Source organism: Brienomyrus brachyistius, unplaced genomic scaffold (genome assembly GCF_023856365.1).
Source record: "Brienomyrus brachyistius isolate T26 unplaced genomic scaffold, BBRACH_0.4 scaffold70, whole genome shotgun sequence".
In the NCBI taxonomy this organism is placed as follows: domain Eukaryota; kingdom Metazoa; phylum Chordata; class Actinopteri; order Osteoglossiformes; family Mormyridae; genus Brienomyrus; species Brienomyrus brachyistius.
In genome coordinates this window covers 541,665-830,022 of record NW_026042345.1, presented here as the reverse complement: position 1 = coordinate 830,022, position 288,358 = coordinate 541,665, and the positions used below count along the sequence as shown (strand labels likewise).

The 288,358-nt window shown below is 44.5% G+C and overlaps 1 protein-coding gene across 5 annotated transcripts; it reads left to right on the top strand.

The window, feature by feature from the left end:
- Positions 1–63,849: 63,849 nt before the first annotated feature.
- lingo2 (leucine rich repeat and Ig domain containing 2) lies at positions 63,850–283,518 on the top strand. 5 transcript variants are annotated; one of them, XM_049002611.1, is made up of 5 exons: positions 63,850–64,100; positions 107,894–107,966; positions 144,891–144,988; positions 188,751–188,825; positions 280,517–283,518. In XM_049002611.1, the coding sequence occupies exon 5, from the start codon at positions 280,529–280,531 to the stop codon at positions 282,380–282,382; it is 1,854 nt and encodes a 617-aa protein (XP_048858568.1). In that variant the 5' UTR covers positions 63,850–64,100; positions 107,894–107,966; positions 144,891–144,988; positions 188,751–188,825; positions 280,517–280,528; the 3' UTR covers positions 282,383–283,518. The 5 variants fall into 5 exon arrangements, with proteins under 5 accessions (XP_048858568.1, XP_048858570.1, XP_048858571.1 ...); XM_049002612.1 differs by lacking the exon at positions 63,850–64,100 and adding an exon at positions 64,206–64,289; XM_049002613.1 differs by lacking the exon at positions 144,891–144,988.
- The last annotated feature ends 4,840 nt before the right edge of the window (positions 283,519–288,358 follow it).

The window sequence follows — 288,358 nt, the reverse complement described above, 5'->3', positions numbered from 1 at the left end:
TTGAGCCTGGACAGGTTGGGTAGATTTCGTTCACCGCCAGTGAGAGCGATAAATTACCTTCGAAAACTTTCCACAAATGACACTGAGTCCATCCGTCGCAACACAATACGAAAATAGTCACAGGATGCAGCTGGTTGATGGGTATCGTTTAATCCAAGCGATGATTATTATAATAACTGTAATATTCGCTGCCCGCATCCCCTAATTACCTAACCCATCAGCGGCAGAGGAGGCATAAACATGGCTTACGGAGTCCGCACATGCCTGAGCAAAGCAGGAGCTGTGGCCTTTTTGACAGACAGGTCCTGTAGGGATTTTAATGAACACACCACCCCTGGTGTCACAGACTTTCTACTGTTTTTTACTTTTTTTGCTGGGAAGGAATTCTAATAAAGTAAATATATTTAACACAGCCAGAAGACAGAATAAATGACGATATTATTTATTCAGGTCCTGCCGGTGCAGTCTTGATAGCTGGTTTGCCCTCGCTCAGCAAGTTCTGGTGGGAAAAACAGGTGGTATCATGCCCAGTTTTTTTTTTTTTTTTTGGGGGGGGGGGGCATGGACAGGCTTGGCCTGCTCAGAGCATACCTCAAGCCCCCCCACTGCACCTAGCCATGTCAGATGGGAAGACAAGTTTCCAAAAATAAATAAATGCATAACTGGCAAAATACTTGCCTGCTAAAAACATTAACTTGGAGATGGGCGAAGCCTCCATTTTCTGACCACTGAGAGTGAATATGAATAATTGTGGTCAAATGTAGTAATATTATATATAATGACATAAAATATTTGACACATGATGCACAGATTTAACTCCAGTCAGTGGAGAACACTTCAGCTCCCCTGACATATCAGGGGATTTTGTATTATATGCGTGTGGTCTTTTCTTTGCAAAGTAAAATTACAATATGCAGCATAAAGACAGACTCATGATGGTTGTGCTGCCCGTGGTTCTGACATGTTGGTTTGTTGCTTCGCCAATGAGTGTCTGTCAGCTGTTGTTTTAACATTGTCATAGGGGTATTATTAGGATTCCTCTTGTTTGGTTAAGCGGTGCACCCCCCATATACAATCCTCACCGAATCTTAACTGTATACGTATTTAGCGCTATGACCTAGATAACATTTAGGTGAGACATACATAACGTTTTAGAAAACACCTATAAACACACGTAACAAATTATCCATATGCCAAATCGGATATGCAGATTAGCTACAGTGCCATTGTGATGTCATCAACCTGCACCCGATACTAATATATTCAGACGTCCATCCATTTTCCATACCCCATATCCCGCATTGTTCCGTCCTGTCTATCGTGTCCACCTGACCTTCCTGTGCCGTAGCATACAGAACGAAGGACTCGAAGGTGGATGTTAGGCGAAAATGGGGTATAATTAACTGAACGGGAGCAGGGAAACGGATGGGAACCTGAGGGGTCAAATGAAGTAGGCGTGTACGGTAAAAGGATGCGGGCGGACAGGAGGAGCGACATTGATGACTGAACTGGGGCTGACGAGACCAACAGGTACTTGCTGTATATACAAAGACTAACGAGGAGCAACAAGTAACAGGTGTGACTCATCAGGGCCACGTGGGGGAGGAAACGGGAGGGTCAGGCGGACGTGAAGGGTTGGACGCAACGTAGCAAGCTGGCGGAGGTGGGAGTCTGTCCCAGGACATACAGGGTAGGTGATGCCCTGAAGGGTATTCCTCTTCATCACAAGGTGCATTCTCATAAATAGGTTCTTACGCACATATATGAGTATAGCATACAGATAGTACCCCCTGTCTGCTAAGTCTGTCTTTACGTTGAATTTGTAGGTACTTCTGAACAGGAGCATATGGCTCTTATTTAGCATCTTTTTGTCTAATTTTTGTTTTAGTTCATAGTATGAACTTAATGTAACCGAAGCTAACGGACTGCTGAATGTTTTCATGAGCGTCACCAAGTACTGTGTGTGTTCGTTATTACGAAACATTGTATTTAACTCAAATGTTAAACATACAAAGTTTCACGGCAAGTACAAGCTGTCCTGTAAGTCGGATGTTCTTAACCTGGGGACTGCCTGTACTGCCAGAGATCAAGCGGATCAAGAGTGTCTTCTTGTTAGGCAGTTACTATGAGCTGAGGCTGTGGGTAATTTTTGTTAAGACGTGGGATTCTTGGAGAGAGCGTTCCTGGATATCGGAGTCGAGTATGAAAGATGCTGAGAAGAAGGACTCTTTTGAAACTCTGCTGGAGGCTCAGCATGGGGGTCCTTTCTGCCGGGTCTCTCGCGGTGCTGCTTTCCCCGCTTATACTACAAGTGCCTCAGCGAGAGCAGCTGATGCACCGAGGGCTACAGCATTACGGAAGTGGGCCTCCTCGTGAAGCTCCGGCTGGTAGGATTTTAGTCGCATCTTTGGCTCCTTAATCGCCCGTGCTGCAGAAGTCGCAGCCTCGCATTTCCTCCTGACTGTCATTCACTTCCTCAGTCTTCCAGGCTGATCAATGCACCCCCCCCCCCCCCCCTTAGCTTTCGGGGGGGACGCTTGTTCTAGTGGGACGTGCTTATCGAATTAAGTGCTGTTGATACCGCCAACGCTTGCTGCATTTTTGCCTAAAAAAACAAGCCCTCTTGCCTACCGTTTACCTTTTAGTATTCTGGACTGATAAACGGATGAACTGAGCAAAGAGTTCAATCACAGTTGATAATAGTGTTTTTGGATACGCCTACCACCATTGACACCCACCAAATCCACTCAACACTCATAGGAAAGGATAATAACAAAAAATATTGCATGATCAAAATGCAAAGCACCCAGTTGACTCTCAGAAGTTCTGTGACTTTGAGATCCTGGATAAGTCTTGTGAATTTACAGACCTAGATAATAGACGAAGGCTTTGGGAAGTGTCTCACCTGTTGTAGAAGCCCAAAATAACTCCGAAAGTTAACATTTTTGACTAAATCTTGAAGATGTGCAGTAGATGTTATGTCTAAATCCCTGTATAGACAAGAGCTTCTGGACCTGTCAGCATTTTTCGTCCAATCTTCTGCGCATTGCTCCCTGTCTGCCAAGGCATTGTTTTCCAGCTCTGTCTCTCAAATGGTGGAGCTTAGCAGAGACAGCAAACGCTGTTACATTCCAGATTCGCTTCTAAGGGTCAACGTCGTCAATGAAGCACGTTGCTATGACCAGTAAGACTTGTAATGTGTGGCCACTGTTCACACAACAGCAGCTCATTTCTTTCAATCGGATATTATGAGTCACTCAAGGACTTTGGACTCCTTTAGTTTGAATGTCAACGTTTTATAATTTCATGGCATCGATTGCAGGACATTCTTTAGAAATTCTCAAAAAAAATAAAATAAACAAGCAGATGAACTTTCTATGTGAACAACCATAAGAGAACAAAAAATCCCCTGAACCCATTGCTTTGAGAAACACGCCTATATGATTGTTTTGATGTGTTTTACACATCAATCCAATTGTTGAGGATGGCCATGTGCCATTGTCTCCCCTTGTCTATGAACCTCTTTTTTATTTTATTATTTTATTTTTTATCTTTTAAGTTCTCGATGGATTCCTCAAGGCAACTTTCTGCTTACCTTCATAGTGACGGCTGCATTTAGTTGATTCATCCCATCCATCCATTTTCCAAACCGCTTATCCTACTGGGTATTTAGTTGATTCATTATTTATTAAATCATAAAAATAAATTACAGATGTTTCTTTTGTCTGTGCTTGCTATCACTGGTATAATAGTTTGTGCCAATTTTTCTCTCTCCAAAACTTCCCTTTTTCAATTAGCTGTCTTGGTTTAGATCGAAGCATCGTGAAGTTCATCCAGATAAACAAATCTTAATCCCCCCCCCCCCCCATCTTCAGCCATGAAAAGGACATGCCATTAATTTCTGTGGGGTGAAGCATGATAGACGGAAGGAAGAAATTGAATCTTTACCCAAACACCTTCAAATTATAGATAACGATTGAACACGATGTGCTGGCAATTACTGACCTATCATCTACTGTAGTCGCTGGCTCCCTCCCACCAAAGAAGCAGATTTATTTTGGCCAGGTGTTAAACTCGGGCGATATCGGGAGATTGGGAAGCTGTTTACATGTATGGCGACTGGCTAAGATGACACAAGTGTGTCCTTTTAACCTGGCACACTTTTAAACCTAAATGCAAACAGGATAGAAAATCAGTACCAGATTTTTGCAGGTTTCCTTACTTGAGAGGGGGAAAAGTGCAAAAAGTCCCAGAATGCCTATGGAGTAATCGGATTGGGTAACTTTAGATCGACGAATCGGTACCTTGGCATTTCAGCCCTCACAGGCACAACCTATTTCAGTCGTTTTCCCCTGTATCTTTATTCTCAGTTGTCTGAAATAGGTGCATCTTCACATAGAACCTTCTGTTGCAAGTGACTGCTGTGCCAATCAAAATGAGGCCTCGGTACTTTAACAGAAAATATCCCTTTTCCATATTGTTGCTTGTTCGTGTGAGTGCTTTAGGTTTGTATAGTCAGTATAGCATGTATCATACCAGAGAAATGGATATAGAAACAGAGTGCGGAAACGACAGAGAGAAAACATCAGATTCTGCAGAACTGGATATATTTATGACATACCGACATTAAGTAAAACAGTAAAGACAATACTACTGCAATATTTCCGGAATTTTCAATGAATCAGCTGGGGAATATATCACTGACAGCAGAAAACAAGCTTGTCTTTTACATAATAAAATACATAAGACTGGCTCTTGGACAATATTGATTGATATGCAATGTCTATCAGGATGGGGACAGGCTAGACATATGACAAAAGAAATTTTAGCGTTTTTCCCCCTTAGGATCCGAAAGTAGCAGCTGATTAGCAAAGGTGGTAGCTGATAGCTGATGGAGCCCATAAGCTTCCAAAGTCTTTGAAGTCGTCCCAACAGATGTCATGGGCAAGTGGAAAAAGAAGGAAATCACTTAGTCAGCTACAAATTCTGGTCTCTGTATGCACCTAAGTTTGTACATAACACATGTTTTTGGGGGAGGGGGGGTGTTGAAATATAAGGGTATAAAAAGCCGATAGATTTAGACTGAGTTTGGAAAGTCCCATTTCAACAGAAGTCGTGTCAGTTTTTATCGTTTGCGGCTCAAATCTTTGTGAGCATTGTTAGTTATTTTTGTTTCAATGGTTCTTATCTTTTTTTTTAGTGGCACCTTTTGCATCAATCCGGCATTTTATAGGAAATCAATGGCTTCGTAAAGCCCTCAGCAGCAACAGCACGCGAGGGAGTTTATAGTAATCATTACACACCCTGAATGCACCCCTGCAGTTAATGCATGCGCGCACGAGTCCTTGAGCACCCTTCAGCGAGATGATTTTTGCTAATTAAAAATAATTTCTAAGGTGTAAAAAGTCACTCCGGAGATATTTTACGACACATGCTTAAAAGGACGGATCGGAGTCGACAGTCTCTCCAGAAGTCGTCGATGACTGCATTTGGTGTCACTGTCGAAGCCATCTGGATTCAGAGTGAGTCTCGCCACTGTGAATTGCGGGTGGCTTGTCTGTACGCCTCTACCTTTTGCATTCATGAACCCACAATCTTGTTTTTTGCCAAGATGAAATTGCAGGATTATACTTCTGCAGCCTTTGAAGTTAACTGGATGAAGCCAGATGGGAGATTCTAAGGGCTGCATTCAGTGAATTCAACGTTCAAAATATATTCAGTATTTCCCCGTATAAATATGTCTGATATAGAACATCCTTTAATAGACCATACCTAGGTCAGTTCAATGTATGGTATAATGACCGGACTAATTACGCATTCAAATAACTTTAATATTTTGAAACATTTTTCCTTTACCTATGATGTGTTGACTGCTAAACTCAAATGCAATACTGACATTGGGTTGTACTCAATTACAGAAAACTGCAGACATTTCTAGGAATAATTGCTAAACTTAAGTTTATGAGGGGTGTTATAAACTCTGGAAAATGTGGGCCTTTGCAGTAGCATGGCATGCTTGGGATAGGTGTCTTAAATTCTTTAGATCAACTGGGATTTTGTGGTCATCTGTGTGACGAAGGAATCCCGAGATCTGAGTGAAAAGTGAGTCGGCTCAATGGCTCACAGTGAGCGCTGACAAGCGCCAAGATGTAATCCGTGAGTCGGGGGTCAAACCATGAGTTCAGAAACCAATCCAGGGCAATGAGGAAGGCAGGTTCACATCACGTACAGCAAACGGACGTTCAGAAAACAGACAAGAGCTCGGAAGCTGACGGCAGACAAACAGAGACATGTCAAATCACTTCTGCAGCAGTCAGCAAGCTTAATACCTTCCAAAGAGCCTCATTCAGAAAGTGTTTCCACTAGGTTTACCAAGGAATGTGCAGAGGTTGAGTCTTGGAATGTGTTCTCATTGAATGTGGCCACGGAGTGTGCTGATTGGACAATGGCAGTACAATCTGTTTGGTGCACTAGACTTTTACCTACCAGTTGATTTATTTTTTAGAATTCTGGAACGGCAGCTCTCTTAGAAGAACGTAGAATGTATATTAAGTAGTATTAACTGCTACATTTAATACTTCATGAAATTATTGTACTTTGCATCGTACCAAGAATGTCAGAACATCCACTTCAAATCACTTAATTTCCAAAACCATGGAGGGAACTGGGCATGATGGAGTGTAACTGATGTCTTATTATTAAAATGTATTTACAAATTGCTGCAATTAAACTAGTGCACTAACCACAACTGCCAAAGAACGATCCATTTAATCTATTTAGCAAAAAGCTTTAACAAATAAATGCAGCATTAAAATTACTATTAACTTTTAATGCATAGTGAAAATGGGTTTTGCAATTCCAGCAGCAAGGCACTGATTATTTGCAGTTTGCCTGTCCTGCTCATTTTCATCCTTAAAATACTCATCAGGTTCATTATACAATGTCTGTTTCTGGGATCAGCTCCTTGCATCTTGTATCAAAAAAGGTTCTGTTTATGTCCAATGGATGCGCTTCTGGTAATCTCAAAATCAGGTGCATACATAGGGAGGAAATATTAGGTATGCAGTTTTTATTTTACAGGAGACTTTTAAAGGAGAGTAAACATGACCCACTCAGTACTAAAAAATAAAAACTATGTACCTACTTTTAAGAATAACTTTGCAAAATGAAAATTGTGCATCCCATTTTAGCGCACCCCGCATGAAACACCCTTTGGAGAAAAACACGGAGCTTTTGTTTTCCAAGATGGAGCAAATTCTAATCTAATCAAGGGCCACTTTTGTTCTTTTCACATAATTAGTCTGCAATTAACTGCCACATTTATTCCTGGTCTTCGCAATGTTTCAATATGTCAAAGACATTTAAAAATCACAATACGGACATTAAAAAGATATGATTTTCCTGCGCATTTCATGTCTCCGATTTTTCAGCATCCTGTGAATTTTTGGTGATCCGGAATGGTAAAAAGCAACATAGATGATTGGCCAATTACTGCCACTGTTAATTACTGACACTGATAATTACTGACCAGAGGCACCATTAAATGGCTCTCATTACTTAAAAATGAAAGAGCCATCATTTGATATAGACTCTAAAACAGAAAATATTACTAATGACATATGAGGGAATCATTGTTTGGCAGGTCAAATTTCCATTGAATCAATATAGTTACTACGAAGTATAGAAACATACGCATTTTTACCAACCGAAGCCAAAAAAGTGCTTAGTTACTATGAAGGCAACACAGTGAGTAGAGGAATAGAAGCGTCTAAGATAAATCTTGTGGTTTGATCCTCGTAGGACTGTGTTATAATGCTTCTACAAAAGATACATAACATAAAATATTCTTTTTTATAAATGGTTAAAGAGTTACCCCATAAGCTTTGAAAGTTCTAGATAGAGAGATCTTCTAAACAATAAATAATGACGCAGAATATAAATAAGATCACTTGTGTTTCGGCCGACACTTGTACAGAAATTTTAATCACATTATTATCAGGCATTGGTTCCATCTAGACGGCCCCCTAGGTGACCTTTAGGTTTCAGATTAAAACACATAAAGTAAAATGTGTAAGAACTGAATATCCTATTTAAAAACTTTTCTTTTAATGCATGTGAAATTCCAGTAGCTGGAGATACTCTGGGAAAAAGTGATGCAATGATTCGTAATCCCAAAATAATGTTTTTGGAGAGAAATTTTTGTTGATTGAAATCGGGGGTTGAAAAGATGAGAATGTTTGAGGGGGATTGGTTAAGACTATTAATCTATAAATCCAATCATATTCAAATTGCATGGCCTGGCGCGGGTCGTACTGCAGGATTGGACTAGTTAATAGTAAAATCACAGACTCTGTAGTGAGTACCTCAGACTGGCAACTCAAGTTAAGGAATTATGTATCCATATCAGGGAGTCTTGAGTCGTTGATTGTCTACAAAAGGACTTCGTCTGGTTTAATTGGTTATAAGCTCAAAATTTCTGGAAAAACTCAAAGAGCAAACATGAAGTCACTTGTGCTTTTAGTGGTGCGCCTGTCTTATGGAGTTTTAATGAGCCGTTTCAGCAAGGGCTTGCTGAAGGCAATGGGTCTTTGGTCTAGTACAGTTCCAAGTGAAGACCAAGTAGCAGTTACTGCTACTGGATTTAGATGCATGTTTTGTGGACCGTTGCCTCTCCTCCTTCCTCCGACAGCTTTTATAACTGCATTTTCTCATGACAGTGGGGCACATACCTCGAAAACAGCCTCCAGAGGAAAGAAAGTGCTGTATTGGGCGTGATTTATTTTTTTATTTTTTTTCCTGCAGGAGTGTGCAATGAGCCAGTGAGCGCTAAAAGGAGTGAAATCCTCGCAGGAAACATATGCGCTTGTAATAATAAGTTTCATTAGCAATAAAACATTGGCCTGGTTTGTCATAATGACTTCAGTAATGGCGGTATAATTTCCATCCATCTCGTTCCTTTAGCCACTTAGCCGATGTGGTGCCAGAAGTCGAGTCCGGAAAACTCTGGGGCAGAATTCCTGGATGGAACTCCAGGACTGGGGTAGAGACTCACCAGAACACGTTAAGTGTAACTGAAGCAGCCGCGCACGATGTTTGAGGTCACAGCGCCTCTCACCAAGTCACTGGGTCACCGCTTTGCTAGAAAGAGTTGGAGATAAACATTAAGTATGATGAGAAGACCGTCAGCAGGCACCATGCCATGTAGAGCTCACATGTTACCCTTGTAATTGTGTGGGTTTCCTCTGGGTACTCCTGTTGTTTTTTTGTTTCGTTAATGAATTGAATTACCAAGCTCAGAATCACACGGATGTCCGCATCGTCACATTCTGGCGAATTAATATTCAGAGCACCGGGCGATTCCGTGACCCGTCACCGTTATTTATGCACGGTGAGTCAGCACTGGAAAAGTCCATCTCGTTCACCCTGCCTGTCCAGCCACTGTCCAGTTCAGGGTCGTGGGCAGCAACTGGGGGGCTGGGCGAGTGGGGGGGGGGCTCTCCTTCAGCACCACGGACACCAGCTGGAAACTGGGGGGGCTAAGATAAAAGGAATCCCCCCCAGTGTGTCAGGAGGTTGGGACCAAAAGTATTTTGACAAACGTATATTATACGAATAATGAAATTTGTCTTATTTAATGCTTGTACACAGATCCCTTGCGATCAATATTCTGAATTGTGGACCCCATCGAATAACTGTATTTAGGTTCCGTACAAACACGCACATAACAATGATATAGAAATATGATGCTTGCATCAGAGCATCGATCGGTATCGTATCTATTTATTTGCGTCTGAAGTCCTGAAAGGGAATCGCTGACAAACCGTGGTGAAGTTTCCACAGGCATGAATTTGACTTTCAGCACGGACTAAACGCCTTTAATCACGTGAACGGCACGGGGGAGTTAATCAGGATAACAAATGCGCGCATGGTGAGCTGCATCAGCGGTGTGAGGGCAGACAACCGCGATGGAGACGCATTAGGGAGTCCGTGAAATCTGACTAGTCACCCCACCGGCTGCCAGAGTGGCGTAGAGGCGGGGAAAAAAACTACACGCAAGCAAGGAGAAAACCCCCGTGGATTAATTTACGCAGAGGGTACTACATCATACTCCTCTGCATCCTACCGCTTGCTGGGAGGAGAAGAAACGCAGTTACTCCCCTTATTGCAGCTCCAGCATCGATTGCTCCTCACTTGCATTCTCCGTCTTTTGCATGCCTGTTATGTGCATGTGCGCAGAAAACATACGTATTTTCGCACAAATCATGCCACCCCTGCAGATACACGGGGCAAGAGAAAGGGAGGCGCATCTCCCAATGCGGAGATCTTCCTCTGCGGGAACAGCGCAGCCGTACAAGCAGAGAGCCGTCAAGGTGCAAACTGGAAGATCTATCTGATAAGCCAGGTTTTATCGGTCACGGAGAGACGATGACAGACTTTCCTTGACTTAACTTTTGATTTCATTCATCATAGTCTGCTTTTCCAACAGATGTCCTAATTAGGAACACTTATTAGGCTTGCACAACTACGATAAACTTTTAAAGTAATGACTCTCAATCAGAAATTGTTTCACAGGTTTGAATGTACAGTAATTGCATAAATACTTGGCTTAATTATAAAGTGATGTGCAGACTTTTTATGCTTTGTTTTTAATTTAAGAAGAACACATAAGGAAAGTGACTCATGGGCGTCAAAACTACTAACATTAGAAACTGAAAGTCTTATTCAGTTTTATTTTTCTCCCTGTAATTTAAAAACATAAAAAAGTTGTGACACAATTAAATAAGGAGAATGGATAAATGTATTTGTTGTAAAAATTAACCTAAAGAGAAAAGCCTGTGGATTGTTTCTCAAAAATTTCCATTTTATCTGCCCTTCCACCTTTATTTTCTTTTGTATGTTTGTTTGTCTGTTTGTGTGTTTGCTTGCCCTGCCGAAGCATTAATTTGCTAAGCAATGCGGAACCGAACGCGAGTGAAGCGAAGAGGAACAGGAGTGTGAAATCCGGAGGTAGCAAAGGACTATGGGGTATGGAATCGCGTGTGTACCGCCTCGTGCCACGTCCCACCGCCGTTCCCTGCTGGGGCCAGTGTTTCCAGGTCCAGCAAAAATCTCCATCCCAAATTCTGCTTAAAATCCGAGCAACGGAAGCTGAATCTAGCCCAATATTCGAAATCCCATTATACATTGTACTGGATCTCAGAGAAATAAACCAGCATTGTGCATTCTGGTCACATTCAAATGTTCAACATTTTAAAACCACAGTTAAGCACAATGACGTCACGCAGACGGACGCACTCTCCTTTCACAGGGTTGCCGACTTTGATCAGCTTTACAGATTTTCAATTCAGAATTTACATGTATGTCACAGTTTTATTACCTTGTAAACGGTCTGTAGGGTTTGCAATCTACTTCAACGCTTTTGATGTAGCTAATTTTAGGTTTATAATGGATAAATATAGATTTGCCGTTCTGTTCCCTAACCTTAACCATAAGTAACCAGACAAAATACAAGACTTTTGGTTTTGATTTTCAGTTTTTTGATTGAAGTCACAGATTTTTAGAAATTTTAATTTCCCCTTGTGGGGACTTGTATATTCATCCCCACATCAAAATAACAAATTTTTATCACATGATGGGGGCTAAATATCCACACAATGGAATATATAAATAATCCACACGCTCACACTAGAAGGGGGATTCAAACCGACGCCCCAGCAGTATGAGGCAGCAGAATGACCCCATAAACCACAGTGACACCCTTCAAAATGGCAGCTAAAATTATGTGTTGTCATCTCTGCCATTTTCCACATGCTCTTATTAACTTCTGCATGTCTGCATATGAAATCCAATGACAGATAGGCTTCTAACCCTCCAGGTTACCACCTTCAAGACCAGCTGAATTAGTGAAACATGAATAGAAAACAAGCGTCTTGGCAGTGTAAATGTAAACGTGGCAGAGAGTAGGACAGGAACAGCACTGACGTGTTTGAGGGCCCCGTAACACAAGCCTCTAGAAAATGACTCATTGTTGTGTAAAGAGAATTTTGCCAAAATACGACCTGATAATAAGGCTTCAAATGCTAATGTTCATTTTACCGCTTAACTCATGGATACGATTACATTGCATCAAGGACATGTATGTAAAAGTCAGTAAAATATTAGCAAAAAGGTTTTAATCTGTTTCAATGGAATGACATTATTTACATAACATTACTTTTTGTTTACGAAATAACATGATTTTCTTCAATGTACATAAGTCACATCAAGACGGTGCATGCAGAATTGACTGTGATTAAGATTTGGGATTTGTTGCAGGTTCACAATATTTCTTAAGCCGAGTCATTTCCAGTAATAAATCCATTTTGGATAGACATCATTTTATATGTATTACCTATAAATCTCTATATTACTTGATGATATTCATGACAGACCCTCCAGATGAGGTACAAGAAAATATGGATGCAAAATTATTTACACTCTGATCGTGTGAATATTTTATCTACCAGAAAACTTATTAAAGAGCTTGGCTCAAGTTACGACCAATCCACTTAGCAGAACAACAATAAAAAATTATAAATGCATCCCTCATCTTAAGTAATTTATGTTACGTGTACATAATTCACTGCAGAAGATAACAGAGGAGATTTCAATATTTTTAGCAAATCGGGTAAGAAGCTTGGTAAGGGTGTTGCTAGCCTGTCCAATCAGAAGCCGGGATGTGACACGTCGTGTGAGAAGTGCTCTATTATTCATGGCCTTATAATGGGCAGATAAATCAGCATTGTGAGGCAAGGTGTTCTGGGTGGTGTTTGACTGTGCGTCTTTGCAGGGGCGTCCTGGGGCTGCAGTGCAGTCTGGGGAGGGGTGTGGTGGCTGGAGGGGCACATTACAGTGAATACTGAGAAGGACAGAGGGTTCGATTTACAGGGGGAGCCGTTATAGGTGGCATGATCTAAGGGCTCAATAATGTGTACACCATTTATTTTACCTACCATCCATCCATCAATCCATCCATCTATCCACTTTCTATACCCGCTTGTCCTACCTTTTAAGAATCTGTTTGAAAATTCTTTTGTCTCAAGAACTAATGTTTACTCCTACTCAGGGGAGACTTGAGGGTTTGACCCTCGGGGGGGGCGTGTGTAATAGTAGGGTTGCCACTTTCAATTTGGAGAAAAATGGGACAAAGAGAATTTTTTGGGGAGGGAAGGGCTGCAACTATAAGATTTTCAAGTCATATGTATGAAAACACGGGACAGATTGTTGGATTTTAAAAATATAATCTTTTAGGAGTCCTGAGACATAAGCTAGGGGGCTGGAGCCCCCCTTGATGTAGGGACTAGAATCTTCACTTATGTCCCCCAAAGGAGGGTCTAGAATTGCCAGTCTAGAATCAAGCATGTCCCCCCCCGCCACCCAAAGCTGGGTCTATTGCCTGTGCCCCTATCTATGATCCTGGTATGATTGTAAAGATATGATTGAAATTTTGAAATGTATATTCATTCTACATTAAATTTAGATTTACGCCAGTGTCTCTGTGTTTGTGTGTTACACTTATATCAGTCTATAATTCATGTATGTATGTTCCCTAACCAGTAATCATGTACGATGTAAGCCTAGATCCCGTACATTATATGAAACAGAAAGTGCCGTATACTGTGTGTTCATACTGTGCTTGAACGGTTTACCCTGGATGGGGGAGAGATTGGATGTTTAGTTGGATTTGGTTGCCATGGTGTTTTCATGTTCACAATAGAAATATGGGTAGATAATAGAAGCTTAGATGGCAGGACGAATTTGAGGACAGGCCAGTCTTATCTACACCTTCAGGTTTTCCGGGCTGAAGGCAGCGATTGAACCCAGACTTAAAAACAAAGCATGTTAGAAACAAAAACATCTCCACAAATTCATAGATGTGTGGGTCATTCTGTTAATCTCGTAATGATCTTTTTGGGCTGGACTGGACCCATAACACAAATGCACTTTACAAAAAAGGTCAGAGCGGGCTGTACCTCCTGCGGGGGCTTAGGTCTTTTGGAGCGCGGGGGCTGTTCCTGAGGACCTTTTTTACGGTGTGGTCTGCTGGGGGCAGTAGCATCTCTGCTAGGTACCGGAAGAGACTGAACAGGCTGATCTGGAGGGCCAGCTCTGTTCAGGATGCTCTCTGGACCAGGTGGAGCTTGTGAGTGACAGGGGAATGGTGGCTAAGCTGTCATCCCCGTTGGATACCATCTATCACCCCATGCGGGAGACTCTGACGGCACTGAGCAGCTCCTTCAGTAGCAGGCTTCTGCATCCACGATGTGGGAAGAAGAGATTCAGAACGTCTTTCCTTCCAACCGCTGTCAGACTCTATAACAAAGTCCTTGCAGCAGACCACACACACGCGCACACACACACACACACACACACACATAGACTAACAACACACACATCCAATACACCAGGGTGTTTTTCTTATGTGTGATATTTCATTGAGTGCAATTCCACAGTGTCGTACATATATTTATATATTTCCACTTGTACATATATATTTTTTAACCTATTATTGCTATTTTTTGCTGCTCTATACTTGTAATGTCCACTTTCTGCCATTACCATGCAAATTTCCCACTTGTGCGACTAATAAAGTATTATTATTTTATTTTATCTTATTATTGTATTATATTATCTTATTTTGATGATGCGGGGTATTCATTTCTAGATAAACAGCCTACAGGTTTTTCCATAGAGCGTATAGTTAATCAGGAACAGTATTCAAAACGAATCCCTATTGGGGGGGCCGGGGGGAGGGGGTTGTGGTTGATGTTGACCCGGCCTGCTCATTTCCTGGGCCTGGAGGGAGGGCAGGTCATGGCCGAAGGAGGAAGGCAGGGTTTACGCTACATCCTTATGCTCAGAATTTAAATGAAAATAGAAAGTCTAAAGCGGACCGAGTTTGTTTACCTTCATTGAATTATTTACGCAGTTCTGTTCCTAATTAGCTAATAGGAAGTGACATACAGTCACAATTTGTCAAGGCACGAAAGCACCTGGTATTGAAACTGTCGACATTTATAGCACCTGAGAAAAATATTCACGTCGACACAACAGCGCAGCTGTCGTCGCTGAAAGCTCGTCAGCGGCCATGATACAAGTGTCACTCCCACCGGAAACCCTAGGCTTGTAGAAAAACGCCAGGGCTTTCGTGGCGGGATGTTAAATAATATCTGTTATGGATAATTACCCATGTTCCCCTCATAAAGCAAATTGTTCTCTGACAAAAAGAAATCCTAGTACTAGTGACTGCACGAGGACTCTGGCAGAAGTGGCAAACAGCATAAATAAATGGCATGTTTTTTTCTCATTTTTTTTTAACGACCATTATTACAGATCAGCGGCGCCCTTAGATAAGGCTTGATTGAGCTGGGGGGGGGCTGATAGTCGGTGGACAGCATGGCAGAAACATCTATTTGGACTCTGTGCCATGCTAATCGATGGTCGCCAGATGTGGGCTGTTATGGGCATTGAGCGAGAAAGCCGACTACACACGTCACAGGGCTGATTTTTAGATCTCATGAGGCAACCAGCCCAGCCACCAGATTGTATGTCTTCCTTGACGTTATGCAGGTTCCTTTTAGGTCCTGGGTTCCCCTTGCAAGCCAAAGAGTTACTTGCCGATAATATTGTAGTTTCACAGGTGAGTGGGACAGGCAGACGGTGAAACAAATGGAAGAAGAGCTGTGGTGTGGAGGGAGATTTTAGTGTCTTTAAAAAGACAATGTACATTTCAGACCTCTAACACTGTACTGGCTCAGTCACCATTCACATGCCTGTGGGGCAATTTTCAGGTGGGCAATCCGCTGCAAAGGATGATGGGATGGGCCCCATGATCATGCTTAATGGACAATTTATTTAAATTAACCCCAGATCAGCTTAAGAAAATGTCAGTGTCTTACACTGAAAACTTTCAAGCCTCCTCTCATAATAGCTCGTCCTTATTTCTACTGTGTTTTTGTCTACTGTTGTATTAGCACTCTGCAGTTTTTGCACATCATTCATTGCTGTTTTTGCACATCATTCATTGCTGTTTTTGCACATCGTACATCGCTGTTTTTGCACATCACTCATTGCTGTTTTTGCACATCGTACATCGCTGTTTTGCACATCACACATTTCCCTTTTTGCACATCACACATTTGAATTAATACCTTAAATATCACTTCTGTTTATAGTATATGGAGTCTTGTTTAACTTTCATGATACATCTTGCCACCTCTTAAATATAATTTTTTATGTATTTAGTAACTACAGTATCTCCACTTTGAACCATTTCATGTAATATATTTATTCTTTTTTTTCATTTATTTTAGTAACCAGATTTGCAGATTTTCAGGAATCGTAACTGTATAACTCTGCACGTGACAAATCTTGACTCTTGCTTCCCCAATCCTGTAGCTCCATGTGCTGTAGTGAGTTTCTGTATGTTTGTCCTATATTGGCCTGGCATCCCATCCCTGCGTGACTCCTCTTCGCGCCTTGTGCTTCCCCAGGAATGGTCCAGGCTCACACTGAACTCGTATTAGACAAACCGCCAGAAGATGGATAGAATGAGCTTTTCTTATGATTTTCGGTCAGTGGATGCTCGAGTTGTAATTCATTTTAATCTTTCCAAACCCGACGACTAACTGTGCGGTGTGTATAGATCATGCACTGCGGTCTTGGCTGTGCCAGGTCTGCTGATCACACGTCTTGCTTTGCACTGAAAACGTTTGTAAAACTCAGCTCTGCATTTAAGTGTAAAAGGGAAAAAAAGAATAAGAGCAGCCCAGCAGACCCCCTGCTTCTTTCCTGTTGGGTCACTTCTGCAATCAGCAGAAAGAATCGCATGGTTTAAATGGCGAGAGCTGTTTTCTATAAGCTCCCCGGCAGGTAAACAATGGAAAGCGTCTTCATGCGGGGACTGGTATGACAGAAGGGCCATTTCCAGGTTTTAAACGTCCTTGCAGATAGCAGGAGAGGCTGCATGTGAACAGATGCCGTGGCTCAGTAGGTGGACACCGTCATGCTAATACCCCGCCCTGGCAATCCCCCCATATTCTCATCCCATTCCTCCCAGTATGAGTCTGTTATTTCTAGTTTGAATTCAGCTCTGCTGTTTTTTTTTTTTTTTCACCCGTGGCCTTCAGTTGATGCTCAGTAATGCTCTTACATTCCATTTCAGTTATATCATTTGTGGCTTTCCAGCTCTGCTTATCAACAGGATCCCCCTTCTCTGAAACATCTTTTCTGAATGAAAGAGGGAGCCTGATTGATTTGTCGTGTCACCTAGTCGTGGCAGATGAGCCAATGTGAGGGTTTGGAAATTACAAGTGATTTGTTCCTAAGCATTAAGATTGACCAAATTGGTGAGACTAATGTAAGAAAATCATTTTATTAATTTATCATGGCAAATCTGAACCAAATGATGCTTTTCCATTGGCACTAGGATTGACCTGTACCGCAAAATGATGGTTTTCCATTCTAACGTATGCGATTTGTACCCGACCTGTACCCATGTTCACATGGCCCTTCTACCCCTGTGACCAAACTGAGCTGATTGCACCATCTGATTGGTCAAAATGCATGGAGATACCAGTGATCAATATGCATGGATTATCTGAAGGAATAAAGGCATATTCCACATATTACTAATTATTAGTCGTATCGCACATCACGATACACGTTGTATTTCTGATAACTCGGAACTTGAAAATTCTACCTAAAAAAAATGCTAGAGAACAGTAGAACTTAATGGACTCCTGGTCCGAATCTACACAAGCGAATGCTGGTATTTGCATAACACGGATAATCTCACAGATATACTAAAAGAATTTAGCACATAGTAAATCATGATGCACACTTTGTATACGGTAAGGACCTCTTCGGTTTCAAATCACTGTCGCTCTCCAAACCCAACAGTACCTTTACCGAGCCGACCCTTCTGCAGTGGAAAACCGAACCGCGCTGGAACCGCGCTGTAACTAGTCTCTCTTCGCAGTACGGCTCGGTTCCTGTATGCCAGTTGAAAAGCGCCATTAAAGGGAAAATGCATTAATCATGGTGCATGGATTTTTGCAGCAAACCGCCTTCATTCAAAAGCACAGTGTTACTATGTGCAATGTCCTTCTCTTCTACATGAGAAGCATGATAAATCCTGGTGTGAACTAACTGGCATTTAGTTTTCAGTTCTGCTACCATTTACCACTGCAAAAACACTGAAGGAAAAGCACTGGGCTATTTCTTTCTTCAATAAAACGTTTTTTTTTTTCATAAACTGTGGATATTAGCATGAATATAATAGTCAGTACATATTTACACAAATAACTGATGCCATACTTTCTCCCTGGAGAATGACAGCCTTTGGTGTTACTTTGTCACAAAAAAACAACAAAACTGAAGCAAATCCAATAGGGAAACTCATGGGATTTCACGATGGAAGTGATTAATAGACTATTAACGGTATCAGTTGATTGCATTGTGCTGAGTTGTATCCCTCGTGACGAATGCTGTCAGGTAGTATTTGCTATTTGCCAAGCAAGTATTATTGTCGGGCCTATTCTTCAGTGGGTAATCGCTGATCTGGGGGACAGGTTAATAACAAAAGGGAAGGTAAAAAATTAAAACACTGTTCCAGCTTCCCCACTGACTGTAGCTGTCCTGCTGGAACTGCGACCCAGAGAGTCTGCGGCATAATATACATGCCGTCTTTAAAGGTACTTTTCCATACATACATTTATCAGATGCTTTTATACAGGAAGCAGCATCAGACAATCGCTAGATGGAGCAGCTGAGAGTTGCGGGCCTCGGTGGAATCACTCTGCTGAAGCTGGGATTTGAACCAGTGACCTTCTGATCATAAATAGTGTCCTAATCCACTGAGCTAGACACACAAATATCAGGGCTGCCAAGTCTCACGCATCTGACGTGTCACTCACGCTTTCAGACTCTCACGTAAGAAATCTTACGGCAAATAGATATGATTCCACTATAAACCTAAAGTTAGCTACATCAAAAGCGTTGGGGTAGTTTGCAAACCTTACAGACTATTTACTAGGTAATAAAACTGTTACATGCATGTAAATGCGTGTGTATGTGTGCGCAGACTTGTCTCGAATTACAAATCTCACTCCGGCCAGCTAAGCAAAGTTGGCAACCCTGAAATATCCATTTTCACCACTACCACCCCCCCCCCAAATTCATTGCTAAGCATCATTTCTCAAAACCCCCTCTCTGCCCCCCATCATTGGTCTGTGCATCTGAGATTCTGCTGCGAACACACCCGAGTGCACCAATCAGGGGCCTGATTATTAATCGGTCATTATTACTAGCTGATTCGGATGGCCTAGTGGGGGACTGGAGGAGCGAACCATATATATGGGGTGACTGCAGGCTTTGAAATGTGTCTTTGGGTGATGGGGACTCACAGGTGTGATGCGACACCATGAATGTACAGTCAAATACGCTTTATATATACTCCTTTGTTCCCTAGGTGAAAATCCCCAAAAAGGAATTTTTATCGAGCTAATTGAAAAGCAAAGGGTGAGGCTTTTAAGAGGCCATTTCATTTTGTAGAACTAGTTTTGTAGAATCCTTTGTTGAACCAAATAGCTTATTTCCGCTCAAATTGCCTTAAAAGCATATGCAAATATTTCCTCCCTTTACCACGGTGATGCTTTCCTTTTTGGCTACAGAAGGACGCATGTCACGAGCCTCGCAAACCTGCACGGAGGATAATTTTCCGGGCTTTTGCCGTACTTTCCGACATCAGGTGGCGCCTCAGAGCACCGGGCCGCTGTCAATGTGCCCCCGGGGTCCGCCGTCGGCAGGCGGGGCATGAAATTTGAAGTTTGCTCAGTCGCTCAGCGGGCGATTTTATCGGCGGCGATTAGCGCAGCTTATGGTTTTACTGCCCCCGCTAACCCAGCAGGATATTAAAGGTTACTGAAGCGGTGCTCTTGGTCGGGGGGCTACAGCGGACGATAGCTAAGCCTCACACCAGCTGCCTTTGTTTAAACTCCAAGCCCTGATTCAGATTCCTGGTCCAGCTACCTTAAAAATAACTTATGATCCTTACAAAGTCATCGGTGTTATCCGTTAGCCGTTAATTAGAACCCCCTCTCTCCCCCCCCCCCCCCCCCCCAACAACAGTGGCCCTGGTGGCATTTACGACGACATCTCGCTCGTAGATTCACCGCGAGCAGGCTGGGAGCTGTGGCGAGTCGGCCCCGTGGCGTCCGGCGATCATCTAGGTGCCCGATAAATTTTTGGTGTTCATTCTACCCCGAAGTGTCCTACTGCTGATTCTCGCAGAAAAAAAATAAATAATTAACATGACTGGAACCTCATATCTTGGAAGCAGATAACAGATCCCCCAATTTCTTTGTTCGTATCTGTGGCAGACGGCGCTGCTATGAAGGTTCAAGTCCTAGGAGAACAAATAAACACATTTCAGTGCAATACTGAAGCAAATCCATCCTAACGATGTATTTCATTTCAAATGAGCTGTCTTCGTGCTGTCTTGGCTGGGGTGGGGGATTGCATTTGCAATAAGGGCTGTATTTTCATGTTCATGTGGGCTGCTATCAATCAGAATTAATGTGTCTGATTGAAGTGGGTTTTCAGCAGTTGTTTACAGGTTACTGAGCACTATGGGTAATAATTCCAGAAGCCATAACCATTTACAACCATAGGGGCTGCTCGTATTTCGGCCTGTGAGTCTCCAGTTAACTAAATAAATGTTTGAATGTGTTAACGTCCTTACAGAGGCTTTTAAAACAAACAAGATTCTGTAATCTAAAAAAGGAGCTGCATGTTTTTGTGGCCATCTACCAAAATAAAATACACTTCCAGACACACCTAACAAACTGTAATATAACAGACATCAGCCGTACTTCATTCAAACCCATACACTGCCAGCAATCATAGTTTGAGTGTGACAATGCATAGTTGTCAATCAAATCTGCACTTTTATTTTGCCTTATGCTGCTTGTTGATGTTCACATCTCCGTTTTTCATGATCTCTGAACAAGCTGATGCCAGACGGTTGTCAAGGGTCGTAACGACGTTGGTGGTGCAGAATGGGGTGGCACCAGGTCAGGAAATGCAAGTGATGTTATAGCTTCAGATCTCGAGGCTCAGGAGCTCGAAATCCACTCCAGTGGGATGCATGGAGTCTGCATGTGTTTGTCTGTGTTTCCTGCAGGTACGTGCTGCACTTCCTGTAGGTGTTTCCTGGTTTTTACGAATCAGAAAGAAGTTTACTGGCCTTATAAGTTTACACTTCTGAGGAATTAGTCTTGGCACGGAGCTTGCAGTGACATATAACAACCAGCAAGCAGCCAGAGTAGAGATAAGAGAAGAGAGGAACACAAAACATTTAGTTGTCAACTTACGACCGACATGAAATAGCAAATACGTCAAAATAAATAAATGTGTGGTGGTAATTATTTGGATTGTTAGATATTTACTGTGAATTGTTCAGGAGAGTCACTGTTCGGGGAAAGTAGTTGTTTTTGTGTCTCAAGGTCACCCCAGAAGGGAAACATAGTGGTCGGGTGGGGGGGGGGGGGGTTGTGGTAGATGTTGACCTGGCCTGCTCATTTCCTGGGCCAGGAAGGAGGGCAGGTCATGGCTGAAGGAGGAAGGCGGGGTTTACGGCAGAGTGGAATCACAAGGGCGCATTAAACTGCATGTGTGTCGGTAAGCTGTGTGCACGACTGACCTCTTGCGGGGCTCATTTATGAATGATTTATGAATACTTAATGTGTTTATTATTGATTCTTGTAGAAAATGGGAAAACATGCCCCCTAACCATAAGCTATAACTAATTCACGTATTGTATATTTGACAGAGAATGAAAATATGTGGTGGATTTTCCTGCTTTTTCTTCTAGTACCATGAAATGTGAGTTTGTTAACTGTATAGATGACAAGGGAGGTCTGTATTTAAACCAGCATGCTATCCATCTTTAAAGTAAGCTTGTCAAAAGATTGCTGTCCACCATTAAGGTACCAGCCCAGTATAAATTTATAGCATTGGTTAGTATAGGTGTTCGAAATGCACACCCCTCATGTTAGCAAAATTATTAATTTGTAATTGTTCCTATCCGTGATTTCTTCTCAATGGATTTTCTGCGACAGAGGTTGGGAAAGTGATGAAGGATTTCACAGACAGAATTCAACATTTTCAGCTGTACTAACACAACCCAAGTACGTACTGAGTCATTCATTGCTTTTAAGGGGCAGTGTAGAATACTCTTGTACCCTAATGCATTATTTAGCATAGGAAGTGTTTAGCAGGTGTCAAGTGGCTATGATTTTAGTTAGCAAACCTTTGCATGGATCAGAAGTATGTGCCGCTTGCCGTAGAAACATGGAGATCGGCGCAGAATGAATCAACAGCCATCACCTCCTTCACGTGTTAGATGTAACACGTCTCTTATTCATATGTGACCTCTGCTGTGCCATATGTTATCAGGATGCCAACCTGGGGCAGACATTTGGGAATGCCGGGTGGACACCAGCACCTGAATTGTACCCGCGGTCAGGGAGGGTTCCTTGGTGGGTAACAGTTGTCAGATGGGGGGATGGTGATGATCGGGGCACCTGGCGGATTCTCGTTCATGGTACGCAGACCGGCGATGCGGGGGCTGTTGGGTTACAAGTCAAATACAAATATTTGAATGTTATTTGGTTAATTTGTGGGCAGCTTCAGCCTCAGTAAAAGTGCCGGTTTCTTCCAGTCCTGCGTGAGTCTTCATTCTACATAAACGGAGTTTCTTAGACAAATTCGTTAATGTCTTAATACTAATGATTATTTGGCAGGCCGAGTTTGCCATTATCCTGCGGCGATTCTTCAGAAAAACGAGCCCAAATTCGCTCGCAATAAGCAGACCGGCCAACTGTGCCCATCCTGTGCTACTGCTAGAGGACACAGTGTCCTTTTGGCATTCGGGGGGAGGGGGCACCACTGGTGATGGTAGAAATTGTCAAACAGGGGTAGTGACAGGAAACGTTGTCAAATGAGGGGGTAGTGGTGGTAATACCGGGGTGGGGTCCAGCCATAGCCACGCCCCTGCACATTCCTGCCCCCCCCCCCCCCCCCTTTTGGCCTCACTTGCCCCTCCTCCCTCTGCGCTTTGGTGAAATTGAGGAAGTCAGTCTGGCGTGAGTGTGAACCTCGGCCCGTTTCATAGTTGTATCATGAAATGCGCATGTCGGACCCCGCCGAGGTGTATGGGTCAGCTTTGGACACATCCAGACAACACCTTCAGAGTTCATTGCTGATCACTCCACTGTGTGTACACTGAGAACACTCTTAGGATAACTTTAAAAAAGGGGCTGTGATTAAGACTGCACTTTACTCCAGAAAGACAAGTGTTCCTCTAATAGGAGGTCAGACTGAAGCCCTGTGTCTTCCTGAGCCTTTAACACGTAAGCAGTATTAGCATAATAAGAGGGAGGTTTAGCCATATCTCCTGTTTCTGAGCAGATGGCTGCTGTTGCCGGTGATTCAGAGAGCTGAGCTCCGACAGGCAACCTGGTGACATTGCAGTTCTGTTGGTAATGCTGAATCATGCTAAATTATTTAAATAAATCTGTTGTTTCTTGTATTTAGGTCAACCTCTGAGCTGTGGGTGTGGAGTTTGCATGTTCTCTCCGTCTTGGTTTCTCTAGGTACTTTGGCTTCCTCCTTGTCCTGAAAAAAATGTCTTGTTGGATTTAGTTAATTTTATTATGACAAGTGGTTGCATCAAATTAATTCATCTAAGAAGAGATATAAATTTTAATTTCACTGAAGTTAAAAATGTAAGTGTTCTCTTCTAAAAAAAATATGTTACATAAAGTAAGTAAATGCAAGTAGAGTTTAATTATATATTTTTTTAATTACTTCAACAACACCCATGTTCAGTCTACTTAAATGGTATATGTATTTTGGGTTATTATTAACTTACATATGTTGAGCTTACTTCATATGTATATTAAAATTACATTAATCTTAATTAACATAAGATATCAACGCAATTTCAGTAAAGTCAAAATACAGAACAGAAAAAATTACTTTATTAGTGCAAAATAAGCAACTCACTGCACAATGACTGGTATTACACAGCAATTTCCATCCTACATTAACAAAAGATTATAAAGAAAAACAGAGCTTAAGAGTACAGTACTGTAACACTTTACATTTACAGTTTTCAATGCAGGAATGTAGCATCAACACCATACTTTTATTTTTTAAATACAAACCGTCTATAAAACATTACATAAAAAAATGTGTCAGCACTATTGAGTTAAGAAAACACACACCATCAAAAAGCATTATTTAGCAAACCTACAGTCCTACAATTTTGTTCTTTAACCCAAGGACTTTGGGTGAAAGACTGTCACCATCCAATTGCAGGAGGACCTTCTGAATAAACTCAAAGTACATTGAGTAGGCCAAGTTCAGTGCATAGATGACTCCCCGCATCAAAGCACAAGCCCTTGCTACAGAGCCAATGTCCTCCAGAACGGTTATTCCTTCAACAAATATACCAACATCTGTAGAAGTTCTGGTCACTTCTTCCTCCTCGTTACTGATGTACACACCCATGGAGATCTTCGGCAGTTCTGTCAGGACATCTTCTCCTTGGCAATTCTGTATATTTTACACCCTTAATTTTGCCTCAAGGTCTTAAAACCTGCTGGGTTAGGCTAACTAGTTTGGTTTGACTGCTAAATTCTGTTCTTGTTATTACAGACTTCCATTTGAGCTGATATTTTAGTATTACACTATTTTAGTTTCCTTGGTTGACTTTCTGTAAACTCCCTGATGAGATGTCAATCATTGTTGCCCAGGTAAACGCAGAGCGCCTTGAGGATTGTTGTTCTGTTAAGGTCAACACTGGTAGCCTATGATAATTAATCATTACAGTTAGTAATACATACACACACCAGAAATGACATTAGGTAATACCCCCCCCCCCCCAAAAAAAAATATATATAAATTCAGCCTTGCTTGACACAAATCCACTGAAATAAATAACAATCAGCATGGTAATGGTGTAGGACTAAACTGAACCACAGAACCAGGCGGTTTGCATGAATAGTGTGTAGCACAGGAAACTATTTCAAATTAAACAATATTATTTAGTTTACTAATTAAATTAAAATAATTGATTTAATTAATATATATTTTAAACATGCAATATTTAATGGAGCCAAAAATCAGTTTTTTGAGTGTGGGCTAGTCTGTGTCTCCATATTGCCCTTAGTCTTTGTGCCCTCAATGGACAAGACAGCCTTGTGCCCTAAATTGCTTAGGACAGGCTCCATGTCTGCCTGCAACTCATCCATCCATCCATCCATCCATCCATCCATCCATCCATTTATTTTCAATAGCACTTGTCCATTTCAGCATGAGATGCCAATCCATTGCAGGGCACACTCACACACTCATGCACACATATGGGCAATTTGGTAACTCCAATGAACATCAGCATGTTTTTGGACTGGGGGTGGGGGGGGAAACTGGACACGTGGGAAGCCCTCGATGGCATGAGGAGAACATGCAAACTCCACGCATATGGAACGCTGACGGAGACTCTGATCCCGGAGGTGTTCCGCAACAGTGGTAGCCACAGACCAGGATAAATGTTTAGAAGATTGAGGGATCTCCCTAGTTAATTTGTAGTTATTTCCATTTAGTTCACTCATTTATGGTCTTTATCTTCCTTCCTTTTTATATTCCTTTGTCCTTGCTACTTGCCTCCTCACATCATGTTCTTCGCCTCTCACACAACTCACTCTCACTGAGGCCATCTGACCCCGTGGCTTCAGTACTCTGTGTGAAGACCATGGATAAAGGGCCTGTTTCCCTCAGGGGGGCAGAGACAGACTCAGACAGACACTGAAATGGCCGTGTGTAAACATCTTTCTGTAACAACTTCATTCTGTCTTAATAAACTGCTTAAGCTTAAAGAACCTGCCTCATCAAGAGAACCTATGGTTTCACGAAGAAATCTCTCAATATAGATGGATGAATGGATGTTTATAGGACAGACATCTGAGTCCAGAGCGAACAACTTCTTGATAGCGCTGTAAGTACTTTCGATGCCATATTTTACTTTTCCATGTGTTTTGCCAACTGGAACACAGGTAAACACAGAAAACTGATCAAAACATTCATACATATAGATACATCTACTTATAAGTGTAAAAACAAGCTAAGCATTTGTATTAATTCGTCCTAAAGTTGTAAATTAGCTCATTACAAATTTTTTTTTTTTTTTTTTTTAGTTTGGTTCACAGCTAAAAGCCGTTTTTGGGAGGAACAGATAAGTTTACATTTGTTTCTTAGTTAACTAAGTTCACTGACTAAATTAGCTTGCCTGAAGTGTTTGTCTGGCCCGAGTGCTTTTATTTTGACATTCCAGCCCCCCCCCCACACCCCCACCCTCCCTCCCTCCCTTTTCTCTTGGCACCACTGACTCCTGCACCCCTAACGGATAGGGCGCCCCCAAATGCAGGCTTGTCCTGCTGAGCAATCAGCCTCAGGCCTAATAAATCACCCAACAGTGCCCCTCTCACACCCTACCGTCGCTGTTTATGAACAGAGCATCGCCACAAATATTCCTGAATGAATTGGGCAGACGACCGAGCGCCTGAGGTACAATGCTGACACCACTGTTTAGGAATATATATATTCCCCAGGCTTTTTTGCATCAGGGACAGGAAATCCGGAACTTTCTTAACCTCGCAGTGTATCCCGAATACGAATACTTATACCTGCCTGCTTGTCATGACTCTCAAATTAACAGTCTGGAAATTCAATTTCTGCGCATAATGGCTTCCATACCGGCCTACAGGGGGCCGCACACTGTAGGCCTCTGAAGTCCCACATGCTCTGTTTATTACGATTTGGGGTAAACATTAAGAAAGACTTCTGGTATTTCATAATCTCCTGCTGGTCTTTTACAGTCTAGTGACATGCACAGACCAAAGATTGGGTAGGTCAAGCGGAAGAAAAGATAAAAAAGATCCAATTACATCCAAGTCTGAATCACAGCCTACTGCACTGTTACTGTTACTTAAGGTTCTTTCCAAAGCTTCGCTCTTTGCAGAAACCAGTAATGTTCAGCTTATTTACCACACATTTCCCAGGAAATGGCTTTGCAAAGCAATGCAAGATCATTCCTGTATAATTTGGGAGAGGAGAACCGTGTCTTAATTACGCTTGCATAACAAGGAACGTGACTGATGTTGTTAACAGTGGGCTTTCCAGGGACCCGGCACAGAACTGCAGCAAGGAACGAAACGCAAAAACCCGCTGACACCTTGAGTGGTTTATTGTAAGTGTTGTGAGAAATTAAACCACATTCGACTGGCAGCTGGCAAAGGATCTGGAATTGATGCTCCAGTGTGCAGAGATTTAATTTCCCGTTCTGTGGGAAGAAGAGGAGGATCTCCTTTGGGCCCAGATGCTAGATACTGGTTGCTAGCTTATGAGGAAAACGTTCTCAGAGGTGTTGTAGCTAGCGCACCACTCAAAGGTCCCAGTTAATTTATCACTGTACTCTTACTCACTCATATTTCTGTTGGTTGACCTTTACATCTCACTCCTCCAGGAAATCGTCTGATGACAGGGAAAGACAGCTCGCAAATGAAGGCCCGCCCACACAAAGGTCATGTGACTGTCTCGAAAGGACATCGCCGAGTTGATCTGAACGTGGCTGGCAGGCAAATTGCCCGAGATCGTTACTCAATTATCACGAGTGTGCAGCTGTGGTTGGTGCTCGAGGATGGAATTAAAACACGTTACAGAGGCAAATGATCGAAAGTAAAAGGAGTCATTTAACAATATTAACTTTTTGGACCATCTTCTAAACATTTTGTAATGGTTTCGGGAAAGGGTTGGAAATGTCATAAAGATCACATGCTCTTCAATAACACTTTATTTAGATGCAGAAGTTTACGTTGTCTGTTTGTGTAATTTTCACTTGACGGAAAATTGAGCGAGAGCCAGTAGGATGCGCTAGAGATGCCTGATGGTTTTCAGGCTGGATATTGCACTGATTTCTGGGACTTTTGAGGTCATGTGCTGTTTGCTTAAGCCTATTAAATCGTATTCTCTGGGGCTGTATTTGTGCAGAAGGTATTGTTCTTTCAGCATTTGTTGTGTTGCTGCTTTCTAAAAAGGGGGACTTTTGATGTTCGTAATGATGTTTCTTCCACAAATCCCAAAGAAAACAAGTCTGACAAAGTGTAGGACTGTCTGAGTAGTTTTTTATGTTACTAAAACAGACAGACTTTCTCAGATATTAGTATTATATTGTCCTTTACATGTGTTAGGGTAATCTGTTGATAGCACCAAATCGACTCGAATTACGTCACAAATCACTGTCTTTTGGAGTCAGTCAATAGGTCAATGATTTTGCCAGTTAACTAACTTCTTGGATCAGTTGTTAAGTAGATTTGCTGTAACCAAGGATTGTGTGTTTAATCAGTTTCATTTTAAAACTGCCACTACATCACAGAAGAGCAGATTATGACTGTTGACAGTGTATTTACATCTTTCAGTTGTGCACTGCATTTACGTATGTTTCCATTGTATAGATGTGATATAGATGTGGTAAATGCTGAATGAAATGGAACTTTCTGTATTGCGTTGTTGGGCTTTCAGAACGCAGCTATACGACTGTCATTCAACACATCATGCTTTACCTGCTGAACATGTTGATCTTTAGAAAGCTTCTATTCTGAATACCACTGCTACAAATCTGTTTCCTAACTGTGCATAAACTAGCCTGTGTCTCCTCCACTTTCCTCTGTCTGCGTCTTCCTCCTGGAATCGTCTATCCATTCACACAATTTCTGGTGTGTTTTCAATGGCAAGGGAAGACAACCTGCTCCCTTTGTGGTTCTAGAGGGACTGACTTTTTATAGTTTGTACCATCCTGACAATCAAGGGACAATCAAGAGATAGCAAGACCTTCTAGTCATAGCAACCCACCTGCATCAACTGATTGGTTGATCTTTGTTGGTTCCTCTAAATGACCGACAATCACCCTTCATGTTAATTTTGTCTCCTGTAATACCTGACCTTTTCCCTGAGGTGGTGAGATTCTAAGATTTTTTTAATGTGTGGAGTATAGAAGGGGCTATAATTCATGCAGAGGGGGCAACTTTGTCAATAGCCAATACAGAGGGAGGGGACACTTAGAGAACCAATCAGCTTTCAGCTGGGGCCAGTGCCCCTGTGACCCTACCCATATATAAATCCCAGACTTGGGGTATTAAGCTCAGTAGTCAGGATGAGGTGAGGAGCTGACTCTATAGCTGCTGTTTCACCCAACAGGTAGCCTTGTACTTACAGGGATGTGAATTTTTTATTTACGCTAAAAACAGCTTATGTTCTTATGTTGCACTTTATGGGCGTTTACACAAAACTGTTCTGAGGGCAGAAGGAAAAATGATTGGTTCATAGAGAGAACCAATCAGATTCTAGTTGCTTGGACCCACCTCCTGTACAATCTGATTGGTTAACTCTCTGAACCAATCATTTTTCCTTATGCACGCAGAACATTTTTTTTGTGCAAGTAAAACTCCCATGAGCTTGAACCTCTGGTCATTGAATAGTCTTACTAAGTTCTTGAACTTGTTGAATAGCTCCAGCTCCAATACTGCTTATACTTGCACCTGGGGTTTCATTGAAAGCTCAGCCTACAGTAGCTGCATTTCTGCCTAGTTGACTCTTTGACAGCCTGTTCATTTTGTAATGTGCTATTTGCCTCACTTGTATGTCACTTTCGACAAAAGCGGTGACAGTAACAATTGTTCGGCGGTGAGTTGACTGGGCTTTGTTTTATTTTAGCCATATAACATAAATTGTATGTTAGCATCCCGGGGCTCTCAGTTCATCCTGATCCGAGCGGCTTCCCTCTTGCCATTGTCTGTGCGATTGGGATCGCAGCTGTGGCACTCCGCTCCCATTCCCCACCATCGTATAAATCCACAGACGCCTCGCTGCACACGGGATTCCAAATTAATTTTGGCACATTAACTCCGGCGTTTTCCATCTGCTTTATTTCATAATTAAAGCCGCTGAACATTAATTTAAGGAGCTGCCCTGGCAAATGCCATTCTAAAATCTTAAGTGTTAAGCACAGTTCTCCAAATACTTTGTGCTTCACCTGCCAGTGACTAATGCTTAACGAGTGAGATACATGTCTGTTGCCTTCTCAACTAACCAATTTTTTTTGCATGTGGTTTACTCCTGAAATATTTTTTGATGTGCAAAAAAAGGACTAACCCTGGTCCCCAGTCAGCAAAAATAATTCAAACAAATATTCTGTAAATTTCTTCAAATACTAAACTCCAGTACCATACTAATCCTTAATGCTTCCCTCATCTCAATGGAAAGGCAACAGGTACTCCACTTGTCTCCAGATGTAAAACCAAAAGCTTCTCCTATATCATAGAGAGAATTTCTGAGGGCCTTCTGCAGGGACAGGTCTAGCATGGACTCTCATTTGCATTTAAGATTCTGGACATGCAGAGGTTTTCTACATTACACCCAATCAGAATGCTCGCTTTGATTCTGTGAGGTTTAACATGCAGAGGTTTCCCGCATGACCGCCAATCAGAATGCTCACTTTGCTTCTGTGATGTAATCAATGACACGTACTGAATCCCCCTTATGGTCCATCTGTAACACAGCTGGTTACCATTATATCGCTCAGATACAATGTTCACAGTCCTCTGAACTAAGGTTTTATGGGGTTTTTTACCAAGTGAATTCCCGTTGCACAAAGTAACGCAGCAGTATTAAAGCAATGGTGTTCTGGTTGATTCTTATAATTGTTCTTGGTTGTGGAGAGAGGTAGCCCCCCAAGACGGCGCACATGTGCCAGGACATGTAGGGCAGGAGCTTTCAACCTTTTGTTGAGCCAGCGGCCCTCAAATGAATGTTGACCAGAGGTACCATGACGACGTGATAACACAAGTTACTAAAAATTATGAATGACGCAGGCTTTAATACTAATGGAACCGCAGGCAGTCTCTGACCTGAAGTACTCTAATCAAAATATCTTAATTAAATACTAATTAAACATTTTGAAAACAAATATAACAACAACAGGGCTAGATGGTGTTCCACAAAGCAGGATTTCTCAGTTAGCTGGGTTAACTTAAGCTAGAAGTCATGGTTGTCCAATGAGAGTTTAGGTAAGAAGCATTCCTATTGGACAATCATGATCATCCAATAAGAATTTAGGTAATGAGTGTTCCTGGACAATTATGACTTACCCCAGCTAACTGAGAAATCTTACTTTGTGGAGCACCCCCCCTCCCCCCAGTCTGTAATGGATGGTAACAAATCGGAATAGCTATTAATGCCGCAAACCACCCAGAAGTTCCATTTTGACAGCACATTCGACTCAGGCTGTCTTCCAACCAGCTGGTCCTTATATCTCCCAGCAGTTATGCCCAGTGGGCACCATTAACGTGGGGAAACTAGATAGACGCAGGCTCTTCATTTATTATAAAGTCCTGTGAAGCTAGCTAGCGATTTCTTTTGATCTAATTCTCCCTGGCTTACCCTGTTAGTCTTCCTCCCATACAACTTTGGTCATGAACACTGCAGTTGAGTAGCAGCTATACAAGAGTGTTACACATTTGGCCAAAACTTCGCCATGTAATAGTCTGATTCCATCCAACCATTTTTTGAAACCGTTTATCCTATTCATGGTCGCAGGGGGGCGGAGCCTATTCTGGAGGCTACGGGCGCAAGGCAGGGAGCAACGCAGGATGGGGCGCCAACCCATAGCAGGGCAGACATACACATACCATACACTCATACATGCACACCTACGGACCAATATCGTCTGAATTTCCTAATAATATTAAAATAATGGGCACATTGCCGAAACCTAAGCTTGTATTACAGCGGTATGAGAAACTCACACAGGGACACAGCTGCTTCTGTGAAGGCGTGGCTCCGTCGCCATGGCAATGAGGCTCGGATAAAGGTAGTGCGCCCCCACATGGCTGCTGATGGAATAGCGCTCTCCTTCAAGCGGAAGGCTGAATGACAGAGTACAGTGTGTCCTGCAGTCTACCCCCCTGAATTCACCTGCCTCTCCCGTGTCTAGGGGGCCTACCGGAAATCGGGTAATTGCCCATTCCAAATTGGGGGAAATGGAGTGGAAAAAGGGCAGAGTGTAAATTACACCATAATGCTATTTTCCCGAGTGTTCAGGACTGTTAAAAGACAATATGGCGGCTCTAGCGGCAGCTGTGCTAGTGCAGCGTTAAACCCAGGGATGTGTCTGATGGCCCCCTGCCTGAGATGACTGGCTGACAAGGCTCCGTCGCGGAAGGTGTCGTGTGCCTGGTGCGGAGACAGCGCCCGTCTTCGTCGTTTCACGGTTGCCCTGTTCCTCTCTTAGCTAAGCTTTTGGTTCAGGAACAGCCTTGACTGGAAGGATGTGATGTAAAAATAAATGAAGTTAAATGGACTGACTATATTGGGATTGAAACGGGCACATATATATCCCAATATGACCCCACCCCAGGTCCTAGACATGCATCACAGCCTTACCAGAGCTAAGCAACTGATGCCGAGGGTGATCAGGATGACAGCTTCGCATTTCATAGCCGAGAAACAGCTGGCAGATGCATCCTGTGACCACGGTAACAGAGACAAAATTTGCTTAACACAGTGTTTCCCGACTCCGTCCTCGGGGACCCCCAAACTCCACATTTTTATTCGCGCCCAGCTCCCTGCACGCCTGGACCAGACAATCAGCCAATCAGGAACACAGAATACTTGGGACAGGTGTGCTGGGAGCTGGGAGGGAGCAAAAATGTGGACCGTCTGAGGGTCCCCGAGGACCGGGTTGAGAATCACTGTCCTAATGGCTTAAATTAATGTACAATCACGATCACATTCAGAGCGTGCGACTACCCACGAGCCGGCTTTTCCCAGTCTGTTAGCTGAAGACTGTCACATGGGACGCACAGGCATCTGTCCTTAATGATGACACCACACTCAGTGGGACTTTGCTCTTTTCCCCCATCTGGTGACGTTAACATTAAACAGGTAGGGCAGAGTTAGGACCAGGCATGATAAATCGTATTAGATACGCCTTAATCTCTCACACAAATGAGATTTGCTGCCAAGCACAGCATTCTTAGCTGCAAAGCCACTAAACATTACACAGAAAGGTCTCCCCTGGCCAGTGTTGGTCTAGAAAATTAATAACTAGAGGATCAAATATTCATTTTAAGAATAACCCTCTCGTTTCCTTTGTGCTGTTTTATACTACTGTAAATCCATGAAAGGCCAAAAAGCTTTCAGCCATTTTACTATCGTTCTCCTCCCAGCTGCTGGGAGCATAAAAATCAAACAAAGAAAACGAGAGTTTACTTGTTTCTCTTAAAAATGTCGCTGTAGGACAGCCCAGTTTTTCTGCATTTACAAAAATGCCAGGAAATGTAAAAAGTAATGCAAAATAGCAATAATAATGTAATTACGTAACTTCACTGCTGGGCTGCCATGGTGGTGCAGTAGCTGGTACTGTTGCCATGCACTTCTGCGTGCCGGGTTCCTGTCTTTATTGTGCCTCCGTGTATGTGTGTGTGTGTGTGTGTGTGTGTGTGTGTGTGTGTGTGTGGAGTTTGTAGGTTCACTCCCTGTCATTACAATCCAAAAACATGCTGAGGATAATTCTAGGTACCAGATCACCCATAGATGTGTGCGTGTGCGAGTGAATGGTGTGTAAATGAGCTCTGTGATTGGTTGGTGCCCACTCCTGAGTTGTGCCCGAAGCCTCTGGGATAGGCTCCGGACTCCCTGTTATCCTGAATGGGACAAACAATTACAGAATTTGAATAATGCGGACTTCCCTGTGACACTGGGTTGACACTCGTCCTAATTTTGAGACTCTGGCTTAAATATATCTGAATGTCAGCAGTGATAGTTCACTACACTCATGCCCAGTTATTTATTAATCTATTTTAATGGTTGTGTGCCTTTACACAGCAGCGAGGTGGTGATTCCTGACCAGTACTAACCAGATATTCAGCCTATTTGGCCTACATTTTGGATCGTGCCCATTTCTGATGTTTTTCACCACGTCCCTCCCCCCCACATTGTCCATCTCCATCCTCCGTGCCTGCCTGCTTATCAGCAAGACTCAGGCTGTCAATAAAACCTTTATGCAGAAAAGGTTATGCTTTGCTCTTATCTAGTTATAATCTTATCTAGAAATAAGTTACCCTTTCTGATTATGTGACATCACTGCATTTCTCCGATGACGTTACCTGCCCTTTACTCTGACTTGTCCTTCCCTTCATCCATCATTTCAAATCCAGAAAGTAAAAGTCCAGACCAGGATTTTGTTTCAACCAAGCAGTTGAGTCTCTGTAACCGTGAGAGTTTATGCTTAAATTGTCGGTTAAAAGAAAATCATTGTCCGGATTTTTACTTTCTGGACCTGAAATGTCTGCTGGTGCGGAATGTTCTTGAAGGTAAGCGATAGTATTGTAGTATTGTAAGACTGAGTTTGTGCAGTGCTCAGTGGAATACAGTTGCTGTGTTTATATCCACACCGATCAAACCAATCAATTAAATAGCATAGTTCAGGTCAATGATCCATCTAGGCACCAACCAACAGACCAATTAGTGTACCATCTGCCAGTTTGATTAAACGTCTTCTTCTGCGGTTATTCACGGGCTGACTGCAAACAAATCACAAGAATGTGTCTCCTTCGTGAGACTCTAGCTTTAATCAGCCTATAAGAATCTGAACGTGAGCGTGATGGTTAACTCCTGGATCAGTACGACAAGGATGTTCCTTATTTAATTAAAAGCCTCCCAGATTTTCTTAATCTATTAAACATGGGAAAGGGGGCTTGCAGGCTGCTGATAATGCAGGACATTGTGTGTCTTTTGTACATCTATGGTCTGCGACAGGCAGGGGCTGCAAAAAAATCACAGCGCAGGTAAGCCTTGTGATTTGTGCAGTGCAGCAGAATCCAAAAGTCACATGCGTGGATTAATCCTGTACCTCCTCGAACTGCGTGAATCATAAATATGCAGGACAATCTGGTGAATTCTCTTCCGGTTTTAGCGTCGAGGTGTATTCTGGTTCAGGGGCTGGTAGACTTGCATAAGAGGAGAACTTGGGAGAAGTGAAGAGCAGAATTCTCTCTGTTCCTTCTCTTCGTGGTCCATGGATTAGCGTTAGGGTTGGGGTTGGGGTGAATCGAATCAGTGATACAGCACCTGAGCACCATTAAAACTGAAAGATGAATTACATCGTTACCCATTGTTCCTGCAATGTCACTGGCCAAAATTGGTCTTCAACTACTACATTTTTTGCATTTAACACACACCTATTTTCTTGTTGTTCGTAATGCCAGTATTAGCATCTTTTATTATGCTAACAGGCAATTCTGAAAGCACATTAACCGGTCATAACAATTATTTCTCCCTTTACTGATGGACATTTTGGTACGTAGTTAATTGCTTTACTGATACCTTGGAGTCTATTTCCATCCTATACTATTAAACTGGTTTAAGTGGCTCATCCATCTCACATCGTCGTTCTTCTACGCCTGATTGATCTTCCCAAATTGCTTCATTAGACGCAGGTGAGTATCTGTAACGTATCTGTCCTTTCTAGTCTGCATCGTACGCAGGATATCTACAAAATTTCTCTCTTCACTTGTTACACGGATGGCAGTCTTGGAACCCGACCAGTTCCTTGTGCAGCTGTGGCATCCCCAGTGCATTTTTCGTAATTTAAACGAATGTAAAACATCAGAACTCAAATCATATTTTTAGAGGTGGAATGTTCAGGTCCAGAAAGTAGCAATCCAGACCAAGATTTTGTTCTAACCAAGCAGTTCAGCGTAAATACTCATAGTCACAGAGTACTCAGCTGGTTGGTTGAAACAAAGCCTGGTATGGATTTGGAATTGTGATTGTTCTGTTGCTGCTGTTGTATTTATTTTATCCATCCATCCATCCATCCATCCATCCATCCATCCATGTACCCATCTTCTGCATTGCTAGTCTGACTGAGTAAAGGAGTCAGGATTACAAACAGAGGATGTGAGACAGGGGACGGCCTAGAAGGGATGCCTGTGTACTTATTCAGTTCATATGACGTGCTCTTCATTTTTATTTATGACTTTGGGTTATATTACATATTCAGTGACAATAAGGCAGCCAGGTCTGCATTTGCTAATTATTTCTCTCCCTACTTTACCTCCATCTGAGTGTCTCCTCTTCAATCTGTTGGAAATTGAATGAAAACTTTCTTCTCTGCTTTTGTGAATCACAAAACAAAACAGAGCAGCATCTGTCTGTATGACCCGGAGTGGCGTGAAAATGTGTTTGCCACAGCCGCTATGGAGATATGAGCAACGCGTGATCTTGATCGACCAATAAAAATGGCAGTGTTAAAAGCAGCGGCGTAACAAGGTTGTGGTGGGGCCGTGGATTTATGTTTTTTTCCCCAGAAGTGTGGTCAATTAGTTGTGCTTATTACAGCACCCCTAGTGGCAATCTGGGCCACCTGCAGGCAAGCCGATACAACGCTGAGCTCCATCGAAGCTGAAAGAAAGCTACTATGCTGTCTCCACCCCTCCCTAGCACTTGACGTCAAAATAAAGCCACCCGAATTGGCACTCTAATGAACACAGGAAAGCCACTTCTCTGTACAACAGGGGGCGCTGTTGTTAGGGATTCACAAGGGCCTTGTGAAGAAATGCTCCCAGGATGCTGTCTTGATATCTAGTTTGTCAACAAATCAAAACTACGAATTTTAAAGCTGAAATCTGTGTTTTCTTCAACTTGTAATTTATCTCATTTAGCAGTTTGTGACTTTCATATTGTCAGCGTGTTCCGGATGTTAGTCAGTTGACTTGAGGCCCCAAAGGTTGTTTTTCCTGTTACGACGCTGCCGTTTGTGTTTCCTCTCTTCTGCTACCTTCTGGCTATTCTCTGACTCTTTACTAGAGTACAACATTAAATGTCGTTATGACAATCCATGATATGTTCTTGTTATTAAATCTGTTGCGCTTTAGGGCATCCATGTCAAGGAGGACATCATATACAAACAAATTGAAATTGAAATTGAATGAAAAGTTGCCCCCCCCCCCCCCCATTACGAGTTTTTGAAAGTTGAGGATAGGCCTTGCAAAGCATAACCTGGGCCGATGTGAAGACGTGAGTGTTTGCCAATATTCATGGGCGATGTTGACGGAAGTCCCAAGTGTCTCGTGCAGAATGGTGACTGATGGCCAATCTCGTCGTAATTTTGAGCTCAAGGGCAGGTCAGTGATGCTATGGGAATCCCCTTGAGTGTCCACCAAGAACTTTGCTTCCAGGCTAAAGATATTAATGGGTGCAGCTGATATTTTTATGTACTTCTGCTTTACAGGAAATGTTTATCCTTTTCTCCCAATATTAAAAACTGACAAGCGATTCATGTAACAGCATATCTACAGGTTCTGCAGTATATTTTTTTTATCAGTTCTTTCCCTTTAGTTCTTGAATCTAAGCAGACAGCAGACCTTATCTGATTTGGAAAGGTGCTCAAGCGAGCCCGGCATCTCGAGGAGTCTTGGCTTCCCAGCCGTGATGCACAGATGCTGGCAAAGCATTTTATCAACTGTTGTTACTGTTCTGCCATGTATACAGATGTTAATTCATAAATAAATAGCAACAGACCGCAAGCCTTTTTGTAAAATGGCGTGTGTGTTTTAATGCTTAAGACGGGAGAATTACAAAGTCAAAAGGAGGACTGAGATCGTGGGGAGAGACCTGTCAGTAAGCATCAACATGAAAGCAATATCAACAACGTGGTTCTGGCAAGTAACACATGCTGTATATCCAAATTAAAATAAAAAGTGAGGGATCTCAAAGGAGTTATAATGCATGAACATTCAACCATTAGATCATTAAATATTCCATCCGTCTATTTTTCACTTGTTTATCCAGTACTGCGTCATGTGACGTCTAAAAGGTGGGAGAGAAAAGGCATACATTCCGCTATATGTACAGGACAGACAAGCAAGGCAGATACATGTATTCAAGTATATACATGTATGCAAAAATAAAATTAAACTAAATTAAATACTTTATGCTACAAGATGTATGGCAGTGCAAATATGGTGGATTTACAGTTCAAATTTAGACAGCAGCAGTGTTTAGTTTTACAGTCTTTGTTGTAGGTATGTAAAGTGGCTAGTGCTGAATATGGCTGGATGGGGGTTACAGTCCAAACTTTTTTGGGGGTAGTGGGAGAGGTAGGAGAGAGGGGAAAGTGTTCAGCACCCTGATAGCTTGGTGGATGAAGGTGGAACAGGTGCAGAGGCTAACGAGGCTGTAAGAGAGGTGCTTTGCAGGTTCTCCTGAAGTCAATTGCGATTCCCTTTGTTTTGTGCACGTTTAAGAGGAGATTGTTGTTGCTGTACCACATTTACCACATGTGTACAGGGGCAGGGCCATTGGGGCGGGGCCATTGGGGTGCTGGCCCCAGTTGGAAGCTGATTAGCCCCCTCCCCTGTCACTCACCAATTCCAAGATATCATTAGCTACAAATAAGGTTGGCCCCTGTGTATAATACCCATCTTAAAAACAAAATCCTACAATAACCCCTGCAGGAGAGATCCTGTCTGAGGCAGGGTGCAGACATGCAGACACCACACATACTCATTAAATATCCATAAATCATTCTTCTACCTTTGTATCCTGGTCAGGGAAGTGGGACTCATTAAATGATGATAACAGTAGAAAGCAAGTAAACAATAAGTTATGATGTATTAAACTGAATTTTCTGTAACTATTGCGCTGCACCGTGAGGGTATCAGTGTGTACTGCTGTGATGTGTAATATTCACATTCAGTGAGCTGGTTGACATTATGTAGAGTGAGGATGAATGAAAGAGATGGGATCGCTTTGAACTCCACGCCAAATCTCAGCCCACGTGATTCCCCTCCGCGGTCACACACGGCTCCCTACCGGCGTGGGAAGAGCCCAGGGGGGATATTAGTGACCCGGGAGTCTGCTCGCTTTCACGCTGCTCTGAGGAATCCTCACCGATTCTGCCGCCTGGGGGGCTGACGGAAAGTCACCATGGGGAGGTCACAGAGGAACACGGAGCCCGGAGGAGGTCACAGCATCGGCACCTCCGGAGGTTTAATCTGAGACCCCCCTGGGCAGCTGTCACCCAGCCGGGCCCCTGGAAGGCCGGGAATGACATGAAGGGAGGTGGGAGGATACACACCCAAGGTGTCTCAGGCTGAGCCGAAAAACGGGGGCTGGAGTTTTCAGGGGCCCCAGCTACTGAGTCCTCTGATGTCCTGCCAGAGAGGATTTTCAGATCTCCGTCGGGCGGATACGGCGATCCGGTTTCAGGTCACGCGGCTCGCCCTCCTTGAGGCCATCGGCGCAAAACTAGACAAGAAAAACAGGCAAAGTCACAAACAAATGGGACAAATCTGAGAGAGAAATGAGACCGTAATAGATTCAATTTGTTGGGATTTTTCTGTTAGGTTTCAGCAACCTCTGGCCGTCATCGCTCAGAGTCGCGGGGAACGTCTCCGAAAGCACAGAGTCATTCCTGAGAAGATATGAATGAGGCGATGTTTATCTGCTTTAATATTCCCTGCTCAACACTTTCTGCAGTACAGAATAAAGGACTTCAGTAGGACTGCCGTTCTGCCGTGATGAAAAATGATCAGCTTGAGAAGAAAAGATTATAGCTGAAAGGAAAAGATAGAAAAAAAAGACATTTTTCTGGACAGGTAAACTAGTTAATAGTAGCTTATTACTTGCGTTTCACTGGGGAAGTTATTCCGAAATTCGAAAATAAACGTGAATACGTGATACTGAAAGAGGGAAAAAAAAGTAATTAAAAACACAGTCATTTAGTAAGAAGCTGTCGATAAATATAGCCCCCCCTCCACCACCAAGCTGTAAAAGCATAAGGGAAATGTGGGAGGACATTGAAGGTGACCTGTTCACTGTTATTTATTGTCATTTTTATTTTTCCACGGAGTTAATGCGTTTCTCACCTTGGGCTAATAAGGCTTCTTCTCCTCTGCAATCTCGGCTTGTATTTTAACACCAGCACTGCGCCCCTTCTGGGACGTGCAGCGCTGTGCTTTTACTGCGTTAGTGAGAGAGAGAGAGGAGGGAAGCTCACCGACAGTATCTTCACGTACTGTCCGGGCCGCGAGCCTCCTCTTGACATCTTAATGGTATATTTTTTTTCTGGAGCTTGTAACAGCGACCTCCACTTGCTTGGCCGGGCACAGGAAGTCTCAGCGCGGCTCGGCAAACATCTCCTCCACGGAGGTCAGATTTCATAAGGGACGTGCAGACAAATATGGATGGATACCGTGAGCCGTGGAACCGGGTTGGGGGGCAACCTTTTGGAGCATCACTAAGGATGGAGCAACGAGCAAAACGCACGAAAAAAATGTACAAATTAGCCCAAAGCATATTTTTTTTATTAAAGCGCAATGTTTAACTAGCTGAGCTTTACAAAAGTAGACAAGTGGACGTGTTTATGTACCGATCTATCCACCCATTTTTTGAATCCGCTTCTCCTAGTCAGGGTTGTGGGGGTGGGGGGGTGCAGAGCCTATCCTGGAGGTTATGGCCGCAAGGTAGGTTTACATACCTACTTAGAAAAAAATCTATTTTTGTTTACTTCTGTGTGAAGTAGCATAGACTACAGATTTCGGATAAGTGAATCTAACCCAGAGGGTTATAAGTTTGAATCCTGGAAGGAACTTTTAAAACTTGCCAGTAAAACACCCAGCAGTACAAACAAACTTATAAAGTTATAAGCTATTTACTCTGCTCTGGACAAAGATGTCTCCAAAGCAAGATAATCTTGCTGGGCTGTCAGGAATGACCTTGCAGAATCATAAACCATCTCCCAGGATTTTGTACTGTTCTTTCCTGCACAGCAGCACAAGCGCTTAATAAGGCAGCGGACCTGTTAAGAGATTCTCGATGGTACTTGCGAAACATACTTACAGCACATTCATCAAAGCGGCGGATCTAATTACAAGGTGCAGTTTCTCTGCTGAGCAGCGATGCTTGACCAGTCTCCATCTAAGCACGCATGTACACAAGTGGTCAAAACTGTGGAAACACTTCCAAACTTTAGAGATTGTAGAACTTTACTCCAGTTACTCCAGTGACTTACTTAATTGTCCAGTGTATAATATTTGTAAATATTGTTTATAATATATTTGTAATATATGTAATATTTGTGTAGTAATTTTGAAAGCGTAATGCCAAACATTCCACAATTTTGCCCGCTAGTGTATGACTGTGTCTCCCTCTCTATCTGTCTTAAATGAAATTACTGAACATTTGGTGTTGGGTTTGGGTTGGACGGTTCAGGGTGAAGGGCTCTGTTGGCTGTTCCAGTTCTTTGCACATGAGTTGGCTGTAATGGCATAATCACATCCTTAGCATGGGGGCAGCTGTCCAATGGCTGCCTCAGTGTATTGAAAAGCTGCTTATTATCATTAAAGGGTCATTGGGATCTTAAACGGTCGTCAGACATGGGGGCTGAGTCACAGTCATTCGCTGTCTGTGAGGTCTCCATGCTGGTTTGTCCACTCGTGGTGCAAATCAAGCTCCCTGGAGCCTCTTTTTGTGGGGCACTGATTAGCAATGCTGCTCCAAGGCTGGGGGATTCCGCTCCCGGCTGCAGTTCTCTGTGTGTGGAGTTTGCATGCCCTCCCCTGATTTGTGTGAGTTTCCATTCACATTTTATTTATTGAGTATGCACTTGCAACTGAGAAGGCAGACAGTCCCTGAGGCAAATGGGGACTAAAGCCTTGCTCAGGCGTACAACGGGGACATCACTCTGCCGGTGCTAAGATTTGAACCAGCAACCATCCGCTCACATGCTTAGAATCCTAACTCGCTGATCCCAATCTCAACTCACAGTTAAAACTCATTGTCTCCGTAGTGTATGATTATGTATAGAGTCATGACCATAAATATTTGGATACCGACACAAGTTTTATTATTTTACCTGTTTACTGAAATATATTCCAATTGAAGTTATACAATGGGCATGGACATGAATTGCAGACTGTCAGATTTCATTTTAGGGTATCCACATTCAAACTGGATGAAGGGTTTAGGAGTTTCAGCTCGTTAACATGTGCCACCCTCTTCTTAAAGGGGCCAAAAATAATTCACAATTCACTTAAAAGCTATTTCATGGACAAGTGTGGGCAATTCCTTTGTTCTTTCATTATCACTTAAGCAGATAAAAGGCCTGGAGTTGATTTGATGTGGCTTGTTTGTTTGAGGGGTGAACATACAACATGCGGTCAAAGGAACTCAGTATGCAGGTGAAACAGGTCACCCTGAGGCTGCGAAAACAGAAAAAAACAATTTGAGAAATTGCCACAACATTAGGAGCGGCAAAATCCACAGTTTGGTACATCCTGAGAAAGAAAGAAAGCACTGGTGAGCTCAGCAACGTAAAAAGGCCTCGACGTCCACGGAGGATGATCGCGGAATCATTTCCATGATGAAGAGAAACCCCTTAGTAACAGCCAACCAAGTGAACAACACTCTCCAGGAGGTCGGCGTATCAATATCCAAATCTACCATAAAGAGAAGACTGCATGAGAGCAAATACAGAGGGTTCACTGCAAGATGCAAGCCACTCATAAGCCTTAAGAATATAAAGGCTAGACTGGACTTTGCAAGAAAACATCTAAAAAAGCCAGAACAGTTCTGGAAGAGCATTCTTTGGACAGATGAAACCAACATCAACCTGTATCAGAATGATGGAAAGAAAAAAGTATGGAGAAGGGCTGGAACAGCTTATGATACAAAGAACACTGCATTACCTGTAAAACATAGTGGAGGCAGTGTGATGGCTTGGGCGTGCATGGCTGCCAGTGGCACTGGGTTTTTAGTGTTTCTTGATGATCTGACACTGTATGGAAGCAGCTGAATGAATGCTGAGGTGTTCAGAGACATCATGTCTGCTCAAATCCAGCCAAATGCAGTCAAATTATTGGCCGGCGTTTCATGATACAGATGGACAATGACCCAAAACACACAGCAAAAGCAACCCAGGACTTTATTAAAGCGAAGAAGTGGAATATTCTCGAACGGCCAAGTCAGTCACCTGATCTCACCCCCATTGAACATGCATTTCACTTGGTTAAGACTAAACTACAGACAGAAAGACCCTCAAACAAACAGCAACTGAAAGCTGCTGCAGTAACGGCCTGGCAGAGCATTAAAAAGGAGGAAACCCAGGGTCTGGTCATATCCATGAGTTCAAGACTTCAGGCAGTCATTGCCTGCAAAGGGTTTTCAACTAAGTATTAGAATTAAACATTTTATTTGCAGTTATATTAATTTGTCCCTGAAAGGAGGGGATTGTGTAAAAAAAATTACTTTAGTTCCCCACATTTTTATGCAATGCTTTTGTTCTGCCCACTGAAATAAAGCTGACAGTCTGCACTTCAACTGCATCCGACTTGTTTCTTTTAAAATGTATTGTGGTGATGTGCAGAAATTAGAAATTGAAAAACTTTGTCTCTGTCCAAATATTTATGTCCTGACTGTGTGAGTGTGAAGACGAATAAAAATGAAAAGGATTAAACAGGAGATCACTGTGGGCGTGAAGCTGTTTCGCCCAACATCACTGCCTCGTTAGCCAGGATGACATATTTCCATTAATCTGTTAATCTGTCAATCTGTTAATCTGTCAAAAAACTACAATATATAACTTTCGCTCTTTGTCTATGATGTGACTCTAAATTAGAAACATCTGTTCTCTGTAAAGGAAGAAAACAGATTTTTTGTAAATATTGAGAAAGGTTTAGTAACTCATTATGGAAAAGGAATCTCGCTTGCATATTTCTTTGGATAAAAGTGCCTGTTAAATGAAGTGAATGTAAATAAAACAGAAATTATGTGTGTTATGCATCAAAAGAGAATTTTTTTATCCTAGAAGGTGTTGACCTGAGATGATGCACATGAGATCGGTTTGGCTTCTGCTCTCAGTTCCTCACATCCCTGTAAAACGTGACATTTTCTGCCCCCTTTTGCCGTATGTGATGTCCTCTCTGGGTGTCCATCCTGTCTGAATGTCCCCTGAATGCTCAAAAAGACTGCAATTTAACATTAACACTTAACATTAATTCAGTCCTTTATTGCAATGCCATGGCTCATATTAACATATATTTAATTAACTTTTAGAATACTATTCAAATCAGTTTGATTAAATTAAGTTGATTGTGTAGCCTTAGGTATGTGCATTGCAAATGAGTAACGTAAAGAAAAGAAATCATGTTAAAATGATTATCGTCGGTGATCTGAGTAAGACGTCTTGGTACTGAAAACATGCTCAGGTGTGTTCACCTAGAGGAGGTCAAGTGGGGAGCGACCTTGAAGATTGTACATCACTGCCTTCAATTTCAAGATGATGTCAGACAGTTCCTCAGGATTCACGGCCTTCAAGCGATAAGCCTAAACTTAACATCTGCAAGTTCACATAAGGAATCGTCCTGCTAAAATCTGCAAACGGACCTGATGTCCATGTCTAGGTGTTAGGATTTCAGATGTTTTCAAGCAGAGTGAGAGTAAGATTCCTCAAACCACTGAGTATAATTTCCCTTCTGATGAATTTCTGTCCAAATTCCTATATTTTTGTCCAATTCCAGCTCTCTCTCTCTCTCTCTCTCCCCCTTGGTCTCTCTTTCAATAGCTGGGCTGAGAAAAAGGATCAGAGTTCAAACATCTATCACAAAGGAGTGAATTCATGCCAGTGGAAGTAGGGTAAATCCATTCTTAGGCTTGGCCAGCCAGTGTGAAAGCTGTTTGGAAAAGGGTAATATTTGTTCTGAGTGTTTAGTGTTCCTTGTGATAGCTTTAGGGACTGGGAAGCTATTGCTAAAGTGGGTCCTGAGCATACTGCAAGGATGCTGTAATTGCTGCCTTTGGTAAAAAAGGGTATTTAAAGTGACTGTCTTTTCCTACAATATTATGCCTGATTTAGATATTAATTTGATGTAGTAAAATAAAGGCAGTGTAAAGTAGTATTATTACTTGTTTTTGAAAGATTATTTACATTGTTTAATTAGTCAAATTTCGTAAGGATTTTCAAAACACGCTGAGAGGGTGAAGATGTAGCCTGTTTAAATCCGGTGCCTTTGGTTTGTGGGTGAGTAGTGGACGGTCGTCCTTCGGGAGCAAATAAATCCTAGCATTCCTGCCTCTGTGTGGGGAATGCTAGCCTGCTGCGAGTTCTGATCTTCAGATGGGTCATTAGACAGAAGTCTGGACCCAACGTGCTTTTCTGAAGTCCTGTGACACGCATTGGGCCAGTAGCGGTGTTGACTGTAATGCCCTGGACAAATTCTCATTCTATCAGAAACATCCATCCATCCATCCATCCATCCATTTTATGTAACCACTTATCCAATTCAGCATGAGACACCAACCCATCGCAGGAGAATCTCGTACAGCAGTCACACCTACAGGCAATTTTGCAACTCCAGTCAACCTTAGCATGTTTTTGGACTGTGGGGGGGAAACCGGAGTACCTGTAAGAAACCCCACGAGAACACGGGGAGAACATGCGATCTCCACACACAGAGCCAGAAACAGAATATGATAATAAGAGAAAGTCTTTTACCCCAGAAACGTGGAGTCAGGCTTCAGGTGCACATTACCTACTGCATGTTCACCGGTCTCTAAAATGACGCAGATCACTTTTTAATATAATCCATCATCCTGGGCTGGACAGCAGCTTAATTACATGAAGTTCTGTCTCTACCAGACTCATGGCATTCAGGCTTAGAAACGCTGACTTTCTTTGCTCAGCCAGAAGTTAATTCACAGCCCCTGATAAAAGTGCTCTCCCCCTTTGATTGCGGTTCTGAGAAGCATCTGAAACGGGACGGAGGCTGGGAGTGCTGCCAGAACTGGGTTCAGGCACAGGTCTGCGTCGCCCCGGGTCCGAAGAGACCGGTCGGTGGGTGGCTTGAGCGGAGCCCCCCCTACGTGCAGGTGGGGGTCGGTGCAGGCTGGCTGAGCTGTGAAGTCTGTCCTTCACAGCGGCGGCTCCCAGTGGGATGACGCAGCAGGTGCGGATCCAAAGAGGAGCTGCGTCCTTCACTGTGTCACTTCCTTTGGGGACTTTTTTTGTCCTTTTAAAGTTGTGGAAAGTTTTTTTTTTTTGTTTGTTTTACTGTACATCCTGCTAGAGTTTTGTAAGAAATATCCTGATAGCAACAGTTAAACAGAGGGTAGTGTGCGACTCCCCAGACTAAGCCTCTGTGTCTGTGATCACAAGGTCGCTAGTTTGAGTCCCTGCCTCGGCAAAATAGTCACAGTTCTATTGGGCCCGTGACGAAGGTCTTTAACCGCCCCCCCACCTCCCAGAATGTTCTAGAGCTTCCAGATAAATAGCCCGACCCTGTGCTCAGAGCCCTAGCTTCCCACTGAACTGTGTGTGTATAATGTGTACCTCAGAGGGAAGGGCATCAGACTCCAGCTAATGGTGGACCTGACTACCCAGGGGCTTGTCTGGCTAGGGGCTGGAGAGGGGGGCTCCAAAATCCTTAGAAATAACTTGGTTTTGGTCTCTAAGTTTATTACTTTCTGTTTTTATATAAAAAAAATACTCACATGATAATCTCTGCTTATCTAACTGCTCCTTGCCCCCCTCACTCCCCCTGCCTCAAGAACAAAAGTGGTTTGATCCCCTTGAGTCTATTTTGCGAATAACGTATGCAGCCAGTGGATTTCACCGATTCCGAAGAGAAAATGAAACCGAAACTAAAATCCGGATTTTATAAGCACAAGTGCCAAACACTATATGCACTGCAGTAACGTAAGTTACTGTAGTTTGCGGGGGGGAAGGGGTAGAGTGCCGAGGTCCAAAGCTTTGTGCTACACTCCTGATCAGAGGACAGGAAGATGGGACATGCAAAAAGATACAAATAGCAAATAAAGCAAGATTTCGTTTTCATGTGAAATTCTTCTGATAAACGAGTTCAAAGGTACCCTGAGTATCAGCTAAAGTCATGTGTGTATCCACACACTCTTCATAGATTGTATTGTCCCGGATTATTCTGGTATTTCGGAATAAGCTTCAGATTGTCCTCTGGCTCCCGGTCGTCAATTGATCGGCAGTTTGAGGCACGAAATGGAAGAAATATGACCCACACCTGTGTGAGATTGCAGGACTGATAAATAATTGAACATGTACAGTACAGGCATCCTCGAGCCAAAAGGTTGACCCTGAATGCATCTGTAACTGTGTAAGTGTAACTGAAAATGGACAGTTAGATTTCAAGTTTCTCATTTTACTAAGATAACAGGGTCATCTCGGTTTTCATTGCCTGACTGGGCTCTTATTCAGTCGCTCTTACATCACAGGACCCATCCCATCGCCTACACTGTTTTTTTTCTTCCCAAGTTCCTCTGGCCAGGAAGATTGCATATAAAAGGTCCTTTATTCCCTCAGACATTAACATCTTAAATGCTCGAAAACAAGTATTCTTATTGGCTTCGTGGTTTATATTGGCTTGGTTTATTACTTGTTGTTGTCTGATGTGTTATGTATGAGCATCGCCTCACAGGTCTCGCTAAAAAGGCCTTCAGTCATCCATGCATTTACTGCACCTGCCTGTCCACTGCTTTGTTATGGGTTGGAGAGCCGATCCCAGAAGCTACAGGCAAAAGATGGGCCTCAACCAACCCGTATTGAAAAAGAAAATTCTGTGTCCTTTTTTTGAACCAATACCAGACCGGAGTTTGCCAGATATTTCTGTATCCATCCATCTATCCATCCATTGATTTTCTGAAACTGCTTGTTGCGGGGGGGGGGGGGGTCCGGAACCTACCCCAGAGTCTACAGGCACAAGGCAGCGAACAATGCAGGACAGACACCAACTAAGTAGAGGTATTTTTGTGTGTGAACCGAAATGCAATATAATCCAAAACTTGCAAGCACCCCCCCCCCCCTCCCCTCGGTCACCAACTGCTTGGGGGCCCTATGGGCATGACCAGGGGCCTCTGACTATGTTAATGCACCACTGGCTCTGTCTAAGAGCAATTTCTCTTACTTTGTAATAGACGGTAGAGTTTTCTTAAATCTTATTTAGATTCACAGAACTGTGAGTCACTTTCCTGTCTTCCATAGTGAGTCTTGTACTGTAGTTGACATGTTCACTGGTTGGATCCTCAAAACACTCTCAAAACAAAAGGGTACAACTGGTACAGTTTTGTTCCCCAAGGTACAAACTACATTAGCGTTTCACCAATTATACAGAAATGTTTCTCAAAGTCCATTTCTGTGCCGTAAAAGGTACATTTACCTATAGCTAGGGTACAAATGGCAGACCCTTGAGGGTACAGCCCCAGTGACAAGCAAAGGTACAAATTGGTAGTATTTTTTGACAGTCTACAATGACTGGTAAATTCCATGAAATCAGTCCTGTATTATTGAATTAAGGCAACCATTCTTAATTGAGGGCAACATTTTCGGGGTTTGGCTTTTGAATGTAAACGAGGAGACACACTTCCGGCACGTTCCACGCCAGGCTTTGTTTTGGCTGATTTACATCCAGGTGGAAGAAAACAGGAATGACGTCTAAGATGTGTCTGTGTTTGGTTAAAAGATCACAGCCACTGCAGTCTCCGGATGTGGACTTCATTAAAGTGTTATGTCACGGCAGTTATTGATGGACTGGGGCAGTGCGTGAGAGTTTGGTAAATCTATAGTTTAAGAGGTCATTTTCAGTTTAAAAGGACATTTTCGGATATAACCCGGTTACCACATCTAAATTTGTACTGCTAAGCCCGTTTAGCTGATTATTGACTCATCTATGGCTGCATGTGATTCACAATTAATCTAACAAAATGCAGCCTGTGAGTGAATTCAAATATGGAACGATAAATTATCCCAGTTACACAGTAAAACAACCTGGCGTGTGAGAAATCTTGACATGCACCTCTATGGTAGCGATAAATTCCCTCCCAGTCAAGCTTTGCGTGGTTGTTTCCGCAGCGTAGATAGAACTGAATGGTAACTTAACATTTTTACTGGACACGGATGGGGCGGGGGGGGGGGGGGGGGGGGCTGTGGCCCCCCGCCTTTTATAGTAGGCCTTTTATTAACTGCCCTTTATACCTCCAAAGGCACAGGATCAAAAACTCAGTCACCTTCGTGGGTCTGTTTCACCGCTTTGCTTCCAGCTGGGGTTTTAGTTCATGGTGTTTTGGATCCTGTGTATATATACCGTGTATATAATAGGATTTGACTGTCTTTCGGTGGGTAACATGAAACTAAATTCAAACTAAATTCCCAAACGTAGATCAAAGAAATGTTTTCATTTGAACGTCACTGCAGTAAATCTGTGAGCCATTACTTAAACCCAGGCTTAATTGTAGCGAAAAGACGGAGGTTTGACACACCAGAATGTTTTCCCTTCTGCCAGTAGGACACACTCAATATGCACATTAAGAATAACCATCTATTTAAAACGGCATGACGTTTTAATGGCTGGTGATTATGCTGATCTGTTGTTTTTTTTAAATGATTTAAATGTCATGTTTGATGATGAAAGAGGCATAGGGTCAGGCTTGTCTACCTAAAGATATAATTCTAATTCTTGTCCTAGGGCCCGATTTTACTGCTTGATGTTTTTCTACATGCAGATTATATGCTGTGTATCAGCATCGATTATGAAGATGCATATTTAGTGATGTGGCACCAATGATAGTACATTACAGATACCGCTGGAATCACATTATGATGAATTCCAGTTGACAGTATCAGTGCAAAACGAAATGTACAGATCAAAGTATGCCACGTAGCTCCTCAACATCACTGCATTACATTTGCTTTTTCAGAAAATTCATTTCACCTTTTTTGTTTCTCGTCAACTATTCTGAGACTTGCACTGAACAAAAAAAAAAAAAAACCCCGTACAGTAAAACATTTGCTGGAAACGGTGTAACGACTGAGGTGCTTCTGCAGGGGAGCATAATTCTGGTTTCTATCTGTCCCTGCTGGCAGATTTTTATAGCCTGTATTAAATTCCGTATGTCTTTCTGAGGGGAAAAAAAAAATCTGCGTGTCTGCCAGCGAGATGCGAGATCTTCATTACTGTTGGCATTATAATAATTTACTGTCCGTTTGGTCGATTCTAATGAGCTCGGGCTTGATCTCTGCATCTGAGGACGAGCGTCCAATCAAGAGTAGAGCGGCATGAAGTCGCACGCCCCTCGGAAGGTGTTAGAATTACCTCATGAAGCACAAGGGGTATTGAGTGCTGCCTTTTAAAAAAAGAAAAAAAATGTCACCACCTGTAATGGATTCTGCTAATCAATCCCGTCACAAAAGCCGCCTTTTCCGGATTGTGAAATGTAAAATGCGGCGTTTTCTGTGTTGCGCTTAAATTTGGAAACGGTCGCCGCGCGCTTCGTTTGGTGAAATCTCAGACTCGTTTAGATGCTTGCGTCAAGATGAATTTAGCCGGTGTTTTTGCGCTCTAGGGGCAAAGGTCGCGAGTTGAATTCCAGGCTGCTTCACAGAGCCCTTCAAACCACAAGCCCACTCCCCGCATCCTCGGAGTAACATTAACATGTGACAATAATACCTTCGAAGGCAACAACCCCATCAACAAAGATGGCTACTTTCAAAGAGTATTGAAAGCTTTTCTATTCCTGCCGCAATAAAGGGGACAGCGGCGATGAAATACTAATGGAGAAAGAGAGCCAGCGAGTCCCTGTCTTTGTGCTGCGCCGCACAGAATTCCAGAGTGTTCTGTGACGAGTTCGCTGAACTGCGTTCAATTAAAGCTGTTAAGGCCTAATTGGATTAATTTAGACTGAATGGTTTCTAATCCTCCCTCCAGAGATGGCAACGTGAGGGCCTTGATGACGGGGGGTGAATGTGGGAGTTCGGCCCCCACCTCCTGCCTGTGTGGTCTTTCTGCCACGCAGTCTAGTGGGGGCCTTGTGGCCAAGGAGAGTGCGGTCACCCCTTACACATGCCAGGAGGACTGTACTGAAGACCCTGGGTGAAGGACCAGCCAAGAGCCACTTTCAGCGTGATTATACTGGCTTGGCCAGAGTACTAGCGTAATATTAAGTCTTTATTTTAATATGTATTTTTATGTATATATATATATATATAAAATTGTCTGAATATGAATGTTCTTGAAAAAGTTGGTAAAAACTGGGTTAGGCGTCAATTTTTACTCTTTCAACATTTCTGAAAATCCACTAAGAAATAAGTGCCGATCGTTGCGCTCGATGACATGCGTGGAATCCTGGGTCGTTAGCCGGGTTCGCTGTCGGCGCGGCCCCGCTGTAGACTGCTCTCGGAGTTCCTGGCGTTCCCTGAACACTAATCCCGCCCGCCTTCCGGATCGAGCCGGCTCCTTCCCGTCTGTGATCCGTCCGCCGCTTTGCCCGAAGCACGGCGCGTTACGTTTCCTGTGAACTGACAGGGCCGACTGGCAGACAAATCCCTGCGCTATTCAGAGCACCCCCCACCCCCCCCCCAGCCACGTTTCAAATGTAAATATACGCATTGGGCTGGACTTGGAGATTACCTAGTCGGGGGTGTCACACTGAAGGGCTGTGCAGCACCTACACAGGAAACAAGGCCCGTGTCATTGCCTGCGTTTTTCCAACGTCGAGCCAGAGACTGACGTTGGTGGCATTTCTTATTGGTGAAAACAGCCCACTCAGGCTTAGGGCCCTGGCTGAGATCAATACAAAGTGGAGGATCTAAAAACGCCAGTCATATCTGTGTAATTCAGCCCCGCAAGAGAGTGTTGGACAGCTGAGGCTGGGGGTGGACATATACCTAAAAGGAGCGTACATGTATAGGTAATTTTTAATCTCGTTATGTAACATCCCATTTCATCACCTACCCGTTCCATGAAGATGCACGACAGCTGGTTAACGTGAAGAATGTTCTCGCCTCTTATTGGAACCTGCAACCATCCAGGCGCCGCCGAACCCTACCTGGCATTGCGACGCTGGTCGGCTGCTCGCAAACGGTTCCGGAATTTTCAGCGCGATGACGTCTGACTCTCCTTGCCTAGTAAACAGGCTGATGTTTCCCATCCACCATGCCCCTCTTGGGTTCGGTGTAGAGAGCACTTTCACAGCGCTGCATTTCAAAAGCCCGCAGTATTAAATGTTGGGAAGGCGTGTACTAACACCCTGTTACGATTTGAATGAATAAAAGGTGGACGAACCTTTTCTCTGTAATTTTTGAAAGATTTCCAGACGTCAGTTTGTTTTTTCATGTCATGTCAGAAAAACGGTCTGCTCTAATTTGCCGCCCCACCCCCCCTACACACACAGGCACACAATGGCACAAAGTACCGGTGCTTGTGTGACTGCTGTTCTGTCCCTGGGAATACAGAAGACAAACTGAAGTGTCTGAAGAAGGAACCTTCAGATTTTCAGATTCAGGCCACGCAAAAGCTGACTCATTCCAGCTTCTGTTTTTTTTTACTTTTCATGTAACTGTTAACTTTTCTTTTCCGGCAGTCTTACCGGGCTCTTTCTTATTTCTCTATTTACATGAGGCTTTCATGCAAACTGCCTTACAGTAGAGGCAAGGTTGTTTTTATGCACACTTGTACACTCCTTGGGATTTAAGCCCATGACCTTTGCATTGCTAGCATAATGCGCTGCTTGTTGAGCTATTGTTACTAACATTCAAGGGCTAAACTCCTGGCGAAATAGTACCTTTAAGTACCTTTATTTGGATTCAAGCTGGCCCACAAAGTGCTTAAGAACAGAAGAGCCCTTCTCCAAATACAGGAAGAGTCCTAAAACTTCTCAGCCTTTCTTTAATGTACTGTATGCCTTGTGGAACCCTGCTTCCAGTGCCACAAGGGCTGCTGCTTCACATCTTCACAATGGCTATTTCGGGTTTTTGGGGGCAGCTTCAGGGGACTGCATGGGGGCGGGGGCAGTAAATATTGCTTTCTCGTCACTAGGACGCCGAAATCGGTGATTATTAGCTAGCTAATCTGTAAGGATTGCAGCCTGTGGTTCATCGATTCATCTCGCGAAGTGGCGGCGCTGGTGGGTACGGATGTCGGCGTAAAATGTAGCATCTCTGAACTACACTGCTGGGTTCAAGCACTCGCTCCGGACCCGAGTCTCGTCTGTGTGGGAACGTTTCCGATCCGTCCCGAGAATTATAGTCAGCCCACAGGACAATGACCCTCATTTAATCACAATTAATGGCGGTGATTGATGAGAGTGTGTCCTGTGGAGATGAGGAGCCGCTCAGGAATGTCAGTGAAATGTTCTTCGCCGGCTTCGTTCATTTGCATATTTTAATGAATCGCTTGTAATTAAAGTGAGAAAATTGAGATGTATTTTTTTTTAAGAACTTTCTTAGTTTTAAGAACTCAGTAAAATTATAAATGATATCAGGGGCCAAAGATGTTGGTGTTTGCAATTTTCTCATCATTAACCGTGCCCTAAGACATGATTTCCGGCAAAATGATTCTCTTTTTTTATATAGTTACAATTCTCAGTCGTTTCGCGCATTATTCTATTCTGATAATGTTCACAGGCCTTTTGACATCAACATACTTCCTACAAAACTTTTTAAAGGAGTTGCCTAACCATTAAAATTCTATAGGGAATGACTATACTGTACATTGTGTATATGCGCACACTGATAAGTGATTCCCATTGCCGTTATCAAAATGCTTATAAGGCAAAAAAATAAATAAAAATCCCATAAACGGAAGATTCTATATTTTTATGCTCTATTATGTAGCGTATAACCTACAAGTGATTATCCCTTTAGTGAAGAAAATGTATGAAACATTATTATAATGTATAAAACAATAGAGAAACAAATTTCCATTCTCTAACTGAGCGAGGGAAAGCATATTTTCTGGGGTGATAAGTAATTAAAATGTGGATTTTTTTTTTACAAGGTATTTTTAAGCTGATGCTGAATAAATTGAGTAAGCTGCGTGTCTACGAATCTTTAAAGAAAGCATGAATACGTTCATTTAAAGTCATTTATTCATTGTTGCTTAAATTATATCCATAGTCTTACTAATACAAAAATATACATCAGAATGATACAGTTTTGTTTCGGAATGGTCCTTTGCTACCTTTCCTAGGTTGATTTAATGAGGATATGCTTGATCTAACTCCTAATTCTCGTAATTTGAACCCCTCTGCAAGCTTAAGTCAGGCCTGTGCCTCTACATCGACCACATTCCCTGGTCTGAGGAGGCTGCCTGTAATATGGCTACAGTACTGGAAGTCCACGAAGGCTTCATAAGCCCTTCATAAGATTGTCATAAGTGAGAACCAAAATTGGTACATTTCAGGAGACACTTAGTACCACTGCAAAAATGCTTTGCATGATTCCAGTTTAATTTTTCTTTCTGATGTCTGTTATATGCAAGCCATTTTTATCGTCATATGCGATAAAATTTGAAATAACTTTAAGTTGATTATTATGTAACAAGCAGAGTCTGTGTAATGTTTATTTTACCGTGTTTAGACCCAAAGCTACATTGACGTGCTTTTTGGGGATTCCTCTGATAGCCCAAAGTCCTGCATAGAGCCTCTGGAGAGCGTTTATCTGTCATCTCAAAGAGAGGTTTTAATTCTACTGAAAACTGTGTGCTGAGCTACGAATACTAATGCATTTTATTTTTATTTTGGGTTAGTGAATACCATCAATAACTGAGCTTTCAGCTAAATATACACTGCAGATATTTTGCTTATTAAATAATGAAATAAGGCTAACAAAACATGAAGAACGTCAATAGGTTTGCAGTTACTCTAGAGTTTCCTCCGGGTACTCCGGTTTCCCCCCACAGTCCAAAATCATGGCTAATTGGAGTTGCTAAATTGCCCGTAGGTGTGTATGTGTGTGTGAATGGTGTGTGAGTGTGCCCTGCGATGAGCTGCCCCCCCCATCCTGGGTTGTTCTCTGCCTCGTGCCCATTGCTTCCGGGATAGGCTCCAGACCCCCCGCGACCCAGTAGGATAAGTGGTTTGGAAAATGGATGGATGGATGGACTCTGAATGAGTAGACCTATCAAATTTGTTTGACTAATATGAAATGGATGCAAAATACCGTATTATTCCTTTGTATTCACACTCAAGCCTTAGGACTTTGCGGATTTTGCTCGGATGCTAATCGCAGGAATTTTCGGGATAGCCGTGATGTCAAGGGTGCTGCCTTGACCGGAGACCTGTTTGCATTAGGTCCTGATTCAGAGCATCCTGATATTAAGCATGTGAAAATGGCATGAGGAATCTGCTAGCTCCTCCGCCCGCCGTCACACTTGTGATATGCGTCGGGCCGTAGGAGATGTCCTCAGGGAAGGAGCGAGGGCTGAATCTCATCAGTACTTACAAGCAGGGATGCTGACTGCATCCCTCTGGTTTGTCTGGTAGGACCACTGTTCATGTTCTAGAAGGAAGAGGGAAAGAATCACCGGGAATCGGGGCCGGCTCCCAAATGTAGGCCGCCGGTGATTTAGTAATTTGTTCGATACAATCTAATTTCTGGAGTATGCGATAAGGACTTCACTGACTGTTCCAGGATGCCATGGGTACATAAATTCCAACTGTTCCTGGACCAATATTGCGATTAATTAAATATGATATGAATCGTCCACAAAACAGTGATAGTGTGGCCACGGGAATCAAAAGTCTAATTGAGAAGATGAGGGCCGTTCTTTGCGCAGGAATGAGGAATGGAGTGGATTGTAAGGGGCTTCCAACAAGGTGATGAAAATTTGTGTTCCCGTGAGTGATTTTCCTGAACTTTATATGCTAGACTAAGGCTGCCGCTTCTTACAAAATTTTAATTATGCTTAATGAGGCTTGATAGGCAAATTATGCAGGTCGAGATGGCGAGCCATCAGCTTTGTTCTTGATCAATGAGTGTCATTAAATTTGGGACTTGTCTTTTATCCTTCTTCCCCTCACTGGAGTACGAGGTGGGATTGTGTTAACTGCCATTAGCGGAGGAGGAACAGCAATTCGTTTGGATCAAAACTTTATTTTGAGCCCTAGATCTTATCCAGAATTCTTTTGGCGCGAATCGTAACGGATTATAAAAACCCTCTGGGTGGCCACGTTCTTCTTGGTGCTACAATGTTTCCATGCTGATCTAGAAGGTTCCATGGTAATCTAGAAGGTTCCATGATAATATAGAAAGATCTGTGATAAACTAGAAGGTTATTTGGTAATCTAGAAGGAGAGACTTGCAGGTAATGACTTACCTGGGTTGTATAACTAATGGTAACAGTTTTATTTATTAGTCAATGTCTTTCTAAAAAAGCTCATGTGCTAAAATGCTTGACACCAGAGGAGAGGGCACTGTGTGATTTTCATTTTTAAAATGACCAATTTAGGATTTTGAAGAAGCTAATATATCAAAACTCCCCTGTCTCTCTTCCTTTTGCCATGTAAATCGATCTCCTGTATTCTAAAAATATCCGGTGCTTGTTACACAATTTAAATTAAAAATGCTGAGCATTGTGTGATGGCTCATGTGTCCTTATGCTGGGTGTGTGGTACATCTGTGCTGTTTGCAAATTTATGTTATTGGAATTTTAGTAATTATTGACGAAGAAACATGCTTGAATTCTAGGACAGAAATAGCCTATAAACAGGTCTGAAGCCATGACTTTTCCTTCTGACGATACTTAGGCTGATTCCCCACCTCTTTAACAATTGTCCCCTTCTCACTGAGTGCAGTATAATACTCCTGAAGTTGTACAAAAGCATCACTTTTCGGTTTATTGTCAATCAGCCTTATGACACAGGAGAGCAAAACAGAATATTTGGACACCAGAATATTCCTCTGTATCTATATTTGTGCTCGAACAAAAGGAAAATGAATCATTGTTGTTGTTGTTAATCATAATAACAATAAGAACAATAAGAACAATAATAATGATCTTGAAGGGAGCAAAAACGTGGACCGTTTGCGAATCCCCAAGGACCAGGTCCAAAAACCTTGGTTTAAAGTACAGCAAGAGCAAGTATACAGTAGATGGTGTTGGTTTAGTAAGTAACTGGGAATAGTGAAGAATGAGCTGATTGTAATAGGGCAGCAAATTCCCAGACAACGGGGGAGGGGGGAAGGGTTAGTACTAGAGCAGCGGTTTATAATGGAACCATTTCAATGAACTGGCATGAAAATAGGGGGCTTTTGCATTAAATTCAGTATCTTTACTCCAATTAATTTGTCATCGGTTTAAGTAGCCGACTTATATACTGGAATTTTTATCATGTGATGCTTTTTTTGGGATGGTTTGTGAATGTGAACGCGTCACTTAACGTCCAAGCTCACAGGGCTTGGTCCTTGGATCCAAACGCGGCCGGCTCTTTTCCGAGAAGCACGACGCTGCGAAAGCAACGTTCCACCTGAAGTTCAGTGCCCGAAGGAATAATGGCTTAATAATTGGAGCGTTTGGATAATTTCTGTGGTCAGGCAGGCTTTTACGGCTTCAGACATACATGGGTCATTAGATGCTTCTCTGTCTCCCTGTGGGTTTATATGAGAGCATTTAAATTACTCTGCTCAGTTTCCATAAGCAAACGACTCATTTATTTTGAAGCACAATGAGTCTTGTGAGAACATCAGTCTTCATATAATATCATTTATTATCTTTGATACACACTCAGACACTAAGCGGATGTAGAACTAAGACCAAACTCTTTGTCTTACGCTGTCCTATTGTGACATAGTATTGTGAGTCTGTCTTCCTGTCACCACTGTATATGCAGCACCGTGGACCTGGGGGAATGGCATGTCACAGTACTCTGTACCTGTATATGGATGGTCATGACTATTCACCCACTCGACTTGATATTGATGTTGAAAATTGACCTAGGTTAGATTAAATAAGCCAGGATGTCTCATTTTGAAACTAAATAAACGCACATAATTTTGTGTGATTATTGTTGAGATATGGCTATCGGGGTACCCCTTGACTGTATTTTAGCATCAATTTTACTGTTTGTACTGTAGGGTTCTGCAAGAAAATTGCGGGTTAAATTGACTAATATTTTTGCTCCGATAGTTGAACTCTTCACTTTAATTTCAGTGTGGTTTTTGAAAGAACTAACAAAGGCATAGACTGGAAAAAGGAGTAAGACGTGTCTTTTTTTGGTAAAAAAAAAAATTAAATGTGGCATTTCTGGATAGAGAAATTATGCTGAATCTGAAGTGCTTTGGTTCAGTTTTTACACTTTCCTCCCAGTCAATGTGCATACCTGCCGGTAGCTAATATTAATAATTCCTTGGGGTCGCTGCCCTGTGTGCTGAATATCGTTGATGAGCTATTGTAAGCTATATAATATTAGTCACAAGGTAAAGTTACTGGAAATAATAGAGGAACTGTGATGCATTTTGTGAAATAATCATATTTTCTCACAGTTTTCCATAAGCAACATCGCTTAGTTCCTTTGTTCCTTTTTGAAGAACACCATCCCATTCCAGGCAGTGCAGTTTCTTAGCCAAGAAGCTTCCAGCATGATGTTTACTGGGAGGAGGTTTTAAGGACGCTGAGGAGAGACGGCAATTTCTACAGTTATTCTCTCCCACCATTGCAGCTAGTGACTTTCCGTGTGCAGATGGGATAGAGATGAAGTACTAAGCGAAGCTCATTTGACTAGGAGACCAACCCGAGCCTCGTTTTAAATGGAAACCTGATGTGTCAGCTGGCCTCCCACACTGAGTGGAGCCCGAGTTTTGTGAGCCAGACCTGGTCTTGGCACATAAAGGCACTGACTGCAGGAATATCCTAAAATAGTGATGGGAATGTCTCAGCGAACACATTCAATACGCTGGTCATGAGTTTTACTTGTACTGTACCTCTTTATGCAGCTGGGTATTTGGGGAAGAGATTTACACCCTGCTGAAGGATACAATGTCAACACGCCTCAACGTAACCAGAAACCACATCCTTATTTAACTACCTCTACTCTTCACTAGGAATCCGCACCTTAGCCAGGGAGCTGAACTTAGCTTGTCAGTAGCCTAGATGGTCGATGGTGTCAAAAGTCAAGATATTCCTCCTTCACTCGACATCACCTAAGATGCTTTTAATGACCTTCCTTTGCTGTGATTAAGGCCAGAAATTAAGTTAGAAGATGCTTTGCGTCCTCACTGTTATTGTCTTATTTTTTTAATGTATCTTCCGTTCAGCCCGCATTTAGGTAAAATACGTCTTGTTTTGAGGATTGTTTTAATTCCCACCTTGGGTGGAATTCGTAATCGGGTTAGAATCGCCGTGTTAATGGTCGCCTGCTCTGGATGTGCGGTGGCTTTCTCACTGTTCAGGTTCGCTCTCTGAGTGCCCTACTTTTCTCCCTCACGCCCCCAGCGATGCCCTGGGGATGTGATGCAGCAGCAGCCAAGCTCAAAATGTTTGCTAATCAAAAAAATAATAATAAACTAAAGACAGAAACATGGAAGTGAGACAAATGTGCAGATACTGGCCTCGCGGTTCCTGTAGAAAATGGGGGCTGAGGGAAAGTGAAGCCATTTTGTCAATGCTAGCACAACTTTTTGACACAAATTGAGCTAAAAACGCCACTCGGCCACCTTCCAAGAGTCTCCTTTTTTTTTAAGCCTGAGAGGCCATAAGTATTTAAGGTGTATTCTCCGTAAACTCACAGGGAAGATATACCTTTCGGGAGTGTTATAAGAGGGCGTTGGTTTTCAATATGCATCTTGTATTTACCCTTTTCCTGCATTTCGTTTGTTTGTCTGTTTCAGTTGTTCACACTATTCTGTTTGACTGGACAGTTGCACCTCAGACACTTGACCGCTGAAATCATCATCATCATCATCATCATCATCATCTCCTCAGTTTGGGCTATAAACCTTTTCAGTAAGAACATTCCAGATTGGACCTTTCCAGAAGCACTTCGGTTACCGTCCCTTTAAGTACGTCTACAGTATAAACGGGGTGCTTTCGTTTGTAAGTCTGTATATACTCTGGTGTTTCACTGGAACGGTTTGTATCATAGACCTTTTCGTGTGCACTGAGTGTGCTTTCGTGTTGCCGTGACACGTGTTGCAAAGGTTCACATATCTGTTGTGTATCGTTTATGCACTAATCCAGTCCACGCTCGTTATAGCATGTGTCAACAGCAAACATCCATTTGGTGGCGTAGCCTCACACGCTCCTACATAAAGTGCATGTGACAAAACAGCATTCAGCATAGGCAGACTGAGATAAATGCTTACTAAGAACCAAAATGGATTAGGAAGAGACCACCTCGAGAAGTGTGGGGGGAGGGGGGGGGGGTCTCACATTCGTTGCAGTGGTCTTGTTTTAACAAATTCCCCCCCCTTCTCAGTCAGCTTTGGATCTCTTTAGCATTGATCTCATAGTTTCTCTGAAACACAGCAGGCACACATAGCCAAAAACAGCATTTAAATTTTTCAGGAAAACATTCAGCCACTGTATGCATAAATATGGTGGGTGATAACAGACCGGATTCTGGCTGGTGCTCCTGAAAGGTGGTGCGGCTCAGTACTGCCCTTGAGCAAACCTCTTGTTTATTTTGGTTAGCAGGTTGGCGCAGAAAGCACCTACATATGTAAAAAGGCTCCTGTTTTGAGTGATTGCTAAAGTACTCTGAACAATTAGCTCCTCTATATACAGACGCTTCAGAGTGAAACACGACTTGTGAGTAAAGCCGGTGTCTAGCAGCTGTTTTTAATCTCCTGTTCCTCAGTCTGTGCTTCAATGTCTTCTGATCCTGTCGCTCAGATCCTACAGCTCATTAGGCATTTATATACATATGAAATTATTACTGTCACATCCGATTACATCACTTATTGGCTCTTTGAGTGACGGTCACATGTTAAGCTCCACCCAAATCTGGGCACAGGTGTTACCCGCATATTCATTGCTTTGGGGTCTGACGCCCACACACGGGCAGGGCCACAGAAGGCAGTGGCCCCAATTGAACACTGATTGGTCCAGGAGTGTCCCTCCTGGACCAATCAGTCACTAGCTTCAAACATATGATTGGCTAATATACAATATCCCTTCATCAGCCTCATCACATCTCAGAGCCTTGGCTTGTATTCTTTGACAGTTTGGTCTCCTTTGGTGGGGGGGCATTTGGGTTCATTTTCCACTGGTGACTAGGCTGACCTGCCAAAGTGAGCCAAGCCTCAGAGAATCATCCATCCACAGCAAAACATGCAAAGTTAAATCTAGTAGGCGAGGCCCTGTCCAGAGTGTCTCCAGCTTCATGTCCTGTATTTTCCCTGTATTTTGGGGAAAGGCTCCTATGTTGCTCTGAGGCAAGGGATCTGTGCCAGCAATTGGAAGGTTGCTGGTTTGAATCCTATGAATGCCAGAAGCGATCCTACTCTGTAGGGCCCTTCAGCAAGGCCCTTAACCTACAGTTGCTTTATCTTGGGTATGATGTTAACCTACATCCAGCGCTGTAAGCAGGTCTGCCAATTTTCATGGAAAAATTTGGGGGTTGGTGACAGGATTGGCACTCCAGCTACCAATAGAAACTTCACACGGTTCCATTACATCCGAACTAGTGCGGTGCTGAGGTTTGACCCACCGCGCCGCTGCACTCGGGTTCTCATCCCTGAGGTGGTGGGCGGGGCAACGTGTTATATGAACATGTGTTCCTATGTCATGATCACATAATATTGCAGAACCTTTTATGAAGGATTTATAACAGAATTACTGGTATCTTAATTAATCTTAAAAATAAACATGACAATGGGAACAAATGACTTCTTTGCAAGCTACCTGTGACGTGAACTGCGAATGATCACTGGTTAATGGCTCATTTTCTGAGAATCCCTCTGTGATCTGGAGCTACGATCACATCTATAGCTAATAGCCTTAAAAAAGGAAAAAAAGATCTTCCCTAGACTTGAATCTGTCAGGTACTTCGACCGTAATGAAAGCCTTAAATGCTGCCTAGTTAACTACTGACGACATCGACTGGCCTTCCTCTCAGGAACGATAGGGGTGGGGGTTAATAATGTGTACCTGATGCGGTGGGCCCCAGCTCGTACTACTCGTCGGCTTGGAGCGAGAGGAGCTGGCTCATTTCTCTGTTGGCAGGGGGTGAGCACTTCGATTCTCCATTTACACCCCATAATCAACCTGTTTATCACAACATCGTTACGTAACTCGCACTGCGCCTTCCCTTAGCCTTTGCACCTCGCCGATGCCACGGCTCCATGCGGCGTAATGATCGCATCGTTAGATGTTTCTCTAAAGGCCAGAATAATTACCCTCCTTTCTGTGATTGATTGACCCCCATCTTGGGCGCAAAGGTGAAATTTGGGTGTGAGTTACCCCGCGTAGCCTCCAACTCTGCTCCGCCTAGGCATGACAGATGGCTACGCTATGCTAAGCTACACTAAGTTAGCGTCTGCTTAATGATGTGCGCTGTATTTCACCATGTTTGAAAGCATGGAGCTAATGGTTGTCTTTGACCACGCTTTTTAGCACGGAGCTAATAATTATATTTGACCACGCTTTTTAGTATGGAACTAATGGTTATCTTTGACCACGCTTTTTAGTATGGAACTAATGGTTATCTTTGACCACGCTTTTTAGTATGGAACTAATGGTTATCTTTGACCACGCTTTTTAGTATGGAACTAATGGTTATCTTTGACCACATTTTTTAGCATGGGGCTAATGGTTATATTTGACCACACGATTTAGCATGGAGCTAAAGGTTATCTTTTGCCATGCTTTTTCGCATTCAGCTAATGAATATACTGAGGCTGCTGAGTTGCCTTGATAGCTGCATCGCTGTACTCCTGAGGACGGTGTCCCACTGAGCATTAGCTACTTCATAACAAGCATCTTCGCACAATTAAGCATAAAGGCCCTGAGGAAACAACATATAGATTAAACCCCTGTGTTTAAAGTGACAGTTACTACTTAATAAACGTCCAGATTGCTACTTGAGTGAAAATGCTGCTTTTATAGTCAAGATGGAGAGAATCTGATCCTGTATGGAAATGAAATCGTATTTTTTAAACCTCAGTCAGCCGCGGTAAAGGGCTCATTAGCCATTTGTTTGGCCTGCCGATTACAGCACGGCATGGCTGTGCGCTCACCCCCCAGCACGCTGAACCGCGGGGTCTGTTCCAGGCCACTTTTTCGCCAGCCCCCACAGCGGCAATCTGCCAGACGGCAGTGAGGAAAGCGGAGCGTGGGGGTGCCCCTTCACGACAGACGGGGGACTCGCAGGCAGACAATGACGAGGCATCAGCCCCGGCTTCCTGCCACCTTCTCTATGCATCTGTTACTTTCACCCTCTATTCTATAAATTGCGTTTTATCGTAATTAGCCACCCCCCCCCCCCCCCTCCACGCACCTCCACCTAACTGCCGTGGAGGGAAGCCTGACCGCAAGGCACCTCCCCAAAGACGGAAAGCCTCGAACCCTAACCCACCTGCTCAAATACTAACTGTCAGCTGGCAGAGAGAGAGAGCAAGAGAAAGGGAGGGAGCGGGTGGGTAAGGGAAGGAGGGGTGAGAGAGGCTGCGAGAGAGAGAGAGAGAGAGAGCGAGGGAGGCAGGCAGGCAGAGTCTGAGAGAGAGATTCGCTCTCATTCCCACCATCTCGTCTCGGAGACACGGTGCCGGGAGGAGACCAAAAGAAGAGCGGAGGAAATAAAAGAAAAAAAACGGATAAAGATCGGCACGACGTCCTCTGCCCCCCCCAAGTCACAACCCCCTGACCCCTCCCCCCCCATCGCTGTCCCCGAGCTCCTTCACAACCCGGGGCTGGGAAGTTTCACACCAGGACCGTCTTTGCCGAGGATGGGCTGAGTATCCAGAAGGAGGGGAGGATTTCGTCAAGGTGGAAAAGAGCAGGAGCAGCCGGCGCGTGTGTGTGTGTGTGTGTGTGTGTGCGCGCGCGGGTCTGTGGAGTACGCCTTCCCGGGGGCTTCTGCCGAGGAGTGGACAGGCTATCGGAAGAACCAGAGCCAGAAGACGACAGAAATAACATCAAAAGGAGGTGAGGGGAAGGAGGAGAGATCTAAATACCAGTGAGCAGTGGGGGGGGGGGGGGGCGTCAGGTCCTCGCCAAAGTGTCTGATACACTGAGGTTTGGGCTTGTCTTCAGCTGGCTTGTGGCAGCTGGGCTTAGTGCTGCTTTGAGGTAGCTGATCTTTTGGACTATCGGATCAGAGAGGGAGCTTTCAAGGTAAGAAGCAAACCTGCGTACTTACCAGACCGTCTTCTGTTTCCAAAAGCTACGAGTCTTTCACAGTGACAGACAGTCACAGGACTGGCATGGGAAGAAATAGTACTGTTTTTTACTGTAAGCTCTCATTTTTTTTGCCCACCCTTAGCACATTGACGGAGTTCACGTGTGGAGTTGATTTCCCTGCTAATAGATGCATGCCGAGGGTTGCTGAAGGCTGGCCAGGTGAGGCTGCTCTCCGAGGGCAATTTCCTGGGCTCCGAGCTCAGGGCTGGTTGTCAGGGAGGTGCCGGCGGCAGTGTTGCTGCCAGGAGAATGTTAGTATTCCTCTGCGTGGGTCTCAGCAGCTGGGGAGACAGAGTGTGAAGACCTGAGGTCGGAGCAGCATCCCCCCCCCCCCCGCCTGGGGATCCACAGCTGCGTTTACGACGCCGGTTGGTGCAGTGGGGCTGGGGGGGTCCCGTGCTGCTTCTACATGTTTGTCTCTGTTTTTTACTTTGCATCCGATCCTATCTGAGTTGTCAGGAACCTCTTAGATAACCCAAAGCTGTCCATTGATGTGCAGTGCTTTTTTTTTATTTGGTGTGTGTGTGTGTGTGTGTGGGTGGGTGCTAGGGGGAAAAGTGGCTTGGGGGGGTCGATCTCTTCTCAGGTTGTTCCCCAGGCTGATTGGACCGGTTATACATATCACCGTGGTGAAACGAGGGAGGCTTAAGCGGTCTCCTGTGAGCAGGAGTCAGCCTACGCTCACAGGCAGTGCCAGCAAGGACAAGCTCCTTGCTTCCTGTAGATATGTCTGAAAACACTGAGAACCGCTCAGCTGTCCTTGCCGCCCTAAAATAATTTAATTATCAGATGGCCTCTCTGGCTTGCAGTGCTAATGCCTGTTTTCCGTCGCTGGGCTAATTGCATAATGACCGGGAGAAAGCGGTCTATCCGTGCAAAGACCGAAGAGTCGGCGTGAGTGATGGTCACATTGCTGCACCTACAGCAGCCTCATTTGGTCCTGAAATGAAATCGGAGCGTGCCAGCCGGACGAGTCGGGAGTAAGGGGTGTGGACGGTCGTTGAGTGGATGAAGTAAAGACACCTCTAATGGATCTCTTTGAAGGATCTATTCTATTGAAGACTCTCACGGCAGAGTGGCTGCGGATTGTCTCTGTAATTCATCCTGGCTGCTGTTCTTGGCAAGGATTTCGGCATCCCGGGATCCGCGGTTGATTGAAGATCTGGGCACGGGACCGCTGACAGTCCGTGGCAGTGGGGCTGGACTCTGGACGCTGCTGCCCCCACCCCCCACCCGCTTGGGAGGTTTTAGTGGATGGGGCGCCCGTCGTGTGGGTTTGCGAGAGCCGCGTGGCATTCCCTTTGATGTCTCGCCGAGCCGGAATGGACTCTGGCTCGGAATGTGTGTGAATAGGAGGAGAGGCTCGGCTCTCTGCTGGCAGAGATGCTCTTCACTCCACGTTTAAGATGACAGTCCAACTGGGATCCTGCATAATCAGCCTGATTTGTGTGCGTGTGCTTGCGTATGCATCTGTGGGGGTGGGTATAGGTTCACATATCTGTGTGCACAGGTGCCAAATCCACTATTTGGCCTCCTTTAATCCTTTCTGTGTTTTTGCTACCTTTTCACCAGAAATAAAACCTGATAAATCTGTCCAGCAACTTTATTTCCATATTGTCATTTTCTCCTGACATAAAAAGGACTTTCATAAATCTGCTTTTTTCCTGGAACTGACTGCAAATAGATTGCACCCCCCCCCTCCCCAACAATGAAGACCCATATTAACTAGTCCTTTGTGATGTTTTAAGGGACTTGATAGAGACACTTTGAGATGGTTGTTAATATATTTCCCTTTATGTATGCCTTCATGCCACCCTGGAGAGACATGTGTGTTTTCAGGAGAAAAGTCAGACCAGGCTTCTGTCAGATGCTTAAATGGAGCGACAGCCGAAACGCAGTGTAGCTTCTAAAAATATCCACATCTGAAATGCCCTTGTAAGTAATCCGTTGGCGTATTTGTGTGTCATGCTGTACACGCATGTAAAAAACCGATGCTCCTTGAGGCCGAGATGTTTTCAAGGGTCGTCACAGTTACTGAGTAATGCGCTTGTAGGAGAATAATCTGCAGCAGAGTCAGCCTGCACGCGGACTCCGACGGCGCAATACCACCCTGCCCGCCTTGAAACAAGCCCGCGGCCTGACGTGCAAACACACACACACACACATACACACACGCAGCAGAAACAGGCTTACTCAGAGGTGCACAGCACACACACGCAATATGAAGAGAAATAAAACTGCATGCATTACTGTGTAATGCAGTACTGTAAAACATGCATCATCGTAAAGCATGCTCTTCAATGGATTTTTATCTTCAACATTTTCTGGACCCCCCCCTGACCCTCCTCCCACTCTGCCCCCAGTTCCACAAGGTAACAGCGAATACAAACAAGCAAAAAAAATACCTGCCTGCCGGACCAAGGCTTTTCCTCTGTCATATCACAGGGGGCGCTGTTCTACAATGATTCTCAGCAAGACGATCTGAGCTGGATTTAACAGACCGACTGTTGTTTTTCATTACATCTGTTCTCAGACTGCTGTTCATTCTTCAAGGACGCTACACTGAGGATGGACAATAAAATTAAAAGTCTAGGTTTTAACTCTCGGTTGCTTGTAAATTAAAAACGAGCTGTTTGCTTTTGATCGGGCGTCATCCTTGTGCTTGAACCTCGCGGCCTCCTCTGAGTAGATATTAAAGGATCCTTTTTCAGCCCAGTCTAATGTCCAGAATCACCCGTGCCTTTTATGAGCCGACTTTCTCAACGTACAATCAGTACGCAAACAAATGTTCCCATTAACGTCTTTCTTAAAGTGCTCTCTCCACCACTCTGCAGTATTAGATAGTGGACTGTACTGTATATAATGCAACACTGTACTCTTAGCTTCATAATATATTTAGCCGGACCATTAAAGAGAAATCAATATTTACAAAAAGCCGGCCTTTAATGGCTGAATGTATCATTTGGTGATGCCAGGAGCTGGAGGGGGTTGCTCCAGTTTATTCAGAACCCAGCTGGGTATAGGCTTCAGTCCCTGTCGCCATTTGATGTGGTTACTGGGAAGCGGATTTTTTGTGTATTGAAGCAGTGGGGTTTCATGAACTTTTGCAGTGGAGTTGTTTTGGGGTTTTGGAAGCTGTGAGCAGTCCTATTGCAGGGTTCAACACTAGTGGGATCTCCCCCTATAGGATCTGCATCCTCTGATGTCTATCATTCAACATGGCAACGCTAGCAACTCACGATGGCTATCTAATATATTGATGTCTTGGGAACTAGCATCACTCCATCTGGAGCACGGATAGCATTGCAAAGTTCTCTGCAAAAGACCTTGGGTCTGTATAACCAACCATTCCTGGTCTCCCTTCCTGTCATTTCTCTGCCAATTTTTTGTAAAAGACTCTGATTGGGCTACGCACCAAAACGCAGCAGACCTGACTGTTCCTCCGTAGCTGAGTAGGATTTGTCTTCGATCTGGCTGGCTCAGGTGAAGAGTTGGGAAGGGGAGAGGCTCTACAGATTTGAGATTCTGCTGCAGGCAATTCTCGCTGAAGACCGTCTCTTCTGTCATGTTTGCGGTCGCCCTTGAGCAGGAACCTGAAATTAGGCCCTGTCATTCGACCTGGGATCTTTTGGTGGGTCAGCATGAAGAATTACACTGTAGGTCATCAGGGGAGTGCTGTGGAGCGTGGGTGAGAAAAGGGGACAACATTGCGCTAAGTGACTATAACTGGGGGAGGGGGGGGGCTGTTAGCCTTCTGTTCCTGGAACACAGGAGAGTGCTATCGTCCTAAGCTGTCCTGCTGACTTAAGCGAAGGCATGACTGGTACTGACCTTGCAGTAGAACCTTTTGCCCCCAATATCCATCCTAAAACTGCACCATCGCCCGCCTCAAGATACTGGTCAGGAGTATGAACTGCAGGCTCTTCAGTCACAGTGATGTTATAAGCAGCAACGATATTCTGCCTTAATGATTCATGGCCATGCAAGTGAATATCAATTATGGACTCCTTTAAAGGTCTGCTGCTAATTTTCTTAATATAACAGTATAAGTATTTTCGTAGATGTTGAGTATTCATATATGCAGATTCGTAATTACAGGTCTGTTATCAGGAAATTGAAGCTGAATTTTTTTGGAGACCTTGACTCTGTCAGCCAGAGAAAATGTAGCTTTTGAATTAGCCTTGAGTCAGTATTGATAGATTTTGTTTTTTCCGAGAAGGTAGGTGTGAACGTTATCACACGCTATCGATCTGCTTCGATCGACGTGTGCCGACAGGGTTGAAGCTTCAGTCGTCCTCTTGAGTCGGCCTTTGAAACACCCATAAATCCCGCGTGATTTTCCATCAGAAATACCTCTTAGCACCAACATCTGTGCTCTTTCAACTCCTCCTCTTGTCAGTGCCGTAAAGAAAGAGGGATTGCACGGAGACGGACGGACGTTGAATACGCAAGCTCTGGAATGACCATGGCATCCATACCTGTGACAGGTGGTGTGCTCTGATCATCGTTCTCTCCAACCTAGTCAGCATTTTGCTGGACTAACCAATATTTGATCAACACACACTTAAAGATCAAATGCATATAATTATATGCGCGGCAAACCCCCTTCACATGAAAGCTCTGCTCTCATGTGCACTTTCAGTTAGTGAGATGTTTTCTGATGGGCTGCTTGTTACAAAATTCTGAAATTTCATTCTAAAATGCTCAAGCCTTTGACCCTCGTGTCTGCTGAAGACCCCGTGACATCAATAATCCTGCTTCCCTGGGGCTATAGTAGAGATGTAAAGTTGGATCTACTTTTGAAGAAACAATAACATTTATCCCTACATGACTGATCTTCCTCTGCACCTTAAAGTTATGTATCCTTACAGTATGTACTGTGCTCCATTTGTCATATTGCAGAGAGTTATTGCACTATATCTTGTATAGCACTGTCTTGTCCTGTATGGAATTTTTGTTTGTCTTGCACCATCTTGAATTGCACTGGTTATCCTATCCCTCAATGCCCTCCTAGGCCTACTCCTAGGATGAAAAATTCACACTGTGTGAAAAGCAATTCACTGTGTTCCTCTAAATACATGTGTCAATAACAGAAAAAAGAACTTGAAAACTTGATTGGTGAAGGGCACGTACCAATAGGGGTGGTTTTCAGAATGTTCTGGCTTCCCGACTGGGGGTAGAAAGTGCATGCATTGCTCCATCCAGCACAGTGTGATTCTGGGCAAGGTTCCCCAGCCTGAGGCCCCTGAACATGTGGCCGGTCTTGATTGGTTGCGCTGTCTGCTCAGAGTCCAGGCCACTTCACTCTCCAGCTTGTGTCGAAGGGTTACATCTGTCCTCTCTGGGTCGGGCCCTTTGTCACCGCAAATCGGCGCTGTCACGCGAGCGGCCCACGCCAGCCTCTCTGAGGGTGCTCGCAAGCGCTCAGCGACCTTGACCTTTTCCAAGAAGCCGCAGGTGCTACGTTCTGGTGATTCGCTAGTCTGGTACGTGGAGTCCACAGTTGGGCCTCTGTGTGTGGTGGACTGTGTTCTTGGGGAGGGGGCGGGGGGGGCTGATTCATCTCAATCTAGATCTTGGGCTGGATGAGGCTGATATGCCCTGATTAGCATAATAAGCGGTGGGGTACTGTGGCACGGGCTAGCGCCTTTTACCGCTATCTCCTAAAAGGCTGCATTGTTCCAGTATCGGGCTGGCTTTATCGCTAAGCGCTAGCTTTTGAGAAATGTTCAAAGAGAGCAATTTGTCTTGGGGGTGAACGCTGTGCCTCCTGGCTCCTCGTTCCCGCTCTCTGGCTGGAGTCGGCTGGTATGACACGGGAGGTTTCCGAAGGATCGGGTCGTCCTCGTCTTCCGCCGTGGTACGTGGTCTTTATCCAGTCTGGTCCAGACCTATGCCAGGCACCGTGTGTCCATGGCAACAAAACGGGGTCATCACGGTCCTTCTACCGCATGGCTCTTAGGTCACCTCTGATAAGTAGCACTGGGTGGAATTGAAATATTCCGAGGAGAAATAAAGAACTAGGAAAGACTCCGGGGGGACATACAAGCATTTTTTACTTGAGGAAAACTCTGTAGCTCTGAGGCTTTGAGAGAGGCACCCAAATCCATGGTGTTTCCTGAAGACTGGCTTCTACATTCTCAGCGGCACCACTCTTTCTATACAGCCTCCTTGTTAAATTAATTTTTTTTTTCATTCTACTTTCCACACCAGGGGGCTGGGGTAGGAAGTCGGGGGCACTGAGGAGGAGCTTCTGGACTGAAGACTCCCACGACCCAAATACAAAGGCCTGCACCCTAGAGGGAACCATCCCCAAATGCAATTTGGGAACTTTTTTCAAAGAACCCAAAGCAGATAGCTTGTCACTGTGCTGTCAGTGTCTGATCTGATGTTTCATTTTTCCCTCCAAATATTAGTCTGGAGGTACTTTTGTCCCAATGAAAGGATTTCTCATCAGATAAACCCAGTATACTGAGTGTATCACTCACGTCTTACACAGACGACCATAAAAATCCCGTCTGACATCTGATTTATCAGACTGTTCTAATTATAACTAAAGTCAGTAAGTCAGGAAACATAATGGCTTGAAGTGCTATGCAAATGACATCCTGTCCACCTGCTTTCTGACGTACCTTGTACCTGTGAAGAAAATGTTTTCAGATCTATGCAGATAAGCCAAAACTGGCATGTATTATTAAAGGAAGCTGTTCTGGTGCTTCTTCTGTGCTCTTTGTGTTGGGTAGCAGTGCCGAGGAGGGTTGAGTCAGCCGCGAGCTGTACTTAACACCAAAAGGTGACGGCAAGGTTTTCGCACTTCTGACTAAAGAGGGTGGATCAGTCCTGCGCAGTATCTGAGTATGCTAACGCTGTCACCTATAGGTGGGACAGTTATATAAGACAATCCATGTTTTTGCTCCCTCCCAGCTCCCTGCCGGACAGTTAATATTTTTGCTCCCTCCCAGCTACCAGCTAGACAGTCCATGTTTTTGCTCCCTCCCAGCTCCTTCCCGGACAGTTAATATTTTTGCTCCCTCCCAGCTCCCTGCGAAACGGCCCACGTTTTTGCTCCCTCCCAGCTCCCTGCTGGACAGTCCACGTTTTTGCTCCCCCCCCAGCTCCCTGCTAGACAGTCAACGTTTTTGCTCCTTCGCAGCTCCCTGCTAGACAGCCCATGTTTTTGCTCCCTCCCAGCTCCCTGCCGGACAGTCCATTTTTTGCTTCCTCCCAGCTGTCTGGGGGGTCCCTGAAGACTAGTTTAAGAAATAATTATTTAAGGAGGGGTGGGGCGGGTCAGTTTGATCCCATATCAGTATCCTCAGAGTCTTTGATACACATTAGATAATTATGTCGTATTATTATGGGATGCGAACCAAGCGAGATGCGAGGTATCAAACCGCTGACCTTTATCTCACGCCCTCTGCAAGCGGAACGCTGATCTCATCACCTACGGACGTGCTTTCTTGTATGCCAGAGTGCTGTAAATTATAAATCAGCAGGCTTGTGTTACAGTCAAATCACCCCGGGTTTTGTGGGCGACGTCGACAAGCTATTGTGGACTTCCGGAACTTGCCGGGTTACTACCACCTAGGGTACGGTGTGTGGGTTTTGGCTCTGACCCACACAGAGGCTGAGAGGGGGGGCGATTTGGTTTATATGACCCCGATAGACCAAGACAGAGGCTGTATTTATGCGTCTTTGACCCCAAACCTCCTCCTCTGTGAAATACGCATGTGGCATCTTGCAGACTTGAATCCAGATTTCAGGCTGCCACGTGTGAATGTGTGTGGAGAGGGGAGTGGGGGTAGGGTGGGTCATTTTTGGCTGATGCCGTGATTCTTAATCCAAAGTGCTTCAATAAAATCAGAGTGGGAGCCAGAAAACCAACTTTTATCTTTCTCTGTTGTGTTAATTATACACATTTTGCTTGAGCTTTGCATGTCCACACGTTTAGAAGTTAGCCCATGTATAGGGTGTCGAAGAATGGCGTCTTTCTGGTTGCCCGTGCTTTGAGGAACGATATACACACTGCTTCATGATTCTTACATTTCTAAGGCTGTATAATAATACTATTCTTGATCATCTTTATTGCCAAAATACCAACTTTTACTCAAGTTGTACTATTATTTAATGATATTAGATATTTAATCCATTCGGGCACCTTGGTTGCCTACTATATCTAGTTTAGTTAAAACCAGAGCCTGTTAGCTGGATGACTAATACATAGTTTTTATGTATTAGTGTCGTGCTTCTTCGTGTTTGCATGCTTTAACCAGGTCACAGGTTATTCGAATATGTGGGCCGTAATTATGAGCAGGGCGTCAAGTGAACAGCCATTTCTGTCATTGCTGGCCTTCACCGGTCATTGGGCCCAGAGCAGCTCCTGGATGTTAATTGATTTTGAGCCGTTCCACTGTGGCATCTCTCATACAAGTGGGGGCAGAGCCATGTCTCCAAGAATTTTTGAATTTTGTATGGATGGGTTTGCCTGGGGGCATTTCCCCTCCCCCCCTGTCCTACACAGCTCCTAATCTCTATGTCCTAACCTTCATGAAATGCACCTTAAAGGACGGAAGAAGCAGAACCAAGCCTGTAATGAGGACAGAGGCGTTTCGAGAGGCTCAATAATTTATGAGGCACTGATTGGGAAGCTCTGAAACACGTGTCGAGATATGAAATCTTTGTTCCTTCTACGCTACAGGAAAAAAAAAACACACACATTTCGGCACATTCTTCTGCTGCATGCCGCTTTGGTGTAGCAGAGGTGCTAACAGCCGAGTCTAGGTCTGACAGATAAGTGTGTAACAATGGTCACAGAAGGCTCTTCAGATTCTGATACCTTCATCATTAAAAGATAATGAAATGTGGGCTTATCTGAGCAGTATAATTTCTCTGCTTAAAAAAGCACAAAAAAAAAAAAAAAAAAAAACGTGGGGTTGTGTTGCGTGAAAAACAGTTCGCCAGAAGTTATTTTGAATAAAATGCTTCACGGGCAACGCTGATTGTGACTGATTGCTTATGAACGGTGGAATCAGAGCTGGTGCTTGGAGAGGTGATGACGGCGGATTAAAGGGGCAGCGGCAGTTGGCGCGCGATGGCAGGACGTCCCATGGGGAGACGGGGGCGGGTCGGGCAGTGCACTGAGCCTAATTGCCCTTGATGATGGCAAAACTGCATTAAAGTTTAACTGGACAGATAAATCCAAGCATATAGATCACGCTTTTCCACACCATTCAGGTTTTTATCTTGGGAACAATGCAATATAGATGAGGGTTTCTCAACCCAGTCCTCAGGCACCCGCAGAAGGTCCACATTCTAGCTCCCAGCGTGCCTGTACCAGGTATCCCGGTTTCATGATTATGGGCTGTCTGTGGGTCCCTGAGGACTGAGTTGGGAAACACTTTTAGATCTATATGAACCACCCCCCTCCCCCCCCCACACACACACACACACACACACACACACACACAGTTTATGCTATTGTATGTAACATACAGCTGAGGTATGTATAAATTCCGACTCGTTTACACTGGTGAGTATTGTATTGCAGCAGTTCATGCCAAAACAACAGAAGCCTCTTGGGATTTGAACCGGAAACCTTATGGTCACAGGAGCAAACAGCGCAGTGCTTGGCAGCCACTCTAGAGTATTGCCACGTTTAAGTGTAACCGTGAAAAAGGGCATTTAGGATCCATCCTCTGACAATTCTTGGTCTCTCGTCTGGGGGAGGGACTTCAGTGCAATTGCATGCCCCCCCCCCCCCCCCCCCCCCCCGAAAGCCTGGAGTGGAGCAGTTTGCTCTTTCATGCTCTCCACACAATTATAGCCTTGCGTCTCCTGTGCTACTCCCGCGTATGTTACCTTCTGCTCGCCCTGCTCTTTTGGGCACCTTTGCGCAGAGCAGTCAGAATGAAATGACAGGTTCAAGCACCGCTGAAGCTGTTTCTACAACAAGACGGACAACGACTACACCGCAGCTCCATGCTTGGGTTACACTGTTATGCAGCGTAGGGGCATGGATACCCTGGCAGATTCAGGGGGCCCAGCACTTTACAGGGGCCACAGTAGGGGCATGGATACCCTGGCAGACTCAGGGGGCCCAGCACTTTACAGGGGCCACAGTAGGGGCATGGATATCCTGGCAGATTCAGGGGGCCCAGCAGATTTCACAGGCCCTTGATTATGTAAAATTAAATAATGTAAGGGGTGGTGAGGGGGAGTAAAGGGTGTTGTTTTGTCAGGGGCCCAGCAATTCTAGGTACATCCCTGTTGACTGCCATCCCAGCTGATGGAGACGTTTAGCCAATGTTATGACCCGCCCACCACTGGCTGCAATTGCCCGTTGCCTGAATTCCGAGTGAAGCTCTCCTATTGGACTTGTTCACCTCTGAGGATCACGATCTTCCCTGGCTGAGCCACTTTAGGATCCTTAAACAAGGTTGCCTTTTAATTTAAATTATGTCCTGAAGCAAAAAAAACTGAGTGTTTTTTTCTATTTGTACTCAGAATAGGAAATTAAAAATTGTCTTTAACCTTTAAGGCAGCTCATACTTGCCAGTTCGTAATGAAAAGTATGTACTTGCTTATTTTGATTACATCCGTATTTCTGCACAGATCAGTCACAAACAAATTGTCTCTTGGAATGTGTACTGGGAAAAGGCAAGAAGGGAAATAGATCTAATTTGTTTGCATATTATTCTGATATTTTACTTCTTGACAGTGAATATCTGATGCTATGTGCTTGGCGTACAACTTAATAAATGTTACCAAAAATGGGTCATGCAAATGAGTTCCTATTTCCCAGAGTCAAACAGATACCCTCTGTGGCCATAGTAGGGGCATGGATACCCTGACAGATTCAGAGGGCCCAGCGCTGTACAGGGGCCACAGTAGGGGCATGGATACCCTGGCAGATTCAGGGGGCCCAGCGCTGTACAGGGGCCACAGTAGGGGCATGGATACCCTGGCCAATTCAGGGGGCCCAGCACTTAAATATGGAAACTTATACGGAAAATTGGGCAGAGGGAAGGGAGGTGATATTTTGTCAGGGGACCAGAATTTTTAGCTATGCTCCTGGACACCCTACATCAGTGTTTTAGGCGTGTCTGGTGTTCATCTTCTCTGTCACTCTTTGAAAGAGCTGCTAAATCGGGTCTTCATGCTAGTGTTTCAGGCCACAGGAACTTTCATTGGGCAAGAGCTTTACAATAAGCATGTCTTCTCCATTCTTGTACCCTGTTCTATTTTCTCGTTCTCTGGACAAAGGAGGAACAATCAGGGGAATTTCCTATGCAATGCCAGCCATGGTTGTAGCAATCCCTCAGTGACACTGAAAAGCTCAGTTCATCTACTGAGGATAACCTATCACAGTGTCGCAAGGCGCAATCGGTTGCTCTGTCGACGTGCTACTTATATGGCCTGCCCTGCCTCTACGTTTTTTTTTCTTGCTATGACTTCACCTTTGGAGAATCTTAAAATAGATGGGATGGAAGATGGCATTACGAGTGACCTTGGCCGTTTCCGCCAAATTTGGCCAGATTTCGCTTATGTGAATTCACTAAGGAGTTTTTAATAGCTTTGGGCCGCAGTGTTCAAAACTCCTTTATGCTGACTGCAGCCGAGAATGAGGCAGGAGTTACATCAGACGCTGCTCATTGAGCCTCTGGGGCAGAAGCCACATGGAACAACCAGTGTTTATATACTGATGCACTTACGGAGTATTAAGTATGTAAAAAAGTTGTGCCAGGTGGGCTTAAAGCATGTCTGGCTTACGGATAAGTTCAAACAGACTTGCAGAGTGATGCCGGATTATTTGGAATTACATGTATAGTCGTAGGTTTAAAGATTTGCCCGGGAGAGAAAGGTCTGAATGACTAGGATACTGAGCATCAATGCCTGTGGTTTCATGCGCTTAAAAATGCAGAAAAAAAAACAAAGTAATCATTTCCTTAGTGTACCAGCATCAGATCAATGGGAGGCTAAGTCCATCAACAAAAGCTGTTTGCTCACGGCCAGTGCCGATTGTCTCCTTTTTGCCCCGGCCTTCCGCCGCTTCCGCTTGCGCCCCCTACGAGACCTCATTATTTCTGAGTGTTTGCTTGCTGTCGTAAGAAGAAATGGCACCGGGTTTAAGCCGGTACAGAGATGCGCTGGAACGTGAAGCAGACAGACAGGCGAGGGACCAAATGCGAAGCAGAGGTGGATGCACTGTTTAACTGCACCCCCCCGCTTTGCTGGGCGCACATATGTGGTGGGACGCATGCTCGGCCAATAGCAAGGCTTGACACAGTGTCACGTGGTACGATCCCATTTCGCCCCTTTCCATACTGTGCAGTACCGTAAGAGTTTGTGTGCTTTGCGGCTGAAGAGCCTTCGTATAGATTGATTTTCCACGTCGATAATGTTTCCGGCGCATCGGTAGACGATGGTGCGCAAAATCCTGGGAATGTGAGCATAGCAGTGCCGTCCCTTCGGCTTTATTAGCTCGAAGGCAATCGACTTCCCGCTGCTTCTCCTCTGAAAATGGCTCTGGGAAGTAACGGCATCTTTCAGATGCACCTATTTTCAGTTTTGCTGTTGCTTGGTGGGCTCTTTGGCGCCTCCTCCAGGGATGTGGCAGGAAAACAGCCAAGGGCAGACGCATCATAATGAGGACGGCTGACGTGGGTCAGGCCTTGCCTTCCCCCCCCAGAATACCACCTCTGACGTGCATATTTAACCCAGACGAAAATGGACGACCCCCTTCGGGATAAATGCTTTCATGCCTCATCTTTCTCAGACTGCCCGGGGAGACCATCTCACACCCCATGTGGCCCCAGGGCTCCGGAGTCACGGCATGGACCTGACGACACCATGCGCAAAGCGAGTGAAGACTCAGAAGTGGGCTAAATTTATATCCTGGGCTACCATGACTGGGGGCAAACTCCTAGAGAAGGTCATCTTTTATCCAGAGACACCCCCTCCCCCCAAACACACACACACACACTCGTGGTCATCACTGATTTAGGGGTCAATGTGAGCTCTTATAGCTCCACAATTAGAGCATTGTGCTAACAGTGTAATGGTTGTGGGTTCAAATTCCGAAAAAAATACCTAAATTGTGAGCCTACCTTCTACTGTTAGTTACTTTAGATAAAGGGGTCTAGTAGATATAACAGACCCACAGCTGGGTTAACTGGTTCAAAGCCAGCCATGTTCCATTTGTGTGGTCCAGCTGCTTGTCTTGGACAGGAAATGGCTTTGGCATTTCTAATGGCACAGTGCTGGTTCCCCTAAACATTCCGAGCAGGATTGACGGCTGGGATGATAGCATCTCTGCTGGATGCTGGCTGCAGAAAACCCTTGTTTACGTGGTCTTTGCTGCTCTGGTGCGTCTTATTCATGGTTATAAATTAAATCAAATGGTTCTGTGGGCTTCTGCAGACAGAAAGTGCTGAGGAAACCAGGCATTCAGGATAATCCTGAACCAGCGTGCAACCGCTGTAGCTGCAGAATCACGTTGGGGCCGGTGTCATCAAAGTACAGATGCATCTTTTAATGCGCCATAATGCACTAGAGACGGGGGAAGTCTGGCCGTCTTTTGTTTTGCTTCGTAATGCGCCCTCGCATTTCAGAGCGCATTAGCGTTACGGCTGTCTGCAGGCTGTCATTTAGGTCATGAATATGGACTAGATTACTTAACAGCCCTGCCCGAAACAAATCGCCATACTAAGCAGATGCATTACCTGCGTGGATGCACTTTGAAATGCAGAGCTCTATGTAAATTTTCGTGCTGTTTTGACTGCTGGTTTTTCCATTTTTTTTTGGGACGGCTTGAAAATCGTTCTGTAAAGTGGCCTTTTGAAGTCTACACAAAATCGCCTACTTTGGATGTACTTAATGCAGCTCATATGATGCTGTTCTGTATGTGTCTGATTGATATTGAAGGAGAAAAGGCTTTAATGGGAGCAGGCCTTGGGTATTTGGAAAGCGTTATCATTTGCCTAGACATTATGGCAAGTCCTTATTAATCAGTTAAAGGAATTATCTCCATCTATAAATATGAATATTGATGTACTGTCGCCTCACTTTTTCAATATGCCGCTAAATAGTCAATAATAGTAAATAATAATACTCCGCAATGCCTGTATTTGCATCTCATACCTGTGTCATGCTGATTTCACAGTCCAAAGACATACAGTTAGGTAACTAGTGTCTCTGTACTTCCCAATATGTGCATAAATATACCCTGTGATAGACTGGCATCCCATCCAGGGTGTACCCCCGCCTTAGGCTCTGTGCTGCCTGGGACAGGCTGCAGGCTCTCCCCGTGACCCAGTAACCTGGATGTTCCTGGTCTCAGGCCCTTAACCTGAAACTAGCCTAAGTTAACCTGCTCTCAGTTATATAACCAGTTGTATGAATGGGCAAAAAAGTTTTCCCAATGGGACAATGGAATGCATATTTGCAGTCTAATTGTTAATGAGGTCAGCACCATGGAGAGGCTGACCAGTGGAGTAGAGAGTGAATGTATGCTGATTGGTTGTCCGGCCATCCCGTGGTCTCTCACTGATGGGACAGTGTTCCTGTCCGTCGATGCATTATTTGCTTCCTGATTGGCTCAGGAGGAAAATGCCAGTCCATTAGACCCACCCCTCTGGGGACACCAAGTCAAACTTGTCGTGGACATGCATGTTAAGAAAGCCTGCAAGATGTCTTCATGAAGGACTGGCCTCCTGGCACAGTTAGTTTTCAGCCGGTCAAGGGTTGGCTCCTGTGGAAAAGATGGATCTGCTATCACAGAAGTTAAAAACACATCTGTACGGATATTTTTGGCAAGAAGTGAAGACTTATTGTAATGGCTGCTTATTTCGGAACCTGAGCCAAAGCACTGCATTGTTAAGCGGGTTAAAAATCCTCGCGTAACAGACGCATCCAATCAACATTCGCCTGTTTGTCAGTAGCTGGCATTGATCTGCGAAGCTACTTTAACGCATGCTAGAATAATCATGTTATTTCACCATTTCCCACCATCCCTAATAAGAATTTTACATTGGGCAATCATCCTTAACACCTACCTTCCACAACTGCAAGACGTTTAAAAATCCCCCACATTGCGTCTTGCCACAGTTCAAAGTGTCGTGATGTACATCTCATTATCGAGGTACCTTATTAATGATTAAGAACTAATGACGAAAGCAACAGAAACCTGATTTTGATAACACAAATATATGCTAATTTTATTAAATAATTCCACTTTCTTGCAAAAACATCATTAGCCATTTTATTGGGTGTGGAGGAACAAAATGGGGTCTTTCCATAACCACACACATTCTCATACAACGTGTAAGAGGAGCTGGTGCATCTATATAAAGGGAATTTAAAAGTTTTTGCAACTTCAGGTAAATATCAAACGTGTCATGCATAGATATACCTGAATTCACCTCGATCATCCCTTTGGCTCATGAGAGTTTTACTTGCAGAAAAATGTTCTGAAGGCAGAAGGAAAAATGATTGGTTCAGAGAGATAACCAATCAGTTTGTAGAGGAAGTGGGCCCTAGCAACCAGAGGAACCAGGACAAGCCAATCAAATGTCTTGGTCCAACCTCCTATACAATCTGATTGGTTATCTCCCTGAACCAATCATTTTTCCTTCTTCTCTCAGAACATTTTTCTGTAAGTAAAACTCCCAAAAGCCTTTATTTGAAAAGCATCAATAAACATCTGAAATCTGACACCGTAATACCTCTGGGTATCGGCAGTGTCACGCCCGGCTCGTACGATCCTCCTGTGTGCCACACCCCCTCATTTACCTTGTGTGGATTCCTGATTGTTCTCAGCTGTTCTGCCTTTCCGTCCCTTAGTTTTGTGCATTTAGTCCGTGTGCTAGCCTGTCTCCCCTAGATCCGTCATTAACGTGAGTACCCTGTGTTGTTCGTTTGTCCGAAATAAACCCCGTCCTTTGGATTTCTGCCTGCTCGACTCGTCTTTCTCCCTGTTTTACCTGCTTGCCGAACAGCGGTTATCACAGGCAGGGCTGACTTTGACTTTTATAGGTTTATTTCCACTCATATATCTTCCTCATTTATGTGTAAGCTGCCCCTCTGAATGAGGCAGCTACGCTATGCTTTCGGAAGAATGGTTACCAACAGTAAATAATTATAACAGATCTGCCATAGAGTGAGTAGCTACATCTTTGGCCTTGTTTTCTAAAGCACTGTAGATTTCATATTCCAGAGTTTGAAGGTGCCGAGATGCATGTTATTGCTTTGTCCTTCTAAGGGGCTTTTATTCGATCGCTCGGCTGACATTCATGTTCACTGTTCCGTGTTTTTCAACCGCGCTGAGAAACTGGAAAATGATAGACTGTTCTAGCAGCGCAGCATCTCAAGGGGCCAAGTCAGCAATCTGCTGTGACATTGTCTCTACTTCTGATGAAACAGTTTTTCATTAAATTACTGTAGGAATCCAACTGTGGATCATAAAGTATTGTATTAATGTTTACATTATTTTAGCAGACACTTTTACCCCAATGTGACGTACAATTGAGGAGGCACGCTCTCACCGGCTGTGCTCAATGACCCAATGGTGAAATCACTCTGTCACCCCTGGGATTTAAACCGGCAACCTCCCGGTCACGGCCACAGCCTGCCGACCCGACAAGCCACGCCACACACTTAATTAAACTATAACAATTGTGAATTCTGCCATGGGTAATGTTTCTTAGTTATGTGTTGGCCTATTCTGTGTTGCTGGCTAAATCCTTAAAAATGACTAAAAGCAGATTGAGAAACATGTCTCCCTTGCAAACTGCCCATTTTAGGATGACGAACAAGGTGAATATCTTCCATTAAATCACTGATTGATCTGTGTCAGTGATAATCGAGAGATTGCCTGATGTTACGGAATAGGCTCTTTAGCCTTGGTTGTTGTGTTTTTTTGATTTACAGACGCTGCAAGCCAGTAAGCGTAACTCTCACTGAAACGGGCAAGCAGAATATGAATCCGGCTTTTGAGTACAGACACCCCCTTTATTTCTTAGCGCTTTAAAACCACATAATAAAGCCATTAATGTGGTCATTAAAATGAATGCCTTGTCATTATTCTGATTTTATGTTTGCATGTTGAAGCTGCTTACACTAACTTATTTGCATAAATAAAATGTAAGCAATTAAGCGTAAGAGTAATACTTGCTTCCCGGTACTGCTTCAGCCATTTGTCATTAAATTAGTGAGTTATCAAAGTTGACATCAATGTGAGAACGAATTTAGACCATTAAGTTTGTGGTGCTCGGCTAGCAGATTCCCCCCTTTAATCGGGAACGGAAAACCATGCGGCGGGAGCCGTGAAAATTAAATATTTGTCTTTTTTTTCTTTTTTTTTTTTTTACTGGCCATTAAATTTTAATAGAGCAGAAAGGCAGCATTGCCCTCTGCGGTGTAAAATCGGGATCGCTGGAGTCTGCGGCCGTGATGCAGCTTTCGCAAGATTACGATGGGCAAAGCTGTCAGTGGGGGCCCCCATTTTAATGTGGCTCTTTGGTGTCATGAGCCATGAAGGCAGGGCCTCTGTACTCTGCTTCATAAGTACAAAATGTCATAGAGATGTCTGTCACGGCTTATTTTGCTGCCTTGCCTCATTCCTGAATTTTTCTCTTGTCTTATGTCGGTGTCTTAATATTATATTCTGCTTATTGCTGTTTCTTGCACTACGACCAATGGGACTGGAATTTCATCTGTGTATGACCCATGGATCACGTAGCAGAAGATACAATAACGATGCTTTGACTTTAGACTCTGACTTGAGTGTCTCTGAAGCTCCCAGTTCTCAATAGGATGGAGAAAGGCCCTGGTCTGTCTTGTATTAAGGTTACCTTTTATTATTATTATTATTATTTCAATGCAGTCTGTCCTCTGGCTGGCAATTTGAATCCCAACGAATGGTCAAGCAGAAGGTCTGGGCCGCCTTCACTGCGCGTCGGATAGTTCATTAAAGGACAGGTATGGCGGAAGCCTCGATGGAAATTAGCTGGGGTGAACTGAAAAGTTTGCCAGCTTGGCAGCCGGAGCTGAGAACATCGATTTCAGAAGGAAGCGTCGCAAAGAGTGATGGAACGGACTGTCTCTGCTGCGTGTGCGGCTTTGAAATAATTCCATAATCAGCACGCGGGCCGAAAGGAACAGAATACACTGCTACGCTGGAGATTTCTCCGAAAAATTGAGGTATCATTAAGTCTTTGTGAATGGGTTACTTTTTGTATTTAAAGAATTAAAAACAGGGCAGCCAAGCAGCTCTTGTTGGTTTAGAAAATGTCGGTCATGCTCTATATCTAAACGCGTTCATTATATCTGATTGTCCACCTTAAGGTGCAAAAATAGATTTAAGGCCTTTAATTGTGGTGGAACTGTGACATTGTGCCTCCCATGATAACCGCTACTTATTTATTTAATCTTAATAACAGGCTGAAATGGAATCTCTTTTTCGTGACCGCAGCACTGGGTCATGCATTGTGATTTTTGCCTCAGCGATACAATGGACCTATCTGTAGCTACGCTTTTGCTCATTCTACCCCTCTTTCTCAGAATCAGACTGTCACTGGCTGCTTCCCCTGCCCCCGAGTGGTGAGGACCAGAGTGAGTCCTTCCCTGTTTACACGCAGAATTTCTCACTCTGGGAGTTACAGCTTGACCCAGTGAAGGATCCTTTTTGGGAATAGTGCTGAAATATTACAGAAAGCAGTGAAGCTTCACCCCACGGAAGCAACCAGCTCCACCGAGCTGCTACCCATAGTGATAAACGATGTCCCCATGGACCCGGCACTAAGTCTGTCCTTGGTGCTGAAAAACCTCCACAGAAAATTGTTCGGCACTGTCTGCGGTCCTGAATGCTGTTGTTTGCTGCTCTGCCGCTGTCCGTGGTTCTGACGCGCTCCATTATCACTGGATCTCTCATTGGTGCTGAACAACAAGCCCAGCACCATTGCTCATGCTGCTCTTATTGGTTATTAAGCCCTGGGTGGGGGGGACCCCCAGACAGTCCACTTCTTAGCTCCCTCCCAGCTTCCAGGCAATCAAGAACACCGAGTACCTGGTACAGGTGTGTTGGGAGCTGGGAAGGAGCATACATGTGGAGACTGTCTGGCGGTCCCTAAGGACAGGACTGTGAAGCAATGCCCTCGACATCACCTCTGCCCATGGTTAGTGCTGCCCCATCTCATTTAGATTGGATGTGTCTGAATTTCGATGGTGCGTTAAACCCACATTCTTAATCGTTTGCCTTAGCCGTGCATTCGTTTCACAACTAGAAGCACTGTTAAAAAAATTCTACATAAAAGAGTTTTGATGAAAAACTTATCATAGACAGAGGAAGGATCCTGAATACCAAGAACGCAAAGGTTCCTCATAGACAGAGGGCGATTCTCAATACCAAGAACACTAAGGCTCATCATAGACAGAAGGAGGATCCTGAATACCAAGAACGCAAAGGTTCATCATAGACAGAGGGGGATTCTCAATACCAAGAACACTAAGGCTCATCATAGACAGAAGGAGGATCCTGAATACCAAGAACGCAAAGGTTCGTCATAGACAGAGGGGGATTCTCAATACCAAGAACACTAAGGCTCATCATAGACAGAAGGAGGATCCTGAATACCAAGAACGCAAAGGTTCGTCATAGACAGAGGGGGATTCTCAATACCAAGAATGCTAAGGCTCATCATAGACAGAAGGAGGATCCTGAATACCAAGAACGCTAAGGTTCATCATAGACAGAGGGCGATTCTCAATACCAAGAGCACTAAGGTCCTTCTTGTGGTTGGCAAGACCAGTCTTGCTAACCTGCCTCCTAAGAAAGAAATTGGAGCACAATGAATCATGGAACTGGTCTTGTTCGGCAAGGATGCAACTGATGCATCTGGGGCAGAGCAAGACCAGCATCTGGGGATTTTTACAGTCCTCTGGACTTATGTTAGTATTGGAACTGGTCTTTGGCAATGGAAGATGACATTAAACAGGTAGAGGAGAACACAAGTACGGTCAGCTACTCATATTGAGAAACTCTCTTTGTGTCAGTTCACAAGAAAATGAGCTTCACTTTAAATGCGGGTGAAATGGAGCTGTTGCAATTACTCTCGATTTACAGCCCTCTATCCTCTACCTAATATCTACAGCAAATATATCCCAGTATCTTTACTGCTAGCTAATCACAAAAGGCTCATTTTATTGTCGGTCCAGTGTGAGTTACGCTCTTTCATGCTTTTATAAGCTTATTTTTCTTGTTGCTGGGTGGTGTTTGGAGGAGGGGGCTGTAAGGATTGCACAATCGAGACCTTTCAGGATTTCCAAGGACTGACTCTCCTTTGGAGTGTCTGATTAGGGTTAACTCCCAGAACAGCGTACAGTACGGGTAATCAGCGCTCCAGGGAGTGTGCTTGCTGTATATTCGCATAATGAGACGACTCCCTTGGAACATTGTGCTTATTTTTACCTGAATAATACAGAGATCAGGTAACTTCTGCGATAATTGCCGCTAATATGATGCTAATTAGGTGATAACAATGTATGCAAATAGGTCACTTAAGATGAGTGAGAGAGAGTGATTATGAGTGGAGACTCTCACAGTGAGAGTTGTATGATTGGTAATAACAGTTCCTCCAAATCTCTATGTACTAAGACAGCCATGACCAATGGGTCTTTCCACCATAGCTAATAGCTGATTGGTGTGATTAGGCATATTGGGGCGGAGCTTAAATCCAGCTTTGTTAGGGATACATGCCAACGATTGCTTTAAAGTCACCTAACCTCTTGTGATTTAAGAGGAAATTTCCAAAACTCACTCAGCCTATATTTTGTTGTTTTTTGTTACTGCAGCATTTGGAACAAAAACATCTCTCAGTCCTTCTGTAATCCAACAAAGAACTTTTTTAAAATCTCCAAAACTCATTAAGGCCAGAGAAATGTTTTCAAAAATAACGTATCCCGTGGACTGAGTGAAGTTAGCATGTCAATTCCGAAATGCTGGATAGTACAACAATAGTTTCCTTTTACCAAACCTGAAGTTTGAGACCGCTCTTCATGCACCATGTAGAGTCAAGACGTGTCTGATCCAGATGCGATCCACAGAGGACCGCATTGTTATGCCTTTTACGCTCGCAACGATATCGCAGGAAATGCTGCGATTCAGCGGCAGCTGGCCTGGGATCAGAAGGGATCGCCTCTCAATTTGGATGCATCCTTTCATCAGCAACCATGTGGTGCCTTGGACTGACTTACCCAGCTGGGTCCACTGGCTTCCAGTAAAGCTGTCTGTTACAGCCTGGGCATAATTGATTTTATTTACTTATTTTTCTCCTCTGTAAGATGTTAGCGGTGATTAATAGCAATCATCCATTAGATAATTTAAATAACTGACAGTGCGATGTTTATCGGTATTGTTCCTCATGACTAATATGCAAATTAAGTCATGTATCTCAATCTACAATGTTGTTCTCTGTAAATCTTTCTCAAGCACCCTTGAGGTGACTGTTTGGATTGGCGCTATATAGAAATGAATAATCGAACTGATTAACAATTTCTGTGTACCGTGATGAAAAGACAACGCTCTGTCTAATTTGCTGGAATGATGTTTTATGTAAAGCGGCATTGATTTCTATTCATTCATGTGGCTAGATCGTTCACTGGAAAGATTCAGATTGCTGGAGGGTACAATGGCAGTCGTATGGTTTTATTAAGCTCGCTTACAGTCTTAACGCGTCAGAAGTGGCTGAAGTGTTTTCTCCACAGTCCGGGGCAGTCTACTTTCCCCGTCCTCTTGCATCCTAATGGGAGCCTGTTACAGATGTACGTTAACTGCGAGGGCTTATCCTTAGCGCCCATCGATCCGTGTAAATCCCTATCTGCCGTTTCTCTCTCCAAAGCCTGTTTGGGGCTTAGGCGGTGACATGTGCTTTGCAGATACCTACAGCGGCCGCCGTGCCGGCTGGCTTTGAAGCCTGCCTTGTCTTTGAAGCATGCCGATAAGCATCCCCTGGCGCACGTGCAGAGGAATGCCTCTGCTGCGGCGCGATAATCTCGAACCTGCATCACGGGCATGCTCTAAATTGGAGAACAAGCTTAAATTCAACTTTGAACTTAACAGAAAAATGTTACTATGCAGAAATCACTCGTTATCTCCATATAGGTTATAGGAAGTAGGGTTTAATTTGCACCCCCTCCCCCCTTCACCCCCCCCAACAATGAAGCAATTAAGGTTCCATAAAAAAAAATTCCAATAGCAATAGCACATCCTTCTGGAAAGTTCTGTCCCACCCCGTTGGAATATCCTGTCCCTGCGGTGTTGTGCACAGCATATTAATATGTGATACTTATTCCCCCAGCATTAGAAGCTCTGCAGTTTTTCTCTGGGAAAATTCAAGCTGATCGCTTTTAGGATCTGTTGTGTCCAAGAGCCTCCCCCGCTCCTCACCCCCCTCCCCCCCCAGCAGCTGGCAGCCCGCAGAGAAGCCCCCAGCCACTGACAGCACCACGTAGTTCCCTTTGGTTCTCTGTCACGGCCTGAACCTAACTTGGTCAATGCGGCTAAATAAGGACGATAACCGAAACTCCAGGACCTACTCAGACCCTTGTGATTTAATACAGCTATTTCACTTCTGAATTGAAAGACTCTGAAGCACCAAGTACTTTAGTCAGGAGGTTAAAAAAAAAAAGTGATATTGACTTCAATCCCTTTGGCCGCATTGATAAGCGGAGAGCATTTGGTCTGATAGCAGAAGCTGTGACAGTGGTCTCTGTATTATATAACTATTTGCACTGGCTTTTTGAGTCCTATAATGATGAGGGAGTCGTTAGCCCATCTTTATGGAGTATACTCTATCTGATTGGATAGCCCCGCTGTGGACATAAAGCCTACCCCCCCATCGTTGCTGCCTGGGGACCTCAACAGGCAGATCTGAATATTTGCCAGTGGGTAGAGATGGGGCAGGGAGATCTTAGCTGTAGAGACGGAGAGAGCACAGAGCTGTGGAAGCACCATATGATGTCTTGTCCTCGGGCGGAGAACTGAAAGATGCCACTTGGGACTTGTGGCCCAACTGTTTTGGGGCAGAGAGTGGTGTAAACAGTAAAGTCACGCATTTTACAATCACGTCAGCTTATACTTGTTTGACCCCCCCCCCCCCCCCCATTCCAGCACCATTTATAGCGTAGTATGGGTCTGACTATGTCCAGAGACTCTTTCACATTCCTTGGGCTACGTTTCCAGGTGCGGGAGAGTGCTCTCTGGCATTACAGCACAGACAACATGCTGTGATCCGTGACCCCTTCGCCGATGCCAAATTTTCACGAGTGGGAACGCTGCAGTAGAGTTCAGAAGATCAGACGAAGGTACGGAAAAAGTGGAGGATCCCACGGGAGAATGACTCGCGGCGGAGGGGGGGTGGGGGAGTTCCAGCTTTCGGGATCAGGCTTTGCTCGGTCGGGGTTTTCAGTCACATGCAAATGGCTGCTTCACCTTGACTGCCGCTCCGTGGGAGGAGATGAGATTTAATATTTAATCCCATTTCAGACGTGCCGCCCTCCACTCGCCCTGCCGTTCGTCTCCGGAGCTAACAAAGCGAGAAGTGCATCACCCACTCGCAAAAGCCGGCTGATCGTTTCATCACTTCTCAGATGAAAGATCCTCACTTCAGCTTGTCATTTTGCATTTTACTTCCCAGCTGATGTTTATAGACTCCCGTTTTTTCCCCACTTATACAGCTGGGTACGGCAACAATTTGGGCTAAGTGGTTTGTTCGCCACGAGCACGGAGACATTCCTCGTGGGGACTGACACTCGCAGCCGTCAGCTTGCGCATCCTCGTTCGACATCGATACGCGATTTTCCAACCCTGCATGTTTGTGCAAATGCCTTTCCGGTTTGCCCGCATGACGGAATGCAACTCTTATCCTAATCCTTCAAACGGACACACCATATATCAAGCAGACTCAGAGTGACTGTATCTTGTCTTAACTGGGCCTGTGTCTGGTGTATGTATGACAGCGTTTGACAAGTGGAGATTCCCTGTGCATGTCAACATACTTAGCCAATAAACCTTCTTCTGAGCCGGGTGCTGGATATCAAGGGCTACTGGCTTGTGAGGAGGTGTAGCCTGTGATTGCCTTAAAGGGTTGCTTAATCGCTCTTGTCTGTATTTTGGAGAGAGCTGAGATCTCAAGTGTCGTATGCTGCTACGGGGTTCTGGGATCTGCTAGTGGTGAAGGATGCCAGCCCAGCAGGAAGTCTGGCTTTTGTATCGATATCTGGCTCTGTTCTGCATTGTGGAAGATCTTACAGCCAACAACAGCAAGGAGCAGCTTCATGTGTTTGCGAAACTGCAGATGTCTGCTGGTCTTTAGTTTGCAGGCACTCAACTAGAAAGTGAAGTAACAGAACCCATTTCTAAGTTTGTTTTTCTGTAAAATGTAAAGCAGCATTAGTTTAACTTGAGTATTAGCCGTGGAACGATATACATGTATAATTACATTTTGTCTGTGGTTTTAAATAGTAGATGTGTCATAACTTGTAATAAGTGTCTTCTGTTTCTGTTCAGAATGTCTGGGAAGTGCTGGCTTGCTGGGCTTGTTAATTTTCTGTTCTGTTCCTTTCCACACTGTGTGTGTGTGTCTGTGTGTGTGTGTGTATGTGTGGGCGTGCGCAGGTGTCTGCGGAGATGTTTAACAAGTCTGTTCACACAAGGCAGCGAAACCGATTAAAAAAAATAATTTCCCAACAAAACACTTTTGATGGTTTAGTCTTCAGCATTGCTGATTACATTAAAGAGAAGTTAATGGTAAATCCTCATGAAAGTAGGTATATCTAACATCATAGGCCTTTAGTAACCCTTTGCTGGACAGGTGTCCACGGATCCCCCTTTGTCCTCTGTGATCGAATCAGAATCGAAGTCGTTGATAAATATTCCTGGCCCAAACAGTTGTAGTCTTCTCATCTCCTCCACTGTGTTCCTGTGTGTTACCCACAGGTGTTACCCTGACTGCTCAGTGACCCTGACTGCTCTGTGTGCAAACGTCCCATCGGGGAAGGTCTTGGTGTCTGGTAGAGCACAATGGGACTCTTACTGGGGTATCAGAGGGTTTATTTCAGGGTTCCCCGTAGTCGGGGGTTAGACGGAAACAGGGTGAGGAAAGGGCACCAACAGACCTTCTGGAAAAACTGAAATAACCTAGTGATCCTGGGTGGTGGGGGGGGGGGGGTCCCACATGCATGTGCCTGGTTCAGGTCACTGGGAGCGATGCCAGACCCAAAACCTCAATATTTACATAACTGTGAACAAGGGTCAGGCAGATCCAATCGATGCCAGAGAAGTCGACGAGTGACACTTTCCTCCTAGACGCTCCCCTCCTCGCATATTTGCGGTATACCCAAACACGACTTATTGTTGCATTGTCACATTTTGGATCAGAAGAGCATTAACAGACAATATAACCTGACGTATTCATACTCACCGATTAACAAATCTGCTGAGAAGTGTTTCATCTCTGAATAAAGGCTGCCTCCAAAAAATTGGATGTGGCATAGGGTGGTTTACAGGGTGGAAACTGGATGTGGCGTCGAGTGATAGTGCTCTCTCGTCCTTTTGTGCTTCTTCTAACCATTCCTGCTGGACAGGATGAGCTGTGCCACACCTTCTAATAGACATCTGGGCTTTGTGATGAGGAACCAACTTTAGACTGAGGAGTGAACCCCATAAAGCTAACCCAAAATATAGCTAATCTTCCTATTCTTCCTGTGGAATTGCTTTGTCATACTGATATATATTGCACTGCACGCACAGAATATTACATTAGTCCTGCCTCAATGCCAAACTGTTACAGCTTCTCTGGATTATGCAGTCTTAGGTCTTTCTACAAAGGAGGATGCTGTAAGATGTCAAACTAGATTTCTGTAATTGAAACAAATCTACTTCTCTGCCACAGTAGTTCCCGCTTAATGTTTGTGACTCCCAATCGGCTATGCTTGGTGTGTCCGAACCCCACAGACTTCTGTCTGGGCAATTCTGATCCTGACCGGCTGAAATGCATTATGGGTCGCCCAATCAGAATCTGACGTAACGCATCATCAAGGAATCAGCTGTGGGCTGCTCAGGGCTGTACTTGAGCAGTGATATATGCTTTCCAAGAAAGTCAGCGCAGTACATAGTATACATTTGAGACCTTGGCTTTGCTTTCCAAATCCATACAAAGGCTAATGGCAGTCCTACTGTGTGCCTGTCTGTTAGTGTGCATGCCTTGTCTTATGCCTGTGCATGTGAGTGATTTAAGTGAAGGATGCACAGCATACCTATACAGCAAAAAACCCACGAGTGTGTTTATTACATATATATTATACACTCAGGCCCATTCCAGTGTGTTTGTATGTGCACACGCTGTGTATTTGCTCGTTAGCAGGCAGCAAATTGAGCACCATTTCTTCCCGATCATTACCTGAAGCAGCAGGACCTCGAACCCGGTTCACCGGAATGCCACATGAAGAATGACTCCGTCCACTTTATGCTCTGATTACGCTCACCGAGTGTCACTGAAATCTCCCGTAACGGGGTTAGCATATGGGTACCACTTCATATCAGCAACATCCAAATTATTAATCACACCCCACCACCTCCAAACACGTTACATCTACACTTCTTCACGCGCTATGGACAAGAAATATATATGTGCGGAAACGATATATAACGTATCAGAATGCTTTTTATTAAAATAATTAAAGCAGGGTACGAATAATTAAAATGTCATAATAAAGGTTTCTGCAGCTTGGCTGCAGGGCTATGGGAATTAATTAGCTCTGCTGACGTCTGAAGCTTCTCCTTCACTACGCTCCATTGAGGGGGTGGGACTCTGAATGAGGTGCGGATATTATTACCATTTTATCTTTTAGGGATCCTGTCAGCCATATATACTTTTCCCATATATACTGTCCATATAACTTAAAATTCATTTTAAAGCACATACGTGAAGATATATAAACAGAACTTGGGGTATCGTAACACGAGCAGATGTGCGTTATACTGTATAATCTTGCGGCTGTGTTTATTTATTTACTCATTTTTATCCAAATGACAACGCGCTCAGTGTCCTCGAGGGAGTGCAGGAGATGCAATGCGACCTGTACCTGAAGAGATATACAAATAAACACTCAAAAGCCCTCGAGTAATCAACCGAACAATAACAATTTAAAATCGCGCTGTCGGGTCTACAGTCTTTCAAAGTGTACTGGATTCTGGAACCCAAACGGAATGTCTCCAGATAGCGCGGCAAATGTTGTAAAATTGCAACATTAGTGCTCAAGCACTTCTTAGATGAAAGGTGAAATGGGAAATTGTACACAGAGACGCTGTATTGCATTACCATTTCCATGTCTGCTCTTAAAAGCCAAATGCGAATTGTCAGCTGTGTAAGCCATCCTTATTTCAATGTCTGTGTAATGTAACATTTTTGCATTTTCCCGGTGTACAGTTTTATCAATATAATTCTCGGCTTGTATATTTTTTCAGTGAATGCAGATGACTGTTCACACATATAGGTATTATGAGCACCCAGCTAAACGGTACCTTCTGTGCTCCCGCCTCCTATCCCATCATGCTCGGCGGCCTCCACTCCCATGATGCCACGTCTAATTCTGAACGTTCCCTCCACGTTTGGGAGGTACCGGTGCCCCCCCGCCAGGCCTGATACTGGGCTGGTTCACACATTCAACAGATGGTCGCCCGTATATTTGTTTACCTCGTGTCCTCTCACAATAGCTGAGGAATGACTGGGTGACGTCCCAGATATTGGGCCATATGGTCGGCCTGTTGTACACCTGGGCCGAGAGACGGCTTCTACCACCTACGCGGGATGATGGCGCACCCTATTCGGTCGCTGTTCCATGGACCACCACCCCTCCCCCACTCAGATTTTATCGGCAAGATTTTAATATAGCAAAAATACCGTGGTATATCTTATTACATTAATATCGCACAAGTCTGCCTGTCCCTCACTTCAGGAACATGCCTGTCACCCCGCATTCCTTTTAATGTCACCGGCATGAGCTGTATAAACGCCGTCACAGTCTCACAGCCATCACACAACACGTATCACATTAAACTTCAGGCTGAGGACCAGCTGAATCTCCCCTCATCTAGAATACAAAGCACCGTTATAAGCCATATGTCCTTTTTTCCCCCCTGCAGAATTTGATAAGCATGAAAGGTTATCAGACAGCCTGAGCGATACTGGAACAGCGTGCTGGGATCCTCGACTGCCCTGGTTGACCTCCGCCACTGCAGTCACTCTCATAACTTAAAACCTCTATTTTTCCTCGTCCCTCTTACCACGCAGGTGAAGGTTACCGTTATTTGACGGGCAGGGTAGTGTTCTCAGTTCCCAGCAAACCCTCGCCGATTGAGCGCATGCAGTGCTCACCCACGCACCGTTCCCTGTTCCGTGTGATGTTACCGCACTCTCAGATTCACACAATGCACACAATCTTTCTCATTTTTCACCGTACTGGACAAGGCCGGCCCTTGTTTGCGCTTCAAAACGTCTCTCTGGTCATGGATATCGCGGTTTCAAAACTGCGTAAATCCTGCAATAACAGATTCTTCTTTTACTGAAGCCGCAATACCCATTATTTATACCACACCAAGTACGGCATGTTTATCACTGTATAGATGTACATTTTCTAATCATTTATTTATCTCACGTATATATTGTAAAGCTGTTTCGAGCGCTTTTGTGCTATTTGGCACTTTCAGATTAGATGCCGAACTGTTTCGTTGGCCAAGCGCTTGGACTTTGCACAACGACAATAAAGTTGAATCTAATGATAATCAGTTTGACCACCGCGGAATGTGTGTGAAGCCTGAGGTACGTTTTACCCAAAGTGCCTGTCTCCCTGCAGTGCTGGAAATCGATGGTTTTATTGGCCTTGGGGGAACCTCTGCAGGAGAATTCCCAGTTTTCCCGGCCCCGTGTGCATGGAGTGATGAGCTGTCAGGAGCACGGGGTCCCGCACTTGGTCACATGCTTAGCTCACGCCACCCTACCCATCCCGGGCTGCGGGTGAGAGGGCCCTCCAATTAGCTAAATGTCAGCCCGGGAGTTGAAATAAGCCTCAGGCAGGGCGGGTTTTAGAGCAAATACGTGTGTAATTGCTTGTCATTAGAAGGAGAAATGCAGTGAGCCAGCTAACGAATGGCTATAAAAGATGTGTCCACCCCCCAACCCCCCCCCCACACAGTGCGCGGCTTTGATCCTGTGACCTTGGGGGATTTGCGGTGGAGAAAATATTATCCATGAGTGCCTTCACTGCCGTTTTTTTTTCCGCACGGTTGTTTTGATCCAGGACCCGCTGATTACCGCGTGTTTTCAGACATTTCTGTTGGTAGCGAAGTGGTACCGGGGCACGACATGCTGATGCATTAACAGAATTCCGGGCCGAATTTTCATGTTTGCAAAGCGAAGCTCGATCGTCTCGCATTGTAAGGAAAGACCTCCATCCTGGATGTGCTGCTTCACTACAGAGACTGGCTGAATTATTCAAGGGTTGTCTGGAGGCCATAGGTGGAGATGGCATGACAGAGGTCAATGCTGGTTGATCGATGCCTAAATTCAGGGATTCTTCTATGTCATACCCTGTCTGGAATTTTTTAAATGTTAATCACACTTTTCTCCAATGCAGTAGGAGCTTGTACTGAATAACTGGTGTTTACAGTTGGATGGATGGATGGATGGATGGATGGGTGGATGGATGCCATCCATGTATCTGCTTGTCCTACATGGATGGAATCTTTGTCATTTGTCCAAGGGGCTCTCATGTTGAAGTTTGTAAAATTTGTACCCTACAATTTTAAATATTCCAGCAGTCCGATATTCCGCACAGGAATAGTGGTTTGGTGATTCATGTACTCAGAATTCAACCATTTGGCTACGAGACATATACAGAATTATCATTGAATTTTTATTTTATTGAGAATACACCATTAGATCTTAATTATAACTAATTAGCTGCAACCTATATGCAAAACTGTGGTGCTGGCAAGCCAAGATTACAGACTCATATCTTTACATGTACCTCAAATTCTGGAAATAACATTATTAGTCACCGTTTAACTGGTGGCTAATGATGCTTTAGAAACTCTAAATGAGTTTAATGTTGAGCTAAACTGCTCCATCCATCCATCCATCCATCCTCTATATCTGCTTGTCCTGCATAGTGTCGCAGGGGTCTGGAGCCTATCCCGGAAGCTACAGGCACACCAAACGAAATAACCCAGGACGTGGTGTCAAGCCATTGAGTATGAAGTTCAGCACTGGGAGCCACTCAACTGAGTATGAAGACAGCGTTTTGGTTGGAAGCACTGTTGTGTGCGAGTATTCCTGTTTGTGTGTGGAGACCCTCTGACATGAGGGGGTGACATATCGACTTGCTGGGTATCTTCGGCGGCGTATTCGACCTTGCAAAAGTCTCCTAGACTTTGCAGCAGGATCAAGTCACCCGGCGCCCGCATTAGATCGAAGCGCTTGCGCGGCTTCACATCCATCTTTAGCGATCGTGGGCAGGAGCGGGGAGCTGGAGGGGCGAGGAGCAGACATTTATGCCCTCCCAAAGGGTGCAGGCTCCTGCCGATTTAGCTGAACTTTCTGACTTTCGTCGGGGCGGGCGTTGATGAAATTCCCCGCAAAATACTGAAATCCCATAATATGTATTCATCCAATTAGACATCGTATAAATTAAAAATGTGAGTGAGGAGAGCTTTAAGCACGATTCTCCCTACAGGAAATTGTGGATACAATTTAAAACTGAAGAGAAATCAGTCTTATGCACTAATCTTCCTCTCTTTAAAGTTTTCCCGTTGTTAAATTCCCCGAAGGAATGAAGGCACACTTTCTCGAGTTGTGAAAGTCAAACTTCTTGTGTGTGAATGGGAAGTTAAAAAAAAAAAAATGGGTGGATCTCAGGCCTGTAGAGCCAGCAGCAAACCCACTGCACAGGTACCTTGGATTGGTCTCCATGCCGTTTGTCCGGCCCTTATCTGCAAATCGCGAGTTGTGGGTCTCCGTGGCGACGGTGTTACCGCCGGTTAATCGGTGGTCCGTAATCACGGTCTGGCAGGACCTTGATGTCTTGGCAGCGGATTTCTTTCTCGGCCCCCGTTTACCTCATACCGAATAATGCGAGCGGTGGACCGGTGGGGCCCACATGGGGAGGGGGCTTTTAATAGGACGCAGGGCTGTTGTCACGAAAACAAAAGGGGGTGGTGGAGAACAGGGGATATGCGCAGATGAATCATGCAGCGACATCGAGGGAACAAAGAGAGACGCTGCTGAGGGAAGATAAACCGCATAGCGGGGGGTGGGGGGTGTGCGGGGAAGCGGTAAAATTGGGTTTTCCCCCCCAAACCCAGGAATGTTGTATGGATAAGCCCCCCACTCAGCCTGCTATCTGTCTGCCTCTGGATAAGCAGCCGTTATCAGCCAACTTCTGTTTCTGATGATGCAAAAAGGGAAGAGAAAATGCAGCTAACCAAATGGATGCAACTGGAGAGGAAATATTCAGTGTTTTTTGTCTTGTGAAAATTTATGCAACCTTGGATCAGTCATATGTGATTCTGCTGAATGTAACAATGTTTAATCGAGGGCTTTTTCATTCATTTGTTCTGGTTCTGTTTTGCTAGAATGGTTCTGATATGGCGGCTTTGGCCCGATCAGGGTTTGGGGCTGGATTCGCACTATGGCTGTGTGTGGGGATAACATATTCTCTTTGTGATTGTGGGCTTCCTCTGGGTAAGCCGGAGTCTTCCTGCATTCCTCGGGGAGCCTCAAACAGTCCACATTTTTGTTCCCTCCTCGCACACCTGTACTGAGTATTTGGTATTTTTTGGTTGTGTGATTGCTTGCTTCAGGTATGCTGGGAGTTGGGAGGAAGCCAAAATGTGGACTGTCAGGGGGGTCCCCGAGGACTGGGTTGAGAAACACTGGTTTGATTTAGAAGGGAACTACACCAGCCCCTATACAAAAGGCCCGTAGAGTCCGTGTGTGTATTTGTGTGTCTTCTGTAGTATTCTGGTATTTTGTATACGGTCCCCCATGTCCTGTGTACCGCATGGAACAGGCTCCTGAGCTCATGGGAGTTTTACCAACACAAAAATATTCTGAGGGCAGAAGTGGGTCCAAGGAACTAGAGGAGGCAGGACCAAGACATCTGATAGGTTGGTCTCGCCTCCTCCAGTTGTCTCTCTGAACCAATAATTTTTCGTTCTGCCCTCAGAACATTTTTTTTGTGTAAGTAAAACTCCCAAGAACAGTTCCAGACTGACCGTCACTCTGTATTGGCTAAGCAGTATAAGCACAGGATGAATGAATAGAATTGCTGCTGTTACGTATTTAATTATTGATTAATTGACATAGTCTTACATACTCCATTTCAACAGCCTTATTACTTTTTGGTTCTTGCAAAGTAGATTAACAAGTGTCTCCCTCTCAAGGAAACTTCTAGAATGTGTTGCTGTGACTATGGTTCTGCTGAATTGTACTCCAAAGTCCTTTTCCAGAGATCAGCAGTGTCTGGTACAGATAGCTTTTATTAATCGTGATGGATATTCAGTGTTATCAGTTGATGAATTTCCCTGCACAGCCCAGTAACTGGTCCCACAAACACTGATTGCTCAAGCGATTTCTGCGACTTGACTTTCACAGCCATTAAGGGCCAATCAATGCGTTAAAGAACCCTTGAGTCCGGAGTTCCTGATGCAATAACCTTCGGGATAAATGTCACTGAAACTCCTTCACAAGTAGAAGATATGCAAATTTTTGGCTGCAAAAAAGTGGATGAGTTAACAATATCTAATAACAAACATATTCTTTAAGTAAACATTTTAAATAAGAATTGTCATTAAAAACAAACAAAAAAAGATTTCCCTCTGAGGTTGTGTCCCTTTTCCATGTCCGGTCTGTTTGCATGATCTTCTCGTGTTGCATGTGTTTTTACTGGGTACTTTGATTTCCTCGTGTAGCATGAAATCATGTAGATGGGTGACTTGAATCATTTCAATTGCCCTTCGTGTGTGACTGTCTGTTTAGGTATGTTGCATGCCCCTTGACGGACTGACATTTCATCCATGGTTGACCAGTAGCAGATCCAGAAGTCATAGCGTGGGTGGGCTGGCAGAAAATCAGGTGGACTGGTTTCATAACACTTCACTTGGTGACAAAATCAAATGACAGTCTTATCTTCATGTATTTTTAGCAGTTTTTAATGATCTGTGGCGTTACTAAGACCAAAGAGAAAGAGAAATGTATTTGCCTGTCAACAGCACATTTCTGCCGACTGATCTAACCACTCACACACATACAATCACGATTGTTTTATCTTACTGTATCGCCTGAGCCCAATGCTTCCGCGGTAGTGCTGTTCCCTTGTATACTGTCTGGTATAAGCATCAGGCTCCCAAGGACCATGTAGTAGATGATTGGTTGGAAGCTGGTTGAATAGATAATCCGTATGTGTGTGTGTGTGTATGTATGTGTGTGTAAGTTTAATGAGCCTTCCTGGATGAGTCAATAACTTACCAATAACACAAAGGAAGCACAAAGGAACCAATCAGGGGAACATACTCTACACTTCCTGTAAATATGATGGCCAATCACATGCAGCTGTCCATTCTCCATCTACCTACCCAGATAAATAGATGATGCAAGTGTGACCGCTGCACTTAGAGGCCTGACCCACGCATGTGGTACTTGTGGAGGCCCGTCAGTCTCAGATCAGATATGCCACATCCATTAAACCTGTTTCCGCTCGGAGATAAGTGTGTTGGGTATAATGGAAATGCAGCCCCTGCACGATTAGGGGCTAGTGCTGATTTTGACAATCTAACATCAAACCCCACCCATGCGTCTAACCACAGGAAGTGACTATTTGGGACGAAATTAAGTCATTTAGTAATCGGCTCCTTCCTTTGATTTTGGTCCGGTCTATGGGGGCGGGAGGTAATGGAGTCATAGTTCTGTTGCTGTTTCTTGGTGGTGCTTTGTGGATGGATGGCTCGCTTACTCACAGCTGTGAGCAGACAAGTCACTGGTCATTGGATCAGGTAATGTGGAGGGGTGGATGGGGGGGGGCAGACAATAGCTACCCCCCTGGGGAGGTGTAGAGGCATGGGAGGTAATTAGCCTATGAGAGAGGGCATGCCCCCCACCTGCCCCCGTCTCCAAACAGGGCTTGTCAAGCATCGTTTAGCAGATTCAGAGTGGGTGGAGGCAGTGAGAGCAGGCTGGGGACATGGCCTTGCGATCCTGCAGGCCACTCTCACCTGTCGTTAGAGCGGTTCTGCTCCGTGACGGGAGGCTGCCCTCGGGGCCTGGTGGTGTGGGCGGCCTGTCCTCTCAGCAAGCCTCCGGGACGACAGCCTGCATCCGCTCCCGGTAAAAGCTAGCGGTGTGTTTATGTATGTGTGTGTGTGTTTGTTCCTCGGGGACCCATGCCGTCGTGGGTCTGAGGGGAAGCCCAGTCACCATTAGCTCCTCTTAGCACTTTCCACATGAACGACTCTCCCGTTTATTCCGGGTCAGTGGCCATTTATGGGTGGATACAGTCGGATTGGAGTGGCGCCGAAGTGTGGGTACGGAGAAATGTCCCAACAAATGAACTTACTTAGACTCCAGCAAGGGGTTACAGTGCCAACAGTCAGCTGACACTTAAATTAAGCAACAAGAGCGTGGCGGGTGCTAGCGAATAAATTCACAGGTTATGCTTTTTCTCTAGCACAAAGTTTTATGTACTTTCTCCGAATCAGCTGCAGAAGAACACACTAATTAGGCTTATTAGCCTTTAACCAAACATTGAATGATTGATTGTTATATTCTAGCTTTTTTCAAGTAACTGTTGCACGTATGGTTGTGATTTTTTAATAATCATGATGCATAGCACATTCATATTTTAGGTTGCAATAAGTGTTTCATTTGATAAAGTATATTTGAAACATTTCATTATATTAATATCAGTAATAACAGCAGACTTTCAATGTATTTATACAGAAATGTTGTTTTTCATTTACACGTAGACCTAGTCTTCAGCGAGCAGATTGTGTTGTGCCAAAAATGTTGATTTAATCATCCAAATGATCGATAGCCTTTTCGCGGGAAAGGCAAATAGCGCCCCTCCTGTTAATTGTATCTGACCTGCTGCATTGTAAATCAAGGTCCCCGTCTTTTGTTAGCTCAGAAACAATCGACGCTGGTCTGATCCTGTCCCACTCTCTCAAAACAAAGACATGACTGATGTTAGTTTGATAGCTGTTAGGTTATTAACTGGTGAAACCTTCTGAGAAGCAAATTGTAATGTATGATGGATTTGATTTACATAAGATTAGACATATTGATTTTACGTCTGAATCTCGTTAAAATATAGATTCATTAACAAAAAGGCCATGCCAGTGTTGCTGGTAATGACTGTAAATGTCCAGATAGGAGGATGTTGTAGCGGAAATGGCTGTCCGCGATAACAGGGAACGATCCCAGCTGGTATGTTTCTGAACTCACCCCCTATGTACTTCCTATCCTCATAAAACAGCGCGGACTCTTTAATAATTCATCCTGGACTTCCCAGTAAGCGAATAGCTCATCAAACTCCTAACGCACAGATGAGTGAGGTTGTGGGTCGTAAGCTCGCTTTTGCTTTTATGCAAATTCAAGTAATTAGGGAAGTCGGCGTAGGACTGTGTTTCAGGAGACGGATCTGTGACTGAGGTTTGTGCGAGTCCGGGGAGGGACCCCGCTGTTTTACACGTGTACGAGGCACTTAAACCAGATAGCTTTAGTTAAAAGACGAGGCGAGAAAATAGGCAAAAAGTTTAGCATTGCAAATTGCCTCAGGGAAAAAGCTGCGGATAAAGAGCCAGAGAGTTTACGCCGTCGCTGAGCAATATTTGGAAATCGGTGCTTCATAAACTTCCCGAGTCGCTTTTTCTTAAATCCGTCGTACATTACAATTCTCGCACGTGCTGTTGCAGGCACGTGCCATTGGCTCTCGATTAAGCCCGCGGGAAGAGCCAGAAACGGATCGTGATCCACGTTCATACCGAGACACGATTTATCCGTCCGGCTTTGGATAATTTATGTGCCTGTTTTCATTATCCGTATTTTCCCCTACAGAGTTGCTTTAATGCTCCTGTAAAATTCCAGTTTCAGCGACGTCACCTTAAATGGATGCCCGCCAGTCTGCCTGTCTGATGGAACTTCTCATGCGATGACGTTTTGAAATAATGATGTGAATGAAAATATTATCATAACTGGCAGGAATGCTTAAGTTTATGCGTGATATACATAATGAATGGTTTTTATTTGGCATCATGATGGCTAATTGTGTATTACTTGCCCCACATCCTGAGTTGGGGATGGAAATCCTGCCTCAGATGCAGAGTGAGGTGAATCAGTGTTTGTAAACTGCTAGTAGAGTTTGTGTTTGCGCCTTGTGATGGGTTGGCACCAAGTCCAGGGTTGAGCCCCGGCCAAAGGCCACCGGGGATGGCATCAGGTCTCCCCTGTGAACCGGTCCCTGATGAGTAGATGGAACCTTTACATAGCATTGGCTTACGTTCTAGGAACGTTCCTTGTTATCTGGGTGGTTATAAAGGTGGTCTTTCCGAGTAGCGCTGTGGTCTCACATACACCAACCTTACGGACTGAATTTCGGTCTGTGTGTGGAGTTTAGATGCTCCCCATGTCAACATGGTGGGATTCTATTCAACATTAATATCCTTTAAGGTTTGAATAACAGTGGACTTCTACAATTCCTTTAGTAGATCATGAAATAATTTGCCCTTTTGCAATCTTTCTTCTTAAATACGTTGTGCTTCTGTACATTAGAAGTATGACAAAAAAAATAGGCTTTGAGATTATAAATAAAAATCTTTGTTTGGACAAATTAAATATGATGTTACACTCCATTTAGTGATGGAATAGCACATAGAGTTTATGATTGGTTATTAATCAGCGACGGTATCCTCTGAGGCACCCACTGCAGTCTCTGTAAGCAGGCTCGGTAAACAAATACTACACGGACCATAGTTGCTATGGGAGACCATACTTCTGTGTTCCCCACAGAGTAGGGGTCCAGAGTCCAGATGTAGGATCTCATCAAATACTCCTTTTGTATAGGAAATTGAGTAGACTTATCTGACTTATACATTATTAATTTCATTTCCAGTCGCTCTTTTTGGAGGGAGAGAAAAAAAAATCAAAAGCATCAGAAATTGAGCGCTGGGTGTGCAGGACGTGCATGGATACAGCTTATTTCCCCCAAAAACATGCTGAGTCGGCACATCCTGGTCAGGGCCTCCAAGGACCAGGATGGGAAAAGTTTAGAAAAATTAGCAAAAGTTCGGCCGACCCTGATCAAATGTTTTACTTAATCTGTAAGGTTTTAAAGTTGCTAGCCTTGTTAGGCATTAATTTAAAGATAATTACAGAGCTGAATAAATATTCCAACCAGAAATGAAAAGATGCTTTGCCCTTCCTGTGACCTGACGCTTTTCTGCTTGTGATTAATTCCTTACCGTAAAATGCTCATGTGGTCCTCTGAATAGGAGTATGTGGAGTAATATATAGAAGCAAATAAATAAATGTGATTGGATGCTTGCCAGCATGAATCCCCTTCTCCAGTTCGCCCATTCAAGGGTCTGTTGGGTCCTTGAGCAAGGCCCTTAGCCCCCAAACAATGCTCCTGGGGTACTGGATAAATGGCCTGACCCTGTGCTTGGAACCAAAGCTTTATTTTCTCTATATATGTGTTCGTATGTCTCAAAGGAGAGCATGATGGGATACATGAATGGAAGCATTCCAGTGTGCTTGTACCTTGTGGCTTGGGAGGTGTGTCCAAGCAACTAGAGGAGGTGGGACCAAGACATCTCATTGGTTGGTTCCACCTCCTCTAGTTGCTTGGACTCACCTCCTCTACAATCTGATTGGCTCTCTCTCTGAACCAATCGTTTTTCGCTCGGTCCTCAGAACATTTTTTGTGCAAGTAAAACTCCATGAGCATACTTGTGCAAATGTTAAATAAATCATCAACATCATGTAATTCAATGAAACAAGGGAGTGTTGGATGTGGATTTCGGGGCGAACATCCTCACTTGTTACTTATGCTAAGCGCATAACCGTCAGCAGCGGGGACGTAAACATCCTGCACCCTGCTCCCTGTCTCCCTGTGTCCTGAATTTCACACAGCATGGGCCTGACAGCCTGACTATCTCAGTAATGCCGCATAGCAGCACTGTATGTGCCGGCTGCGTGTTTCAAAGCAAACGGCGACAGAATCAGCCAATCCCGTGTTAGCTGAATTTTGAGAATAGTAATTATTCTGTGGCCTATTTACGAGGCAGAGTGACAAATGGCAGCCAGAAATAAGGCAGCGGAAACACAATGCTCTCCACAAAGCAACTCCCCGCGGCTTCCTGGAGGAGGCCGCCATTCCGCTCTCTGTTTCTTCCCCGGCAAGCAGCGAGGGCAGCTGTTAATACACTCTAAAGAGCCACGGCTTGATCTCTCAGATCTGCCGCTGTCACCTTCGGTTTTGTTTACCGATCGAATTGTTTTGAGCACTGTAGGATGCAAATATTTTGAGCGTAATTGGGGATGCGTAGGATATCTGTGAGACTAAATCCAAGATGGAGACAAGGTTCTACAACTTAATCTACCTCCAGGAGTAGTTAAACTGAGAAGTGTTTTAAATAATGTGCAAGGCATGTATCTGCATTCATGAACTAGGACTGGGAGGGGGGGGGGGGTAGATAGATAGGTAGAGAGAGAGAGAGAGAGAGAGAGAGCCTGTAAAGAGAGAGAACATATATTTCTATGTAAATTTGTTGTAAGTTTCACCGTAGCCCTGGAGTACTGGTACCACATGAAACGTCTAATCCGGTGACATTTTAGTATACGGGTTCTGTAAATATTCAGATATGTGCATAAGCTTGTAGGTTATCTGCTCACTCGACCCAAACTGAAATATGGCAAAATATTGGCTGTAGATAAACAGAAACGTGATTAATTCAAGCAAAAGTTACAAAGTCAAATGAATTGTTATTATTCAAAAGCCTTCTGTGGGATAACACTGCATAGAGAATAGCAGTGCTTATTATTTTATTATTATACTGTTTAAGGCAACTTTGTGAGGAGTCTTTCTTCCTTTGTTCTTTCCTTCTGAGGCCTGGTATATCTGCATACAATGGGATTTTTCTTATTATTGCACGAATGGTGGCTCTTTCATTATGAATTAGTGAGAATTTTTAATGAGGGTAACAATTCTGGATCGCATAAAACAATCCAGGTAGATATTTTTATTGTATAACTATGCAACTTTTTTTTTAACCCTTAAGTCGTACAGTACTGGAGAGAAGCAAGCTTAATCTCTCAGCATGAATGTCTATATGTTCTGTCTAGAGGGTTCCGTGCTTTATCTGTGTGGCAGGAACAAAAGGGGGTTTTGCCGAAGCAGAATGAGGATGCCAGCAGACAGACGGATGGGTTTCTCTGGCTGAACCGGCTTTTTTTTTGGGGCTCGTCCCAATGACTATGGGATTCCGAGGCATGGAATTCACTGGGGATCGAGTTTTAAAGATGGAGACAGAGCCTTGGGTGCCGGGGGACCTCCGTGGGAACCAGGCCCAGAGGCTGCAAGCTGATTCTCACGCCGAGGAAAGCCTGTTTCAGGATCTGACGCTGTCATGGGATGAACGGAAAAAGGGATAAGAGAGGATCAACACATACGGCGTGAAACCCGTACCTGCGGATTCTCCAATTCTCAAGTTCCCCGAGGGTGCAATTACCAGAGTGCGGCTAGCAGTTAGTGCTACATTTTGAACTGAAGGCAACGTGAAGGGATTCACTTTTTGAGCGACAGCTTCAATGGAGCAATTAGAAGAACAGGCTTGAGCTGATCCCGCCTCCCCCTCGGCTATCAAAGGCAGAGAGAATTGCAGGGTAGGCCTTTGCCACAAGAGGGTAGATATGAGTCTTCCATTGGGCTCTCACAAGGGACCGCCTTCATTAGAGGGACTCAAGCAAAGGCCAGGTCAAAGCAAAGTGGCCATCAGCCACTTGAAGTGGTTGGCTCGGCCCCTGACCTCGGCCCAACTCCCTCGGTGCGCTCGTAGGTTCACAGGTCGCACGCAGCGACCGTCGTGAGAAAACAGAGCATGCTGCTCTTCCCTGGAATGCGCGGAATTCGTGGCAGCGGTTGTGTCAAAGTCGGCTCCTTCCCGTAGCTGTCTTTAGGATCCTTTGCTCGTTTGACTTCCCCTGTCAGACGTGCCTCTGCTGGCTGTTCGCTTCCCTGGCAAACAAATTCATATTCTCAGGTAATGCCGCTGTCAAAATAAACCCTCTTTTGTTATCAAAACTATTTTTAGAGAAGGTAAACCGATGCGTTTGGGTAGGAAATATGATGGGGAAACAGCTGTCAGGTGCAAACTTAAAGGAAGAGATTGACGGCGGTATCAGCTGAGCTTTTAAACCTGTTCATCTGTAAAGAGATTTGATTATTCATAGAGAAGTAACTAACTTCATCTCTAGGGTCTCCCCTACCTTTTGCCTTGGGCTTCCTGTGGTAGACTTCATGTTCTCTACGTCCATGTACGGGATAAGAGGTTGTGGAAGATGGATAGATGAAGGATGGATGGGTGTGATCTTATTTACAGAGCAGAATGCATTTTTGCGCAGTTTGTAGTTCTGTCAGTGTCTTTAAAGCAGTGTTTCGTGTGAGTCGTTTTCGCTTCAGCCGAAATCGGACTGAGCTTTGATCTGAACACCCCACGTCCAGCTCCCTGAGGAGCCAGTGTGACACCACTGTCACCTGAAGGATAATGGGTGGGGGGGGAGGGGGGCACTTCAACAGCTCCCGAAATCATCAGCCACCACCTTGCACTTCTCAGTTCCCAGTACACTAGCCTGTGATTCCAAGTCCGGTCCTTGGGGAGCCACAGCCGGTCCATGTTTTTGGTTCCTCCTAGCTCCATATCAGACAGTCCACATTTTCAGCTCATGAAATATAAAAGACTGTAAAACACTTTATTGTAGTGTTTCCTAGTCCAGTATTCGTGGATGCACAGACAGTCCACGTTTTTGCTCAAGAGCTGGGAGGGAGCAAATATGTGGACTGTTTGTCGATCCCCAAGGACTGGACTGGGAACCACTGCATTAAATTGTTTCACAATCATTTGTATTTTATCAGCAGCAATAATAGGACCCTTTTCCTGGTCTCTGTTCTGGTTCCACACTGAGGCCACAGGAACTGAAGGGGCCTCTCATGGTATCCCAGGTGTTTAAGGTCACAGACAGAAGGAAAGGGGACAATTTTGCAAGCAAGCGTGTCCCGTTAATCTCGATTTATTCATTTGTGTGTCTTTTCATCTTTGAAGACTCATGTATCTTCCGTAGCTTATCTTGAGATCTCAGGTACATACAAAGTCCATTGACGGGGCACTCTGCAGTACATGTTGCCTTGGCTTTTTCCATAATTATTGATTCTGGTATGAGCATCTCCGCTTACAGGCTTCCAGCAAGGAGGAAGAAAGCAGTTCCCTGCTGCATATTGACATGACATAATAGGGGCGTATACAGGGGCAGAGCCACACACCCCAGCTGAAAGCTGATTGGCCGCCAGAATGTCCCCTCCCCTGTCAATCACAGACTTTAAACATATCATTGGCTAATGCTAAAAGGTTGGCCTCTATGTATGATTTATGGGCTGTGTTGTGCACCCAATCTTAAAAAAAATCTGGAATTGCCCATGCATAGCAAAAAATAAATAAAAGGCTGACGTATAGTAAATTGTTTAATCATAAAAGTCATCACCAATCCCCCAGTACCCACTCTACTCCCTTCTTTTAAATGATTGTTTTTATGTTTATATCACGGGCTGTTTGTTCATTTGTTTGTTTGTTCGTTTTATCTTTGTCTTGTTATCCCAGCCAGCAGTGGCAGATAAACCAAATTCAAAAGTTCCCGATTTTTTTTATTCCAGAGATGTTTTGCCATGTCAACCGCATAGAAAAAGTCAAAATATCAAAAAGCGAAACGTTTAAAGGTATAAAGAGAAAGCAGGTGCTGCACACAGGCAGATGTTCAGAATGGTCATTAAAAATGGACCTTTGTGCTTTTCTTGCGTTCGTCGACGCGTTAACCAGCAGTCGTTCTCTGCTGAGGTAGGATTTTCAGCACCACCTTGATCCAGAAGCAGGGTCACCTACCTGCCTTCCGTCTGATATTTTTAGTTACCTCTTAGTGCCGGCAGGGAAATCTTCCTCATCCTCATTTTATTTGGTGATGTGAGTAACCCTCTGTAGTGTCTTGTGGGTCTGACTTAGCCAGCACACCAAGTGTGCAGTCTTCCCCTTCCGTATGGCTTCAAGCTGGGAAGATGGCACCATTTGGAAAGAGGAACCAAAAAAGGTCTCGGAGGGAGCTGACAAATGGGACGTCTTTAGTTTGCTTTACGTCCTCCTCTTCTCTTCTGTGATTTGTTGCTTCAGACCAGCTCTGGATATACAATATGGAACTTTTTTATACACTATTTTTCAATAAAATGATATTATGTCTGTATATCGTGGCAGACAGTCGTGGATATTTGCCCAGAGGGCTTTGACCTGCATCCCACATGGGGGGGGGGGGGAGAGGACTTCCATTGTTTTATGGGTATCGATCAAACAGAGGGTGGCCTTTCCCTGCCTGTGCGGGTGAAGGTGAGACACAGACAGGTCGTACATCATGGTTTCCGCTTTGGGCTGTGACATTCATGAGGATGCCCTTCCCTCTTCCCCTACACTCGTCCGAGTGTCCGACGCCGACCGTGGGATTCAGCCTGGCTTGCCGGGACTCTCGCTCTTCGTTGTGCACAGAGCCAGTGAGTCGGGTGATTCAGCGACACTGGCCTAGATAAAGTCGAGCGAGGCACCTGCAAACAGATTCTGCACATGACTTCGGGTTTGAAGCTAATCGACGGAAACTGGTTTCCGTCTGTCAGGGAGAGGGGCGGCCATTTCTGATGTCAGCTTCATCGCAGTCGTCAGCACCCCAGACATGAGCTGAGCTTTTAAACTTGGGGCCTTTAATTTCCAAAATTCATATGCCTGGTGTATAACGGGTGATTAAAACCTTCGACTAGGCCTGGTTGAAGGTGATGGCTAAATGGAAGCCCCGAATACAATAAGTAGGCTGGCGATTTGATGACCTTCATGCTGAGATAGCTAATCCCCATTTCAATCCAATCATATGAGAATGAGATGTCTTTGGATTTGGATGCAAAAAAAGCGCCAAGATTGCAAAAAGAAATACTTTTATGGTTTCTGCTCACTGTACTTCATTTTCCGGCATAAAATACGGCACCTGAAAGCCCTACATGGACAGTGTTTTGTTACAGGAATGATGGAGCCACAAGGTTACACCAATGATAAGGAGCACTCTGGCCTTCTGAGATTTCGGGTTAGCTGTTAGTGACCTCCGACGCTAACACATCCCAACTTCCTTTTGTTTCAGGATTCATTTCGATCTCCGTCTTCTACGTCCGTCAGACGGGGGCCATGTTGTCTTTTGTCTGCATTACCATACGGTGAGTTTCCCCCTGTTTTGTCCCTGCTAAACTGATTTTTTCCCCCTGCTTTTAATTGAACTTCCTGATTGCTCCATGTTAGCCCTGATTAATTATAGGCTTTGAATCTACAAACACGAAGCTTTCCTTGTGCAAACGCAGCATGCCCATCTAATGCATTTTTACATCCCTACAGTCTTGTAGGGATGTTCGAAATCAGAGATTGGTTGAAGATTAGATACTGTAGGCTTGATTAATATCCAATTTAAAACCTGGGTCTAGTTCATCCTTGGCTTGGCATTACAAAGGGCATTTCTCTGCTCTTAATGATGACTGGGCAATACTACTATGTGCTGTGTATATCCTACTAGAGTATGTGCTATTGACATTAACTCGTTGTGGAAGGTGAGGCAACATTAAAACCAGATCAGATGACTTGAGTGGCCTGTGGTATCAGACTCGGTGTGTTCCCAACACATCGAAACGAAGCGGATGCACTCCATCCCCATCGATTGGTCCAAGCACAACGCACCGTTAACTCAGCATTCCAGAAATGAGTCTGCATTATTGGATTCTTAGGAAGACCGTAACTCTTCCATCACAGAGACGTCACTGCTTGGTGGGCGTTTTTTTTTTTTTTTTTAACCAGCCTTTCATTGTTGCTCATGGGAGTTTTACTCAGTGCAGAAGGAAAAATGATTGGTTCAGAGAGATAACCAATCAGATTATAGAGGATGTGTATCCAAGCAAGTAGTGGAAGTGGGACCAACCGATCAGTCCTCTAAAATCTGATTGGTTATCATTCTGAACCAATCATTTTGGTTTTTGTTCTGCCCTCAAATTTATTTTTTTTTTCGGTTGGGCATTTTTCCATGCAGCTGTGTGTTCTTCCACACATTAGCCTTGCTGAATACCTAGCGGTTAGCTCTTGGACTGGCCACCATGTGTGTTTTCCCAAAACCGTTGTGTATAAAGATGAGCCCATTTTGTAGCTTTGTAGAATTCGGAGGCTGCACACATTAACATGTAACAGATGCTTTGAGGCCCACTGAAAAGTCTCTGTCTCTTGGTAAAGTCAAGGGGTGATGTGATCCTCGCTGAGGGCTGGATGGAGAAGAGAAGCATGTGATGCAGAGAATGCGAGGAGGGATCAGGGACTCAGGTTGAGGGAAAGAGTAAAGATCGATTTAACTAATGGCATACGGCTACATCTTTGAGTGTGCGCTAGATGTGTTTGCAAGGGGATTTAATGTTATATAATGTTTGGGAATACGGGGGAGGGGGGTATGGGAGGTGCTGGGGCAAACATTGTAGAAGCGATTCCAAATAATTCCAAGTAACTATCAGGATATCAAAAAGCCTGTATGTAGCTAGTTAGCATACGCTAGCAGGCGCTATGGAAATTGCTGAGACACTGTGTGAAATGGAGCCCTAGATGTTTCTTGGTGTGTTTATTGACAATATACCCCCCCCCCCCCCGCTCCCCACCCCCGACACAGCGAACAAGCAAAACCGATAAAACTCCGGGTGATGCTGTGAGACCCCTGCGAAGCTTAATTTCCTAGATCAATGCGTGGGATTGTAATGCATTTTGCGGTACGCAAATCTGTAAGAAACATTGCTCAGATCCATAAAACAGATCTATTTTTAATCATGAATGCGCCACTTCCGTAAAATAGAAGGTCCTTCACATTTTTCGCGGTTTCCAATAAAATAAGATATCTGATGGGAGAAAATGGCTGTCCGTAACTTGATAGTAGAAAGGGCAAGTTTCCTGCTATAGGCCCCACTGTCTATAGCGACCCTGTCATGCATAAGTATTACAGGAGATGAATTCCTGTGTACTTCTACCCTCTTATATTTTGAGTGCAGCCTTTAGTTCTGAGTCCACTTTTTCTGTAATCATGCTGCATGTTCATATGCTGGAAACCTTCTACAATAATAGAATAATTCCCCAAAACCTCCCAGACTAACAGGCAGACTCCCTCTTCCTTATCGCCAGTCACAACCTGCCAGTTTGTTTTGTTTCTCTTTTTTGTTATTTTTTTATTCCACGCCTGAACGAGAGCCGGCGGACGCGGGCATGTTCGCGGCGGGCTTCGGCGGTGCCGCCGTTAGAAGCGGGACAGCGGCTCTGGAGGCTAAACCCCACCCCCCCCAAACCCATGGTGAAACCCCCCCCCCTCCAAGCGTCAGCCCCAACCCCTCCGCACACGGCTGCGTGCTGGTCCCTCTACAGCTTAGCCGCTGCTTCCAGAACATTCCACAAGATAAGCGGCGAGCCAGTGTCTGCGAGCAGGAAATAAGGACTTTTGCATCAGAAAGTGAGAGAGAGAGAGTGACAGAGAGAGAGAGAGAGAGAGAGAGAGTTTCATGTGCTGAAATTCCTGCATATGTAATTACCACCTTAGCCCCACGGAACTCAAGGGAAACGAGGGAGGGGTGTGGTGACTCCATGGCTGTGTCCGGGGAGCCTTGACCATCAGCCAGACCCCACTGGAGCTTCCATTGAGGGGTGGAGGTGGCATCACTAGCTGCCCGACATCAGCATGCTATTAGCATAGCCTTAGCATACAAATGAGCATCCATGTTTTTCCTTTTAATTGACTCAGGACACGGCCCAGAAATGTGCAACACCCATGCTGCTAATGATGCGAGCAGATCGTTATTGATCTCATTGGGTATTCCCAGGTGGGTGTGTTCTAGTAACAATGATGTATCTTCCGCGTAGGACAGAAGTGTAGAGCGGCGAGTCCGGAACAGTCCAATACATCTGAAGAATTAAGGCCGAAGACTTTAATATTAAATTGCAAATCAGCTTATCCGCATTCATCAGGCGATACAGGTGCATCGGCACGTGCTGATGATTTATGATGAAGTAGCCGGCCGATTGTGACGGAACGCTTTTGTAAGGCTGCCAGTTCCCTTTCCGTAGGCAGAATATAATTCCATTTGTATTCGTATTAGGGTGACATCAGCAGGTTAACCTTATAATTTGTCTTGATGTCATCTGGTCGATACCTGAAAGGGAGACCATTCTTTGTAATGGCAGTGATGTGGCATTGGATACTTATGGTTGCGCTTTTCTCAAGCATGGTGGAAGACGTTTCAAATACCGATGGATTGGCAAAGGCGGCATGACGTCTTCTCTGGCCGGGGGGCCAAAGCGGCAACCTCAGCGCGACAGTCTGCTAGTGATCTTTTAAAGATGAAGTGCATCTTGTCCAGCTTCCTCATTTCAGGATCCGGTAATGAGTGCGTTCGTGTCACACCTGCATTGTCTGATATGCTGTATCTTTCCTGTATAATCTGCTAATTTATGGCATGCTAGCGGCTAATATTCTGGGAGTAACTAAAAGAAGCATTTGGCAAAGAGCTGCTTCCAGAGTGGCTGCTCTTAATTTTAGAAATTTTTAGCAAAGAAGAGAGTCCCATTACTGAGGACTGTGGTGAATTTCATAGCGTCTGACGGTAATGGAGGTATAATTTTGGGGATTGTTTTAGGGACAGGCCCATAGCTGGCCAGAGATATGCCTGCACCGCGCTGGACAAATGGGGTCTCCGCTCACCCCGTGTAGCATGAAGGGTAATAGAAGTGACAGCTTACAAACAGAGGTAATAACGCAGGCCGGGGCAGTGCCATAAAGCACCAGAGAGTCTCCGGGGTCCCCAGCGATGTGGAACGCAATAGCATGGAAGGCGGTTGCGGAGGTGGAGGGGGGCCATGCTTTTCAATGAGGTGGTAAATTAACCTTACATCTGAGAGCCGGTGCTTAGAAATGCTCTCTTAATGTGCGGGGGGGGGGGTCTTTTTCATCATTTCATTCGGTGCGTCATGTCTGTGATAAATGTACTGTGCGTGTACGGGTGTGTCATACAGGATTTGGTTGGGGGGGGGGGGGGTGAAGTTTTCTTATTTTGTGGATGATATTAAATGGTCCATCAGAGGTGCTAGTATCCATTGGAGGAAATGGATGGCGAAATGGATTCCCTGTTCAACTGTAAAATGGTTCAGGAATACAGTATGCCGGAGCTGTACAGGATTGTTCATGCAAAGGAAAATGAGATGTGATCCACTCATATGCCGGTGCTCTGGAATAAAGTGCTCTCAGTGTTTGGATCTCTTCCCATTTCCTCTGTTTGCTTTGTGCTGATTTATTTATTTTTTAAACGCCTGTCTTTAGGTTTTGTTACCCTCTGTAGGTATAGAGTTCTAAGCCTCCTTCACTACAGGTTGGTGCCGACCTGAAAAAAGCCATGAGGAAAAAGAAAGGTCTATTTAACAATTGTAACACGCTCAAGTTAAACACGATATTCAATCCGGTTGAGCCTGTGACATTTCGCAAATGGGAAATTTCTCTTCTGGAGAGAGTCCGCGCTCAATTAACTGGTATCATTACATACAATATCAGACTGAGACAAAAATAACCATGAAAATGTTTTATTTCCCGCCCTGCTAAAGTTCATGCCTGACACAATCATTTTCTAGAACAGCAAAGCATCTTGACGCATTTCTAATCCTGTAAGCAAAACCTCATTAATCTCCCCTAGTCAATACTCTTGTTGTACGTTTGTGGCCCTTCAGATAAACCTGTTTACTGCTTCCCGAAAACCCCTAACAAACAAGAACTGCATCGCTTTGTGTTCCCTCCAGTGTAGCCCACAAGCATTACGACACCGAATCAGTGTTACATAAAGCTTTGGAGGTGAACCTGCAGAGGGCGCTGTCTCTCGATCATGTGAAAACCGTTTCGCCTCCTTTCCCCTGAGATAACAGGGTTGGGGGGGGGGTGGCTTTTCAAACCAATCCCTCCTGCCTTTTTCACAACAGTCACAGGCCATGAGGCCATCTTTGCAGGTGTCTGATTCCCGCCGGAGCCTGCTGATGCTCTTCACTGCGCTTGTAATTGAACCCTAAATCCTGTACGCGTCTTCCGCTGATGAGGTAGCACTCGCACTGTAGCAGTTCGCAGGGTACGAAAAATCTGTTGATCCAACACTTTTCCCCACACATCTCTCATCTCTCTTGTGAGGCCCCCCTGGTGACAAACATCAGGTTCTCAAACCTTTTTGTCTCCGCTGGGTTCTTATTACTCCCCTGCACATGTAGTTTCGGAGCTTCTCCCACTGGCTGAGCCCTCGTACCAAAGTTCTTCTCCTGCAGAAGCCCCCCTGCTGACTAATACGAACCTGTCTGTAACCTGGATTGCTGCAATGGAACCGTATCTGGAGAGTCTAAGGCTGTCCTTCATTTTGCCTGCAGAAAACGCAGAGGAGCGCTGAATCACAGCTCGATTTCATTCAGAGGCTCAGCAGGAGCACATCCTGTACATTCCTTGTAGATTTAGCGGCCCTGCTGAGTCACATGGTCCTGCCTGGGACGGTCAGCACCCACCTCGGAGGGCAGGCTGTAAGTACCGGCCAGGGGCATGGCCGCGTTGGGAGAGTGAGTCAGAGGTCAGTGTTCGGATTACAGCCCCCCCTACTGTCTCCCGGAGGAAGAACATCAATTATGTTTTGTTTCTATGGCACTTCTGCTCACCATCTGGTGGAAACATGCAGCCTGGGGGCTAGAAACACAGAGCTGGGATGAAAACTCACCGACTGCCGGGAAGGGGGGTGGTCCACCCGTCTGTGTCCCCTTAGCAAAGAAGCCTTCATCCCCCCTACACATAATCAGATGCATTTATAACATCTGACGGTTACAGGGGTGGAGATTACACCCTCTCCTCTGAATGCATTCATTTGGGGGCAGGGCTGGGGGGGTCCCCGCTTGATTGGCATAGCCGGGGCGAGTGTAATGTGTGTGGGTTATTGAACAGGGTGGATTCTATAAATTTTTTTAAAGTAGGGTTCATAATACATACAGAGGGGTCAACCGTATCATTAACCAATGATATGTTTGGAATCAGTGAATGACAGGGGAGGGGGCACTCCGATGGCCAGTCAGCTTTCAACTTGAGTCAGTGCCCCTGTGGCTCCGCCCCCATGTATGTCCCTGTTTTTTTATTCCTCCCATGCCCGTACATGGAGATGGGATTTTATGGGAGATCTCCCGGGAAAACCATATCTTGGGATGATGGATGCTGATATTCCGCGCTTTTGCGACCCACGCTTGGACCCAGCCCTTTGCGGAATAAGTGGCCTCATCTGGGAACACAGTGTAGGGTCACTCCCCCCACCCAAATCCCTCCCAGTGCGGCGGTGTCTATTGTGGCAGTCTGGCTAATAAAAGTTTGCGTACTTTCCGGAAGGCCGTGTTTCCAAAAAAGTACGGCCCTCCATTTTCCCGGGCGACGGCTCCGGTGCAGCAGGAGAAATGGCCAGAATGAGATTTGGACAGCTCACTTTGAGTTTTAATCCGGCCGGGAAAAAAACAAGGTTTCTGTCGGAGGGGATTCGCTCGCGTCCCAGCCTGTTTACTTCTGGAAAACCCGCCCAGCAGCAGCAGAGGAATTAGAGGGGAAGGGGAGGCCTTTTGTTAGTGTCACGGCGGATAAGGACCCGTCCGGAACGCCGCGCTGGCCTCGCCGGAATGTGGCCTGGGGAGTGTAACTCGATTCGACATGGCACAGGTGATGCCGGTGGATTTCCGTTAAGCCGGGTTGGACCATGCCGGCGGGACGCAGAGTCTCTGCGTTCCTTGTGTACGTTCTGAGCTCGCAGAGGCTGACGGCATTTCCCAGAGCAGTGGGCTGCATGCGAGCGGCATTAAGCGTAAGAACCGGGGCCCCGTGATTAAGCTCATCCACATGTGCTTACCTGAGGCGTAAGAGTCAGCCCGGTCCTCCTCTGTGTGTCGATGGACATGTGCGATATGAATGAAACGGTGACAAACTTTATTTTATGCCCATTCTCACGTCAATCATTTTAAACAAACAGGAAAACACTGTAAAACCCATTAGCTGATATTCTTGTTTTCGCGCCTCGATCTGCCTCCCCACACAAACTCACTGGGCAGATCCTGCCTTGATTATGGAACCATCTGGCCTCCGGTAATGAAACGCAGATCTCAGTGGCCTCAGCATCGATAAAGCCGCTCGGCCGAGTCGGAGTGGACTTCCTCTGTACCGTGTCCATGATATGTGTTGCACTTATCCGTCTGAAGCACCGTGGAGTAGCCGGCCAACCTGTTGTAAAGCTTAAGACTTTATTCACAAACACACACACACACGTCAGGTAAACATATCTTTATGAGGACTGCTCATTCATCTCTATGGGAAAAATGCTAACGCTAACTATGGCAACCTTAACCCCTACTCAGCCCTAACCATAACCATAAGTAACTAAACAAAATACAAGAGTTTTTGCATTTTTTAGTTTATTCATTGCAGTCACAGATATTTTATAAAATAGAGTTTTCCCATATGGGGGCATTGTGTCTACCTTACCATAAGGTAAGGTACAGACACATTTATATATGTATTAATATACATACATGCATACATATATTTCTTTGCGTGTTTCTGGGCGTATGTGTGTGTCTCTGTGTGTGTGTATGTGTGAGTGTGTGTGTGTGTGTGTGTACAGTTTATGTATGTGTGTAATGGCCTTGACAAGTCAAGGACAGTCCTGTGAAAACAGCTTATTAAGGAGTGAGATCAGAGGAGTTTGACCAGACAGGTTTCAGGTATAAAAATAACCGCTCAGGACAGCAGTGCTGTGGGGAAGGGGCTCCTACATAGTACTACATAGGGAAAGGGGAGATTGCCTGTATTTACATATGAGTACATGTATGTATACATGTGGGTGTGTGTATGTACTGTAGCTACACATACCCATAATATTAGAATTTTATTCCCAGTCTTTACCCCAGGTGGTTGACACGCCTGACGCAGCCGTGGAATAAATCCCAGCCAATTTTCCAACCCCACTAGGCAGGAATAAGCCAATTTATTCCGCCACCAGGTCTCCCCGTCACAATCGGTGAATAAGCCAGCGTGCGATCCCCGCTTGTGATCCAGGCCGTAGGAGTCGCCCCCGGTCCTCCATCCACCCGTTCCGTGTCGTGGGGTCCCCGACGGCTCGGGACAATCCGGAGCTCAGGGGTGCCATAAAATGGCACGGCTCCCAGGGTAATAATAAACCGAATAGCCCGTGGAAAATCGCTGCGAATTAATGTGGAAATTTCAGCGGCGTGCCGGGCCTTATCCGGGGAATAGGGAGAGGCTGCTACGGAATGTGCCGGACTGGCGCTGCTGCACTAGCCCTCAAGGGCATTCCGGGGGCAGCACGATGGCTACGCGGGTGGCCCTCTGACCTGACACCTCCACAGCTGTGCCTTCATTTCCTGCTCCCGGCTGCGTGGAGTTGGTAAATTCTTTCAGTGTGTCAATGGGGGTGTCTTTCCAGTAGTTTGCGGTTTAGGTTGCGTGTGGGCAGTCAGAGGAAGTGTTTATCATCACCAAGACCATGTGTCTTCTGGGGTTCTGGGGGCCCCCTGTTGGCCACAAACGGCCATTGCACTAAATATTAAATAAACACAACCCTTATTTAGGAGATTAACCAGTGCGGCCCGAAACGGCCTGGTATGCTCACCAAGTAGCTACGATATTCTGACTCGACTTGCTATCAAGAATCTATCCCAGAGGATGGTTGGGGCATCTTGCCTGCCATGTCTCCCGGCTGCCGGCCAGCAATGGATGAGTGTTTTCGGGAAACAAATGAAACGTATTTGTTAAAATAATGCCTTTAAACCTTCGGAAAAGGTCAGCAATCCCGATGATGCTAATGTCACTCCCTCAGCTACGGAAAGTTTGTAGGCCTCAGGGTCAAGAACATTAATGGTTTTTACTTATGTATTACACAAGAACATTAATGGTTTTTACTTATGTATTACACAAGGCATTTGAATAGTTTGGGTTTCCTGTGGGCTGCAATTTACTCATATTTAGCATTTTTTATTATTTTCTCATTTGAACTGCTCACGACACAATGAAAGCATTTTTTTGTTAATAGGATTCCATATATCAACACAACATTATGGTTATAAAACATGGCCACACAGCACCCTCATGCAGCAGATTGTGACTAAAGTAAGAATCAAACAAGACAACTACTCTCTTATTTTTTCATAAAGACTCCGTATTTTTTTTATTTATTTTTATCATGCTAAACAGTCCTTTTAAAATCTGACGGGTCGATATCGGCCTGTGTAGTCGGGTCCTCCAGCAAGCGTCACCTCTGTTGAAAATCCCCTCTTTGTTGTTCGAAAGGAGAGACTTAATATTCTCTGTTCCTCGCCAGCCATTTACAAAATACATGCAAATGATCTCAGCGGGGTCAGCACAAATCCCTGCTAATTGCTTTACTCAGAGTGCGAGCGAGGTACGAAATTTCTAGATAAATCACACCAGCTGAAAGTTTTTTTTTGTTTTTTTTTTTTTAACGTAAGTATGTTTTGGAAGCCATCTTCTGCTGTGAGGAGAGGCCGTGACCTTGGTCATGTGATCAGGGTGAGAATCACATGGTATTGTTCTCGGCTGCCCATTGGTCATCCTCTCTGGTAGCATGTGACATGGAGACCCAGCTTCTAAGATGAAATACGGGCACAAGATATCCAGACTAAGGGTCACATGCTCTAATTCTGGTTTTCCACTAAAGGCAGAATTCTTAATGAATTTAAGCAACACAACTGTGTTAAAAAACAACAATGAAGAATAAAATGATATCTATCTATCTATCTATCTATCTATCTATCTATCTATCTATCTATCTATCTATCTATCTATCTATCTATCTATCTACCTACCTACCTACCTACCTACCTACCTTCCCTGGTACCTGGTACCTTCCCTGGAGGCGTGTCAAGGTGAAAGTGCACTTGGAGCCGTTCCGATTCCCATCAGCTGATCACTTTACACGCCTCTGTTAGTCTTTGGCTTGGCTAAAGACAGCTGCGCTATTTACTACCAGGGCGACGCTGGGCCATGGATGCCCCGTGGGGCCCAAGGATTGAGGGACCCCACAATTTCCAGCGATGCACTCCGTGGTTTGAGGACACCCTGTTGACTACAATCAATCACTACATTGGGAAGGGGGGGGGGGCAATAGAGGTTATCTGAGTGGGGGAGATATAATAAACTTAAGATTCAAACACTTTGGCAGCAATCATTAAATTTTCTTTTTATTTTTTTATTTATTTGTCTTTAATATTGTCAGGGTGGGACTCTAGGATTTTTTTAAGGTGGGGGGCATAACAGAGACCATATTTCATACAATGGGGCTTACCTAATCATTGGTTTGAGTCAATGACTGAGAGGGGAGGGATCACTCCGTGAGCCAATCAGCTTTCGGCTGGGACCAGTGCCACTGTGGGCCCGCCCCTGTATATTACAGTGCATGTTGTTTATTTCCTATTTCTGGGATATGAAGGGACCAGACTGGGTTTGGGAGTCAGCGACTCATAAAGGTAAACACAAAAAAATCAAGCGGCTCAGCTAGTGGAAAAAAAAGACCAAAAAAACATTAAATTAAACTGAATTCAGATGCTTTGGGGGGGAGAGAAATGGACCTAAATGAGCGGGGGCACACTTACAGGTTTTGGAGGTGTCATCAGCTCTGTGGTCTGGGCAGGGCAGCTGAGCCAAAACAGCACAAACCAATAGATATATATAAACTGCAGTGAGCCGGGGACACGACGAACCAATCGATTCGAGAGGATCGATGAATGTCCCTCCCAGGATGGCTGGTGGCCCCGCCTCCAAAGCCTCCTGCCCCTGTGCCGTTGCCTTATTCAATAGATCGACCATGAATTAAACGGGATTCAGTGTTCAGCTTAGGTGTGGCGTTTCTGCTGCCTCTGTGTATTTAAAAGCGATACAGCCACTTCTGATACACAGGTGGCATTTAGGACTAAAGACCGCATGTCCTCTTGGGATTTTTTAACAGTCTGCCTCTTCCCGGCCGTACAACCAAAGATGTTTCCCGGTAGAATCGACAAATGAACTGTAATTAATGTGGTTGTACATCTATCGATTTCACATGATCATATTTGTGGTGTGTTCCTTTATAATGACAGTTTTATGTTACTGACATTTCACCATGAGATGTTGCTTATGCTTAATTTCTTATGAGATAACTAGAAGCTAGTACTGCAGATGGGTTAGGGTTAAGTACAGTGAGGATCATGAAGCTGGTTAACTCTGGTTGGATCAAAGGCTGCTTAAAGCCATTTCTCCCGAAAAATAAAAAAATAGTCAATGTTTTAATTTGAATGGTTCCCATGGTGCAGTGACTCAGTGGGTAACAGCACTGCCTCACATCTTCTCCATGGTCGTGGTACAATTTCCAGCTCTGTGTGTGTGGAACATTGGAATCTCCCGCCCATCCTAAGTGGTCTTGCATCCCATGAAGGACTGGCATCCCATCTTGAGTGTTCCTGTGCCCTGTGAAGGACTAACATCCCATCCTGGGTGTTCCTGTGCCCTGTGAAAGACTAACATCCCATCCTGGGTGTTCTTGTGCCCTGTGAAGCACTGGCATCGTATCCTGGGTTTTCCTGTGCCCTGTGAAGGACTAATATCTCATCCTGGGTGTTCCTGTGCCCTGTGAAGGACTAATATCTCATCCTGGGTGTTCCTGTGCCCTGTGAAGGACTGGCATCCTTTCCTGGGTGTTCTTGTCCCCTGTGAAAGACTGACATCCTATCCTGGGTGTTCCTGTGCCCTGTGAAGGACTGGCATCGTATCCTGGGTGTTCCTGTGCCCTGTGAAGGACTGGCATCCTATCCTGTGTGTTCTTGCACCCTGTGAAGGACTAACATCCCATACTGGGTGTTCTTGTGCCCTGTGAAGGATTAACATCCCATACTGGGTGTTCTTGTGCCCTGTGAAGGACTAAGATCCCACCTTGGGTGTTCTTGTGCCCTATTTTTCCCGGGGTGATGCTAAATACCAAGAATGCACAGATCATACTTGTGGTCTTGGCAGGAGCAGTCTTAATATCTTGCCGGCCAAGAATGAACTTGGTCCGCAGTCACTCATGGGATTGGTCTCATTTGGTGAAGGTGCACCCGATATATCCTTGATATTTGGGGGTGGGGGGTAAGACCGTCATCCGGGGATTATTACCGTCCTCTGTACTTCTGTCCTTACTTAGTATTGGAACTGGCCTTTGGCAATGAAAGATGACACAAATCAGGTACAGGGGAACAAAACTGTGGTTAAGTGTGAATATTGAGAAACCCCCCCCCCCCCCCCCCCCCCCCCGGACCCTAAACTAAGGAATCTGCTATGGAAGATGGATGGATTGATGAAAACTACTATTAGAGAAATTAACGGCATTATGCGAACTGAAAGCATAGCAAGTCGCAGGAGGAATAACTGGAGATTTTGGGGTGAGATATGTGACGTGCAGAAGTCCAGAGAAGTAGCTGAACTATAATTACAGTAATTAGGTTAAAGGAGCTGTGGGATATTGTGGTAGAATTGTGTAGAAATGTGTGAGTCCCCCAGGTCCCTGCAGCAGTCCGGGATTTTCAAAAATGGATTTCCGTGAAGAAACATCTAACAGTGAAGGAGCTGTGGGTATCAAGTATTATCTCTGTGGTGTAGTGGTGCTGTTTTCATCACGGTGGAACACAAGCGAAACCTCAGATAAGGCTCTTTCTTCCCCTTCATCTTGGAGGTAATTCCTCTTGGCGTCAGATGCATGCTAAATATTCGTAAATGCAGAATTGTTAACACGCGATCCATTCAGCGAAAGCTTTGCCGGCTATTTGAATGCAAAATTAGGTTATGATATTACGTGGCAGATGAAGATTTGAGATGTGAACGGGCAAAGAAGTCATTTTTCTGCCTCTGAAACACAACGATAGAGGGAAATAAAAAGAAAAGACATGAAGGTTACAGACGTGCTAACATTAATCTCAAAGTGCTTCTATATTTCTTGTCTGCTAAAACAAACAGCCAGCCCCAGAGCAGCAGGGAAAAGATGTTTCCGTCCGCCCGTGAAAACAAACACGGCAAGAAAATTGTTTCTTGTCTGAAGTCATTTTCGTCGTGGCTGAGATGCCGGCTGATTGGACCGTGGGTGCCAGGTAAACCCCCATTTCCATATCTGCCTGCAGCAGATCTCATTAATAATGAAAGAGAGTGACCTTGCTTCACGCTCTGAACCTCCTGTTCGTGATCTGATTCCCTGGCTGATGAGGCCCGGCCTTATAATGAGGAATGTAATAAGCCCTCTCGAAGTGCTCCTTGCGGCCGATCTCATCGCCAGGCCCCGTGAGCCTTGAGTGTCCTCAGCTGCTCTGTAAGACCACAGCGGGGCCCATCTGTGTAATTCAGGTGGAACATGGACTTGAGGACTCGCAGACAGTGATACCCCGCAATTTTCCCCTGGTATCCCTTTAGTACATATTGTCTCAGTACTGCCCTTCGAGAATTTTTCTAAGTACTGCCAGTCTGAGTATTGTTTCAGTACTGTCAGTCAGAGTATTGTTTTGTACTGCCCGTCCAAATATTGTTTCAGTTCTGTGAAAACTGATTTATTGTTTCACCACTGCCCATCAAAGTATTGATTCAGTGCTCCCTATCAGAGTATTGTTGCAATACCACCCATTACAGTGTTGTTTCAGCACTGTTAATCTGAGTATTTTTTAATTTTGTTTGCCTTTTTCATTGCCTGTCTTGATCTCCTTTGACATACTGTATACTCTTACAGCGTGGGAGGTCAGTCATTCATCTGGAGCATTTCGGGAGTGGATAAGGGCCTTGCTTGAGGGTCTAATGGAAATGTGACTGTTTTGCTGGGGTGGGATTCAAACCAGCGACCTTCTGATTCCTAACCTGCTGAGTCATGCACCTACTGTACTAGTCAGAGTGCTGATTTATTAATGGAAGTAAAGTTAAGTGATGTTACGATGCACAATGCATGGCTTTCTAGATACAAAAGCCCTGTTTTTCCTTGGAAGATGTTTGTGTTTTGCTTTGCTCTGCACCATTACCTGCCCAGTTATTCCAAACAGTCTGTTTCTCACAACACAGAGAGCCCCCCAGTGTGACTGAGGGGTCTGCCGCAAGGAGCAGCTGTAAAATGGGGGGCGTGTGTGCGCTGTCTGCTAAATGTCACTAAAGAAGCTTCTGGAAGCCCTAATATCATAGGTCAGACGTCAGCAGGGAGAATCATGCATAAGTTTCTTTGGGCACAGGATCGAGGCGGGGGGGGGCGTGGCGTTATCTTCGTGGAACCTTCTGACAACATAATCAATCACGGAGCCTGTAGCGGCTTCTCCGCCCGATAAAGTCGACGGGTGAGATCGCTAATGTCAGGTGTTGTACAGCCTAACAGACGGATAATTGAAAAAACATTTCATCACCTGACTCGTCACCTAATCCGTGAGGTGAAACGCATTTTATATCAATTTATTTGTCTGATTTAGCCCAGAATGAGTAGTTTAACCTTTTGGTCCCTGGAATTTTATGAGACATCAGCTTCACTTACTGCGGTTTGAGGAGGCGATGGACGGTGGCCTGTCTGTCATTTCTAATCTATGAGTCTTTTATCCTGGATCCATTTTGCCACCTCAGCTATACTTACTTTCTGTCTCTCGTCAAAGTGCATCCGTCTGTTTGCTGCGTGCTCTTCATGCGGGGGGGAGGCGCGAAGCCAGCAGCGTGCGGCCATTTTGACTGGCGGTGCGGCGGTGCATGCGGCGGTGCATGCGGCGGTGCATGCGGTGGGGCCTTGCTGTTGAGTCAGGCTGGAAAGCCTGGTGGTGGTGAGGATGTCGCCCTTCACTGTTTCTGCGATGTGAATTCAACATGCGTCTGATTTTCAGAATAGCTGGATGCAAGAAGTAAAAGGAGTCGACTACTGTATACCGCATGGCACTCTGCTGTCGTTTGTCATATTTATGCCGCAGCAATATCTGAAAATGGAATTTGCGATTTCTCCCTGCCTTTGTAGGTACTGTCGCTTTTCTTCTGAGATGCAAACGGACCTGTCTGAATTACCCGTACTGTACAGTATGTGTGTGGGTGAGGGTTGGAGTACCATACAGGGCATCCCCTGGGCCCTGTGCTATTGGGGGTAGGCTCCAGGCCTGCCTGCATCCCTGGATAAGCAGGTCTGGAAGATGGATGGATGGATGGATGGATGGATGGATGGATGGATGGATGGATGGGTGGACGGACGGACTCCAATAACTGAAATTTATTCTACAGTATGCAGGCATTTTGGTTATGAGCAGATTCCGCTTGTATTTTGTTCTTATGGAGCCCTGTTACCTGATTGATTGTGTAACGACGGTAATGAGTTTTAATGCTCTTTACATTGTAAATTCTCTAGAAGCTTATTCCAACATCCAAGCTTAAGCCAAGCCCCTTTGTGGTTACGGGGTTGTATTCATGTCCGGGGGGCTGGGGGGGTGGAAGGGGGATGTGCTTTAAGTCTTAGGTTTGTTCAGCACGTCCTCGGAGGGTGGGGGTGGGGGGGGGAACGATGTTTGAAGACGGGTGGCTGGAAAGTCTCTCAACAAATCGCTTCTTATCTATCTCTTTGATGCCCAGAAACTTCTATTTTTTTTATTTTATTTAATTATTATTTAAGCTGCAGTAGCGGTGAGGCAGCTGAACACGAAATGAGATGCGATTATGCACGGCGGCATTTTCCCCGTCACGATAATATACGTGGCTTTATGACTTCCTTCAGTACGGCACCCTTTACTCCTTGCAGATCTTTGTCCGGTACAATTACGACACCAATTTAACACACTTGGCTGGAAGGCGTTTGGGCTCCAAATTATGCCAAAGACGTTAAAAAAAAGAAAACAAAATTTTCAGCTTTGCAGTGATTCCCTCTCATGGAGAAAGAGTCTGTATTTCATCTCCGCAGGGAGAACTTTGGTAGTGACTCTCCACCACTGCCGATAACGCTGATGCTGACTCGGCTACCCACGACTCCCGGTGATTCGCGCCGTAAAGACGCACGACGCTGCTTTCTTGACAGGGACTTGTTTGGTTAACCAAACTCACCTTTCTAAAAAAAACCAGCTGCCTCATCGGCCCGATTGCTACACCGGTGAGCTAGTATTACCCTCCTGTCGCCCGACATTTTTTATTTAGCTAACAGTAGTAATGGAACATGACTGCAAGCTTCATGTGGATGACCAGCAAAACAAACCAAATAAAGTCTTTTCGCAGAATCCAGCTTTATATTTTGAGATTTTGTCATTGGGGTTCCTCTGGGCACTCCCCACATTAGCTAAATGACATCTTAAATTGCCTGTTGTGTATGATTGTTTATTGCATATGTGCCCTGTGGCGGACTGGCATCCCGTCCTGGGTGCACCCCTGCCTTGTGCCCTGTGGCGGACTGGCATCCCTTGTAGGTCCATATGTGAGGCAGTACGTCACAGTACATCTGAACCTCTGTACCACTAGTTTTAGAATTTAAAATTGCTTCTTTCGTCATTGGCGTACAAGGGCCAAGCCTTGATTTATGTAGAAGCATACTGTTGAAATGTGTCGATTCTCCTAGTACTGGAAAACCACAATGATAATACAATAATGCAGCACCTCTGTTCAAGGGACTTCTTCAAGTTCTTCAAGGGCTGCCTGATCCTGGTTCTGATCCCAAGAATGTCCTCCTTCTAAGAGGTCACTCTCAAATTTGTGCTCCCGCATCCATAAGGGACCTCAGATTTAACTCCAGAGGAGCGTATAAAACGTGCCCATCTCACATATCCCAGAATACCATGGGGCCATTAAATGTCTCTCTTTTGTCTCATAGCTTCTCTTGTTACTTGAGAACCAGAAAACAATCCAATTCCACTCTAGCTGTGTTTGTTTACCATGTCAGAAGCACTTCCAATAGGCTTCAGAGAGACAGATCACCTTGAGGGGCGCGTCAGAATTTGGGTTTAGAAATGACCCAACTCACACACACCATTGTGCTTTTTGTCTGTGGATGCTAACCTTGTTGATTGTTCTCAAAACTGTCACGGCTAAACATGTGTGCCCGCCCCCCCCCCCCCCCCACTCCGCCCGGTACTAGTGCAAGGGTAGAATACTGCAGCTGAAGGGCTTATAAAGGCCGTCATCATTCGTCTCCGCTGGGGAGCGGTTTTCTTGAGAGAAGGAGACTTTGGAGATTGATGGCACAACAGCAGCTGTGAAATGAGGGGCTTTTAAAGTCCCGCAGAGTGTCACCTGAGCGCTGGGGAAGAGCGTGGAATATTTTTTGGGGGGTCGGGGCTTCCCCCAGCTTAAAAGTACTCCAGTTACTCTGTGCCTTCACCTCCGCTGAATGCTCACAAATTTACGCCGCTGCCCATTTACTTCCTACTGGATTCCTTTTTTCCCACCTAAGCCAGCACCCTGAACTGCACCTTTCTCTCATTACCGTATCCTGTTCAAAATACACGCCTCGAAGGAATTCCACAGAGGTAGTGCCCCCGCCGGGCAGATCAACGCCTGCGCGGAGATTCAGGGGGCGTCGCCTTGCTCCAGGTAAACGCGGGTGTCTCCGTGGGAACGCGTTAGTCTCCCACAGGGGCTTATTTTTAACTCAAACCTTGCAAAGACGGGTGAAGTGAAAAGCGCGGCGCAAGGTTTTTCCGCAGTCAGCTTTCCACAGATGGCGTGTATGTTTTGTGGCATCTATCATGTCATTAATTAGTGGATTAATTAATGGATCGGGCTCATTAGCAGGCCCGTAGTCAGTGATTCCAGTCCATGCTTGCATTGAAAGCGATGACTATATCTATCTATCTATCTATCTATCTATCTATCTATCTATCTATCTATCTATCTATCTATCTATCTATCTATCTATCTATAAAGTAAAATAAAATTAAATAACTTTACAATGTGTGTGTGTCTGTGGTGATTATCCACCACAGTAATAAAACAACCATTTAAAAAAGTTTTTATTAAGATTCAGTAGAGGGAAAAAATTATGACTGCAAGCCCTTTACTGCTCTTTTATTGCAGCTTTTTTTGGTAATAGGAATGAAAGTAGAGGTGGTGCAGTGGTTATCACTTCTGTCTCACACCTTTGGGACCAGGGTTCCATGTGTGTGGAGTTTGCATGTTCTCCCCATGTGCCGCTAGACTCCAGACTGTGACCCTGAATGGCTTAATTGGTTACAGACAATGGATGGATGAAAGCTGAAGCCATTAAAGGTGCTGGCTGTCCTTGCCATGCCATGGAGCTCCTGTAGGTGGCGCCGTGCCTTTCTGTCTCCCTCATGTTTGTTGCTGCCAGAGCTTTCTGTCCCCTTTCTAGGCACTGGGGTCTCTCTCACTTTGTGCCGACCGATCCAGGTACGAGAGGCCAACTTCTCGCTCGATTATTGTTATTTTTTTCACCTCCTCCGCTGCCCACTGGCGAGTGATTCATGAGATGGCAGAGTCGCACTTGAGTTTTATGTATATTTTATTAAGGGATTAGCGCGTGTTCAGGTCCCCGGGGTGTGACAGAGAGTAATGGCCAAGTTTTTGAACCATGGGATGCGAGGGTTGATATATGGTGACGGGGGGGGATGGGTGACAGGAGGCTGTCACGTGTCACGTCGTGAAGGAACGGATTCTTCGAGGTGCCGAGGCCTGTGTCCGCTGAGGCGCGCTGATAACGCGCAGCGACTCGGCCGCCTCCGAGTCATTATCTCTTGCCTTAGGTCGCCATTGGCTTGAAGTGCGCTAGTAATTTAATAAAATCGTAAGTACTCACGGGGATTATGTTATAGGCCAATATTTTTGACAGTTTTTATAATATAAGTTATATTTTTAAATACTATATACTTCTCCTCTCTGTGCTCAGATGGGCTGACTAGGATAGAGTCCAGACTCTCTATAATTCAAAGAATAAGTTGGATGGATGGATGGATGGATGGATAGATGGATGGATTGATATTCCCCTATATATATACCCTTGCTTAATATTAATAATAATAATAATAATAATAATAATAATAATAATATTATTATAAAGATGATGGTGATGATGATGATGATGATGATGAAGTCTGAGCTTTTGTTGTTTATTTGGTAAACAGATAATTTGCCAGCAATGACCCTTGTGACAGTAAATTAGCATCACGCAGTTAGCCTGTCTAGTTCCAATAAATACTGAGATAATTGAAATCGATACAAGAGGTAAAGCCACCTGAGAGGGAGCGGAAATCGATGCGTCTCCTTCCTTTATTTTTGTAAGTGATGCACGGCCCGTCGGCGCCAGGCTCCCCTCATGCGCCGAGCCGCCGGAGCTCACGACAGCCAGCGGCCCTCGTTAAGCTCGTGAGTGTGCGAAGCGCCGCGACACACGCGTGGGCGCCGGGGAGACGCCTTCAAATGTTCCGTGGCTGAACTGCCGGCTTCCAGTAGCTCGGCGCTCCGCAGTGTGCTTCAGCTACTCCGGGGACAGGAAGTGGAGAAGGATGATTGATTTCTGCATGCGCTGAGAGAGAAGAGGGGGGAATAAAATGAAAGCGAGAGAGAGAGAGAAATGTAAAGCTTTTGAAAGCCTAGATAAGTCTGAGTGGAGAAAGGTCAGTCTTCAGCCTTGAAGGGAAATCAATGCACACACAGAGTGCATGCGCTACGTGGGCTATGCTAAGTTAGCGGGCCGCTAGCAGGCTCGCCGGCAGTGAAGTGCACAGTGCAAACAGAGGAAAAGTTTATTTAGAGAAAAAACACTGACAGCACAGAGTGAAGGGTTTTGGCATGCACTGTGCTGTTACCTTTCGGTGATGATGGATTCTATACCAGGGGGGCCGGTGTGAATTTTCAATACGCGTGAAATGGATTGTGAAATGGCATTGTCCTCTGAAAGACCACACCATTAGACAGTCATTTAATAGCAAGACTGCAGTTAACGTGGGCAAGTATGGAGGAGCAGGAATGAAGGGGCACACGTGTTATAGTGAGTCTGATGTGCGCATCTATTGGGGGAGATAGAAACAGGAGGGCAGCCTGTAGAGGGCAGCACTCTGTGATTTGTTACTGTTGGGGTCTCTGAAAACAGAGGGTATCAAGTCTGCTTCCTCACCTGTCTCTCGGCTCCCCTCTCAGCTCTGTTACTCAGGTCCCCTGCGGTGGGCCATCAACTCTGCTGTGCTCTGCAGGCGTCCACACCGATCGCTCAGTGCCAGCCCACCCACCCCCCACCCCCAAAGCTTTACCATCCTTAGCCAGTGGCTTCTCTGGCTTGCTGCCACACAGAACAGGGATCCATGCATGGGCAGCACTGCTGTGGTATCGCATTTCTTGGGACAAATGTCTGTCGTTTTGAAGGGAGACTGGCACACATCGATTAAAGATGCGGCTTTCATCCTGAACATAGCTGATAGATAGGCTGTTACCATGGGAGGTGTATCTGAGCAAACAGACAAGTGAGCAACTCTATGCCCCCACCCCTACCGCCATCATGCCCCCCCCCCTCCCCCTCATTCGCATGCGGCTCCTGAGCTACACTGTTTCAGGAAAAGGTAGATGTGGTCAAATATAACTCTTCCATAAAATAGGTGCGTAGGATTTTATTGATGACCTCAGCCCTCATTGCTTTCCAGTGCACCAATCACATGACAGGATGTAACGCTGGAGTTTCATTGGCTCCGACAGTAGCTTTCAGGTAACAATATCAAAAGTGGTTGGTTTGCTTCTGAAGATGAGATTGCTGGGAAAAACCGTACAAAAGAGCAGAACCACTCTCTCCCCTCTACCTCTTGTGTCCTCCAGCACAGTGTCGATTGACTGAGCCATAATGTTTAAAATGCACGTGACTGATTTAACCTCAAACTGATCCGGAAATGTGCTGTAAATTTGGTTACTATGCATAACCCCTTTCATGTCTTTTATTATTTTTTTTTAAATGGTTTATCTGTCATTCGCAAAGCTTAGTTAGCCATCTATCCCCCTAAGTAACAGCAAATGAAATGCTTACATAAATCGTCCGGCATTGTTTTTTCTGAAAGCCCTGTATTTTAAGTCATGAACTGTGCAATTTCCTGACAGCCCATTAATTCACTTTGCCTCGGATTGAAAAGATGCTCTGAGTGACTGGGCGCTCCCACCGACCGAATCCCCGCGTGCCAGGAAATTAGCCCCGCTCTGCTCTTAAATTAAAATCGTCACGAGCCCGTGTGCAATTATTAAAGAATCACTCCTTTGAGGGGGCAGCGAAAGCATCGCGTTCGCCTGACAGGTCATTTAAACGTGCATTAAAATTTCTATTTGATTGCCAATTCAGGTGCTTTCAAAGACAGCCATAATCAATAGAGAGTAACAATAAGGTTAAAGATGTGAAACATCTGTACGGGCTGCTCTTTCCGCATGTTTCGCGGTTAAACATTTAACAGGCGCGTATTATCTTCAGATTTAAAAAGCTAATGCCTTAACTTGAATAGAATAAGGATTTAGCTCATTATAAAAATAGAAAATGATAAATAATGTACGTTGCCGCCAACCATCCTGGAGTAAATTATATCTGCCGTTTTTTCCTGAGGTATTTCACGCCCGGGCCTGACCTCTTAAATCCTTCTTTTTCTTTGATTTTCACTTGTCATGTCGACTCCAAACCAATTACCGAGCTCCGTTAGAAGCTGACAGGCTGCAGGCTGAGATGGGCAGCCCCCGTGGCGGTGGCCTAGCTAATGCGAAGGCCCCCACCCCAGCCGTCGCGACCACGCCAGGCCCCCCCTTCTCCACGTACGATTAGCACAAAGCCTTTCTCCATGTTTTGTCCCAGGCGTGAAAAGGTGCATGTTGGGGTTAAAGGGTCAAAGGTTGTTAATTGAAGTGAGTGGCAAAGGGACCCAGCTGATAGGTTGCTAAAGCTTCAATAAAATCGCGATGCATCCAGTCAAGCAGAAGTTCTTTCCCTTGTTCCTAAGTCTTGTTCCAAAAAGAACTACTTTAGTCTCCGGTTTTATTTAATTTCTATTGTTATTGTTAATTTAGTCCTGTTTGTTTTTTCTTTATAAATTCTTCTCCTTTTTATTACAATTTCGTTGAGCGTCCAGGAAGCTGGTGATGAAAAGTAATTTCATTACGCCCATGTTCAGTGTACGTTGGTGCATGTGACAAGACTTGAAACTTGAAAACAGTCATAAGTCTTCTCTGTGTGTGTGTGTGTGTGTGTTTGCACCTGTGCATCCATGTTATTGTGTAATCAAAAGTTAGCTTTTGGCTGTTGATGATGGATGCCTACATTGATACTGTACTGGCAGCATGTTTGATCCCTAACGATTAGAATAACCTACAGAAACAACCCAGTCTCACTAAAACAGAGCCAATAACACATTATTTAAAACGTCTTCCTGCCTACAAAGTGCCGTTTATCACTGATGCGAGCGGCTGCATTGTTTTCCAGTAAGGGCTCCATTTCAGTTTGCGGGCTGTCGCATGCATTTGGTGGAGGTGAGGATCTCGAAGCTGACAGAGGAATAAAAAAGGTGTTCGTTAAGTCCGAATCACTTTAGTGGTTATTCGGATCCAAACATTATGCCGATCAGAACCGTTCGTACAAAGACACTGTGACTGGTATGATGCACAGAGGAATTCGCAGAATCCTTTAAAGTTTCATACAGGTCAGTGGCTCAGAACCCACATTCTTCCTTGGTCATTAAGTCAACGACCCAAATTTTGAACCAGATTCATTTCGCAAACAAATAGTGCAGTAAGCGTAACACAAAGCCTTCATGCACTGCTCAAGACCACAAAAAATGAAAGAAAAAAAGTCTGGCATTAGAAAATGTTTGCACAATATTTTTTAAATCAACAGAATGAAAATGGTCCCGTGTCCCACTTTTGGGTCGAGACCCACCAGCTGAGAAACATTCACATTTACTTATTTATGGGATCCTTTTCTCCAAAGCGACATACAAGCCAGGCATCAGGGCAACAGCTGATGTTCCCATCATGTAAATGCGAATCCAAGTCTCATTCATGACGCTATTAAATAATTGTTTTATTTCTTTGCACTCGGTCATTTCATTAGCACAAGTCGTCACCGGTGTGCATAGAAAGTACTCATTTTTTCAGTATTATCGTGCAAGAAATGTTTCCTTTTTTTGTATCACGGCTTGGGGAGTGGATACCCTCATATGAAAACGCGTCATGGAAATAGATTATTTCACAGGACCAAATTATCTAAGGTTTCTTAAACCAGTTGTATACCATTTATAATATATTGATTTTTAGCCTCATTCACAAAAGCCATTTTTAATTTACAAATTAGAGCCTATGTTTATCAATTACCTGTCTTGTACTTCATATTTCCACCCCAGATAAGGATGAATTTATCATATACAGCTCTGTTAAAGTGCAGAGGTTGCATGCACATTTGTCCGAAATAGCAGTAGGGTGTGGCTGTTTGATCAAATATTAGATTTATTTATTTTTTTTTGCTTATGAAGAACATATTGTGGTGTTTAGAGTGCCTGAGATTGAAGCATGCTTGAATGGTTTTCATGGTGGAAGATTGATGGGAGTGTGCTGTACAGGATGTTTGTGAGCGGTTCCCCGCGGGCGAGCGGACCTCAAAACGACACTTTGACAGAAGTGCTTCCCAAACAACGCAAAGAGCAGAACTCCGCCGAGGGAAGGGTGGGGAAGCGGGGTGCAGGGGGGGGGGTGAGAGAGAGGTCCCAAAGAATGTGTAATTGCGTGACTCGCAGAGCTGATCCGCAATGCTCCGCTGCCTCCTGACAGGTTCCCATGAGGGGTGGGGGGCAGACACCTCCACCCCCCCACCCCCCCAGCGGACCTGGCTCCTGTCGGTTCTGATTACTTATTTATTTATTTCTTTGCTTTCCCACTTCGGCGTTGAGGTTTGGCAGCTTGGGAGTGATTTCGCTATAAGGATGTGACAGAGTTTCAAAGCCCAGTTCCAGGTAGGACCCAAACAGGGTGGCTAGCAGGACACTCAGAGAGCAAATGCAAGCCTAAAGGAAATAAGTGACAGCCCTGCAGCATATGTACATGTGTAGGCATGGTCAGTGAAACTGTGGGAGTTGAGAAAACGGCCTATTAAACAGCCTTTAATTAGCCTGCGTGTTGTACATACAGTGACACTGCTAGAGATTATGAGCCCCATGAAGGCATATCGTGTCGGGGCCCCAGAACAATCCAGTTATGTTCTGAATTTGTCCACTCCAAAAATGTCACTCAGGGGCCCTTGGAATTGTACCCCGCCCTCCCTCCCCCCCCCCCCCCCCACTTACGGCACCCCTGGATACATATACATAGTGAGAAATATCATTGGCTGGTCCAAGCTAATGTGGTGCAGTATAGCGTAGAGCTGACTGGCATCATCTCACATTCCGAACTCAGGGGCAACTGTGTCGCAAAAGGCAGAAATAAAGCGAATCGAATCAAACGGAGTAGCGTGGCGTTGATCTGATCAGAGCCGTTTACAGTATGATCATCCCTTAAAGACAAAAACAAATAATGGTTACTCTGTGCGCGGGGCCATGTGCCAAATCCCTGGCGCTTCTCATATATTGCTTATCCGTGACCAAAGTACTTTTCTTCTGTCGCTTTGGTGGAAGGCAAAACAAATAAACAAAAATGAAACGCAGTGTTCCAATCTAGTGTTAATTTGAAAGCCGATGATTCAGAGCAGGAACGCTCTCCTCCCATCTGTGTTCCGGAGGTTTCCAGAATGTGTCAATGGGCCCTGTGATGCTACTTTACACCGAACTTGTTTTGATTGGGCCAGATGTGTCCCATTTGTTCACTGAGACTGCCGATGGCTTCGTTTTATTAACTCGCTGCAACGGGCGACGTGGAAGTATGGAGGACAAAGGAGTCACTCTTCATCAGGAAGTAGTTGGCGAGTTGATCAGTGTAAATTCTCGGCTCTCAAAATAATTGTGTTCGAGTCACCTAAGAACACCGTAAGCGTTCGAGTGGATTACATTCCTTCGTCTTGTGGATTTTCAAGTCCCCTTCAAGAGAACCTCCGCTTCACCCGTGATCTCTGAAAATGTCATTGGATCTGAACCCTGAGCACTGAAAACCGCATCCAGAACCTAAACCTGAACACATCTCCACGAAAGCATTACCTACTAATTAAATAGCTAATTTCCATATTTTTTACAGCAACCTGTAGCACTTTCAAAGACCTCACTTCCGAATATCGAACTCCCAGCGTGGCCAATAACGGGAATTGTGAAAAGATAGATTTAATTTGAAACTACTGCGAATCTCGTAAATTAAAGACTGTGAAGTATTTGCCGCTGCGGTTTATCACACAGCGGCGTTTTCATAACTGCTGAATGTGCACGTCTGAAGCGATTTCCATGGCAGTCTCTAATAAGCTTATTAATGCATATTAGGTGATTTAAATGCCCTTTTATAAAAAGTAACACTCTAGGAGCAATTAGTACAAAGCTGCCTAATTACTTGTACTTTACTATGCTGCAGCCGCGCATTGAAAACACTCCTCTGCACTTCCTGCCATTTTAAGGTCATGGTGCTGGCAAATGATTCCTTTATAGTGCAGAAGTTTCAGTGTGAGATTTGGAAAATAGGACAGCAAGCATGCATGTCCCTCAGACAAGCTGTATATGAAAACAGATTCCGATTGCTGAGCAGTCCCTGTCTAACACTGGGCCCGTAAAAAGGACTCATGTCTCTGTATCTAAAGTTATTTGTTTGTTGTACAGGCTGCTTCCATGTCAAACTTCCATACGAGATCTGCACACCAATCCAGTGCTTTACTGTATGTCTAAAAGCCCATGTTTTAAAATGTCATGTTTATGCTTATATGTCTTAGTATTCCATCCATCCATCCACCCCAGGATGGAGTACCAACCCATCACTGGGCACACTCACACACCATTCACTAATATTCCATTAATTACTTATTTTTCAGGTGCACTATGACCAATGAGAACAATTTTCAGCTCATGATTGCATCAGTGCATGATTTCACGTGGCATATATCTGAAAACTGACAATAAAAGATCTTTTGACTCCAGTTTATGTTGATGAAGACTAGCAACGTAATTGGGAGGTTCCCTGCTTGATAAAGCTTATGTACTGTATCCTTATAGGATTTCTGTCCCTCTGTCCCACATACTGTGATTAAAAAGTAGCACAGAGGGTGAGCTGACATGCTATTGCGACTCCGTGTTTATCGCCGGGGCCAACTGCTTATCAATGTCCTCTCTTTAACGTCACAGGCCCAAACCTCCTGCTGATCGCATTAGGAAAATCACATGCTGCAGAGAAGGCTTCCAAGCCAGCAAAATGAAGGGTTATGATTATAGGAAGTGTCGATAGAAAGCGTCCTCTTCTCTCACTGCGATTCACGGCGATAACGAACTAAACACCACTTCAATGCGCAAGCGGGAAGGCCGCATTCAGACGACAGGATCAAAACCGCGAATCTGAGGCCTATCGACAAGCAGAGAAAGTCATTTTACCATTTAGCAATCAATAGCTGTTTAAAGATCCCGCAATGTCAGGGAATATTAAATAATAAAACAACGTTCAGAGCAGAATCCATGTGGCCGAAGTGAAAATGGAGCATCACTAGCAGCATGAATCACGTGAGGCTTGGCGAAGCAGCGTGTCAGGCTGACTCACTCACTCCAGGGTCCCGGGTTCGAGCCCTGCGGGCGGCAGGTTGGTGCGTTCGCCCCGTGGGTTTCTGCCCACAGCCCAAACGTGTGTGATTTTGCTGACTCCTGACTGACCTTTACTGCGAGGGATGTGTCTGCATCCAGGGTCTGTTTGAATCCACATGACATCATTCGGTTAATCATACATTGTCATTTTGCACCTGGATAAACTGTCCATCCATCTTCTAACTCCGTATGCTGGTCAGAGTCACAGGGGGGCCTGGAGCCTATCCCAGGCTGCAGGGGGTGTAAGCAACAACAATAATAATAATAATAATAATGATAATAATAATGATGATGATGATGATAACATAACAAAATCATATGACACATCACTCTGCTTCTGTATAATGTCATTCCAAGTCTTTCCAAGAACCTTACTGGTACCTCATCTACACCAACACGTTCCACAGAGACAGAGGTGTTGCGCCTTTCTGCTCAGCGTCCATGCGTGCAGGACTCCAACACCCTATCCACCAACCCCCCGCCTTCCAGAACACACTGACATTTGCTATTAAAATAAAGATTGCTACAGATGCATTCCAGAGTTCCTGTCTGGGATCCTGCTGGTGTTTAAAATAGACAGGTCTATAGGGACGTGCTTGTTCATTACCTGAGCATAGGCTCACACAAGCAGACTCCTTCCAAGGACATCTGCTTATTCATTATGGATGGGACACTGGGCCCCATATCCAGATTGTGGCTTGTTTTGACTACCTGTGCCTAATGTCTCAAAGCTGCCTCAGAAATCTCTAATGGACTCTTAGCCAACTGTGCGTATTTTCCTTAGAAGGTATGTGATTCGTGCATAAACAGCCTAGTGTGTTTACTCGCAGTCTCATGTTAACTTTCGTTTGCATTTAAACCCAGTGCATCAGCAGTACATGCCAGAATATATCCCAGAGTCCTCTGCAAACTTGATGGCATCATTTACGAAGTCTTAAAAAATGCCTACAAAAGCAGCACGATTGCCTGCAGTAGTAGTTGCTGATCCATTAAATTATCTTTAAGTTATGCTGTGGGGGTGGGTGTTTGGTTCAGCATATTTTGGCTCCGTGCCCATATCCAGAAGGTCATGGGTTCAACTCCCATTGCTGGCCAAGTTTTAATAGCATTGTTTGGTTCTTGAGCAAAACCCTTAACTCTAATCCTAACCCTGCTCTCTGATCCTAAAGCTTTCTACACTTTAAAATTTCTTTGGACAAAAGTGTCTGCCAAATTAATGTAATGCAATTTCATGTTGCAATATATTTATGTCATCTTTTGGTTGCAAGGGAAATGTCCAAGGAGAGATGCTGGTTTCCCAAGAATCTGCTGTTCACTTGTGGTCCAGGTCATGGTCATTGAGTTCCCTTTGTCTCAAATTTGCTTGTATGGTCACTTTAGCACTTAAACTCCTTGAAGCTTATGATCGGCCAACTCTGTGTTGAATTGCCTCAAACCAATTAAAATTACACCACCTTGGGTCCTCTTTTCCATTATTTTTTGCTTAGAATGCAGAAGGACTCCATACTATCACGCCTCATATAATGCTTGAAACGTGTTGTGCATTAAAACAGGAATTTGTAGCGTTCATTAACGTCAGAATGGTGTCTCTGTGGGTAGCACTGTGGTCTCTCATGTGCCCATTTGGGGATGAAGATGTAGGTAAGTCCTAACGTCCAGCAGATGAAAGTGTTGTTTCTGAATTTCCCATAATGCATCTGTATGTTTGTGTGCATCATGTGATAGCCTGGTACAATATACTCCAGACTCACCAAGAAGATGCACTTGATAAGCAATTCAGCAAGATAGGATAGATGGTTTAAGTCCGGAAATAAAAGTGAAAAAATAAATTCCAATCCATCCTAAATTTAAATCTTTTCCCCCTAATATCTTACTTTACACAATGAATCATGATGTCAAGTTAGATTCAGTTTATGGATTTTTACTAAAAGCCTCCTTTTCCCTTCATTAGAAGCAGGGTTTTCGTTTGCAGAGTGTCGCCTACTCAGTGTGGGCACTCGATAGGGCCTCGGCTCCCATCTCCTCTCCCTGAGTTATTGATCGCTGTTTTGAGCTCAGCCTTTATTAAAAGTAGCTAAAAAATTGTGCTACATCTGCGCGGGTCTTTTGGGAGGAAGCGGAAAATACGCACACCGGCTGAACACTTAATATTGATTAATAAAACGGTGGAGGCAGATCGAACGGAAGAGGAGTCATCATTAATTGTCTAGAGGGTCTTCCTTATGGACAGAGCCTGTCCAGATCTCAGTAATGACTCTATATTTCCATGAAATAATTTTAAAAAAGGAATGACTTAATTGGCATTTTTTCGGCAGTGTGAACAATATGAATAATGTCCAAAAATGGGAAAAAAGGGACATCTGAACCTCTGAAGAGACTTGAGCGTCTGCCAGGTGAACCAGGCAGTCTGTCTTCTTGCGAGCAAAGATGTTCCCAGTCGACAGAAGACTGACATGCAATTTTCTTAACGGTATGTTCCATATTTCTTTCAGAAATTTATATTCGCTTTAACAAGTTAAAACAGGGGGTATAACTGCAGATCTTTGTCTGTACTTGGGACTTGGCAGGTTGCCGTGTTGTCCATAGAGTGGTTCAAAAGTGTGAAAACAACCCGTATTGTATTATTAATGATATTTCTATGCCGTACACATAATTCAGGTTTGAAACAGACCCCAGGCAGAAGTGACAAGACAAAATACCTGTCCCTTCCTGTAAAGGCAGAGAAGACATCGCCACAATGCCTTGTATTATGATTCTCAGCAGTATTCCCTGTGTGGGCTGCGCTAATTAGCATCTAGCATGTGACTTTCCTGAAAACACTGGCTGTTGGTTTCTGTTCAACACCAAGTGACATGTTTATACTTCGAAACATTAAAAAAAAAATAGAGCATAAGGTTTGATTAAACATTTCCCAAGGTGTAATGCTAACATAGGAAAAGGAAAAATGGGCCTCTAATTAGACTATAAGACCTTAACAGTTTTAGCTCTGAAAAGCTAAAATAACAATCATTCCGCAAGTAACAATAGCTTTTGACACGATGATGCCCACCCATTGTCTATCTGTTTTCTTCTCCCAGAATCCTTTGGGTAGATGTAGAGATCCTTGACCGCGCGCTGTGCCGTCGTTTAAACAGATCAGAAATGTCAGTGGTTCGGCTCCCAGGCAGACACCGCCCTGAACCGTAAATTGTTCTCCGTCTTTCAAAGGTCTCACAGACAGCGGGAAGGCGGCTACAACTACCAGCCGAAACGGAAGGTGGCCACACATGGCACCGCTCCAGCTGATTCGCCTTCCTCCTGCCCTCCCCCCATAAAAAGGGGATATACAGGGGCGGGGCTACAGGGGCCCCCAGCTGATTGGTCCTTAAACGGGCCCCTTCCCTGCCACACAGCAATTCAAAACATAAAAAAACAAGACAGGAAAACGTAGAAAAGGCAGAGTAGCTTTCAGCTTAGGGTCAGGAGGTTTATTGGCTGATAATAAGGCTGGCATTTCTTTATGAATTATGGCCTCCAACTCTAAAAAAGATCCTAGAATTGCCCCTGGCCCCAATACAGCCAGTGCGAGATCCATTAACTGCATCCAATTTGATTTTAACCTGATGAGCAGATTGATAGTCTGGTTGTGGACGCATCTGCCCCCCCCCCTCACCCCCCCCCCCCCCCCCCCCCCCACCCGGTCACCCTCCAGGGAGCTGCTGTCTAATGGGACTCCATCAGAGGCTGAACCAAAGGCTCCTGGCTCCAGGAGGCCGCTGTGGATGTGGATGTAGTGTTTGATGAGAGGAGAGATGTAATTACTACACATCCCTCATTTGGCTGGATATAGACAGACAACACAAACAGTTTAGAGAGGAGCGGCATGGCATTACGGGGGGATTTGGGGGTGAAGACACGCATCTGGCTGCAGGAAGTCGTGTACAATGCGGAAGTCAATAGGGGGCAGTATAATTACCGCCTCACCGCAGTCCGGGGTTTAATAGCAGCTCTGGTCTTTGGCTCTGCATACATTCACGCACGGCTTTTCAGTGCCAAATACATAGCTTGACATTAGGGCGTTTAATTAATCCAAATGGTGGGAAAAGGTTAAAGGATTCCTGGCCTTTTAGAGGACGTGACGTCCGTCCCTAACTGGATATTAAACAAGCGCATATGTCTCACCCTTTCTGAGAGGAAACAGGTGACCCTGTTTGAATCCCCCGGATCTTGTTATAGCATTACGACGTGACGTCGTCTAGGAGGTTCTGCTTTGCTCACATTCTAGGTTCAGAGCCCAAAGTCCCAGCAGGTGGCGTATATAGAGGCGGGACCACAGGAACACAGGCTCCAGCTGAAAGCTGATTGGCCCCAGACTGCTCACCCTCTGTCGCTCACCGATTCAAAGCATATTATTGGCTTATGATAAGATTGGACCCTCTGCATGAATTATGGTCCCCATTATGCCCCCCCTCCTCCACCTTAAAAAAATCCTCAAATTGCCCTTGAGACCAGGGGATGCTGTTGCACGTCAGAGACGGAGGTTAGTGGCAGTAAGGGATGAGGGCCTGCTGTTCTCCTTTCCTTCGCCATCCGCCAGGGTGGGCCCCTTGGCGAGAAGATAGTGAGGATGACCATTAGCGATGGCAGGACCAGTGGCTGCTCATTAGCCGTGGCACGGAACTCAAGAGCGCCCGGCCTCCCCTCGTGCTGGGATGGGATCACGTGGCTGACAATGGAAGCCAGATCATTGTCAGATGTGAACTCCTCACCCCGGATGGCGCAGTGACTTAACATGCTCTGGCCTCAACAACTGCATGCTATTTCAGACCTCTGCTTGGTGCCGCCACTGCTGGGGATCCGAACCCCGTCATCGCGATTCGGAAACGCTTTTGAGGCTTCAGAACTCCAAGAAGCTGGTCCTTCTCACCTTGCACTGCAGTCTCGGACCAGCCACGACGCGTTAAAGCTTCATGTCACTTCTGAACAACGTGCCTCACGATCAAAATACGTTAATTTAAGAACATATACAAGATCATAAGCTCATTCTCCACTTAGCCTTCTCTTCCTCAGCTAACATTGAGTCGTATTAACTATACGTTCTGAAAGAGCCTAGTCAGCTACAACCGGTAGTTAAACAGCTGCCCAAGTTACCGCAAATCCACAGAGATATATCATTACATCAGTCATAACAAGATGTTTTTCAGATTTAACGTTTTCATAATTGCACGTTTCTCTCAATGCAATAATCAGTGTATTGAGGATAAAAGTCAATCAAATTATATATTTCCCTATATGAAATTAGCAACCTGCTGGTTTGCCTCACAAACCTGCGAGATCTGGGGGATTCGGGATGTGTGTTATGAACATGGCGGCAGCCTCCGTGATCAGCTGATAATGACGGAGGCCTATCTCACGACATCTGGCTGCCTTGGTGCTCTGAATAGCCCGGGTACGAGAGAACCCTGCGCATCCAGTGGCAGGGACAAGGGCCAGGATCTGAGGTAACTAGCCCTGATGTTGAGGGAAGGCCATTCGTCTTAGTCCGTCAGATCTGATCCATCACTGGGCAAGGCTGTGATCCCTCAGAGGAGCGGAGCTGTGTATGTGACTCATGTATATATTACATTATGGGGACCAAATATCCCCATAATTTGATTAAAAACCTGTATTTTTTTTTTGATCTCCACAAGGTGTACCTACATTTGATAAAAATCTGTGACTGCAATCAGAAAAATAAAAACGTTTTCTAAAAAGAGTTTTCCCCATAGAAATGAATGGAGAGTCCCCACAGGGATATAATTACAAACCTGTGTGTGTGTGTGATCCTGCAGTGCCCCGTTGGTTTCCCTCTGCAGTTCTGGTGGCACGGTGCTGCTATCCAGGTGCCTGATCAAACACCCTCCCGATGTCGATACGTCCAGCGCACGCAGCCGTGGGAAAAGGCTTCTGAGCCAGATGGGGTTGCTCTGGTTTTCGGGGTTGGTGGGGCATTTGCTCTTGGGGGTGTGTGTGTGTGTGTCGTTGAGGGGGTGTGTTGATTAGTCCCTACTATGTGGTGCCTCTTTCTCTTCTAACCTGCGGGTTAAATGTTCCATTCTCAAAATGTAAAAGGTGAAATTTATATAATTTTTTTTTAATGATGAAATCACAACAAAATGAGCCTCAAAGTCAATTTCCAGCCATTTCACCGTATTGTCGTGAGCTACATTTTCAGGATGTTTCTTCCTTTTTCTCTCGATGTCCAATTAAAAAGATTCGAATCGACCATTTTGTCTTAAGATCGTTGCTTTGGTAGGAAATGGATTTATGGCTTTTTCTCTCATTTGGGTTCCCTCACTGGGCAGTTGCTGTCTTAAGCACTTAATTTCCACCCCATTATAAGCTTAACGTCATGAAATTTTCCCTTCGGACTTAAACAACTTAAAATTGACCCTGAGGTCCATTTTTTTGTAATATCATAAAAGCAAACAAACTAATATAATTTCCCTCTTATGAAAGAACGTTAGAGTTTGCCATTTTACCAAAGCACTTGATAGGGATTTGAAAGGCAGTGCATAATATGATTGACCTCACTGCTGGTTCACTGGACCTGCGTCCTTCTTCCTGATGATTCCATCTCATGGCCGTTCTGTATCAGGCTAAGGGCCGTGTACAGTGAAAATGAGGCACTGGATTCATACAGTAACTGGTGGAACATGAAGCCATGAAATGTGATCGGTGTCGAAACAGGCCGGGGCACGAAGGATTATCCCTCACATCATTATGAGAAGCAACTTTCCCAGAAATACAAAAAACAAAATGGCACCCAATCCAACGAGTTCCCCACCCTTGTGCCCTGTGCTGGGCTCCAGACCCCTGTGACCCTAACCTGGATAAGGGGTTAGATAATGGATGGATGGATGGATGGATGGATGGAGTAAACTTCCTTTACTTTCCTGCCACAAATTTAAAGATACCACAAACTTCAGGTTACATCCTTAGAATGTTCACAGGCCAAGTTAGTAGGTATAACAAGGCATGCTACATTATGCATGCTACATTAAGGATGGTGTGGTACAGTATCGGACAGCAGAGCTGTTAATCCCTCCTTGTTATGTTAATTCTGCTGACCCAGAAATGAAGGACCAAGCTGTCACTGGGTCATTAAAGTGTGACTGAAAACACTCCGGTAACGAGGCTGAAAGAAATACTGTGAAATGTTAACTTATTCCGCTCGCCGTTTGTGAAGCCGGGATGCGTCGAGCTCGATGGCTTGTAAATACTGGCATTTAGGTTGAAAGCAGGATGTGGAGCCAGAGCTGACCTCAGCCGGACCGCTTTCCAGGGAATGATTACAGTTCTCCCGAGGTCTCATTAGCTTCCTGCTACCGTCAACAAATAAATCCCCCAAAATTCCTGCAGGACCACATGCAGTAATCACCCCAAATCCTCTGAAAATGAATCTTTGTGTGGCTACAGCCCGGCACAGATCGAGATGACTACCTATTAGCATGCTAGCAGCTAGCCTGTTAATTCTAGCCGTGCCACTGGTACCGCTGCCATAATCTAGCATGTTTGTGTGGCTTTGGCTAACTTGTTTATGCCATGGGTTTATCTGAGAACACTTGGACGTGAATGATTGGAGCTGCGCATGCCTAAAATGCTGCAGGTTTTTTTGAAAGTACCTCACAACACACTGCATAATGCTCGCAAATTCACATTGAGTGCCAAAGCACCGCTTATCCGGAGAGAGACTTGCCCTCTTGGAGAGCAGCACAATTACCGCCCTCGAATGTTTCCCTAGAAACGCATATAAACAACAAAAACATCTACTGATGTTTATTGAGCATAACATTGATTTCTTCCTCCCCAGAATGGATCAGACAATGTTAAAAATACCTGTGTATTAAAATATAATTCTAATGTATCTGTATATATAGATATAAAATGACTGATTTTTATTTTCAGTGATTATTTATTGCTTGTGTCATTCATAAAACAATGCGCTGGCAAGCGCTGCTCCTCTAGCTGAAAATGGTCGTAAATTATTCCGTTTTTTTTTCTCAATTAATGGCAATAGCGAGTAATTATTATGATTTCAAATATTTTATTGGCCATGTGGAACAAGCCATATCGAATACAAAGAACGATTAGCCATATACAAACAGAAATAATAAATAACAGACATTCGATGTGGGTGACTGGTGCAGATTTCAAAGATGAATGGCTCTGTTACGCCTCTGCCACTAATGATTATTTAGATTCAACATTAGTATTCATTGTTAAGGAAATGTCCCTCCCAATATGTGTCAGTATGAGAGTTTGTAGCTGATTTTTACCCCGGCTTTGGGGCTCCTGGGGTTACACGCTTACATCGTGCCCAGAGCAGTTGGGATTTATGCATTTTAGCTTAGCACAGCCTACATATAACCAGATACTGAATGTCAGAAATAGATTGGCATAGTTTATTTTAGCTGGGTAGGTAGTGTGGTCTCACATTTCCACTGCAGGGGGTTTGAATCCCGCCCGCAAATCTGATTTGTGCTGGATTTTGCATCTTCTCACCATGTTTATGCAGGTTTCCTTCTGCAGTCCCAATGCATGCGAATTGACACTCTGGTGCCCCTAGAGCGGCCATTTTGACTGCATGTGAGTGTACGCTCTGTCCATGCACTCGCATGCTGTCCCAGGGGGTCCCCTGCCTTGAGTCTTGAGTATCCTTGGATAAACTTCAGCTTCACTGTGTCTCTGCACTGGACAAGTGATTATAGGATGGATGGATGGATGGATGGATATTTACTATGATTTGCAGTGTCCATTCAAAAACTAAGCTGTGCAAATTACTTTATCATGGGGTAATTTTAAGTGGTAAGGGGGTGTGAAATATATTTTTTTCTTCTTCTTCAGGCAAAATACCAAAATAAAAGCAGCATTATCAAAATATTTGGATAACAGTCAGGCGGAAACATTCCCCTTCTGGCTTCTACGTCGGGCATCATCACAGAAAGATCTCGATCCAGAATCATGCTTCGGGTGTTTGGGTTTGCCTGCTCATTTTGCCTTGAGATCGTGTAGCGAGCATAAAATTTCACATCGCCTGTGAACACCTCCATCCGTATTTCGTCTGTGTTTTCGTTGGGCGGCCTCGGCCTGCTACCTGCTGCAACGTTTAGCGCGTAGTGAGCCCTGACTCCACTGTCGCATACCTTTCTGCTTGTGTTTCGCCCTCACAACCAATTCTGTCTGCGCATCGCGTTTCCTGAAAAGCAAAACAAAGAATGATTGTGAGGATCTTATCACGTTACGGTGTTCTGTTCCTTGAATCATATGAGTCCGACGTTTCTCGTGTCTATGCTGCCTCCGTTTAACAGAGATTGTAAAAAGGGGTGTCAGGGTGCGGATGTCGCCGACATTCCCTCTGTAAGCTGTCGTTCATCGCTTGCCCGCATCTCCGGCGTACCGGGCCTCTTCATCCCAGTGGCTTCACAAGAGCTTGCCCTGGGATGGAGTGGTGCTCGGTGAATTTTTGAGCTTGTCTTTAGGCCAGTGGCCAGAAACCCCTTCCATATGAGCGAGGATGACGCATGCACCAGACAGAAGCGAAATCAATCTTTAGGCTCAACGATTAACACGACAGTTCAGTAATGTGGACAAGAGCCATAACGGTATGAAGTAATCTGCCTTTAAAAGCAATTAACTTCATCTTATGGAGGCAGTCGGCAATTACACGCATCAACTTAGGCACACCTCACAAAAAGTCACTTCTTATTCTGTGGATGTTGATGTATTTTGTTCATTAGGAAACACTATTTAGTGGTATTTTCATTGGTATTGCTAGTACGTAGCTGGCAGATAATGTTGAGTGTTGAAGTTCCATTTTTAAACATTAATAGGCATTAATAGATGATGGTGAAATGCATTTGAATGCCTTTGACTTTCATTGATGCTCATTTAGAATACTCCATCTCACCTTATAAGATTGAAGTTCTAACCCAGGGCTCTTCAAATTTGAGATTCCAAATTCAGGCCTTGTTTTCAGTTCTTCCAGGTAGTTAGGTTAATAATTACTGATTCTGATTGGCCAGAGGCTTCAAACAGAGTTCACAGGTAAAGAAAGGCTGGAAAATCTGCAGTGCTCAGACCTTGAGGACCGTGATTTGAACAGCCCTGTTCTAACTGTTCAAGGATTAGAGGTTAAACAGTCCACCCACGCTTCAGGTCAAGCCCAAGAGAAAGTCAGAGGTCTTTCTTCTGTGCTGCTCCTTGAAGAGCTTGTCACTATCACCAGCAGTGGAAGCCCATCCACCGGAGTTAGTTTCTTGCGAGTGGTTTCTGAGAGGTTGGACCTCTGAGGTTCTCAGACTTCATTAAGGTCATCTTTTCTCTCCTCACCCCTTTTCTTTCTCTAGATTCTGATACCCGCAAAAGTTTTGGTGAAAGTGAATAACTTCCAACTGCCCTAAATTTCTACTCTATGGGATCCTTTTCGCCGAAGACCCACCAGCAGGTATGAGCTGAACACTGTTTGTGTTTGTTCTCCCTCAGTAGATCTCTGACTTCGCTCCAGCGACTCGCATGCCAACTAAATTGTCTGACAATTGTATCCCTAGAGCGTGTAAAAAGATATGTGGGGAAAAAAAAAAATCTGCAGGAAGAATTTTGGATGCACTCCACAGGGTTTTGTACAATTCACAGGGAAGCATTTGTAACAAAGCCTTCTTTGAATATTGAGATTTGAATATTGAGGACGGAGGGGTTTTAGTTCTTTGCCGGCTTAACGGAAATCGATACACGGGCACCGCGGGTCGTCTGCGCTTTGATTTAAATCCAGCCCTCGATTTTGTGCCACGGCTTATGGCTTCAAACTGACGTTTCTATCCAAGTGCTTTTTTAAAGGGCATGTGTGAAATGGAATTTCAGATGTCAAATGTGTCAGGCCTGATCGGGAAGCAATTCGGCAGCGCTCGGAGACACGGAATGCTGTAAACAGGACACCCTCCTGGCTTGGGTCCTGGGACTAGTAGAGGAACAGGCAGGATACGAAAAGGATTCTTCCACACCTAGGAGATAATGAAAATGAGACCTCACTGGCTTTTTATGCCTGATCTTCTATTACTGCTGTAATTTTTATTTTTTTATATTGTTGCACCGGGATATTGGTAGATGATGTTCTGCCCACATACCGCTAATGTCATGCGTTCATATCGCGGCATAGCAGTAGTGGGCCGAATATAAATTATTTTCACAGCTTGTTAAATGGGTGCGATGAGATGTTTGTGTTTATGCACGCAAGTGTTTTACACCAAAATATGATTTCCTTGCTTAAAATTGCTGTAGGATATTTTAATGGGAGGTCTCACTGGTGACTCTTCAAGAAATTGGCGCGATTATATGAAATCGAAAAAAAAATCCAGAGTTTTAGACATAGAGGAAAATGACGGTTGTTTGGGCGTCGGAGTTACTGCCGGTTAATCCGAGATCATGGAAGATATGGAAGGTGCTGTAGATGCAGGGATATGATGTGTTTGGCCATAAAACACGCTTTCAAACATGATCTCAGGTGTGGGGGAGGGGTGGGCGGCTGGTGTGAAGGTGTAGGCAGAATGTGGGCGATGTCTCGGAGCGTTGGGAGCAATTCCTCGGCGATTTGTTCGCAGGGTGCTGAAGGCCATTCCGGACTGTTCTAACAACACCACACTTCGTTACATAAATGATGATGAAATCATCGGCAGAAGTGGATGTGCACGGCACCGTTCCGGTTTCACTCCCGCCAGATGTCTGTGATCGGGAGTTATGAGGAAACAGCTGTCTGAGAATAATAAGGTACCTTTCGATATCGGCACCAGGAGCAGATCCAAATAATATTAAGGTTTTTTTTTGTTTTAAATCATAGCCAACGTAAAGGCATGATTAAATCATTAAGACAGCATCTGCTTCCTAAATATCGTTTTAATTTGCAGAGAAGGCCGCTCCGCGTTGCAGGAGCCGATCCAATGTTTTAATTATGTCAGGGATTGTGAGAGATGGCTAGTTAGGAGTCCCGGACCCGGCCGGACATAGCGAGGAGAAGAACGAATCTCGCCGACTGCCCAACATGCTTCAAGAAGCTAAGATCTTCTCCGCCATCATTTGGTGAAACTCACTGGGTGGTCTTCCGTGCAAAAAAACGCCTTCGTTAGTGTGACCATGGATTAACTGAGCAACTCAAATTCATTTTCCAAATTAAATTAAATTTTTTCTTTTTATATAGCGCCTTTCACAACAGCGTCACCCCAAAGCGTGTTACGTGGGTGTGTTGTGATACATTACTGCATCATTAACATGGAATAACACAGAAACGGAAAATGGAAAGACAAAAAAATGAAAGAAAGTCAGATGACAACGGAGGAGGGGAACCAAAAACTCGCAAGTAGAGAGGAAAAAAGCATCTGGGGGTCCAAGGTCAATAGACTGCCCAACCCCCCCCCCCCCTAGACATGCTAACATTAATCAAATGTGATCATCCATTTAGTGCAACGACCCCTCCTCACCTTAACTCTTCTTCTAAGGTTGGACTGCGATGGAAATCATGTAGAAAAATAAACACTGGAAGTTGGTGTCTTTCTGTTTTTTTCTGCGGAATGTTCCATCGCGTTGACTCAGCTACACGCCATTGAATGCTAATATCTCCAGTCCTTGGAACATCAGAGACACTCCATGGCCACCCCTTGGTTGCCGTTCTCCTTCCCCTCAAGAGCCGCATCTCTTTCCGCAGAGCAGAATGTTCCGGGGCTCGTATCTCGCTCCCTTAAGCGTCGCTGTCTAGCGGATTTAAGGGGGATTTGCCGCATGGCTGCGTTATGGTGGGCTGGCTTTCTGCTGGAGGGTAATCCACAATTACCAGGTGTAAACCCAACTTGCCCCGTGTGCGTGGACTCGAGCGTCCTGGGCGGATGGAATAAAAATTTGCTATTTGTCTATCTGTTCACCCCATCCCTCCGTGTCAGTGACATTCTCAAAGGGATCTCTCTCCGGACCGGCTTCTTTAATAGCAGTTTTTACATCCTACCGCGTCCTCCTTTCCTGAAGCAGACAGACGTTCCTGCAGTGACGGCGCTTGTATAATCTTGATTGTTGGAGGATTGGAGGCAGACGGTCTTTGCAGTTATGATAGATATAATTACATCGGCTGGACTGAAGCTGTTCCAGGTTGCGTAGGTGTTACACACCATGTAGCCAACAGTGCGGGTTTTTGCATTCAGCTGATTTGCAATCATGTTACTCTGGTTCAATTAAATAAAAATGGATGGTTAAGCTCTTATGAAAATGACTCTCTGATCAGTTCGTGGGGCCGGAAACATGGTTTTTGATTCGTCCAGAGCCGCGATTACGCTGTCGGACAGTTGTCTGACTTCCAGCCCTATAGCTACGCCTCTACTGCCCATCAAACATCCATAGGAATGTGGTCGCTGAAAGATCTCGTGGAAGAAGCCGTTGCCTGTGACAGCCATGAAAGGTGTGTTAGATTCAGAATCAGCTACCAGCTTTGTTTATGTAATAGGCCAACTAGCACGTGCCACACATGTACAGCCTCTGGAGAGTCCTGCCTTGTTGGCAAGTCTCCATGTAAGCTGAATAGCATGGAGGGGGCTAGTGTCTGAAACACAGGGGAGGTGTATGTATCTACTACAGCGAGTTTGTTTTGTGTTCAGCTGTAAGGCCGTGAAGAGTCGCTGTTTCCTTTAAAGGGTCAGTGAATGCGAGTGGTACAGGGGACCTCCATCATTCTCGGGAACATGCCGGTTACCGAGCGCAACATAGAAGCCCAGTCGCTGCATTTTAAAGTCACCAGCGGCTGGGTTCAGTATCTGTATGTGGATAGACCTGTTCTCTCACACCCCTGAGACCAGGGTTCGAGTCTCCGCCATGGCTACATGTGTGTGGAGTTCGCATGTTCTCTCCGTGTCTTCATGGGGTTTTCCGGATTCCACCCACAGTCGCAAAACAAATTAAGGTGACTTGGAGTTGCGAAATTGCCTGTTGGCGAGCACGTGCGAGTGAATGGTGTGTGAATGTGCCCTGCGATGGGTTGGTGCCCCATCCTGGGTTGTTCCCTGCCTTACACCCATAGCCTCTATCACAGACTTTGGACCCCCCCCCCCCTTCGAGCGTTAATGGGACAAGCGGTTACAGAAGATGGACGGACAAGTATGTTCAGGACTTAGAACACGGTGCACCTTCTCGGATAATTAATGCCATTGGTTTGTAGACAAAATCATGAAGGTTATAATTCAGACGTCTTGCAGTCTTTTTGTCATGTTATAGATCCAGCATTGGCGTAAAATTAAAAACATAACTAATATATATATTTTTTTAAATCTCTATCCCGTTGATGGTGAATCGAACACTAAACGACACACTGATTGGACTCTGATGTTATTTTCAGTATTTCTGCTCGCAGGACCGTGGACTGCAGTGAGGCTGTGACTTGGACTCCTTCCCTTTTCTTTTAGTGCCTCACGGATCTCGACTCCGTGCTCCGTGTCTCAAATTCCAGACAAATATTTATGGACCATGTGAAAAAGCACAATGTACCTCAAGGTCCATTAACCCGGAATGTTAACTGACTTCGCACCCAGACGATGCACACAGCCGCCACTCCTGTTACTTGCACGGTGCCACGTCTGGCCGCACGCTGTGGTCTACATACTGTAGACCCCCCACTCTAGGCGGAAATGTCTGCCTCCTCTTTGCCCCAAGACTTTTCCGACGAGGGCTTGTGGCCGCCCCCGCCCCTAATTAAAATATGGGCCGGCTCTTATTTATAACCCCATAAAATGAAGACCTATATTTTCACCCCCCCCAGTCCATCTATCACCTTCAGGCTCCTACTTTCCGTTACCTATTTTTGCCGTTTTCGCTCTTAATGTGGGATTTTTTTATTTTTTTATTTGACAAGTGCGAATAGAGCACGTAATTATTTTCCTACCGCCCTGAGCTCCTCTCATTTTCCCTGCTCTTAAACTCGGCTTGTTTCCATTAGCGGCTACACAGCGCATTTACCGTCTCAGTTAACTCCTTCTGGAGATGCTGTGGGCCGAAGGCTGACACGGTGGCACGAGTGGGGGGCTGTAGGTTAATTTATTCAGTTGGGTTTTCGTTATTTGTGCGTGACATTATTTCACTAGTGGTGACACTGTCAATTCCTGGGTGTAGCTGTCCCTGTTGTGCCTTTTTGAATCTGTCAGGTGTATATTTGCTGTTTGAATGTATTACTCTCTTTTCGGTGTGTGAGTGTGCCCTGTGATGGGTTGGCACCCCATCTTTGGTTGTTCCCTGCCTCTGGGATAGAATCCAGATCCCCTGCAACCCTGAGTAGGATATGCGATTATATAACATATATATGGATGGATGGAATCTCTTTTCCATTTTAATTTATATGAACATATATCTTTATGCATATGACATTAAATAGTTTTCCTACTAGTGAGGTTGTTTCATATTTTCAACCCTTTAGCGTGTATATAATACCCTCTGGTAATGTATGTGTCAACATTGTGTGTTTCAGTGGGCCAGAAGGTCAGTGGTTCAAATCCCATTGTTAGCAGAGTGATGTCACCATTGGGCCCTTAAATCTATGTTGCTTTGGATAAAACCATCTACTAAACCAGTTAAAAGTAGCTGTAAATGTAAATCATGTCACTGCAGATAATAGCTTCCTTTGGATTAAAGCTAGCAAACATTTAGGGTTGGTGTACCTGTTGCTCGTGGGAGTTTTACTTGCGCAAAAATGTTCTGAGGGCAGAATGGAAAATGATTGGTTCAGAGAGATAACCAATCAGATTGTAGGAAGTGGGCCCAAGTAAGTAGAGGAGGCAGGACCAACCAATCAGGTATCTTAGTCCCACTTCCTCTACAGTCTGAATCTAAATCAGTCATTTTTCATTCCGCCTTCAGAACATTTTCGTATAAGTAAAATTCTGATGACCGTGCCTGTTCTGTAATCCCAGAAACACACATATCCAGTGAACATCGAGATGGGCCAGTTTTATGGCCTCCTGACCTGAGGTTAACCTCTGCTCAGCCGTACATGCAAATTGAAGGAAGGCGAAGGAGCCGTTGGTAATGAAACATGATCCAATCCTTTCTTTTGTCAGTCCTTTTGTGTTTGGCCAAAGTAAGAGCTTAAATCTTAAACCACTCGCTCAATAACTCAATTGCTCTTCTTATCTTTGAAACGAGGCGAAGATTTACAGAGGAAAGGGGCAGCGATTTATTACCACGGGTCTGATAAACTATCGCATTCACAAGCAAAGAATTGTTACAGGATAGCGAGATAGGCTTATGCGCTGATAGTCGTAGATTCATTTTCTGATATGTTTATTTTATGGTGCCAGGATGTAAGATATATCTGCAGACAATAGTCTGGAAGCACACACTATGTTACGTTCGGTGAATGTTGGGGAGATGGGGAGTATAAATGAACAGTCCAGGGGAAGAAAAAAAAAATATGCATCGATGCTTCTGTGCCTGCAGATCAAATAGTTTTCCTGGCCAACAGTCAATATCTGTTATATATTGTATAGTTGACTTTTATTATGGAAAGCCACAAGGGACAAAAAGCTAAAAAGTCTGTACATATGCCAGGAATGTTTATGTGAGCACAGGTAAAGGAAACATGCTGAGATCTAATCTTCACAAATATGAAATTGGCACATATGTGCATAAATACGGAATGACGTGATTGCGTATGATATGAGTAGCTTAGACTGCGTGTAACAGACGTGCTTTTACAGGAGGTACATTCCAGGAATCGTCCATTTGCGTGTTCTCAAACACGTTCGCAGATTAATGTCGGTGCCATGTGCTTGACATCAACTTTTTTGTCCGAGTGACTGAAAAAAAATCAGACACGTAATTGAACCTGGGAATAGCTGAAGGTGAAATGTTTCATCCGAGCAAAAGAGAAACACAGCAAAAGGGGGGGGGGGGGGGAATAAAAATAGAGCACATCGACAAAGAGGGCATTTGAATGCACCCCAGCGGTCTACTTTTCACAGACACCGGAGGCTATGTAGTAGGCCTGGTTTTCGGGAGGGGGGGTCAGTGTCGATGTCTCGCGTTACGTAACACCCGCGGCCGTTGTGATATCAGGCTCCCAAAAGCATCGACCTTGAGGTACGCTGCTGACTTAACGGGACACGGCGGCAGCTGCAACTGGGGGCTGTATCTGAAACATGGCTAAAATAAGCCAGTACTCACCTTTGCAGCATGCCAGAGTGATGTCTCACGAGGAACGGCACATCGCTTACCTTCTTATCTCCTTCTTCACCCGGGCTGCGTGTCTGTGGTTTTTTTTTAGACACACTGGAATACATGCTACAGTATAAGAGGCACTTTGCAACCATTTAGTGAGACTGATAGACCTTCGAAACGTGTCACCGAAACGATGGAGGTGGCCCGTGTCCGTGGACTTGAAGGAAACTCCTCAGCGTGTCTGACAGGATGGTGAAGCCTTCTTCTGACATGAAGAGATAAATATCACTTTAATCATATCTTTTTTTTTTCTCACAGTGCAGTTATCAAATCATTCTTATGGAATGTCAGGGAATAGAGGGAGGAACGGACCATACAAATTAATTTTATGGAGGGATGCGGAAAGATGATGGTCCACTGATGTTCTTCAGAAGTCCTTGCTAAATCAAACCCCAAAGACACAAAGTATTCAGTTGTGGATTTTATTCCATCCTGTTTATTGGAGTAAGTGTGGTATGTGAATGGGTGTGTATGTGGCAGGGAAGGCGGGGGGGGGGGTGGTTATGTCCCCACAGTGTGACAAAAACCTGTTATTTTGATGTTGTAGGCACCAATTTTTCGGGAAATTCAGTTTTTATTAAAATCTGTGTCTGCAATCAAAAAACTAAAGCCAAAAATGCCAAAAGTCTTCTGTTTTCTTTGGTTGCTTATGGATAAGGTTAGGGATGGGTGGGGCTTAAGGTCGTCATGTTGGGATTACGGTTTTTCCCATAGAAATGAATGGAGAGTCCCCACAAAGATACGAACACAAATGCGTGTGTGTGTCTGTTTGTACAGGTAGGTCCAGGAATTCTACAGATGGATGGATTTTTATAGGACATTTTACTGATTTGTCACATACTTTAGTATCGATAAACTGTGTAGCTAATTTTTGCAAACTTTATTAGAGGCTATCAGAACTGGAGATGCAAAGGACCATCTGCTGTACTTTATACCATCCCAGTTGCATTCGTACTTTTCTTCCTTCTCTACTCGTTTTTCTTCTTTATTGGTTTATCACTCTATCAGACCTGTTTTCTTGTTTTCCCTGCCCAGATGTTTATCTGTTGTGGTGCACTGTGTCCAATCCGACACCACATCTGTCGAACTGGTTTGCGAATCTGCTTATCTGCGTTTTCCCATTTGCCCTCCTGCGGTGGGAGACGCCGATATCCATGTGGAGCCTGGCACTGACGCCGCCTGTGTTTCACAGGCACACGGCATTCCCAGCTCTCCCGGCGGCGCTGTGCTCCATCCTCCCCAGGGAAAATCAACCCTGCTGCCCGCCTCAGTGAATAGTGGTAATGGGAATTCAGTTACCAAGCGCTGCCTGGTTTAATGTACTCGTTCTCGCTGCCTATAAGTGTCAAGATTCTGCTGGTTGGCTTGCAGTGTAGCGCGACCTCCCAAGATAAAGACAAGAGCTGTCTCATGTAGAAGCCATGTTCCCTATGAACCACAGAACTGGCACACTGGCCTTGTTTGGTTGAAAACTCATTATCCTTCCTCTTGCATTCCAATGATCACCACATCTCCCACAAACAACCCCCCCACATTCCTGTGATACCACATCTCCCACTAACAACCCCCCCACATTCCTGTGATACCACATCTCCCACTAACAACCCCCCACCTTCCTGTGATACCACATCTCCCACTAAGAACCCCCCACCTTCCTGTGATACCACATCTCCCACTAACAACCCCCACCTTTCTGTGATACCACATCTCCCACTAAGAACCCCCCAGCTTCCTGTGATCACCACATCTCTCACTAACAACCCTCCACCTTCCTGTGATCATCATATCTCCCACTAACAACCCCCCACCTTCCTGTAATCATCACATTTCCCAATAACCCCCCACCTTCTTGTGACTACATCTCCCACTAGCAACCCCATCTTCCTGTGACCACCGCCACATCTCCCACTAACCCGCATCTTCCTGTGACCGCTACATCTCCCACTAACAATCTCCCTGCCTTCCAGCCGCCTCCAGAAGCCTACGTTCTTTGACTCATTAATCTCCCTGATTCCTGTTGGCCATGTAAAGAACTCCAGCAGCTGCCTGTAACCTGCATAGTGGTAGTGTACTCGTCCTACATTTCCTCTTCTCTCTGCTTTTACATTTACATTTATCTGTCAGACACTTTTCACCAAATCGGCTTACAGTCCAGCGTGTTGACTGACAGACTGGGACTGTCAACACAGGTATTTAGCGAGTGCGGTGCGTTCTGCTTAGCAGTGATACCAGAGTGGCCGGTGTTCAAAATCCAAGTAAAACCAAAACGATAAACAAATACCCTTTTTCTGTTTGTTTAATGAATACAGCTGTAGTGGTGATATACAGAGAGGAATATGGTGCTTTTGAGTGGCACTGCGGATTCCTGGATATCAAATTTTTCTTTTTTCGTATTTTTATTTAATATTGCTGCTTCATCCTGATGTCGGGGTATAAACGTGAGGAGCCTTTCTGAGGGAGGGAGGGAGGCAGCGGTTTCAGCCCCCAGGGGAGGGCTCCTGTCAGCGTCGCAGCTCGCCGCAGGCCTGCATCGCCACGGTAACTCGATGTGGCAGGCCCTGCCACCGGCGCGCCTGTGTCATGCGAGGACGCCATCGCTGTCGTACCCCTGCAGATTTTTACCTGGCGGGAAACCGTCTCCGTCTATCCTCGCGGGCGACGAGAAGAGGCAGGCAACTCCGTGGGCCTGTGTCTCATTTCATGGACTGCGAGGAAAGTGGGGGGGGTGGGAGGGGGGGGGCAGGCTGCGTGGGACGCTGCGGGGTGGAACTATGGGAGCAGGAGGTGGCGAAACAGAGCTTGAGTAGAGATAGCTCGACTGGAAATAAACATATACACACACACAGACACACACACAGGTTTGTAATTATATCTTTGTGGGGACTCTACATTCATTTATATGCAGGAAACTCTAATCCCAACTTGACGACCTTAACCCCTTCCCAGCCCTAAGCAAAGTAACCAAACAGAATATGAGTCTTTTGACATTTTTAGTTTTTTGGTTGCATTCACAGATCTCATTTGGCTCCCACAACGCACAATGTAATATAAACCTAATCCACAGAGAGAGAGAGAGAGAGAGAGAGAGAGAGAGAGAGAGAGAGAGAGGGTGAGCTAGGCCATATAATACATTAATATGGGCTGTGAGTTCTTGCCAAGAGTCATTCGGAAAAAAAATGTAAATATTGCAGATGTTTCTCAAATAAACAGGAGTATATAGGTATGTGACTCTAAAGGTGAGGTCCCAGCTTACATCTTATTTAGCCTTCTTTACCAAGACAGACGTCAGTGTGTAAGTGCAGAAACATCTCTGGTGAAGATTCCCTTTCAAGCAAACGGGGGCTGTAATCGTATTTGTGACCAGTAGTGCAGGGAGGAACAGGGCCATAACTGGATGTGACTGGGGGGGGGGGGTGTGGGGGTAAATATGTTTCGTCTTTCAGCAAAGCTACAAAAGAAACATACTCAATTATACGACTCTATGAATAAAAGCCATACTTTTAATAAAAATGCACGAGCAAGGGAAGGAGAAAAGGTTAAAAGAGGCGGCGGAGGTAATTTAAAGTTCGCTGGTTGGTTGGTGTTGAGGGCGGGGCTGCTTTCTGCGTACTTTGTTCCCTCCTGCTCCTGATTATACCACATTTTGTTTGTTTCTCCAGAAGATTGCCCACCCTTTGAAGGTAACATTTCACATGCTTTTAGTAGTCAAGGCTTATTTTTACCCACTCACTCACAGTGCCTCCGTTATCTCCTACACTGGGGGGGGGAGGGGTGTGCAGTATGCAATTTTACAAGCCGAGAAAGACCGAATTTTATCAAATGTTTCAGTGGAACTTAGCCAGCATAAGGCAGGTAATCAGGCTCGGCAGCAGATGTACAAAATATGTTTGATGCGCAAATCAGTCTCTCGTCTCGTCTGTTAATAAAAGTACAAATGAAATGTGGAAAAATACAATCACATTAATTCTTAAACGAGTAATACTGTTGCAAAAACAAAGAAAATATACTTTTTTATATCGGTATATTTTAAAAACAGTATTATCAGTATAGTATTATAGTAGTCACAGTGTAGTATTGTAGCACCAATAGTGTTACTCTTCTTTTGTCTAATGTTTATTGTTGCATAATCCAGCCTTGACACGTTACGCTGGCGCTACGCAAAGTCCGGGCAGCAGTGTGAAGTCAACGCAACGTGAGGCGGAGCAGTGTCAACACTGACTCCATCCTCCAGTTAAAACGTCCTCATCTCAGCACCTCTTCATTTTAATGAGTCCTTATGTGCGCAGTGAAGTGGCTCATTGGGCTAAGTCTCTGTGGCCGTGATTGGAAGGTCGCTGGTTCAAGCGTCAGGGGAACGGCCACATGTGTGTGGTCCCTTCACCCTCAAGCTATGGGGAGCCAACTGGGGTTGGTGAAGAGATGCATTGCAGTGTACACTAGCAGTGAAAAGGTTTTGCACACACTGATATTTTCTACATTTGTGTTACTTAACATTTACTACGACTGCACTCCACGTTCTTTGCAAGCAAATACATTTATAGTACGTTCACCATTTCAGTACCTTTATTAGCAAGAAAATGTCACATATTCCATTCATCAAAGTAACCTCCTCTAGCAGTTATAACAGCAGAGAAAATTCAAGGCATTCTTTCTACATGTGGCATTAAATACTGCTCTGTGTCATGGGACAAAACAGTTAACTAGTGCATTGAAAGTTAAATGACAGCCTAGAATTTGACTCTGCCATCACCACACAAGCAGTTAATAGGATGTCAGACATGCACTGTTACATACTCGCTCCATCATATAAAGTAAATTTGTTTTATTTGAGTTGTATTTTCATTTATAGTTGGTCACTCAACTTTCCAGTGCTTAAGAAGAATACAAATTCTGCAGTTTATGAAATAAATGGGAAAGTGGTAAAAACTGTGGCGTGCATGAACTTCTGACTGGTAGTGTACTTGTACTTGTACTTGTACTTGTACTTGTGCAAAGGGAAAATCAAGAATTTATGAATTTCCTTTCTGAAGGCACCATGCACTAACAAGTTGGATTCATAATTTTTACAGCTGTTTGTCTTGCCTGTTTCTCCCTCCCTCTCCATCCATCCATCCATCCATCCATCCATCCATCAGTCATGTTTATGATAGCCATCACGTTATGTGTATTAAGTGCTTACTGCATATTCCTGATATTAAGCACTGAATACTTCAGGCAGCTGAATTTATTTGCTTGCCTATAGGAATAGGTGGTGTTATAAGTTTATTTATACATCTGTTTTTATGGCCCAAGTTCTGAAGCCAATTTATCGGACTTTAAAACATATTTGCGTTTTATTGCATGAGCATAGTGCTTACAGTATTTATAGTCATATCAACTGAATCATGCTACCGAATTAGAACATAGTACTAGGTCAGTTGGTAATGGATAGGATATTTGTATGTCACAAGAACATGCTACCTGTCTTAAGAAATAGCAAAGTAATTAAAAGCAGTAGCTTGGCTTTGTATAATCAGAAGTGGTCCATAAAGTACAAATCCAGACCAAGTTTTTATTTCAGCCAACCAGCTGAGTCCTCTGTGACTGTGACTCTTTACGTTCAACTGGTCGGTTGCAACAAAATCTTGGTCTGGATTTGTGCTTTCTGGACCTGAACTTTCCACCTCTGTGTATAATACACATACAGATGTGTGTTTTACCATAATAAATAGCAGAGAACTGGATAACAGTAATCTAGCATCATATAACATGGTTTAGCGAAGAACTGAATTAACCGTAATTGTAAGAAAATCGCGGCAGCTCATGAACAAGATGGCAATTATTACTAAAAGTATGAATGCATTAAAAAGAGATGTTAATCAGTAAATGTTCATTAAATAGTAATATGGCTTCGTACAATGCAGTGGGGAAAAAAAAAGCTGGCCTAGGATGGTTTTATGGACATGTTGCTAGAAATGAAAATCGAGCTGTAACTGGTGTGTGTGTGAGTGCAGAAGGGTCCGGTAGGGGGCCTTGTTGGGGTGGACGACTGGGCGGATAGAGTGAAATATGGGAACAGCACCGTCTCGCAGTTATCATGGTAAAATGTTGTTGTTTACATGAGTGTGTGTTGTTTTAAGACATTGTTCTTCTGCACTGACATTTAGAAGCGCAGAGACTCCGTACTCCCATCCCCCAGGGCTAAACTGTCACCTCAGGCAGCCCGAGAATCATGACGTATCCTGTATCGGATTTTGGGAAGCAGCACTGCAGCGAAATCGTAGAAATAATGTTGCCGTTGGACCTTGGCAGTGACGTAACGGCTCTGCCAGCCCTAGTCTCTGTATCTGAAATGCCGCCGTAAACCCTTAACTGCATTTTCGATACTAAAAGCGTAGTTACCGTGTTGTCAGATACCGTGTAATACGAGCAATTTTTTTTGGCCAAGATTCAGGACATATTGTTGGGTTTTGGAGGCACTTAAGCTGGAAATTTTCCCAGGACTTAGAAAATCTATATCTGTAGGTTGCCTTGGAGAATTCTTTGACCTAAACACAAAGCGTGCGAATATATATAAGCGAATGCAGTGTTCGCATTGCCTCAAGTATCAAGCGGAAGTGAAATATACACGCAGAAAACTTTTCAGGAAAAATACTTTGCCGGCCGTTCATCTCTGTCAAACTGTGTGTGCTGTGTCGGCCCTATTATGTTCTGTCTACGGGTGTGAGTCTCCTACCATGAGAGGTCGAAATTACACACCCCAAAAGAACTAATCTGGAGAATGATATAAAAAATGAGTCTAATATAAAATACTCCGTGTGCTTGAACATACTTGATAAACGGTCTGTCATCAGCTCTGGGATGGATGTTTAAAAGCAATAATTCATCATCATGTCAGTTGATTGCAAAGTGGAAGCTGTACTAATCAAAAAATGTGAATCCCAGTATGTCATCCTTATACAAATTTATAACCCTGTCCATGTCGAGCCGGCCCTCATTGTAGTATTATTATGAATGTCGCGGACAATTACATTCTAACACCAACATCATATTGTTTTGTGCACAGTTCCCTCTAAAGAAGCCCGATAAGCTAAAGTAATGTTTCAGACTAACTAAAAATCTTTCCAAAGTGAAAACGTTCAGGTACCTGCCTGTATTTCAGCCACAGAAAATCGCGTCTGCATGCTGCTTATTATGTTCAGTATGATTGATTATTACCGATGCTGCCAGTTGTGTTCCTGTAGCCGGTATTATCATAGTTATAATTCATGCTGCTGTTAACAGCTCACCTGAAAAAAATATTATCAGTTGCTAAAAATATGTGGGTGAAAGTGACAATTTTGTTTCGGCAAGTCCAATAAAACAATAAAAGTCCAATAAAACAATGGTGTGATCCAGACAATCCAGCATCAGTGTTTTTGACCTATTCTGTCAATAATAAATGACGGGCCACACTCAGAGTTTAAGCTGTTTAATGCATGGCTCAAAGCCGTATGACCAGTGATTTAGGAACAGATGTGTTTGCGGGACCCCTGAGAACCAAGCAGCGTGTCAGAAGGCTGTAAAAGCCCAGCTGCTACTTCCAAACCCCTCCGAATCAGAAGAGAAACAACCACAGCCAGTAGGTACAGTACATTTTGCAGCCTGAACATCTGGGTCCAAATATGAAGTACTGGAATGGTGATTAACGTGCAAGGAATTGGGTTTGGGGGGTGGTGACCATTGGCTTTTATTTTCTGGAGCTGCCTCGGAGATCATGGTGCTCTTGGGGGGTCAGGCGGTGGGGGAGAGTCGAACAGAACACCGAGCCAGAGCGAGTCACGAGTGCCAAGGTCCGTTCAGGGACAGGAGGGTAGGCCGCGATGGAGCACTGTGAAAGGTGCGGGCGGCTGTACTGCCAGGGGTGAGGAGTGAACAGCCTCTGGGAGGAGGGTCTGTAAATGTATAACAGAAGGTGTATGTTCATGCAGAGAATCAGCATCACGCGCACATTTCAGGGCCTCATTTACCTGTTATGCCTTGAAGGTAAACATGCACAGTGATAGAGTTTAGCTGGATTTCAAACTGAGCCTTTCGGAAATTAAATACTAATGCACGTATTTAGTGAGTTTTTTTCATTCTTATTTGGCTAAAAGTAATTGTGCTTAACTTTGGTGGTTGCTAAATGATTCATGTTCCATATTGTTTATTTGGTTGCAGGCATCCTTTAGGAGCTGAGGTGAAATGAAATTCCCTCTTTTGAAGAAATTAAAATGCGTTAGTGCTCATGTGCGATGGTAACCAGCACATTAGTGTTCGGCGCCTCGCAATTAATGCGATTAGAATGGACCTACAGAGCAATTATCAGAAACCCAAACTGTCTGAATACGTTTAAAGGAAGTGGACTCGCTGCTCGTGCTTTCTGGGTTCAGCTAAAACGGCGCATCTGAATCATAAACAAAACCGTATATATAAAAAAAAAAAACACTCAACAAGGGTAGATGCGTCAAATCTTTTTCAGTTCAAGGTTCATGGCCGTAAAAACAATTAAGCAACCCTGTCTTCGTTGTTCATGTAATTAGGAAGATTATCAGCCTGCAGGGCTTAGTATAGTGGCAAGATCGATGGTGTCAGACCCACGGACAGGCACACAAACAGTGACAGACGCTGTTAATGCAGCTGAGGAGTGCATATCGCTCATACATCCATCTTCCCTTCCACTTATGCAGTAGATGGCTGCATTACAAACATATCAGTGCTAAGTACCCCATAAACCTGTGGAAATGATTGATGGCGCTGCATGTATGACAGGATGAAGCGCACTCCGCCTCAGAGGACCAGTGGAACTGAAAAGCTCTCGCATTTTTCCTATTGCCGTTACAGTATAAAAATTAATCCATTATTACAAGCAAAAAAAAAAAAACGAATTGGGTTCAGGCTCACAAAAGGATATAGCATGTGGCTAAGGCGTGATCTGACACCATGTGAACGAAAAGATGTCCGCATTTACGCTACATGCCCGGAATTTCCGATTTCCAGCTGCACCCATTTTTACATAAACTGTCACATCATCACAAATCCACCTCAGCATCCTTGTAATTATGCTGCATATTTGCTGGCTGTTAATCTATGCTAATCTTGACCTTGAATTCGGAGGGGAAAAAAAACACCCTTTTTATATGGAATTGTATTATTATCAGTCATTTATAATAGCAACATGCACTATGCTCTAAACCTGACCCCCTCCACCTTAATACATCCTAGTATTTCCCTCATTTAAAGGGACTGATGACTATGGTATCACAGGCTGGTCCATTTTAATGCTGTTGTTTTGGATAATTTTGTCACATTACACCGGATAAACATCACATTTGTTCGCTCTTTTTGTTTTTGTCCTGGTCCTGCTCATTAGCTTTTGTACGTTATTGCCGATACTGCGTACATGGGGTTCGAGATAAACATCACAGCCAGCGCAGAGAAGGCAATCGGAGACGGGAATTACAGTGACTACTCGCAAGACCGACTACAAGTTTCCACAGCAAAATGCAAGACTAAAAGAGAAACGCAATCAGAATAAGGCAATATCAGTCTAGCAGAGTACAAAGCAGGGTCTTAAAGCAGCTTATATGTCCAGAATGAGGGTTACCTGGAGCAGAATTTGAGACGTTAAACAACAGGGGCCAAATAGCAGGAGGAAAGCAAAGGAGGGGTGGCAGCCTCATACAACAAGGCTGGGAGCCTGACACTGATCAAAGACGTAAACCCTGCATAATGAGCACTGAAGCGCCTCTGCTTCGCTCTTCATTCATAGTGATTTGCCCGCATAGCGAAACATTCTGGTACGATTACAGTGATACCGTGATACTTTTCCAGTGACTATTCTTCGGCCGTCATTTCTGTTGACTGTTGACAAGTGTCTGTTCTGGCCTTTTATTTATTTTATTTATCTTTTCTTTATGTGTTGTATTTCCACTACCTACAGTGTAAGCTTTTCATTGCCACATGCATCTAGTGTGTAATTAAATCAAATAAATAAAATAGCCACTGATGAGATGAGAGGGAAAGAATGAAATAATCCTTTATTTGTTATTTACAAGACTACAGGTACTTCTGAATGCTTTTCATATATCCTATCTTGCTGTCCTTTGAGACACATACATATATAGGTGAGACCAAAGCTTGGGGTCCGGCCGTCCATCAAATACCCCAAGAGCATTTTTCCGAGAGTTAAGGGCTTTAACCAGCTCTCTGTTTGTTTTGCATTCCTCATTCTCTCATTAGGTTAACTATTGTGCTCTTCTAAACTGGTTCACCACCCCTTTCCCCCGAGAGCGACCTCCACTGGGGTCTTCTGCCCCCAGTGATGGTCTGTCTGCTGTGCTAGAGAGTTAGTGTCACGCAAATGTGCAGGAATCTGTGAGTCATAAACGAAATCGCAGAAGGTCAAAAAGTGTAGCCAAGGAAGCCAGGAACAAGGAGATCTGAAGTACAAACTTCAACAGTAGGACATCAAGTGCAACTGAACTGCCCCTTCATAAGAAATGTAGAAACCTGTCCAATAGGGGTAAAAGCCCATCTGTCACTGTCATAGGACTGAAAAAAGGGACTCAGTCTATGTCCTCTTTAGGGTGAGGTGCTATGCATCAAGTTATATAAAATGTAGCTTTGTGGCATTATTTTTGGAAGCATTGGTTTTGAATTTAGCTTCAAGCTAGTAGTTATAGGTTTACTACCTTCAGATAGAAATACAACACAAGCAGCTGCATTTGGGCAATGGGCCGAAATTGAGGAAAACCTTTTAGAAGCAACAAAAGTATTTTTGCGTCAAGGACCGTTGTCATACTGTGTAACTTAGCATCCAGTGAGCAGATCTCCCGTAAAACCTGAAGGAAAGAGACTTAAACAACAACAAACTGTAATAGTCATATCAACTTTTGTAAACCTATTGCAAAAATCATAGAATATGGCAGGCATACACTACGATTTATTTATTGATAGTCTGCTTATTTAAAAATAAACGTAGAAATGAGAAACTAGATGAGATGCACATTTCTGGCACCAGAGAAAATATTTTGACGTGACGATGTAACCGGATTCATGCTTTAGTTAACGACTCAAAGGCAGCAGTGAGGTTCAGCTGAAAGTGGCACTGTGGCCCAGGGGGGTAAGGTACCCCCACACCCCTTTGTTTTCCTACCTGATGTGGAACCTCTGGTCAGAGCCCTGGGTTTGAATCCCACTTCTGACGTGAACCTAGAAATTCCCTCTGGGATCATTAAAGGTTTTCAGATCTAATCTAAATGGTATTTACGAGTAAGCGGTGTAAAAAGTAGCATCGCCGTTATAGCTGAAATACGCTTAGTTTCCACACGAAAGGGTGGGGCACTTCACATTTGGCATGATAATGAGTTGGGGGCATGTCTGAGCAGCCATTGCATGTCTGGCGAAAATGACATTTTGGAGGTGCGGCCGTCGTTCACATTTGTGTGAATCTGATCCTTTCATAAGACTGTAAGAATGATTTATAAGCTTAAAAGATGATAAATAATCAGGTCGCCTTGCTGAAGCCATTGTTCTTTCTTTGCCTTTATTACCATGACCAAAGATGTGTAAATTAACACTATATTGAGTGTTATGGTTTGCGGGTCCCCCTGGAGGAAAGAGTGATTAAACCGTGTAAATGTGTGTGTGTGTGTGTGTGTGTGTGTGTGTGTGTGTGTGTGTGTGTGTGTGCAAAAACAGATTGTGCGCTGTGACTGGCGTTTCCGAACAGACTCCAACATTTAATCATCTTGGATTTGATGCTTAAAGCTCGATATGGTATTTTAAGTGGGATAAAACGGCTGCTTTTCCTCTAACGCCGGAAGGTCCCCTGAATCATCGAGTCTTCAGGGTCGCTCATTATCTCACCGCTTCCACTGTAAATACCTCAGTCTTTTACCCAGGTCAGTCCCTGCAGTGTCTCGCTAACCCATCCCTCTCTCGCGTCTAGTCATTTTTGCCATAATGACATTTGGCAGAAAAGGCATATATGTATACAAAAAAATATATACATATATTTATAAATCTGAACTCATGCAAAAAAACATATGAGATATATAGAGTTTATGGAAGTAAAAAGGTGGCAGTCACCTTGTAAGTATTTTCACAAGTTATCATTTCATTTATATAATACATGTTCTTTAATGTGTGTTACTAACTTATTTTTTTGCTATGTGTTTTTTGCTACATGATGTCTTGTCCAGCATGAGAGGTAAATGTAATTTAAGGGTTTGGCTAACAGATTAGTTACAGTATGTCTGCACAATGGGGAAAATTATTAAACTATTAAACAGTTCTTTTGAGGTGTTGTTGTTACAGTCGACCCCTCCGCATTACAAAATTCCCTACGGTGGTTTCAATACATCGTGGGCTGATATTAGGAGCTAAATTGGGATATTTTTGTCAGGAAGGACAGCAGATGAAACACAGAACATTTAGTAACTCATAGACGCAAAAATATATACGTACAGTGCTGGTTTGGTGGACATCAACCGTGTTTACGGCAGCCGCTTGCAGTGATCTTGCAGTGATCTTTGCATCTTGCGCCTCTTGTATCTTTTTACTTCACTCACCTCGCGTGCTCACTTCACTTTCCAAGGAAACCATAGATTTTAACGTGCCTCTTCCAGATCAGGTGGGGGCCCTGTGCCCCGAGATGTGGGAGGATTTACCGCGTTTTATCTTTTTATGTTTAATTGATCCACAATGTCATGTGCTACGTGAAACGCCAGGCCCTGTAGTGAAAATAAACAAACATTCCTCCGACGGGAGGTTGGCTTCCAGTGCGGCACATAGCTGTGCGTCACCATCAATCCGCCGCGGCCTTAGCGCCGCGCTAATGAAAGGCAGACAGGCCTCACAGCAGGCGAGGCCCTTTCCGCATGATAAACCCCGCCGTCGATGATGACGAAACGTTAAATGGCGAACGGCGGTGATGCATGGCGCCCATTACATACGGGTCTGGTGGTGGACGGGGAGGGGGGTGCTGTGAGACGGATATGTTTTATGTATTGCCAGTTAGAACCTGGCATGGAATCAGCTAGCATGGATGCTAAGGCGTTGGCGGAGCTGCGGTTCACTTTATTTGATTTCTTTTTACCCCAGTATGACACACACAGCCGTCGGCTCGACCATGCTGGCATTTAACTGCCTGTAGCGTACACACTGCGCGTCGCATGTTTTTCACAAAGTACACAGTGCAGGGCAGCCGGAACATGCTGGAATGCCACTCAAGCCTAACCCCCCATGGCTGCGTGTGACCTTCCGGAAGGGTGACAGGCGACTGTTGGGACCTTGAATCAAACCGTCATGGGGGGTGGGAGGGGGGGGGGTGTGTTAAGAGCTTTGCTCAGGGGCCCAACAGAGATGCGGCTACTCTGCCAAGCATGGGATTCAAACCAACAACCTTCTGCACAGGCACTGGGGTCTAACCCCCTGAGCCACGAAGCAACACCCGATAAGTTATAATTAGTTACGTGATTTATATTACAATTATTGTTTCTGTGTATCCCCACAACCCTGGACTAAGAAGTTAAAATGTCAATTCTTAAACACTTTCACTTACAAATTACATAAAGGTAAACAAATTTAGCACTTTTAAGGACAAAATTCTTTAAATGGTCATTAATTTTCTGAACTCTTTTGACCTCTGTGTGTCCTTGTCATCTCTCACACAGTGCAAAATGCGAGTGCATGTGTCTGGATATCATAGCCTGTAGTGCTGGCCTGTTTAGCTCCCAGTTAGTTATTTCGCGCGTTACGGCGCTGAACGGGAAGGGATCACCTTCAGGCGCGATGAAACTATCAGCTCAGAAAAATATCAGCTACATAGAATCAACAAAGGTATGACCAGACCGTCGCACCCGGAAGGAATTTCAGCCTGCTAACTTCTGCCTGTAGGAATTCTCCCCAAAACAGTTCTTTACAGCACTGATGCTGTAACTTTGACAGAAGAAGAGCACTGCGTTGAAAAAATAAAAATAAAAAATCCCTGCCGGTTGTAAGCCAAACACTGATGAATCCTGGGAATCAGAACATCCAGCCGGGAACTGTTTCATGGTCTCGTCACATTGCAGTATGACAGAAGGTTTTAAGGCAGCCTATAATACAGGCTCCCACTGTGTTTGTGGCCAAATTGGACAATGGCACAGAATCTAGAATAGAATATATTTACATAAATTACATTCTTGCGCTTGTAGAATCATCTGTCGACTTACCTGCTTTCGAGTAACGTTGAATCATATTTAGGTCCCATAAGAGCCTAAAGCAGATCAAACAGACCAATGGCGTGAGGTTTAGTTAAATATGTGTGTTTGTTTTTATGTTTTTCTTTGAATGATTGATTGATTGATATTATGTTATACAGTGTGTTTGACATGTCTACTATAATGACTGCAATACATCGAGATTGACTAAGGTCCTCACTTGCCAGCTTCACATACAATATATACCTGTACAACAAAACTATGTGTTTCCCACCAGTACCACATGTTGCAAAAAACAACCAAATAAATAATAACAATATATAAAGATATACAGTACAAAACTAAATAGTGAGTGAAAATATATGAATGAAATCATGAATTCTTTTTAGCAAAATTAAATGTAACAATGTAGACAGTGCTAGAAGTGGCAAGAGAGATTAATAAAAAGTGCATATATTAAAAAAAATAATTTACCATAATGTTGCCCTTCGTTCCAAAGACCTCCCAGTGATACCTAAGACAAGCCATTTCTATGAAGCACACCAGCTAGAAGACATTGAAATTCCTGGGGTAGAGGAGGAAGGGGCAGCTTGAGTGATTTGAACAGTTGCCGTGTGGGATAATGTGTAAAAGTCTCCTAGCACTCAAACAATTAGAGGGATGCTGTGTGGGATCCTATAAAAGGGGGTTAAACCTATAAAAGGGATTTCAACACCCCAGGAAGCAAGGGGAAGGTGATCGGAGCTGTGGGCTATCAGGCTGGGAGTCTCAGACGAGGCTCAGGAGTCCCAAACTGTAACCTCTGTCTGTCCATTGAAGTGAAAAAACTGCCGCGCAAGTTAGAGAGAGCTGCCCCCACAACCCACCTTTTGCCTGAGATGGTCTAGAAAGGTACATGTGCTCGGTGAGCTTTAAACTGCCAGCTTGAACTGGAGACTAACGGCTAACCCACGTGCAGCCATGGCTAAAGGCTAACTCACACTGAGCCAGCTTGAGCTAACGGCTAACTCACACTGAGCCAGCTTGAGCTAACGGCTAACTCACACTGAGCCAGCTTGAGCTAACGGCTAACTCACACTGAGCCAGCTTGAGCTAACGGCTAACTCACACTGAGCCAGCTTGAGCTAACGGCTAACTCACACTAGCCACAGATGGAAACGCGAGAGATATTGTTGAGTAAGTCGCCTCAGAGACAGTCCTACGAATTCTGATACGGACGGTTGGATATGTTTTCGATGGGCGTCTGCACTTCCAGTGGATATTATATATTATTTTGTGCCTTAACATCTGTTCTATACTTTGTTTTGGAGCGGCAATAAAGTTTCTTTGTGTGTTTTGACCTTTCACTCAAGAATAGCACTAGCAAACTGTCTGTTAAGCAGAGTGCTGTGAGCCCCAATGCCCCAGTATTTAAATTCACATTGCATACGTGTTATTGTCCGTGACGCGACGTTATCGGGGCTGAAAAGGCGTTGACCTTAGCACACGCTAAAGGCAACCTCACTCTGTGTCTGACATTTTAGTGACCAAAAGGAAGCTTCTTATTCATTGTCAGATTCCCCCTCATCATAACCACTGGTTTGATGTTACAGCAAAGTAAATTTTCACGGCAGGTCGAAGATCTAAGAGGGGACCTTCCCTCTGCTGTGGCTCTTTTCAGCTTTGGCGCTTAAGCAGAACATGTCGACGCGCTCAGTCGCGTGTCTGCTGTGACGCCGCGGCATCATGGGAAGATAATGGAAATTCACGCCTGTTTGTCTACAAAGATACAGTTCGTCTTTCCAATATACGTGTTAAAAAAAACCTGCCATCCTTTCATCCTTCCTCCTTTCTTCGGGCATCTGCATCGCCCCGGAGAGTCCTTCATTACTCTTGCATGTGTTGAAAAAAAAGCCGGAACTCAAGAAGCAGTATAAAGCCTCGATTTCTAGGCAGCCTGACCATGCACACTGTACACTGTGAGTAGTTATGAATACGAAAGCTTCTGTACAAGTTTAAACCGCGTCGTTCTTTAATGTTAGATCTTCATGCTGGAATTGAAACGAAAACCCCACCTCACATGAGCATCACTTCATCTCGCTGAGGACCTCAGGCACGCTAAACCTTCAGGCCTGTACAGTAATTGCCATTTCTGGACAGACTCTTTGCCAAGGCCATCGCCCATTGGGATATTCTCTGAGGATTCTTCTTGAGGGTCGGAGACTAATTTGCCACATGGTAACCATGCGTTCACTGGGGTCACATGATCCGTCCTGTGGTAGGCACCTGAAGCTTCGAGATAAGCCAACTGGCTAGATCACTGTTCTGTACATACCTGTACTATACCTGATCCTGCCATGACTGGCGATTTCCCTTTCCGCTCTTGACACGCTCTGCCCTTAGAGCCTGTCATCTCTCATTTAACAGTAGCAAAACAGCATGAAAATATTTTTTCAGTCTTTCAGACCCAAAGCAAGAACGAATGATATTGTGGCTCTTGACACTAACCAGGCCTCATCTCTCCTCCTGGTTTTGTCTTTAGAATGTAATTCTCGTTTATCATCTTCATATGCATTCTTATAGACATGCAACATGTAAACATTAAGGAGTAGCTCAGTTGTGGGTTCGAATATTGTAATTGGTAGAATAATCGTATCATTGTAGGACTCTTCAGCAAAGCCTTTAACCCCAGTTACGGCAGAGATATGCTGGCTGACCCTGGTTACTGGAACAGGCTAGTTACTGGTTACTTAGCAGTGACACTCTGAAAGACAGACCAGGGATTCAGCTTCTCTTCACTCGATATCTTTGTCGGCAACCTGAAGGCCGAAAGGCTTTGAGGATAATCGATCACATGTGCCAGGGCGCCGTACAGTCTGCAGATTGGTGCAGACACGTGTGTTTGAAACCTTTGCTTGGGAGAAATGGGTGGGGGGGCTGCAGAGGGTGAGGCAGTTTTATTCCTCAGATGGATCTGTCAAAGGCATTAGCAGTGAAGCTATTCAAATTCAGCGTTAACAGCACCTCCTACACTATGTCCTAAATAGCTAAAAAGAATATATATCATACTATTAGCAGTTTAGCCTTTACAGTTCAGAAATCTGTTTTCCCAAATAGCGATTTCTCCTAAAAACAGGTTATTTGAAATTCTTTAGAAGTAAGTCGTCTTATCTTTCTCAGGTTGAAATATGGACTAGTACATTGAAAGCCTTGCATATTTTGAACTTATGTTCTTGAAGATAATAAGCATGTCATTAAAGGGTACAAAAGCAGGGATCTCCAAGGGATTGATCCAGTAAGTTTCAGTCCAGGTCCTTAAACACGAGGCTGCCCTCTGTATGGGATCTTTGGATCGGCCTGGCAAACAGCAAAGCCTCTGGATCCTGACAGTGGCTCCATGTTGAATAATGGTCTGGATCTTAGCGAAAGTCAGCTGGGTCCTGAATAACAACCAGAGCCCTCCTGTATGGAACATCTATCGCCTCGGTGCACCAGTTGGCGGTGCTGGGGACAGAGCGGATCATCCGGTGAACAAATGCCGACGTAAAGGTCGTTTCAAATCTTCACCACGGCACAGCTTAAGGTAACCTAACCGACCCTGTTGAGGTTCTTCTTCTGCAGGCTTAAAGTTATGCCCACACCACAGCCACTGTCAAAATGGATGGTCGCTAATGTCCGTCACTGAGCACAGATCTGAGATGACTCTACGGTAGGGGCTCCAGCTTACCGTTTCCTGTGTCTCTGTGCCGCATCGTCTCGGTGTTTCAAAGTGCTCGGCTGCCTCAGCGTGGGATGCGGGATTTGCACATGTCTGTTTTAGGCCGTGTGGGTTGGGGACCACGCAAAGTAGGAGCGATGTAACATCTCCAGGGTGATCCAGTCATTCCCTTCAGAACTGGAAGCATGATCGAGGCACGCAGATACTGGGACAGGTGGGTGATTGAGCGCTGATGTATTGAAGTTTCCATACCTGCCTGAAAATCGAGAGAGAAGGCAGCTTCGTACCTCCGGAACCTTCTACGCGGCTCCAGCAGGCAGATAATTTGGAAATCAGAATCAGGAAGTTGTTCCCTTTGAGGTATTCCCATAATGCATTGCACCTACACAGAGGTGACCTACTTTTTTAATGCACTGAAACCCACCTAGAACAGGGGACGGGACACTGATCCCGCACCCTATTCAGCTCTCGCCATGGATTAATTACTTCTAACAAAACCCAATCCCGTGTAGAGCACCGGACGCCTCTGCCTCCCAGATGAATAATGCACCGTTCTGTCCCTGCCACTTAATTTGTTCGCCCGCTGGCTCCTCCCAGGCCTGGGCCTATGCGTCGTCACCGTCCGCCACGCTACAGCCAACATCCGATACGCGGGAAGAGATATCTCCCCTGTCTTGTTGGCTGACAAATTGATCCCTTCCTAATGTAGTTGGAGATCCTGCCCACCCTAAGCCCTTCACCGAGTAGGACATGATGAGGACCAGTAAAGTTACACTTAGCCCACGGATTAATTTTCCTGGTATTGCTTAAGCGAGTCACATGTATGCAGCTGACTTACGAGCTACCGACGCTCGTGGCAAGGATGCAGAATCATCTGTTGGAGATATGTACGGCTCCTTAGCTGGTGTGAAGCTCAGAGTGGAGGCTGGGTAACCTTAAAACAAAAGGAATAGGTAAGAAGGCCTAAATGGGCTGTTTATTTTTGTGTGTTGAATGTATGGAATAAATGCAGAGCTCAGCATCCTACAAAAGGATGAGCAAGAGTGTCACAGGCAGCACTTTTGTGCAACTGGTTTCATAGATACTACAAGCTACCGAAGAGTGAGAAAGTATTTTCCCTCGCTTATAGCCAATAGTACTGACTACTTGAGGATACAGGAGTGCAGTTGTGTTGTTCTGAGCAGCTCTGGCACACGCCTGGCTAATTAAAACAGGATGCTTATTGTGTATCGGAGTTAGTTATGTTTCGAACCTCTGATCAGATTAAGGGATTGATTGCATTTGGTTTCGTTACAGAGGAAAACTGGTGGAATAGTATCGCTCAACACGCTTGGTTGTGTGACTTTGAGAAGAAGAATGAGGGCTTATTTGTAAGGCCTGGAATATTTTTGGCTGTGACTTCGTCAGCTACTCAGGAGGACCTTTAGTCAATTAACCTGTGCTGTGATGTCTGGCACCCCCACCAACAAACAAATCCCTTTTGGAAAGAAAAGTCAATTTACTTAGCCTCAATGTGACGAATCTCTTCCTCTTCAACATCAGTCAAGGATTTTAATCTTCCCTCTTTCTGTGTTATTGAGACATAGCTGCCAAAATTAATCGCTTATTAAATCAACATTAACCGTTTGACTTCTTTTGCTTTCAAACGCTGTTGTCACATTGGAAATGGAGATAATGTAACAACTTTTCGAAGACTCCTTATTTTACACATTGATCGCCATCCTGACTGGGATTTATTTTACCTGGAATGTTCTGAAGAGAATTGGCTAATATGTGTGTGGCCGTTCTGTCATAATTTGATTCTGTCTGGTGATTGGTCGAGGTTTTGATGCTCATTGCTCCTGTTCGATCTTGGGATTTGTGTGTAGTTGCGCATCCCCTGTTTGTACAGCTCACGTTGAACGTTGGCATGGTGCCACAATATGCAAATTGTGTCTGATATATGCCTAGGAAGGACTGCTGTTGCTTTTCGAATACAACAGCTGTTAGCATTGTCTGATGAAGTTTAATGGTTATAGACTGTTTTCAGTCAGGGACAGTTTAGTCTTCAGTCCCAATAGATAGTTATGGCTGTTAGGGTGTATATGTTGCTCTTTCAGATGCTTTTTGTATTTATTAATTGATATTAAGTACCTTTGTGAGAAGTTCCCACGACTGGGAAAAGCATTTGATGAAAAGCTTTTTTTTTTTTAATGGAGCCATTAAAACCCAACTTACAGTTTGCACTTTATTTTCTGAAAAAGTTCAGGCTTGGGTCTGAGTTACGGTGACCAGATAATCCATGTGAGAGAGGACATTTTGAGGTGGTACAGGATGTTAAACTGCCATTTCAATTAAAAGGACCCGGATTTCACTTAAGCGCTGAGTTCTTGCTGTGTGCTGATTGGTCAGTCTCCTATAATCACGCACGTGTCACTAATGTTCATGTGAAACAGCTGGATGAGTCTGTCAATCAAGGAAACAAACCAGTCAAAGCACAAGAAGAGCTGAACTGTTTAGCTGAGCACAGGAGCCTTTCAGTTTGAAAGTAGTTTGTAAAACCTGAAGTAGCTCACAGTGTCCCCTCTGACATGGATTATCTGGTCACCCTAGTCTGATTAAATCTCAGCTCTACAGCCATAAATTCATATTTTTGGTGTCCTTAATCAAGAACGTGCATGCAATATTCAGATAACTACCAAAATGAGAAGAATCTTATGAGAAGAAATGTCCAGAAACAGGTTTTTGAATGTAATTAGCGATTAGCATGCTGTCATGCTTAGCCTTGTATAAAAAAGGCTAAAAGTCCTTAGCAGGCCCAGTGCCCCACTATTTTGGCTAGACTTTGGCTGGCTGATTGTTGGCGCAGGTCATTGACGTACTCTCTCAGTGAATTTGTGAGATACGAGATGAAATAGATTAGCAGCTCTGAGTCAGTTGATTACAAATGTTAATCTACAATGTAATCAGGCAGTTTAATCAAATACAGTCAGTTGAAACCTCGGCAGAGAGGCGATTCTGTGGTTGTAGTGCTTGAACCCCTTATTGCCTCTAAAGGCAGCGGTCTGTTGAGCAGTGGAAAAAAGTCACATGGTCAGGTGAGTCACCCTTTCATCCTGCTTGTCAGCAAGCCAACGAGGGCACTTGGGGAACATGCCAGAAGAAGCCTAGAGCTCGAGGGCTTGTGTCCCACAGAGAAGGGCTCCCTTGCCTTTGTCCTGGTGAGGGGTCTGTGTTGACGGCATGGTATGGGACCACTGGAGGACACACGGGGGGGGGGACATTAAATGGCATTCTGAGAGAGATCACTCGAATGGGAGCGGAATATTCCAAGATGACTGTATTCTGGTTTTAGTGGAAGGAGTGGCCGCTAAATGCATTTAGTGGGCATTTTAAAAATTATGGAATTCATAATAGAAGAATGTTATCATAGCCTTGCAATAGAACCATGTGGAATCAGGCTAAGGTGCCCAGAAGATACTCTGCTACTTTGAGGCCCTACAGTGTGTGTGTTTTGAATATGGTGTTCACTTATACTGTACCACTGTGTTGGCTTGTCCTGTTTGTGTGACATAGGCGGTTACCTGGGGCACCATATCTTTAGGGGGCGCCAAAGAGCAAGTGAAAACAATGAGAAGAAATACCTCCGGTAGTTTTCCATGGCAATTATTTATACTAATTTTAATATGTCACTTTTCTTGCGACTAGTTAGCAGCCAGATTCCCAATGATATTGAAATGTTTTGAATATGAACGAGCTGACATAATTTGTTTGCGGCTGCTATGTGTGTGTGTGTGTGTGTGTGTGCGCGTGTTGGGGGGGGGGGGGGGGGCACCAGAGCACCCAGGGCCAACCCTGCTTTACTATGCCGTCGTTCACTGTGATCTGATTAACGTTTTTAGATGACATGTTCCCCGTTCTGAAAGCCTGAACGTTCCTTGATGTTGCGTCCTTCGGGGCCCTTCACCGCCTCCCTTGCCCAGCTGCAGTGGTTCAACAGAGAGAGCCTTTACCCCAAGCAGCAGGTGCAGTTCCTCCTGTGGGCAGTGAATGACGCTCTGTGCACAGTTACACTGCTATCTCAGTCTGGGCTACTTCTGAACACTAAGTTGTTGTTTCGACTCACGGAAGGTTCCGGAAGAGCATGGAGCTTATCTGCTTTATCGTTTTTTGTTTTTTTTGTTTGTAGACTTCAACCCGGAGGTTTCATATGTTCCACGAAAATATTCAATCAAAAGCCTCATATCTCACGATCCTCATTGTCCTTTTTTGGTGACCTCTCCATCTTTCATCTCTTTTTGGTCTTGCAGACCACAATTCAGAAGTCCTGGAAAAGATGATGATATTACAGAGGTTGGTGGAGGGGGGGGGGCACTTTGGGTTTGATATGGGCCAGTAAATATACCCCATGTCTGTGTACTGTAACGTTACAGTCCTTCCATTAAAAGCAAATTACTGTGCCCACTGAAATACTGTATATTTATGCAGCAATGTTCCCCACTGGCGTTCGTTCCTCGGAGGGTGTGTTAGTCACGGTGTGACTCATGGCTGAGTGATTCACATGCCTGCTAAATACTTCTGACCCTCGTCTCCATAACAGCCCATCTTTCAGCTTTGGCTGGGCTTGCCGTTTCAAGGGCCAGCCGATTTGGATGGTCGTGAGAGAGCCATTGTGGAGAAGTGCTGGTTGAGATTGCGAAGCGGTGTGTGATAGGCTACGGTGAAGGGGGCGTGGCAGCACTGTGCCAATCGAATCGCTTGTGTTATATCAGGCCCCTCCCCCAGAGGTGGAGTTATCAGCCACCTGCAGAAGGCCTCTTATAGAGATGAACAGAGCAGTAAGACAGAGCTCGATTTTTCTTGTTTCTGAATGCACTGTGTGCACATACAGGCCACTTTCTACTGTGTAGATAAGGACATCCATTCATCATCCATCCATCCATTCATCATCCATCCATCCATTCATCATCCATCCATCCATCCACCTTTGAAGCACTTATCTAGTAACAAGGTTACCCTTTCATAAAACTCAAGGTAAGATGGGATGTCAGTCCATCCTAAGGTTCACTTAGGGCAGTTTAGAGATGCAAATTCCCATAACTACAGCTATTGGACTTTGGGAGGAAACCTGAGTACCTGCAGGAAACGCTCAAAGCGTGGGGAGAAGATGCAAACTTCTCACACGCAGCGGGGGTGGAAATCCATCCCACAAACCAGAAGGTGTTACACATGAATGTACTGCTCATCCGGTGGGCTAAAGCAGTCACAGTCATTACGCATATAGGTGTAGTGCATTCTGGCTGCAGTCAAATTTAGTAATTTTAATAATATGAAATGCTTTGCTGGTAAAAAATGCGAGTGGGTGTAAAGGCTCACAACACTACGACTCGTAATACATCCCCCAAGTTTGTAACCATCGTAATGGAGACTTTTACAGCATTCTGCAGCATTTTTAGCAGGAAGCTACAGCGTCCAACACATGAAAAAGAACTGAATGGACACAGTTAAGGCCAGCTGGATTGGGGGGGGGGCATCCTGTCCCCCTTGAAGAAGACTCATTTCCCAAAAAGCCTCACTCAGATGAAACCCAGGCAAAAGATACTAATCCAGCCAACAGAAAAAAAAACCCTCTGTCAGATGTATATAGATCTTGATAACGATCCATATTAGCATCACAGCCCACAGCTGTCATTGTGTTGCAGCTGTTCCTGTATTTCCTCGGCTCATCCTTGACTTCATGGCTGCCTTTGCAGGGTGTGAGAGCCATTTCATTCTCTGAAGGAGTTAAACTCATACAGAAGCATGTACATCAGCATCAGCAGCTCTCCGATATTCCAGTTCTCTTCAGCAAAGACTTTATTTCCTAACAGGAAAGTTCTTTAAATCAACGACTAATGGATCCGTAGACTAGAGTCAATCATTCAAAGCCAAATACTTGACATGTCAAGTGTTGCTATTTAGATTACATGCAGTGCTTAATTTGTGCCTGTTGAATTACGGTTTAAGTAAACTTTGTAGAATCCGTCACATTCGCTCTGTTTTTAATAATCAAAAGCATTCTCACCATTTTGACCCCTATGTCATTCCTCGTGCCATTTCCTGAATTTCACTGAAATAATGATGAACTATTGTTAATAAGAATTGTTCACCTCAGCATCCTCCATAGAGGGATGATGAAATAGTGTATTCCCTTTTTTTGAAGACTTACAGGCTCTAGTGATACTCCTCGAACCCAAGTGCATCAGCCCTACCCACACGGGAAGGTGTCCGGTAGCTCTCCGCTATAATTATGAATGCATAGCTAATTCCTATTTGCTTCTTCTTGTCCTTTCCATTGTCTTCAGCTGAATAATTTCAAACCATTGTGCTCTAATTTGAATTCATTTCCTATGATCTGTAGTATCATACTCATGTGAAGGTCAGAATTTCTCAATTGCTAGTCGAAGGTTTTGTGTCGCATGGTCCAGAACTGACCATAAACTAGTGCACAGCCTTGCCTGTGAGACACAGGGATGTGTGATGGTCGACTGTGAGGTGTGATCTTTTTCACGCCACACAGACAGGTGAAACGCAGGCTTTCGGACTGAGGAACAGGGCTTCGGGTATTTGCCTGGTTATTCCACAAATGCCTGGTGAATGCCGTACTAGCAGGACAGGCCAGTCATATTTGTCACAGGACTGGGATGATTATTAGACAACTTGTTTTGACCCTGAATGTGAATGTAATTTCCCACATGTGATGTAAATTAAAAAAAAAATGCAGGACTCTTTTTTTTCCCCCAAAAAAAATCTGTGGAACTGATAAATATCTGCCTTTTCTGAATGGGTAGTGCAGCGTGTGAGAGTGGTCAGATTTTCTTGTCTCATTAGAAGAAAATTGTCATTTGAATGGAAAAAATAGTATAAAATTTGTGATCGTTTATATGTCGCTTTCCGTAAGCTTGAATGGACTTATATTATTTTCTTCATAAAGTATAGCCAGTTGCTGTTTCATATGACAAATAAAAATTATATTTACAAATATACAATACAGAGTAATATAAATGATTGAATTTCAGTTGAAATGAAATCCCCTCTAAACGTTTTTAAAAAGCAAAATGACTCTTAGAGTGCGCTTCGGCTTTTTCTCTGGGCTTGGAATGCAGCTAAATATTTATTATACAAAATTGTATAAACATTCAGTACCAATGGGGGGCAGATTGGCCTGCGGGGGACCCCAGCAAAGGTTACACAGCTGGTGTGAAAGCTAAAAAAAAAAAAGAAAGTTATTATTTCAAAGAGCGTCAAGGTTGACATAAAGTAAATGGAGCATAGCTATTGATTGCCGAGGACTTTTCCTAGAAACTATTAAGTGGGTTTCTACGGTGGCTGACATGGGTCATTGTCTGCTCGGGGCTAATGAAGAGCTTGGGCATTGTCACGATCTCCTCTGTGTCCTGAGAACAAATCAGGGAGAGTAACATGTCACAGCATTTTTTTTTTCACCTTGTGAAGGACTTGAGAATCGCACTGTGAACTTCAGATAGCACAGCCAATTCAGACTGGGTAAGCATGCTAAGGTGCTACACATTAGCATATTTCTTCCGAAACATTCCTCTCCAGCCCTCCCAGCTCGTCGAATTCCCCAAAAAGATACTGAGTCTAGTGAGAGCCACTGGATTTCTTGACTAGCCACCTCGGTGCGGGGTCAACGAGCACCCTGGTGATCTTGTCTACCTACCGCCACATCCGATGATGAAGGCTGCCCCTTGACAATCATCTGACGTTGTGCTGAAGTGGAGAAGTGAAATTCGGGTTGCAGACTCATACCCAATCCCAGCTGTCAACTTAAAGAGGCAGCTCACCCCAAAAACTGAAAAACAATTTAGTGCTATCTGTCCATCTAGGTCTTTCTGCTGAGAGATGTCTAGTTTTGGAGATATCAGATGTAGAAATGTCTTCTCTAAAATATAATGGAACAAAATGGGATTCTTTCTGTGGTATTTAAAGTGCCAAGAAAATACATGGAAAAAAACTGAACAGCGATGTCTCTTACCAGAAATCATGTGCCGGTTATTGAATATAATCCGTAGACTTTGTACTGAGCAGTTTAATGTAGGAACTATTTTCTTCTAACTTGGTATGTGGAGTTCAGTAAAAGAAAATAGTTCCTAAATAAAACTGCTTACTACAAATTCTTGATTGTCTTGAGTAACCAGGTCATGACTTGTACCTGGTAATAAGCTTCAGGTTTCCAGCAGAACCCTGTATTGGCGAAGCAGTGAATGGACAGGTGGATGAAAGATGTAATTTTATTTATTTATTTTCATGTCATGCTTTTTATAGTGAAAGGTCTGAATGTTACATCACTCCGTGGTGTTCAGAAACACATTCTGCTTGCAGGTAGCGGTCATGTACTCAGTCAGACGACGTTTGTGAAACATCCTTCAGACTAGTTTAAAAATTAATGAGCAGCATTAGCATCTGTACCTTAACAGGAAAGATGTAAGATCGGCGGCTGCCTCTCTGCTATGTCCGTCAGACAACAGGAGGCGTTCCGCTTCCCTGGAAGTGGTCTTCAGAAGGATGACCCGGCCAGGCTCGTAGTGACCTTGAGGGACGGACATCGCCAGGGGTCATGCCAGAGTTATGTGAGGCATCCTTGATTATCTATCAGTCTACTGAGGATAGAAGAAGGAAAGCCCGTTAGATGACCTGCGAGGACCTCGATACTCCGCTTTCACGCTGGACCCAAGCATTTCTATTAATCTTCTGGAGAACATGCAGACCTCTGTATGTCTGGTGCAGAAACCTCGTTGCAGCAGCCTGTTTGAGGTTGCCGTTCTCTGGCCCACACCTCTGAGAGGTCAGGCCTTCTCTAACCAGGCCAAGTCTCCCTCAGCTCTCTCTCCCCCCCCCCCCCCCCCCCCCCCCCCGTCTTGCTTGAGTTGCTCCGGGAGAAAATTAGTGATTCAGTCACTTTTCCGGTGCTCAAAGGAACAGGGAGCCCAGCGGGATCGGACGCCAGCAGAGACCACCAGGCAGTCACTACCACTCAGAGAGTCTCCTAGCTGCTGCTCCACCTTTGGTGTTACTGGCGCCTGGATTTGATCTTGCAATTTCCGACCCGGGGAACGGGAGCTGTTGACGAAGCCATTAGCCATTGTCGCTTGGCACTGGTCGGTGTTTGCTACACAGAGCACATTTATTTTTGCTTCGCTTTATGTATGGGGATCTGAGAAGATTAAAAAAATCAGATGATGAAAATTGGCCCTTGAAAGTGAGTAGGCATAGATGTTGTCTGAAATGCGGGTTACATACAGACACTTAATTCATTCCCCTCAAACACCCTAAATGCAAAATCACAGATCATTTTTTTTGGCAAAATATGTGCTTCTGTTCTAGCTGAAGTGTCCCTGTTAAAGTTTTTAAAAAAAAAATAATAATAACATGGACCAGGCATTTTGCCATTTTGCCAAGTCAGAGTGGTCAGTCATACTTGGAAATCGACTATGGGTTTTCAGAGAGGTCCTCTGCTGGCAGATTCGCGCACGATAGTAATCTCTGGCAATTTGCGTACGCCGGGCCAAAGCGGCGACGATCGCCTCGCTGGCCGAGCATCGTAGGAAACTTGGAAGGGCGTCTCCTGCTTGTGGCCAACAGGGATCTTTGGGAAACAACGCAGAGAGATGGAGAGTAATTAAAAACAGTCCAGGGAAGGAGTTTTGTGCTGCTACAGTAAGACCAAAAGTGGGAACTGGCTTGCGGAATTGTCCCAGCGGATTGATTGGAGGCACACCGCATGGTCTAAGAAACGGGAACCGATCGGAGGTAAATGGCTGTTTTCGGTGCCTGGAGTGTGTGCTGTGCTGGGACAAGGAATGGAAGGGTAGAGTGTCATTAATAAGGCCTGTGGATGGCAGCTGTATCGGGGAATATAGCCGTCAGATGTAAGCAGGGCCCTGTTAGCTTACAGCAGGCAGGTGTTTGGCAGCGGGACACTCATCCTACAGACTGTGGGCTGTGACAGGGCCTGTCCCGGGTCACAATGACATTTGAAGCAACATCAATTCACTGCCAGGGCTGTCACTGCACACATGACATGGCCGTAATCGACAGCATGGGGGTGCATTCTGGTGCTGCCAGTCACATGACCATAGTCGGTCACATGATGGAGTGGATGGAGAGCTGTTTAGAAACAGCATGTGACCAAATGATTAGTTATGTAATATGGGAAGTAGCGGAGGCGGGTACCAAGTACATTCAGTTCGATTCACCTGCTCCTAGTTTTTATAGAAGCCAGGAACCGCACCCAGATCCAGCCGCCTGCAGTAAAGTTAACATGAGCGAGATTAAAGCACTCTGGGTTCATTAAGATGTGGGAGACAAAGGAGAAGCCCAGCTTCACCTTCAGCCAAGAGACAGCTAGAGATGAAAAACACATTTATCCACGTTCCGTCGCAAATCTCTGATTGCCGTGATTGTGGCCCAAGGGTACGTTGTGTGCGGAGCATAAATGCGGCGCGTAAATGCGAGATGGGCTGCCCGGGACAGCTACTGGGGGGGGCAGGTGGAGGCAAAAGACAAGAGCCCACGTGACTGCAGATTAAAAACCAGCCTTTCGAAGGAGTGACGCGGCCAAAAGAATCAAAATGGATGGGAAGGTTCCGGAGGAAGGACAGCTACATTATCTCTTTCCAAGGCTATTGGCAAAATACGATATCTATTCGAAATGGACTGGAGTGGGGAGCATAGCATTAGCTTCTCGTTTTAACACGTAGCTTTTTATTGTGGGTAGTATAAATGGAAGTGGATGGTTTGCTAATATATCCAGTTTCCGTGTTCTTTACATAAGCTTTGTTAGAGCTAGTTCCCGTACTATTTCTATATGTGTGATTTCCCTGTCATGTGACCCTTAAGACGCCATAACCTTGATTTTGCTCTAGCCAGTGGTGCCGTGTTGGTTAGCATCAATGGTGGGGATTTCAGGTGCAGAGAGTACAAATCCAGACCAAGACTTTGATGCAGTCACAGAGGACTCTACTGTAACGGCTGTGACTCTTTATACTAAACTGGCTGGTTGAAACAAAATCTTGGTCTGGATTTGTACTCTCTGCACCTGAAATCCCCACCTATGGGGTCTGAACCACCATAATAATAACCAAAGACATCAAATAAGATTCAAGCACATGCATAGAACATAATAATAATAAACTCTGTCCTTCCTCTTTAACCAAGCTAAAACACCTGTACGGTATAACAAAATACAACTTTGAATTAATTTATATCTGCTGTATTTCCCAAACATGTTTTAGTCGTCACGTAAACTGGGTGCAGAATTAGTAAATATTTTAATTATTTTGTTAGGGTTTTTTTCAAATATTAACACAATCTGTATCTCAAAACTAAATTTGGGACAAAGTGTAAATTACAATACTTAGAATATGCATATTGCATGAGTATTTGTATTCTAAAATTCCAGCACTTCATTTAGTGTAAAACGTGTGATGTGCTAGTCCTGCTAGTATTGCAACTTTCTATACATGATACTTGACGCCCTCAACAGTGGACCACAGATAGATTTATTATTCTTGAAGGGAACTGCAGGTTCTGTGGAGATACTGGGGATTGGACTCAGCGCGTCACACCTGTGACCCATGCGACACATGCATCCCCCCCCCCCCCATCGAGCCACATTCCCATCACAGGTCGAATTGAGGGTCAAAAATAAATGGAAAATGAAACGGTGCCAAAATGTCCCTAATTTAAGTAACAGAAAAGTGAGAAATGTAGGGGTTCCTTAAGTGTTTACCCAGGTAAAGCTACATCCTCGAGAAAGAACAGGATGAGTGGAGGAATCGGCGAATGACAGAACATAGTGACCCCAACTGAGAGACTCAAATAACTTCCTGTCACGAGCAGTGAAATGTCAGGCGTTCAGTCCTGATTTTTCCCCCTCTTTACTTGCTAATATCGAGAAAGCTTCTTAGTGTTGGACATATTCACTCACCGGCCACTTTATTAGGTACACCTTGCTACAGTAGTCCCGGGTTGGACCCCCTTTCGCCTTCAGAACTGCCTTAATCCTTAATCCTGGCGTAGATTCAACAAGGTACTGGAAACATTCCTCAGAGATATTGATCCATATTGACATGATTGCATCACGCAGTTGCTGCAGATTTGTCGGCTGCACATCCATGATGCGAATCTCCCATTCCATCACATCCCAAAGGTGCTCTATTGGATTGAGATCTGGTGACTGTGGATGCCATTTGACTACAGTGAACTCATTGTCATGTACAAGAAACCAGTCTGAGATGATTCGAGCTTTATGACATGGTGCATTATCCTGCTGGAAGTAGCCATCAGAAAATGGTACACTGTGGTCATAAAGGGATGGACATGGTCAGCAACAATACTCAGGTAGGCTGTGGCATTGCAACGATGATCAATTAGTACTAAGGGGCCCAAAGTGTGCCAAGAAAATGTCCCCCACACCATTACACCACCACCACCACCAGCCTGAACCGTTGATACAAGGCAGGATGGATCCATGCTTTCATGTTGTTGACGCCAAATTCTGACCCTACCATCCGAATGTCGCAGCAGAAATCGAGACTCAACAGACCAGGCAACATTTTTCCAATCTTCTATTGTCCAATTTCGGTGAGCCTGTGCGAATTGTAGCCTCAGTTTCCTGTTCTTTGCTGACAGGAGTGGCACCCGGTGTGGTCTTCTGCTGCTGTAGCCCATCTGCCTCAAGGTTCGACGTGTTGTGCGTTCGGAGATGCTCTTCTGCATACCTTGGTTGTAACGAGTGGTTATTTGAGTTACTGTTGCCTTTCTATCAGCTTGAACCACTCTGGCCATTCTCCTCTAACCTCTGGCATCAACAAGAACACCCACAGAACTGCTGCTCACTGGATGTTTTCCCTTTTTCGGACCATTCTCTGTAAACCCTAGAGATGGTTGTACGTGACAATCCCAGAAGATCAGCAGTTTCTGCAATACTCAGACCAGCCCGTCTGGCACCAACAACCATGCCATGTTCAAAGTCACTTAAATCACCTTTCTTCCCCATTCTGAAGCTCGGTTTGAACTGCAGCGGTTCGTCTTGACCATGTCAACATGCCGAAATGCATTGAGTTGCCACCATGTGATTGGCTGATCAGTAATTTGCGTCGATGAGCAGTTGGACAGGTGTGCCTAATAAAGTGGCCGGTGAGTGTATATTGTAGGGCTATATGCTATCACTAGTATATTGCTATTTTTATACAGTATAAATGTAGTGTTGTTTTTGTTAATTCTGTAGAGAGTATGAATTTGAGCACCAGGAATTATATCATACTGCAATAGAAACATACAAACTAATAAACAAATAAATATATCATGCTTGACCGATTTTATCAACCAGGGAGGTTTGCAATAAATTTTTTTTTCCAAAAAACAAAGATTAAATATTTAGTAAGAACACAGAGCATGGTTAAGACTGCTTTTCTTGTCAGGTATCAGTGGCTGCACAGCTGTTCCAAAAACCATCAAACGCCACTGCAGAACTCACCACATCTGTTTCTTCACGTGTTTATTGCTCATTGCTGATCCCAATACACCGTTTGCTGTTACCATAAGTGAAAACGAGAAGTGCATTTAAAAAAAATATCTTAAAAGCAGTTCTGTTTGGTCTGCATTTTCACTTCATGACGCGCGCAAAAAGGGCAGTTTGCAAAGTACGCTCTTTACTGCATCCCCACATACTATTTATATTACTGTTTCTGCGGCAGGACTGTTTAATTTTTTAAAATGTGTTATTTTTGGATTGGAGAATAAATGCACAGGACATGCTCACCCGTTCTTTATACCGAGTCCAGCAGCATTGAATTTAAAATACTGAGAAGCCTTTATGATCAATAATGAATCTTTGCGATCGCGGCAAATAAACACCTGACGCAACAGCCGCAGTTTCGGCCGGTTTTCAAAGCGGAGTCTCGCTTTGAAAGCAAATTTCTCTGCGACTATTCACTTCCCTGGTGTCTATCAAGCTCCGTATTGTTTAGGTATCATACCCTTTGCATTATAATCGATCACAATTAGACTGAATCGTTCCCCTTTTCTGTGCTCCTTAAAAACTGTATCCCACCTTTCAATATTTGTTAGGTTTGCAAGAAATGACAGCGTTGCAGTTAACTGGATTTGTTTCTCGCTTTTCCAGGCGCGCATGTCAATGCTGGTTGCGTTTCAAGTTAAACTGCAAGAATTTGAACAAACGGGATTTAAAAAAAAAAAAAATGCATGATTTTATCCAGCCTACAGAAGGCTGGGGTTGTACCATCCCAAGTCCAAATATTAATATTTTATTTAGGCTTCCCAGAAGCAGTAGCTGAGACTGAAATCGCTTTAGATCTTTGTTCGCAGCTCGATCCTCGAAACAATATTATGATTTGGCATATGGCAGATGTCTTCAAGCGATGATTTGAGGTATTTAGAAATAAATTATGAAACTGAGTATGAAGGAAAAACACCATATGTACTTCAAACCATCTTGCCTAAAAAGCTGAACTCAGTTGATCTGTCTCCTTGTACAAATGATATTTGAGTGCATTTTTCGTTCATGACGACCTTTAGACTCTTTCATTAGGGTAGCTTATGACATATCCCAGCATGCCAAGCGACACGTGTCATGCAACACTCACAGGCAGAAAACGTGGAAGATTTTTTAGCTGGGAAAGACGCAGTCAGCCGCTGATCAGCATACGATTTCAGGGTAGCTCTGATACTCGGATGCTTCGTGGCACAGGAAAGGAAAGACTGTACTAATTTATGGAATCCACAAAGAGATACTTTCCCAAATTGCCATGGTCACAGCAATGATGTTTTTGCACATTTCTTATCTTGCCTGATTGCCTGATTTTTATTTTCTCAGAGATATTTGAGTGAATTGCAGCAGATCTCCCCATTTCCGGGACTCGAACCATCAACTAATACAAATACAAGCATCACTACCATATTCATTTACTATTTATTGATTACCCAAACTTGTGCTATTAAATAGTACTTGTGTGTAGAAATACCATCCATGTATACCAGATAAGGACTGTTTCCCATATTTTTGTCCAACATTGAGCTTTGGCCCCATATACAGTACTGTGGTATTTACAAATCCTCCAGTGTGGGTGATTCAAATTGATAATCAAACTGTGTTTTCTCTCAGCTCACAGATTCCCATTCAAAATGAAGCCCATTATCAAGCAGAGAGCGCTGATATAGAATCACCTTTTTGCACCTATCTGAAAATACTAAAATATTGCTCTGTAATATTGAACCCTCTCTAATTTAATGCTCATTAAATTCCCCTTACATCTGAGGACATGAGACTAGTTACATATAGAATAACCTTATAATAAATCCAAGAGTAGAAGACACACATAGTGCCTAATAGGTTTCTCAGGTTTGCATTCATATTCTGATTAGATATATTTTAGCATGAGCCTTGTAAGCTTGGCATGCTGTTGAACCAGTCCGGTGTTCTCACACAGACTTTATTTAACGATTAAAATAATCATTTTGCTCTTGGAAATGTATATACTTGCAATCACGGCGTGTGCGGCGCCCATGCAATTTCTCTGCAGCATGGTATGATTTTCATCATGTAACTCTTTAGGCATTTAAATGTACCTGAATTACCTTTGGGGGGGGGATGGTAATGTACACGTTCCACAATCAGCGGAGAGACTGACCGCTCCTACGCACTTAACGTGCCGACAATAAGCCTGCAAAGAGTCTCATTCGCTGACGCTCATCGGTGCAGCGAGGAGTCTGACTTCTCTACTCCTACCCTGGCGTTTCTGGCCCTTTCGCTGCAAGCCATTTGTCATTAGCTCACACAATGGTGTTTGACGAAGGCCGCCGTCCAGCCCACCGGATAGCCCTGCCCTCCCCCAACCCTCAGGCAGGACTCATAGGTTCCTAATTGGCATGACAGCGAGATCGATATACATGTGTGTGTGCATATAATACATAAGACCCTTGCACTTTATTCAGGACATTAATTGTTTGTTTTCATTATTTACTCTCTATTACTATGTGCGACTCTTGCTCTAGGTGATTCTACCAAGGCCGTAAATTATGGGAGGGTTGTAATCCCCTCCTCCCAATAAAGAAAACCAACCAATACAACACCCAGAACCCCTTAAATGGGGGGAGACACCCCCCCCCCACAATGCTCACCCCAAAGTTATACCCTTGGATCTGACTACCTCATTTCAATGACAATAATGTTGACTAAATTATTCGTTCTTTTTTTTTTTTTCTTTAAATCCTTCGCAAGACTTCTATGGATGTTTTCGCCACCGCATGGGGATTAACTGCGTTTCAGACCACTCAGAGATAATGGAAAAGAAGGTCTAAGGATGTTCCATCTGAGCAAAGGAGCGATTGGGTATCAGTCTGCAGAGGCCTCCAGTCGTGATAGACGACTGTAGGGTCTCCCTCCAAAGGTCTGCGTTGGTGGAGGACCCAGCACCAAAGGGGCTCTGTTCTAGATATATAATTGTAGTAAAATAGACCTGAATAGACTTGAGACGAGACACTTTATGTTCTTAAATTTACAAAAAAAAAAAAAAAAGGTTATTTCAAATTATAGCCTTATTCTTACTTTAGCACAGTAAGATTTGGATGAGGTCTGGGGGATCTCGGCTGGGAATGCGTTGGGGTTGTGACGCAGCGAGGAGGGCCAATGAAACGCTTCGGGGCAGGCAGCGTGGCAGGCTAATAAACTGCTTTGTCAATCGAAAAAATTATGGGGCACACAGACGTGATTTTATACCTGCTGGGGGGGGGATCATGAGCATTAGCTGTTATCGCAAGTCTTGAAAAAGACCACAGAGGTAGAGATCAACTAAGCTACCAGTATCGCAGATATTATTGTTCAGCAGAACATGTCAGTGTTATTTTCTAGCAATGTGGTTTGTGGTTCAGCGGTTTGGGATGCTTGGGCAGTGATCGGAAGGTCGTGAGTTCATATCCCATGGTCTGTAGGGTGATTTTACACTTGCCCATTAACCCCCAATTGCTCTAGGGGCTGACTGACCCTGCCTTCTCAAAAATGTATATCGTTTTGGATAAAAACAGCTGCTAAATAAATAAAATATGAAAGTCATTCATATGCATCCTTCCAAAAAAACAACAAAGGATCCCAATTGTCACTGTAGAGCTTATGAATAACTGATATCCATTGTCAGAGGGAGAGCTCCTACTGTAAATACGATATTTAAAGTTACAACCCTTAGCTGCTTTCTGAGTAAACACAAGAAAGACCCAGTAATAGCAGGTACGTATTATTAAATAAGTGAATGATTACTGCAGTATGACAGTATATAAAGACGCAGGGTTTTGGAGATGCCAGCCGTCTTGTTCGACTTGCCTTGGGTATGCGAGTGAGGGCGGGTGCCTTGAAGTTTGAGCCGTGAAATCGTAGGAGATGACTTTGGAGATGGGAGCGTCGCCGCACTTCTGCGGGAAGAACTGATTACCAGAAGAATAACAGAAGCTCCTGTGAGATGAGCGGTGGACAGCCGACTGGGGCTGGTGAATGGGCTTGTGGGGTCATGTGCTGCTCTGCCGTCAGGACAAGGTCTGAGGGACCACGAATTCTGCCCCTGGTAAAGGGTGTACAACAGCCCACTGGCTACCTGCAGAAACTCCATCCATCTATATATCCATCCATTTTCTGTGCCCACTTGTCCTATGTAGGGTCGCAGGGGTCCGGAACCTATTCCAGAAGCTATCTGAGAAGCAACTAACCCAGGATGGGGTGCCAACCTATCACGGGGCACTACCTGCAGATCCACCCATCCATTCTCTGAAACCAATTATCGAATTCAGGGTCACATGGGGTCTGGTGCTTATCCTGGAGGCTTTGGGTACAAGGCAGGGAGCCACCCAGGATGGGGCGCCAACCCATCACAGGACACTACCTGCAGATCTTATTAAGTTATTTAATTAAAATATATGCTTATTGTTAGACCCAAAATACTAAAATTAATTTTTCATCAGGGTTCCCCAATTCCGGTCCTGGAGGGCCAGTCTGCAATACAATTTTCAGATTTCCTTGCTCAAACACACCTCTTAAACCTGGTAAGTGGTTAGTGAGTTGAATATGGTGTAATTGAGCAGGAAAATCTACAAACGGTGTCGCAGGCTGGCCCTCCCGGACCGGGATTTGAGAAGCCTGTTCTACAAAATTCAAAGGGATCCTAAGAATGTGGACGTGAAGGACCATCCATGACTCCTGTTTCATCAAGCATTTTCTCCACGACCTGCTGGTTGGCGGTAAATTCTTGGCGATTTTTAGATGGACTGAGACCAGGCTCTATGACAGTGTGATCTTAGCAGTAAGCGTTCTTCTGAATTGTGTTCCTGTGAGCCAATCACCAGACAGTGTTGCATTTTTAAGCACAGAATGATTTTAGAAGAAAGTATGAAGTATGACAATGTACAGCTTCTTTAAGACAATACTGGCAGGATGTGGCAGGCCCTTGCAGGGGTGATTATAAGATTTTTTAAGGTGGGGAGTATGAAAGGGTCTGTAATTCATGCACAGGGGCCAGTTTTATCATTAGCCAATCGTATGACTTGATTTGGTGAGTGACGGGGGAGCATAAACTCTGGGGTCCAATCAGCTTTCAGCTGGGGCAAGTGCGAGTCTCACTGATGGATCATGGTGGTCATTACCCTATAAAGTTAAAAATAAATAAATAAATAAGGATAAAAATATGACAGACCTGGCTAAACATCTGTCCATTTATCAGTCCATCCAACCATCCATTCATCCATCCATCATCTACCCATTTATCTTGGTATGGGTCAAGGGATGGTTAAACATATATGAATACATTTATCCTCATAAAATGCTAGACAGTCAATTTTGGCACTTGATATTTTTTCACTTTGACAGCTCCTGGATGACGATTTATAAAACTGTCAAACAGTTCAGAAGGACAAAAAGTATCGAACCCTTGTCAGGTCCTGCTTCCTTCATCATTTTGATGAAGTTATTGTTTTATCTCCCCTAAAATGCTAATTTATCGTCACCTTCTTTGGCTCGTTCTTCAAAACAGGATTAAAAGGCCGAGAGGAGGAACGTGGGCCAGAGACGTCAGCGATGGCCGGAATGAAGATTGCTTCTCAAAGTGGCAAGTACCCCGAGCTTATCTTCACCTGTCAGCCAGAGCGTGCAGGCAGTGTCTTAGCCAGCCACGGCCAGATAATGGATGATGTGTTCCCACCATCTGAATGCCGTTACTCCTCTTCCTCCTGATTCATCGATTTATATAGCTATTGAGGACTTGATTGATGGCTCGCCTGAGTGGGGAGAGTCGGCAGAAAGGTCACTCTCAGTTCCTGACATGAATGCTGATCCGGTTTTCGCAAAGAGAGACTGGTGAGGACTCCTGATCGAATTCCTTGATGTGGAGTTTTTTTTTTTATTTGTCGTTCTCTCGTTTGTGTTTAGCTACCTTAAGTTCGCCCAACTGTTGGCTACTCTGTGTCAGTATAAACTCCATGTATATTATTACTAAAATCTCTACAGCTGTCAAAAAGGGCTTCTATTTTTATTTTTGGTCTCTATACTGTACGTCTACCCCAGGTGTGCTCCCTGAATATTATCAGACAGAAAGTCTGATTTTAAGCTGGATATATATACAATTTTTTTTAGCTACACATGCTACATTTTTAGCCACATATATTTCATTGTTTTAGCTACACATGCTACATTTTTAGCTACATATATTTCATTGTTTTAGCTACACATGCTACATTTTTAGCTACATATGCAACATTTCTTTCTACATTCTGGCTCTGGGTTTGCGTTTCCTTGCTTGGATTATGTTTTATTTATGTGCTGTTTTTCTACTCTTTACTCTGTTTTTCGCTCCCCCACTGTGTTCGCGGAATACCGGACTATTAAAAACTTCACAGGGCATATATTGTTAATGTAAGCCTTGTGTTTGGTTATGGTCAGGACTGTACCACTTAGGTAGGGAATATGGGGGGGGGGGAGGCGTGGATAGCCCGGGCCTTCATAGTTATAGTGGTCATGTGACCTGAGTGTGAAGTATAATCGTTTGAAGTGTGGGTTCGATAACTTGGCTGTTGAAAAATATTACTATAGTCTTAGTCATCTCTGACCAGAAAAGCTAGTGACATTCAACTAAATGCATAAATATACCAAAGATTTTGTTATTTATCGGCAGTGGGAGGGGCTTGTCCTTAAAGTAACATGTGCCCTTAGTGCACATGTATTGCTGGTGACTCAATGAGCAACACTTATTCAGAAAGTAGGCTAGTATTAAAAAAAAAAAGCCCGGAAGGCAAAGCTTTAACTCTTGAGGGGACGTCATGTTCAGGCCTCGGTGTGCTGGGTGAAATGCAGAAGTATCACTACCGCAGGTTTGTTTAGAGCAGTATTTCTCAAACTCGGTCCTCGGGACCCACTGCCCTGCTTGTTTTCCAGCTATCCCTGCCCTACACACTGCTGATTATCTGGATCAGGTGTGTTCAGTCAGTCAGAAGATGATAGACATCTGGGACTTGTGTGTGGGGCAGGGATAGCAGGAAAACAAGCAGGGCAGTGGGTCCCGAGGACCGACATTGAGAACCACTGGTCTAAGGTGATATGGGAGATACGCACTCATCCCATCGGCGTCCCGACTCACCCTCTCCGCTGCATTTCGGTCACTGCCATGCAGCGGTGGCTCCCGTCACGTGAAATCCCGAAGCCAGCGGCGTGATTTGACAGCAGCGTTAATTAAAACTGGGAAAAGCGATCAGCAGCTGAGCCGGGGCGGTTTTCAAATGCCCAGGCGGTGACGAGGGCCGTGCTTATCGCTAATTAAAATTAGCAGCCTGGTGCCTGATGGAAGGCTCCTTCGAAGGGGTGATGGTTGGTGGCAAGTAAGGAGCCTCCCTGTCGTGACACCAAGCAAGGTTTGACTTTTGGAAAATGGAGTACGCTGTTTCCCACGGGGGTCTGCTGGCAATTTGAGAAATTAGATTGAGAAAAGGCAGGGGTGGGGCATGAGGTAGGGTGAGGGCAAGGTGGGGAAGGCCAAAGCAGAATGTCAAATGAAAGGAAAAGCAGTTTGCAAAGTCTGACAGTTTCCTTGATGATGGCACCCTGTCGGCGCCGCTATACTTTGCTGCCTTGCGATTGGTCAGCTTCAGCCCCCGGGGGCGGAGTCTGGCTCAGTGGCTTAGGATGCTGTGCCTATGATTGGAAAGTCACCGCCTCAAATCCTAGGGTTGCCAGAGTGATTTCTAAATTGTGGCCCTGAGCAAGGCTTCTAACCTTAATCTTAACAGATGTTTCCCCATTTCTGTACAGTGTAAAAATGAAGTTAGACGCTTGGATCTGTTCATGAAATTGATCCAGTTATTTTCTGGGATAATTAAATTAATCCAGCTTTTTTCATTCATATCTTGGGGTCTTATTTGCTGATTATATCTAGTCTCTTAGCAAAATCTATCCATGATTGAATAATTACTCTGCTTCATTAAGAATATTACAGTGGAAGCGTTGCACCTGTTTCTTATTTGAAAATCATACTCACAGAGTACAAGTCAGGGTTTTCCCTAATTTTAGCTCTCTCATCAAAATAAAACAATGGAGACTGAACGACTTGCAGCCCACAAATTATAATGTCTAGATGCAACCTAAAAAATTTATTGTTATATTATTGTTATATGGAGATTGCACAAGGTCACATTCAGACATGTTATTTTATTTGGTACCCGCCATGTACTGTAGCACCCAGCAGAACCGTCTTTGGTCTTCAGAGGGTTCAGGAGCCCAGAGATGGCCTTCTGCCCACCTATAGAGTGCTAAGCTGTCATTTTTGCACTTGTGACCTTCCTGTTAGTTTTAACAAGTCTGGCCATTCTGCGCCTGACCTCCGTCATTAACAAAGTGCTTTCAGCCCCTGAAGCAGCCCCTAGTTGGACACGTTTTGTGCTCATCATACCATTTCCTGTAAACTCTACACCCTGTGCTGTGTCCCAAGACGGCGACTGTTTCTGAGACGCCGGAAACGACATGTTTAATTATGTCAGGTTGGAAGTCATGCACATTAGCCTCGCTGATGCTCAGCCTGACGGTCAGTGGACCTCGGGAGCCCATCTGCACGCTGTATACATGCGGATGCAGCTGGCCGCTGAGTGCAGTAAAAAATCGGCGTCTGTGCTTGGGGATTCAGGCTCTCCCTCAGGACTGCATGACCTGGATGCTCTGGCCATTGTCTGGCTTGTTTAAACTTCAAACTGCACCTTGACAGCATATGTTACCGCTATATTTTTTTAAAAACACTGCAAGTAAAACGTATCTGCAAAAGTATATACAGACGCTCCCTGTGAGATGATGATCCGTCTTACGATATTTCGACTTTACGATGGGTAAATGTTTTTCACTTTCATTGCATTGTTCTTTAAATTACATGAGATATTCAACATTTTATTATAAAATAGGCTTTATGTTAATGATTTTGCCCAACTTTAGGCTAATGTAAGTGTTCTAAGCATGTTTAAGGTAGGCTAGGCTAGGCTATGACGTTAGTTAGGTTAGGGACTGTATTAAAATGCATTTTCGCCTTGCGATAAGTTTGACAGAACAGAACCCCATCGTAACCCGAGCTGAATCAGTATTGTTTAAAAATCATATCTATAGTTTTAGTATTCTAAACATGTTTTGTTACATGTTATATTTAGTTTTATGATATGGTGACGTACACACATCTGCCAAGGCTCATTCAGTCCTGTCCTTACATATCTGTCAAAGGTTTTGAAATATGTATCACAGGGTCAGATTTGTCATTTGCTTCATTTTAATTGTGGTTACTAGTTGCAGTTGTGCTCACACCCAGCCGAATTAGACTCGCAGATTATAACCCAGTCGATTCCCAGCTCTGGAGAACCCCCCCCCCCCCCCCCCCCAAATCGATTCCCTGTCAAGAAGAAAAAAAAAATCCGGTGGTTTGAGGAAAAGTCCATTTACCTGAGCAACGGAGGCTTTATCCTGAGAGGCGGCTCAGGGGCCCGGGCTCAGCGGCTGTGGGGCCCGGGGTCAGCGGCTGTGGGGCCCGGGGTCAGCGGCTGTGGGGCCCGGGGTCAGCGGCTGTGGGCCCGGGGTCAGCGGCTGTGGGGCCCGGGGTCAGCGGCTGTGGGGCCCGGGGTCAGCGGCTGTGGGGCCCGGGGTCAGCGGCTCAGTTTCCTGGGGTTGGCGGCTCAGGGGCCTGGGGTCGGCAGCTGTGGGGCCCGGGCTCGGCGGGTCAGGGGCTCAGGGTTGGCGGCCCAGGGGCCTGGGGTCAGCGGCTACCTGCAGGAGGGGGAGGGGCTGGTGACCTCATTAAAGTACGTGGTCACGGCAGCGATAGCTGGTGGGTAGCGATGGTGGGTGGGGGGCTGTGGCAGACAGCAGATAGGGGGAGGTGTCACCATCCATTATCTCAGAAAATCTCGGATCCCGGGCAGCCGGACCTCGTTGCGTCTCTGCCGACACTCTGGGCTGGGAAATGGGCGTGGCGGACAAGCCTTGTGTAATACGCACTGTGGCGGCCTAGGTGGCGCTGCAGTGCTGTTCCTTTAAAGTATATAAGGAAGAAGGGGCTGCTGAAGACTGATCTGCAATCAAAAAGGGAGGAACAAAGTGTCTCTGACCAGTAGGACGCAAACACATAGTTATTCCATCAGGGATCCAACCGCAGCAGTAATGGGAGGATCAGCACAGGCAGGCTTGATGCTCGATGGCCAGCTGTACCCCAGGTCCTGCCACACCTGCCCCATAGCTTATGGCCAGTCACACCGGTGAGTCATTATTTTACAAGCTTGCAGTTGTAGGCAGTTATACAAGCAATAATTAATTAGATTCATGCGTGGGCAACAAAGAGGCAAAGTATGAAAAGATCCTGCATGCTAGAGAGGGCATCCAGGACCAAAGCAGAAACGGAAGCTGTCTGGCCGTCATACACGTAACTAAACATGTGACTCCAGGAAGACGCCGCCCATGTGCCTACGGAGCTTCCAACTGCACGTTTATATTCATGCCGCTATAATGTTCTGTTTACTACTGTTTATATAGCAACTTAATGAAGGTTTGGTGGGATTCTGGGTCATTTTGCAGAGGAGCCACTCCCCCCCCCCACCACCGCTGGATGCCCCGCCCCCCATTCTCGTCCTCCGTCATTCGGCATTTTGCATAAACGTAATTAGCAGGCGATTAGGGAAATGTCAGAAGGTCGCCTGGATGTTGTGGATGATTAGGGTATGTTTACGAGGCTTCCCTCGGCAGCTCGAACTCCCGGCCCCCTTCAGGGTGGGTGGGGGCTGGGGGTGGTGGTGCGTTTTAACGCCGCCACGGTAACCTTTCCCCGGATGATATTAATATGCCGCCACGTTGCCATCTAGGGTTTTAATTGGAGACGACGCCACGTGTTCCGGCGCTCCCAGAGACGCACTTGTGGGGAAGCTAAATGTCAGCTTTGATATTACAACTCTGCAATTACCAGGAGGCCAAGAGGAATTTTATGCAGGTTGTTCTGTTGGGGGGGAGAAGGCCGGGCTTCCTGTGGGCCCTGTGAAAAGTCCAGCTGTGGATCAAGCCTGGTACAGGGTCAGGAAAGATGGTCTGTTGGGGTAAAAATGGTGTTTAATACTGTACCTCACATTGACTCCCGACACTCCAGATATCAGTCTGGATGCTGAGCAGGGGTGGAGCCAGAGAGGCACTGGCCCAGCTGAATGTTGATTGGTTCACCCTCCTGTCACTCACCAATTCCAGACACATCACTGGGTAATGATAAAGTTGGCCTCTCACTATAAATTATGCCTCCGCACCCAAGGTTCTCCAGGCTTGTCCAGTACTGCTCTCCTGGAGGCTGGAAAGAGGCTGCATTCAACTGATCAAGGGGCAGGCAGCTGGGGAGCAAGGCAGGATGGCAGGGATGGGAGTCATTGTTTGCCATTTTGGCCTTGAATTGTTTTCTCACGTTTGTTGATGGTGTCTGTGTGCATGTTGGGCTTGGCAGGAGAATGTGTGTGTTATGAGCGTGTGCCAGGACACCGCTTGTGTAAATCCCACACGGACACGTGTGTTTAACATGCCAGCGGTTCAGTAGGTTTTTTTAAATGCGTTTGCTTTGGTTCTTGCGGTTCAGAATGGTGTGATTCCACCTCCATGAGGCCGGTGCCCCTGGGTGAGGCAGTTGCTCGATTTGGGCTTTTAATGCACGGTGCTGTGCTCTGAGATCATCCACATCCAGATTATCCAGCTGTATACAGTAACCCTGCAGAAAAACAAGAAGGAAAAACTAGCTAGAGAAGGTGTTACTCATGGGGGTGGTGCAGCTTGGGTTGAATACATTTTTTACGAAATATTCTAACATGATGTGAGGGGAAAGATGGAGGCAAAGAGGATTATGGATGGGGTTCTGGAAGATAGCGTCCAGGAAATCTGGAGAGATCTTCTCGTTCTCCTGATGGTCCTACAGTAGCTTGCTGAAGGAGGTGGTCAGCTGATGGTCAGGGTTCATTCCACACGCAGAACTGAGGAAACTAAAGCAGAGACTGAATGGGTGAGAACTGACCTGGAGCGTCCTGGGAAGGGGAGAGGACGCTCGTCTATGAGCACCGCGTTCCCGTTTCTGCTACTCTGCGTTTCCTGGGAGATCAACCAACAGAGAGCGGACCATGTTAGAGTTAGAGCGGTAGAGCTGACTTTGGCGATGTCAAGTCAAGGTAAGTGGGTCTTCTTTGTCTCAATAACAATGTGCAGTAACACAGCTTACAGCGGCCAGAAATAATGTTCTCCAGGATTTTGGAGCCACATACATGCAAAAAAGTGCAGAGACAGACTGGACATATGCAACAAAAACAAGGTAGGTATGACAACTGTAACATGCAGTGTTTATTTTGGCGAGGGTCTGAGACCTGGTAGAAGGTTGGAGACAATGAGCTGTGCGGTAAACCAAGAGAAGTGAAACATCTCCATCGGGAAATTCAGGTGGAAGATCAGCGTGAAAGGCTGTCCCTGGTGACCATTGGGGGCAGACGTAGAGGGATTAAATGCTGGAACATCCACGTGGAAGGTCTTAGGACTTACTTCCTGGGGGGTGCAGAGATATGCAGCACCCTCTGTCAACACAGGCAGGGGTCAGAGGTCACCAAAGGTGTAGGATTAGCCGCAGCGGCTGCGTCTGCTACGACGCCCCTGTGCTCACACGCCGGTGCAAGATTTGTCTGGGTCGGGGCCGAGCACAAGGATGGTCCGTCGTGGGTCAGGAGACAAGATCCGGAGCCGGAAATCTCTGGAAAATATTTAATTTTCTCTCACTGGAAGCTCAAAGACAACCCAGTGCGGGCACTTTTTGAAAAATCAAATAAAACAGCTCTCCGGGTCAACATGGCTGGGCACGGTGCTGTGAATTATATTTGCTGCCGTTACTCGCACTACGACAGAGAGAGGAAGTGGTGTCTGGTGCATGAAATGAATTGGTGAAAGGGCACCGTGGGGATTTGAGCTTCCTGGAAATGCTTTTTTTAACTCCTTCATCCCACTGGGAGATACCGCTCCATGCATTGTTGTTATTATGTTAAACTACGGTAAGACTCTCCCTGGGCGAAGAGGCAAACAGCATCACGTGATATGGGGAGGGATGGAATAGGGGATTTTATTTAGGGAGGGGAATGAAGGTAGGCCTAATCAGGGGCACAGATGGTGGGGTGGCAAGGGGACATGTCCCCCCAGTTATAAAAATAAATTATGAAACTTTGATATGTAGCTTCGTTAAATATCGTGATGTTTGACCTCATCAAACTGTGCCGACTTTGACGATCTGCTCACAGCATGTAATCGTTGCAGACACCCACTCACACTGCCTCTCACTGTCTCCATTTGTAGGTAACCAGCATAAAGTGCACGCATTCCTACAGTATTAGCCTTGATAGCTTTAATTTTTTTGACTTCTATGGTGACCTACTGATTTAACAAAGGATAAGTAACTCAAACGCCGATGTCACTTTCTAAAACATTTTATTCAAAAGCCATCTATACCTGCCGCATTTGTGACTTTGCGCATTCTGTTGAAAAAAAAAACTAAGATCTGTCACAGTGTTCTTTCAAATTGGAAGTAATTCAAGTAGATGAAATTTCTATAAGGCTTAATCAATACCAAGCCTTTACTGGATACAGTTGTCAGCATATTTTCCCATATCTGTGATTGGTTAATTTATGTTACTGCACAAAGAAAGACTTCATCAAAATTTGACCTAAAGTTAAATTATGTCTGTTAGAATAAAGCTATAAATCTATGAACGTGTCCTCACATAACATGTAGCATTATATTATACTTGGTCTCAGTGAATTTTTAAACTTGCAGCCAACTGTAGAGAAATCTGTAGTTTATGCAGTTGTCTAATAGGACATTTCTGGGTGAGTGGTAATTCTATAGCAGACAACACTGTAACACTGTATCACTGTGCCTCATTAAGCATGGCTGGATAAACTTAAGAGTTGAGACCTTTTGCTCACTGTGTGGTCCCCCCCCCCCCCCCCCACTTCGAAAATCTCTCTTCTGCCCCTGGGCCTAATGATGGAGGAATGAGATAGGAACAAATAAGGGAAGAGAAAATTATGCTAAGGGAACAGGGGTTGTAGCAGGGATATGACCATGGTGGGGCGAGGCAACAAGGTCTTGGGACCTCTAGTGGCTGCGCAGATACAGACCTTTTAATAGGAGTTTTATACAGTAGATTAATGAGCCCAGAAAAGGCATGTTGCGTGATTTCCTGCTGACCTGTGAACTTCCTCGCGTTCGCCGGGCCGTTATCAAGGCTGTTATCAGCATGTAGTGACTGTTTTCAGCTTCCTTAAACACTCTGGTACTCGTGTGTTAATTTTACACATCGCAGTTTTTTTTCCCCAAACATTATACAAATCAAATCACTTTTATCGTCACATTACTAGAACGGGTGAGTGAAAGTCTTGGGTCAGGTGTTTCTGTTTGCAGTGCAGTATATTAAATAAATACAAACTATGAAAAAAACATCTGTACAACAGTGTGCTGTATGTAAACTGTACATAAAAGAACTGTACAACAATATACAGCTCTACATATACAGTATACAGACAGTATGCAGACAGTATGCGTACATTATACAGACAGCATGCAGACAGTATGCGTACAGTATACAGAGAGTATGCGTACAGTATACAGACAGCATGCAGACAGTATGCGTACAGTATACAGAGTATGCGTACAGTATACAGACAGCATGCAGACAGTATGCATATAGCATGCAGACAGTATGCATACAGTATACAGACAGTATGCGTACAGTATACAGACAGTATGCGTTCAGTATACAGACAGTATGTGTACAGCATACAGACAGTATGTGTACAGCATACAGACAGCATGCAGACAGCATGCGTACAGTATACAGACAGTATGTGTACAGTATACAGACAGTATGTGTACAGCATGCAGACAGTATGCGTACAGTATACAGAGAGTATGCGTACAGTATACCATGGGTAGACATAAAGACTGTAAGTGTAATACAGTACAGTTTACAATATGAATATGAAGAATCCCAGATTCCAGCAAGTGTAATCAAACATTTCACTAGTGCTGCAATAAAAAAAAAACACCCTTAATGTGATCTGATCTACCCTTTCAAGATGTATGGATGGGTAATGTCAGTCACACCTTGATTATATTGAAGTGTGTGACCTTTATTCACTGTAATTAGCGAACTGGCCGTAACTCCTACAGTATGCCTTCTCATTTCCCTAACCAAAGGTACACGTTTTAAATATGAATATTTTACTGACACCCCTTTAAACAGCATTGAAACATAGATTCATAGGACAGCCAAAGCCACAAATCTGTTACGGTATTTTAGTGAGAGTATTACTGTATCCTGAAAATGAAATGCTTCCCACAGGTAAGATAAAACTTATTTAATTTTTGATGCTGTAATATATGTCTCTGTCCTACAATGAATCTATGCAATTATCTGTAGTCACACAGCAATAATTGGGTTTTTTGTGTGTGTATGTGACATTTTATAGCCTGAAAGATGTTCCTTACATAATTCTCAAATTCATATTTTAGCGTAAAGTGTTTTAATATAATTGCTTTTTTGCTGCACTGGTTGGGGCTATAAAGAGCTGAGAATATCTTCACCCTATTGTTTGTATTGCTGGAGGTTTAATCGTAATCGTGGGATATATTTGTGTACTGTAAACAATGTCCAGTAAATTGTAATGGGGTATATTTGTGTACAGAAAATGGTGTCCAGTAAATTGCAATGTCCGGCAAATGGAGGCTGAAAGCTCGGATGCAGGGTTGGATGAGCGTAGTGAAATCCACAGCGGTACCAGCGACACAACCTTAAGTGGACCGCCTGTGCTCTCAGTCTATCAAATCAAAATTTTATTTGTCACATCCGCAGTTGTATTCGTTACAGTGTTTAGAGAAATGCTTGGTTGTCTAACTCCAAGACTGTGGCGACAGGAGACATACACTCACGGCCAAATTTGTGGGAACAGCTACCATTTTTGGCATCACACTTTAAAAATTTCTAAAGGAATACTGACTGTAATGTTTATAAACAATCAAAGAATGTTACGAATATCATACTCTGGACGATTAATTAAGTAACTGGAGTAACTGGAATAAAGTTCTGCGATCTCTGAAAACTGGAAGTGTTTGCACAATCTTAGCCACTAGTTTAAGCAGAAAGAGAACAACCATGAAACAGTAATAATAAGTAACTACATGTAAATAGTGTGCATTAAGCAGTGAATATAAAACAGCTTACAATGCCAGGCTGTCAATATAAATAAGAAACTGTTCTTAATGCTTTGCCTGGTAAAATAAAGGTTAATGAAAATGAATGAACTAATTGGGTGCAGTAGAATTTGAAATGAAAACTGAAAAAAACTCCAGCTCACTTTTTAGTGAGGTTGTGTCGAATAATAGTACATAGCTTTCTAGGTGATTATAGGTTATTGTCAGACAGAGCAGAGTTCTTTGTTTTTAAGCAGACAGTGTTTTCCTGAGCAGTGTTTAATCGCGCTGTCCTTCCCCGCTGTCCCCGTGATGGATGAGCCTCTGGACGGCCACACTAGTGTTCCGGCAAGATCCGATGTAGGTTCAATTCAGCCATGTCTTCGGAAAAATGGACCCAGACTTTTTCCCTGTCACGCCACAGAAAGAAGATGATCGTTTTATTCTGACATAGTGAGACACGTAAAGTTTGGCTTGTTGCGACAGGGGGCCGTTCACCATCACATGTGGCCCCAGATCGATCCGTACCGATTAATCACCACATTGGTAATTACAAAGGCAGCTTGTTGGCAGCAGAGAGAAACTGCTACATATAATCTGGTAGTCAAAGTACCACCAGAGGCATGACATGATCATGGAAATAAGCAGTGATTTTTATTCAGAGAGGAAGCAGGGTCAGACAGGGACCCAACAGTGACATCACACTGCTGACCCTGGGATCTGAACTGAGGACCTTCCCATCAGGCACTGCATCATAACTCCACTCATCGGCATGCCTGGTGACGCACAGATTATGCCGAATACATTGACTTTTCTTTTATGTTATCAAAATAACCCGTAACAGAAGGTTCCAGAGGAAGTGACTAAGTGCGGCCGAATTGCTGTTGCCATATTCCTCGTTTTCATTATACCTTGAAAAGTCCGAAACTTTCATTTCTCCTGGCGGAGGTGCGGAGGCAGCGTTTTGGAGCTTCCTAACGGTGATGTGGTCTGAACAGCGGGGCAGAGGAAGATAAACAAACACACACACATCTGGGTACAGCATACCCAGGATTACCGTGGGCCGAGAGACCACAGAGTGCAGGGTGACCGGAATAAGCCCCCCTCCCCCTCCACGTCTCACTCTCCTCTCCTGTTCAATTAACTGCCAGTACCAGTATTCAGTGAGTAACCCTCACTGCTTTGACGGAGTCACGTCTCTGGGTGTTTGGAATTCCAACAACACCATCCCCCGCCCACGTCACCCTCGCTGCCCCTTCATTAGAGACACAGAAAGACGGCAACAAACAACAGGAGGAATCACACGTAGCTGGACCCACCCCCCGCCCCTCCGCTGTCCATCACCCTCGGATGAGCGGTACCGAAAGTGACAGCGAGCCTCTCTGAGGTGGGAGGGACTGGACCGAATTCATCCCCCCAGGATCGATGCAGCCCTCATTGTTTGCGGTCCAAACAGGCGTGAGAGCATCACAGTCAACAGCAATGTCTGCAGCCAAACTCCTTCGATAAATCCCTGAATTAAATGCTGCACTGAGAGGTGCTCTAAGTACGACATCTTTCGATGACTGGATGCTGTGTTGTACGAGGGGCGGCTCTAGGATTTGACCCTTAGACTCAGTAGGCTCCCCAACAATTTGTCGAGGAAGGGGAGGGAGAGGGGAGGGAGTGGGGTCCCTCAGTAAGATTTGTATGAAATATGTGCAAAAACACAGGGTAATTCGCTAAATGGGTTTAGAAACATATTTTTCTAAGGAAGGAGACATAAAATTGGGTAGCCCAACCAAAATATTTGACATCAGCCAATGTAACACACTGCACACTTGACGTGTTATTGGGGAAGCAGTCTTGCCTCAGATGGGAATTTCATTATATTATATTAAAATAAACAAATACAGATAATTGTTAAGTAAATGACAAGATGCTGTTAACTTGAAGAGGAATGATAAGTGCAAATGGATGTAATATCATTTACCGTACGCACGCACGCCAGCAGTCGTTGTTATTGTGTGAACGTGATCAATGTTGTTATGAACGCTCTCTACACATAATCATTCCAATCATTCCTTAATAGGACAAAGATTATAGAAAGGGAGGGTGTTATTTTCTCCTTTTCCGTCTTCATGGAGGCAAAATAAGGTCCCAAGTTTGGCGTGCAGATGACTGTCGTGCCGACCTGTCGCTCATGTGCTGTCGGCAGCCGCCTGTTTCCTTGGACGGTGTGAGGATGCATCTCGACCACTCTCCACAGCCAGGCCATCTCAGCCGGTCTCTCACACGAATTCTAACAGCTGTCTTGTTTTCCGCTCTCTGAAATTTACCCAAATTCCAACTGCTGACTTGTTTTCAACTATCTCTAAATTACCCGAATTCTAACAGCTGACTCGCTTATCTCTTTCCCTAATTGCTCCGGCTATTAGACTAGCTGTCCTTTCCTCCGCGTCTGCACCTTACCTTTCGGCCCCCAGACTCCAACTCCTGTCTCCTGTATTTTGGCTTTTCTCTGTGCTTTGCACTTGGGCTCCCTGCCCCTGAGGTCTCTCTCGACGAGCGGTACCTAATTTTTCATGCAGTCATACCTGCCACACATTATAGCACAGTATGTGATATTTTGATGGCATTTTCCAAAACGTGACCTATCGCGGGAATTTGAAATCTTGCCGATAAAATGTGAATTTTCTCAGTATTCTTTAGTTTATTTTCTCAGATTTCAAAATATCACGGCATTACCTTAATACTGTCCAAGCGTACCCCTCAGTATAAAATATGTTCGTTTGCTGACCATGTTTGTATGGTAAAAATAAAAACAACTGCATTTCATATGGAATGCACAGCTAATCAAGCAAATGAAAACACTTCACACTCCATCCAACGTAAAACGGGAGAAAAAAAAAGGTTTCCAGACTGTGGACTGATAAACAGAATCAGATAAACGCAGATGAGCAATGGCATTAAAAATCTAATCAGTTTTATTCACACTGAATTGGATATGAGATTTATTTCAAGTCCTTGGTATTTTTTTTGACCCCTAAATGAGGCAATTTCTCTCTTCAGGCCAAGGTAACGTCATGATGTTGGCTGCCTACTGACCCAAATTTGAGTGATGCTTAGCGACATTCAGTCAAATCTATGGTTTATATAAGCTTCAGGTCCAACTTGGCTCTATGAAGAGATTAGAATAGCTTGGCAAACTTGAAACGGAGGCCTGAAGCATCGCTGCTGTGCTTGTTTTTGTTGTACTTAATAGTATCTTCATGCTTGGTGTTATTGTGCATGCTTGGATGCTTTATTTGCATGCCAAGAGTTTTTTAAGGATCAGAGACAGTGAGTGTAGTAGTCTGGCGGTGGTTCCGTGTGCCAGATATCTCTGTTCCTTGAGGAGGCAGAGGACATGCCAAGATGGAGGAACATGGACTGATTTAGACTGGGGAGGAGAACGGCATGATGTCCAGCGAAATCGGCTTCTTTAGCCAATCCGCAGCCGCGCGTTTCATCGTTAATGACAAATTGCACGGGTCACGGCTACGGTCCTGTGCCGACCTTTCCGAGTTTGGTGCAAAGTTCCAAAAGAATTAGCATTCAAGAGTGACACTTCCCATTATGTTGAGTACGCGATGTGGGGCTCTTTATTGTGGGTGACCTTCGGATATAACAGCCTGATAGTAGCCTTTATTATGGTATTTTAGTGCCACTCAGCTGTGAAGAAACGTCACCTGAGGTATTTTAAAATAAGATCTGAGAAAAAAATGTGTATAGAGTAGCCAGCCACAGCTTTGGATACTGTATAATTACAGTAGATACTTATAAGTGTGTAGAGATGTTGCTTAGCTGTTGAGAGCTACGTGTCTGTGATTCTGGAATAAATATAGACATGTTGGGGAAAGGCGTGGAAGGAGGGCGAGCTCCGCATCACAGACAGGACAGCCACGTCCTTTGGGCTTTTCAGGGAAACTTTGTAAAATGCGTGTGGCAGCCGCTCGCTCTAGGGCACCGAGTGGCACATCTGTGTGGTCACACATCCTTTCATGGGTGTTTTCTCTCTTGTCATTTAGCCCTAAAAAAGAGACTAGATTCATGTTTCTTTTTTAGCAGACAGGTTTATCCAAAGCGACGTACAATTGAGAAGGCAGGGTTAGCCAAGCCCTAGAGCAGCTATGGGTGAAGAGCCTTGGCCAAAGGCCCAATCGTGACATCAGCTTCCTTCTGATCAGAAGCACAGATCTCTAAAATGCGGAACCACATACCACCCCCCCCCCCCCACCCCCCCAAGAGCAGAGATCATCGTCACGGCCAGTCAAAGAAGTTCAGTAGCAGCCAGGTAGCAGCATGATCACTGAGTGTGAAATGTCTGGAGACCACAAACTATGGGCAGAAGGTAACAGGGTTATGGAGCTGAGGAAATTAGCAGAGGTAGGAAAGAAAAAGAAAGAAAGAAATGAAAGGAAAAAAGAAATAAAGGTAATTTGGGTGCATGTGGCTCATTAATATGGGTGACATTTTCAGAGCAAACTTTTCACAGTGACAAAAAACACATTTTTTTCTGTTGCTAACTAGGGAACATTCAATGTCAAGCAGTGTGACGTGTGAGAGTCCAAGGCGAGTGGGACGGGAACAGTCATGTGCGGCTGTCGCACTTACTGATCAGGATCAGGTGATTCCTGCAGTCTGAAGGCTGTATATGTATATATTATTGTTATTATTAGAGTTACAAATCAATGCTCAGCATGCAGTCTTGCAGGGAATCAAACCAGTTTCAGTGTCACTGGGTGGGGTTGGGCAGGGGGGGGGGGCATTGATTGTGCAAGGTATTATGGGACAGGTGGCAGCTCTTTGCAGTGCTATTGAAAATTAAATCTGCATTGAAAAACCAGACATTAAATAAGGCCGGAAGGTATAACGTTAAATATTCAAGATATATATTTTTTTAGTTTATTTAAGATGAATGCACAATAGCTCATTGGAGGGGGGCCACGAATCACCACTTGGCTGAAAGCTCCTAGGCACTCCTTGTACAAGCAGTGAGCAGAGAGCAGTATGAGCAGCTAGCAGTACGAGCAGTACAAATAGTGCAAGCAGCCAGCAGTACGAGCAGCCAGCAGTACGAGCAGTGAGCAGTACGAGTAGAGAGCAGTATGAGCAGCTAGCAGTACGAGCAGTACGAATAGTGCAAGCAGCCAGCAGTACGAGCAGTGAGCAGTACGAGCAGTACGAGCAGAGAGCAGTATGAGCAGCTAGCAGTACGAATAGTACAAGCAATGAGCAGTAAGAGCAGCAAGCAGTATGAGCAGCCAGCAGTACGAGCAGTGAGCAGTACGAGCAGTGAGCAGTACGAGCAGCCAGCAGTACGAGCCGTACGAGCAGCCAGCAGTACGAGCAGCCAGAAGTATGAGCAGCCAGCAGTACGAGCAGTGAGCAGTACGAGCAGCCAGAAGTACGAGCAGCCAGCAGTACGAGCAGCCAGAAGTACGAGCAGCCAGCAGTACGAGCAGTGAGCAGCATGAGCAGCGTATGAGGCTGACCTCTACTATAAATAGTGGTATGACTTAGCACCGTATCATCTTTCTGAAAAAACTGTACTGTAGGTAATCATAAATATCATGCAGTCTTTATACTCTCTTATACTTCATATTCACCAAACTGAATGACACCACCGTTTTCAAACAGATATTTCAGCATCAATGTGATTGATATGTAAATTTTAATAACTGCTGCTTTATGTAACAAACATACAGTATATAGAGAGACATATATAAGTACAGTCAAAAGTGTGGATATGGCAAGCCGCCCACAAAGGAGAGTGATAGTGTCGTATCACATGACCAGGCCACCTGGCCTAAACCCAGCAGAGATGGGGGAGTTTGACCAGAGAGTGAAGCAAAAGCAGCCAATGAGAGCTCAGCATATATGTGGGGCCTCCTTCAGGACAGCTGGAAAAGAATCCCAGGAGGTCACCTCATGGAACCGGCATAGGGGAGAAAGCAGGGTCAGCCAGTCCCTGGAGTAAGTGGGGTTAAGGGCCTTGCTAAAGGGATCAATGGTGGGATCACTCTGTCAACTCAGGGATATGAACCAGCAACCTTCTGGGTCCCAACCCATAGAGCTTGATGTCTTTAAAATTATTCTAAAATGTAGAAAATAGTACAATTACTATTACTGTACATAGTATAGACTTATACTTTTCAGCCAAATGCAGTAATTATCTTTCATGCAGTCGGCAACTTAGAGATCTCATGTAGAATGTTCACGGATGTTACTGTACACCCTGTTTACCCTGCCCACCTCCTCAAGGTGTCTCCCATTCTAATAGGAAAATCAGGAGCAAATCGCGTGCAGGAGGCTGTTTTACTTTTCTCATCATCAGCAGTTTTCTGTTTTTATATGCAACCATAGAGGAATAGAGGGAGCAGCCAAATCCGTCACCCAAACGTGTAGATTCTAAAATAGCCGGGAACATTTTCATCTAAATAAAAAATCTTCCTGAAGTCTCCCGGACCTCAGAAAACTCCCAGCGATGGACCGAAATTCATCTCGCTCTGAGGACTCGTCAGAGCTCTTCCTCCATATCGAAACGCGGTGCCAGATGGAATTTCAGCCAGAACGGGGAATGTAGAAGATTTTTATTTTAAACCGACAAGTTTTAAAAAGAATGTAGCCTGCCATACCGTCAATATTCCCCAGGAACTTCCTTTAACTACCTTAAAAAGAAGGTAGTGACGAAGAGGGTCATGTTGGTTCAGGTTTGGGAGTTACCTTATTCTGTGTGCACAGTCCTTAACCCGGTGATTCTGAAACATCAGAAGTCTGCGGCAGAATTTGCTTTCCGATCGAAGGGTCACGTCAGGTTCTAAATTCATGCGGGTGTCGATTTGCCGCTATTTATGAAGGTAAAAGATGGCTGAACGAAAGACCTCAGCTGGCCAAATATCTCTCTCTCTCTCTGACATATTCTCGGGAAAAAGGGAGAACACAGGAATTTGCAGTACTATAATTACCAATTAAAGTGTTACTGTGAAACTGTGAAAAGGATGAGCCTCTTGCACATCACTAAATTGGCACTGAAAATTTTGCTGCCAGGGGCATATACAGGGGCGGGGCTAGAGTCCCCCAGCTGAAAGCTGATTGGCTGCCTCCTCTGCCACGCCCCAATTCAAAACATATCATAGGCTAATGTAGAGGTTGGCCTCTCTGTATGAATTATTGCCAAAATTATGCCCCCCACATTGAAAAAAAAAATCCTAGAATCACCCCTGCTTGTTTATGCTACATTATGGATGTAAAGCCATGGCCTACAGCTCCGGGGACTTTGCCCAGTCAATTGAAAACCCCCTGTCCACTGCTGCTGTCATTCGTCACACTAACGCTGGTCAACTAAGGACACGGGGGGCCTGTCGCTAGGGATTGTGGGTGTCAGCATTTCTCCAAACCCCCTGCAATATCCCTCGTGTTTATGAGCCCCATCCATTTCCACTGGAAATTAACCTGGACCAGTACAGCAACCAACCTACCCCATCCCCCCACCCCACCCCGCCGTCGTTCGCGAGGGATGTAGGTTGAGGGATGGACTGTGATAAGACAAACACTCCTGTCATATAACCAAGAAGCACCTATCACAAGCGGAGTGATTTTCTGTCACTTTTTATCGCTGATTGAACACCCCACCTCCCCCGCCAAACACGTCCCCTCTAACTCACCCCAACCACACCCAGAATTTACAACTTATTTATTGCTATAATTCTGCTGCTTGTAGGGGCAGCCGGTACAAGAAATATTTCGGTGGGGTTTGGGTGTCAGTGACATGGTACTGACTGGCTTAATCTGTGCACCTGTGCGTCTATGAAATCAGTCCCATGTCACACTTGAAACACTGCTTCTTAGTTCCCCAAGCTACACAGCTAAAAGCTGTAATGGTGAGTCATTGAGTTTTTGAGGATTTTTGAGGAAATCTTTGCTGCCTCTGTTTTTTTTTCATTTTTTTACGTATCCACCCCTTATGTTCTTTATATTTTTGTTTTGAATTTGCTGTATCGTTTTAACACCCCCCACCCCGCCATTGTCTACACCCAAACAGAGAGTGGCTCTCATGGTGCCCACCTCTCTCTCATCAGCAGGCCAGAACCGTGGTCATCTTGAGTTGTTTATTCATGAGACCGATGCATAAACCAGGCCGAACCATTAAAAATGCAGAATCTCCTCCAGCGGTCAGTGACCCTTGCGCTGCGGAGGCTAGCTGAAATAAACAGGCACACAGAAAGCTGTTAAACACATCAATGATTCCTCAGTCTGCTAGTGCAGCTGCTCAAAGGCCCCGAAAACGGGCCAATTTAATGTAACCGTGATGTTAGAGGATGGCTTTTTCTCCTCTTCTACACACAAGAACAGAAATGCCAAAGTGTCTTTTTCGGCCAGAAGGTGTACAGTCCCCAAACCCTATGTTCATGAGGTGAGACGTGAGTAAACTGGGTTAGTTAAAGAGGCCGGGGTTTGATGACAGTGCTTATTCGCTGGGTTATGAGGCACGGGGCAACAAGCCTGTGAGGAGCAGTTCTGGAGGATGGTGATTCGAATCCCTCGGGTAATGCGACGATTGCACCTTAGAGAAACAGCCTGACTGAGTGAAGTTGGACGCGAACATGCTGCGAGCTAAAGATGTAGAAATAGTTTAAACCCCAGATACTGGGAGAGGTACCATACCCCGGAGAAAGAGGCTATTAATGACTAAAGCATAAATAATCCAGATTTTTTAAAGATAGTCTTTATAATGATTGTTATAATCGATCGGAACACATCTGAGATGCACAGGTTACAGAGGTTTTCATGTGTGTGTCTGAGTACAACACGAGCAGGAGATGTGGAGGGAAATAAAACAAACATTTTGAAGTTTTCGAGACAGAAGTACCTCTTGCTCTTCGCCCATCTCCTCGTCACGATAAACAGGAACTCGAGCCCTTTAGCAAACATGGAGGGCGTTCATCTGATGATTTCATTGAGTCGGAGCTCTATGATTAATTGCCCTGTCAATCCGCGGCGGGCAGTGGCTATCAGTTGGGTCTCGCCGCCGTAATGGTGTCACTCAGTCAGCCACACCTACACCGCCGAGGGCGCTATGCCACTTTGCTGTCACTACACTGGGCCAGATACTCGTCCCACCAACCCCTTTTTCCCCCCTGCCGCTCCTCCTTGGCACACTTCCAGTCTGATCGTAGGTGTCTCTCTGATCAAACCTTCTCCTCGCCACAGTGAGAGTAGAAATTTTGGCCAACAAGGTCTTCATCCGAATTAAGAAGACGTCGATGTCTAAGGGGGCTTGCGATGGGCAAACGTTGGCGGCCGTTTGAGCCGAATCATTCCATCCTCAAAAATTGTCGCTTGCTTGCGAATCATCTCATGTCTTTGAAATGTAGAATGCAAAGAAACGAGTAGCATTCCCTTCGCAAGGTAGGCAGAATCGCCACGGGGATTCTCCGGCTCGTTCCGGATCTCCTTGACAGACGCTAGGACCCCATTCTAAAGCTGACGGGAAATGGTCCCATCACCTGGAAGCTCATTTGAGCTTCACTTTTTTTTCTCACAGAGAACTGTGGGTATTACAGGCATCGGAAGTAAGCTTAATTGGCCATGTTCGGAGCTAGGAGATCCACAGCCCGCCGTCATAAAGATAGTCAGCTTGTGGACCCACAGACACAGTACAATGGAAGTATATGTAAATTGACACCCTTACATGCTAGCTATCAAGACTTGCTTTGTAGCTAGCACTTTAGCATGACATTATCACAGCAGAGTCAGCTTATATCTTTGTTATTTTTTTTTTTTGCGTTTGTTGAGTTCGAGCATGGCTGCAAAAGCCGCGTCAGACAGGAAGTCCCAGCAGAGTTGTTCAAGCCACAATTGCTACCTGATGCAGTCAGATTGGCCGTATTAAGCCACAACAGCGGCACAGCTTGGATCGTTCTCTTTGAAATGCATGCCTTCTGATGTGTGATTTGTATCCCTGGCGTCACGAGGGCAGCGGACGCTGTCCGAAATCACATACTGTTGAAATAGTCCTTTCGTGCATCTTTTCGTATGCTACGATATAGAGGTTTCAGTTCGATGGGTGACGCTGTTTTGCACACGCCCTTGGGGACTGTTTGTTCCTTTAATCCAAATATGGGGTCGCCATCAAGAGAGAGTCTTCGCTAATTAGGAAGTTTTACAATAAATTTCGTCATTGTTTACATTTCTTCTTAGCAACCTGGTCAGGCGCAAACAAAGCAAAAGATAAGATCTATAAAGCACCTTAAGGAAAAACAGCAGGATGAGAATGAGTTATATCAACATTGGCATGCCGGAGATGTAACAACGGAGATGGGATATGGACCCGGGCTCCCATGGGAACCCTTTACCGCTCAAAGCTGAAGTCCGTTATTTCTTAGGAGAACCACTGCTTAACACCATAAAGAATTTTTGTGGCTTGAATTACTTCAAATAAATTGCTTTCCAAGACATAAAAGCATTCCAAACGAGATTCCAATGAAAGATATCCCTAAATTACATGGGAATTGAGATGTTTGGTGAAGATATTTGGTCAACGGAGCTTCGGGGGCAGATGGTCTCACAGTGATCCCATTTCAGGATGGTCTCGGATACTTGGAGCGGAGAGATAGGATTTGACTTCTCTTAAGATCCTGGAAGATTAAGATCAAGAAAATTATTTTTAACATGGAAAATCTGATTGCTATTGGTAAGAATTTCTAACTTTTCTTCTAGAGACTTTTTCTTTTTTTGACTTCCTCAGGCTTATAGTACAATTTTTTTTTATATGAAACAAGGAGAAAAATGGGTGCATCGCAGGAAGGAGACTAAAGTCATCAGTCTGTTTTGACAGCAACTCTTCAGTTTTCTTAGCTCAGTCCTCTTCATTCAAGGAGTGGGGGGACAGCGTTACCTGACTACACTCCCAGAGCGAGGAAGACATCAGCTTCAGTATTACGTTTTTGATCTACCTCAAAAAGTATTACATCTTTTTGACTGTGATTAAAATGTTTAGCTAATTTCTACAGTTTTGTAATGGTAATCCAGATCTAGACACAACAGGGAAAAGGCATAGCAGGAACTGAAAGTAGAAGGTGGATGTAAGGATAAGCAATGTCCCCCAGCAAGGCCCAAAGCCCGAGTCAACGAGCTCTACCTCCAGTCATATCGCCACAATGACTGCACCTTAGGATGTAACCTCATAGCCCAAAATTTCCCAGACATAGTTCGAAGCCTAACTGCACATCAACTTTAAATCAACGATTTAATTTAATCCTTAGTCATATTTCATGGCATAATGCTGACATGGCCCAGCTAGAGTAGGCCCGAAAACAGAGGCTGCACCGTTACGTATAATGTTGGGCCAGCGGGTGACCGGCGAGCAGGCAAGGGGGGATACGTTTGCTGAAGGAGCTTGTTCAGCCCTGCGGGGTTCGGTAGAGGGGGGAGCAATGGAGGCAGCCCTGTAGTGTTTAGCTTGTTTTCCAAAGCCAAAGGAATTACCCCTCTCTCTTGTCTGTTTTGCTCAGCAGAGACTCAGGCCAGCAACTACTCGTCTTTGTAAAAATGTGGTGTGGACGTCCTGACTGACTATTATGTTCAGCACTCTAGGTACAGAGTACAGTGAGATTTTTATTTATGTGCTTCCTGCAGACCGTACAGGCAAATAAATCCAAGGTAATAGCTACTGTACAGCAGCCGATGATAAACAACAATGAATAACAGACGGTAACAAACCATAACCACCACAGGCAAGCAAACGATTAGCATGTAGGAGGATGGAAGCAGGAGTCCAGCGAAGGTCATGCCAAGCACCCGAGGGTGAAAATGCTAATCTTGCTGGTTTTGCCCACCTTCTGATGTAAAAAGTGGTGGCTTTGTTATTTTAACGTTTACGGCTATGTGGATAAGTGTTTTCCTTTTTATACAAATAGACCGTATAAATGTATGCTGAACATACTGTATGCGTGGCGAGAGTAGCGCCCAGAAGTTGTGCTAGGAGTAATTGGCGCACAGAAAAAATATAAACGGGATCCCAATGAACAGAATTTCCTCTTCGTATGTCTGAAAGTTCGTAAGTTGAAAGTTCGTAAAAAGAGGAGTGTCTGTGTGTGTGTGTAAATATATATATATATATATATATATATATATATATATATATATATATATATTGGTGCAGTGGTTAGCACTGTTGCCTCACACCTCTGGGACCCGGGTTCAAGTCTCCCCCTGGGTCACATGTGTGCGGAGTTTGCATGTTCTCCCCATGTCATCGTGGGGTTTCCTCCGGGTACTCCGGTTTCCCCCCACAGTCCAAAAAACATACTGAGGGTAATTGGAGTTGCTAAATTGCCCGTAGGTGTGCATGTGTGAGTGAATGGTGTGTGAGTGTGCCCAGCGATGGGCTGGCCCCCCATCCTGGGTTGTTCCCTGCCTCGTGCCCATTGCTTCCGGGATAGGCTCCGGACCCCCCCGCGACCCAATAGGATAAGCGGTTTGGAAAATGGATGGATGGATGGATATATATATATATATATATATATATATATATCCATCCATCCATTTTCCAAACCGCTTATCCTATTGGGTCGCGGGGGGGTCCGGAGCCTATATATATATATATACACACACACACACACACTATATAGTATACACTACCTGGCCAAAAACAAGTCGCACAGTTTAGTGTCTTGTTGGGCCTCTTTTACTTGATTGTGGTGCACATTCGTTGACCCGTTTTTTCCATGTGCTTATGCAGAAAGGTGAACGGTGAGTTGAGCCACTCCATGAAGTCCTCTTCAGCACGTCTCAAAGACTTTCAATGGGGTTAAGGTCAAGCCTCTGTGCTGCCCAATTCACGTGAGAAAATGATTTCTCAGGGGCCCGAAAGCACTCTCACAAGTCGAGCCCTATGAAACTATCATCCCGGAATATGTCCATGCCTCTAGGTAAGAAAAAATCCATTGATGGGATGACCTGGCCATTCAGTAGATTCGGGTACCCAGCTGACTTCACCTTATCGCTGCATAACGTTGCTAAGCTTTAAAAATGGGATGCTATCATTGGCTTTTAAGTACCAAATTTGTGCAGTGACTTTTCTTTTTGGGCCAGGCAGAGTATAAAAGATGAAAAAATGTATGTGTGTGTGCTCTGTAGCCTTTTATTTGATGTTAAACGAATATTTGGAAAGCTGGACAATTTGTACGCACTGAAAAAGGACAAACACCATGCTCTCATGACTTTTTGAAAAGTGTTTAATTGAACGATTAATTTTACCGTAGTAATTTGTAGGAGGGCAAAACACAGTTGATTAGTGCTAATTTAATTCCAAAGCCCTTTGTAGAGTCGTCATGAAAAGCTTCGGAAATTTAACAGTGCTGGTTGACTCCGACCACTTAAAAGTAACCAGTACAATTATGTCCTAATTGATTTATGAACTGAATTCAGCTTTCATGCTGCTCTCGGTGCAGATGCTTCGGGACGTGAAAGGTGTTTGAAACCTTGTGATGTGGAAGATATTTCGGTGAAACTTTACTTAAGGTCATGCTTTTAGTCATTTATAAATACATTTTGAGGAGGCATTCTTAATAACGCATGCCTTTTTATAAATATTTATTGCCATGTTTATAATGCTTTATGAATGCATTATAATGCATTATGAATATGTTTATAAATGACTGAAAACATAGCCTTAAGTGTTACGATATGTCATTTAATACAGATATATAGATATAGATAAGCCATTTTATTTCCTGGAAAGGAATGATTTTCAGGGTAAGCAATTAAAAAACATGGCGGTAGGTGTAACAGGGATTTTAGAAAGACACAGAAATGTTTGAGATGCAGTGATTCCCTAAATTCCCACAATTCCCTGAGTTATCAGCATGCCATTTAAAGTGACTCGCAGGAAGATATGAAACACAGTATTTTATTTCAGTTGCCTTCCCTGGCAACACTGGGCTACAGCTGAGGCAAGTCTAGTGCAAGACACCCAGGGCAGCAGGGGGCGCTGGCCTGCGATGCATTTTAGTGGCATTTTTATATTGAGATTTGCGGTGCCTCACCCAGCAGAGCTGTTTCCTGTGGGGGCCATGGGTTTACATACTCTTTTTCTCTCATATGGGATGGAGGGGCCTTAGATTTCTCTGACAGTCCAGAGATAAAGAGCAGGTGAAGAGTAAACCCGAGAGTGTTCTCTGACAGACTGCTATCCCATGTAATGTTCACTCTGGAATAAAATGCTCTCTGAAAGCCAAAACAAGTCATTTTATATGATTATTAGTGTTTACGTGGTCGTGCCTCTGTTTTCATTATTTTACTCCATTAATGTGGCCTTTATGTATAGAACAGAACAGGCTTTCAGTGATCCAAGACTGATGGATCCGGTATTTTTAAATCAATATTATGATTGCCTACAGCGTATAATAACGTTGCGCATGCCTGTGGACTGATATGCATAAATCAGACACCATAATACATAATGTTTAAGGTCAAGGTGACAGGCCATGACTTTCTATCATGGCAACCAACCTTCAGAATCTTGTGGTACATAAACCAGCCTCTGCTTTGTCCAAAGACAAGAGAAATGGAAGGTGGAAGATGGAAGGTGTCATCCTTATAAGGATACATGTACATGTGGACCGGCATTCTGGTCTTCAAGAGGAGATAAGAAGGTGTGCAGTAACCTCTTAGGCGGGAGGGTGCATTGCACGTAGAGCTGGCCACGCTTGTCAATTCTAGGTCCGAGCTGTGAGCATGCTCACAAACCTGTCCCGCCAGGTTATTGAGTGTTTGCGAGGACTCTGGGAAGAGCAGCAGAAAATGGCACCTTTCAGCCAAAAGTAGGTGTCAAAGCCCATTCCCGGATTAGCACTGGTGGTTCACGGCAGATCGGTCGCAGCTGGGGTGATACCTCGAAAGGCCCGCACATCTTCAGGGAGATAGCATGCACAGTGCCCCCAGGCCCGAGCATGAGAAACGGCAGAAGATCATTTGGCATCAAGCGAGACATCGCAAGCGAGCTTAGGAACTGTGAACTAGCATGGCCCTCACGTATGAGAAATGGCTCCTGGTGTGATGCTCTACTAAGGCCTACAGAAGCTGTTCCTGCTGCTGGAATTAGCGAGTCCAAGCCTTTTTGGAAGCCCAAGCAAAATTTAATTTGCGAGGTGGGGGGGTATGTAAAGAAGACAAAATTTGCCAAGTAGGTGGTTCTGACGATTAAATTTGCAGAGCGGGGAGGGGGGTTGCCGGAAGATCAGTCATTCCATTTCTGGAGTCCATCACCTTGTAGGGGTCCAAAGCGGGACCTTAATTTACTTCGGCTAGATTTGTCAGGGACTTAGGAGAACATCAGAGGTACATCTACGTTTGTGACGCCAGTGAATGGTGACAGCGTGAGACATCCGTCCTTCCATCCATTTCACATTAGCGCTTTCCCAGTACTCGGCTGCAGGATTCCCGCTCCCGGAAAGCAGGGGCCGGGCGCCGCGACACAAAATCATACGTGTTGCAATTTTTCACGTGCATTAATATTCAGTGGACCGTGGCATTTCAGTGGCAGTTCTGCCAGCGTTTCTCGATCGCAGTGGCCACCCAGCTGACACGCTGCCGCAGATTTGAAGGAATCGGCTTGAATGACATGAGCTCTGTACCTTATTATGGTGAAAGTTCGCTCAGTGACCTTCACATTTCTCTAATGATCAAATGAAAATTCAACGTCAAAACCACTACGAATAACATGCAAGATACAGTGAGTTTATATACGACTGTATTAGAGTTCCAATGGGTTTACACACTCTTATACACATGGTTTTGACTTGCTTCAATGGGAAGGTCTTCCAAAAACGTAAAAAACAATGTGATGTGTCAGTTCATGAGAGACTGAGATCTACTTCATCTTGCACTTGTGGGCCAGGGTTTGTGAAAAGGTTTGGGCTAGCTGTATGTCAGTCATGTGACTGCAGAATCATGTGACTGCTGAATCATGTGACTGCAGAATCATGTGACTGCAGAATCATGTGACTGCTGAATCATGTGACTGCAGAATCATGTGACTGCTGAATCAAGGAACTGTGTTAGTCATCATCGCTTGCAGTCATGCAACAAGGCTCTCAGTCTTCTCTGTCCTTCAGCCACGCTTAAGTGAAAGTTTAAATATTAGCATATTAAGGAATGCACAAGAGCCGGCCATTTTTCACACAGATGGGCCTGAGAAAATGGATTTACCGTCAGCGTTTGTTAGCAATTATGATTCAAACGTGTGTTTGTACGTTACACAATAAACAATCTGTCTTTATGTAAAGTGAGCCGCCGCTTGGACAAGATGATCGATTGTTTGGAAGCTAACAATGTATAATATGAAATCTCTCTCGTTATGGAGGGCGGGTCGATCTCTATGCTGACATCACGAGTGCCCACCTCCCCTGTTTTGTTTTTTCATATAATATGTTATATATCCGCGTCTGTTGTTTTCCTCATGCAGCTCTGTCTGACTTTATCTAGGAACATTTGACAAAGGAGTGGTTGTCGACTGGTGGGGGGGGGTAGAGTGCCTGTCGACTGGTGGGGGGCGGGGTACCTGTAAAAGGCATGTGGTGGGCAGACTATCCGTATCCACCATTAGTCACAACCCTGGCTAAAAGGCTAATCTTTTTAGCATCTTGCGGGGGGGGCAGAGGCGGTCAATTGGGGAGGGCTACCCCCACCCTCTGTTGCGCATACACTGCTTATCCACCAGTGCCTTACGCATCTGTCAGATGAATGTTTCTACCCATTGCAAAAGTGGCACAGAGTAAGGACAGCTAAATAAGTAAAGCAGTGATTGCTCACTCCATCGAAAGCTGCTATTGAAGCAGTATTTTTTTTTGTTTTACTCTGGTAATTTCCCCACATAACAAGGCCCGCAGCAGTCAGTCTTCCTGAGGAACATTCTGGATGTGACATAAGGACATCAGAGCCGCTCACACGTGGCTGTGGACTTTGAGCCTGGCCTGTGACTAGGGACCCGCTCCGCTCCTGGGGTCCTGCCGTTCTTTTGGATATCCGTCTACGTACTGGTCCGGGTTCTTTAAATACACTGTCGCTGTCTTCTGGGATAGCCCCTGTGAGGGAGACTGCATCATGGCCAGAGGAGGTGAAACGTAGCATGAGAGTAAGGGATCTTGAGGCGGGAGAGTAACAAAGACCCGTTTTTGACCTGCCTAGCCCGTCCCTCATTTTGCACACGAGAGAGTGACAAATGGAAGCTAATTTTATGTCTAATTGAAGCTCTTTTTTTAAGTGCCACTTTCTAATTATATACATTCAAATTCATAGCTGGACATTTAAATTAGCATATCACACACATGTGCTTTTCTTCACGCCGCAATAAGCCTATACGAAAGGTTCTTTATATTCCAAAGGTATTTTTCCCGGCTGAATTTGTCGACATCTTCATCATTTGTCCTTTATAGTGAAGTGATGAATACATTACTTTCTCTGACATCATTACCGTTTTGTTGAATATGGTTTATCCTCAACGGGAGACCCAGAGCCTTGGCTTTGTGATTTTCTTTATGGCAGGGAGCTCCCAGGCTTCGGCAGGTGGCTGAATACGTTTTAACACAGCCCCTAGCGACTAGTGTGAACGCCAGGGGGAGAGAGCGACGCTCTTAATTGACTTTCAGCACTTGCTGAGGACCGTTGACCTTTCCTCAGCCTGTAGTCTGACTTTAACCTCAGCCTCTCTTCTTTGGCCACAGCTTGGGAAGTCGGGAGGAAGCGTTCAGGGCAGATTAAACTCTGTGTGTCTGTCAAGGTCCATCTGCCTGAAAGGACTTAACGACGCTACAGTGACTCCACAGGCATTTCTCAAAGGATGTCGAAGTTTTTTCTTCCTGATGGAACGATTTTCTCTGATGACATTAAGCAGTTGAGTATGACTTGGTTTTTAAGTGATATACAGTAAAATTGAGAATATAGAGAATATAAAAACATCCAAAATTCATCCTGACGATTTAAGTAAGTGATCTGCTCTAATATGCAGTCAGAACATTTTTCAAAGGGTTTTAAAAGAGTTTAGCATTTAAATTAAAATGATTCAAAGAAATTCAGTTGCCACTCAGCAGTAATGGTGGGATGCTTCAAAGTCTTGTGAAGATCTGCTTTTACATCTGTCATTTAAGATGTCAATACATCTGTCTATAGACATGTAACACATATATAGTATGTAATATCCATGTAATAGACCAGCAATACATGCAATATTTCTAAAAGCAACTCTGCCTGTGATATATTTTATTCAGTAACATTGTATATCTTTCAAGATACATTCAGAAAGATGTATTTCCCGTTTATACCTCTGAGGTTCCAGTGCTGAATGTTTGGGACGGCGTGTATCACAGTCCTCAAGCTTAATGGAGAATCACACTCAGGACCCGTCGCAACAGTTAAACCATTGACTCGAGTATATCAAACCCCCCCAACACGGGTACCATGAATATTTCAGGCGTCAGTGTGGTTCTGTGTGTAGCACAGGAAGTGAGGAGGTGTGCAGTGAGCTCGGCCTGTCTGGGAGCTTTGAATAATTGAGCGGGTGCTGAATGGACCTGTAGGTTAATGTACGGTTGGGTAATTCAACAGCAGCTCAGTGGGAAACGTCTCAGCCTTTATGCGAACACCCATGTGGGACGAATGTAAATTACAGCAGGTCATCGTCGCTAACTTCAAAGAGGGAAAAACACGAGGAAGTCCTCCATTTCAAAAGTTACTTAATAAACAAACACCGATAATGTAGTCTTGCCCGCAATTTTATATCTGTTTTTGACGTACCCGCCTGTCTTTTGTGTAATTATTCCATTTTAATACGAAAACAATCAATTATCATAATTACATCAGCACTTTCCTTAGGCTAGGGCAAGGACATTTAAATTAGTGCTGAAATGAAAGCATTTGTTAATTAATGTTCATGTTCTGCCTCTAAGGAAGATATTGAGTCAAACACCATATAAAAAAACCCAGAATGCAGCAATAATTAAAAAACAAATCCATTTTTCTGTGCATTGCCTCAGGTTAGATAATCAATATAAGGAATGACTTGTTTGGCTTTTCAAACAAATGGACCGCTTCACCTAATCACAATACAAAATGCCTGTTCTTGTATAGTACAATAAGAAATAAAGACATGCTTCAGTGTGTCACTCACCTCCTTTATTAATAAATTGCCATTTCTAAAGTGCATATAAATGTGTCTAGATATTATATGACGTTCCGTGCTGTTTGATGATATGAACAGTGAGATGGTAAACGTGCTCCATGTTGGGCTATCAGTGTTTGTATATGCAAGTATTTTATGTGTTTTCATTATGATTCATTTTATTTGTCATATGCAGTACTCACCATACTCACTATACTCACTACCGTGTGCAGTCTTGTAACTCTAAAACTGTGCTAACAGGAGACATAAGTACATACGAGTTGGGATCTCTGTCAATGTACTTCCCAATTCAATAATTCGGTAAAAATTCATCAATGGATATAAATATTCAGAACACTTTTATTTAGTTAAATTCAGCTTATGTTTAGTCAGCGCCTTTCTCTAAACTCGGATGGAGCCGGAAAAAGAGAGTGATAAAACTTGAGTGTTAAATTTTTGCAAATTCGTATAATAACACTGTGTTTAATAGCGTGTCTTAATCAACATACTTACAACCAGGAGCATTTCTAGCTACTGAAAAAAATCTGGAGCTAAGTCCAGTTTACCCGAGGCTTGAGTTTTTGTATTTTTGAAACATTGGCATCGGGGGTAAAAAACTCGAGGCTTGACTTAAAGTATTCGGTTGCCTCCAAGTGCTTAACAATGAAAGCAATAACAGCGATACCTATTGACACCCTCATGTTCGTCTAGTACACAAAATAAAGGTTTAATGGTCCAAAAAGAACATAAGTAAAAGAAATGCTATCTGCGGATAGTAAAGAGAATAGCAGCTTAGTCACCTAGAGAGCCACTGTGGAAGCTTGCTGGGAAAATCAACAGGTTATTGATGCGGTGTGATGGGTCTTGGGGGTGGGGGTAGGGGTGGGGGGGGGCGATTTAGTGGGAGTGCCGGGCCAAAAGGAGGTGCAGGTGCTATTCTTAATAGAGGTGAGTGTTGCTGCGGTCCAGGCAGGGGCAATTCTAGGATTTCATTTTTAGTTTTATTAAGATGGTGGGCGTAAGTGGAGCTATAGTCATATAGACAGGCCAGTGGTATCATTAGCCAATAATATGTTCTGTTTCAGTGACTGGCAGGGAAGGGGGGCACTCCATGGGCCAATCAGCTTTCAGTGATTTCACTGCCCCTGCACATGCCCCTGGGTTAAGGTCACAGGGGAACCCGGGTTTCTGAGTCTTCCTGGGGGTTTCTCTCAGCTGACTAATTCACAGAGACTGGGCTGATTGTAATGACTGCAGGCACACTTTCTCCTGCAGAGCCGGCTCGCATGTCATTTGTCGGGACCTGGGCTGTCTGACGGCTCTCCTTGGTCCTGAATTAGAGAGTGCCTGCCTCTCGAGGCAGAACCTTTTGGGGGGTGGAGTCAGGTAAGCTGGATCCACCTTAAACGTGTATTCCTGTTGTCCTTTTCTTGTCTTGACAGGAATATATTAAGAAACTGAAATAGCATTAAGAAAACCTAATTTTCCCAGCAGTCTTCTGTAAATGCTTATCTAGTAAGCACACAGTACAAGAAGCCAGCTCATTTCAAGGCATGCATTATGGGTAATGTGCAGCTAGGTTCATTCATGTCTGTAAATCTTTGCAAGTGCCGGAGGAAACCCTCAAAAACACGAAGGGAACATGCCAGACGCGTCACTGAGCTGAAGCTTTGGGGGCTGAAACCCGAAATGAATGCGAATGAAGCTCGAGTATAAGTTGGTTGGTGAGTCTAACTTGGCCCTGTAGTTGTGTGAGTGTGTGATTGAGTGTGCGTGCGAGTGTGTGTCCTGCAGTATGTTGGTGACTGCCCGGGGTCGGTTCCCGCCTGCCCCCATTGTTCCTGGGATAGGCTCCGGTCCCCCCTGCGACCCCTGTTGGGATTCAGAGGTTTCAGGAAATGGATGGATGGATGGATGGATGCAGGGGCGCTGTAAAGGGGGGGTAAACGATGACGATTCTCAGGGCCCATGACTGAGAGGGGGCCCAGAGAAGCCCCCAATAAACTGTGTTGGGGGCCCTGTCAAGATTCTTTTCATGGGGCCCAAAATCCTTAGCAGCGCCCCTGGATGGATGAATGGATGGATGAACCTCGAGTGATTTACCTCAGATGTTTTAATAACCAGGCTCTAAGTTTGAGAACCCCCTGCATCACAACCGTCCAGGATCACGTTTCCCAGAACCTACATAGCACTGCGATCAACTTTCCTTCACGGGGGTGTGGTGATGGACCTTTGGAGAGAGTCACTGTCTGAGCTAAGCTCCCGATGTTCCACGCTCCTAGGACCACCCCTGGAATATGCAAACTCCACACAGAGACAGTGTTTTGAGTCAAATAGCAAATTCAGCATATTAGAGAACTACCCACTGAACCACTGTCACACTATACTTCGCGATACTTCACTATACTCCAGCCAGGGTCACCTTGCTCCCAAAGCACAAACTGTCTTGGACCTACAAACTGAAACAGTCTGCAATTAATATTCCGAAAAATTAAATGCAACTCAGACAAAAACTTTAAAAACTTAAATTACCAAACGACCGTGGTGAATAATTAACGAAACATTCCACTAATATCCATCGTCCTCTATAATCTTATTTAACATTGAAGATTCCAATTCCTTTTTACAAGGGGCCATTATCTTTATCTTGCATATTCCTGGATGACACACGCATGAAGCTGCATAAGAATGCTGTTACTTTACTGTAGGTAAGATGTTCATTCATTCCCTTGTTTCTACTGATCTTGATTTGATTTACAGCATTAAGCCGAATAAGGGACACAAACATGTATTCGCTGAGATAAGGCGTGACACAGGATTTCAGTTTCTCCTGGTGTAGCTGCTGTGCTCTAACTAGATAAATATGATATCAGTTTGACCCCAAAGGTCTCTTAATTCCTGGGTAATATTTAATCCACTATCCCTTATAGTCCCAGTGCTAATGAAGCATAATATCACTGGTTATTTCCATGCGCGTATGATGGGTGTGTATGCATGCATGCACATTTGAAATGTAAAATTCAGCTTCATGGGGTCAGTCTGATCCACCCTGTGGATTTTCAACAGATTCTCAGGTAGGGGGCGCTGTCGTCATCTTTGTCTCTGCGACTTGCTGACTATTCCTGGAGATCCGTGTTACTCAGTTCCCACCCCACTAGCACAGCCTCATTTTTCCTACGAATTTAATCACTTATATAATCACAGCGCATCTGGCTAAAAAAAAAAAAAATTGAGGGAAAATGTCAGGTCCTCCTATGTAAATGGAAGTACAGCTGGTGGGGTTTTCAGCAATCTACCATTCAATAAGAAAATTACTAAGAGCAGGCGCAAAAATGGCAGGCTTCAAGCAAGCCAGAAATAATAATATTTAAGAATATTGAATAATTTATGAGCGTTATATATGCTTTAAATGCATACAGCATTTTACCAACAGCATATTTCTGATTAAGACTTTCTGCTGGCGTATTCCTTACTGTAAAGGAGCACTGAGTTTTCATTAAGGTGGCAGAGTACCAAAAAGTAAAAAATATTAATATTTTTGTTATTAAGAAAACCGTCTTGTATCAGGTTGTGCCATTTTATACAAGAGACAACTGAAATGTACATAAGCTACTCTTTTATCATTATGGTAATTTAACATGCAATACATTTGAGTGACAGTGAGCATTTTATGGTTTTCTATTTAAAGCTATTCATTGGCTGTGTATAATATGCAAACTCCACACAAACACAGTGCTCCTCAGTACAATGTGTTTTTTCTCAATGACAAAATCCTACAATGAGCTTGTCTTCCAAGGCTCGCTCAGGGGGCACTTTGCAATGCGTGAAATTAAATCTGCATCGGCAGACAACGAATGTTGCCTCAATTAGCTGCAATAGGCAAAGATCTGGAATGTATCTGTTCTCCCTTCTCTCCTTTTGGCTTCCGTTCAAACCATTGCTTTATCCGATTTGTTATTTACCTGGATCACAGTTTGAAGTTTGTAACCCTTATCTATTCAAACACTGCAGAGTAACAACTGCGTGGTGGGTCAGTATGAAAATCCGAATCTCCTTCTTTGCGGGAGAGAGACACATTCTGCAAACGTTTTATTCTCCAAACTACTGTAAACACTGTCAAGTTACACAAGACCCGAGGTCTATGCATCAAAAAGCATATGAGATGTGAGCTCTGTATGGTACATGGTTTCAAATAACTGTGTACTAGCCATCTAGCTAATATCCAGTGCTTGGACTCTACACAACAAGAATTCATCTTTCAACATCTCTCTGCTCACTCTCACTGCAAAGTTTAGCCACAGTGGTACCTAAGCACCTGTGGTGGACAGTTCAAGGTCTAGAGAGTAAAAATCCAGACCACAATTTTGTTTCAACCAACCAGTTGAGCATAAAGAGTCACAGTCACAGGGGACTCAAATGGTCGGTTTAAAGAAAATCTTGGTCTGGATTTGTACGTTATGCACCTGAAATCTCCACCTCTGCAAACCCCCCATGAATTTGTTCATCATAATACTTATTATGATCGGAAATGTCTTCCATTTATTCAGACAAAACAAGGAAGCACTGTGACATGAGCTTTTATGTCGCATTTTTTTTAAAACAAAAATCACATGCAATCAAAAGTTTATTTGTTTATATGTTTGTTTGTCAGTTGATGTTACGCCCTCCAGTGACACTTTGTTGATATCTGTACAGTTTCATTAGGAGATGTCAAAGTTTAGTTTAAGGCTCTCTTGGGCGCACCCATGTGATTTTAGAGTACAAATGTTTTATCTCTGTTGACTTTAGTATGTTATTCTTGTAGCTGTCAAGTTATCCAAACTAGGTTTTCCTACATTTTTGCCGCCTTTGTACAATGAAGTGTGTGGTGCATCACAGTGTATAGTACTGGTCCATTAATATATTAGGTACAAAACAAAATCTCATAGAGCCTCGTTATTGATCAGCAGACCTCTCTGACCAGAGTTTTTCAAATCGGCTTTGTTGCATCTTCGCTGTTTGTTTGATTGGGAAAGGTCCATAGTAAATTGTCTCACCCCATGTCTTTCGACAGGATCAGAATGAAGTACACAGTCACAGGCCTTAGACTTAAAATTGCTATTGACTGGGTGACTAAACCCTCTTTTCATGAGGTTAAGGGTCTCCCGGCAGTGGTAGAGACCCTCAAAGGAGCAGAAGCACTCCCCATTTGAAACCAAAGCGGTTTCCCTCACGCCTTAATCATTCGACCAATGCTGATTCATCCCACAGACAACAATAGCCTCTATTGTTTATATGATCTTCTTGTATACTCCCATGTGAGATTGGGTTTGTGCTTTGAAACAGCTGAATGGTGGGGGGGGGGGGGGCTGGGGTGGGGGCGCAATACAACGTGAAATGTTTTTACAGATAAATGAAGGGTACAGCGCTTCTGCAGAAGACACCACTAATATGACACAGGCAGGGCAAGTTTTTCATTATGCAGTGACACAGAGTACAATGGCCAGCACATCAGTAACATGATATTGCGAGATCAGTGTTAATGCATGTACCGATACATTGGAGGGAATGGCAGGAGTGGAGCCAAACCTTGTAGAATGTGGTGACGCTTAGAGATTCTGGTTATCATCCGATGTTTTAGTTCACGTTTGTTTCGATACTGAATAAACGACACACGTTGCACGTCAGTAATATACCCAACAATATAAGAACGTAAGAAATGTGCAAACGAGAGGCAGCCAGGCATCAAAACACAGCCTGATTGTCACTGTGTTGGTGAAAGTGTCCTGCAGCGTTATCTCCCTACGTATGTTACCTTAATGTTCTTTAGTATCTCTCTTAGACCTCATTCCTCACCGTCCATTAAAGTAATTTGCTTTATTTATTGACATATGTTATACTCAAGCAGAACCGTCCATATTTCTAAGTCTCAAAATACTGCAAACAGTTAACTTTGGTAATTAACCTTAGCAATAGAGGTAAGCACGGGCATTCGCATGCTCGACATCTTCAGCACTCGTCGGTCGCAGCGTTATTCATGAGACCAATATCAGGAATGATTAATTAAAGAAGGGGCTTTTGTCTAGACCCCGGACCAGCTACTGCCCAGTAATTTGATCAATGTAACGTGGGGTATATTTTCACTCTGTGATCTTTAATATCATTATCTTGCTTTCCACTGGAACTGGAACTGGTGGTTTGACTTATTGTGCTCCAGTGGGCTTTGGAACACGATATGTAGGCAGAAGCCCTGATTAGATCTGAAATCAAATATTTCACCTGGGCAAAGTAAGGTTACAGTAAGTGTGAACGTGCTTATCTCGGTATACCATGGGAGTGTGGAATAGGGTGGGAAATTAAGGTATAATCTTAATCCCGGGCAGCTGTATCGACAAACTAGAAAGTGAGACAAAGGAAGACAGAATTTAAACTTTGGACGACTGGCCAAAAAATCCTAATGTGCTGTTTCGTTGAGGATTTAACGATCTTATTACAATAATATATTTTAAAAAATTATGCGCAAAAAAATGTTTCTATCTATCTATCTATCTATCTATCTATCTATCTATCTATCTATCTATCTATCTATATAAAAATATTCCTCATAGGACTGGGCTGGTAGTGACACTAAATTACACAGTTGTTAACTGTTTATAAGAATCTATAATGGCTGAACTGATCACTATTCCCAGGGTGTGCTGGCTAGCATACCTGGATATGCATTTCTGTCATGGTGTCGAGTCTGATTTGCATAAATATTTGAAAAAGACAATTGAATAAGTCTTGGGGCTGGTCGAATTGCACTGAATGATTTTCTGATAAAGGGGCAAATAGCCAAGGATACTGGGACTGCCATGGTAATAAGCATGTAATCAAGCTATTTATCAACAGGTATTTTAAGGGTGAAGCTGCCCAAGGGAAGAGCACATGGTGATGAATGAACAAACGATGTGGAATATGGAGGAATATCAAGATAAGTTGTCAGTTAGGGGGAGGCTGTCAGTATCTTCTGGGGGCCATAAGGAATGATGACCTTGGAACACAAATATGGAGATAGGGTAGACGGGGGCTGGCCGAATTTGAAAAAGATGATAGTCTAATGAGAAGATCAGACTATACTGCAAAGCCATTAAGTTCTTTGAGAGCTGAAGATTCGCTGTGAGTTTAGTCGTCAGTGGAGTTTAGGTTCCATCACAGAAACCGTACAATGACATTTTTGTATTTCCTTGACTTGTATTTTGTATTTTGTATTTCCTTGACTCTAATTAATGCTTTGACATTCAATATTGTATTGTTGAATTGATTAATATTGAATAGCATCTTTGAGTTATCTTCAGTGTGATGGGTTGTTGCTTTTGATGCTGTGTGAGTTGCACATGGGTGTCCATGGGTATGTTGTTTGTAAATCTTTCATAATGTCCTTAAAGAGCATTGTGTCTCACCTACTACCCCATGATCATCCTCAGTCACATTTGGTCGCTGGAATCCTTTAGGTGACGGTGTAGCCCCCCCCCACACACACTTTAATTCCACTCGACACAAATTTTTCTAGGCAAGCTGTGTGTGGCTCATTGGGTTAGAGCTCTGTGGCCATGGTCAGAAGGACACCTGTTGGTAAGCAGAGTGATTTCTAGATTACCTCAACGTGTTAGAGTTTTCTGCTCATGAAGCTGTACTGTGTATGTCTGTGCCAGTTCCTCCATCTCATGGACTGAATAACAGACACTGAATAACGGACATCACCTTTGTCAAAAATAAAAACTTTGCAGACTGTTTTTCTCATCTATGTCAGTCGTCATCCTCATCCTCAAATTATCACAGATTTTTATAGGATTTTGGAATTGCCATAAATTTGCCTGGAACAGAAATTGTAGGCACACGATATATGCAGGCAACAACCCGCTCAACTGAATAAATAATGTAGAATAAAACAATTGCTAACAAATTGCGATGCCATATTAAATATTAAATGCTACTGAAGCAGGAATAATTAGCGAGACGACAGGTTTGTAAAACAGATTTTTTTTTTGCTCACACATTCATCAGATTGTTTAATAGAATTGAGTTAAAACACACTTGGCCAAAGCACAAAGGGTTTATGTCTCAGATCAACCTCAGCCGAAAAGGACGAAATGGCATCAGCTGTGTCTGAACGAGGCTCATCTCAGCCAGAGGTTGACGGCGACGCTCGTAACCGACAGGTGTTGCTTAATATGAGCCAGACGGCTGTGATAGAGGTGAAGCCGATAATCCTAGAATGCCCACCGGAGGTAACCTGTCGCAGTTCTCGCCATGCCTGACACACGGCCGTCTGAGTTGTAACTATGACAGCTATTTCTGCTCCAGCTGCTCTGTAAATGACCCGCCCCTTCCTGCCCTCCCTCTTTAAGTACAAACCCATGGCTCTCCAAGGCCATTTACTGAGAAATCTCCTTCACTGAACTGAGTCCGTTTCGGGCTATTAGAACAAAAGCTCGCCGCTTTGCCTGTCTTCCCAGCTTTTCAGTTTGTTAGACTGTAAGATGGTGCTTTTTTCTAAGAGATCCCTGAGCAAGACGCCATTTTCTGAATGGCATAATGAATACACGTAGAGGCTTTATCGAAACAAGCTCACTTCCCGAGGTAACAAACAGTCAAACCTCTTTTAAGCATAGCCACTTGATTTCCTGTGAGTGTTTAATCTGAAATATCCAGCCCTGTGAATGCTTTCAGGATTGGTCTGGGATTGTAACTCAGTTACAAACATCTAGGAAGGTTTTTTTCAGCAACTACGTAAGCTGTCTGTAGCTAAGTCAATATTTTATTCTAGTACTTGAGTTCTTAATTAATTCATAAATAGTAGAATTTGTGATGATAATTCTCTGTAGTTCAAAGTGCACCGCATATGCAGGAGGGAATGCGTGAGGTTACAGCTGTGTTTTGCATCTCTGCGGAATGGCTCAACGATTAAACAGGCATGGATTACATACTGATCAGTCAGGATAGATGGTTAGATGGATGCAATAATGTGATGATTGTATAGTGTCATGTTAGATTCTCGCTTAAATTTATTTGCATCTTGTTGGTATACACATAATCTGTCCCCTTAACAGAACCATCACCAAACACCATCAATCAATCAGTCAGGTTCACGCAGCATCAAATTTATGCAAAAAATATCGGGTTGTAATGAAACTTGGTTTAATACTAACCATACTAATCTTTGAGTCGGTAATGGAGGTGACCATTACACTCTATACTAACCCCTGAGTCAGTAATGGAGGTGACTGATACTCTATACTAACCTCTGAGTCAGTAATGGAGGTGACTGATACTCTATACTAACCTCTGAGTCTGTAATGGAGGTGACTGATACTCTATACTAACCTCTGAGTCTGTAATGGAGGTGACTGATACTCTATACTAACCTCTGAGTCTGTAATGGAGGTGACTATTACATTATGTACTAACCTCTGAGGCAGTAATATTAAACACTGTTTTTCTTACATTTTTGGATTAAAAAACCTCTGTACTGGCTGCATTTTTTCAGAATAATTAATTTGCACTAACTGAAACTACATCAAAGAACTTTCGGTACCTTTTCCATGAAACATTTCAGCTTCACAGTACATAGAAAAAATGTTATCTTGGGAGAACATTGTTCACATTGACAAAACCTAGACGTTAAGTTAACTTTGCCAATTGAATTCCCTTGGGCCCAGCTGGAAGAAACGCTGAAAATACTGTTGTTTTTTCTGTTAAGTTTTAATAAAAGTCAGCTCTCTGTGATCAAAAGGCGCCAGAGGTAAGAGGTAAGAGTTTCCCTCTAAAATTTCTTATGGTACCAGAGAGCTAATTAGTGGGCAGTCATTATGTGTCATTAGTATTTCCTTATTCCTTCAATTTTAAATGCTAATTGTCACGTGGTGTTCATGTATTTACCATTTTCCATTTGTTATATGAAGTATCTACCCCACAGAGTATTCATCTAAACAGAAATGTAACATTAGTTCGGAGCAAAGATTTCTTTAAAAAAAAAAATTAACAAAAAAAAACTTTTTCAATAAACATTTTTTATTTGTGTTTTTGACACATCAATCTCCTTATTATTCATTAAATCCAACCTTCTGTCTTTTTTTCCCCGCGTCCCCTGAGTGGCTCTGACCCCAGCCAATCGGCTTTCCTCCCCTGAGCGAGAAGCCAATCGCAGGCAGAGATTACATGAGCGTGAAGATCACCTTCTGCAGAATTCTGTTGCGGCCTCTTGCGTGCATTCGCCGGCCCCGCAGAGGGACAGGTCATCTCGTCAGACGTGTTGTCGCATGTCACTCAGACACCGAATGCAAAACCAGCCTCTATTCTTTCCCAGACAGCGACTCTGCCATCGTGAAATATCAAAAAGAAAATGGAAAATGTCAGGGGGGCTGTTCCATAAGGGATGATTAAGGTTGCCATGTTGGACGTGTATACGGTTGTCTTCTGAAGTATTTAGGAATCCTAGCACAAAGGCTGCAAAAGTAGGCAACCCTTGGATGTGCAGTAGTAAGGATGGGGTAGCAGGACTCTAAACCTGCATTTGCCCATGTTCTGTGTCTTGTACTTAAACCTGGATATTTAGCCCGGATTTCTCTAGCAAAACATCTTCCAACATAAATCTGTATAACTGTAAGCAATGCTGTCAAAGTGAGAACCAAACAGACAATAATTATGCCCCCTTCTTGTGTTTATTGAAATGCGATATAATATCGATGGGTGCGCAGCATGCATGCATGTGTGGAGAGACATTTGTCTGGATTATAGCCGGTATCTGAGACGGCAAATTCAGCGCATTGCTGCTCGAAGCCTATTTGTGGGAAGCTACCCCCCCCCCCCCCCACACACACACACACACACACACACACACACACACACACAAAAGTATCTCTAGGGCGCATTGCTTCAGAGTCCAGCAGCTTCACAGAGGTGGGCAATTTTAGAAAAGATCCAATGTGTATGCAGGTTTTTGCTGCAACTCACTAATTAGATTACTAATTAGAGGACTGATTGGCTGAAGGGTCCTCACACCTGGGGTTGAACAGCTGACCTAAAGGTTATCCCAAAAACCCGCATACACACCGTCCCTTTGAGGATAAGATTGGCCACTCCTGAGCGTGAAGGCATGATACTCCAGTCCCACTAAACATCTGCACTCAAGCTCTGTGCATGAGAGCATGCAGAAATGCATCGTCGCAATACTCAGCTGTGACCCGTTCACATTGTTTTCGGCCAGTTGCACGGGTGCACGGTGCAGAGAGAGACGAAACAAGGTTAGGGTGTGCGTTAATCCTGCTTTCAGATACCTGTGTCCCTCTGTCAATACCAGCATTCAGGCTTGATTTATGTGAACCATTAAATACCGGGGATGAACAGTGCTGGTTGATCCCAGTTATCTTCTCAGGGGGTTTAAGGACACATTAGTCCAGCAGCCTCCATCTCTTTAAATCAGAAACAGGGTTTTAATTGGACTGCTGAATGCATGCTCTCTTCCTGCCCTCCCAGCCTTTTTTTTTGTGGGGGAAACTGAGTGAAATTTGTTACTTTTTTGTTGTCCTATTAAAGCAAAAAATGTAAAGTTCATCTGTCTTAAAGAATCTAGTCAGGGGCATCTGAGTGTCTATCATCCCTTCAAGATGTTTTTTAACCGGAAATCCTTGAAGGGGGCCTGCAGTTTGCGGAGGTGTGTCTGAAAAAACCTGTAAAACGGAGGAAGAACTGATGACCTGAAGGTCTGAAGGCAAAGAAAAATGTATCTGTTTAATTTTTGAGTGGTTTTTATAGCAAGACGAGGATTTGTGTTTTCCATCCTTATTAAAATAATCGACAGAACTGTAATTCCCAGGGGGAAAAGAGATCATGTGTTAACAAGCAAAGTTCTAATACGGTAACAACTGACAAGAAACTCCCCATTAGTGACCTGTCATGACCAAAGCCACTGTGTTTTTATAGGTATTTTTCTTATACCCTTCAGTACAGAGTAGGAGGATTTAAGAGTTTCCTTGCAGATGGATGCTCGTGCTTGTTAAATGTGTCTCTGGGTAAGTCTCAGGGGAGAGCATTCCAGCCTCCAGTGGGCTAGAGAAAAATCCCATCACAGGACGTCAAAACATTGGAGAGAGGGGGAGAAGGAGAGAGGGCAGGGGGTGCTACAGACAGTCAGCACGGGATCCGTCAGGCTGTGGATCTGGGCGAGGAACGCGAGAAAACGCTCGCCGTGGCCATCCGTCCTACGCGGCGAGAGCTCTCTGCGGCATGCTCGTGTGGGGGCGGAGCGAGCCCGGTACACGATTGGCTGTGCCTTTCCCCCGCCGACTCCCCCCGCCGTCATTGGTAATGGAGTGCTGGTGGAAGAGCTCACACACGCTGAAGTTCCCGGGTGATGAAATGATTAGTCCGTGTGCTTCAGCCTTCCGTGCCGTCGATAACGCAGCGTGCCTAACAGATAAACGCGGCGAGTGGCCGCACTGCAGTCCGATCCTATTCCGCCTGTTCAAAAACACATAGGAGGGGCGGCTAACTCTGCCCATTACCCGTGCCATCAACTCCCACCATGCTTCATGCTAAAACTCAGCTCCTGCAGGAATATATAGAGGGGCGGGGCTACAGGGACACTGGCCCCAGATGAAAGCTGATTGGTTCTGGAAGTACCCCATCCCCGTCAATCATCGATTCAAAGCATATCATTGGCTAATGATGAGTTCTGGCCCTCTATATGAATTATACTCCCGCCCCCACCACCACCACCATAAATTATCCGAGAGACCCCCCTTAGCTCCTGAAAGAAAGGAGGGAAAATGGTGGGATGGAGATGTTTAATTCCAGGAATGAGCCACTTTGTGGCCTGACATTTTAAACAGCACCTTGTCTTTCAGATAAATGAATAATAATAATAATAATAATGAAGGACGAGTGATTGCAGCAATTGCAGTGTAGCCATGTACTGTAGTAATGTGACCCCTTTTTGTGTCCTTGCTGCTCTACTTTAATTAATTCCTCCTCCTAGTCTTAGTTTATGTTTACATCCCTATAGACCAAGTAGCTTACCTGCCTCCGGGGAAATAATGTACTTGACTACCCTCCCTAATCTAATCCCAAACGTTATGATCTGTGGGCACTATTTTAACAGCCAGCGGAGTGCCTCTCGTCTCTGTACCTTTTCTTTTGTTTTCTTTTGCGTTCGTGCGGATTGGATCCTGCATCATCCAGCCCTCAGTAGCTACGGCTAAGATGAACTGGAGAGAATACAAGTGAGAAAAGGCCGCAAATCCCCCATATTAGAGCACAAGTCACAGCACGTTGTCCGAAGATTTCCTGCCTTCCTTGGGGAAATCAGACAAATCGCTGCAGCTTCCTGTGTGACCTGTGCTTCACTTGAGCTCTGAAATCGCTGCTCTGAAAATACCATTAAGACCAACAGTAATTCCCTTACACTCGTGATATTTAACAGTGTAAATCGGTCCAACCAAAACAATAAATACTAATTGGCTTCACCATTAAATGAACTTACACTCGGTGGCCACTTTATTAGGTGCCCCTATGTAGGACCCCCTTTCCAACTTGAAGTGTTGAGTTGTTTGTGCAGAACAGCTGTTCTACACACCACTGTTGTTCTAAGCTGTTATTTTTGTACTTGTGGCCTTCCTGTTATCATTAATGAGTCTGGCCGTTCTCCTCTGACCTCTCTCATTAGCAAGGTGTTTTCAGCCACAGAAATACCCCCTGATTGCTTGTTTTTCATTCACCGCATCAGACTCTATAAACCATAGATGCAATCTTTTGTGGAAATCTCAGAAGGGCGGCTGTTTCTGTGGTGCTGGAACCACCATGCCCGGTATCAACAACCCAATCATGTTTAAAATCACTTAGATCTGTAGAAATGCTCAGCTGAACAGTGAGTGAACCTCTTGACCATGTCTATGCGTTTTATGCAGTCAGCTGCAGCCACATAAATTGCTGTTTGGAGGAACCTAAAACAATGGCGGAGCCTGGATCTGTGTGGACCGGCACTCTGATCCTCGTCCATGGCGAGATGTTCTGAACTGTTTCCTGAGCAGGCACACTGTCAGCATGTGATGTTTCTACAGGCTCTCCGGCTCCCTTAGATATCTCTGTATTCCGGGCCCGTCTGAGTGATTGGAATCCAGAAGAGTCACGCCTGGTCGGCGCGATTTCAGCGGCAGATCAAAACAAACACAATATCAAAGATGAAAAGGAAATGTCGAAGGATCAGTCACAATCGCCCCGGAGCCCGTATTGGTCTATTACAGCTTCTCTAATACGGTGGCAATTTTGTTCCCCCAGTGGTGAGACTTTAGACAACGTAGCTTTGAGTTTCTTCTCTGTGCCGGCAGTTCTTGTTTGTAAAATACACTTGTTTCTCTTCGACTTGGAGATGCTTTGTTTCTCGTACTGACTCTGCTTGTAATTTTGGTGTGGATGATGTTATGCAGATCTGCTCATAACAGAACCCTGGACCCCTGTAACAACACATTATGTAATAACACTATATTATGTAATAACACTGCATTATGTAATAACACCACATTATATAATCACAGCACAAAATGTAACAAATGACTGCATTATAATTTTATATTGTGATAGTACCCTATTATTATTATCATCAACATTATCATCGTTATTATTATCATCGTTAAATTTGTTACATCCTGTCGAGTTATTACATAATGTGGCATAATTACATAATGCGTTGTTACGACCCCAGACATGGGCCTAGTGAGATCCAGCTCTGCTTCTGATATGCAAACCTGTTCTGAGTAGTCTCCTAACTGCTCAAATTAATTAAGACTGGAAGACAACCTCCAGGGCACAGTGCGAGTGAACTTGGATTAACAATCAACTCATTTGAATTCCCTCAGTAGTGGATCCATTTAGAATTTATCTTAAAGATTGCCTGTCATGTAAGATACCTAACAGAGCAAGTCCTGATCCGGGCGCTCAGGCAGAATTAAGGTTCTGATGTGAATAATCTTGCTTTGGTTGTCACTAAGTCATAAAATCATCCACTGAAAATTTGTATGCTTCTATTGCAGATTGTATGCATCAATGCAATCTGGGACCGCAATGCAATAATAGACAAGACAGTGTAACAAAAACAAGTGAACAATAATTCTGCAATAAATTGGTGATGCCGTGGGAATAAGGACACGCAAATTACTGCAAAAAATAGTAAAGTATAGATATATTGCAGAAATGGAATATTAACTGCAGTGTCCAATACAGATCACCATAATCAGGTAGTCCCGTGTTGCGTACGAGACAGATTGTCCTACATAAACGAATACAGTACGAAAGTATCAAAAGTTTGGACACACCTACTCTTAGAAAGGTTTATTTGTACTGTATATTCCATCCATCCATCCATTTTCCAAACCGCTTATCCTACTGGGTCGCGGGGGGTCCGGAGCCTATCCCAGAAGCAATGGGCACGAGGCAGGGAACAACCCAGGATGGGGGGCCAGCCCATCGCAGTGTACTGTATATTGTAGAATAATTATTAAGACATAAACAATATAAAATAATTTATGTGAATTATGCACTGAGCAAAAAAAACAATGAAAAAAATTTTACAAAAATATAATTTGTTGGGGGGGGACAGCTCTGTGGGTTGGGACTCAGAAGGTTGCTGGTTCAAATCCCTCGGTCAGCAGATCCCACAACTGAACCCCTGACCAAGGCCCTTAACCCCAGTTGCTCCAGGGACTGGCTGGTCCACCTGTCTCCTCCATGCCGGTTCCATGAGGTGGCCTCCTTAGATGCTTTTCCAGCTGTCCTGTAGGAGGTCCCACATATATGCTGAGCTCTCATTGGCTGCTTTTGCTTCACTCTCTGGTCAAACTCCTCCTACACCATTTCTATTGTGCTTAGGTGCAGTATGGTGGTTAGGTACTGTGATGCGACATGGTCACTCTCCTATATAGGCGGCCTGGCGTGTCCAAACTTTTATCTGGTCCTGAACATGAATGTCGTCCTTGTCTAGTCTTGTAAGTAGAAGACATGTGGAATGTTCTAGAGTGAGTATGGCTTTGTGTGGCCAAAAACCAAAAATGCCCAAAGTCTCGTATTTTGTTTGGTTACTTATGGTTAAGGTTAGGGCTGGGTGGGGGTTATGGTCATCTTTGTTGGGATTAGAGTTTATTCCATAGAAATGAATGGAGAGTCCCCACAAATATGAATACGAACATGCTTGTCTGTGTGTGTGTGTGTGTGTGTGTGTGTGTTTGTATGTGTGTGTGGTGAACAAACAAGCCTGCAGTTCCTTCACCGATTTTTGTAAATATCCCCAAACACTCGCAAAGCTCAAATAGGCTGTAACAGCAAGATGGAGTCTGCCTTTTATTAAAGTATACAAATATTACAGGCGAAAAAAAGTGCTCATGGCATGACATTTTCCCTCAGGAAAATCATTATATCTCTTTTATTTGTTTGTTTTCAATATTCATACAAAATTAGCATCGTTTTCGCATTAGCACGCCAGGGGAAGGGAAGAGAAATCAGCATTTTGTCTCATCTCAGGCGTTTACATTTATTAAGTATATAGTTTAGAAAAATGAATTTGACTGGGACAAGGGCAAATGAAACAACGCGATCTGGGGCACAGACACATTCACCCAGAATGGGGCACCATTTGCACCCAGATAAGTCATTAACTGTTAAAGGCATTGTAATATTGAATATGTTACATCCTTGCAAGATATTGTGTCTGTTTATGGTCAAGGTTACCATTAATGAGACTGTGCTGGTGGCAGACAATAGGTGATTTTGCATTGTGGCGTTCAGTGATGTCTGAACGATAATAAATACACAAACGTGTAGTTCCCGTACCGGCATGAAACATCCCACCAATCCGCCGCCGCTTTGCATTTCCTCTGTTGATGGGCCGTCCTGGTGATTTATGGGATGGATGCGCTGCTCTCGCCGGCCGTTCTCTCCGGCGTTCCCGCTGTTGCCCCTAGCGCCAGCTGGCTTGGAAAAAAAATAAATAGTAAAGCCCTTAGCTGGCAAGCTCCGCCTCAGCTACGTCAGCGAACGCGGTCAGCGGAGGTGTCAGGCGAGGCTAGGGGCTTGGAGCTGACCGCTTGCCTTCCCAATCAAGCTGACGCAAAGCGCAAAGGAGATGTCGGCGGGGGGCTGCTTTTCCGGGCCCTGTGACCCCTGTAAGAACAGTATGCTGATGTCACACACATGCTTAGCTTACTACTGGCACACACCCACGCCCTCCCCCCACAAGATTTTTTTAAAATAAAAAAGCAGAACGTGGTTTTTCACAATAATGAGATATATGAGAAAAGGTGTGGGGCTTTTTTGCACGGGATTAACATGCATTTGTGAGAGTGTTTTTCTCATAATTTGTCAGAGGACATTCGAGACCTTAAAAGGGTCCTGGTGATTAAAGCTCTTCTCCGTCCTCTATATTTGTCACAAGCTGGCAGCTCGTGGCCCAGTGACCCGTATGAAGGAGCCCCCAGACAGAAGAAGGTGTTCATTTCAGCAGAGGGGAAGTAAATACACCCTGAGCAGGGGGTAGGTCAGGGAAAGTGACAGGGGGGCAGCATGGGGGGGCCGTGTTGCGAGGGTGACATGTACACCGCTGTTTTTTTGAGCTGGATTAAGGTACTGGGAACGTGACAGAAACTCACTTCCTGGATGGGCATCTGATGGAGAGAACGGCTGGGCTCTGGATATTTGCGGGAAATAATTGGGGGGGGGGTTTCATCTTAATGCGGTTCGTGCCACGGCTTGTGCATATTGATGAAAGTTTGAGATTGGAATTACACATTTCCCACATGAGGCGGAGATGTGCAAAGGGATGTGCTTTAACGGAATGGAGTGGGAAGGTAATGAAGGGCCAGTAATTGCAGCCTTAGCTCAGAGGAATCGCATGGGAAAATTGCATGGGAGTGAGGTATTGGAAAAGCAGCGCGAAAGGGGTGCATTACGCAGCTGCATTAAGGCATTAAGGAGGGGTTATTGTTTTTGCCCCTTCCCCCAAATCTCAGGGGCCCCACGTAAATGCATAGTTTGAGTGGTGGTCCACAAAATTATGGAAGATCCCTTGATAGCAGTCTCCCATTCAGAACAAAGGCCACTGAAAAATAAATTCCTTTGTTATGTTTGTCACATCCTCTTGAAGAGCAGGCAGGACATGAGCGCTGCAATTTGTATGTTCACGACATGAGTGTCATTTAATTATTCAAGTGCAAAGCGTAAGCCACCTCTAGCTAGGACAGTCAGCAGTGACATGTAATCCGGGGCATTTGAGGGTTATTCAAGCTCCGCCTCCAGTGGGAAGCCCCGCCCCATGTGTGAAGCCACGCCCCCCACGTGTGAAGCCACGCCCCCAGGCTTGCAAACCCAAAACTGGTCACTCCAACACTGATACTCCATGATCGATCCTGTTTCAATGCCACCGCTAGTCATGGCCATGAAAGCACGAGTGAACAATGCTGGGGGGCGGGGGGGGGGGGGGGGTTACTGTTTATGTTCACCCTGTATTAGACGAGAGAGAAATATCAGGCAGGCATTTAGGGTTAGTGGTCCTGTGATATGGTTTACTGACCTAGTGGCATACATGTGTTTGATATGTAATACCACCTTAATGGCCTTTGATAGGCATTCCTAAAAAGACGACGATGATGATGATGATGCATATTTGTCCCAGCGTTATCCTTGTGTTTCTTCACTATAATTCCCTTCAGTCAACATTACTGTTGGACAGCTTTGTCGTCGGCTAATGTCGCTTTAATGTTTATAGCACATCACCTACTGCAGTATTTCTCAAACTGGTCCTTGGGGAGGGTGCAAAAAAGTGGACCAGGTTGACAAGATAAATCTGCATCTTCCTTAAATATTTCTTTTGTTAATGCCGGTTTTTATAGCCACAGAATGAGCCCTATTGCCTGCCTCGTAACCCCACTCTGGCTTAACTGCCTTTAATTTATGGGGTCCCTCAATACTTTTGCACATGCCTTGCAATACAAAAATAAAACGTTTTTTTTTTTTTTTTCTTTCCAAGATCCCTCTTTAATTTACCCACCGTCCACAGTAAGTCACCGTTGCAGTACATTTCCTTAAGAATGGTTCACTGTGCGTAACATTGCTTTTTCAATTGACCTTCGTTACGGAGTCGGCTCAGGGCCCTTAATGGCAATTTAAAGAATGAGAGCTTCAAAGGTCAGCGAAGTGCAGCTTCACGGGAGTGACAGTGAGAGCGAGGAACAGGACAGCGTCCCCTGATGGAGGAGAGGAAACAGGAATTCCACTGGTATTTAATTTTTTTTGGGTGGGGGGGGGGGTCTGGCTACGTATGCCCAGTTGCCGTTGGCCCCCAGCGCAAAGGGAGCACCCAGGCATGGAGGGTAGGGTAGAAACAGCGTCACAAATCATTGTGCAGGGGTGATTTATAATTTATGTTTGAATTATACACACACTCCCTCTGAACCAAACACTGTAAGCCTTGGGGAGAGAGAAAACAGCGAGACACGTCTTTAAAACTTTTTTTTTTTCCTCCGTTGGTTTTATTTTTGGTCTGATTGGCAGGCCCGGCTAAACGGGGCGGGCCTGAGCTCACTGTTGCCACGGTAACTGGCCCGTCTCCCAACTGCGGAGTTTCGGAGTACATCGCCCCGCTGCCCACGTAAATAAATAAACGCAGTGAATTTGGGGCTTTTGGTGATAGTCAGCAGCGGGGAGATTCGAGGATTTTTTAAGGTGGAGGGCATAAGAGGGCCCATACTTTATCATTAGCCAGTGACATGCTTTGAATCAGTGAGTGACAAGGGAGCAGGCACTCCGGGGGCCAATCGGCTTTCAGCAGGGGCTGATGCCTCTGTGGTTCTGCCCCCGGTATGCTTGACGACATTGACACACTGCCGATAAATAATTGGGGTGGTGATGAGAAGGGATGAGATCTTGGACCTGGATGAGCAGGAGGAGCTGACTCTGATCTGCTGGACTGGCACACGCATCCTTTGCGAGGCTCTCTTCCATGTTCTTTGCATGATCGAGGTGTGATCGACATACACGTATCCCGTCAGTGTTACCCAATGCTGCCAGCTGGTGACCTTTCAGGTCCAGCCACTGGGGGGGGGGTGCGTGGCCTTTGGATGTCACCCCCCCCCCCCCCATGTCAGTGGCGTTCTCGGACATGTGACCTTTTATTTTATGCCGGGAACATCTCTTTCTGGAGAATCCTGAAGCTCGTCATCGCATGACAGGCAGGTTTTGCTGTTCGGGTTGGTCTTGTTTTGGTGTAACAGCCGACGAAAAAGTGCCTGAAAAGATTTCAGAAGACCAGCCGACATCAGTATCCGCACGGCGTGAGGAAGCAACTCCGCAGTCAGATAGTCGAACTGTAACTCTGAGAACAGACACAAGTGGGTGTGGCTGTACCCATACTGGCCAGCACCCTTGCATTTCCTGCGACACTGCGCCGATGACCTGCGTCACAATTCGTGCTGGGCACATATATCGCGCTCATGGAAGAAAGTAAGAAAAGAATAAATAAGCAAGTGTAGGTGACAAGCCTAAGGTCGTGCCCAAGGTCATGTTCAAGGTCATGCAGTGGTATATACATGAGGTTGAACCTCAGAGCCACCTAGTGATCACTTACCTTCAGATCGCAGCGTGTGTGTGGGAGTAGGGGAGGCTGTGGAGTGGAGTTGAGGGGACAGTGGTTCATTTAGCCTGCTTTGGCTGTGCGAGTTCCCCAGGCAGGCTTATTAGTCTAACAAGCTGCTCCTGCTCTGTTCCCGGGCCTGTGGGAGGCAGAGGAGGAAGAGGAGGGGCGAGATCAGGACCAGGCAAGGACCCAGTAGCCCTCAAAGCGCTACGAGAGATCGGCACCCCGCGCGTGCCTGCAATTGCGGCGTCGCCGACGCTCACGACTCCCAGGCAGATGGTGGGGCTGGCGGTTCCCCTCCGCCGCGGAGGAGGTGAGGAGACGGGGCCACTGAGCAGACCCATGCACCTCTCCCAGTCAAAGGCGGGTGTGGCTCCTTTAAGCATCACGCTGACTTCATGAAACACTCCACATGCGGCGGCACTCTCCGCCTGCTGACAATCCAGCTGCCCCTGCCTTTTTATTTTTAACGCTCTCGTCACTTTCCTTACCTCGGCTCCGCATCCGGCTAGGAGGGGAGTCCCCCTTGGTGTAGGATTCAGGCCACCCTTCCCCCGGACTGCCGGAAAGAGCCAAGAGTACAGGGTGTAATTCCGTAATTCCTCTTACATTACAGCCGTCTCTGGCGTCGCCGTTGTCGGAGAGCATTCGCTCTGCGGTTATTTCAGCTGTGCATGTGATTCTCCTTTCATCTGTAACTTCGCGTTCAGTTCAGGGTTGCGGAGAGCTGGAGCCTATCAGAGGCCGTGTAGAGTATGAGACAGGAGGACACCGTGTGCGAGGACACACTCACACTTATACACTATGGTTAATTTAGAAATTCCAAGTTACTCAAATGCATGTTTGCATTGTAGTAGGAATATAAAGAGTTTTTTAGGGCATGAGGCCCCAGTGCTGTCCGATGAGCTGCTATGCTGCCCCCTATCTGCTCATCTGTGTATAACAGCCCGGTAATTCTGACGTCCTCCTCATATGAAAACCCCGATGTGTGATCTCTGATCTCAGAGCTGTGTCTGGCCTCAGTTTCAGGTCAGAGCTGTGCTCCGGTTTACAGGCCACGCTGATGCAGAGTTGGTCCGGCATTGTGAGAAGGTGCCCTGGCGAAGAGGAAAACTGAGGCATGTCACGTGTCCGCAAAGCACCGGCCCCCCCGAAGCCCCATAGGGACGGCGGTGGGGGGCGACCTCCGTCGGCAGCTGCTAAAAACATCGTTTGCGTGTTTTTATTTTTCATTTTTCCTGTGGTCCAGCATCCGAGGGTGTCCCCACGCTCCTGTGCTGGATGGACCCGCTTAAAATTCAGGCCAGGGAGGGAGGCCGGCACAGCTGCCTGTCAGTATTTAATCAGCGTGGACTGCGGGGAGTGGGGTGGGCAGGGTGTTCCGACAGAAACTCGCCTTGGAGGTGGGGGGGGGGGGGGGTGCAGATCTGGAAGCTGTGATGTCAAGTAGCTCAGTTTAAGAGGAAATGAACCCAACACAGAAAAAGGTGCAAAGATTTAAAGAACATGGGTGGGGGGGGGCAATAACGAGCAGGTCGTTGGAGCCAACAATTAAACAGTGATGAGCGGGTTTTAGCAAGCGTTAATTAACAGTGGTGATGAGCAAGAGCAATCAATAAAGTGTGTGTATTTTATATATATATTTCAATATTTCATCATACATTCTAATTATATGATTTTGTGATACAATTCATGTGTTGTATTGTGTTATAGTATTGAGCTCTAATGAACCATTGTTTTCCAAAAAAAATAAAATAAAGCAAATAGCTCTCTTCTACAGAAGAGATCTTCCTCAATGAAGGATGAAGATCAGGGTCCTGCTTAACCACCTTCTTAAAGGTGTTGGGTTCAGATGATGTGCTGTTGGCTGTTTGCCAAAGGGGCGGAGCCATCCCTGCAGTGTCGTTCCAGGCTGTTTGCTGAGGCCTGCGGGCTTGTGCCGGTGTCGTTCTTTGGGGGTTTGAGTGCTTCTTCTGTTTGTCAGGTTGCTTGTTTTTGGCCGCCTGTAGTCAGGGATCGCCCTCGGAGCCCTGGTGCATGATGGGAACCAGGGAGGCGCAGTAACAGGACTAAAACACGACCCATGAGTGAAGTTCCTCCTCGCAGGTGCGGGAAGCCTCTGCCATCTGTGTAAAATCCTCCGTGTGTGTCATTAAAAAGCGGGTCGGCTCCCTCTCTATCCCACGGGGTGTCTGCAGGAGTGGGGGTAGGTGCGGGGTAATGGAATTCAGGAGCCCCAGCACAGGAACCACTATTATCCCAGGAAGATGGCCAGGCAGTTTGTGATTTAAGCCTGGCTGCTGTTTGCTTTCATTATGCTGGAGGTTCTCCACTCCCCCCCCCGCCCGCCCGCCACCCCCACTACCCCCACACACATTGCCTCCCTTTACATAGATCCTTAACCGTTTCCATCCTGAGTGCAATATAAATGCTAGCAGAAACCTGTGCTGAAAACATCTCTGCTGCATCCGCCAGGAATTATGGGCAATGTCCAGAAGATACTAGCACTGGATAGTACTTTATATTCCTGTGGTCATATTTTGTCATGTTTAAAACCATAGACCAGCTGGGTCCCTCAACAGAAAAACACCTGCAGTTGAGGGAGAGTCCAGGGTCAGGCTGAAACCAGAGGAAATGGTCTGGCCTGCAGACAGAGGGGTAATTATGGTAAACAATGCTGCTCTGGAATGCGAACACTCGTCGAGACATTAATACACCTAATATACGCTCACTTTTTTTTTCTTTATCCCAGAAACTCCAAACTTTCCTGACTCTTAATTAACGTAGCTGTCACCCAAGACTACGTTTCGTGGTCGCAAACAGTCGAAAGGGGATTTAAAGCTAGGGGTGTCGTTTGTATCAAGAAGTGCCTGTCGCCCCTTAATGCAACTCATGGGTCACGACCCAAATTTGGGTCACGGCAAGTTCTGTGTGCAGAGTTGGAAATATAAACATTTTAAAACCAGCAAGCTCCTATGCTGATCCACGATCAGATCTTCCAGCCTCATTCCTCCAATTAACCTATATAAACTGATCTTGGGTCTGCGAATGCTTAGCGCAAAACTAGCGAACACTCAACCAATCCAAGAAGCCAAACCACAGTTTGTTAGGTTAAAATTCACTGGCACGTCCAATCAGATTTCTGCAATGTGCTTTGATTGGGGTAAATTGCAGAGTGCGTTGCGTGCTTGATCACAGCAGTAATTTCAACCTATGCTTGATATATGGTCACGACTGAGCTCGCGTGGAAGAAATTGGGCCGTGGTGCAAAAAAAGGTTGAGAACCACTGCGTTAATGAATTATTTTGGGTTAAGAGGATTTGGGGTATATTGTGCAATGAAACAGCTGGCTGCAATGTGACACTTCTATAGAGGCATTAAGCTCCTCTAGGTGATGACTTGGCTCAGAATGAAATTAGATCTACATTACACCAGAGAAGCTCTTTTTTAAGGACGGCACCTCTGTGTTTGTCATCAATAATAGAAACACATCTAGCCTTTTCCACTCTGTACAGGAAACATTAGCCCGGTGCAGTGACAGCCTGTTTTATCAGCAGCCTCTGCAAATAGGGGTCAGGACGCAAGGACAGAGGAGTCGTGAGGTCAGAGGTGTCACAGTGAGGGCTCTGCCATACTGATGGTGGTATCGCCTGTGAGTGGAAGTGAAAGTGATTAATTGTCATCGTTGACACACCACAACAAAATGTGTCCTCTGCCTTTAACCTATATGTGACACAACAGCAGTCAGCTAATTCAGTACCCAGGGTGCAGTGCTTGGGGGTGGTACCTTGCTGGTCAGGGATTCAAACCAGCAGCCTTTTGATCATAAGCATGCTTCCATAACCATTAAGCCACAATCGCCCCAGAGACTCGCATGCTTGTAAGTGCAGCTAATTTGTATAAGTGCCTCAAAACACGCTGCCATGTGTTGCTGTTCTTCATCAGCGAATCTGGCGCTAGAGTAAAATGGAAGAGCACTTGGGAGGCACATGCTATCTGTTTCACCCCCAATTAGCGTGATTGCAGAGACATCTTATCTGCGAATACCCAGCTATTTCACCATGAGCGGCCGCTAATCCCTGCCCCCACGGCCCCCTTCCCAGACACGCCGTGTGGTTATATCCCAAAACCGATAGGACGCATTAGCACCAAACGATGTGGTCGTTAGCGATTCAGCGATTCTGTCTCATTCTTTGGCAGGAAGACGACAGGTGGAAGGATTAGCAGATCAGCCTGCTAATTCAGAGGGTGCCCCATTAGCCGGACCCCGGGATGCTTTGTACATGGCATGGCACCCCCTGCTGTCTGTTTCTAATAACTGCACTTAATTAAGTTCCCATCATCTAGAGCAAATCCCCAAGGATCATAAGGGGTTTAACCAGCCACCCCCCCCCCCCCCCCACGCGTGTTTCTGCTTCAATATACAAGAATTTCCAGGCGAAGTAACTGGAGGATGTATGTGTTCAAGTGAGGATTAATTTGAACCTGCAATCACAGAGGTGTGAAGTGACAGCGCCACCTAGTGGTTGGTTCTTACTGTTACCATTTGTTAAATAGCAGGCGCAGGGCGAGCTGTCACTCATAGCTAAATTGACCATGCCAGAGTGCACCGTGAGGGACTTATTAACGGGCATGCAGTGACAGGAAGCAGAAAGGCATCGTTCTTATTCGGCTGTGGGTGGGGGGGGGGGGCAGGGGGTGACACCCAGTATGATATCTAGTCTAGTGTGGGAAAGGTGTTTATTCATGATGAATCAGGATCCTGTTAGGCCTCTAGGCGAATTCCTCCCTGGGTTTGGCATCCACGATTTCCTGAGTTGGCTCCTCCCGGAAAAGATGCCACCCTGGGCAACTGCCCATCCTGCCCTTGCCAGGATCCACCACTGATTCAATTAAAAGCATTTAACACTAATATTTATTATTTTACGCTTCCGTCGTTTCCTTAGGGCTTGGTGTCCTGGGGGCATGTAAACTAGAGCCTGGGGTGAGGTGAGCACTGCTGCCTATCAGGAGGAGGGGAGGGGCAGGATGACGGGGGGCAGACAGGGGGGTCTCTGAGGCACGTTCGTCTTCTGGAGGGTGTCTGAACTGCGGCGGAGATGCGCAACGGCGCAGCGCGTGGGTGCGCGCGCATGAGAATGTGCGTGTGTCTGCGCGGGGCAGCCTCTAAGCGTCATTCCGACTGCGAGTTCTCAGCCTGGGGTTGCCCTGTCAGAGGAAGGGGGCGCCCGTTCCTTTACACCGAATCGTCATTTAAAAGAACACTGTTGTATAAAGGAGCAGGCTGGTTTGTAGCTATACGACATCACGGGTTACTGACTAGTCACATGAAGGTGGAATCAAAGGCTGACTGTATAGCATGAATGTCTCGCACGTTCCATTACATCACAATACTGAAATCCTTGTTCCTGGAGCACTAGGTTCAGTTCATTGACTTCGGCCACAAACATGACGCGGACATCGACCTAATGCAGATTCAGATCCTCTGGATCATCATTAGCAATTACCGATGCATTTTGATACACGTATGCATAATAGTGACCAGCAATTACCATTTTACAGGTAGATGGCCACATGCATGTATTGATAATACTGATAGATGTCATCAGAGGAATGAGATAATTTGTGGGTTCGAAACAGCACTTAGGAGTGAGAGGTTTCCAGAGGAGGCAGGAAGAGGCTGTGCAGGAGTGCTGTAGCCTAACGCTACCTCCATATGTGTAATGGCCAGGCCCATTCATGTTGTGGGCCTCCGGGTTGCTTCAGTAGTGGGTCAGAGATCGCCCATATGAACATCATAAATAAATAAACGGGCTGAGGGGGGGATGCTGCAGGGAACTCTTGAGGGTCTCTGGGTCTTATTAATGCTGCAGTTATACATTTGGTCCGGTGTATTTTTCTGGGGAAGGACAGCATGGACATGGTCCCATCATCACTGGCTCGTACTTCGCACGTCGTCAGGTGCCTCCGCCACCCAGTCACTGTCTCCCAGTTTCTTAAAGGAGCAGCGACGCTGCAGTACTCCACACCTTGTCAGGCATGCAGCAGGACACGTGATTCAGCAATCACTCGAGGTACCTCTGTGGAGCGTGGAGCTCCGGGGTCTTCCATTTGTCAGCTGCTGTCACGTGACCTGAGCCCACATGTTTGCCCACGGTTCATTTCAGGTCACCCTTGGACTTTCACGGTCAACAGAAGGTCACTGGCATCGGCTTTCTTGTCTGTCCTATTTTTTTAATTCCTGCTCCTTGAGATAATGCCCTACCCTAGTTTTAGGTTTCCTCATATTTGATTCGGCATCTGTCTCTGGGCAACACAGTGTCTCATTTACACACTGGCCTCAAGGGGCATTCTTGGGGCTTTCTGCGACTCGTTAAGTCCACACAGGGTGGGATTCGTGGCTCGAGAACAATCATGTCTGGCTCTGCTGTGATAGCACGTCAATCCCAAAGGGGACAGAGTGTTTCGGTAGCGGTAGTCCCCTCCTGTACCCATCAACAGGGGTGTTATGTTGCACATCAGAAATGAAAGACTCTCTTCCTCTAAAACAGGGTGTTGGAAATCTTATCCTAAATGGGCTGGTATGTGCACAGATTTTCTGGATACCCTTTATGTCAGCTGTTCAACCCCAGGTGTAAAGACTCTTCAGCCAATCAGTGCTCTATTTAGTAATCTAATTAGAGAGTAGCAGTGAAAAGCCACACATCCAATGGACCTTTCTGGATGAGATTGCCCACCTCTGGCCTAAAACGTTCCCCAGGGTTCAGTCTTTTGTTGTCACATGTACACCATACAATGGAATTTACTGGTGCCAACTGTAGACCATAGTGTGACATAAACACAAGAGAAATACACACACGACCAAAAGTACAGCAGTACTTAACAATAGAAAACAGAAAATAACACCACTGTAGTCAAAAAGATGCTTTGGAGGTAGATGATTTGGGGGATAAAATGTCAGAAAATCAATTGTAACAACATTTGGTGTGCAATGAGTATTTATTAGTAAGCCTAATTACCTGTAGGTAAAATCTGTCCCTTGATCTTGTGGTCCGAGCGCTTAAGGTTTGATACCTGTAGGTGAAGTTTGTCCCTCAGTCTTGTGGTTTGAGGGTGTTTCGATATTACATGGTGATGTAGGTGAAATCTGTCTCTCAATCTCATGGTTCGAGTGCTTATAGCTGGCTTATAGCTGCCCCTCCATCTTCGGGTCAAAGTGCTTATGGTTTGATACCATCTATAGATTAAATCTGTCCCTCGATCTCGTGATCTGATCACTTATGGTGTGATGCCGTCTGTAGGTAGAATCTGGCCCTCGATCTTGTGATCTGAGCACTTCCATTTCTCTACCATCTATAGATTAAATCCGTCCCTCGATCTCGTGATCTTATCACTTATGGTGTGATGCCGTCTGTAGGTAGAATCTGGCCCTCGATCTTGTGATCTGAGCACTTCCGGATCTCTACCATCTATAGGTAGAATCTGCCATTTGATCCCATGGTCCAAACACTAACACTATTAATACCATCTGTAGGTAAAATCTGTCACTTGATATTCTGCTCTGATCATTTATGGTTCTATATTCTATGTCCATCTGTCCCTCGATCTTGTGGTCCAAGCACTTATGGTTTGATACCGTAGGTAAAATCTTTGATCTCGTAGTCTGAGCAGTTAAGGTTCTGTGCCCGTGATCACACGCCATTCCTTGATCTTTCCCCTCTTGCTCCCTTCTCAGAACCCATTCGTAATTCTGCTTGTTTGTTACGGCTGGGATAAATAGTCCAGATACGTGCCGACTTGCACGAGCGTACTTCTGGATCCCACTCATTCATCAGCCCCAGATAAGATTATCTTGGCCCTGTCTTCCTAGAAGATTTGGGAGCCAGTTAATTGGCGAGGGGTGTGAGAAGTACAGTACCGCTGGACAGATGCAGCCCGGCTGTGTTTGAAATCATGTATCTCCGGCTGCTTGCTCGATTCAAGTCTGCAATCTATCTCATTGTGACTGATCTGCTTCAAGTGTGTGGAAGCGTCTGTTTTGTCATACACCCTCCCCCCCCCACCCCACAAGTGAATCTCTTTGCTACAAATATAGGCCTCCTTTTCTTGTTTTCCTACATCCATACTGTTCTCTCTGTCTTTCCGTCTCTCTCCCTCTCTCTCTGTCACTCATTCTTCTATTTCTGTTTGTTATTGGCATGGTCCTGTGGTGCTTATCTCAACAGTCTTAGGGGTTTTTGGAGCCGTTCAGGATAAGAAATGTTAGGCCTTACCTTGAATACAATGCACTGTATGAGGCCTATTGTGTGAAGAGAACAAACTAATGTGTCTTCAGTCAGGCAGTAAAAAACAGAGCAGTTAATTACAATATTTTAAATGTATTACTCAAGCAATATGAATAAATTAGTTTTAAACAGCAAAAAAGAGCTGATATGAAGTTAATATTTTAAACGGTAGCTGCCTTGTTTTTTTTAGAAGTGGGTTTCTATGGAAATTAAGTTATTTTTATATCACGCTTTATTTTGCTCGATTGTTTAAGATGTTCAACTCTGGACTCTGTCTCTATGGTCAGGTAAGTCGGTGGTCTTTACATCACCATGTAATTATGATGTCTTGTCACTGTGGTTGGGTTTATTCCGAATTAGCGTGCTAATTAGCGTGCTTGCTGATCATTAGATAGGTAAGCCATATTTGGCTCCGGAAGTGATGTCACAGCTTGTGTTGTTTTGTGATTGGTCTAAATCTAATGGCTCAACTTTCCCTTGTGCTGGATGGAGGATGCTTGGTGTTAGCGGGTGAGTTGCTGTAGAGCTGCAGCTGGGTGAGTGAGTTTAGCTTTGGGCTAAGCTGCTGGCTTTGTTGGGCCTAACATTGTGGATAGGGGCCATCACCTTATCATTCAGAAGCCATTGTCTCTTAATGTGCTGCTGACTTATAATTGTTTCTGACTAGAGATGTAGGTTTGGTAGCCATTTTGGGGCAGAGGTGGGCCGGTTCCTGTAGATTAGTTTCCTGCTAGGAGGGTACATGCAACCTACCCGCAGGTGACAAGTACTGCAATTTTTTTTCTGCCGGCTTTTAGCATTTTATTATTTTCTTTCTGCCGACCCCAAGCTGTCCTCTCGTCCTACCCCAAACGATGATTGAGGAGATTTGTAATGGACTGCCAGGGTTCATTCTCTCCCTTTTCACTCTCTTGAGAGAGTGACGAGAGGCTTTCAGATGGCTGCCCCCCCCCCTCCCCCCGGGGGGTCATGCAAGGGATCTGGTGGGGGGGGTGTGGGGGTGGGAGACTGTCAAACGTTCTTGGGGGAAAAAAATCAAGCGTGAAAGAAAGTGTAAAGAACCTAGCAGCCAAAAAGAAAGGAAAAAATCTTGAAGCCCCCCTACCCTCTTGTGAACACATTTGCTGGGGCTGAGTCTATCGTCAGCTCTGCAGCGAGATGAACACCGTGGACGGGGATGGCAGTTGATATGTGCTCACCCAGGGGCCACTATCGACCCCCCACCCAGAAAATCAATGACCCCTGCCCACATTCCCACCTTCTGGTACCTCTCCAAGTCCCTTGGCTTCTCCACCAGCTCTTCAAGCTTTCTTTGCTTAGAGATTTTCATCATGTACAATTCTGCCCACTTGCATTTTTTTGGGAGGGGTGTGGTCAGTACAGTTGGGTCACAGGGTTGTATACAGGTGTAGGGCTACAGGAGCACCAGCCCCAACTGAAAACTGATTGACCCCTGGAATGCCCTCTCTCCTGTCAATCACCGATTCAAAACATTATGATTGGCTACTGATAAGGTAGGCCCGTCGGTATGAATTATAGCCTCTCATGTCCCCCCAAACCATAAAAGCTATCCTAGAATCATCCCTTCTGGTTCAACCTTCTGCCCATACGTTTGCATGCAGGGATGCGTCATGAAGGAAACTACAAAATCAAACATGGCCTTCTGCTCTGAGCTGAGCTAGCTGCAGAGGCGTAAGCTGTTTCGGGGACAGGGATGCACCGTTCGGTTTTCCCTGGTCTGAAGGCTGCATCTAGTGGAGTGAAGCTGGGAATGAATCATGATGACTGAGTAAAGACCACATCTCTGTACATCTCCAAAAACCCCGGTGACTGACACGTCTTCCAGGTCCTCTTCCAAATGTGACACAAATAAGTTCATGAATGTGTAACGTATTTACATGCGCGTTTATCTTTATTTAGCCGAAGCCTCTGTCCAAAATTATGTTCAAGCGAGGCAAATAGCACATTAAAATCATAAACAGCCAGAAAATATCAGCATGAAATGGACGATGAATGATCCCAGATCCAGAATAACATTTATGAATGATATATAGAAATAAAATAATACACGATTATACAGACACAAAGCAAATAATGATGAGTGACTCACTGTAATGCTGTGAATGTTTGCTGAAATTGAAAAACATGATAAAATTGCAAACAAAATAATACACTTTCACTTTTCAGAGCAAAACAGCTGAAGCTGTATCCAAAGTATTTACTTTCCGGGGCTGTGCATCACAGTAACGTATGTTTTTCCAGAAGTTACTCTCCATTTGGGGACAATGAGGGCAGTGGCGATTCTAGGATTCGAGGCCGTAATTCATACAGAGGGTCAATCTTATCATTAGCCAATAATATGTTTTGATTCGATGAGTGATAGCGGAGGCAGCTTTCCGGGGACCAATCAGCTTTCAGCTGGAGTCAGTGGCCCTGTGGCCCCACCCTTAGGTAGAGTGTATCTGGGTGTGTCTGAGTGTATAGAAGTGACTTTGTGTTATCTGTTATTAAGTGCAGGGTCTGACTGGGCCCTTTTGGCCTATTACTCTGCAATCTGAGCCTCTCCCGTTGACGTCCCGGAGGGTTAATTAAATGTTGGAGCCAGTGCTCCAGTTAAACCCGTGAACGTTTCACTGATCACAGGTTGTCACTCACCCTGAATGATTTGGCTCCAGTTGAAGTCGCCTAACGTTCAACATCTTTATTAGCATCTCCCCCCCCGGTCCACTAAGTGTGATCTGCAGCCCACGATAGGGGGCGTGGTGACTCTCCTGGTCCCTGAGACATCCGCCACTTACCTTCAGGAAGACTCAGCAGAGGATGAAATGGAGATGTTGTGGACCTCAGTCTGACGGCATCAGAGCCTCCTGCTCTAATTATCCTGATACTAAACAGCAGGAGCCATTTTCTTTTAATTTTCAATTCGGCACAAGACTGTCGGACTCATAATGCGCAGCAAACAAAGCAGACAAGGCAGCGTCAGTCACTGACAATGTGTTTTCAGCCCAGATGTGAATCCAGTTTTGGGTTTTTTATTTTTCCCAGATCCCCTGGAGGATTTAAAAACAAAGCAATTAGCCAAACACTCAAATAATTCCGTTTCATCTGGTTCCCTCCTTTTCCCTCATTTTGGATTCTGCATCTTGTGGCGCACGTTCACGCTCCAGGGCCACAATCAGAAGGCCGTTTTTCTTATTATCTGTGAGAAAATAAACAAGTACTTTCTTCTTATTACGTCATATTGCCATAAAGCATTTTGAAGATATAGTACACGGTTATTAAAATAATGAATATTTAATGGATATACAAATATGCCAAATAGCATTGTCGATAAAACCGAACACTGGATTCTTGTTATAGTTGCTCTAATTCTGTCATGAGCAGGCCTGCATTACAGGTCCTCATAAGGCCGGCTGTGATTCTGACAGAGGCAGGCCTGCATAAGGTCGGCAGTGATTCTGACAGAGGCAGGCCTGCATAAGGTCGGCAGTGATTCTGACAGAGGCAGGCCTGCATAAGGCCGGCTGTGATTCTGACAGAGGCAGGCCTGCATAAGGTCGGCAGTGATTCTGACAGAGGCAGGCCTGCATAAGGCCGGCTGTGATTCTGACAGAGGCAGGCCTGCATAAGGTCGGCAGTGATTCTGACAGAGGCAGGCCTGCGTTACGGGTCCTTATAAGGGTGGCTGTGATTCTGACAGAGGCAGGCCTGCATAAGGTCGGCAGTGATTCTGACAGAGGCAGGCCCGCGTTATGGGTTCTCATAAGGACAGCTGTGATTCTGATAAAGGCAGGCCTGCATTACGGGTCTTTATATGATCGGCTGTGATTCTGACAGATGCCGACCTGCATTACGGGTCCCTTTTAGGTCAGCTGTGATTCTCACAGAGGCAGGCCTGCTCTTTGCTTGCTATGTAGCTTGCTTACTATGAGTGGGAAGCAGCAGAAGCAGCCTTGAGGCAGTGCCTGTCTTTTCACATTAGCTTCAGGCTTCGGTTTTAGCTTGTGGAGTGTCACCTTCCAGCTGCCATCTCTCACGGGCCACATGCTCATTCCCTCTGCCTCCTGCTTATGCAAGCGTCCATCTCTTTTCCCATCAGTATTCGTCTAATCGGGGCTGTGGTGAGCACGAGGCCTGCCACTCCGCAAACATGCCTTAGCGACAAGCTCACAGGGTCACATGGTCAGAGATTTGCTCACACAGTGACCGTAATTATTTCAGAATTATGGAAGATCCAGGTAAGCCCAGACCTTAGGCCCGTGCTTGTCGGATGCATCTGTCAACACAATCAGGTAATATTTTATTTGCCTTATCGGCTTGTGGTCCTCTGCACACCTTCTGCTATTTTTATCAAAATGTGTGAAAAACACACAATAACAATTTTGAAAAGCGGCCTAAATGTATAAATAAAGCCTAATCCAGCAGTCAAGCTTAATATAACATTTCTGTTTCCCTCATTTACTATATTTTAAAGAATTATTAATGCAGTAAAATCCCGCTCAGCATTGATAATGTCCTTTTAACGCGGGAGTGCATCCAGTTTGCTATGCTTGCTATTATAAACAAGCGTGCTGATTATGAAATCCAACTGACTACTCAAAAACCATTCACTCATTTAGATGTAATGACAGGGATATCCCACAGTGTAATATGCTAGATGTTTACGGACAGAGGAATGAAAATATACAGTGATTTGTCCAGTAAAGAGATCAAAATGCACATCGTGGCTAAGCTAAGTGGAAGTATCCTTTGAGATATACTGCTTTAAATGTGTCTGAAGAGATTACTCTTGAGGTCGCTGATTTCTGGCTCTCTGGTGCAGCGTCAGTGGTGGGGAGCTTCAGTCTCCCCGGTCCCCTTTGGGGTCGGCCTGAGGAGCGAGCTCCTCCCATCTGACTGACCTGTTGCCACCCTGGGGGGCATTTGTGGACCTGAGGGTGTGGATACAATAGAAGGTAATGGTGAAGGCTAAGCAGTTTGGGACAGAAACTTGCTATTGCATTAAGGACCAATCCACCCTTTTTCGGGGCCCTAAGCAAAATTTGATTAACATAGTTCTTATTTGTCGTCTTTATACTATCTCAGGCTGATCAGATGGGGCGCCCCCTGGCGGCCACTAGGCCGTAAGCCTCTGCTTAGTTTGCTTATGCCTCAGGCCGGCCCTCATTACATCCATGGACAATGTGCTCAACATAATTTGCCTTTATAAAAATAACCAAGTGTGCGAAGGGATAAAACCTAAACATAAGATTTGCCGACCACAGGCCAGGTATTTTATGCGTGACAGGTGCCCCATTTGGCAACTTTAAATACGGCTCTGTGCAGTGGCTGATTGAGAGATCGGGTGATTACCATGCAGCTGTGATCGATGCCGCAGGAAATGCGCTCTGAAGCTGCAGTCGGGTAACCTCAGAACGTATAGACACCTTCATCAATGCCTTTCAGATCACAGCCCTCAACATCAGCTAGCCCCTCGGAGGTCCTTCAGACGCAAATGAATCTTCTCAAATGAAATGCTTTTGTCAAAGAGGGGAATCTGTAACATGAACCTCATTTAGGAGAAACGTATGCAAGGTGCGCAACGGACCCTGAGGGGTCTGGAAGTTATTTCATAAAGACAGTCACGTGATTTTGTGATTTATGCATAGAATGACAGGTACAGTACAGTAATTTATACAGCTTTCTGTGTGTACATTAGTTATGGCCTGCTTTCCATTTACAGTCCTTATGAATAATGATCAAACATTCTGCCTTTGCATTTCTGTCCGACGGCCATTTTTATCCTTTCATGTGTCGGAATCTTTTGAGACTTTTACTCCACTGCATGTATCGGTACCATAGTACTTTATCACCAGATTGTTTAACTTCTAACATACATAACTGTGTAATAATGAATCTCTTCTCGCTTTGTTGTGTCCCATCCTCCTCTCTCTTTACTTGGTGCTTGTCGTTCCTGTGTGACCCAAACACCTCACATCGGAAGTCCAAATGAAAATGTGCCCAAAAGCACCAGTAATTCTCGTACTTGTGTTTTCTCATCTTTTTGACTTAAATTTTCACAAATAAGGCTCAGGTACCCAAAGAGGATGCGTTTCCCCCCCAACATTGAACTTCACCAGACTCGCACATTTGACTTCGGGTACAACAGATTATCCAAAGCAGGTTAATACTTCTGCCTGACGCAGTGAGTGACCCCCGGACCTCAGCTTTAAACGCCAGCTGATGCTGCCCAGAACGCTTCGCTTCAAACCCTCTGGCTAAATATAAATATTTTTTAATGCATCTTTTATGTATGATTATGCAGTTTTAATGAGAGAAGCTCTCCACAAACAGCAAGGCCTCATATCAGCAGCCCATGAAATTTGACGGTATCTTCTATACATTAAAAATTTAATGAGTGCTCGATTTCGAGCGTTTGTTGGAAGGGTTTTATTATTATTTTTTTTAACCCCCCCCCCCTCCCCCCCACACAGTGAAAATCTTGCTCAATCAGTGTGTTTCTGACGTGTCAGCAGACTTCATATTCGTCGTCTTGGATGCTTTGCGTTTTTTTTTTTTTATTTTATTACCTTCAGTATTTTTTTTAAAGGGGATATTTTAGGATCGGATGCTTTGAAAGATATTCAGATGCTTCTGAAAGATTAATAAGCGAATGCGTGGAGAACATCGAGTTCTGTTCAATATTTGTATAATTCCCTTGCTGATCTCTTTACATACTGTATACGCATTTATCACCCTCTAATCCGGCAGGGTCTTACTACAACCTGTCACCGCCGCCCCTTTCCACGGCTGCGCTTTAACGAGTTTCTGCTTCCTCACTTACCACCGCACGAATCTTCCACCATCCTCAGTTTTTCCCACCTCTCTGGAGTCGTTACCATAACTTGAATTTCAGAAACTCTCGGTGTTTACTGCCCAGAGCAGGAAAGCTATTTATGTGAGGACTTTGAGTTTCCTGGGTGGCGTCTACCTCGCCACACCACAAGCAATCATTGCATGATTTGGGGCCTGCCTCTGATTTTGTGAAGGTGCCGTTTGTCATGAGGCTAGGGGACACCCCGAGCGGGATGCTGATCTATCGTAGGACACACACACACACACACACACGCACACGATCGTTCACTACAGGCAATTTAGCACCAATTAGCCTAACTGCATGTCTTTCGACTCTGGGAGGAAACTCGCGAATCCAACGGAAACCCACGTGGTTTCGGGATGAACGTGCAAATTCCAGACGCACAGAGCGGAGGCACCAGTGCTACCCATTGTGCTGCTTAGTAAAGGCTACCCTTCCCATAATGCATCGGGCTTCCAACTGCTTAGGATACAGGGAGGCCCCAGGCAGCATGGTGCCCAAGGACGGGGCATAAACACAAACACGCGCGCACAGTCATACACTATGAGCAAATTTAGAGGCACCAATTTGCCCGACTGCATGTCTTTGGACTGCAGGAGGAACCCATATTGCTCGGAAAAAGCCCATGGGATTTGAAGCCCCAACCAATTGCGAAGATTTGGGTGTAGATGACAGGGACATGTCCCTATCAACACTGTGGGCGTACCATGTGCGTTTAGGGGGAGTTCGGGGCTGAAATAGACCCTACCACTTTGAAAGCAAACCTGCACCCTTACCGCAAACCTTAAAGATCTGGGTCTCCTCTCCAGATCCCAAATAGCACTGTCCTTATCCAATGCTACAAAAGGAAATGTGTATATTGGGCCAATGTACTGCATTTTCCTGTGAATACTATACCGTGTTTTAGATGGTCCAGTCTGTCCATAGATCAATTCCATTAACCAGCAGTCCAGGTGTGATGCAGTCTAACCCAGGAAGCCTACAGAGGCGAACATTGGGCCAAGTCCTACTCCATCAGAGGGAGCTCCCATTCAGGTGTGACGGCATGCACTCACACGGTCGCATAACGGGAGATGATCTGAGGTCACGGATTCCGCGCCTTCTTTGTGGGGGCCCAGACTCCCAGCACAGGGAGGCAGAGATCATATAATAGCACATCGTGATGAATGGGGTCTTGGAGCTTCTTCCACACCTGATGAACAGACAGGGCTAAGAGACTGTGTCCATGCCTGAGCCCCGCAGCTCCTGAGTCGGGTTCAGGTTCCCTCAATCCACCCACTGCAGCCCACAGAGAGAGAGAGAGAGTCATGTCCTCCACCTCTCCGCTGTCCTTTTCCCATCTGCCTAAAAGCCCCTCCTACACAGTTCATTACATTCTCCCTGGCAACAGCTGCACTTTAACCCCGCCCCCAACTTGAGGCACCAGGAAGTCAACAGTCCACCCCGTCGTTACCGTATCAAGCACATGGGGGCGCATGTTTTTTTTTTCCACCTTTTTCTACGCGACGCCGTTAAGAACAGGAAGATATGCATTGCATTGGCATTGTGGTTTGTTTGAGTCCGTTCTACAAAATAACTGAATCTAAAACGGACCAGTAATCTGATATGTGCCAAGTCTTTGAAATATTTATGAAAGTGTTGTAGAATAATACTTCCTTTCCTTTACTCTACATTCATATAAGGGGAAAATTGTGCAATAGAAAATGGCAGTCTGAAATTGGTAACAGCACACAAAATAATATTGCAGATTTCACTGTCATTCTTGTCTCATTCATTTAGCATCTCATGTCACTTTATAAATGGATAGCAATAGGTAGGGGGCATAAGATCATTAGTATTTGTGCAGTACGATTTATTTTATTATTATTTTTGTTTATTTGTTTATTTCTCTGTCTTTTTGAGACATTTTGACACTTTTGGATGTGCGGATTGGTTTATTACTATATTTAAAGCCTTCTAAGTATACTTTATAAGCAAAAAAAACTATCTCGATTTTCAGTGCAACAGGTAAAAATAGTTAAATTGATATTTGGGATTTTGTCAGACTCTGTTACTCCTGCTACTGTTTGAGGTCCCCAAGGCTTAAAGGACCTTTCATCACTGTTTACTGCTCCAGCTCAAACCGGCGCATATAGTAATTTAATCATTTTAAATCCAGCGTAAATGAATTCCCCAGCCCAGGGAGTCTGGTGTAATGCCAAACACACACAATGTATTCATTTTACAAAGCTGCCAGTTCTGTGATAAGCAGAGCTACAGAGGGTTGGACAGCTCAGGGCTACAAGAGTCGCAAACCTGTGGGTTTTACAGAGTATTGTAATAGACACCTAATAGATGCTGACTGCAATGGGGGTGGGGGGGTCAAACTCACTACCCAAGTAATTTATGGAATAAGGCAATTAAGAGTTGGGGTTGGTGAAAGACCTAGAAGTATCTGTACTTCTGGAGTGTCAGGGCTGCGTAACGTTGTCATACAATGTCGTCTGGACCATAGGATATTATTTATGGGATTAGTGTTTGTGGGACGATCATTGATCATTCAGGTGAGACCAGTTAGCGTGTCAGTGAGACACTTCAGTGTAAGACTCTTTATCATAAGTGTGTGTGTTCAGTAACCAAACAAATGCCCAAACGAGCACTTTTGAGATGAAAAACAAATGTATCGTTCATAATAACGATTCTTGCAAGAATGTCGATGCACAGTATCACACCTTAATCATAATCCTTCCTTCATCACCTGTAGTTGATAGGATACATTTTGATTACAATGAAATATCACAACCAGTATGTCACGTTATGCGCACACCATGATGTCACGTTACGCGATCCCATAATGTCACGTTACGCATACACCAGTATGTTTTTTTCTGTGTAGGTGTTACCCTTGGAACCACATTCAGTAGTATAGCATCGTAAATACTGTAGTTTTGTTTGTGTTCGTTTATGTTATTCGGCTAGTCCATCTCATTCGTGACTAATATGTTTTTATATTTATGTTTTATATATTTTCCTGGATGTGTCAGGATTCCTTGCTGCACCGATTGGCATTTGTTACCATGAAGGTCTCTCTCGATCCGTTACATTCTGTCTGAGACCGCATAAGCACCCTGGTGCATTTCACTCTTACGCAACTGAGCCTCGGGGATGATTCTTCTCCGAATTCTGCCGGAGGGCGGGGAATGTGACCAGCGGGATTAGCCGGTGTCGGGAATCGGAACTTTCCACGAGACCTTGGGCCAACACAGGTGCCCCCTTGACGGCTTGTGGTCAAGATGGACGGAACAGGTTACCTGGCCCCCTCTGGAAAAAGACGTCAATGGGATGGGGTGGGCTTCCTGGTTTAAGCACAGTGTCAGCCCCTCCCACACCCCTCCAATAGCCGGCCCCATCTGTTACAGGACAAAATGTCCCACGTCCAGCTGAGAGGACGCTTTCAGACCTATGTGCAGGAAACAGACATGCTCCATCAATTTGTCTGGGGATAATGTTGCTTTATGGACCAGACATTATTTCGTTATGTAGTTCGTGTCGTCTCCTTCCGCCACCCCTGTCTAGTTACCATTATGTCACTTCTCTTCCCACACCAACTTTACTTGTGCCCAGTCATCTGCTACATTCGTCACACCTTTTCTGCCTGGCTGAGTACATCTGAGATGCAATTACGTGATTGGTGCTGTATACCTTTTAGTTTAATTCCTCTGTCATGGGATCCCACTTCTGTGTTAGAGAGGTATTTCAGCTTTTATATACCTGCTGAGATATTTACTCCCTTGCGCTGCTCTTCTGAAATACAGGAAATTGATACCCAATAACTGACTGCTGGTATGGTCTCCAAAAGAACCCGCAAGAATGACAGAGAGAGAGAGAGAGAGAGAGAGCAAGAGAGAGAGACGCCTGTTTTTAATGGAGTTCATGCTGCCAGGTTTTGTCGCCTTTTTCCCTTTGTGGAAAGATGTCTGACGAGAAAAGCCGTAAGATTTTTAGCTAACATTTAGGTCAAAGAAGCAGACTGGGGATGTTTTTGCCTCTTAACAGCACGTTGTCAGGATCAGATGCATAAGATCGAGAGAGAAACAGATGTAAAAAATCCCAAACCGAACCGGCTATGATTTCCATACTGCCAGGTTTTCTGCCCTCTGGTCCCCGAGTCCATTGGGCAGGACAAAGCATAAATAAATAGTAACTTCACTAAGTTGGAGCTATTTACTGGACAGAAGGTTCTGGAAGGATGTGTACAGGAAGAGGATTCAAGTACGGACGGTTGGTGCAACCAGAGGGGAAGTGGAACCAAAACAGTAAGAGGCAAATGGCAAACAAAGAGATCCTACAAATTCTTCTATATGAAACTACAACGATGAGCAGGAGACATGTGGGCTGGGACCACAAGATCTCGTGATCTGGGAGCCATGAGACAAAGCTCACAGTTCAGTACACACCGAGCCCACGACTTACGGCTCTAATTAAGTCTCAGGCGGCATGGGTGCGACACGTGGCGTCATGTTCAGAAAGTCTTTGATCTCATTACACGCCATCCATCTCAGCTGATGGGAGCCGAGTTGATCAACACTGACGTTTTTCAATTTAACATTCATTTTCGACGTGTTTTGCTAACAATGTGGTTTAACCAAGTCTTTCACCACATTCGTGTTGTTTCTGTGCCTGTCTTTTCGTTTTGTGTCTCCATCAGTATCCGAGGGAGAGGATGTTTGATGGGTAGCAGCTGAGCTGTGGAACCGCGAAAGCGGAGCAGCTGCCCGCAGTTGGTGCTAAATCTCCCCGAAATCTCCTAGATCTTGGCTTGCGCAGCACTGCCATGTGCAAAGGCAGGGGTCGCTCAGAGGCCATGTGTGATATGAAGCCACTCTATCCAGTTACAATTTCATTATTAGATTTATTTGCTTGAATCTTCGTTTTCAAGTCTCCCACAGCCCAGTTTATGTGTGTTTCTCCTGATAATTTGTGGTGCACATTACTGTGAATCTTTGTGTGACGTAGCAGGTTTGTTGACGATAAGACTGGCAACGATACTGGAGGGTAGCAAACTCAAATCCACAAAAAAAATTAAACTACAGATGCATTCACGGCTAGCATTTCAAAGCATTAAAATGGAATTCTAAAAACAAATAAGCAATGTCGAGATGCATACGTAAGGTGGAGTTCAGTCAGAATGAACATGGACATCATTTAGATCTTCTTGTTGTAGAGGTGGCAAGAAATGGCAGGTCCCGGGATTGCGCTGGGTGGCCCTTGCCAGTCCACTACGGATCAGAGAGGGTGGTATAGTCAGTTAGTTAAATAACTATTATGCATACCTGAGGGGGCTATTAAAGACCCGGGTCTCCATTCCTCAGTTACTGAGTCTTGAGATAATCACTGCTAAGAGTGCGCTGCCTAGATCAAGCTGTGGTTCAGTGGTATTTGTGTTTGCAAACCTTCTACAGTATCTCTTGTTTGCCTGGTTTCCCAAATAATACATTGGAAACTGGAAGAATCCGAGGTTTTATTTACATGTTCCGAGCGCTTTTCTTCCCTGCACTTGTGCTCCAGACTTGATACTAAAGCACTGAAAGATTCATCCATGATCCAAATGGATGGGAAAAGCTGGAGGCGGCTGCACTTTTGGGGAATTTTATCTCTAATCCTTTGGGATCTGAGATCCCAAACACCTTTTGAATATGTTTTTCAGGGAGGGAATGGTGCCCCCAAATGTAAAAGCAGCTTTCTTCTGTTAGAGTGTAACACTGCATAGGGCATCCATATCAGTCCAAAATGCCAACAAGTACGTAAATGTCTGTCTGACACGTCTGGAAATGCAGTGAGTTCCGATGCATGCGCAGATTGGAATGCGGAGAGCAATCGCGTATCTGCGCCAAAGCAATGCGTGGAATGTGAGTCACAGTTTGCTCGAGACGGTTCATTTTTCCGCTGGATATGTGACATTGCTCGACACAGAACATGGCTGGAAATGTCAAGGGTACGGCGTAGTAGAATAGGTCACCTAATTTAACCCAAAGGGCAGAACATCGAATTGCAAGAATTTAGGAAGCGTTTAGCTCATTTAAATCAGGGCTTAAAACATTACAGTTTGCTACACATTTTCAATAAATTTAAGAAGTTAAGTCATACACTATCACTACAATGTAACTTCTTTTCAGTTAACTGTTTGCCTTTTAGGTTTTTTTAATTATTATTATTTTTTTGTCTTTTAAATATGATTTTAATGTGTTTTATTTAAATGCGCTCTTCTGCCTTTGTAAAGCAGTTTGAATTGCCTTGTGTCTGAATTGTGTATATAAATAAACTTGCCTTGCCTTGTATTGCCCTGGCATCACTGAGCCAGGTTTCAATTGGTCATACAATAACAACAGGCCGGTTTCTGTGAACGTTTTAATTGAGTTTTAATGGAGTGAACTGAGCTTAAGAAGCAAACGGCGGGCTAATTAAGCCTTGGAGTCCTGCCGGCTTGTCGTTCACGACCTGATGTGATTCAGCACACTGGCACCTGTCAGCTAAATTTGCCCTTAGCACCTCCTACGACATTCATGTGACGTGTAACTTCGCGTTTCTTTCCTGGCGGTTTGCATGGTGGGCTTCTGCCTGCCGAGTCCCCGATTCCGTCTTGCTTGTGCACCACTGTCTCCCACAGAAAGAGATGCCAGAGCTTCAGCATAAGAAAATGAGCAAAATTGTTGGAAATTGTATGTCGTGGTGCCACATAACTTCACGGCTACAAACAGCTTCAATTAAGAAAGATGTTTGTATTTGTTTTGCTTTAGCATTTCCGCCTATTTTTTTCCATTCCTTCTTATGGCCTAACGCAGTGATTTGCATAGTGCGAGTCTGTCATTTTCATACAATTCCAAGGATTTTATGACCATGAAATGACTTTCTTATGTGACATGTTAGCATTCAGTTCCGCTAAATGAACGAAATGTAACATTGTGGGCAAAACAATGAGGAATACGGATGTAAACCTTTCAAAATTTCTAATCTTTTTCTCACTACTATGGTACATTGCTGGCAAAATTGAACCTGGCATAATGAAGAAAAACAATGATCATTCAGAAATGTTTGCGGAAGGAAATATTTCATGAGTTTTTGCATTTTGTCTGAAATTTAATAACATATGCAAATATAACATGGGCAAAATAAATTGAGGGGTTCAGGAAAACAGAGCTTTCTTTAGAACAATTGCGAGTAGTGGCGGTACTGGCCCGGTTTAGGTGGTGTGTTGATTCCCAAAGCAATCAGTCACCAGCCCCGGTAAATGCAGAGGGCAAAGGACGAGTTAGGAATTGAAAACAACACCACAGGTATTCAAAACCAGATGGCCATTTTTGGGCTGATTTCCTCGCTGGCCTTTAAATAAAGTGACACAAATAAGTAGGCTTTTGTTTTAAGTGCCAAGTTTATTTATCTTTAGGCTTTTTTTATGAGTTAAGTTGTCAAAGGTTTTCCATTAACTTGTTTAAAAAGGTTCCCGACACCAATTTATGTTAGGGTTTTATAAACAGCCTTCTGTTGCCATGGTGCTGTTGTGACATCATCATGATGATATATTAATCTGCAGCCTGGACAGGGAAGTTTGTGGGTAGTGAGGCTTGCCTAGGGTGCCACATGCGCTTCCGCCCCCACTCGTCCACCCCTGAACTTCCCCTCACTTTTTCAGCTGTCGGAGTATAATGCAGGTCATGATTGGCCCATACTGACAGATCATTAGAGTCGTGTGCTCTGATGCTGCTATTTATATTGGTATATAATTATGCCGATTGTGCAAAGCCTTAGCATCATGACATGAGAAAGGTTACCATGAAAAAGAGATTAGCATGAATAAAAATGGGAAGCAGGAGCTAGAGAACCAGGCGACTAGTGAGAAAATTATGCAGAAACAGGCAGAACAACATAATAATTAATCACTCTAATAACCGCAGATGAGAGGCGTGATTTGTTCTGAGCCTTTTACTGTAGGTGGAAAGATAAGAGGAACATTACAGACAGGGGGGAGGGCTGTTAGTGTCTTTCCCTCAACAAAAAGCACTAAAATAACCCAGTCTACGTGCCTGCCTTTGTTGGTGTTGATGTATCATTATAACATGTTGCTGCTTCACAGGCTGTAGAGATGTTTATGATCTGAAGCGCTTCATTACTCTTAATGCAGTACAGAAATCTAAGACTACGAACAATAACACCCTCAGCGCGGCAGCATTACGTTGTTTCGGTCGACATTTCCTTGTCAATGATCATTCCTCGGTGCTCTGGCCTCTACCGACATTTGTATAGGAAAAACAATTGAATAAAACATGATAATTTGCCTGCTTGCTCATTTGTTTTTACACCATCCATGACTCTGCTGTAGTCCTAATGTGTGGTTTCATTGTGATGTAATCAGTAACCGTCACTTATGTAAACCAGTGCAAATCCAGGAACAACTAGTCTTTCATTTCCTTTTCATTTTAAATTGTGAAAGAAGTAGCATTTTACTACATGTATTATTTAGTAAATTGCATAACAGCACAGATATTTCTTTGGCTCTTAATAAGCAATTGCATAATGATTCCTTATCTCTATATTTTATGGCATCTATAAGTTCATAGAGCTTTTTTGATAGATGTTTCATAGAGGTCTTCAATGGCACATTCATTTTTAAATAAAATCTCTGCGAATATTATTTGGACTACAGTTATTATAATGAACTGTTCTTGTTTTTTTTTCCCCCACTAAATCACATTATTTGCTGTATTCGTTCATGTGGTTGGGTCTGTTTTGTGAATATTTCCATAAGCAGGCACTGCCTAAGCCACCCAAGGCCTACAGCCGAAAGCTGACTGGGAGCTGGGTGCTGCTGCTGGTTTGTCATACAGGGAATGAGCCGTGGGGGCCGACCTGGGAGTAGCCAAAGATGGAAGACGGGCCTTCATTAAAAGTAAATGACCCCAAAAGGATTCGCTATTGAGCCGGGAACCAGCTGATGTGTCTGAAAATAGACAATCATAAAGCAGGGGCCACGGGTGACCGCTCGCCTGATTGGTTAGAGATGGCCACATGATAGCGGGCGGTTCTTTCAGAATGTGTACATTTTAATGGTTTGTAATGACATTCGGGGTCAGGTCATAGGTCAGCGCTCTGTTGTGTGCGTGGCGGAGAGAGAGGGAAGGAAAGGGAAGGAGACGGAGAAGGTAGAAATGTGCTGGAAATGCTGCTTAGCCATGCCAGGAAGGGAAGTGGAGCCCCGAGCACTTGGACGATGTTCAGGAATCTGGGGAGACCCCAGGGCATGGCATGAAGAGGTGGGCACCTGGCAGGGCACTGTGTTGGTACAGCAGCATACGGTATGTGTGCGCGCAGGCTGGGGGGGCGGGGTGATGCTTGGAGACATAACTGGGCTTGTAATTGTAATTTGATTGTGTGGGTGTTGTAGAAGCAGACTGGGACATTCAGGTGTGGGTGACCATTTTTATCAAGTGATTAAACGTTTGAGGTGGTTAGTTTAAGTCCAGAGAGTAAAAGTCCAGACCAAGGTTTTGTTTCAGCTAGCCAGTTGAGTACTCTATGAATCTAACTCTTTATACTCAAGGAATATTTTAGTCTGATTTTTACTCTATAGACCTAAATTACCCACCTCTGTTAACTGTTCATACCAGATTTGATCTTTTTCCCCTATTTAAGACTATATCTGGTTATTGCGGGTTACTGCTGTACGGGATGCGGTAGTTTATAAATAATATACAGTCGGCCCTCGTTTATCGCGGTTAATGAGTTCCAGACTGTACCGCAATAAGTGAATTTCCGCAAAGTAGGATTCTTTATTTATAAATCGAATATTTTCGTAGTTAGACCATAGAAAACCTGTATACGGCCTTCTAAATACGGTTTTTAACATTATTAGACATGAAATAACACCCTTTAGTCACCATTACTGTTATTATTGCTGGACACGGTAGCAAGAATGGGGAGATGAGGAATCAGGATCGAAGGGGTTATTTGGAATCACTCCATACAGTATGCAAGACACAGGAACATGTAACATCAAAACATCAATGACAGACCTGGGGTTACAGACTCTGACGTGGACTTAAATACATCGGGCGAATCAAACTGACAGAAAAGAGCTGGTCATGATCGGGGCTGCACACGTGGTTAATAAGGGGGAGTGGTTAATAATGGGGGAGTGGTTAATAATGGGGGAGTGGTTAATAAGGGGGAGTGGTGCACAAGAGGATCATACAGGCAGGTCATGACAATTACATTCATATTACCCAATATATTAGACAAAATAAGAGAAAATAAGACATATTAGAAGTTACAAATATCATTATTATTGTACATTTAACTACAAAGAGCAAAGATACTTCCGATGCGTAACGATGTATCATTTTCATTGTCTCAATCAACTTTTTAATGTATATACAAAAAACCGCGATAGAGTGAAGTCACAAAAGTCGAAGTGGCGAGGGACGACTGCCATGTATGCTAAGCTTGCTTATGTGGTCTCCAGATGATGATCAGATTAATGCGGGCTTTGATGCCTAGGACCCCATACCTGATAGCTGATGTTCAGAACTGATCACTGCACTGAATTAGCAGGTCTCACCACTCAATGCCTGTGGGTCTGATTTCACAGCAGTTCCGATACATGCTAATGTGCTGTGTCATGCATACCAGTTAAAAGTTTACAATAGTTTTGCATGCTTTCCTTCACAAAGTATTAATCACTGCTTCATCAAGCTAAAGAACTGTCAAAGGTACCCAGACTGTTGTTCTTTAACCAGGCTGACGTATGAAGCATAGCCATGCTACTTAAATCATGCTCTTCAAATGTTCAGTCATCGTTGAAGAGTGCTTACTTGCAAGTCAAATATTACTGATTACTGATTACATTGCTTAAATTATCTTATGTCACCTAATAAAATGTAAATTTTTCTGTAAGCCATCCCCGTTGAAGCACTTGAAGCTGGTTTATTTTAACCTTGGCTGCGGCTTGAAGGAGTTTTCCTTTGTTTTCAGTCACACAGCAATATGTTGACGTGGCCCTGGTTGTTCGCGGCTGAACGTACCGAATGGCTCCAGACACTTTAGAGGTGCATTATGTGAGCTGTGTGAGTGAAATACGTCCCTCTGAATCAGTTCTGCTGAAGTAAACCGCAGCTCGACGCCCCATGGAGAAGATGGTCCCTGTACTGCGCCAGGATGTAAAAGGCAGATGGCTGCCAGTTATTATCGCCTGACGGTGTCACCTGACCGGAAATGCTGTGGATTTGACTGGCCCAGAGCACAACCATTAGCAAACAGGGTGGCACTATTGTATGGTCACGCCCAGAGGGCAACCGCGTGCCCACAAGCTCCGATTGGCCGATGGGCTTCCGCAACCCGGATCCGCTAAACAAGAGATGAATGTGCAGGTTTCCCCGGCCGTGTAGCTCGTTAATTTGAGCCTCCCTGGCTACTTGGTCCTGTTAGCGAGAGATGAAGCATCTGTCTGAAATGTCCCGGTCACGGTCAGTGCTCGCGGACAATTCCGCTGGGAGGTCTCTGGCCTGAGACGACTGTTATTTATACGAGAGGTCTTAAAAGACCGCCCCCCCCCCCCCACACACACACCTCCATTTACTTATGGTCATTATAACTCAGTGTTATCCGGTGTTACCTTTGCCGCAGATCTCCGAGTGTCTTTCCTGATCACGGGCAAAGAAATACAAATCATCGCCCTACCCAACACCCTCGCTTTTCAGATGAGGTCAGGTTAGGGTTAGGGTTAGCGTGTTGGATTTCATTTCAAGTGGTACGGACTGACCGTTAACCCTGCCGACCGCATGTCAAGCTCTTCCGCTAGACACCTCCAGATGCACTCTCCCGCTTGATTAATCATGCCGCTCGTGTTTACCATGAAACCCGCTCCCGCCGTGATCAAACATCACAAAAAGCAGTTTGGATCCACAGTTGGCATCTTTCACATTTTCTTGCTAGGTGTGTTTGCTGTTTGATGCAGCCGCTCTGAAATTTCAGCCAAGCACTTTCCTCAACAAGACCCCTCCTGAGGCCAGGACCATTTAAGCATTTAGTCCTGTCCATAATTAATAACTCATTAATTATTCTATTAACTATCTGTTGCATTACCATATGGCTGTAATATTGAATCTTGGATGACCCAATTGATTTAATACACTAAGGGCAAATTCCAGAGTCCAGATTGACTATGAATACTGTAATTATTTTATCATCCATTTTATTACAGCTTCTCTGGCTTTTGGATACCACAGTTTCATTGCTGTTGATGTATTTAGGGACAATGGAAGGAATGTACAATGGGGAGTTGATATAAAGGAGAAATGCCGATGCCCTAATAATAATAAATGCTGTTATTAGGAAGAGCCCACAGGCAGCCTCGCATACGTTAACATGGAGTTGATCTACTTACGATGGCTTTACAGCAGATTATGCTTCCAGCTGAATACTGCCACCATCTTAAATAACCCAGTCAGTCGGCCTTATGAAGCTGTTTTTCATAGGATTAGGATTTTAAATAAGGATTTAAAGACGTTCTAAGAAAACAGTCCCCGATGTATGATTGCGGCCCTTCTTCCGTTTTCCAAGTGACATCCAGGGATAGCGGGGACGGCCGCTTGCCCAGCCTATCACAGTTAATCGCTAATTAACAGCGTTTAATTTCTCAGGGGCCGATCTGTCTGAGAGAAGAGTAGCTTGTATATTGTCTGCTCTCTCCTTACCCTCTGCTCCTACTGCTGTATTGCTGTATCCGGAAAGAAAACACTGTTATTTATCAATATCTATTCTAATCAACTGGGCATTTGAATTATCCTAAATTTAGATTTCATAAGCTTTCCTTTTTCTGGGGGGATATGTTGTGTCGGACGGGATGAAGAACACAGGGCCCGGTGTTATGGCAAAACAAAAAGGCATTTTATTAAACTCAAAGTAACAACTACTGGAAATCAACACGATCCCAAGGGATCAGATTGGCAGGAGGGAGCGAGGAGGGGCACAGGCAACACGAGGGACGACGTCAGTGACGGGACTGGGAAGCAGTTTCGTACCAGACTGACGAGGGTGCAAACAAGAGGCAGCTGGAGTGATTAACATGAGAGCAGGAACGATGCTCTCCCCTGTATATACATGTTTGTTGGTATCTATCATCAGATATGATGGCATATGCGAAGGTGGCCCAATTTTCCCATGAGGATGACGACTATTCTATTGTTGAGGAAACACAACAATTGCTCCTCAACAATATTTTGAACTACCTTGAACTGTTAAGCGTAGCAGACAGTGGGGTTTGGAAGGTTATTTCTGCAGTCGTTTGTCCTTAGTAACCATAAGTGAGTAGGCCGGGTTCTTAGGCACAGGTACCTCCTCAGCAGGTAGGAGTGGGTTCCAGCCTGTGGTCATGTGACCTCCATCCCCAGCACAATTCAGCAGTGGATTGTCCAGCATCCCCCCCCAGCAGTGCACTCCAGTCCATTCCAGCCAATCCATGAAACATTGCGTAATTTAAAAATGTTAATTTCAATAATGCATAAGACAGTGACCCATCCCGTTTCTCATTACCAGCCCTGCCTATTAGCACCCTAAGCCCTGTAAAACAGTGTGTTAATTGCACACACTGGTAGTCCTTTAACCTGCGAGTTAATTATTTTTCCTTCAGGCTAGCATCATTAGCAGGTATAAGGCTTATTAAAATAAAATAACGATTTAATAACCTCCCCGTAAATTTATCCAGGAGTGAATAGACCCGTATTTTCACCTGACGATAGAAGGCCGGAAACAAGAGTTATCCGGCTGAAGATAAAAGGCAGCCGTTAACTCTTTCAGGGTCGGTGTTGCGTTCGGTCACGGCTGACAGGAAGCAGGCCTATCTCTCTGTGGCGGTCAGGGCTAGTAAACCTATTAGGCGACATTAGAGGCCACCTATGGTGCCATCTACTGAGGAGGTGCCGACTTAGCAAGCCAATTTCACTTTGTCTCGGACTGGGGTTGCCGGCAGTGAAGCTTGCCTATGCTACCACATTGGCGGAGGCTCACCCTCGTCTATGGTTTTGCCTACAGCTGGCCAGATGTTCTCCCTGATAGGGAAGCGCATGACAAAGTCAAGGCACCAGTGCAAGTCAGATTTATACAGAGGTAGACCCAGGACCCACATCCTTATTGTGACGAGGCCTGGCAAACAATGCGGTACTGGCCTTACAAGGGTACATTTGTCAAGGATTTTATTCAACTAACTATGCAAATATTAAGCTTGTTTAAACTTTGGTTTTCTTCAGTTGCTTGCCAGTATATTGCGTCGTAACGAATAAGTGAAACCACTTTCATTAATCCGCTAGTTTCACAAAGCCATTGGCAAAAGATTGAATTATTAAGGTATAAATTTAGTCAAGTTCATTCTGCTCAAAAATAAGTGCTTATGGTTTGTGGAGTGCAACAGAATCTTTTTTATTTAATACAGCTTTTTCATGGGCTTGTATTAATTAACTGGTAAATAATTTTTAACCACATGCTTATGTGACTTTCTACTGATTACTTTAGTTTCAGGATTTAGAGTAAAGCACAGTATCCATCCATCCATTTTTTATACTCACTTGTCCTATGCAGGGTTATGTGGATCTGGAGCCTATCCCGGAAGCTACAGGTGCGAAGCATGAAATAACCCAGGGCGTGCCGCCAACCCATCACAGGGCACACACTAAGTCAATGTATGACAAAGCATATTGTTTTTACGTTCAGTCCAATGGACATTACATTACTGTTGCACATCTGCTCTCCAAAATATTCCCCAGAGCATATTTGTGTACCTGACTTAATGATGAATTAAGCTCAACGTGACGGCGAGGAATGAAAGGGACGATAACAGCCACATAGCTATTTTATTATTGATTGCGCTTGAGGCTGAGAGGAGTCTCAGTGATGTAAATTAACAGAAAGTAAGTGGCGGCACGATGTTAGCACACCATTGCCGAGGATTCTGAAATATGTACAGCGTTAGGATCATCCAGCCATCCATGCGTTCCTCCATTTTCCGCACCCATTGGTCCGCTGCACAACTTCAGGGCTTCTGAACCTATCTAGGAAGCTACAGGCGCAAGGCAACCCATCGCAAACTGTTTGGACCACATCGAAAACACTCTACGATGGGACTTTATCGTGATTCTCTTTTTTCTTTTCTTCGTAATAAAAATGCCTTTTGATTTACTGGCATGTGAAGACTCAGGCCTGAGGTGGAAACATCTGTGAGGGAGATGTACTTTGCGGGAATCCCTAGGCATGGCATGTGAAGGTCACGCTCAGGGTATGTTTCAGGGAGCTCTTCAATCAAACAGACAACTAGCGTCAACTAGCAACTTGCAGCAGCATCGCAGAAAACGGTCCGGGCTTAATAGCAACGCACGTAAAACATGTATAAATTCCGTTTGTTCTGATGCTGCACCCATGCGTTCATGTTTTGTCCGCGGTCTCTGGCAGGTGCAAGTTGAGTGTGACGTGGAAGAATAATGCAGTGACCAGGCCTGGTCCCACATCCTTCTAGCCCTTATTTGTGGCTTAGATGGCATTAATTATTTATGCGCCCATCTCCTTCATTTTCGCCGCTTATGGACGTGGAGGATTACAGAACTTAAGAACCAGTGGTGGTGAGAACACAACCACAGGCATGTATATTTTATGACTTTCCTGCCTGCCTTTGGGAAAGTCACTGAAGGCCGCACCGTGACATCTTGGCAATTTGTTGTTTCGCCGCCGGAAGATCATTTTCTGTCCGCGGCGGTTTCTTATGGGCATCATCTAAAGCAGCCACGTGTCAGACTGATCCTTGGGGGTGTAGCTGTAGCCTCGCCCGGCTGAGCACGGAAGACGTATTTCAGTGCCGTCTGGATGGACGAGGCTCGCTGTGCTCGATCTGAAGATAGACAAGAAGGGAAGGGGGCCACCACCTTCCAGCTGGCCCCTGGAAGTACTACACCGCCACCTGTCTGATGTCTCTTCAAAGGGAGGGTGTGGCACAGAGCCCTGCAGGAGTGCATGCTGCCTGTATATCACCATCCCCCTGAGCTTTTGATTTATTGCTGCAAATAGTAGTAAACATAGGACTTCTGCCATAGCACTGAAGAGAAGGGGCAGAAGTTGACCATTATGTCCCTTTACTTCTACCCTGGGTGACCCACGGCAATGCAGGACGCGATAACAGCCCCTTGGAGAGTCGGATGTTTTTAGGAGCAAGTCCTACTGAGGGTGGCCCTTTTATTGCCTTTTTGCTTTTATGAACCAGGGCAAGGAGTGGATACTGCATGTACTTATTTCTCAGGGGGTCCGTAAAACAGGGATATCTCCTGTTTAGCTGTAAAAAGGCATATAATGCCGCCCCTCCCTCACACAGACAAGCATCACTGAACTCCATCTCCATGCTATTTTTCCTGAAATCTGGAAAATTCTGAGGCAGTTTCCAACTAAGAATGTGAGGGGTTGTGGTCGGCCATTTTTGTTTCTGTGGCATACCGTGTTCTGTGCCACCCGGTTTCCTGAATCCCAGCAGTCACATATCGTTCTACTGCTTGACCGCTCCTCAGTTAAAGCACTGTTTTTTTTTCCAAACGTATGCACTTCGGATCACAGTATTTTCCGACCTCCGCCTCAGAGACGGCTCGGATTATATAATCCCCGAAGGAGCAGTAATTATTCAACAAACGTGGCGAATGGCGGAAACATTCTCCGTCCTGAGAGCCACGACCGAATCAAGCAAAGAGATGTCATGCTGGGGAAGTACTGCAACCCCACGAAAGGTCCTCAAAACTGGGCCCATTTTTCACAGATGCGCTCGACTTTGGTGCCTTATTGTGCCACGGAGCTGTTATCTACATCTGCAAATCCTCATCCATTCCAATCAGGCGGCAGGACAGCTGCATTTAATTAACGCCACTAATAAACGATTCTCTGCAGAGACCTCTTCATCAGGGCCCGATCCGCCACAGACCAGGCCCCCGCTTCGGCTCCTGCCTCATCAGTCACGATTTGCTACTTTGCTCGCTTTTCAAACGACTCCTGTCCGGGGAGATAGTCAGCTGCGTTTAAAGGGTGATTGTCTCCACCCCTCCACACACACACCCCTCTAACCCTAATAAACATGGCATTTGGCCACCTGTAAGCATTGTAATACATGGATTTATCAGGTTAGCTTACAGAGATCCTTGCAGGGTACAGCTGAGTAGTTTGTCTCTTCTTGTTTGCACTGATGGGAGCCTGAGACAAGCGGCTGACTGGAAGCGAGACTGGGGGCAACGCTTTGGGTCGCGCTCCGTTTAGCAGCCGCTAAATGTTGCCATTTTTTTCTCTAAATGGCAAACATTTTTATTAAAAAGTTTGCGTTCTTTGTTTTCCTAGTGTTCTAGCATCCCTTTGCAAATACTTCACTCACTATCTTGCACGAGCTTTGTAGTAAAGCAGTTTGGCCCATCGACCCTTGTTGATATGGTTGCCCTCACATGAGTCATGCTGCATCGCTGGGGTTTGGAGAAGCCGTGCTTTTCATGAAGTTTTAGATTATTTAGATAATTAACATTGCATATTTTATATCAAAATAATGGTCCGCAAACCATAAGCACTTATTTTTCAGTAGAGTGAACTTAACTAAATTTATACCTTAATAATTCAATGGTACTATCTGTTTTTTTTTTAACATTTTAATTACTTATACAGGCAGCCCCCAGGTTAGGAATGTCCAGCTTACAGACACCTCTGCCTATTATATTAAGAAGTCGAATTAAATACAATACTTTTTAATAACAAATACATACACTACTTTGTGGCACTGGTGAAAACATTGCGTGGTTTCATGGATTCGTCAGCTTGTGCGGATGTAGTTACTTTTATTATTATTATTATTATTATTATTATTATTATTATTAATAATATTATTATTATTATTATTATGGCTGTACTATTATTTTTCTGATTTACCTACAAATTCAACTTAAAGACAGGCTTAGGGAATGGATTATGGGGACTGCCTGTAAATTGCACCACTAATAGTTATTGTTAATAAAATATACTGTGAATGATTTGAAGCATGTGCATCTTAACCCTTATTTGCAGGTTAAGTATGGGTTAATTTGCCAATGATTTTTTTTTTTTCCAGTTTAAAACTACTTTTCAGTGCACATTCTTTGCAACGTTACTGTGAAGAGATTATGGTCTGCATTTAATTCAGTTCTTGACCAGTGGTGTAAAATCCCAGAAGTTCGTACGACGCCAGCTTCACTGAGGATCACCGTACGAAAAAGAAAGATAAGATATAATAAACCCAGTAATAAGTTGAATGCCTGTGTGATGGCCGTAATGCATCATACTTATCCTCTGCGGCCAATAACGATGATTAACAGCCATGACCCAGATGTGGGCGAACGCGCCTTAGTTTTGCACAATAGTCCCTATATTGCTTTTCTGTGGTCATTCACTCTATTCAGTTTGCGTTACTGTGGGATGCCGGGGTAAGCAGCTGAAATGTCTGCGGCATTTCTCGCGAACGTTGACTCCCTAACTGAATCGACCATGAGGTGCGCATTCATCGCCGCTCCCAAAGTGAACCGGCGTCATCGTCCACCGACTCATCACGATGCAAATCGCTGCAAATGATGAGTAACTCCAGAGACTCTGGACGAAGGGAGGGGCATTGGAAGGAGAGTGGGGAGCCTGATCTGCAGAGGTTGTCCAGAACGATTAAACTGGGTCGATTATAGACGGCAACCTGGAGCTTTTAAGCGCCGGACGTTTCCTGAGAGCCGTGTCAGACCGACAGGTGTGATCCTGCTGAGCTGCCATTCCTCTCAGTTGTCACCGCGATGTGAGTTTTTCGCTCTGTGCGCTAGACTGCTGAGAAAATGCTGGTGTTTGAATTCTCTTAAGATAGTCGGAGCCGCAGAGGGAGTGCCACGTCGTCACGGAAACCATGAAGGCGGTTTGCTTGGGGTCCGCCTGACTGGGAGGCCAAAGGTCCGTTCCGTCTCTCGGCGCTCATAGCAGCGACCACTCCAGAACCTCTGTTTTTTTTTTTAATACACATGAACTTTCATTTTCACTTTCATTTGATAATATTTCAAGAGTATGTCAAGAGTATGGGGGATATACTATCCGTGGTGGAATTACTATGTCACAGTGAATGCCAGTTCAGATATGCAAAAACCAAAGCAGCATATTTTCTCAAATTTTACATTAAATTTACATATTACTTATTTTATGTATATAATTTTTTTTTTTGCAATTTTTCATTTTTATTTCTTTTTAGCGTTTTTTTATTATTCATCACAGTGTTTACAGTTTATACAGCTGAACGATTTAGTAGTCACAAAAAAAAAATAATTAGCAATGTGGAACTGTTGGGCTCATGTATAGAATAGATCATTCACTGTGCAAGGATCAGGGATCCTGCCTCAAACATATGCAGCACTTCTCTGTGGCAATTTAAATTATATATGTCTGCTTCAGCAGTCTTCAAAATAACATGCTATTGACAACCTCCACATGTCACCACTGTTCTCCGTAAATAATATATTGAGTCGAGGGAAACAGGCAGCCAGGTACACTATACAAGAACTCGCTGTTCTAGGCTTTACATAGAGATATAATTCACGGCACCATGGGGTCCGGGGTTGGGACATCCCACTGTAAATTGCTCACTTCCCTGCTGCTTTCACACTTAGGATAAAATATGGAGGCAGGTAATTGCCTTTCCATTGCTAGAGAATATAGGGAAGATAGAGGATAGTAAAGTCAAGTACTAGATTGGTAGGTGGCTTCAAGACATGAATTATGGGAAAGCTGGTGCACAATAGCACGAATAAGTCACTAAACTGGAAAGGTTTGCAGAACATAATTTTATGCATTTTTCCAATCTAGTCTAGTCCAGCTGAACCTCTTCGAATCTGGGCTCACGTAGGGTTTGGAACCTTCCCGCATGAATACTTCCTGTGCTGTGACTACGATATATTCTCATATCTTTCTATGGCTGGATACCTAGCAAAGTAACTTCCTTTTGGACGAAGGACAGTTATTTAAATTGTAAATGAGCAGATTGTGATGAACGAGTGCGATAGGAGTTCTGACCTCTCCCCATGTATCACTCTGAGCATTTACATTATTTCAGGTTCAGCCTCTTAAAGTTCTTTATACAGCAGGATATTTTTATTGAAGTTGTTCAGGTTAAGTGCCTTAATTAAGGCTATTACATCAGAGCTCCTGCTGGGACATAAGCCATTAACCTTGGGGTTACGAGTCGATCCGCGTGAGTGTTGCGCTACCCGCTACCACGATGGTGGGCGGGGCCTTTATTGAACCAGCCAGGTTGTCTGCACTTCTTCAACACCTGTGCGATCACCTGTGGGGGGGCAAGTGCTGAGCCATAGCCCGGGGCAGCTGCTGGGAAGGATGGCCTTGGAGCCCCCAGACGAACGCAGCACAGACCCTGGCGTAATCACGTCTGTCTGTGCACCATAAGGCTGACCCCGGCTGGAGCGCCACCGATTCCCTCAGATCCTTGCAGCAACATTTTCATACACGTGAGCCCACGTCTCTGGATACAGACCTTTGGATAGGGACTGGCTCAGCTACCACACAACAAGGTCCCTCTGTTTCCCGAGGATGCTCCCCGATTCCCAGGCTGACTACTATAGGCTCATTATTAATTCAGACTCGTCTGAATAACGTTCCCACGCTGCCGTGCGCTGCCATCTGGCCGCACCAGCTGGGGACGCCAAACCTGACAGACCCATTCCTGGGCAGATTTCAGTAATTCAGGTCCAGAGAGTAAAGGTCCAGACCAGGATTTTGTTTCAACCAACCAGTTGAGCATAAAGAGTCACAGTCACAGAGTGTTCAGCTAGTTGGTTGAAACAAAATCCCGGTCTGGACTTTGACTCTCTGGACCTGAATTACCCACCTCTGTACCTGGGTTAGGTGAGCTTAGCAGGACGTTTGGATTCTGCTGTGACGTGGTGTCACACCCCAACTATCCCAAGTGCGTAAATATTAGGCTAAAGTAACACGCGGAATAGTGATGTGGGGTTTCATCCGGCTCCCCCAAAGAGAAGCACCGCACCGGGTTTGCGGAAACCTGCCAAAGTAGGAGATCACGTTGTCTTTCCCATTAACCTACTGATGAGAATGTATGTTGGAATCCAGATCCTCTCCGATGATCCTCTCTGCGGTTCACATTCCATTCTGCTGCGTCTTTGTTTTATTTATTTTACTACTTGATCAAGTGGATTTAGACTCATATTTGAGCCCTTTAGAAGCAGCAAGGATTATTCGTAAATCCAGGACCTCAGCATCCTTAATGGGACACGTGATCGGATGCCCTCTGTCATGCGACCAGCTTTTCACGGGGAACGGAACCCTTGATCCTACTCCAGTACGATGACTAAGACCAGGAAGGAGATGTTCTAATGTTCTTGGTGCTTCACAGATTCTGGTGCCTCGAGACTAATTACTCAGTGGCTCTGATAAATATAAACATTTTAAATATGCATTTCTGTTCCAGTCAGAACCCCTGCTTGATAATTATCTTTCTTATAAGATTTTTATTAAGCCAATGGGTACAATCAGCAAACCATGAATCAGACTTAAACTCCAGTGCTGTATTTTCCTGAAATATACTATTATTACATGTATTTACTTTATTGACAACAAATGAAAGGCATTTATTCGGGTTTAGTATTGTTTCTGTCCATTTTGCTGAAGGGCTTTTCTTTTGTAATGTCAGTATGTTCCTGTGTCAAGAAACTTATCCAGTATTTGTCTTGCAGTGCATGCTGGGAGACTGTGCCCTCTGTTGTAATTTGCATTGAGTAAAGCGTCAGCACGGTGTTTCTCAGTCTTGCCCATACTGGGAGAGGCGGTGGTGCTTAATGGTTGGGGGTGGGGGGTGTAGGTGAAAATGCTCCGCCATCCCCACATCAGGGTCCCAGATTCTAGCACCTTCGGAGGACCAGCCTTCGACCACGCTGCCACCAGCAGGCTGCATTTCTGTGATGCGACGTTCTGTAGACTTTCGGCGTGAAACGCTCCCTCACTGACTCACTCTCACAGGCATCACTTCGGCTCCCCAGATTATGCGGGCCTCCCTCGCCAACCCCACGTGCAAGGCTCCTCTTCCAACTAGCTCACATCGGTGCAGTAAAATGTTCTAATAAAAACAGTAGCCCTAAAATCATAACCATTCATCGGATGTGTTGTATTTTCATATTTCCGCCTTATTACTTGCCAGGAATCATTAGGAACTGTGTGAGAGGGGCCAGTTTTCCATTTTCCGTGCACTGTAGCATGAACTCAACCAATTACTATTTGCATTTAAGTCATGATAGCAATTGTGTTGTTTGTGTAGCTTGGTTAAGCGTCAAAACATTGGCGCTAAATGCTTACATGCGGTATACATCCCTTTCAAACATTCTTATTTTTATTTTTCCGCATATATGTTAGTGGATTTTGTACTGGGCCCAAGTCCAGGTCTTCTTATTCTCCATTTCCATACCCTCATCAGACATGTTTACAAAACGGCAGGGGAATCAAACGTCGACTGTAGTGCAAATCATTTTGGCCACAGTGTCTCAGGCTGCTTGGTCTCAGCAGCGTAGCCAAAGCATGCTTCGTCCTCACAGAAAGACTAACTTCTGATCCCTGTAGAGCAGAACACTTGTAACTCTGTCAAGTGTCCTTGATATGATTTGTGAAAGGCTCTGTGCTCATTTCTAATGGAAGAGGTTTTTTTTTCTCCCTTGAAGGCTAGTTTAGGAAATTCTACTTTCTTGTGGTACAGTGATTGGTCAGGAGTTAGTCTTCTGCACTAAGACTGTGGATTGCAGATAGGTGGTAAATGAACCAATTATTTACAAAAGTTCATGACTTTTCTGGGAGTCATTTCCCAGCGAGGCTGGCCGATGTCTTGTTTACTCACTTTGCTAATCAATCACAAAGTGGAGTCACTGACCAGATGAGTCAGCACTACCAAGAGAGTACGGCTGTCCAAGGGGATAATAAAGTGGACAGTTTGAACGGTATAGTGACAATGACTTTACTTTAGCCCAGTATTTCCCTGTTCGGTCCTCGGCGACCCACAGATGGTCCATGTTTTTGCTCCCTCAGAAACAAGGATGGTTTGCAGGTCCCTGAGGTCCTGATTGGGAAACACTGCTTGTAGTCTAGCTGATATGCAGTCTATCTTATATTATTTACGATTTTGAATAGCACTTCCTCATGCACCTTCCTTATAGATTATGAGGGTCTCTGGGTTTAGTGGTTGACCAAAAGTGGCAACCTTGATCTGCCCCCTGGTGGTCAGATTTATCTCGCAAGCATTAAAGACGGTAAGTGTCGGTTACAGTACAGTGGAAATATCACAGATAGCTCTAAATATTATTAATGTTCATATTTCAAGTTAAGTACAATATAAGAGGGTTGCCGAATCATTGCAAGTGAACAGTAAATGACATTTTTGCATATTGTCATGGTAGCCTTGCAAACGAATTCGAGCAAATTGTGTTTTTTTTTTTACACTTTTTTCCACGCATATACATGCTGCTTTTTAAGATAGACGATCTTCTGAAATGGCTGCATGTGCAATTTCAGAATCACATAAATATGGATTATGCCATGCACCAGCTTATCTGAACAAAAGTCAGTATTATAATCATCCAGATGTCTGTCTGGGAGAATGGATTTAGACATGACTGATGTAGTAATTTTGGAATTGTTTATGACATTTTCACAGTGTGGTAATTCCCCCTCATTAAGAGGATTATGGGATTTACCAAAAGTGCACAACCCTGCAATACAGCATCAGTGGGTGATGCTAATTTTCTGGCTTTCTGCAGGAAACGATAACAACAGGGAAAATACCACAAAAATGCACAGATCTGTATCCTGTGACACCACGACAGGATGATCTGGGCTGATCCATTTTCAGTTTTTATTTTTATTTGCTTGTATCCAGGCAACAACAATATAACTTTAAAGCAAAAAAAAAAAAAATCACCACGCTTATATTTGCTGGAAAATCTTGGAATAGCTGTTCGGTAAGGTTACTCAAGCAATTTTATCAATAATCTTTAGCTTGATAATATTACTACCCCAGTATGCCAGCACAAACCACCACGTATACTGGTATTCCCAACATGACTAACATGCATTTTGATGGTCTTGGTTATCAGCTGGACATGGTGGCAATACCAGCGTATGTTGTCTTGGTGCTGGTCATTTTTTCAGCAGGGTGAAAAATAATGATATTAATAACGCTAAAAATGAAGGTTTTCTTAGTGTGCTAATTTGAATATTATCTAATGTTGGACAATCATGCCTTTATTACTCCAGTTCCTGTTGATAATGACAAACTTTAATGCTGTGAATGTCACTATTAGCACCATCGCTTCATGACCGATTGCAGAAATGATTCTGTGGCCCCAGGAAGACTTCCTTAGAGGGGTATTTGCGGCATGTCAAGGCCTGTCCATTGGAAATGGTCCATCATCTTGAGAAGAAAGGCATCTTGGAGCATTCCACCTTAAACCAATACTGTACAGTTAGACCTCTTCCAAGAAAGACACTTCGGCCTAGCTAAGCCAAGAATGAGATCTCAGATATTGAAAAGGAAAGGTGTTTTCTCTTAGAGTAATGAGAAACCGATGATATATTGCTGATCTGCATTCCCTAGGCCACCTTCACCCCTTCTCCCTCAGATCTTAATAAGTACGAATACATCTAGATCAGGTTCAGCCATTGATTTAATTTGATTTCTACAGCTTTTGTTTTCAGAAGTATTTTGACATTGAAATTGATTTTCAACTGGACACTTTTTCGTTAACCCCTACACCTTTGTATATTAGCTCCCGAGGTTCCCTGTGACGATCAATGTATTTTAATCTCTGTCACTCACCTCATTGGATTGTGCTCTCAAACCACATTTTCCTGCACATTAGCAACATTGCATCCTGCCAGTAGCACCAGGGACAGCTCATCCTTTGGTCCTTGATTGTCTTCTTCTGCTTGAGAATTGACATCTTTCATTATTTACCCATGAGGGTGTTTTCCTCCAAATGCGGAAGTGGGGGGGGGGGAATCAATAAACGCCCATAATGGGCAAGTTAAAAGGTCAAGCAAATGATCTTCCATTATGCTAAACTGGAGTCGGCTCGTTTTAAAAGAATGTGGGCTATTTGATGTTTCTTCTGGGGAACGTAAACACAGAGTGGCTTCAGTACTGTAGATCTGCATTGTGTGCTGTTGATAGGAGTTCCAGGATAATAGGGCTAATATAGATGACAATGCACATGGATGGAAGCCGCCCATAAAATCCGGGCTAGTGTTAAGATATCAGTGAAATGACCTATTCATAAGCTGATGGATGTTAAGTCAACCTAACCTAAATATGGCTGGTTACACACAAAATCCCTCCTGCATTAGATTGGTGATGTTATTGAGAGAAGAGATTTGTGCAAAAACACTGCTTCCTAAAAACAGGTTTTTAGCAACAAGATATATATTTTAAATGATTTTCAGCTAATTCATTGCGATTACAGTGATTATATTTTTAATTGCTGAAAACTTCACTTCAGAATGATGGTGAAATTGAAAATACAGTAAACCGATGGTCTATTTGCTGTGCGATTTTTATTTCCTTGCAGTACGTGGGAACAATTACTTGTCACCCCGTGTGCGTGAAACGACAACGGACCTTTACTAGCCGTCGCAAGATGCATAAATAAGTAGACTCATTCTAATCATGAGCGCAGGATGCATTTTCACGATTCACGGTATTTCGTGATGATGGGGAACGCAGATCTTAAATGTAAATATTTCCGAATTTCACACACAAAAATCTGTACTGTACATTTTCATGACAAGGGGTGAATACGCACCTTACACACCATGTATGACGCCACTGGGACACGACCCTCAATGTCAACATGCTTTCAGAGCATAAACTCAATGTATATTTCATCCATGACTCTTGAGAGTGAAATTTATTTTTTCTACATTTCCAAGAGTGTAGGATGCGTTAATATTAACACCCTCTTCATTTTTGTTTCTCTCTTGCAGAGTCATGACAAAATGGTAGACTGTATCAACAAAGTCATGCTGCATACAGCCGTATCATGTTGGCAACCATTCCTGGGGCTCGCCCTCGTGGCCGTCTTCATCAGCTCCGCCTTCAGCTGCCCCACCCGCTGTGAGTGCTCCGCCCAGAGCAAGTCCGTCATCTGCCACCGAAAGCGCCTGCAAAGCATCCCAGATGGTATCCCCATGGAGACCAGGGTCCTGGATCTCAGCAAGAACAAGCTGCAAGCAGTCAACCCCGATGATTTCTTGTCCTACACCCACCTGGAGGAACTCGACCTCAGTGGTAACATCATTAGCAATGTGGAACCCGGCGCCTTCAGCACGTTGTTAAACATGCACTCTCTCAGCCTGAAGGGCAATCGCATCAAGCTCATCACACTTGGAGTTTTCACCGGCCTCTCCAACCTGACGCTGCTGGACATCAGCGACAACAAGATTGTCATCCTGCTGGACTATGTGTTCCAGGACTTGCACAACCTCAAAACCTTGGAAGTAGGTGATAATGACCTAGTATACATTTCACACAGGGCCTTCAGTGGTCTACTCAGCCTGGAGACATTGACCCTGGAGAGGTGTAACCTGACAATGGTGCCCACAGAGGCCCTGTCCCACCTTCACAATCTCGTCAGCCTCCACTTGCGTTATCTTAGCATCAGTACCCTTCATCCTTACTCCTTCAAGAAGCTTTTACGTTTGAGGCATTTAGAGATTGACAACTGGCCCTCCCTGGATGTGTTCCCTGCCAATACACTGCATGGTCTTAACCTCAGCACACTCTTCGTAACCAACACCAACCTGTCTGCCTTCCCCTACCAGGCCCTCAGGCACCTGTCTCACCTCACGGTACTCAATTTCTCCTTCAACCGCATCAGTCACATCGAGGGGGGCATGTTACGTGACCTGGTGCGCCTCCGCGAGTTCCACTTGGCAGGGGCCCAGCTGGTCACCATCGAGTTGCACGCCTTCCAGGGCATGCGGTGGCTCAAGGTGCTGAACGTTTCCCACAACCGGCTGGACACCTTGGAACGGGGCGTGTTCCAGGCCCCGGAGAGCCTGGAGGTCCTCCTGATCAACAGTAACCCGCTGGTGTGTGACTGCCGCCTGATGTGGATCTTGCAGAAGAGGCACTCGATGCACTTCGGCAACACGCAGCCTGAGTGCAACACGCCGGAGGGGATCCGGGGAAGGCCCCTTCAGGATGTCAAGGAGCCTCTGCTGTCCTACTACGTGACGTGCTCCAAGCCGAAAATCCGGGAGAACAAGACGCAGACGCTCATCGTGGATGAGGGCCAGCCTGTGAGGCTCCACTGCAGTGCCGACGGAACCCCGAGGCCTGTGGTGTCCTGGTTCACGCCACGCCGACGCCAGGTCACCAGCAGGAACAACGGCAGGGTTACCGTCCACGCTAATGGCACTCTGGAGATCAGGGCCACCGAAGCGCATGACACCGGAGTGTACGTTTGCATGGCTGTCAACGCTGCAGGGAACGATAGCCTATCGGCTTCTTTAGCCGTGAAAAGTCGCGGCACCAGTGATAGGTCGCTTTATGCCAACAGGACCTCTCAGTACTACACTGACCCCAGCAACACTACAGCCAACGGGACTAACTTGTACAACATGACTTTCGGTCTGGACCTAAAGACCATTTTGGTATCGACAGCCATGGGTTGCTTCACATTCCTGGGCGTGGTCCTCTTCTGTTTCCTGCTCCTGTTTGTTTGGAGCCGTGGGAAGGGAAAGCATAAAAACAACATTGATATAGAGTACGTCCCACGGGCAAATGGGTCTGGAGCAGAAGGAGCAGAGCAAGCAGGACCCCGTCGGTTTAACATGAAGATGATTTAATGTCGCTGTTGGATTGTGGTGGCAGTGCTGGGCAACAGGAACCTCTGGAAAATAGTGGTGGCTTTCCTGAGCCGACCCCAGGAAAGACTGCAGCCAGGACCTCTGGCAGAAGGCAGAGCTGCGATAGGCATCACAGATACCGCATGTAGATCGCTTGCGATACCCGTACAGAGTCGGCGGTCACCCTTCCAGTCAGTATTAATGGACCTCAAACGAAAGGCCGTTCGTTGGTGTCCTTGATCAGCTTTTCACAATTTTTACCGTCTACATGAAAACAATCGGAGGGGATTACAAAGACGTTACTGAAGTGTGTACAGTACGAATTTGTATTTAACAAATTACTCTTATTTGTTAAGGCTTGCATCATGCTTATTCACTGCAAAGTAGCAACGATATAGAACATTTTAACATACTAACAATACTACATATATATACTTAATGCTACGTTAGGTATATGTATGTACTGGACACTCCTGCATCATTTTTAGCAATACTCAGCCTAATTGAGTTTAGCCCCTTTCATTAATGCATTACCATCAGGCTTTGTCGATTCACCAATACTAAATGGATAACCTGAAATCATTTAAGTGGGACTTTATGATACCGGTGACCAACTCACAAGGAGATATGTTCTGAAATAATCATAGGGAAAACTGCTCTGACGCCCTGCAAACTATGAATAATGAAACAAAAGTTATATATAAAAATGATTTTTGTTTATTCTCATAAAACACAGCCAATGTTTTATGATGCGTGTGTCTCCGATTTCAAGAGTTAGAAATTGCCAATTATTTAAACTCTATTTGGGGACAATGTGTGTGCGGTTCATTTCTTCGCCGTTTCTCCTCCTCGTTACGGGCAGCCTCGTTAATCACAGTCTGTCCTCCTGTTCCGCTCACCATGTCCTCGTCCTCTTGGCCCCGCCCTCCCGAGGAACTTTCTTGGTGACCAGTTGCCGTTACGTGTCTCCATCTCACTACGATGAGATTTCCATCTTTTTCTCCCCCGCCCAGTTAGAAATTTGGAATTTGTTGTGGTAGCTTCTCATTTTGTTGTTAAACCTCATTTAGATTGTGAAAAGTACAAAACAAACAACGAAAAAATCTATGTATGTCAAATAAAAAGATTATTTGTAACAGTGTTTTTGCATGTGTTTGGAATACAATAGAAAGTCAAACACCGCATACAATTATATTGACACAAATGTTACGTACTTTTAATGGATATTTTAGTTCTAGGAAAACAAGAAAGCTGTTTTTTCACTTATTTGTTATTGGTACAGGTCATACATTTAAAGAGGATATTTTATTTGCTTTTAAATATTTACCAGTTTATTTGTCCTTTTACTTGGATTTCAATTAGCATTGTGTGAGAAGAGGTTGGGTCAACGAATCCCACGAATTTCTCACACATTGTCATGTTATTTTTCCACACGATCCACTTGGGAGAGCCAGAATTTGTGCTATTCACACCACACTAATGGTCACTGCAGGGCTGTTCCTTCCAGAGAATCTGAATAACCTCCTGAAAATAACAAATGACTGTAAACAGATTAGCTAGCCAGTTGCTTACAGCGCAAACTGCATTTAGCGGCCGAAGTACGCAATTGAAGTAAATAGCCTTAATTAGCTAACAGAAAGTTACAAGACATGGTGCTGTGGGGTGGGGGGGGAGGGGGTTACTACCGTCAATGTCTTGACAGTGACTAATAACACACTGCATCTATTACAAAAATGTGCTCCCTCTCATTACCAACAGGCCTGCTGTTCCGCCTTTGAGTCTGGAGAGCATCAGAGTGGCACAGCAGTGAAGCAATTCATATTGCCAAAGATATTACACATACTGAGGCGCAGGGAGAAGTAAAGAAAGCTGTCACACGGATCCTAAGCCCTAAACCTTATATTCAATGTGCTCAGCACAAAGATGACAAAAGACGAATGGCGCGACGCTTACGTCGGCCTGCACGCTATCATCTGACTTAAACGGGAACGTTGACCGAAGCCGGTCCGCGTACGGTTCTTCACCGAGAACGGCCGCATGAATGCATCGTCTAATTACTGCTGAGGTCACAGGAAAGCAAAGAACCCCCTTCTTTTCCCCCCAGCCCAAGCTGCCATGAATATCCTCAGCAGACGGGGGGGAAAAAAAACCCTCATCTCTGCAAATACAGGGAATGGCGACGCAGCAGTGAATGAATCATTGAAGCTCCTCTCTTGTGAGTGATGCCACTCTTATTGGGTTTTTTTTAACTTCCTGCCTGGCATTTCATATGCTGTTTCAGTTCTGAAATACTGAAGATGGCCGGTGTTCTTCTTCTTAACATCTATACTTAGCATCTGAACACATCACAAGAGCAGCATTTCAACTCCGACCGGAAAAAATAATTTTCCACAAGCTTTTCATGCTGTAGAATCTCCTTGAAGTCCCACAAAGCACCAAGTCATCAATCTATCCTATCTATCCTAATATCGATAACCACGGAAAACCCAGGACCGCGCTACAATGTGCAATTTCCTTTTTGTACAATTTAACAGTTTTATTTTGTAATAATCTTAAGGTTGCCAACATTAGGAAGTGTCACATATGCTGGTAAAGTTCATGTGAATTTTTCAAGCAGAACTAATTTAACAATTCATTACTTTGGCCTGGTATGTGATAAAAGAACCAAGTCAGTTGTCATTAAAGTTGTAAATGAGAAGAAAATTATTCAATTTGGTAAAGGTTTCACTGATCATGATAACTTACAGCTTCTGTTAATACCTGCTAAGAACAGAGTGACTCATGTCAGATCTCAGATGAGCAGCCAGCATGATGACTGTAAGATCTCATGGTGTGACTGATACTGAGAAATTGATCTCTCAGGTTGCAGATAACCAATAGCCAAGATGACCATAAGATCTCGCAAAGTGAGTGACATCGAGAGAGTGATCTCCTGAGTTGCTGATAACCATCAGCCATGATGACCGTAAGATCTCTTGGCGCGACTGATTTAGAGAGAGTGATCTATTCAGTTGCAGATAACCATTGGCCACGATGACCGTAAGATCTCAGAACCGTGGGAGATGAACACTGAAGTAACCCTCCTGAGACCAGTGTCCTGTGGAATCCAACACATGCTCCAATACATGTTTAATTAGAAGGGTATCTTTAAAAATATGTAAGGTCCTGTTCCTTCTCTATCCATTGTCTGCCCCTAAGATGATCGAGGCTGAATATTTCATCGGGATGCTTACCTACAGCTTCCAATCTGAGAACGTGTACGTCACCATCTGACCACACGCTGCACTCAAGCAGCAACTGCCAGCAGAGGCAACTGCCAAGTCAGATATCTTCCTGTCATTATTTCCCATGCTTTAGGAGGTGGGATGACAGCCATGAGTCTGAAAAAGGGGACATCTTCATAATCTGTGGAGGGAAAAAAAAATGATGGTTCTCCGTGGGCTCTTGGGGTTAAATCACATGAATTGTTTTACTTCGGTGGATCTGTGCTAGCCAAAGTGGCTATGCTAATCATGTGAGGGACACCAAGAGGCCCAGTGGTACCTGGCCTTTTCCACCTTAATTTCATGCCGGGCTTCATAAGGAGAGCCATATTGATGTGCTCCGCTTCCCTGTTCCACGACTGCGGCCTTGCAGTATCACGGAAGAAGGACCAATCGTGGCTCACCCAGCTGAAGTACTATTTAGGGACTAGCTGAGGAATTATGGGGAAGCATCCAAAATTGCTGCTGGATCTGAAAAGCCTTTTTGATCTAAAAGATGTTTGTCAATGCCCCCCCCCCCCAAGCAGAATCAAGCCTTCTAAATTAAAATAATTTTAATTCGCTATTGCAAAGGGTGTTAAACAAATTTACTATATCGGCAAGTGAGTTTTAATCACACTCCTTGAAGCAGCAGAGAATGACTGTTTGTGTAACTGTGTGCAGACTGAATTCCACTCTGGGGTCATTACTGTCACACCCGAGCTGATTTACTTAAGGTTCAGCGCTTCTGAAATGGCCAATGAATGTGGTAAGTGGTTGAAAATAAATTTCAGCCATCTGATGAAGCTAGGAAACAGCTTTTGGGTGATTTTTTTTTTCAATAAGTCTTTCAGATTCAGAGCTGTGTCTCTTAGTTGTGTCTCAGCACTGTTAGGCACAGATGCATTTAAATAAGGACTAAGGAAATATTTTAAAAAATCAGGATAAATAATTGTACTCATTACGCAGTGCAGATGTTTACAAAATGTAATAAATTTTGGCAGAATCCACAATCCTGTAAGGCAGTGTTTCTCAGCCCAGTCCTCTGGAACGCCCAGGCAGTCCAGGTTTTTGCTCCCTCTCAGCTCCCAGCCAATCAAGAACACCGAATACCTGGCACAGGTAGGCTAGGGGATAGGAGGAAACAAAAATGTGGACTGTCTGGAGGCCCCTGGGGACTGGGTCGAGAAACACTTCTGTAATGGATAACCAGATTTAAGCCTGGGAATTGTGGAAGTATGGAAGATGTCAGAACCAGAACATTACAAAAAGAAAATCTGTTTGAAAGACATTTATATAAAAGTGTATGAAAACAATCCAATGGTTTGCCCTATAATGAGTTTACTTTATGTTCACCTGCTGGAAACCAAGTAGCATTTGGTTCTGAATACATCTCACATTGCAATCCCTGCATCTAGCGTGGAGTCTGACATCAGACGCATCCATTGCAGATCTGACCGAGGCCAGTCTCTAGCGCTCCTTCCGGAAGCTTCCCCCGGCCCACGCTTTCATTAGTGTTCCCCTCTGTCCGCTTTCCAACCTGACACTACCCCACCAAATTAGCTCCCCAGTGGTCTGGTTTCCAAAAGAAATACATATATGTAGGATGGAATAGACAGGGAAAGCATACAAGAGCTGAATGCACATCACTTTGGCTTGCCCTTGGAGTACCCAGCTTCTTGAATTAGGTATGGTAAGTAGTAAGCGCAACATTATTTTGCCTTTCAAATTTGAGCAGTGCTCCTGGATCTGATGCCATCTAGGAGAAATCGATCCTCCTAGAACCACAGAGGAGCGAGCTGCAGAGCTACGCTTCACTGCACATTTTCTTCGTCGATGGAGAGTCTTCACCAATCATCTTCGTCTTTGCTAATAATGTCTGGAACTCTACAGTTGAATATTGCTTGGTATGTAAATAGCCACTGAGCACCATTTAATTCTTGGTGCGAGACATAAAGACACGAAAACATATATTTACATATTGCTCCTAAAACCAAAGACGTTTCCTAAAACATGCAAATTACAGTTGGAGATTAAGATGCACTTCATTGATCCCGGGGGAAAATTCTGGATTCCCAGGAAGGAATTCTGGATGTATTCAGAAGACGTGAAATGAAAAGAAGTTCATTCATCCTTTTAAAAAAAGAAAAGCTAGCATGTAACAACTCTGTTGTGTTTCGCTAATCAAAACAGGCGCCGCCATCTTCAGACAGTCCAAAAATGGCAAAAACACAAATGGGAAAAGTAAGAGAGAGCCAATTCCGGTACACGCTCTAATAACAAAGATAAAGGGGGCTCTGCAAGCAGACTCCATACTTCTTTGTCAGGCATTTGCTCACTATTATTACATCCCTGCTCTTTCTATGATGGCTTATGATTAATGTTTTCCCCTAACAGTATAGGACGAGAATAAAAAGTTGTTGTTTTTTTTCTACCTAAATATCAATATTTCTTGACTCAAAACCATAAGCCATAATGAAACAATAACAATGCATTTTATGTCATGTACCGAAATATATATCAACTCACGTAACCTACTGATGAGGCAGTGAGTGACACCAGGTCTGCTGGTGTTTAAGATGGCACACCTAAAATTATTTCCAATATCAAATTCAGATTTTTATACCAGTGAATAACCAAGTAATTCATCTGGTGATCCAAAGGGAAGAAAGATTTATAGTTTATCTACTCCTGTGTTTTATCCTTTTCCCTTTGGTCTACTGATGCAGGGCAG

Bases quoted from the DNA above. Each gene is read 5' to 3' on its own strand.
- lingo2 (XM_049002614.1), top strand. From the start codon at position 280,529: ATGGTAGACTGTATCAACAAAGTCATGCTGCATACAGCCGTATCATGT.